This window comes from Salmo salar, chromosome ssa17 (assembly GCF_905237065.1).
Source record: "Salmo salar chromosome ssa17, Ssal_v3.1, whole genome shotgun sequence".
NCBI lineage: Eukaryota > Metazoa > Chordata > Actinopteri > Salmoniformes > Salmonidae > Salmo > Salmo salar.
This window is the reverse complement of record NC_059458.1, coordinates 46050225-46338582: the sequence shown is the minus strand read 5'-3', so window position 1 is coordinate 46338582 and position 288358 is coordinate 46050225. Positions and strand designations below refer to the sequence as shown.

At 45.2% G+C, this 288358-nt stretch overlaps 2 protein-coding genes across 3 annotated transcripts in view; one reads left to right on the top strand and one right to left on the bottom strand.

Annotated features, from left to right (window-relative positions):
- Window positions 1-57282: 57282 nt before the first annotated feature.
- LOC106574976 (bone morphogenetic protein receptor type-2) lies at window positions 57283-177621 on the bottom strand. Its single transcript, XM_045699655.1, has 13 exons — window positions 176764-177621; window positions 166799-166978; window positions 164469-164648; window positions 86460-86564; window positions 85980-86071; window positions 78636-78866; window positions 76375-76489; window positions 74589-74749; window positions 64215-64362; window positions 62829-62965; window positions 62318-62499; window positions 60080-61296; window positions 57283-59268 (listed from the first exon to the last, which is right to left on the bottom strand). The coding sequence occupies exons 1-13, from the start codon at window positions 176849-176851 to the stop codon at window positions 59054-59056; spliced, it is 3051 nt and encodes a 1016-aa protein (XP_045555611.1). The 5' UTR covers window positions 176852-177621; the 3' UTR covers window positions 57283-59053.
- A 35885-nt stretch (window positions 177622-213506) lies between these two features.
- LOC106577464 (solute carrier family 15 member 1) overlaps window positions 213507-288358 on the top strand; it is a 155209-nt gene continuing 80357 nt past the window's right edge. Inside the window, exons 1-14 of one of the 2 annotated variants that reach the window (XM_045699653.1) lie at window positions 213507-213769; window positions 214405-214439; window positions 219451-219535; window positions 237817-237958; window positions 238425-238544; window positions 238721-238820; window positions 241392-241482; window positions 241861-241944; window positions 242126-242208; window positions 244266-244352; window positions 244844-244933; window positions 248644-248688; window positions 248842-248874; window positions 255272-255360. In XM_045699653.1, coding sequence (XP_045555609.1) covers window positions 213763-213769; window positions 214405-214439; window positions 219451-219535; window positions 237817-237958; window positions 238425-238544; window positions 238721-238820; window positions 241392-241482; window positions 241861-241944; window positions 242126-242208; window positions 244266-244352; window positions 244844-244933; window positions 248644-248688; window positions 248842-248874; window positions 255272-255360 — 1091 coding nt within the window. In that variant the 5' untranslated portion in view covers window positions 213507-213762. The remainder of the gene's footprint in view (window positions 213770-214404; window positions 214440-219450; window positions 219536-237816; window positions 237959-238424; window positions 238545-238720; window positions 238821-241391; window positions 241483-241860; window positions 241945-242125; window positions 242209-244265; window positions 244353-244843; window positions 244934-248643; window positions 248689-248841; window positions 248875-255271; window positions 255361-288358) is intronic. The other variant, XM_045699654.1, reaches the window with a different exon arrangement.

Genomic DNA, 288358 nt, shown 5'->3' with positions numbered 1-288358 from the left:
ATAGAGGCACTAGTTAAAACAAGCACAGCTGTGTGTTTGGATTGTAACTTCCGCGATAGATTCACCACGTTAAAACAAGCACAGCTGTGTGTTTGGATTGTTACTTCCGCGATAGAGGCACCACGTTAAAACAAGCACAGCTGTGTGTTTGGATTGTAACTTCTGTGACAGAGGCACCACGTTAAAAGAAGTACAGCTGTGTGTTTGGTTTGTAACTTCCGCGATAGAGGCACCACGTTAAAACAAGCACAGCTGTGTTTTTGGATTGTAACTTCCGCAATAGAGGCACTAGTTAAAACAAGCACAGCTCTGTTTTTGGATTGTAACTTCCGCGATAGAGGCACTAGTTAAAACAAGCACAGCTGTGTGTTTGGATTGTAACTTCCGCGATAGAGTCACCACGTTAAACAAGCACAGCTGTGTGTTTGGATTGTAACTTCCGCGATAGATTCACCACGTTAAAACAAGCACAGCTGTGTGTTTGGATTGTTACTTCCGCGATAGAGGCACCACGTTAAAACAAGCACAGCTGTGTGTTTGGATTGTAACTTCTGTGACAGAGCCACCACGTTAAAACAAGTACAGCTGTGTGTTTGGTTTGTAACTTCCGCGATAGAGGCACCACGTTAAAACAAGCACAGCTATGTGTTTGAATTGTAACTTCCGCGATAGAGGCACCACGTTAAAACAAGCACAGCTCTGTGTTTGGATTGTAACTTCCGCGACAGAGGCACCACGTTAACCTGTTGGGTCTAGGGGGCAGCATTTGCACGTCTGGATAAAAAAAATGTACCCGATTTAATCTGGTTACTAATCCTACCCAGTAACTAGAATATGCATATACTTATTATATATGGATAGAAAACACTCTAAAGTTTCCAAAACTGTTTGAATGGTGTCTGTGAGTATAACAGAACTCATTTGGCAGGCAAAACCCTGAGACATTTTCTGACAGGAAGTGGATACCTGATGTGTTGTATTGACTTTAAAGCTATCCCATTGAAAGACACAGGGGTTTAGGAATATTTTGGCACTTCCTATTGCTTCCACTAGATGTCACCAGCCTTTACAAAGTGTTTTGAGTCTTCTGGAGGGAGATCTGACCGAACAAGAGCCATGGAACGGTGATGTCCCATTAGACACCTGGCGCGCTACTTCATGTTGGGTACCCTCGTTCCAATACGTTATAAAAGGCTATGCATTCGTCCACCTTGAATATTATTCATGTTCTGGTTAAAAAAGGCCCTAATGATTTATGCTATACAACGTTTGACATGTTTGAACGAACGGAAATATATTTTTTCCCCTCGTTCATGACGAGAAGTCCGGCTGGCTTACATCATGTGCTAACGAGACGGAGATTTTTGGACATAAATGATGAGCTTTTTTGAACAAAACTACATTCGTTATGGACCTGTGATACCTGGAAGTGACATCTGATGAAGAGAATCAAAGGTAATGGATTATTTACATAGTATTTTCGATTTTAGATCTCCCCAACATGACGTCTAGTCTGTATCGCAACGCGTATTTTTCTGGGCACAGTGCTCAGATTATTGCAAAGTGTGATTTCCCAGTAAGGTTATTTTTAAATCTGGCAAGTTGATTGCGTTCAAAAGATGTAAATCTATAATTCTTTAAATGACAATATAATATTTCAACAATGTTTTCTAATTTTAATTATTTAATTTCTGACGCTGACTTGACTGCCGGTTATTGGAGGGAAACGATTTCCTCAACATCAATGCCATAGTAAAACGCTGTTTTTGTATATAAATATGAACTTGATAGAACTAAAAATGCATGCATTGTCTAACATAATGTCCTAGGAGTGTCATCTGATGGAGATTGTAAAAGGTTAGTGTATCATTTTAGCTGGTTTTATGGTTTTGGTGACCCTGTCTTTGACTTGACAAAACATTACACACAACTCTTGTAAATGTACTGTCCTAACATACTCTAAATTTATGCTTTCGCCGTAAAACCTTTTTGAAATCGTAAAACGTGGTTAGATTAAGGAGATGTTTATCTTTCAAATGGTGTAACATAGTTGTATTTTTGAAAAATTTGAATTTTGACATTTATTTGGATTCAAATTTGCCGCTCTTGAAATGCACCTGCTGTTGATGGAGTGCACCACAGGTGGCACGCTAGCGTCCCACCTAGCCCCAAGAGGTTAAAACAAGCACAACTATGTGTTTGGATTGTAACTTCCGCGATAGAGGCACCACGTTACACAAGCACAGCTGTGTGTTTGGATAATAACTTCCGCAATAGAGGCACTAGTTAAAACAAGCACAGCTGTGTTTTTGGATTGTAACTTCCGCGATAGAGGCACTAATTAAAACAAGCACAGCTGTGTGTTTGGATTGTAACTTCCGCGATAGATTCACCACGTTAAAACAAGCACAGCTGTGTGTTTGGATTGTTACTTCCGCGATAGAGGCACCACGTTAAAACAAGCACAGCTGTGTGTTTGGAATGTAACTTCTGTGACAGAGGCACCACGTTAAAACAAGTACAGCTGTGTGTTTGGTTTGTAACTTCCGCGATAGAGGCACCACGTTAAAACAAGCACAGCTATGTGTTTGAATTGTAACTTCCGCGATAGAGGCACCACGTTAAAACAAGCACAGCTCTGTGTTTGGATTGTAACTTCCGCGACAGAGGCACCACGTTAAAACAAGCACAACTATGTGTTTGGATTGTAACTTCCGCGATAGAGGCACCACGTTACACAAGCACAGCTGTGTGTTTGGATAATAACTTCCGCAATAGAGGCACCACGTTAAAACAAGCACAGCTGTGTGTTTGGATTGTAACTTCTAACTTCCTCGATAGAGGCACCACGTTAAAACAAGCACAGCTGTGTGTTTGGATTGTAACTTCCGCGATAGAGGCACTAGTTAAAACAAGCACAGCTGTGTGTTTGGATTGTAACTTCCGCGATAGAGGCACCACGTTAAAACAAGCACAGCTGTGTGTTTGGATTGTAACTTCTGTGACAGAGGCACCACGTTAAAACAAGTACAGCTGTGTGTTTGGTTTGTAACTTCCGCGATAGAGGCACCACGTTAAAACAAGCACAGCTGTGTGTTTGGATTGTAACTTCCGCGATAGAGTCACCACGTTAAACAAGCACAGCTGTGTGTTTGGATTGTAACTTCCGCGATAGATTCACCACGTTAAAACAAGCACAGCTGTGTGTTTGGATTGTTACATCCGCGATAGAGGCACCACGTTAAAACAAGCACAGCTGTGTGTTTGGATTGTAACTTCTGTGACAGAGGCACCACGTTAAAACAAGTACAGCTGTGTGTTTGGTTTGTAACTTCCGCGATAGAGGCACCACGTTAAAACAAGCACAGCTGTGTGTTTGGATTGTAACTTCTGTGACAGAGCCACCACGTTAAAACAAGTACAGCTGTGTGTTTGGTTTGTAACTTCCGCGATAGAGGCACCACGTTAAAACAAGCACAGCTATGTGTTTGAATTGTAACTTCCGCGATAGAGGCACCACGTTAAAACAAGCACAGCTCTGTGTTTGGATTGTAACTTCCGCGACAGAGGCACCACGTTAAAACAAGCACAACTATGTGTTTGGATTGTAACTTCCGCGATAGAGGCACCACGTTACACAAGCACAGCTGTGTGTTTGGATAATAACTTCCGCAATAGAGGCACTAGTTAAAACAAGCACAGCTGTGTTTTTGGATTGTAACTTCCGCGATAGAGGCACTAATTAAAACAAGCACAGCTGTGTGTTTGGATTGTAACTTCCGCGATAGATTCACCACGTTAAAACAAGCACAGCTGTGTGTTTGGATTGTTACTTCCGCGATAGAGGCACCACGTTAAAACAAGCACAGCTGTGTGTTTGGAATGTAACTTCTGTGACAGAGGCACCACGTTAAAACAAGTACAGCTGTGTGTTTGGTTTGTAACTTCGGCGATAGAGGCACCACGTTAAAACAAGCACAGCTATGTGTTTGAATTGTAACTTCCGCGATAGAGGCACCACGTTAAAACAAGCACAGCTCTGTGTTTGGATTGTAACTTCCGCGACAGAGGCACCACGTTAAAACAAGCACAACTATGTGTTTGGATTGTAACTTCCGCGATAGAGGCACCACGTTACACAAGCACAGCTGTGTGTTTGGATAATAACTTCCGCAATAGAGGCACCACGTTAAAACAAGCACAGCTGTGTGTTTGGATTGTAACTTCTAACTTCCTCGATAGAGGCACCACGTTAAAACAAGCACAGCTGTGTGTTTGGATTGTAACTTCCGCGATAGAGGCACTAGTTAAAACAAGCACAGCTGTGTGTTTGGATTGTAACTTCCGCGATAGAGGCACCACGTTAAAACAAGCACAGCTGTGTGTTTGGATTGTAACTTCTGTGACAGAGGCACCACGTTAAAACAAGTACAGCTGTGTGTTTGGTTTGTAACTTCCGCGATAGAGGCACCACGTTAAAACAAGCACAGCTGTGTGTTTGGATTGTAACTTCCGCGATAGAGTCACCACGTTAAACAAGCACAGCTGTGTGTTTGGATTGTAACTTCCGCGATAGATTCACCACGTTAAAACAAGCACAGCTGTGTGTTTGGATTGTTACATCCGCGATAGAGGCACCACGTTAAAACAAGCACAGCTGTGTGTTTGGATTGTAACTTCTGTGACAGAGGCACCACGTTAAAACAAGTACAGCTGTGTGTTTGGTTTGTAACTTCCGCGATAGAGGCACCACGTTAAAACAAGCACAGCTGTGTTTTTGGATTGTAACTTCCGCGATAGAGGCACTAGTTAAAACAAGCACAGCTGTGTGTTTGGATTGTAACTTCCGCGATAGATTCACCACGTTAAAACAAGCACAGCTGTGTGTTTGGATTGTTACTTCCGCGATAGAGGCACCACGTTAAAACAAGCACAGCTGTGTGTTTGGATTGTAACTTCTGTGACAGAGGCACCACGTTAAAAGAAGTACAGCTGTGTGTTTGGTTTGTAACTTCCGCGATAGAGGCACCACGTTAAAACAAGCACACCTGTGTTTTTGGATTGTAACTTCCGCAATAGAGGCACTAGTTAAAACAAGCACAGCTCTGTTTTTGGATTGTAACTTCCGCGATAGAGGCACTAGTTAAAACAAGCACAGCTGTGTGTTTGGATTGTAACTTCCGCGATAGAGTCACCACGTTAAACAAGCACAGCTGTGTGTTTGGATTGTAACTTCCGCGATAGATTCACCACGTTAAAACAAGCACAGCTGTGTGTTTGGATTGTTACTTCCGCGATAGAGGCACCACGTTAAAACAAGCACAGCTGTGTGTTTGGATTGTAACTTCTGTGACAGAGCCACCACGTTAAAACAAGTACAGCTGTGTGTTTGGTTTGTAACTTCCGCGATAGATTCACCACGTTAAAACAAGCACAGCTGTGTGTTTGGATTGTTACTTCCGCGATAGAGGCACCACGTTAAAACAAGCACAGCTGTGTGTTTGGATTGTAACTTCTGTGACAGAGCCACCACGTTAAAACAAGTACAGCTGTGTGTTTGGTTTGTAACTTCCGCGATAGAGGCACCACGTTAAAACAAGCACAGCTATGTGTTTGAATTGTAACTTCCGCGATAGAGGCACCACGTTAAAACAAGCACAGCTCTGTGTTTGGATTGTAACTTCCGCGACAGAGGCACCACGTTAAAACAAGCACAACTATGTGTTTGGATTGTAACTTCCGCGATAGAGGCACCACGTTACACAAGCACAGCTGTGTGTTTGGATAATAACTTCCGCAATAGAGGCACCACGTTAAAACAAGCACAGCTGTGTGTTTGGATTGTAACTTCTAACTTCCTCGATAGAGGCACCACGTTAAAACAAGCACAGCTGTGTGTTTGGATTGTAACTTCCGCGATAGAGGCACTAGTTAAAACAAGCACAGCTGTGTGTTTGGATTGTAACTTCCGCGATAGAGGCACCACGTTAAAACAAGCACAGCTGTGTGTTTGGATTGTAACTTCTGTGACAGAGGCACCACGTTAAAACAAGTACAGCTGTGTGTTTGGTTTGTAACTTCCGCGATAGAGGCACCACGTTAAAACAAGCACAGCTGTGTGTTTGGATTGTAACTTCCGCGATAGAGTCACCACGTTAAACAAGCACAGCTGTGTGTTTGGATTGTAACTTCCGCGATAGATTCACCCACGTTAAAACAAGCACAGCTGTGTGTTTGGATTGTTACATCCGCGATAGAGGCACCACGTTAAAACAAGCACAGCTGTGTGTTTGGATTGTAACTTCTGTGACAGAGGCACCACGTTAAAACAAGTACAGCTGTGTGTTTGGTTTGTAACTTCCGCGATAGAGGCACCACGTTAAAACAAGCACAGCTGTGTTTTTGGATTGTAACTTCCGCGATAGAGGCACTAGTTAAAACAAGCACAGCTGTGTGTTTGGATTGTAACTTCTGTGACAGAGGCACCACGTTAAAACAAGTACAGCTGTGTGTTTGGTTTGTAACTTCCGCGATAGAGGCACCACGTTAAAACAAGCACAGCTGTGTTTTTGGATTGTAACTTCCGCGATAGAGGCACTAGTTAAAACAAGCACAGCTGTGTTTTTGGATTGTAACTTCCGCGATAGAGGCACTAGTTAAAACAAGCACAGCTGTGTGTTTGGATTGTAACTTCCGCGATAGATTCACCACGTTAAAACAAGCACAGCTGTGTGTTTGGATTGTTACTTCCGCGATAATGGCACCACGTTAAAACAAGCACAGCTGTGTGTTTGGATTGTAACTTCTGTGACAGAGGCACCACGTTAAAACAAGTACAGCTGTGTGTTTGGTTTGTAACTTCCGCGATAGAGGCACCACGTTAAAACAAGCACAGCTGTGTTTTTGGATTGTAACTTCCGCAATAGAGGCACTAGTTAAAACAAGCACAGCTCTGTTTTTGGATTGTAACTTCCGCGATAGAGGCACTAGTTAAAACAAGCACAGCTGTGTGTTTGGATTGTAACTTCCGCGATAGAGTCACCACGTTAAACAAGCACAGCTGTGTGTTTGGATTGTAACTTCCGCGATAGATTCACCACGTTAAAACAAGCACAGCTGTGTGTTTGGATTGTTACTTCCGCGATAGAGGCACCACGTTAAAACAAGCACAGCTGTGTGTTTGGATTGTAACTTCTGTGACAGAGGCACCACGTTAAAACAAGTACAGCTGTGTGTTTGGTTTGTAACTTCCGCGATAGAGGCACCACGTTAAAACAAGCACAGCTGTGTTTTTGGATTGTAACTTCCGCGATAGAGGCACTAGTTAAAACAAGCACAGCTGTGTGTTTGGATTGTAACTTCCGCGATAGATTCACCACGTTAAAACAAGCACAGCTGTGTGTTTGGATTGTTACTTCCGCGATAGAGGCACCACGTTAAAACAAGCACAGCTGTGTGTTTGGTTTGTAACTTCCGCGATAGAGGCACCACGTTAAAACAAGCACAGCTATGTGTTTGGATAATAACTTCCGCAATAGAGGCACCACGTTAAAACAAGCACAGCTGTGTGTTTGGATTGTAACTTCTAACTTCCTCGATAGAGGCACCACGTTAAAACAAGCACAGCTGTGTGTTTGGATTGTAACTTCCGCGATAGAGGCACCACGTTAAAACAAGCACAGCTGTGTGTTTGGATTGTAACTTCCGCGATAGAGTCACCACGTTAAACAAGCACAGCTGTGTGTTTGGATTGTAACTTCCGCGATAGATTCACCACGTTAAAACAAGCACAGCTGTGTTTTTGGATTGTAACTTCCGCGATAGAGGCACTAGTTAAAACAAGCACAGCTGTGTGTTTGGATTGTAACTTCCGCGATAGATTCACCACGTTAAAACAAGCACAGCTGTGTGTTTGGATTGTTACTTCCGCGATAGAGGCACCACGTTAAAACAAGCACAGCTGTGTGTTTGGATTGTAACTTCTGTGACAGAGGCACCACGTTAAAACAAGTACAGCTGTGTGTTTGGTTTGTAACTTCCGCGATAGAGGCACCACGTTAAAACAAGTACAGCTGTGTTTTTGGATTGTAACTTCCGCGATAGAGGCACTAGTTAAAACAAGCACAGCTGTGTGTTTGGAATGTAACTTCCGCGATAGAGGCACCACGTTAAAACAAGCACAGCTGTGTGTTTGGATTGTAACTTCTGTGACAGAGGCACCACGTTAAAACAAGTACAGCTGTGTGTTTGGTTTGTAACTTCCGCGATAGAGGCACCACGTTAAAACAAGCACAGCTGTGTTTTTGGATTGTAACTTCCGCGATAGAGGCACTAGTTAAAACAAGCACAGCTGTGTTTTTGGATTGTAACTTCCGCGATAGAGGCACTAGTTAAAACAAGCACAGCTGTGTGTTTGGATTGTAACTTCCGCGATAGATTCACCACGTTAAAACAAGCACAGCTGTGTGTTTGGATTGTTACTTCAGCGATAATGGCACCACGTTAAAACAAGCACAGCTGTGTGTTTGGATTGTAACTTCTGTGACAGAGGCACCACGTTAAAACAAGTACAGCTGTGTGTTTGGTTTGTAACTTCCGCGATAGAGGCACCACGTTAAAACAAGCACAGCTGTGTTTTTGGATTGTAACTTCCGCGATAGAGGCACTAGTTAAAACAAGCACAGCTGTGTGTTTGGATTGTAACTTCCGCGATAGAGGCACCACGTTAAAACAAGCACAGCTGTGTGTTTGGATTGTAACTTCTGTGACAGAGGCACCACGTTAAAACAAGTACAGCTGTGTGTTTGGTTTGTAACTTCCGCGATAGAGGCACCACGTTAAAACAAGCACAGCTGTGTTTTTGGATTGTAACTTCCGCAATAGAGGCACTAGTTAAAACAAGCACAGCTCTGTTTTTGGATTGTAACTTCCGCGATAGAGGCACTAGTTAAAACAAGCACAGCTGTGTGTTTGGATTGTAACTTCCGCGATAGAGTCACCACGTTAAACAAGCACAGCTGTGTGTTTGGATTGTAACTTCCGCGATAGATTCACCACGTTAAAACAAGCACAGCTGTGTGTTTGGATTGTTACATCCGCGATAGAGGCACCACGTTAAAACAAGCACAGCTGTGTGTTTGGATTGTAACTTCTGTGACAGAGGCACCACGTTAAAACAAGTACAGCTGTGTGTTTGGTTTGTAACTTCCGCGATAGAGGCACCACGTTAAAACAAGCACAGCTGTGTTTTTGGATTGTAACTTCCGCGATAGAGGCACTAGTTAAAACAAGCACAGCTGTGTGTTTGGATTGTAACTTCCGCGATAGATTCACCACGTTAAAACAAGCACAGCTGTGTGTTTGGATTGTTACTTCCGCGATAGAGGCACCACGCAAAACAAGCACAGCTGTTTGTTTGGATTGTAACTTCTGTGACAGAGGCACCACGTTAAAACAAGTACAGCTGTGTGTTTGGTTTGTAACTTCCGCGATAGAGGCACCACGTTAAAACAAGCACAGCTGTGTTTTTGGATTGTAACTTCCGCGATAGAGGCACCACGTTAAAACAAGCACAGCTGTGTGTTTGGATTGTTACATCCGCGATAGAGTCACCACGTTAAAACAAGCACAGCTGTGTGTTTGGATTGTAACTTCCGCGATAGATTCACCACGTTAAAACAAGCACAGCTGTGTGTTTGGATTGTTACATCCGCGATAGAGGCACCACGTTAAAACAAGCACAGCTGTGTGTTTGGATTGTAACTTCTGTGACAGAGGCACCACGTTAAAACAAGTACAGCTGTGTGTTTGGTTTGTAACTTCCGCGATAGAGGCACCACGTTAAAACAAGCACAGCTGTGTTTTTGGATTGTAACTTCCGCGATAGAGGCACTAGTTAAAACAAGCACAGCTGTGTGTTTGGATTGTAACTTCTGTGACAGAGGCACCACGTTAAAACAAGTACAGCTGTGTGTTTGGTTTGTAACTTCCGCGATAGAGGCACCACGTTAAAACAAGCACAGCTGTGTTTTTGGATTGTAACTTCCGCGATAGAGGCACTAGTTAAAACAAGCACAGCTGTGTTTTTGGATTGTAACTTCCGCGATAGAGGCACTAGTTAAAACAAGCACAGCTGTGTGTTTGGATTGTAACTTCCGCGATAGATTCACCACGTTAAAACAAGCACAGCTGTGTGTTTGGATTGTTACTTCCGCGATAATGGCACCACGTTAAAACAAGCACAGCTGTGTGTTTGGATTGTAACTTCTGTGACAGAGGCACCACGTTAAAACAAGTACAGCTGTGTGTTTGGTTTGTAACTTCCGCGATAGAGGCACCACGTTAAAACAAGCACAGCTGTGTTTTTGGATTGTAACTTCCGCAATAGAGGCACTAGTTAAAACAAGCACAGCTCTGTTTTTGGATTGTAACTTCCGCGATAGAGGCACTAGTTAAAACAAGCACAGCTGTGTGTTTGGATTGTAACTTCCGCGATAGAGTCACCACGTTAAACAAGCACAGCTGTGTGTTTGGATTGTAACTTCCGCGATAGATTCACCACGTTAAAACAAGCACAGCTGTGTGTTTGGATTGTTACTTCCGCGATAGAGGCACCACGTTAAAACAAGCACAGCTGTGTGTTTGGATTGTAACTTCTGTGACAGAGGCACCACGTTAAAACAAGTACAGCTGTGTGTTTGGTTTGTAACTTCCGCGATAGAGGCACCACGTTAAAACAAGCACAGCTGTGTTTTTGGATTGTAACTTCCGCGATAGAGGCACTAGTTAAAACAAGCACAGCTGTGTGTTTGGATTGTAACTTCCGCGATAGATTCACCACGTTAAAACAAGCACAGCTGTGTGTTTGGATTGTTACTTCCGCGATAGAGGCACCACGTTAAAACAAGCACAGCTGTGTGTTTGGTTTGTAACTTCCGCGATAGAGGCACCACGTTAAAACAAGCACAGCTATGTGTTTGGATAATAACTTCCGCAATAGAGGCACCACGTTAAAACAAGCACAGCTGTGTGTTTGGATTGTAACTTCTAACTTCCTCGATAGAGGCACCACGTTAAAACAAGCACAGCTGTGTGTTTGGATTGTAACTTCCGCGATAGAGGCACCACGTTAAAACAAGCACAGCTGTGTGTTTGGATTGTAACTTCCGCGATAGAGTCACCACGTTAAACAAGCACAGCTGTGTGTTTGGATTGTAACTTCCGCGATAGATTCACCACGTTAAAACAAGCACAGCTGTGTTTTTGGATTGTAACTTCCGCGATAGAGGCACTAGTTAAAACAAGCACAGCTGTGTGTTTGGATTGTAACTTCCGCGATAGATTCACCACGTTAAAACAAGCACAGCTGTGTGTTTGGATTGTTACTTCCGCGATAGAGGCACCACGTTAAAACAAGCACAGCTGTGTGTTTGGATTGTAACTTCTGTGACAGAGGCACCACGTTAAAACAAGTACAGCTGTGTGTTTGGTTTGTAACTTCCGCGATAGAGGCACCACGTTAAAACAAGTACAGCTGTGTTTTTGGATTGTAACTTCCGCGATAGAGGCACTAGTTAAAACAAGCACAGCTGTGTGTTTGGAATGTAACTTCCGCGATAGAGGCACCACGTTAAAACAAGCACAGCTGTGTGTTTGGATTGTAACTTCTGTGACAGAGGCACCACGTTAAAACAAGTACAGCTGTGTGTTTGGTTTGTAACTTCCGCGATAGAGGCACCACGTTAAAACAAGCACAGCTGTGTTTTTGGATTGTAACTTCCGCGATAGAGGCACTAGTTAAAACAAGCACAGCTGTGTTTTTGGATTGTAACTTCCGCGATAGAGGCACTAGTTAAAACAAGCACAGCTGTGTGTTTGGATTGTAACTTCCGCGATAGATTCACCACGTTAAAACAAGCACAGCTGTGTGTTTGGATTGTTACTTCAGCGATAATGGCACCACGTTAAAACAAGCACAGCTGTGTGTTTGGATTGTAACTTCTGTGACAGAGGCACCACGTTAAAACAAGTACAGCTGTGTGTTTGGTTTGTAACTTCCGCGATAGAGGCACCACGTTAAAACAAGCACAGCTGTGTTTTTGGATTGTAACTTCCGCGATAGAGGCACTAGTTAAAACAAGCACAGCTGTGTGTTTGGATTGTAACTTCCGCGATAGAGGCACCACGTTAAAACAAGCACAGCTGTGTGTTTGGATTGTAACTTCTGTGACAGAGGCACCACGTTAAAACAAGTACAGCTGTGTGTTTGGTTTGTAACTTCCGCGATAGAGGCACCACGTTAAAACAAGCACAGCTGTGTTTTTGGATTGTAACTTCCGCAATAGAGGCACTAGTTAAAACAAGCACAGCTCTGTTTTTGGATTGTAACTTCCGCGATAGAGGCACTAGTTAAAACAAGCACAGCTGTGTGTTTGGATTGTAACTTCCGCGATAGAGTCACCACGTTAAACAAGCACAGCTGTGTGTTTGGATTGTAACTTCCGCGATAGATTCACCACGTTAAAACAAGCACAGCTGTGTGTTTGGATTGTAACTTCTGTGACAGAGGCACCACGTTAAAACAAGTACAGCTGTGTGTTTGGTTTGTAACTTCCGCGATAGAGGCACCACGTTAAAACAAGCACAGCTGTGTTTTTGGATTGTAACTTCCGCGATAGAGGCACTAGTTAAAACAAGCACAGCTGTGTGTTTGGATTGTAACTTCCGCGATAGATTCACCACGTTAAAACAAGCACAGCTGTGTGTTTGGATTGTTACTTCCGCGATAGAGGCACCACGCAAAACAAGCACAGCTGTTTGTTTGGATTGTAACTTCTGTGACAGAGGCACCACGTTAAAACAAGTACAGCTGTGTGTTTGGTTTGTAACTTCCGCGATAGAGGCACCACGTTAAAACAAGCACAGCTGTGTTTTTGGATTGTAACTTCCGCGATAGAGGCACCACGTTAAAACAAGCACAGCTGTGTGTTTGGATTGTTACATCCGCGATAGAGGCACCACGTTAAAACAAGCACAGCTGTGTGTTTGGATTGTAACTTCTGTGACAGAGGCACCACGTTAAAACAAGTACAGCTGTGTGTTTGGTTTGTAACTTCCGCGATAGAGGCACCACGTTAAAACAAGCACAGCTGTGTTTTTGGATTGTAACTTCCGCGATAGAGGCACTAGTTAAAACAAGCACAGCTGTGTGTTTGGATTGTAACTTCTGTGACAGAGGCACCACGTTAAAACAAGTACAGCTGTGTGTTTGGTTTGTAACTTCCGCGATAGAGGCACCACGTTAAAACAAGCACAGCTGTGTTTTTGGATTGTAACTTCCGCGATAGAGGCACTAGTTAAAACAAGCACAGCTGTGTGTTTGGATTGTAACTTCCGCGATAGATTCACCACGTTAAAACAAGCACAGCTGTGTGTTTGGATTGTTACTTCCGCGATAATGGCACCACGTTAAAACAAGCACAGCTGTGTGTTTGGATTGTAACTTCTGTGACAGAGGCACCACGTTAAAACAAGTACAGCTGTGTGTTTGGTTTGTAACTTCCGCGATAGAGGCACCACGTTAAAACAAGCACAGCTGTGTTTTTGGATTGTAACTTCCGCAATAGAGGCACTAGTTAAAACAAGCACAGCTCTGTTTTTGGATTGTAACTTCCGCGATAGAGGCACTAGTTAAAACAAGCACAGCTGTGTGTTTGGATTGTAACTTCCGCGATAGAGTCACCACGTTAAACAAGCACAGCTGTGTGTTTGGATTGTAACTTCCGCGATAGATTCACCACGTTAAAACAAGCACAGCTGTGTGTTTGGATTGTTACTTCCGCGATAGAGGCACCACGTTAAAACAAGCACAGCTGTGTGTTTGGATTGTAACTTCTGTGACAGAGGCACCACGTTAAAACAAGTACAGCTGTGTGTTTGGTTTGTAACTTCCGCGATAGAGGCACCACGTTAAAACAAGCACAGCTGTGTTTTTGGATTGTAACTTCCGCGATAGAGGCACTAGTTAAAACAAGCACAGCTGTGTGTTTGGATTGTAACTTCCGCGATAGATTCACCACGTTAAAACAAGCACAGCTGTGTGTTTGGATTGTTACTTCCGCGATAGAGGCACCACGTTAAAACAAGCACAGCTGTGTGTTTGGTTTGTAACTTCCGCGATAGAGGCACCACGTTAAAACAAGCACAGCTATGTGTTTGGATAATAACTTCCGCAATAGAGGCACCACGTTAAAACAAGCACAGCTGTGTGTTTGGATTGTAACTTCTAACTTCCTCGATAGAGGCACCACGTTAAAACAAGCACAGCTGTGTGTTTGGATTGTAACTTCCGCGATAGAGGCACCACGTTAAAACAAGCACAGCTGTGTGTTTGGATTGTAACTTCCGCGATAGAGTCACCACGTTAAACAAGCACAGCTGTGTGTTTGGATTGTAACTTCCGCGATAGATTCACCACGTTAAAACAAGCACAGCTGTGTTTTTGGATTGTAACTTCCGCGATAGAGGCACTAGTTAAAACAAGCACAGCTGTGTGTTTGGATTATAACTTCCGCGATAGATTCACCACGTTAAAACAAGCACAGCTGTGTGTTTGGATTGTTACTTCCGCGATAGAGGCACCACGTTAAAACAAGCACAGCTGTGTGTTTGGATTGTAACTTCTGTGACAGAGGCACCACGTTAAAACAAGTACAGCTGTGTGTTTGGATTGTAACTTCTGTGACAGAGGCACCACGTTAAAACAAGTACAGCTGTGTGTTTGGTTTGTAACTTCCGCGATAGAGGCACCACGTTAAAACAAGCACAGCTGTGTTTTTGGATTGTAACTTCCGCGATAGAGGCACTAGTTAAAACAAGCACAGCTGTGTGTTTGGATTGTAACTTCCGCGATAGAGGCACCACATTAAAACAAGCACAGCTGTGTGTTTGGATTGTAACTTCTGTGACAGAGGCACCACGTTAAAACAAGTACAGCTGTGTGTTTGGTTTGTAACTTCCGCGATAGAGGCACCACGTTAAAACAAGCACAGCTGTGTTTTTGGATTGTAACTTCCGCAATAGAGGCACTAGTTAAAACAAGCACAGCTCTGTTTTTGGATTGTAACTTCCGCGATAGAGGCACTAGTTAAAACAAGCACAGCTGTGTGTTTGGATTGTAACTTCCGCGATAGAGTCACCACGTTAAACAAGCACAGCTGTGTGTTTGGATTGTAACTTCCGCGATAGATTCACCACGTTAAAACAAGCACAGCTGTGTGTTTGGATTGTTACATCCGCGATAGAGGCACCACGTTAAAACAAGCACAGCTGTGTGTTTGGATTGTAACTTCTGTGACAGAGGCACCACGTTAAAACAAGTACAGCTGTGTGTTTGGTTTGTAACTTCCGCGATAGAGGCACCACGTTAAAACAAGCACAGCTGTGTTTTTGGATTGTAACTTCCGCGATAGAGGCACTAGTTAAAACAAGCACAGCTGTGTGTTTGGATTGTAACTTCCGCGATAGATTCACCACGTTAAAACAAGCACAGCTGTGTGTTTGGATTGTTACTTCCGCGATAGAGGCACCACGCAAAACAAGCACAGCTGTTTGTTTGGATTGTAACTTCTGTGACAGAGGCACCACGTTAAAACAAGTACAGCTGTGTGTTTGGTTTGTAACTTCCGCGATAGAGGCACCACGTTAAAACAAGCACAGCTGTGTTTTTGGATTGTAACTTCCGCGATAGAGGCACCACGTTAAAACAAGCACAGCTGTGTGTTTGGATTGTTACATCCGCGATAGAGGCACCACGTTAAAACAAGCACAGCTGTGTGTTTGGATTGTAACTTCTGTGACAGAGGCACCACGTTAAAACAAGTACAGCTGTGTGTTTGGTTTGTAACTTCCGCGATAGAGGCACCACGTTAAAACAAGCACAGCTGTGTTTTTGGATTGTAACTTCCGCGATAGAGGCACTAGTTAAAACAAGCACAGCTGTGTGTTTGGATTGTAACTTCTGTGACAGAGGCACCACGTTAAAACAAGTACAGCTGTGTGTTTGGTTTGTAACTTCCGCGATAGAGGCACCACGTTAAAACAAGCACAGCTGTGTTTTTGGATTGTAACTTCCGCGATAGAGGCACTAGTTAAAACAAGCACAGCTGTGTTTTTGGATTGTAACTTCCGCGATAGAGGCACTAGTTAAAACAAGCACAGCTGTGTGTTTGGATTGTAACTTCCGCGATAGATTCACCACGTTAAAACAAGCACAGCTGTGTGTTTGGATTGTTACTTCCGCGATAATGGCACCACGTTAAAACAAGCACAGCTGTGTGTTTGGATTGTAACTTCTGTGACAGAGGCACCACGTTAAAACAAGTACAGCTGTGTGTTTGGTTTGTAACTTCCGCGATAGAGGCACCACGTTAAAACAAGCACAGCTGTGTTTTTGGATTGTAACTTCCGCAATAGAGGCACTAGTTAAAACAAGCACAGCTCTGTTTTTGGATTGTAACTTCCGCGATAGAGGCACTAGTTAAAACAAGCACAGCTGTGTGTTTGGATTGTAACTTCCGCGATAGAGTCACCACGTTAAACAAGCACAGCTGTGTGTTTGGATTGTAACTTCCGCGATAGATTCACCACGTTAAAACAAGCACAACTGTGTGTTTGGATTGTTACTTCCGCGATAGAGGCACCACGTTAAAACAAGCACAGCTGTGTGTTTGGATTGTAACTTCTGTGACAGAGGCACCACGTTAAAACAAGTACAGCTGTGTGTTTGGTTTGTAACTTCCGCGATAGAGGCACCACGTTAAAACAAGCACAGCTGTGTTTTTGGATTGTAACTTCCGCGATAGAGGCACTAGTTAAAACAAGCACAGCTGTGTGTTTGGATTGTAACTTCCGCGATAGATTCACCACGTTAAAACAAGCACAGCTGTGTGTTTGGATTGTTACTTCCGCGATAGAGGCACCACGTTAAAACAAGCACAGCTGTGTGTTTGGTTTGTAACTTCCGCGATAGAGGCACCACGTTAAAACAAGCACAGCTATGTGTTTGGATAATAACTTCCGCAATAGAGGCACCACGTTAAAACAAGCACAGCTGTGTGTTTGGATTGTAACTTCTAACTTCCTCGATAGAGGCACCACGTTAAAACAAGCACAGCTGTGTGTTTGGATTGTAACTTCCGCGATAGAGGCACCACGTTAAAACAAGCACAGCTGTGTGTTTGGATTGTAACTTCCGCGATAGAGTCACCACGTTAAACAAGCACAGCTGTGTGTTTGGATTGTAACTTCCGCGATAGATTCACCACGTTAAAACAAGCACAGCTGTGTTTTTGGATTGTAACTTCCGCGATAGAGGCACTAGTTAAAACAAGCACAGCTGTGTGTTTGGATTGTAACTTCCGCGATAGATTCACCACGTTAAAACAAGCACAGCTGTGTGTTTGGATTGTTACTTCCGCGATAGAGGCACCACGTTAAAACAAGCACAGCTGTGTGTTTGGATTGTAACTTCTGTGACAGAGGCACCACGTTAAAACAAGTACAGCTGTGTGTTTGGTTTGTAACTTCCGCGATAGAGGCACCACGTTAAAACAAGTACAGCTGTGTTTTTGGATTGTAACTTCCGCGATAGAGGCACTAGTTAAAACAAGCACAGCTGTGTGTTTGGAATGTAACTTCCGCGATAGAGGCACCACGTTAAAACAAGCACAGCTGTGTGTTTGGATTGTAACTTCTGTGACAGAGGCACCACGTTAAAACAAGTACAGCTGTGTGTTTGGTTTGTAACTTCCGCGATAGAGGCACCACGTTAAAACAAGCACAGCTGTGTTTTTGGATTGTAACTTCCGCGATAGAGGCACTAGTTAAAACAAGCACAGCTGTGTTTTTGGATTGTAACTTCCGCGATAGAGGCACTAGTTAAAACAAGCACAGCTGTGTGTTTGGATTGTAACTTCCGCGATAGATTCACCACGTTAAAACAAGCACAGCTGTGTGTTTGGATTGTTACTTCAGCGATAATGGCACCACGTTAAAACAAGCACAGCTGTGTGTTTGGATTGTAACTTCTGTGACAGAGGCACCACGTTAAAACAAGTACAGCTGTGTGTTTGGTTTGTAACTTCCGCGATAGAGGCACCACGTTAAAACAAGCACAGCTGTGTTTTTGGATTGTAACTTCCGCGATAGAGGCACTAGTTAAAACAAGCACAGCTGTGTGTTTGGATTGTAACTTCCGCGATAGAGGCACCACGTTAAAACAAGCACAGCTGTGTGTTTGGATTGTAACTTCTGTGACAGAGGCACCACGTTAAAACAAGTACAGCTGTGTGTTTGGTTTGTAACTTCCGCGATAGAGGCACCACGTTAAAACAAGCACAGCTGTGTTTTTGGATTGTAACTTCCGCAATAGAGGCACTAGTTAAAACAAGCACAGCTCTGTTTTTGGATTGTAACTTCCGCGATAGAGGCACTAGTTAAAACAAGCACAGCTGTGTGTTTGGATTGTAACTTCCGCGATAGAGTCACCACGTTAAACAAGCACAGCTGTGTGTTTGGATTGTAACTTCCGCGATAGATTCACCACGTTAAAACAAGCACAGCTGTGTGTTTGGATTGTTACATCCGCGATAGAGGCACCACGTTAAAACAAGCACAGCTGTGTGTTTGGATTGTAACTTCTGTGACAGAGGCACCACGTTAAAACAAGTACAGCTGTGTGTTTGGTTTGTAACTTCCGCGATAGAGGCACCACGTTAAAACAAGCACAGCTGTGTTTTTGGATTGTAACTTCCGCGATAGAGGCACTAGTTAAAACAAGCACAGCTGTGTGTTTGGATTGTAACTTCCGCGATAGATTCACCACGTTAAAACAAGCACAGCTGTGTGTTTGGATTGTTACTTCCGCGATAGAGGCACCACGTTAAAACAAGCACAGCTGTTTGTTTGGATTGTAACTTCTGTGACAGAGGCACCACGTTAAAACAAGTACAGCTGTGTGTTTGGTTTGTAACTTCCGCGATAGAGGCACCACGTTAAAACAAGCACAGCTGTGTTTTTGGATTGTAACTTCCGCGATAGAGGCACTAGTTAAAACAAGCACAGCTGTGTGTTTGGATTGTAACTTCCGCGATAGAGGCACCACGTTAAAACAAGCACAGCTGTGTGTTTGGATTGTAACTTCTGTGACAGAGGCACCACGTTAAAACAAGTACAGCTGTGTGTTTGGTTTGTAACTTCCGCGATAGAGGCACCACGTTAAAACAAGCACAGCTGTGTTTTTGGATTGTAACTTCCGCAATAGAGGCACTAGTTAAAACAAGCACAGCTCTGTTTTTGGATTGTAACTTCCGCGATAGAGGCACTAGTTAAAACAAGCACAGCTGTGTGTTTGGATTGTAACTTCCGCGATAGAGTCACCACGTTAAACAAGCACAGCTGTGTGTTTGGATTGTAACTTCCGCGATAGATTCACCACGTTAAAACAAGCACAGCTGTGTGTTTGGATTGTTACATCCGCGATAGAGGCACCACGTTAAAACAAGCACAGCTGTGTGTTTGGATTGTAACTTCTGTGACAGAGGCACCACGTTAAAACAAGTACAGCTGTGTGTTTGGTTTGTAACTTCCGCGATAGAGGCACCACGTTAAAACAAGCACAGCTGTGTTTTTGGATTGTAACTTCCGCGATAGAGGCACTAGTTAAAACAAGCACAGCTGTGTGTTTGGATTGTAACTTCCGCGATAGATTCACCACGTTAAAACAAGCACAGCTGTGTGTTTGGATTGTTACTTCCGCGATAGAGGCACCACGTTAAAACAAGCACAGCTGTTTGTTTGGATTGTAACTTCTGTGACAGAGGCACCACGTTAAAACAAGTACAGCTGTGTGTTTGGTTTGTAACTTCCGCGATAGAGGCACCACGTTAAAACAAGCACAGCTGTGTTTTTGGATTGTAACTTCCGCGATAGAGGCACTAGTTAAAACAAGCACAGCTGTGTGTTTGGATTGTAACTTCCGCGATAGATTCACCACGTTAAAACAAGCACAGCTGTGTGTTTGGATTGTTACTTCCGCGATAGAGGCACCACGTTAAAACAAGCACAGCTGTGTGTTTGGATTGTAACTTCTGTGACAGAGGCACCACGTTAAAACAAGTACAGCTGTGTGTTTGGTTTGTAACTTCCGCGATAGAGGCACCACGTTAAAACAAGCACAGCTGTGTTTTTGGATTGTAACTTCCGCAATAGAGGCACTAGTTAAAACAAGCACAGCTCTGTTTTTGGATTGTAACTTCCGCGATAGAGGCACTAGTTAAAACAAGCACAGCTGTGTGTTTGGATTGTAACTTCCGCGATAGAGTCACCACGTTAAACAAGCACAGCTGTGTGTTTGGATTGTAACTTCCGCGATAGATTCACCACGTTAAAACAAGCACAGCTGTGTGTTTGGATTGTTACTTCCGCGATAGAGGCACCACGTTAAAACAAGCACAGCTGTGTGTTTGGATTGTAACTTCTGTGACAGAGCCACCACGTTAAAACAAGTACAGCTGTGTGTTTGGTTTGTAACTTCCGCGATAGAGGCACCACGTTAAAACAAGCACAGCTGTGTTTTTGGATTGTAACTTCCGCGATAGAGGCACTAATTAAAACAAGCACAGCTGTGTGTTTGGATTGTAACTTCCGCGATAGATTCACCACGTTAAAACAAGCACAGCTGTGTGTTTGGATTGTTACTTCCGCGATAGAGGCACCACGTTAAAACAAGCACAGCTGTGTGTTTGGATTGTAACTTCTGTGACAGAGGCACCACGTTAAAACAAGTACAGCTGTGTGTTTGGTTTGTAACTTCCGCGATAGAGGCACCACGTTAAAACAAGCACAGCTATGTGTTTGAATTGTAACTTCCGCGATAGAGGCACCACGTTAAAACAAGCACAGCTCTGTGTTTGGATTGTAACTTCCGCGACAGAGGCACCACGTTAAAACAAGCACAACTATGTGTTTGGATTGTAACTTCCGCGATAGAGGCACCACGTTACACAAGCACAGCTGTGTGTTTGGATAATAACTTCCGCAATAGAGGCACCACGTTAAAACAAGCACAGCTGTGTGTTTGGATTGTAACTTCTAACTTCCTCGATAGAGGCACCACGTTAAAACAAGCACAGCTGTGTGTTTGGATTGTAACTTCCGCGATAGAGGCACCACGTTAAAACAAGCTCAGCTATGTGTTTGGATTGTAACTTCCGCGACAGAGGCACCACGTTAAAACAAGCACAGCTGTGTGTTTGGATTGTAACTTCCGCGATAGAGTCACCACGTTAAACAAGCACAGCTGTGTGTTTGGATTGTAACTTCCGCGATAGATTCACCACGTTAAAACAAGCACAGCTGTGTGTTTGGATTGTTACTTCCGCGATAGAGGCACCACGTTAAAACAAGCATAGCTGTGTGTTTGGATTGTAACTTCTGTGACAGAGGCACCACGTTAAAACAAGTACAGCTGTGTGTTTGGTTTGTAACTTCCGCGATAGAGGCACCACGTTAAAACAAGCACAGCTGTGTTTTTGGATTGTAACTTCCGCGATAGAGGCACTAGTTAAAACAAGCACAGCTGTGTGTTTGGATTGTAACTTCCGCGATAGATTCACCACGTTAAAACAAGCACAGCTGTGTGTTTGGATTGTTACTTCCGCGATAGAGGCACCACGTTAAAACAAGCACAGCTGTGTGTTTGGATTGTAACTTCTGTGACAGAGGCACCACGTTAAAACAAGTACAGCTGTGTGTTTGGTTTGTAACTTCCGCGATAGAGGCACCACGTTAAAACAAGCACAGCTGTGTTTTTGGATTGTAACTTCCGCGATAGAGGCACTAGTTAAAACAAGCACAGCTGTGTGTTTGGATTGTAACTTCCGCGATAGAGGCACCACGTTAAAACAAGCACAGCTGTGTGTTTGGATTGTAACTTCCGCGACAGAGGCACCACGTTAAAACAAGCACAGCTATGTGTTTGGATTGTCACATCCGCGCTAGAGGCACCACGTTACTCAAGCACAGCTGTGTGTTTGGATTGTAACTTCCGCAATAGAGGCACCACGTTAAAACAAGCACAGCTGTGTGTTTGGATTTTAACCTCCGCGACAGAGGCACCACGTTAAAACAAGCACAGCTGTGTGTTTGGATAGTAACTTCCGCGATACACGCACCACGTTAAAACAAGCACAGCTATGTTTTTGGATTGTAACTTCCGCGATAGAGGCACCACATTACACAAGCACAGCTGTGTGTTTGGATTGTAACTTCCGCAATAGAGGCACCACGTTAAAAATAGCACAGCTGTGTGTTTGGATTGTAACTTCTAACTTCCGTGATAGAGGCACCACGTTAAAACAAGCACAGCTGTGTGTTTGGATAGTAACTTCCGCGATAGAGGCACCACGTTAAAACAAGCACAGCTGTGTGTTTGGATTGTAACTTCCGCGATAGAGGCACCACGTTAAAACAAGCACAGCTATGTGTTTGAATTGTAACTTCCGCGATAGAGGCACCACGTTAAAACAAGCACAGCTCTGTGTTTGGATTGTAACTTCTGCGACAGAGGCACCACGTTAAAACAAGCACAACTATGTGTTTGGATTGTAACTTCCGCGATAGAGGCACCACGTTACACAAGCACAGCTGTGTGTTTGGATAATAACTTCCGCAATAGAGGCACCACGTTAAAACAAGCACAGCTGTGTGTTTGGATTGTAACTTCTAACTTCCTCGATAGAGGCACCACGTTAAAACAAGCACAGCTGTGTGTTTGGATTGTAACTTCCGCAATAGAGGCACCACGTTAAAACAAGCTCAGCTATGTGTTTGGATTGTAACTTCCGCGACAGAGGCACCACATTAAAACAAGCACAGCTGTGTGTTTGGATTGTAACTTCCGCGATAGAGTCACCACGTTAAACAAGCACAGCTGTGTGTTTGCATTGTAACTTCCGCGATAGATTCACCACGTTAAAACAAGCACAGCTGTGTGTTTGGATTGTTACTTCCGCGATAATGGCACCACGTTAAAACAAGCACAGCTGTGTGTTTGGATTGTAACTTCTGTGACAGAGGCACCACGTTAAAACAAGTACAGCTGTGTGTTTGGTTTGTAACTTCCGCGATAGAGGCACCACGTTAAAACAAGCACAGCTGTGTTTTTGGATTGTAACTTCCGCGATAGAGGCACTAGTTAAAACAAGCACAGCTGTGTGTTTGGATTGTAACTTCCGCGATATTTTCACCACGTTAAAACAAGCACAGCTGTGTGTTTGGATTGTTACTTCCGCGATAGAGGCACCACGTTAAAACAAGCACAGCTGTGTTTTTGGATTGTAACTTCCGCGATAGAGGCACTAGTTAAAACAAGCACAGCTGTGTGTTTGGATTGTAACTTCCGCGATAGAGGCACCACGTTAAAACAAGCACAGCTATGTGTTTAGATTGTAACCTCCGTGATAGAGACACCACGTTAAAACAAGCACAGCTGTGTCTTTGGATTGTAACTTCCGCGACAGAGGCACCACGTTAAAACAAGCACAGCTATGTGTTTGGATTGTAACTTCCGCGACAGAGGCACCACGTTAAAACAAGCACAACTATGTGTTTGGATTGTAACTTCCGCGATAGAGGCACCACGTTACACAAGCAAAGCTGTGTGTTTGGATAATAACTTCCGCAATAGAGGCACCACGTTAAAACAAGCACAGCTGTGTGTTTGGATTGTAACTTCTAACTTCCTCGATAGAGGCACCACGTTAAAACAAGCACAGCTGTGTGTTTGGATTGTAACTTCCGCGATAGAGGCACCACGTTAAAACAAGCTCAGCTATGTGTTTGGATTGTAACTTCCGCGACAGAGGCACCACGTTAAAACAAGCACAGCTGTGTTTTTGGATTGTAACTTCCGCGATAGAGTCACCACGTTAAACAAGCACAGCTGTGTGTTTGGATGGTAACTTCCGCGATAGATTCACCACGTTAAAACAAGCACAGCTGTGTGTTTGGATTGTTACTTCCGCGATAGAGGCACCACGTTAAAACAAGCACAGCTGTGTGTTTGGATTGTAACTTCTGTGACAGAGGCACCACGTTAAAACAAGTACAGCTGTGTGTTTGGATTGTAACTTCCGCGATAGAGGCACACAGCTGTGTTTTTGGATTGTAACTTCCGCGATAGAGTCACCACGTTAAACAAGCACAGCTGTGTGTTTGGATTGTAACTTCCGCGATAGATTCACCACGTTAAAACAAGCACAGCTGTGTGTTTGGATTGTTACTTCCGCGATAGAGGCACCACGTTAAAACAAGCACAGCTATGTTTTTGGATTGTAACTTCCGCGATAGAGGCACCACATTACACAAGCACAGCTGTGTGTTTGGATTGTAACTTCCGCAATAGAGGCACCACGTTAAAACAAGCACAGCTGTGTGTTTGGATTGTAACTTCCAAGATAGAGGCACCACGTTAAAACAAGCACAGCTGTGTGTTTGGATTGTAACTTCTAACTTCCGTGATAGAGGCTCCACGTTAAAACAAGCACAGCTGTGTGTTTGGATTGTAACTTCTAACTTCCGTGATAGAGGCACCACGTTAAAACAAGCACAGCTGTGTGTTTGGATAGTAACTTCCGCGATAGAGGCACCACGTTAAAACAAGCACAGCTGTGTGTTTGGATTGTAACTTCCGCGATAGAGGCACCACGTTAAAACAAGCACAGCTATGTGTTTGAATTGTAACTTCCGCGATAGAGGCACCACGTTAAAACAAGCACAGCTCTGGGTTTGGATTGTAACTTCTGCGACAGAGGCACCACGTTAAAACAAGCACAACTATGTGTTTGGATTGTAACTTCCGCGATAGAGGCACCACGTTACACAAGCACAGCTGTGTGTTTGGATAATAACTTCCGCAATAGAGGCACCACGTTAAAACAAGCACAGCTGTGTGTTTGGATTGTAACTTCTAACTTCCTCGATAGAGGCACCACGTTAAAACAAGCACAGCTGTGTGTTTGGATTGTAACTTCCGCGATAGAGGCACCACGTTAAAACAAGCTCAGCTATGTGTTTGGATTGTAACTTCCGCGACAGAGGCACCACGTTAAAACAAGCACAGCTGTGTGTTTGGATTGTAACTTCCGCGATAGAGTCACCACGTTAAACAAGCACAGCTGTGTGTTTGCATTGTAACTTCCGCGATAGATTCACCACGTTAAAACAAGCACAGCTGTGTGTTTGGATTGTTACTTCCGCGATAATGGCACCACGTTAAAACAAGAACAGCTGTGTGTTTGGATTGTAACTTCCGCGACAGAGGCACCACGTTAAAACAAGCACAGCTGTGTGTTTGGATTGTAACTTCCGCGATAGAGTCACCACGTTAAACAAGCACAGCTGTGTGTTTGGATTGTAACTTCCGCGATAGATTCACCACGTTAAAACAAGCACAGCTGTGTGTTTGGATTGTTACTTCCGCGATAGAGGCACCACGTTAAAACAAGCACAGCTGTGTGTTTGGATTGTAACTTCTGTGACAGAGGCACCACGTTAAAACAAGTACAGCTGTGTGTTTGGTTTGTAACTTCCGCGATAGAGGCACCACGTTAAAACAAGCACAGCTGTGTTTTTGGATTGTAACTTCCGCGATAGAGGCACTAGTTAAAACAAGCACAGCTGTGTGTTTGGATTGTAACTTCCGCGATAGATTCACCACGTTAAAACAAGCACAGCTGTGTGTTTGGATTGTTACTTCCGCGATAGAGGCACCACGTTAAAACAAGCACAGCTGTGTGTTTGGATTGTAACTTCTGTGACAGAGGCACCACGTTAAAACAAGTACAGCTGTGTGTTTGGTTTGTAACTTCCGCGATAGAGGCACCACGTTAAAACAAGCACAGCTGTGTTTTTGGATTGTAACTTCCGCGATAGAGGCACTAGTTAAAACAAGCACAGCTGTGTGTTTGGATTGTAACTTCCGCGATAGAGGCACCACGTTAAAACAAGCACAGCTGTGTGTTTGGATTGTAACTTCCGCGACAGAGGCACCACGTTAAAACAAGCACAGCTATGTGTTTGGATTGTCACATCCGCGCTAGAGGCACCACGTTACTCAAGCACAGCTGTGTGTTTGGATTGTAACTTCCGCAATAGAGGCACCACGTTAAAACAAGCACAGCTGTGTGTTTGGATTTTAACCTCCGCGACAGAGGCACCACGTTAAAACAAGCACAGCTGTGTGTTTGGATAGTAACTTCCGCGATACACGCACCACGTTAAAACAAGCACAGCTATGTTTTTGGATTGTAACTTCCGCGATAGAGGCACCACATTACACAAGCACAGCTGTGTGTTTGGATTGTAACTTCCGCAATAGAGGCACCACGTTAAAAATAGCACAGCTGTGTGTTTGGATTGTAACTTCTAACTTCCGTGATAGAGGCACCACGTTAAAACAAGCACAGCTGTGTGTTTGGATAGTAACTTCCGCGATAGAGGCACCACGTTAAAACAAGCACAGCTGTGTGTTTGGATTGTAACTTCCGCGATAGAGGCACCACGTTAAAACAAGCACAGCTATGTGTTTGAATTGTAACTTCCGCGATAGAGGCACCACGTTAAAACAAGCACAGCTCTGTGTTTGGATTGTAACTTCTGCGACAGAGGCACCACGTTAAAACAAGCACAACTATGTGTTTGGATTGTAACTTCCGCGATAGAGGCACCACGTTACACAAGCACAGCTGTGTGTTTGGATAATAACTTCCGCAATAGAGGCACCACGTTAAAACAAGCACAGCTGTGTGTTTGGATTGTAACTTCTAACTTCCTCGATAGAGGCACCACGTTAAAACAAGCACAGCTGTGTGTTTGGATTGTAACTTCCGCAATAGAGGCACCACGTTAAAACAAGCTCAGCTATGTGTTTGGATTGTAACTTCCGCGACAGAGGCACCACATTAAAACAAGCACAGCTGTGTGTTTGGATTGTAACTTCCGCGATAGAGTCACCACGTTAAACAAGCACAGCTGTGTGTTTGCATTGTAACTTCCGCGATAGATTCACCACGTTAAAACAAGCACAGCTGTGTGTTTGGATTGTTACTTCCGCGATAATGGCACCACGTTAAAACAAGCACAGCTGTGTGTTTGGATTGTAACTTCTGTGACAGAGGCACCACGTTAAAACAAGTACAGCTGTGTGTTTGGTTTGTAACTTCCGCGATAGAGGCACCACGTTAAAACAAGCACAGCTGTGTTTTTGGATTGTAACTTCCGCGATAGAGGCACTAGTTAAAACAAGCACAGCTGTGTGTTTGGATTGTAACTTCCGCGATAGAGTCACCACGTTAAACAAGCACAGCTGTGTGTTTGCATTGTAACTTCCGCGATAGATTCACCACGTTAAAACAAGCACAGCTGTGTGTTTGGATTGTTACTTCCGCGATAATGGCACCACGTTAAAACAAGCACAGCTGTGTGTTTGGATTGTAACTTCCGCGACAGAGGCACCACGTTAAAACAAGCACAGCTGTGTGTTTGGATTGTAACTTCCGCGATAGAGTCACCACGTTAAACAAGCACAGCTGTGTGTTTGGATTGTAACTTCCGCGATAGATTCACCACGTTAAAACAAGCACAGCTGTGTGTTTGGATTGTTACTTCCGCGATAGAGGCACCACGTTAAAACAAGCACAGCTGTGTGTTTGGATTGTAACTTCTGTGACAGAGGCACCACGTTAAAACAAGTACAGCTGTGTGTTTGGTTTGTAACTTCCGCGATAGAGGCACCACGTTAAAACAAGCACAGCTGTGTTTTTGGATTGTAACTTCCGCGATAGAGGCACTAGTTAAAACAAGCACAGCTGTGTGTTTGGATTGTAACTTCCGCGATAGATTCACCACGTTAAAACAAGCACAGCTGTGTGTTTGGATTGTTACTTCCGCGATAGAGGCACCACGTTAAAACAAGCACAGCTGTGTGTTTGGATTGTAACTTCTGTGACAGAGGCACCACGTTAAAACAAGTACAGCTGTGTGTTTGGTTTGTAACTTCCGCGATAGAGGCACCACGTTAAAACAAGGACAGCTGTGTTTTTGGATTGTAACTTCCGCGATAGAGGCACTAGTTAAAACAAGCACAGCTGTGTGTTTGGATTGTAACTTCCGCGATAGAGGCACCACGTTAAAACAAGCACAGCTGTGTGTTTGGATTGTAACTTCCGCGACAGAGGCACCACGTTAAAACAAGCACAGCTATGTGTTTGGATTGTCACATCCGCGCTAGAGGCACCACGTTACTCAAGCACAGCTGTGTGTTTGGATTGTAACTTCCGCAATAGAGGCACCACGTTAAAACAAGCACAGCTGTGTGTTTGGATTTTAACCTCCGCGACAGAGGCACCACGTTAAAACAAGCACAGCTGTGTGTTTGGATAGTAACTTCCGCGATACACGCACCACGTTAAAACAAGCACAGCTATGTTTTTGGATTGTAACTTCCGCGATAGAGGCACCACATTACACAAGCACAGCTGTGTGTTTGGATTGTAACTTCCGCAATAGAGGCACCACGTTAAAAATAGCACAGCTGTGTGTTTGGATTGTAACTTCTAACTTCCGTGATAGAGGCACCACGTTAAAACAAGCACAGCTGTGTGTTTGGATAGTAACTTCCGCGATAGAGGCACCACGTTAAAACAAGCACAGCTGTGTGTTTGGATTGTAACTTCCGCGATAGAGGCACCACGTTAAAACAAGCACAGCTATGTGTTTGAATTGTAACTTCCGCGATAGAGGCACCACGTTAAAACAAGCACAGCTCTGTGTTTGGATTGTAACTTCTGCGACAGAGGCACCACGTTAAAACAAGCACAACTATGTGTTTGGATTGTAACTTCCGCGATAGAGGCACCACGTTACACAAGCACAGCTGTGTGTTTGGATAATAACTTCCGCAATAGAGGCACCACGTTAAAACAAGCACAGCTGTGTGTTTGGATTGTAACTTCTAACTTCCTCGATAGAGGCACCACGTTAAAACAAGCACAGCTGTGTGTTTGGATTGTAACTTCCGCAATAGAGGCACCACGTTAAAACAAGCTCAGCTATGTGTTTGGATTGTAACTTCCGCGACAGAGGCACCACATTAAAACAAGCACAGCTGTGTGTTTGGATTGTAACTTCCGCGATAGAGTCACCACGTTAAACAAGCACAGCTGTGTGTTTGCATTGTAACTTCCGCGATAGATTCACCACGTTAAAACAAGCACAGCTGTGTGTTTGGATTGTTACTTCCGCGATAATGGCACCACGTTAAAACAAGCACAGCTGTGTGTTTGGATTGTAACTTCTGTGACAGAGGCACCACGTTAAAACAAGTACAGCTGTGTGTTTGGTTTGTAACTTCCGCGATAGAGGCACCACGTTAAAACAAGCACAGCTGTGTTTTTGGATTGTAACTTCCGCGATAGAGGCACTAGTTAAAACAAGCACAGCTGTGTGTTTGGATTGTAACTTCCGCGATATTTTCACCACGTTAAAACAAGCACAGCTGTGTGTTTGGATTGTTACTTCCGCGATAGAGGCACCACGTTAAAACAAGCACAGCTGTGTTTTTGGATTGTAACTTCCGCGATAGAGGCACTAGTTAAAACAAGCACAGCTGTGTGTTTGGATTGTAACTTCCGCGATAGAGGCACCACGTTAAAACAAGCACAGCTATGTGTTTAGATTGTAACCTCCGTGATAGAGACACCACGTTAAAACAAGCACAGCTGTGTCTTTGGATTGTAACTTCCGCGACAGAGGCACCACGTTAAAACAAGCACAGCTATGTGTTTGGATTGTAACTTCCGCGACAGAGGCACCACGTTAAAACAAGCACAACTATGTGTTTGGATTGTAACTTCCGCGATAGAGGCACCACGTTACACAAGCAAAGCTGTGTGTTTGGATAATAACTTCCGCAATAGAGGCACCACGTTAAAACAAGCACAGCTGTGTGTTTGGATTGTAACTTCTAACTTCCTCGATAGAGGCACCACGTTAAAACAAGCACAGCTGTGTGTTTGGATTGTAACTTCTAACTTCCTCGATAGAGGCACCACGTTAAAACAAGCACAGCTGTGTGTTTGGATTGTAACTTCCGCGATAGAGGCACCACGTTAAAACAAGCTCAGCTATGTGTTTGGATTGTAACTTCCGCGACAGAGGCACCACGTTAAAACAAGCACAGCTGTGGTTTTGGATTGTAACTTCCGCGATAGAGTCACCACGTTAAACAAGCACAGCTGTGTGTTTGGATGGTAACTTCCGCGATAGATTCACCACGTTAAAACAAGCACAGCTGTGTGTTTGGATTGTTACTTCCGCGATAGAGGCACCACGTTAAAACAAGCACAGCTGTGTCTTTGGATTGTAACTTCCGCGACAGAGGCACCACGTTAAAACAAGCACAGCTATGTGTTTGGATTGTAACTTCCGCGACAGAGGCACCACGTTAAAACAAGCACAACTATGTGTTTGGATTGTAACTTCCGCGATAGAGGCACCACGTTACACAAGCAAAGCTGTGTGTTTGGATAATAACTTCCGCAATAGAGGCACCACGTTAAAACAAGCACAGCTGTGTGTTTGGATTGTAACTTCTAACTTCCTCGATAGAGGCACCACGTTAAAACAAGCACAGCTGTGTGTTTGGATTGTAACTTCTAACTTCCTCGATAGAGGCACCACGTTAAAACAAGCACAGCTGTGTGTTTGGATTGTAACTTCCGCGATAGAGGCACCACGTTAAAACAAGCTCAGCTATGTGTTTGGATTGTAACTTCCGCGACAGAGGCACCACGTTAAAACAAGCACAGCTGTGGTTTTGGATTGTAACTTCCGCGATAGAGTCACCACGTTAAACAAGCACAGCTGTGTGTTTGGATGGTAACTTCCGCGATAGATTCACCACGTTAAAACAAGCACAGCTGTGTGTTTGGATTGTTACTTCCGCGATAGAGGCACCACGTTAAAACAAGCACAGCTGTGTGTTTGGATTGTAACTTCTGTGACAGAGGCACCACGTTAAAACAAGCTCAGCTATGTGTTTGGATTGTAACTTCCGCGACAGAGGCACCACGTTAAAACAAGCACAGCTGTGTGTTTGGATTGTAACTTCCGCGATAGAGTCACCACGTTAAACAAGCACAGCTGTGTGTTTGGATTGTAACTTCCGCGACAGAGGCACCACGTTAAAACAAGCACAGCTGTGTGTTTGGATTGTAACTTCCGCGATAGAGTCACCACGTTAAACAAGCACAGCTGTGTGTTTGGATTGTAACTTCCGCGATAGATTCACCACGTTAAAACAAGCACAGCTGTGTGTTTGGATTGTTACTTCCGCGATAGAGGCACCACGTTAAAACAAGCACAGCTGTGTGTTTGGATTGTAACTTCTGTGACAGAGGCACCACGTTAAAACAAGTACAGCTGTGTGTTTGGTTTGTAACTTCCGCGATAGAGGCACCACGTTAAAACAAGCACAGCTGTGTTTTTGGATTGTAACTTCCGCGATAGAGGCACTAGTTAAAACAAGCACAGCTGTGTGTTTGGATTGTAACTTCCGCGATAGATTCACCACGTTAAAACAAGCACAGCTGTGTGTTTGGATTGTTACTTCCGCGATAGAGGCACCACGTTAAAACAAGCACAGCTGTGTGTTTGGATTGTAACTTCTGTGACAGAGGCACCACGTTAAAACAAGTACAGCTGTGTGTTTGGTTTGTAACTTCCGCGATAGAGGCACCACGTTAAAACAAGCACAGCTGTGTTTTTGGATTGTAACTTCCGCGATAGAGGCACTAGTTAAAACAAGCACAGCTGTGTGTTTGGATTGTAACTTCCGCGATAGAGGCACCACGTTAAAACAAGCACAGCTGTGTGTTTGGATTGTAACTTCCGCGACAGAGGCACCACGTTAAAACAAGCACAGCTATGTGTTTGGATTGTCACATCCGCGCTAGAGGCACCACGTTACTCAAGCACAGCTGTGTGTTTGGATTGTAACTTCCGCAATAGAGGCACCACGTTAAAACAAGCACAGCTGTGTGTTTGGATTTTAACCTCCGCGACAGAGGCACCACGTTAAAACAAGCACAGCTGTGTGTTTGGATAGTAACTTCCGCGATACACGCACCACGTTAAAACAAGCACAGCTATGTTTTTGGATTGTAACTTCCGCGATAGAGGCACCACATTACACAAGCACAGCTGTGTGTTTGGATTGTAACTTCCGCAATAGAGGCACCACGTTAAAAATAGCACAGCTGTGTGTTTGGATTGTAACTTCTAACTTCCGTGATAGAGGCACCACGTTAAAACAAGCACAGCTGTGTGTTTGGATAGTAACTTCCGCGATAGAGGCACCACGTTAAAACAAGCACAGCTGTGTGTTTGGATTGTAACTTCCGCGATAGAGGCACCACGTTAAAACAAGCACAGCTATGTGTTTGAATTGTAACTTCCGCGATAGAGGCACCACGTTAAAACAAGCACAGCTCTGTGTTTGGATTGTAACTTCTGCGACAGAGGCACCACGTTAAAACAAGCACAACTATGTGTTTGGATTGTAACTTCCGCGATAGAGGCACCACGTTACACAAGCACAGCTGTGTGTTTGGATAATAACTTCCGCAATAGAGGCACCACGTTAAAACAAGCACAGCTGTGTGTTTGGATTGTAACTTCTAACTTCCTCGATAGAGGCACCACGTTAAAACAAGCACAGCTGTGTGTTTGGATTGTAACTTCCGCAATAGAGGCACCACGTTAAAACAAGCTCAGCTATGTGTTTGGATTGTAACTTCCGCGACAGAGGCACCACATTAAAACAAGCACAGCTGTGTGTTTGGATTGTAACTTCCGCGATAGAGTCACCACGTTAAACAAGCACAGCTGTGTGTTTGCATTGTAACTTCCGCGATAGATTCACCACGTTAAAACAAGCACAGCTGTGTGTTTGGATTGTTACTTCCGCGATAATGGCACCACGTTAAAACAAGCACAGCTGTGTGTTTGGATTGTAACTTCTGTGACAGAGGCACCACGTTAAAACAAGTACAGCTGTGTGTTTGGTTTGTAACTTCCGCGATAGAGGCACCACGTTAAAACAAGCACAGCTGTGTTTTTGGATTGTAACTTCCGCGATAGAGGCACTAGTTAAAACAAGCACAGCTGTGTGTTTGGATTGTAACTTCCGCGATATTTTCACCACGTTAAAACAAGCACAGCTGTGTGTTTGGATTGTTACTTCCGCGATAGAGGCACCACGTTAAAACAAGCACAGCTGTGTTTTTGGATTGTAACTTCCGCGATAGAGGCACTAGTTAAAACAAGCACAGCTGTGTGTTTGGATTGTAACTTCCGCGATAGAGGCACCACGTTAAAACAAGCACAGCTATGTGTTTAGATTGTAACCTCCGTGATAGAGACACCACGTTAAAACAAGCACAGCTGTGTCTTTGGATTGTAACTTCCGCGACAGAGGCACCACGTTAAAACAAGCACAGCTATGTGTTTGGATTGTAACTTCCGCGACAGAGGCACCACGTTAAAACAAGCACAACTATGTGTTTGGATTGTAACTTCCGCGATAGAGGCACCACGTTACACAAGCAAAGCTGTGTGTTTGGATAATAACTTCCGCAATAGAGGCACCACGTTAAAACAAGCACAGCTGTGTGTTTGGATTGTAACTTCTAACTTCCTCGATAGAGGCACCACGTTAAAACAAGCACAGCTTTGTGTTTGGATTGTAACTTCCGCGATAGAGGCACCACGTTAAAACAAGCTCAGCTATGTGTTTGGATTGTAACTTCCGCGACAGAGGCACCACGTTAAAACAAGCACAGCTGTGGTTTTGGATTGTAACTTCCGCGATAGAGTCACCACGTTAAACAAGCACAGCTGTGTGTTTGGATGGTAACTTCCGCGATAGATTCACCACGTTAAAACAAGCACAGCTGTGTGTTTGGATTGTTACTTCCGCGATAGAGGCACCACGTTAAAACAAGCACAGCTGTGTGTTTGGATTGTAACTTCCAAGATAGAGGCACCACGTTAAAACAAGCACAGCTGTGTGTTTGGATTGTAACTTCTAACTTCCGTGATAGAGGCACCACGTTAAAACAAGCACAGCTGTGTGTTTGGATTGTAACTTCTAACTTCCGTGATAGAGGCACCACGTTAAAACAAGCACAGCTGTGTGTTTGGATAGTAACTTCCGCGATAGAGGCACCACGTTAAAACAAGCACAGCTGTGTGTTTGGATTGTAACTTCCGCGATAGAGGCACCACGTTAAAACAAGCACAGCTATGTGTTTGAATTGTAACTTCCGCGATAGAGGCACCACGTTAAAACAAGCACAGCTCTGTGTTTGGATTGTAACTTCTGCGACAGAGGCACCACGTTAAAACAAGCACAACTATGTGTTTGGATTGTAACTTCCGCGATAGAGGCACCACGTTACACAAGCACAGCTGTGTGTTTGGATAATAACTTCCGCAATAGAGGCACCACGTTAAAACAAGCACAGCTGTGTGTTTGGATTGTAACTTCTAACTTCCTCGATAGAGGCACCACGTTAAAACAAGCACAGCTGTGTGTTTGGATTGTAACTTCCGCGATAGAGGCACCACGTTAAAACAAGCTCAGCTATGTGTTTGGATTGTAACTTCCGCGACAGAGGCACCACGTTAAAACAAGCACAGCTGTGTGTTTGGATTGTAACTTCCGCGATAGAGTCACCACGTTAAACAAGCACAGCTGTGTGTTTGCATTGTAACTTCCGCGATAGATTCACCACGTTAAAACAAGCACAGCTGTGTGTTTGGATTGTTACTTCCGCGATAATGGCACCACGTTAAAACAAGCACAGCTGTGTGTTTGGATTGTAACTTCTGTGACAGAGGCACCACGTTAAAACAAGTACAGCTGTGTGTTTGGTTTGTAACTTCCGCGATAGAGGCACCACGTTAAAACAAGCACAGCTGTGTTTTTGGATTGTAACTTCCGCGATAGAGGCACTAGTTAAAACAAGCACAGCTGTGTGTTTGGATTGTAACTTCCGCGATATTTTCACCACGTTAAAACAAGCACAGCTGTGTGTTTGGATTGTTACTTCCGCGATAGAGGCACCACGTTAAAACAAGCACAACTATGTGTTTGGATTGTAACTTCCGCGATAGAGGCACCACGTTACACAAGCACAGCTGTGTGTTTGGATAATAACTTCCGCAATAGAGGCACCACGTTAAAACAAGCACAGCTGTGTGTTTGGATTGTAACTTCTAACTTCCTCGATAGAGGCACCACGTTAAAACAAGCACAGCTGTGTGTTTGGATTGTAACTTCCGCGATAGAGGCACCACGTTAAAACAAGCTCAGCTATGTGTTTGGATTGTAACTTCCGCGACAGAGGCACCACGTTAAAACAAGCACAGCTGTGTTTTTGGATTGTAACTTCCGCGATAGAGTCACCACGTTAAACAAGCACAGCTGTGTGTTTGGATTGTAACTTCCGCGATAGATTCACCACGTTAAAACAAGCACAGCTGTGTGTTTGGATTGTTACTTCCGCGATAGAGGCACCACGTTAAAACAAGCACAGCTGTGTGTTTGGATTGTAACTTCTGTGACAGAGGCACCACGTTAAAACAAGTACAGCTGTGTGTTTGGTTTGTAACTTCCACGATAGAGGCACACAGCTGTGTTTTTGGATTGTAACTTCCGCGATAGAGGCACTAGTTAAAACAAGCACAGCTGTGTGTTTGGATTGTTACTTCCGCGATAGAGGCACCACGTTAAAACAAGCACAGCTGTGTGTTTGGATTGTAACTTCTGTGACAGAGGCACCACGTTAAAACAAGTACAGCTGTGTGTTTGGATTGTAACTTCCGCGATAGAGGCACACAGCTGTGTTTTTGGATTGTAACTTCCGCGATAGAGTCACCACGTTAAACAAGCACAGCTGTGTGTTTGGATTGTAACTTCCGCGATAGATTCACCACGTTAAAACAAGCACAGCTGTGTGTTTGGATTGTTACTTCCGCGATAGAGGCACCACGTTAAAACAAGCACAGCTGTGTGTTTGGATTGTAACTTCTGTGACAGAGGCACCACGTTAAAACAAGTACAGCTGTGTGTTTGGATTGTAACTTCCGCGATAGAGGCACACAGCTGTGTTTTTGGATTGTAACTTCTGCGATAGAGGCACTAGTTAAAACAAGCACAGCTGTGTGTTTGGATTGTAACTTCCGCGATAGAGGCACCACGTTACACAAGCACAGCTGTGTGTTTGGATTGTAACTTCCGCAATAGAGGCACCACGTTAAAACAAGCACAGCTGTGTGTTTGGATTGTAACTTCCACGATAGAGGCACCACGTTAAAACAAGCACAGCTGTGTGTTTGGATTGTAACTTCTAACTTCCGTGATAGAGGTACCACGTTAAAACAAGCACAGCTATGTGTTTGGATTGTAACTTCCATGATAGAGGCACCACGTTAAAACAAGCACAGCTATGTGTTTGGATTGTAACTTCCATGATAGAGGCACCACGTTAAAACAAGCACAGCTATGTGTTTGGATTGTAACTTCCGCGATAGAGGCACCACGTTAAAACAAGCACAGCTATATGTTTGGATTGTAACTTCCGTGATAGAGGCACCACGTTACACAAGCACAGCTATGTGTTTTGATTGTAACTTCCGCGACAGAGGCACCACGTTAAAACAAGCACAGCTATGTGTTTGGATTGTAACTTCCGCGATAGAAGCACCACGTTAAAACAACCACAGCTGTGTGTTTGGATTGTAACTTCTAACTTCCTCGATAGAGGCACCACGTTAAAACAAGCACAGCTGTGTGTTTGGATTGTAACTTCCGCGATAGAGGCACCACGTTAAAACAAGCTCAGCTATGTGCTTGGATTGTAACTTCCGCGACAGAGGCACCACGTTAAAACAAGCACAGCTGTGTGTTTGGATTGTAACTTCCGCGATAGATTCACCACGTTAAAACAAGCACAGCTGTGTTTTTGGATTGTAACTTCCGCGATAGAGGCACTAGTTAAAACAAGCACAGCTGTGTGTTTGGATTGTAACTTCCGCGATAGAGGCACCACATTAAAACAAGCACAGCTGTGTGTTTGGATTGTAACTTCTGTGACAGAGGCACCACGTTAAAACAAGTACAGCTGTGTGTTTGGTTTGTAACTTCCGCGATAGAGGCACCACGTTAAAACAAGCACAGCTGTGTTTTTGGATTGTAACTTCCGCGATAGAGGCACTAGTTAAAACAAGCACAGCTGTGTTTTTGGATTGTAACTTCCGCGATAGAGGCACCACGTTAAAACAAGCACAGCTGTGTGTTTGGATTGTAACTTCCGCGATAGATTCACCACGTTAAAACAAGCACAGCTGTGTGTTTGGATTGTTACTTCCGCGATAGAGGCACCACGTTAAAACAAGCACAGCTGTGTGTTTGGATTGTAACTTCTGTGACAGAGGCACCACGTTAAAACAAGTACAGCTGTGTGTTTGGTTTGTAACTTCCGCGATAGAGGCACCACGTTAAAACAAGCACAGCTGTGTTTTTGGATTGTAACTTCCGCGATAGAGGCACTAGTTAAAACAAGCACAGCTGTGTGTTTGGATTGTAACTTCCGCGATAGAGGCACCACGTTAAAACAAGCACAGCTGTGTGTTTGGATTGTAACTTCTGTGACAGAGGCACCACGTTAAAACAAGTACAGCTGTGTGTTTGGTTTGTAACTTCCACGATAGAGGCACCACGTTAAAACAAGCACAGCTGTGTTGTTGGATTGTAACTTCCGCGATAGAGGCACTAGTTAAAACAAGCACAGCTGTGTTTTTGGATTGTAACTTCCGCGATAGAGGCACTAGTTAAAACAAGCACAGCTGTGTGTTTGGATTGTAACTTCCGCGATAGAGGCACCACGTTAAAACAAGCACAGCTATGTGTTTAGATTGTAACCTCCGTGATAGAGGCACCACGTTAAAACAAGCACAGCTGTGTGTTTGGATTGTAACTTCCGCGACAGAGGCACCACGTTAAAACAAGCACAGCTATGTGTTTGGATTGTCACTTCCGCGATAGAGGCACCACGTTACACAAGCACAGCTGTGTGTTTGGATTGTAACTTCCGCAATAGAGGCACCACGTTAAAACAAGCACAGCTGTGTGTTTGGATAGTAACTTCCGCGATAGACGCACCACGTTAAAACAAGCACAGCTATGTTTTTGGATTGTAACTTCCGCGATAGAGGCACCACGTTACACAAGCACAGCTGTGTGTTTGGATTGTAACTTCCGCAATAGAGGCACCACGTCAAAACAAGCACAGCTGTGTGTTTGGATTGTAACTTCCACGATAGAGGCACCATGTTAAAACAAGCACAGCTGTGTGTTTGGATTGTAACTTCTAACTTCCGTGATAGAGGCACCACGTTAAAACAAGCACAGCTATGTGTTTGGATTGTAACTTCCATGATAGAGGCACCACGTTAAAACAAGCACAGCTATGTGTTTGGATTGTAACTTCCATGATAGAGGCACCACGTTAAAACAAGCACAGCTATGTGTTTGGATTGTAACTTCCGCGATAGAGGCACCACGTTAAAACAAGCACAGCTATATGTTTGGATTGTAACTTCCGTGATAGAGGCACCACGTTACACAAGCACAGCTATGTGTTTTGATTGTAACTTCCGCGACAGATGCACCACGTTAAAACAAGCACAGCTATGTGTTTGGATTGTAACTTCCGCGATAGAAGCACCACGTTAAAACAACCACAGCTGTGTGTTTGGATTGTAACTTCCGCGATAGAGGCACCACGTTAAAACAAGCACAGCTGTGTGTTTGGATTGTAACTTCCGCGATAGAGGCACCACGTTAAAACAAGCACAGCTGTGTGTTTGGATTGTAACTTCCGCGATAGAGGCACCACGTTACATAAGCACAGCTATGTGTTTGGATTGTAACTTCCGCGACAGAGGCACCACGTTAAAACAAGCACAGCTGTGTGTTTGGATTGTAACTTCCGCGATAGAGGCACCACGTTAAAACAAGCACAGCTGTGTGTTTGGATTGTACCTTCCGCGATAGAGGCACCACGTTAAAACAAGCACAGCTGTGTGTTTGGATTGTAAATTCCGCGATAGAGGGACCACGTTAAAACAAGCACAGCTAGTACAGCGTTTAGATTTGCAGATACAGGGCCTTCACGGAATCCACGCGTTAATGCCGAGTTCAAGTGCTACTCGGAAACTAGGAACCTCCGAGTTGGAATGAATAGTTATTTGTGTAGAGCTTCCTATTGGTTAACTCTGAGACTTCCCAAGTGGGAAACTAGGGATCACACTGGATATCTGTATCTACATTGTTCAGGATATCTGACGTTTGATTAGATATGAGGAATAGACAGACATGCTCCAGATACACACGTCCTTCATTTCATACGGATTACAACCCAGCTACCAGCTGTCCAGTGGCAAGAGCCTACCAGATTAGCTAAATACCGTCTACGTGTAGCATGGCTCGTTCTGCGTTGTGTACTTTTAATGAGGACACTGCCACAACTGGAGGTCTGCTGGTTGGATTATTTTAATGAGGACACTGCCACAACTGGAGGCCTGTTGGTTGGATTATTCTAGTGAGGACACTGCCACAACTGGAGGCCTGTTGGTTGGATTCTTTTAATGAGGACACTGCCACAGCTGGAGGCCTGTTGGTTGGATTATTCTAGTGAGGACACTGCCACAACTGGAGGCCTGCTGGTTGGATTCTTTTAATGAGGACACTGCCACAACTGGAGGCCTGTTGGTTGGATTCTTTTAATGAGGACACTGCCACAACTGGAGCTCTGCTGGTTGGATTCTTTTAATGAGGACACTGCCACAACTGGAGGCCTGTTGGTTGGATTCTTTTAATGAGGACACTGCCACAACTGGAGGTCTGTTGGTTGGATTCTTTAATGAGGACACTGCCACAACTGGAGGCCTGTTGGTTGGATTCTTTTAATGAGGACACTGCCACAACTGGAGCTCTGCTGGTTGGATTCTTTTAATGAGGACACTGCCACAACTGGAGGTCTGTTGGTTGGATTCTTTTAATGAGGACACTGCCACAACTGGAGGCCTGTTGGTTGGAATCTTTTAATGAGGACACTGCCACAACTGGAGGTCTGTTGGTTGGAATCTTTTAATGAGGACACTGCCACAACTGGAGGTCTGTTGGTTGGATTATTTTAATGAGGACACTGCCACAACTGGAGGTCTGTTGGTTGGATTATTTTAATGAGGACACTGCCACAACTGGAGGTCTGTTGGTTGGATTATTTTAATGAGGACACTGCCACAACTGGAGGTCTGCTGGTTGGATTCTTTTAATGAGGACACTGCCACAACTGGAGGCCTGCTGGTTGGATTCTTTTAATGAGGACACTGCCACAACTGAAGGTCTGCTGGTTGGATTATTTTAATGAGGACACTGCCACAACTGGAGGCCTGTTGGTTTGATTATTTTAATGAGGACACTGCCACAACTGGAGGCCTGTTGGTTGGATTATTTTAATGAGGACACTGCCACAACTGGAGGCCTGTTGGTTGGATTCTTTTAATGAGGACACTGCCACAACTGGAGGCCTGTTGGTTGGATTCTTTTAATGAGGACACTGCCACAACTGCAGGTCTGTTGGTTGGATAATTTTAATGAGGACACTGCCACAACTGGAGGTCTGCTGGTTGAATTAAAAATAAACATTTTTGCTAAAATAATTATTATATTATTTGATTGATTGACTATGGCTTTTCAAATCACCCAGTATTGCTATCTGCAGCGTTAGTTCTCGGCAAATGTTGCAATTCTTCAGCCATTCCTGGACCTGTGACCAAAAACGAGCTACATATGGACAGAACCAAAACAAATGATCTAATGACTCTGCCTCCTCACAGCAGAATCTGCAGAGCTGGAAAGATTGTATCCCCCATATATATATAACATTCTATTGGTTCAATAATTTTGAATAGTAATTTAAATTGAAAAATTAGAAGTTTTGAATCCGGCATTGTTTTGCGTATCAATTCATAAACCATGTGCCATGGAATGGGTACATCAAAAATCTCTTCCCAATATTCCATCCACTTTATTTTTATAATATATTACACTGGATCTTTCTTGAATACGTTCCTCCATTTATTTTTGTTTTTCCACTAACTTATTCTGTGCCTCTGTGGTTGTCACGTCCTGACCATAGTAAGTTGTTATTTTCTATGGTAGAGTAGGTCAGGGTGTGACAGGGGGGTTTTCTAGTTTAGTTTTTCTTTGTTATGTTCTAGTTTTGTATTTCTATGTTGGGTTGTTCTAGTTTTGTATTTCTATGTTGGGGTTTTGTTTGGGACGATCTCCAATTAGAGGCAGCTGGTCATCGTTGTCTCTAATTGGAGGTCATATTTAAGTAGGTTTTTTTTCCCACCTGGGTTTGTGGGAGATTGTTTTTGTGTAGTGTTTGTTTCACCTCTGCGTCATGGTTTGTTGTTTTTGTCATTCAGTTAATTTATGTATTGCTTAGTTTCACAGTGTAAATAAAATGTGGAACGACACACACGCTGCACTTTGGTCCGCTCATTCCTACGACAACCGGACAATGCAACCATTTTTATTGCTATCTATCTGTACTGTTAGTCCTTCAATTTCCTTTGTTAATATGGACTCTTTTGATCTACAATAAGGGGATCTGCTGTACCTATGTTATGTCTGTAAAAGTCAGTTATAAATTATTCTGTCCTGGTTATAAACAAGTTATCATCCAATAGGCTTTGATTAAATGTCCAATATCCTCGCCCACGTGGAAATTCTGTAAGAGTAATATATATGTCAGTTATGTGATGATCAGACCGCATTCTGTCCCCTATCAACACTTTTTTAACTTTTGGTTCCAGAGAGAATGACATAAGTCAAGACGACTAGCTTGATTAAACCTCCTCCATGTATGTCTCACTAGGTCAGGATATTAAACCTCCTCCATGTATATCTCACTAGGTCAGGATATTAAACCTCCTCCATGTATATCTCACTAGGTCAGGATATTAAACCTCCTCCATGTATATCTCACTAGGTCAGGATATTAAACCTCCTCCATGTATATCTCACTAGGTCAGGATATTAAACCTCCTCCATGTATATCTCACTAGGTCAGGATATTAAACCTCCTCCATGTATATCTCACTAGGTCAGGATATTAAACCTCCTCCATGTATATCTCACTAGGTCAGGATATTAAACCTCCTGTCACGTCCTGGCCAGTATATAAGGTTAATTGTTTTGTAGTTTGGTCAGGGCGTGGCAGGGGGTATTTGTTTTATGTGGTTCGGGGTGGTGTGTTTGTGTAAAGGGTGTTTGATTTAGTATTTCCGGGTTTTGGTTTATGTTTAGTTAATTCTATGGTTAGTCTAGTGTGTGTGTTTCTATGTTTGGTTGATTGGGGTTGGGACTCTCAGTTGAAGGCAGGTGTTGTCTATCTGCCTTTGATTGAGAGTCCCATATATTAGGGTGTGTTTGTATGTGTTATTTGTGGGTGATTGTTCTGTGTTGAGCCTATGCTAGCCAGACTGTTTGTAGTTGTTCGTTCGTTCTTTTGTTTTGTGATTTTTGTACGTTCATTTTTTGAAGTAAATAAATTCTCAAAATGAGCATACACGTACCTGCTGCGTATTGGTCCTCCTTCACCGACGACAACCGTGACACCTCCATGTATATCTCACTAGGTCAGGATATTAAACCTCCTCCATGTATATCTCACTAGGTCAGGGTATTAAACCTCCTTCATGTATATCTCACTAGGTCAGGATATTAAACCTCCTCCATGTATATCTCACTAGGTCAGGATATTAAACCTCCTCCATGTATATCTCACTAGGTCCGGATATTAAACCTCCTCCATGTATATCTCACTAGGGTGATAGTTTGTAGTGTGATTTGCTTTCCAGTCCATAGAGGTATTTAAGACCGTATTTAAATCTCCCACCATAATAATAGAGTCTAGTGTTGCTTGTAGAGTTGATAAATTCTTATTCTTTCACTCCTTCGAAACAGTTGTGGGATACACACATACACTCATACACACTCAACCCTTTCCCCCCACACAACCATAGGCTCAGATTCTCAACAGTTGCACCATCCCAGAGCCCAACTCAAGAAAGGTCTTGATTTACAAATGCATATACAGTTGCAGCTGTATGAGAAGGCCTACAAGACCGTGCAGAGAAAATGGGCAGAAATGGAGAGATTTTATTAACCATTGTCACATCCTAGATGATGGAGGTCAGATGTACCCCTTTCCCCTGAAACACCTACATCACGGTCCCCCGTATTGACCATATTCCCAAGCATCTCCATGCAGTCAGACTTTTGATTTTGTGCCACCAGGGCCACAATAATATAGCCCCTCTTCGAGTGTGACCCCTCCCCATGGGTTACTGCGGCTAGTGTTGCCAGCACTGCCACTGCCTGGGTGGGGGCACCCCACCGGAATCCCCACCGGCTAGGTACAAGGTTGTCAAGGTTCTCATTAGCAGCTTTGAGCATTTCCTTGTGTAGTATGCTCTCCCTTTAGGGGGCTTGGGCTTTGCAGGACCAACCCTGCCAAGCAGGCTCAGAATCTAGAGGGGGCAGTGCTGATCTTGGTCTCTGACCGCATTTTAGCTGCATACATACCCCTTACAGCAGGCTTCTCCTTAGTATCTGGGTCATTCAGGTGGGTGTCCAGGGTATAGGGTTGTTGACCGTACCATTAAATTAGGATCATAAATAATTAGATATAATTTATTTTAAAAAATGTAGATCCCTATGATAGGACAATATATAAATTAAATGTATAATTTATTTTAAAACTGTTCCACCATGATAGGACAATAAATAAATCAGACTTATAATTCATTATAATAGTATATCCATCATCTGAACAACATTGAAAGCCTTCTCATACCCCCGCTCACAGCTATACATTGGTTCTGGGATATGCAACCATTTCATTACTCACTCACTCACCTTTCCCAAACATAACAAATAAGATAAAAAGATAAACACACACCCACCATCCATCCACACATACTGTGCCTTCTGTTTACTGAGTTTTTATCTCCACCATGTTGAATTAGTGCTTTCCACCATCCACACATACTGTGCCTTCTGTTTACTGAGTTTTTATCTCCACCATGTTGAATTAGTGCTTTCCACCATCCACACATACTGTGCCTTCTGTTTACTGAGTTTTTATCTCCACCATGTTGAATTAGTGCTTTCCACCATCCACACATACTGTGCCTTCTGTTTACTGAGTTTTTATCTCCACCATGTTGAATTAGTGCTTGTGTGTTCCCATTACTTATATGTGAAGATATATACAAAAGCTTTTTTTTTTATTGTATTATTACAATCCATAACAGGGCTAGAAGTGTGTTTCATTATTTTCCTCGTCTATGAGAACTTTGTAATTGTTTAAATAACCATGGAGGAGTCTTTGGGTCTCTGAACAACTGGTTATCAATATATAGTTTATCAACGACGAGAGCAACTCGTTTCCCTTTTAATCTATTTTCTTTAAATTGGATACAGAACTTTACGCCGTTCTGCAATTTCCTTCGGGAACTGATCATTCATGCCAGTTTTGGTCCCAGCAAGTCTTTTACCCAGACTTTGAACCATTATTTTATCTTTAAAGGAAGCAAATTTGGCAACGATTGGGCGTTCATACCTCTGCCCTCTCTGTCCGAAGCGGTGTACACGTTCAAGTTGGATTTTGTCGATATCTTCGAGTGGAATCTGAAGAGCTGTAAGGAGGAACTCTCTAACTACAGATTCAGGAACTTCTCCTTCTTTCTCTTGGATACCTGTTAGACTAGATCCACGAGAGAGAATCTGGTACTATGTCAAGTAAGGCTTCTCTCAGAACGATGTTCTCCTTTTTAAGTTCATTCACTTCGGTTTCAATCTTGTTGACTGTCCCTTTTAGCTTGTGTGTTTCCTTCTCCAATGTCGCAGCTTTTTCATCACTCATCTCGAGGCCTTCAACTCTTTTATATCCTTACTGACTAGTTCAAGTATACCCAGTTTGTCATTTATTGATTTTAACAGATCGGTTTCAACCTTTACTATTCCCGGTGGTGAACATATTAAATCGTCTGTCTGTAGAAGAGTCATGTTTTCGTTTTGAAATCGGTTCCCCTGTCCTACTCTCCGTCATGTTTGGGTGTTGCTTGTTTTCATAATATTTGTTGATAAATGTCTCTAGTCTTAAGATTTGTTTAGTGTTATTATCCAGATTGAAGGTTATCACCCACCAGATTGTGAAGTGCTAATATTTTAGTCTAATTTACCGATATTGAATATTATGTTTTTATCTTGAGGTGCTCTACATAACTTCGTTCAGTCCGCCATCTTCCTTTGACCGTAGACTGGTTTATATCAAAGTGCTGTACAGAAACCCAGCCTAAAACCCCAAACAGCAAGCAATGCAGGTGTAGAAGCACGGTGGCTAGGAAAAACTCCCTAGAAAGGCCAGAACCTAGGAAGAAACCTAGAGAGGAACCAGGCTATGAGGGGTGGCCAGTCCTCTTCTGGCTGTGCCGGGTGGAGAGGAACCAGGCTATGAGGGGTGGCCAGTCCTCTTCTGGCTGTGCCAGGTGAAGATTATAACAGAACATGGCCAAGATGTTCAAATGTTCATAAATGACCAGCAGTGTCAAATAATAGTAATCACAGTGAACAGGTCATGGTTCCATAGCTGGGGACATGCAGGGCCTGGGTTAGCCTCCACATCACCCGAGGAACAGAGGAGTAGGATGAGGGTACGGCTAAAGGCTAACAAAAGACCTGCCTTGTTGATCATGTTGTTAAGGCAGAGCATCGGTTTATTATAGACAGACTTCTCCCCATCTTAGCGACTACTGCATCAATATGTTTTGACCAAGACAGTTTACAATCTAGGGTTACTCCAAGCAGTTTAGTCATCTCCACTTGCTCAATAAATGAAGGAGCTGAGTTGGCTAAGGTGCCCCAAAGATTTTCATTCTTTATATAATTCATCTTTGTTCCATAGTGTAGTCTTTTTTATTTAGTTAAGTCACATGGTTTCTCAATTTGCAGTACGTTTACCAATCGGTTGTGCATGCCGTTCCTTTTTCCTCATCCCTCTCAACCATAACATTTTTCAATTCCTCATCAATCCACGGGGATTTAACAGTTTTTACAGTCATTTTCTTAATGGGTGCTTATTAGTAACTGGAATCAATTTCATAAATGTGTCCAGTGCAGCGTCTGGTTGCTCCTCATTACACACCACAGACCAGCAAATATTCTTCACATCATCAACATATGAACTTCTTGTATGACCTCTTATACACTATATTAGGCCCAACCTTTGGAACTTTGGTTTTCCTAGATATGGCTACTATATTGTGATCACTACATCCTATGGATCTGGATACTGCTTTAAAGCAAATATCTGCAGAGTTAGTAAAAATGCGATCAATACATTTTGATGATTTAATTCCTGTGCTGTTTGTAACTACCCTGGTAGGTTGACTGATAACCTGATCCAGGTAGCAGGCTCTGGTTACAGTTTGAAGTGTTTTCCTGAGTGGGCAGCTTGATGAGAGCCAGTCAATATTTAAATCACCCAGAAAATATACTTCTCTGTTGATATCACATACATTATCAAGCATTTCAAGCATTTCCAAGGGTTTAGGGCTAACCCTCCAAGGGGTTAGGGTTGGGGCTAACCCACCAAAGGGGTTAGGATTGTGGCTAACCCTCCAAGGGGTTAGGATTGGAGCTAACCCTCCAAGGGGTTAGGGTTGGGGCTAACCCTCCAAGGGGTTAGTATTGGGGCTAACCCTCCAAGGGGTTAGGATTGGGGCTAACCCTCCAAGGGGTTAGGATTGGGGCTAACCCTCCAAGGGGTTAGGGTTAAGGTTGGGGCTAATGCTCCAAGTGGTTAAGGTTACCTGACAGGTCGCTCCTACCAGGTGGCGTGGCGAGAATCTGTCTCCGCACCATGCGCTCTCACCACTGGTGTCCCCCAGGGCTCTGTTCTAGGCCCTCTCCTATTCTCGCTATACACCAAGTCACTTGGCTCTGTCATATCTTCACATGGTCTCTCCTATCATTGCTATGCAGACGACACACAATTAATCTTCTCCTTTCCCCCTTCTGATAACCAGGCGGCGAATCGCATCTCTGCATGTCTGTCAGACATATCAGTGTGGATGACAGATCACCAGCTCAAGCTAAACCTCGGCAAGACGGAGTTGCTCTTCCTCCCGGGGAAGGACTGCCCATTCCATGATCTCGCCATCACGGTTGACAACTCCCTTGTGTCCTCCTCCCAGAGTGCTAAGAACCTTGGCGTGATCCTGGACAACACCCTGTCATTCTCCACTAACATCAAGGCGGTGACCCGATCCTGTAGGTTCATGCTCTACAACATTCGCAGAGTACGACCCTGCCTCACACAGGAAGCGGCGCAGGTCCTAATCCAGGCACTTGTCATCTCCCGTCTGGATTACTGCAACTCGCTGTTGGCTGGGCTCCCTGCCTGTGCCATTAAACCCCTACAACTCATCCAGAACGCCGCAGCCCGTCTGGTGTTCAACCTTCCCAAGTTCTCTCACGTCACCCCGCTCCTCCGCTTTCTCCACTGGCTTCCAGTTGAAGCTCGCATCCGCTACAAGACCATGGTGATTGCCTACGGAGCTGTGAAGGGAACGGCACCTCCATACCTTCAGGCTCTGATCAGGCCCTACACCCAAACAAGGGCACTGCATTCATCCATCTCTGGCCTGCTGGCCCCCCTACCTCTGAGGAAGCACAGTTCCCGCTCAGCCCAGTCAAAACTGTTCGCTGCTCTGGCACCCCAATGGTGGAACAAGCTCCCTCACGAGTCAGTCACCAGGACAGCGGAGTCAGTCACCACCTTCCGGAGACACCTGAAACCCCACCTCTTTAAGGAATACCTAGGATAGGATAAAGTAATCCTTCTAACCCCCCCCCCTTAAAAGATTTGATGCACTATTGTAAAGTGGTTGTTCCACTGGATATCATAAGGTGAATGCACCAATTTGTAAGTCGCTCTGGATAAGAGCGTCTGCTAAATGACTTAAATGTAAATGTAATGTAATGTTAGGATTAACTCTCCAAGGGGTTAGGGTTAGGATTAACCCTCCAAGGGGTTAGGGTTAGGATTAACTCTCCAAGGGGTTAGGATTAACTCTCCAAGTGGTTAGGATTAACTCTCCAAGGAGTTAGGGTTAGGATTAACTCTCCAAGGGGTTAGGGTTAGGATTAACTCTCCAAGGGGTTAGGGTTAGGATTAACCCTCCAAGGGGTTAGGATTAACTCTCCAAGGAGTTAGGATTAACTCTCCAAGGGGTTAGGGTTAGGATTAACCCTCCAAGGGGTTAGGATTAACTCTCCAAGGAGTTAGGATTAACTCTCCAAGGGGTTAGGTTTAGGATTAACCCTCCAAGGGGTTAGGGTTAGGATTAACTCTCCAAGGGGTTAGGATTAACTCTCCAAGTGGTTAGGATTAACTCTCCAAGGAGTTAGGGTTAGGATTAACTCTCTAAGGGGTTAGGGTTAGGATTAACTCTCCAAGGGGTTAGGATTAACTCTCCAAGGAGTTAGGATTAACTCTCCAAGGGGTTAGGATTAACCCTCCAAGGGGTTAGGATTAACTCTCCAAGGAGTTAGGATTAACTCTCCAAGGGGTTAGGGTTAGGATTAACCCTCCAAGGGGTTAGGATTAACTCTCCAAGGAGTTAGGATTAACTCTCCAAGGGGTTAGGTTTAGGATTAACCCTCCAAGGGGTTAGGGTTAGGATTAACTCTCCAAGGGGTTAGGATTAACTCTCCAAGTGGTTAGGATTAACTCTCCAAGGAGTTAGGGTTAGGATTAACTCTCTAAGGGGTTAGGGTTAGGATTAACTCTCCAAGGGGTTAGGATTAACTCTCCAAGGAGTTAGGATTAACTCTCCAAGGGGTTAGGGTTAGGATTAACCCTCCAAGGGGTTAGGATTAACTCTCCAAGGAGTTAGGATTAACTCTCCAAGGGGTTAGGGTTAGGATTAACCCTCCAAGGGGTTAGGATTAACTCTCCAAGGAGTTAGGATTAACTCTCCAAGGGGTTAGGTTTAGGATTAACCCTCCAAGGGGTTAGGGTTAGGATTAACTCTCCAAGGGGTTAGGATTAACTCTCCAAGTGGTTAGGATTAACTCTCCAAGGAGTTAGGGTTAGGATTAACTCTCCAAGGGGTTAGGGTTAGGATTAACTCTCCAAGGGGTTAGGATTAACTCTCCAAGGAGTTAGGATTAACTCTCCAAGGGGTTAGGGTTAGGATTAACCCTCCAAGGGGTTAGGATTAACTCTCCAAGGGGTTAGGGTTAGGATTAACCCTCCAAGGGGTTAGGATTAACTCTCCAAGGAGTTAGGATTAACTCTCCAAGGGGTTACGATTAACTCTCCAAGGAGTTAGGATTAACTCTCCAAGGGGTTAGGGTTAGGATTAACCCTCCAAGGGGTTAGGATTAACTCTCCAAGGAGTTAGGATTAACTTTCCAAGTGGTTAGGTTTAGGATTAACTCTCCAAGGGGTTAGGGTTAGGATTAACCCTCCAAGGGGTTAGGATTAACCCTCCAAGGAGTTAGGATTAACCCTCCAAGGGGTTAGGATTAACTCTCCAAGGAGTTAGGATTAACTCTCCAAGGGGTTAGGGTTAGGATTAACCCTCCAAGGGGTTAGGATTAACTCTCCAAGGAGTTAGGATTAACTCTCCAAGGGGTTACGATTAACTCTCCAAGGAGTTAGGATTAACTCTCCAAGGAGTTAGGGTTAGGATTAACTCTCCAAGGGGTTAGAGTTAGGATTAACCCTCCAAGGGGTTAGGATTAACCCTCCAAGGGGTTAGGATTAACCCTCCAAGGGGTTAGGATTAACTCTCCAAGGGGTTAGGGTTAGGATTAACCCTCCAAGGGGTTAGGATTAACCCTCCAAGGGGTTAGGGTTAGGATTAACCCTCCAAGGGGTTAGGATTAACCCTCCAAGGGGTTAGGATTAACTCTCAAAGGAGTTAGGATTAACCCTCCAAGGGGTTAGGATTAACCCTCCAAGGGGTTAGGATTAACTCTCCAAGGGGTTAGGGTTAGGATTAACCCTCCAAGGGGTTAGGATTAACCCTCCAAGGGGTTAGGGTTAGGATTAACCCTCCAAGGGGTTAGGATTAACTCTCCAAGGAGTTAGGATTAACTCACCAAGGGGTTAGGGTTAACTCTCCAAGGGGTATTATAGACACACACATCAAATGTTCAATTTATAATTTGTCTATTCTGTGAGACATTCTAGTTGTGAAAATGTAATGTTCATAATGCTGTAACCGCCCTGGCTAGCTACCATTGTAGCCCTGGCTAGCTACCATTGAGAAGAGATACCTAATCACCTTCTAACAGGGGAAGGGAAGGGAAGGGAGAGGAGATACCTAATCACCTTCTAACAAGGGAAGAGAAGGGAGAGGAGATACCTAATCACCTTCTAACAAGGGAAGAGAAGGGAGAGGAGATACCTAATCACCTTCTAACAGGGGAACGGAGAGGAGAGGAGATACCTAATCACCTTCTAACAGGGGAACGGAGAGGAGAGGAGATACTTAATCACCTTCTAACAGGGGAAGGGAGAGGAGATACCTAATCACCTTCTAACAGGGGAAGGGAGAGGAGATACCTGATCACCTTCTAACAGGGGAAGGGAGAGGAGATACCTGATCACCTTCTAACAGGGGAAGGGAGAGGAGATACCTAATCACCTTCTAACAGGGGAAGGGAGAGGAGATACCTAATCACCTTCTAACAGGGGAAGGGAGAGGAGAAACCTAATCACCTTCTAACAGGGGAAGGGAGAGGAGAAACCTAATCACCTTCTAACAGGGGAAGGGAGAGGAGATACCTAATCACCTTCTAACAGGGGAAGGGAAGGGAGAGGAGATACCTAATCACCTTCTAACAGGGGAAGGGAGAGGAGATACCTAATCACCTTCTAACAGGGGAAGGGAGAGGAGAAACCTAATCACCTTCTAACAGGGGAAGGGAGAGGAGAAACATAATCACCTTCTAACAGGGGAAAGGAAGGGAGAGGAGATACCTAATCACCCCCTAACAGGGGAAGGGAGAGGAGATACCTAATCACCTTCTAACAGGGGAAGGGAGAGGAGATACCTTCTAACAGGGGAAGGGAGAGGAGATACCTAATCACCTTCTAACAGGGGAAGGGAGAGGAGATACCTAATCACCTTCTAACAGGGGAACGGAAGGGAGAGGAGATACCTAATCACCTTCTAACCTGTTAGGGCTAGGGGGCAGTATTTACACGGCCGGATAAAAAACATACCCGATTTAATCTGGTTATTACTACTGCCCAGAAACTAGAATATGCATATAATTATTGGCTTTGGATAGAAAACACCCTAAAGTTTCTAAAACTGTTTGAATGGTGTCTGTGAATATAACAGAACTCATATGGCAGGCAAACACCTGAGAAGATTCTGTACAGGAAGTGCCCTCTCTGACCATTCCTTGGGCTTCTTGACTCTTTTTATTGAAAACTTAGGATCTTTGCTGTAACGTGACACTTCCTACGGCTCCCATAGGCTCTCAGAACCCGGGAAAAAGCTGAATGATGTCGAGGCATCCCCTGGCTGAAAAACATTAGCGCCTTTGGTAAGTGGTCTATCAGAGGACAATGAGACTGAGGCGCGTGCACGAGGTGACCCCGTGTTTTTATTTTCTCTCTCTTTGTACTAAAACACAGATTCCCGGTCGGAATATTATCGCTTTTTTTACGAGAAAAATGGCATAAAAATTGATTTTAAACAGCGGTTGACATGCTTCGAAGTACGGTAATGGAATATTTAGAAATGTTTTGTCACGAAACGTGTCGGGCGCGTCACCCTTCTTTACACTTCGGATAGTGTCTTGAACGCACGAACAAAACAGAGGATATTTGAACATAACTATGGATTATTTTGAACCAAACCAACATTTGTTATTGAAGTAGAAGTCCTGGGAGTGCATTCTGACGAAGAACAGCAAAGGTAATAACATTTTTCTTATAGTAAATCTGACTTTGGTGAGGGCTAAACTTGGTGGGTGTCTAAATAGCTAGCCCTGTGATGCCGGGCTATCTATTTAGAATATTGCAAAATGTGCTTTCACCGAAAAGCTATTTTAAAATCGGACATAGCGAGTGCATAGAGGAGTTCTGTATCTATAATTCTTAAAATAATTGTTATGTTTTTTGTGAATGTTTATCGTGAGTAATTTAGTAAATTCACCGGAAGTTTGCGGGGGGTATGCTAGTTCTGAACGTCACATGCTAATGTAAAAAGCTGTTTTTTGATATAAATATGAACTTGATTGAACAAAACATGCATGTACTGTATAACATAAATTCCTAGGTGTGTCATCTGATGAAGATCATCAAAGGTTAGTGCTGCATTTAGCTGTGGTTTGGGTTTATGTGACATTATATGCTAGCTTGAAAAATGGGTGTCTGATTATTTCTGGCTGGGTACTCTGCTGACATAATCTAATGTTTTGCTTTCGTTGTAAAGCCTTTTTGAAATCGGACAGTGTGGTTAGATTAACGAGAGTCTTGTCTTTAAAATGGTGTAAAATAGTCATATGTTTGAGAAATTGAAGTAATAGCATTTCTAAGGTATTTGAATAACGCGCCACAGGATTCCACTGGCTGTTACGTAGGTGGGACGAAATCGTCCCACTGGCCCTAGAGAGGCTAACAGGGGAAGGGAGAGGAGATACCTAATCACCTTCTAACAGGGGAAGGGAAGGGAGAGGAGATACCTAATCACCTTCTAACAGGGGAAGGGAGAGGAGATACCTAATCACCTTCTAACAGGGGAAGGGAAGGGAGAGGAGATACCTAATCACCTTCTAACAGGGGAAGGGAGAGGAGAATCACCTTCTAACAGGGGAAGGGAGAGGAGATACCTAATCACCTTCTAACAGGGGAAGGGAGAGGAGATACCTAATCACCTTCTAACAGGGGAAGGGAGAGGAGATACCTAATCACCTTCTAACAGGGGAAGGGAGAGGAGATACCTAATCACCTTCTAACAGGGGAAGGGAGAGGAGATACCTAATCACCTTCTAACAGGGGAAGGGAAGGGAGAGGAGATACCTAATCACCTTCTAACAGGGGAAGGGAGAGGAGATACCTAATCACCTTCTAACACTATACCTATACCACTATAACTATACCACTGTGTTTATTCATTTATTACCTATATAACTATACCACTATAACTATACCACTGGGTTTATACATGTATTACCTATATAACTATACCACTATAACTACACCACTATAATTATACCACTGGGTTTATACATTTATTACCTATATAACTATACCACTATAACTATACCACTGGGTTTATACATTTATTACCTATATAACTATACCACTATAACTATAACTACACCACTATAACTATACCACTGGGTTTATACATTTATTACCACTATAACTATACCACTATAACACTATAACTATACCATTGGGTTTATACATTTATTACCTATATAATGATACCACTGGGTTTATACATTTATTACCTATACAACTATACCACTATAATTATACCACTGGGTTTATACATTTATTACCTATATAACTATACCACTATAACTATACCATTGGGTTTATATATTTATTACCTATATAACTATATTATTACATTGGGAGGGTTAGGGTTACCAGGTATTGTGAGGGTTAGGGTTACCAGGTATTGTTAGGGTTACCAGGTATTAACTGTGAGGGTTAGGGTTACCAGGTATTACCGAACCCTGAGTTGTTAATAAATACACCATTGTGTTTTGATACATTTATTAAAATGTTTTTGTTTTGTGTCAAACTTGTAGTGTTCATCATATTAACATAGCAGAGGTCAGAGTTCACCCTTACAGAACACTGAAACAGACAGTCCACACACACACACACACACACACACACACACACACACACACACACACACACACACACACACACACACACACACACACACACACACACACACACACACACACACACACACACGACAGGGTAAAAACAGTTCCAGCATGAAAAAAAAAACCAGTTCCAGCATGATTCAGAAGGTTTGCTTTAAAAGACAGAGTTGGATTCCGAGCAGACAGAATTGTGGGAATCGGAGTTTCTATGTTGAAAGAGTGAGGTGTTGTTCGTCCATTCCTGAACAGATGCATCCTGCTTCTCTTGATGTCGTCCCAGAATCCCAGTGTTCTCTGGCGATTAGTACCTCAGTCCTGTCTGGCGATTAGTCCCTCAGTCCTGTCTGGCGACTGTAGTCCCCTCAGTCCAGTCTGGCGACTGTAGTCCCCCAGTCCAGTCTGGCGATTAGTCCCCCAGTCCTGTCTGGCGATTAGTCCCTCAGTCCTGTCTGGCGATTAGTCCCTCAGTCCTGTCTGGCGATTGTAGTCCCCTCAGTCCTGTCTGGCGATTGTAGTCCCCCCAGTCCTGTCTGGCGATTGTAGTCCCCCCAGTCCTGTCTGGCGATTGTAGTCCCCCCAGTCCTGTCTGGCGATTGTAGTCCCCCCAGTCCTGTCTGGCGATTGTAGTCCCCCCAGTCCTGTCTGGCGATTGTAGTCCCCCCAGTCCTGCCTGGCGATTGTAGTCCCCCCCAGTCCTGCCTGGCGATTGTAGTCCCCCCAGTCCTGTCTGGTGATTGTAGTCCCCCAGTCCTGTCTGGTGATTGTAGTCCCCCAGTCCTGTCTGGTGATTGTAGTCCCCCAGTCCTGTCTGGTGATTGTAGTCCCCCCAGTCCTGTCTGGTGATTGTAGTCCCCCCAGTCCTGTCTGGTGATTGTAGTCCCCCCAGTCCTGTCTGGTGATTGTAGTCCCCCCAGTCCTGTCTGGTGATTGTAGTCCCCCCAGTCCTGTCTGGTGATTGTAGTCCCCCCCAGTCCTGCCTGGTGATTGTAGTCCCCCCAGTCCTGCCTGGTGATTGTAGTCCCCCCAGTCCTGCCTGGTGATTGTAGTCCCCCCAGTCCTGCCTGGTGATTGTAGTCCCCCCAGTCCTGCCTGGTGATTGTAGTCCCCCCAGTCCTGCCTGGTGATTGTAGTCCCCCCCAGTCCTGCCTGGTGATTGTAGTCCCCCCCAGTCCTGCCTGGTGATTGTAGTCCCCCCCAGTCCTGCCTGGTGATTGTAGTCCCCCCCAGTCCTGCCTGGTGATTGTAGTCCCCCCAGTCCTGCCTGGTGATTGTAGTCCCCCCAGTCCTGTCTGGTGATTGTAGTCCCCCCAGTCCTGTCTGGTGATTGTAGTCCCCCCAGTCCTGTCTGGTGATTGTAGTCCCCCAGTCCTGTCTGGTGATTGTAGTCCCCCAGTCCTGTCTGGTGATTGTAGTCCCCCCAGTCCTGTCTGGTGATTGTAGTCCCCCCAGTCCTGTCTGGTGATTGTAGTCCCCCCCAGTCCTGTCTGGTGATTGTAGTCCCCCCAGTCCTGTCTGGTGATTGTAGTCCCCCCCAGTCCTGTCTGGTGATTGTAGTCCCCCCAGTCCTGTCTGGTGATTGTAGTCCCCCCAGTCCTGCCTGGTGATTGTAGTCCCCCCAGTCCTGCCTGGTGATTGTAGTCCCCCCAGTCCTGCCTGGTGATTGTAGTCCCCCCAGTCCTGCCTGGTGATTGTAGTCCCCCCAGTCCTGCCTGGTGATTGTAGTCCCCCCAGTCCTGCCTGGTGATTGTAGTCCCCCCAGTCCTGCCTGGTGATTGTAGTCCCCCCAGTCCTGCCTGGTGATTGTAGTCCCCCCAGTACTGCCTGGTGATTGTAGTCCCCCCAGTCCTGCCTGGTGATTGTAGTCCCCCCAGTCCTGCCTGGTGATTGTAGTCCCCCCAGTCCTGCCTGGTGATTGTAGTCCCCCCAGTCCTGCCTGGTGATTGTAGTCCCCCCAGTCCTGCCTGGTGATTGTAGTCCCCCCAGTCCTGCCTGGTGATTGTAGTCCCCCCAGTCCTGCCTGGTGATTGTAGTCCCCCCAGTCCTGCCTGGTGATTGTAGTCCCCCCAGTCCTGCCTGGTGATTGTAGTCCCCCCAGTCCTGCCTGGTGATTGTAGTCCCCCCAGTCCTGCCTGGTGATTGTAGTCCCCCCAGTCCTGCCTGGTGATTGTAGTCCCCCCAGTCCTGCCTGGTGATTGTAGTCCCCCCAGTCCTGCCTGGTGATTGTAGTCCCCCCAGTCCTGCCTGGTGATTGTAGTCCCCCCAGTCCTGCCTGGTGATTGTAGTCCCCCCAGTCCTGCCTGGTGATTGTAGTCCCCCCAGTCCTGTCTGGTGATTGTAGTCCCCCCAGTCCTGTCTGGTGATTGTAGTCCCCCAGTCCTGTCTGGTGATTGTAGTCCCCCCAGTCCTGTCTGGTGATTGTAGTCCCCCAGTCCTGTCTGGTGATTGTAGTCCCCCAGTCCTGTCTGGTGATTGTAGTCCCCCAGTCCTGTCTGGTGATTGTAGTCCCCCCAGTCCTGTCTGATGATTGTAGTCCTCCCAGTCCTGTCTGGTGATTGTAGTATCCCCAGTCCTGTCTGGTGATTGTAGTCCCCCCAGTCCTGTCTGGTGATTGTAGTCCCTCCCAGTCCTGTCTGGTGATTGTAGTCCCCCCAGTCCTGTCTGGTGATTGTAGTCCTCCCCAGTCCTGTCTGGTGATTATAGTCCCCCCCAGTCCTGTCTGGTGATTGTAGTCCTCCCCAGTCCTGTCTGGTGATTGTAGTCCCCCCCAGTCCTGTCTGGTGATTGTAGTCCCAGTCCTGTCTGGTGATTGTAGTATCCCCAGTCCTGTCTGGTGATTATAGTCCCAGTCCTGTCTGGTGATTATAGTCCCAGTCCTGTCTGGTGATTATAGTCCCAGTCCTGTCTGGTGATTGTAGTCCCAGTCCTGTCTGGTGATTGTAGTCCCAGTCCTGTCTGGTGATTGTAGTCCCAGTCCTGTCTGGTGATTGTAGTCCCCCCCAGTCCTGTCTGGTGATTGTGAGGGTTGTTGTCCGATAGATTCCTCTACTAAATAGACTGTTTACAGACTGAATAAAATATTGACCTGGTGTCCATTTATAAGTGCAACACAGAGATTATATTAAAAAATGAAACAAGAAAACAACAGAAGCGTTAAAAACATATGAAAGCACCTAAAAGCTGTATCCTATTGCACAATTTAAATCATGATACAAAAAAGGGGGATTCATAATCAAATACACAAATGAACAGCATGAAAAAAGTGGAAGTGGATAATTGAGTCTTTAAGACCATAGTTAGTCATTTCTGAAGCAAACTCCTTCTGGTGCTGAAAGACAGAAAATACTATGATTGTTTTACGTTCCCAGAGCAGCCTCCCTCATGGTCACAGACTGAGTAACTGGAGTAGACGACAAAACCCCAATAAACACACAGACAAATGGAACGACTAAACCCCAGTAAACACACAGACAAATGGAACCACGACTAAACCCCAGTAAACACACAGACAAATGGAAACATGACTAAACTCCAGTAAACACACAGACAAATGGAAACACGACTAAACCCCAGTAAACACACAGACAAATGGAAACACGACTAAACCCCAGTAAACACACAGACAAATGGAACGACGACTAAACCCCAGTAAACACACAGACAAATGGAAACACGACTAAACTCCAGTAAACACACAGACAAATGGAACGACTAAACTCCAGTAAACACACAGACAAATGGAAACACGACTAAACCCCAGTAAACACACAGAGAAATGGAAACACGACTAAACCCCAGTAAACACACAGACAAATGGAAACACGACTAAACCCCAGTAAACACACAGACAAATGGAACGACTAAACCCCAGTAAACACACAGACAAATGGAACGACTAAACCCCAGTAAACACACAGACAAATGGAACGACTAAACCCCAGTAAACACACAGGCAAATGGAACCACGACTAAACCCCAGTAAACACACAGGCAAATGGAACCACGACTAAACCCCAGTAAACACACAGACAAATGGAACGACTAAACCCCAGTAAACACACAGACAAATGGAAACACGACTAAACCCCAGTAAACACACAGACAAATGGAACCACGACTAAACCCCAGTAAACACAGACAAATGGACCCACGACTAAACCCCAGTAAACACACAGACAAATGGAAACACGACTAAACCCCAGTAAACACACAGACAAATGGAACGACGACTAAACCCCAGTAAACACGCAGACAAATGGAAACACGACTATACCCCAGTAAACACACAGACAAATGGAACCACGACTAAACCCCAGTAAACACACAGACAAATGGAACCACGACTAAACCCCAGTAAACACACAGACAAATGGAAACACGACTAAACCCCAGTAAACACACAGACAAATGGAAACACGACTAAACCCCAGTAAACCCCACCTCTTTAAGGAATACCTAGGATAGGATAAAGTAATCCTTCTAACCCCCCCTTAAAAGATTTAGATGCACTATTGTAAAGTGGTTGTTCCACTGGATATCATAAGGTGAATGCACCAATTTGTAAGTCGCTCTGGATAAGAGCGTCTGCTAAATGACTTAAATGTAAATGTAATGTAAATGTAAACACACAGACAAATGGAACCACGAGGAAGGGACGGCTGCATAGCTGGATTCAATTTAAAGCGAATGTCATCAAAAGACGCAAAGCGAGAGACAGAAACTGGACTGGACACAACCGACTGCTGTTACAACACTCTGGATCGCTTCCTGCTGCTGTTACCCGGGAAACACTTCGCTTTCTGTTGTCATAACAACACTACTGTCTGTGTTGTCCCTCCGAAAGGTCAGAATTCAGAGGCGGGTGTCGCTGGGTTCAGAGGTCAGATAGACAGCGGAGCTGGACTTGGGTCGGGCCTGACCTTCTCCCCTGTTGTTGTTCACCTCTGACCCCCTGGTATCTGTGGAGATGACCCAGGTGGCTGGTCGCCAGCGCATCAGGGAGTACGGAGTCTTCACACGCTTCTTAATCTTCTCCCCTGTTCCCTGGTTCTGGACCAACACCTCCCCTGGAACACAAACACAGGGTTAAGGTCAGGCCGAGAGGGTTAGGGTCAGGCCGTGAGGGTTAGGGTCAGGCCGTGAGGGTTGGGGTCAGGCCGTGAGGGTTGGGGTCAGGCCGTGAGGGTTGGGGTCAGGCCGTGAGGGTTAGGGTCAGGCCGTGAGGGCTAGGGTCAGGCCGAGAGGGCTAGGGTCAGGCCGTGAGGGTTAAGGTCAGGCCGTGAGGGTTAGGGTCAGGCCGTGAGGGTTAGGTTCAGGCCGTGAGGGTTAATGTCAGGCCGAGAGGGTTAGGGTCAGGCCGAGAGGGTTAGGGTCAGGCCGAGAGGGTTAGGGTCAGGCCGAGAGGGTTGGGGTCAGGCCGAGAGGGTTGGGGTCAGGCCGTGAGGGTTGGGGTCAGGCCGTGAGGGTTGGGGTCAGGCCGTGAGGGTTGGGGTCAGGCCGTGAGGGTTGGGGTCAGGCCGTGAGGGTTGGGGTCAGGCCGTGAGGGTTGGGGTCAGGCCGTGAGGGTTGGGGTCAGGCCGTGAGGGTTGGGGTCAGGCCGTGAGGGTTGGGGTCAGGCCGTGAGGGTTGGGGTCAGACCGTGAGGGTTAGGGTCAGGCCGTGAGGGTTAGGGTCAGGCCGTGAGGGTTGGGGTCAGGCCGTGAGGGTTGGGGTCAGACCGTGAGGGTTAGGGTCAGGCCGTGAGGGTTAGGGTCGGGCCGTGAGGGTTAGGGTCAGGCCGTGAGGGTTAGGGTCAGGCCGTGAGGGTTAGGGCCAGGCCGTGAGGGTTAGGGCCAGGCCGTGAGGGTTAGGGCCAGGCTGTGAGGGTGCTCTGCTCACCCAGTGAGACCAGGTCTCTGGTGGTGAAGGACAGGTCCAGGGAGTTGGGTCTCTCCGGCCGCCGGCCTCCTTTAGGCTCCCTGAGCAGGGCTTCACCTCTCATGGTGACAGGGTTGGGCTCAGGTCCAGACAAGGAACCAGAAACAGAGCTCTCCCCCAGGGAGCAGGGGGTCTCTCCACTGGTACTTCCTCCTGCTCCCTCCTCCTCTTCCTCTCCTCCCCCATCACTCTCCCCCTCTCCCTCCCCCAGTACCAGTCCATTGTTTTTGTTGTTGTTGTTGTTGTTGTTGTTGGGCCGTGCGTTAGAGGAGTGGACATCTGGTTGTCCCGTCTCTCTGCTCAACAGTGGTTGGTGTTCGTCTGGGCTGGCAGTGATCAGCCCCAGCTGTCCATCCTCAGAGCTCTGGGGGTTCGTATCAGTGCCCTGAGTTAGAGCGAGCCCCACCGTGCTGCTGGCGCCCCCTGCTGGCAAGGACCCGGCCGCGTGCCCGTTCACGGAGAGGTCCCGTAGGACCAGCAGGTTGTTGGTGGCGCTGACCCGGTGGGGCTCGGAGACGGCGGTGACGTTGGACACGGCGTTGGTCTTAGCTCCGCCCTCTACCTGTCGTAGGTTGGACTTGCCGTGGCGACCGAATTTAAACCTCAGAGAGGATGAGTCTTTCTTCGGCGGCTTAGTGCGGAGCAGCAGGCTGGAGGGTCGTTTGGGGAGGTTCTGCTGCTTGGGGAGAGGGAACGCGGCGGGGGGAGACGCCTCGGCAGCCATCTTGATGAAGGGGAAGAGCAGGGAAGAGGAGGCGGGGCTCAGCAGGTCCGGACAACAGAACTGTTTCTGGCTGTGTTCCATCAGGTTCTCATCAGAACTCTCCTTCAGGTTCTTATCCACCTCCCTGGGGTCCAGCTTGGTGGTCTCCAGATCCTCCTGGGTCAGGGTCAGGTGGAGGTTGGGGTCATGACCCTGGCTGGACTCTGAGATGAAGGTCATGGTGGTGAGGGCAGAGGAGGTTCCAGCGGAGGGGCTGCTGGGTAGACGGGCGTGAGCCGCCTGCTGCCGCTCGTAGTTTATCGAGTTCCTGTTCTTCTCTCCCGCCACGCCTCCATCTCTCATCCGGCCACTCAAAGCGGAGGAGGCGTCGCTCTGTGTATTCTTAGCCATGCCTTCCTGCTCCTCGATGTAGGACGAGGCGGGGTCAGGGCCGGACTTTGGCCCCATGCGGTTTCTGTTGGGGCCACAGACGCGTTAACAACACAACATGTACTTACTACCAAGGAGGACTACAAGGTGGGTGTCGTTGTGGAGTGAGGTGCAGCTGGTATTAGTAGGTATGAGTGTAAGGTTAGGGTGTGTGTGTGTGTGTGTGTGTGTGTGTGTGTGTGTGTGTGTGTGTGTGTGTGTGTGTGTGTGTGTGTGAGTGTGAGAGTAAACAACAGGTGGAGACTAACCTATCATTATACAGTGAGGTACAGCTGCTACCAGTAGGGTTGAGTGGAGGGTGTGTATAATCTATACCTATCATTATACAGTGTGGTACAGCTGCTACCAGTAGGGTTGAGTGGAGGGTGTGTATAGTCTATACCTATCATTATACAGTGTGGTACAGCTGCTACCAGTAGGGTTGAGTGGAGGGTGTATAGTGTCTATACCTATCATTATACAGTGAGGTACAGCTGCTACCAGTAGGGTTGAGTGGAGGGTGTGTATAGTCTATACCTATCATTATACAGTGAGGTACAGCTGCTACCAGTAGGGTTGAGTGGAGGGTGTGTATAGTCTATACCTATCATTATACAGTGAGGTACAGCTGCTACCAGTAGGGTTGAGTGGAGGGTATATAGTCTATACCTATCATTATACAGTGAGGTACAGCTGCTACCAGTAGGGTTGAGTGGAGGGTGTGTAAAGTCTATACCTATCATTATACAGTGTGGTACAGCTGCTACCAGTAGGGTTGAGTGGAGGGTGTATAGTCTATACCTATCATTATACAGTGAGGTACAGCTGCTACCAGTAGGGTTGAGTGGAGGGTGTATAGTGTCTATACCTATCATTATACAGTGTAGTACAGCTGCTACCAGTAGGGTTGAGTGGAGGGTGTATAGTCTATACCTATCATTATACAGTGTGGTACAGCTGCTACCAGTAGGGTTGAGTGGAGGGTGTGTATAGTCTATACCTATCATTATACAGTGTGGTACAGCTGCTACCAGTAGGGTTGAGTGGAGGGTGTGTATAGTCTATACCTATCATTATACAGTGTAGTACAGCTGCTACCAGTAGGGTGGACCGTGGGACTGACGGACTTGGTCTGGTCCCAGATCAGCAGGAGTTCAGCCATGCGCTCCTCTGCACACTGAGCCGTCAGCCTGGCCTCAGCATCCTGGTCCCAACAGTCCTCCATGGTCTCCTTCAGGGAACGTACCGCCTGGGAGAAGGTTACAGAGGTTAACACACACCACACCACACCACAATACACACACCACACCACACCACAATACACCATACCACACCACAATACACCATACCACACCACAATACACCATACCACACCATACCACACTACACCACAATACACCATACCATACCACACCACAATACACACACCACACCACAACACACATACACCACAACACACCACACCATAACAACACACACAATACACACCACACCATACCACACCACAATACAATACACACCACACACACCACACCACAACACACACCATACCACACCACACCACACCACAGGTCTCACCAGGCTGTTCTCCTTCCAGGCCTCGGGGAACTTGGGTCTCTGCTTCTCTCTGGACACCAGGACCTGCATGTCCTCAAAGGAAGGGTGGTTCCCTGCCTCGGCCTGGAACGCTACCTGGAAGTCTGGAACGGATTCTCCTGAAGAGGAAAGAGGAACCGAAGCAGAGCGAACATTAAGGTGGATGTTCAATACTGTGATTTGGCAACGAGGAACCGAAGCAGAGCGAACATTAAGGTGGACGTTCAATATTTGTGTTCAGGGGTTAAGTTTCTCTGGGCTACCGAGTGGCGCAAGCGGTCTAAGATCGGTCTGTCACTACAGACCCTGGTTAGATTCCAGGCTGTATCACAGCGGTCTAAGATCGGTCTGTCACTACAGACCCTGGTTAGATTCCAGGCTGTATCACAGCGGTCTAAGGCACTGCATCTCAGTGCTAGAGGCGTCACTACAGACCCTGGTTAGATTCCAGGCTGTATCACAGCGGTCTAAGGCACTGCATCTCAGTGCTAGAGGCGTCACTACAGACCCTGGTTAGATTCCAGGAACCCAAGCAGAGCGAACATTAAGGTGGACATTCAATACTGTGATTTGACAACGAGGAACCGAAGCAGAGCGAACATTAAGGTGGACGTTAATATTAACAGTGTTTAACAGAAGCAGAGCAAACATTAAGGTGGACGTTCAATACTGTGATTTGACAACGAGGAACCGAAGCAGAGCGAACGTTAAGGTGGACGTTCAATACTGTGATTTGACAACTAATTGTGTTCAGGGGTTAAGTTTCTCTGGGCTACCGAGTGGCGCAAGCGGTCTAAGATCGGTCTGTCACTACAGACCCTGGTTAGATTCCAGGCTGTATCACAGCGGTCTAAGATCGGTCTGTCACTACAGACCCTGGTTAGATTCCAGGCTGTATCACAGCGGTCTAAGATCGGTCTGTCACTACAGACCCTGGTTAGATTCCAGGCTGTATCACAGCGGTCTAAGGCACTGCATCTCAGTGCTAGAGGCGTCACTACAGACCCTGGTTAGATTCCAGGCTGTATCACATCCGGACGTGACTTGGACTCCCATAGGGCGGCGCACAATTGGCCCAGCGTCGTCCGGGTTTGGCCGTCATTGTAAATAAGAATTTGTTCTTAACTGACTTGCCAAGTTAAATAAAGATTAAATTACAAAAAAATCCTGGGAAGAGGTCAGTACACCTCATGAAGGTCTCCCAGTAGACGAGGTCAGGGTAATTACCTGGGTTATTACCTGGGAAGAGGTCAGTACACCTTATGGTCTCCCAGTAGACGAGGTCAGGGTTATTACCTGGGTTATTACCTGGGAAGAGGTCAGTACACCTCATGAAGGTCTCCCAGTAGACAAGGTCAGGGTTATTACCTGGGAAGAGGTCAGTACACCTCATGAAGGTTTCCCAGTAGATGAGGCCGAGGGAGTACATGTCCACCTGCTTCAGAGCCGACTCACAGTCCCTCAGGTTCACCGCCCCTTCCAGAACCTCTGGGGCCATGTAGCGGACTGTACCCACCTGGAGAGAGACAGAACCAGTGTTATAATACTACACTAACCCTCCAGAACCTCTGGGGCCATGTAGCGGACAGTACCCACCTGGAGAGAGACAGAACCAGTGTTATAATACTACACTAACCCTCCAGAACCTCTGGGACCATGTAGCGGACAGTACCCACCTGGAGAGAGACAGCACCTGTGTTATAATACTACACAAACCTTCCAGAACCTCTGCGACCATGTAGCGGACTGTACCCACCTGGTTTCAAAGGGTTCTATGGTCTCACCTCACTGATGACATGGGTTTCAAAGGGTTCTATAGTCTCCCCTCACTGATGACATGGGTTCCAAAGGGTTCTATGGTCTCTTCTCATCTCACTGATGACATGGGTTTCAAAGGGTTCTATGGTCTCCACTCACTGATGACATGGGTTTCAAAGGGTTCTATGGTCTCCCCTCACTGATGACATGGGTTTCAAAGGGTTCTATGGTCTCCCCTCACTGATGAAAGGGGTTCCAAAGGGTTCTATGGTCTCCCCTCACTGATGACATGGGTTTCAAAGGGTTCTATAGTCTCCCCTCACTGATGACATGGGTTTCAAAGGGTTCTATAGTCTACCCTCACCTCACTGATGACATGGGTTCCAAAGGGTTCTATGGTCTCCCCACACTGATGACATGGGTTTCAAAGGGTTCTATGGTCTCCCCTCACCTCACTGATGACATGGGTTCCAAAGGGTTCTATGGTCTCCCCTCACCTCACTGATGACATGGGTTCCAAAGGGTTCTATGGTCTCCCCTCACCTTACTGATGACATGGGTTCCAAAGGGTTCTATGGTCTCACGTCAGTGATGACATGGGTTCAAAGGGTTCTATAGTCTCCCCTCACTGATGACATGGGTTCCAAAGGGTTCGATAGTCTCCCCTCACTGATGACATGGGTTCAAAGGGTTCTATAGTCTCCCCTCACTGATGACATGGGTTCAAAGGGTTCTATGGTCTGCCCTCACTGAAGAAATGGGTATCAAAGGGTTCTATAGTCTCCCCTTACCTCACTGATGACATGGGTTCCAAAGGGTCTATGGTCTCCCCTCAATGAAAAAATGGGTTTCAAAGGGTTCTATAGTCTCATCTCACTTATGACATGGGTTCCAAAGGCTTCTATAGTCTCCTCACACTGATGACATGGGTTTCAAAGGGTTCTATAGTCGCCCCTATCCTCACTGATGACATGGGTTCCAAAGGGTTCTATGGTCTCTCCTCACCTCACTGATGACATGGGTTCCAAAGGGTTCTATGGTCTCCCCTCACCTTACTGATGACATGGGTTACAAAGGGTTCTATGGTCTCACCTCAGTGATGACATGGGTTCAAAGGGTTCTATAGTCTCCCCTCACTGATGACATGGGTTCAAAGGGTTCTATAGTCTCCCCTCACTGATGACATAGGTTCCAAAGGGTTCTATAGTCTCCCCTCACTGATGACATGGGTTCAAAGGGTTCTATAGTCTCCCCTCACTGATGACATGGGTTCCAAAGGGTTCTATAGTCTCCCCTCACTGATGACATGGGTTCAAAGGGTTCTATAGTCTCCCCTCACTGATGACATGGGTTCAAAGGGTTCTATGGTCTCCCCTTACTGAAGAAATGGGGTTCAAAGGGTTCTATTGACTCCCCTCACTGATGACAAGGGTTCTATGGTCTCCCCTCACTGATGACATGGGTTTCAAAGGGTTCTATAGTCTCCCCTCACTGATGACATGGGTTCCAAAGGGTTCTATGGTCTCCCCTCATCTCACTGATGACATGGGTTTCAAAGGGTTCTATGGTCTCCCCTCACTGATGACATGGGTTTCAAAGGGTTCTATGGTCTCCCCTCACTGAAGAAATGGGTTCCAAAGGGTTCTATGGTCTCCCCTCACTGATGACATGGGTTTCAAAGGGTTCTGTAGTCTCCCCTGACTGATGACATGGGTTTCAAAGGGTTCTATAGTCTCCCCTCACCTCACTGATGACATGGGTTCCAAAGGGTTATATGGTCTCCCCTCACTGACGAAATGGGTTTCAAAGTGTTCTATAGTCTCCCCTCACTGATGACATGGGTTTCAAAGGGATCTATAGTCTCCCCTCACCTCACTGATGACATGGGTTCCAAAGGGTTCTATGGTCTCCCCTCACTGATGAAATGGGTTTCAAAGGGTTCTATAGTCTCATCTCACTGATGACATGGGTTCCAAAGGGTTCTATAGTCTCCCCACACTGATGACATGGGTTTCAAAGGGTTCTATAGTCGCCCCTATCCTCACTGATGACATGGGTTCCAAAGGGTTCTATGGTCTCTCCTCACCTCACTGATGACATGGGTTCCAAAGGGTTCTATGGTCTCCCCTCACCTTACTGATGACATGGGTTACAAAGGGTTCTATGGTCTCACCTCAGTGATGACATGGGTTCAAAGGGTTCTATAGTCTCCCCTCACTGATGACATGGGTTCAAAGGGTTCTATAGTCTCCCCTCACTGATGACATAGGTTCCAAAGGGTTCTATAGTCTCCCCTCACTGATGACATGGGTTCAAAGGGTTCTATAGTCTCCCCTCACTGATGACATGGGTTCCAAAGGGTTCTATAGTCTCCCCTCACTGATGACATGGGTTCAAAGGGTTCTATAGTCTCCCCTCACTGATGACATGGGTTCAAAGGGTTCTATGGTCTCCCCTTACTGAAGAAATGGGGTTCAAAGGGTTCTATTGACTCCCCTCACTGATGACAAGGGTTCTATGGTCTCCCCTCACTGATGACATGGGTTTCAAAGGGTTCTATAGTCTCCCCTCACTGATGACATGGGTTCCAAAGGGTTCTATGGACTCCCCTCATCTCACTGATGACATGGGTTTCAAAGGGTTCTATGGTCTCCCCTCACTGATGACATGGGTTTCAAAGGGTTCTATGGTCTCCCCTCACTGAAGAAATGGGTTCCAAAGGGTTCTATGGTCTCCCCTCACTGATGACATGGGTTTCAAAGGGTTCTGTAGTCTCCCCTCACTGATGACATGGGTTTCAAAGGGATCTATAGTCTCCCCTCACCTCACTGATGACATGGGTTCCAAAGGGTTCTATGGTCTCCCCTCACTGATGAAATGGGTTTCAAAGGGTTCTATAGTCTCATCTCACTGATGACATGGGTTCCAAAGGGTTCTATAGTCTCCCCACACTGATGACATGGGTTTCAAAGGGTTCTATAGTCTCCCCATCCTCACTGATGACATGGGTTCCAAAGGGTTCTATTGTCTCCACTCACCTCAATGATGACATGGGTTCCAAAGGGTTCTATGGTCTCCCCTCACCTTACTGATGACATGGGTTCCAAAGGGTTATATGGTCTCACCTCAGTGATGACATGGGTTCAAAGGGTTCTATAGTCTCCCCTCACTGATGACATGGGTTCCAAAGGGTTATATGGTCTCACCTCAGTGATGACATGGGTTCAAAGGGTTCTATAGTCTCCCCTCACTGATGACATGGGTTTCAAAGGGTTCTATAGTCTCCCCTATCCTCACTGATGACATGGGTTCCAAAGGGTTCTATGGTCTCCCCTCACTGATGACATGGGTTTCAAAGGGTTCTATAGTCTCCCCTCACTGATGACATGGGTTTCAAAGGGTTCTATAGTCTACCCTCACTTCACTGATGACATGGGTTCCAAAGGGTTCTATAGTCTCCCCTCACTGATGACATGGATTTCAAAGGGTTCAATGGTCTCACCTCACTGATGACATGGGTTTCAAAGGGTTCTATAGTCTCCCCTCACTGAAGAAATGGGTTTCAAAGGGTTCTATGGTCTCCCCTCAGTGATGACATGGGTTCCAAAGGGTTCTATGGTCTCCCCTCACTGATGACATGGGTTTCAAAGGATTCTATAGTCTCCCCTCACCTCACTGATGACATGGGTTTCAAAGGCTTCTATGGTCTCACCTCACTGATGACATGGGTTTCAAAGGGTTCTATAGTCTCATCTCACTGATGAAATGGGTTCAAAGGGTTCTATAGTCTCCCCTCACCTCACTGATGACATGGGTTCCAAAGGGTTCTATGGTCTCCCCTCACTGATGACATGGGTTCCAAAGGATTCTATAGTCTCCCCTCACCTCACTGATGACATGGGTTTAAAAGGGTTCTATAGTCTCCCCTCACTGATGACATGGGTTCCAAAGGGTTCTATGGTCTCCCCTCACTGATGACATGGGTTTCAAAGGGTTCTATAGTCTCCCCTCACCTCACTGATGACATGGGTTCCAAAGGGTTCTATAGTCTCACCTCACTGATGACATGGGTTCCAAAGGGTTCTATGGTCTCCCCTCACTGATGAAATGGGTTTCAAAGGGTTCTATAGTCTCATCTCACTGATCACATGGGTTCCAAAGGGTTCTATAGTCTCCCCACACTGATGACATGGGTTTCAAAGGGTTCTATAGTCTCCCCTATCCTCACTGATGACCAGGGTTCCAAAGGGTTCTATAGTCTCCCCACACTGATGACATGGGTTTCAAAGGGTTCTATAGTCACCCCTATCCTCACTGATGACCAGGGTTCCAAAGGGTTCTATGGTCTCCCCTCACCTCACTGATGACATGGGTTCCAAAGGGTTCTATGGTCTCCCCTCACCTTACTGATGACATGGGTTCCAAAGGGTTATATGGTCTCACCTCAGTGATGACATGGGTTCTATAGTCTCCCCTCACTGATGACATGGGTTCAAAGGGTTCAATAGTCTCCCCTCACTGATGAAATGGGTTCAAAGGGTTCTATAGTCTCAACTCAGTGATGACATGGGTTCAAAGGGTTCTATAGTCTCCCCTCACCTCACTGATGACATGGGTTCCAAAGGGTTCTATAGTCTCCCCTCACTTCACTGATGACATGGGTTCAAAAGAGTTCTATGGTCTCCTCTCACTGATGCCATGGGTTCCAAAGGGTTCTATGGTCTCCCCTCACTGATGACATGGGTTCCAAAGGATTCTATAGTCTCCCCTCACCTCACTGATGACATGGGTTTAAAAGGGTTCTATAGTCTCCCCTCACTGATGACATGGGTTCCAAAGGCTTCTATAGTCTCCTCACACTGATGACATGGGTTTCAAAGGGTTCTATAGTCGCCCCTATCCTCACTGATGACATGGGTTCCAAAGGGTTCCATGGTCTCTCCTCACCTCACTGATGACATGGGTTCCAAAGGGTTCTATGGTCTCCCCTCACCTTACTGATGACATGGGTTACAAAGGGTTCTATGGTCTCACCTCAGTGATGACATGGGTTCAAAGGGTTCTATAGTCTCCCCTCACTGATGACATGGGTTCAAAGGATTCTATAGTCTCCCCTCACTGATGACATGGGTTCCAAAGGGTTCTATAGTCTCCCCTCACTGATGACATGGGTTCAAAGGGTTCTATAGTCTCCCCTCACTGATGACATGGGTTCCAAAGGGTTCTATAGTCTCCCCTCACTGATGACATGGGTTCAAAGGGTTCTATAGTCTCCCCTCACTGATGACATGGGTTCAAAGGGTTCTATGGTCTCCCCTTACTGAAGAAATTGGGTTCAAAGGGTTCTATTGACTCCCCTCACTGATGACATGGGTTTCAAAGGGTTCTATAGTCTCCCCTCACTGATGACATGGGTTCCAAAGGGTTCTATGGTCTCCCCTCATCTCACTGATGACATGGGTTTCAAAGGGTTCTATGGTCTCCCCTCACTGATGACATGGGTTTCAAAGGGTTCTATGGTCTCCCCTCACTGATGACATGGGTTTCAAAGGGTTCTATAGTCTCCCCTCACTGATGACATGGGTTTCAAAGGGTTCTATGGTCTCCCCTCACTGATGACATGGGTTCCAAAGGGTTCTATGGTCTCCCCTCACTGATGACATGGGTTTCAAAGGGTTCTATAGTCTCCCCTCACTGATGACATGTGTTTCAAAGGGTTCTATAGTCTCCCCTATCCTCACTGATGACATGGGTTCCAAAGGCTTCTATAGTCTCCCCTCACCTCACTGATGACATGGGTTCCAAAGGGTTCTATAGTCTCCCCTCACTTCACTGATGACATGGGTTCAAAAGGGTTCTATGGTCTCCTCTCACTGATGCCATGGGTTCCAAAGGGTTCTATGGTCTCCCCTCACTGATGAAATGGGTTCCAAAGGGTTCTATGATCTCCCCTCACTGATGACATGGGCTCCAAAGGGTTCTATAGTCTCCCCTCACTTCACTGATGACATGGGTTCCAAAGGGTTCTATAGTCTCCCCTCACTGATGACATGGATTTCAAAGGGTTCAATGGTCTCACCTCACTGATGACATGGGTTTCAAAGGGTTCTATAGTCTCCCCTCACTGAAGAAATGGGTTTCAAAGGCTTCTATGGTCTCACCTCAGTGATGACATGGGTTCCAAAGGGTTCTATGGTCTCCCCTCACTGATGACATGGGTTTCAAAGGGTTCTATAGTCTCCCCTCACCTCACTGATTACATGGGTATCAAAGGCTTCTATGGTCTCACCTCACTGATGACATGGGTTTCAAAGGGTTCTATAGTCTCATCTCACTGATGAAATGGGTTCAAAGGGTTCTATAGTCTCCCCTCACCTTACTGATGACATGGGTTCCAAAGGGTTCTATGGTCTCCCCTCACTGATGACATGGGTTCCAAAGGGGTCTATAGTCTCCCCTCACCTCACTGATGACATGGGTTTAAAAGGGTTCTATAGTCTCCCCTCACTGATGACATGGGTTCCAAAGGGTTCTATGGTCTCCCCTCACTGATGAAATGGGTTTCAAAGGGTTCTATAGTCTCCCCTCACTTAATAAATGGGTTTCAAAGGGTTCTATAGTCTCCGCTCACTGATGACATGGGTTTCAAAGAGTTCAATAGTCTCCACTCACTGATGACATGGGTTTCAAAGGGTTCTATAGTCTCCGCTCACTGATGACATGGGTTTCAAAGGGTTCTATAGTCTCCCCTCACTGATGACATGGGTTCCAAAGGGTTCTATAGTCTCCCCTCACTGATGACATGGGTTCAAAGGGTTCTATGGTCTCCCCTCACTGAAGAAATGGGTTTCAAAGGGTTCTATAGTCTCACCTCAGTGATGACATGGGTTCAAAGGGTTCTATAGTCACCCCTCACCTCACTGATGACATGGTTACAAAGGGTTCTATGGTCTCCACTCACTGATGACATGGGTTCAAAGGGTTATATGGTCTCCCCTCACCTCACTGATGACATGGGTTCCAAAGGGTTCTATGGTGTCCCCTCACTGATGACATGGGTTCAAAGGGTTCTATGGTCTCCCCTCACCTCACTGATGACATGGGTTACAAAGGGTTATATGGTGTCCCCTCACTGATGACATGGGTTCAAAGGGTTCTATGGTCTCCCCTCACTGAAGAAATGGGTTTCATAGGGTTCTATAGTCTCACCTCAGTGATGACATGGGTTCAAAGGGTTCTATAGTCTCCCCTCACCTCACTGATGATATGGGTTACAAAGGGTTCTATGGTCTCCTCTCACTGATGACATGGGTACAAAGGGTTCTATGGTCTCCCCTCACCTAAATGATGACATGGGTTCCAAAGGGTTCTATGGTGTCCCCTCACTGATGACATGGGTTCAAAGGGTTCTATGGTCTCACCTCACTGATGACATGGGTTTCAAAGGGTTCTATAGTCTCCCCTCACTGATGACATGGGTTTCAAAGGGTTCTATAGTCTCCACTCACTGATGACATGGGTTTCGAAGGGTTGTATGCTCTCACCTCACTGATGACATGGGTTTCAAAGGGTTATATAGTCTTCCCTCACTGATGACATGGGTTCCAAAGGGTTCTATAGTCTCACCTCATGAGGGTTCCAAAGGGTTCTATAGTCTCCCCTCACTTCACTGATGACATGGGTTCCAAAGGGTTCTATGGTCTCCTCTCACTGATGCCATGGGTTCCAAAGGGTTCTATAGTCTCCCCTCACCTAACTGATGACATGGGTTTCAAAGGGTTCTATAGTCTCCCCTCACTGATGACATGGGTTCCAAAGGGTTCTATAGTCTCCCCTCACTTCACTGATGACATGGGTTCCAAAGGGTTCTATAGTCTCCCCTCACTGATGACATGGATTTCAAAGGGTTCTATGGTCTCACCTCACTGATGACATGGGTTTCAAAGGGTTCTATAGTCTCCCCTCACTGATGAAATGGGTTTCAAAGGGATCTATGGTCTCACCTCAGTGATTACATGGGTTCCAAAGGGTTCTATGGTCTCCCCTCACTGATGACATGGGTTTCAAAGGGTTCTATAGTCTCCCCTCACCTCACTGATGACATGGGTTTCAAAGGGTTCTATGGTCTCACCTCACTGATGACATGGGTTCCAAAGGGTTCTATAGTCTCACCTCACTGATGACATGGGTTTCAAAGGGTTCTATAGTCTCCCCTCACTGATGACATGGGTTTCAAAGGGTTCTATGGTCTCCCCTCACTGATGACATGGGTTCAAAGGGTTCTATAGTCTCCACTAACTCATGACATGGGTTTCAAAGGGTTCTATAGTCTCCACTCACTGATGACATGGGTTTCAAAGGGTTCTATGCTCTCACCTCACTGATGACATGGGTTTCAAAGGGTTCTATAGTCTTCCCTCACTGATGACATGGGTTCCAAAGGGTTCTATAGTCTCACCTCACTGATGACATGGGTTCAAAGGGTTCTATAGTCTCCCCTCACCTCACTGATGACATGGGTTCCAAAGAGTTCTATAGTCTCCCCTCACTTGACTGATGACATGGGTTCCAAAGGGTTCTATGGTCTCCTCTCACTGATGCCATGGGTTCCAAAGGGTTCTATGGTCTGCCCTCACCTCACTGATGACATGGGTTTCAAAGGGTTCTATAGTCTCACCTCACTGATGACATGGGTTCCAAAGGGTTCCATGGTCTCCTCTCACCTCACTGATGACATGGGTTCCAAAGGGTTCTATAGTCTCACCTCACTGATGACATGGGTTTCAAAGGGTTCTATAGTCTCCCCTCACTGATGACATGGGTTTCAAAGGGTTCTATAGTCTCCCCTCACTGATGACATGGGTTCCAAAGGGTTCCATGGTCTCCTCTCACCTCACTGATGACATGGGTTCCAAAGGGTTCCATGATCTCCTCTCACCTCACTGATGACATGGGTTCCAAAGGGTTCTATAGTCTCACCTCACTGATGACATGGGTTCAAAGGATTCTATAGTCTCACCTCACTGATGACATGGGTTCAAAGGGTTCTATAGTCTCCCCCCACTGATGACATGGGTTCCAAAGGGTTCTGTGGTCTCACCTCACTGATGACATGGGTTCAAAGGGTTCTATAGTCTCCCCCCACTGATGACATGGGTTCCAAAGGCTTCTATGGTCTCACCTCACTGATGACATGGGTTTCAAAGGGTTCTATACATTTTTGACATTTTAGTCATTTAGCAGACGCTCTTATCCAGAGCGACTTACAGTAGTGAATGCATACATTTCATACAATTTCATACATTTTTTTTTTCTGTGCTGGCCCCCCGTGGGAATCGAACCCACAACCCTGGCGTTGCAAACACCATGCTCTACCAACTGAGCTACAGGGAAGGCTATAGTCTCCCCTCACTGTTGACATGGGTTCCAAAGGGCTCTATAGTCTCCCCTCACTGATGACATGGGTTCAAAGGGTTCTATGGTCTCCCCTCACTGATGACATGGGTTCCAAAGGGTTCCATGGTCTCCTCTCACCTCACTGATGACATGGGTTCCAAAGGGTTCTATGGTCTCCCCTCACTGATGACATGGGTTTCAAAGGGTTCTATAGTCTCACTTCACTGATGACATGGGTTCATCAAAAGGTTCTGTGGTCTCCCCTCACTGATGACATGGGTTCAAAGGGTTCTATAGGCTCCCCTCACTGATGACATGGGTTCCAAAGGGTTCTATGGTCTCCCCTCACTGATGACATGGGTTCCAAAGGGTTATATGGTCTCCCCTCACTGATGACATGGGTTCAAAGGGTTCTATGGTCTCCCCTCACTGATGACATGGTTTCAAAGGGTTCTATAGTCTCCCCTCACTGATGACATGGGTTCCAAAGGGTTCTATAGTCTCACCTCACTGATGACAAGGGTTCTATAGTCTCCCCTCACCTCACTGATGACATGGGTTTCAAAGGGTTCTATGGTCTCCCCTCACCTCACTGATGGCAGCGTTCTCCTCCTCTCCCTGCCGTACCGGCCGGTTCCCCGTCAACTTCATGGAGAGGCCAAAGTCGATGATGACACACGTTCCGTCGTTCTTCACCAGAATGTTCCGACTGTTCAGATCTCTGTGAGACACAGCTGGCTTGTAGAAGTCTGCAGGAGGAAGGGAGACAGGAGGAAGAGGAGGAGGACGAGGGGGGAAAGGAGGAGGAAGGGAGAGAGGAGGAGGAGGAAAGAGGTGAAAGAGGGGAAAAGAGAGGATGATGAGGGAGAAGAGAGGAGGGGGAGGAAGCGAGGAGGGAGAAGGAGGGAGAAAGGAGTTACCAGATAATATTTATAACCGGGGTCGTTGTAATAGATGAGGAGAACTGATCCTCTACCAGTTATTACTGACAACCAGGGCCCAGGCAGACCTCTATTGGCTTGGTGCAGTATCACAGTATCCACCAGAGGGCAGTGAGAGTCCTGGACAACAGAGCGGTACCCTGGTGATAGTACTGTAGAACAGAGCGGTACCCTGGTGATAGTACTGTAGAACAGAGCGGTACCCTGGTGATAGTACTGTAGAACAGAGCGGTACCCTGGTGATAGTACTGTAGAACAGAGCGGTACCCTGGTGATAGTACTGTAGAACAGAGCGGTACCCTGGTGATGGTACTGTAGAACAGAGCAGTACCCTGGTGATAGTACTGTAGAACAGAGCAGGAGGTCAGGGTGTGGAGGTCAGGAGGTGGAGGTCAGGAGGTCAGGGTGTGGAGGTCAGGGTGTGGAGGTCAGGGTGTGGCGGTCAGGGTGTGGAGGTCAGGAGGACAAGGTGTGGAGGTCAGAGTGTGGAGGTCAGGAGGACAAGGTGTGGAGGTCAGAGTGTGGAGGACAGGAGGTCAGGGTGTGGAGGTCAGGGTGTGGAGGTCAGGAGGACAAGGTGTGGAGGTCAGGGTGTGGAGGACAGGAGGTCAGGGTGTGGAGGACAGGGTGTGGAGGTTAGGAGGTTAGGGTGTGGAGGACAGGGTTAGGCGGTCAGGGTGTGGAGGTCAGGAGGACAAGGTGTGGAGGTCAGAGTGTGGAGGTCAGGAGGACAAGGTGTGGAGGTCAGAGTGTGGAGGACAGGAGGTCAGGGTGTGGAGGTCAGGGTGTGGAGGTCAGGAGGACAAGGTGTGGAGGTCAGGGTGTGGAGGACAGGAGGTCAGGGTGTGGAGGACAGGGTGTGGAGGTTAGGAGGTTAGGGTGTGGAGGACAGGGTTAGGAGGTCAGGGTGTGGAGGACAGGGTGTGGAGGTCAGGAGGTCAGGGTGTGGAGGTCAGGGTGTGGAGGTCAGGAGGTCAGGGTGTGGAGGTCAGGGTGTGGCGGTCAGGGTGTGGAGGTCAGGAGGACAAGGTGTGGAGGTCAGAGTGTGGAGGTCAGGGTGTGGAGGTCAGGAGGACAAGGTGTGGAGGTCAGAGTGTGGAGGACAGGAGGTCAGGGTGTGGAGGTCAGGGTGTGGAGGTCAGGGTGTGGAGGTCAGGAGGACAAGGTGTGGAGGTCAGAGTGTGGAGGACAGGAGGTCAGGGTGTGGAGGACAGGGTGTGGAGGTTAGGAGGTTAGGGTGTGGAGGACAGGGTGTGGAGGTTAGGAGGTCAGGGTGTGGAGGACAGGGTGTGGAGGACAAGGTGTGGAGGACAGGGTGTGGAGGTCAGGGTGTGGAGGTCAGGGTGTGGAGGTCAGGGTGTGGAGGTCAGGGTGTGGAGGACAGGAGGTCAGGGTGTGGAGGTCAGGGTGTGGAGGACAGGTGTATGTCTCACCTCCTTTAAGCAGCTCAGTATGCAGGTAGGCTAGGCCTCTGGTGATGGAATGGGCCAGACGACAGCTACTCATCCAGTCTCCTGTCTGCAGCCCCAGGTAGCGATACAACGAGCCCTGAGAGAGAGAGATACTGTATTAATACACCATAATACACCAGGACACAGAGAGATACTGTATTAATACAGCATAATACACCAGGACACAGAGAGAGAGAGAGAGAGAGAGAGAGAGAGAGAGAGAGAGAGAGAAAGAGAGAGAGATACTGTATTAATACATCATAATACACCAGGACACAGAGAGAGATACTGTATTAATACATCATAATACACCAGGACACAGGGAGAGAGAGATACTGTATTAATACATCAGAATACACCAGGACACAGACAGAGATGGAGGGAGAAAGAGAGAAACTGTATTAATACATCATAATACACCAGGACACAGAGAGAGAGAGCAGAGAGCGCTGAGGTGGTTTGTCACTTTAGATAAAAGGGAATCGGCTGCCTAAGCCGTCTGGAACCAGCAGAACCCAGTAGAAGGTACTCCACTCGGCCCCCAGCCGTCTGGAACCAGCAGAACCCAGTAGAAGGTACTCCACTCGGCCCCCAGCCGTCTGGAACCAGCAGAACCCAGTAGAAGGTACTCCACTAAACCCCCAGCCGTCTGGAACCAGCAGAACCCAGTAGAAGGTACTCCACTCAGCCCCCAGCCATCTGGAACCAGTAGAACCCAGTAGAAGGTACTCCACTCGGCCCCCAGCCGTCTGGAACCAGCAGAACCCAGTAGAAGGTACTCCACTCAGCCCCCAGCCATCTGGAACCAGCAGAACCCAGTAGAAGGTACTCCACTCGGCCCCCAGCCGTCTGGAACCAGCAGAACCCAGTAGAAGGTACTCCACTCGGCCCCCAGCCGTCTGGAACCAGCAGAACCCAGTAGAAGGTACTCCACTCGGCCCCCAGCCGTCTGGAACCAGCAGAACCCATAGAAGGTACTCCACTCGGCCCCCGGCCGTCTGGAACCAGCAGAACCCATAGTAGGTACTCCACTCGACCCCCGGGGGTCTGGAATCAGCAGAACCCAGTAGAAGGTACTCCACTCGGGCCCCAGCCGTCTGTAACCAGCAGAACCCAGTAGAAGGTACTCCACTCGGCCCCCAGCCGTCTGGAACCAGCAGAACCCAGTAGAAGGTACTCCACTCGGCCCCCAGCCGTCTGGAACCAGCAGAACCCAGTAGAAGGTACTCCACTCGGCCCCCAGCCGTCTGGAACCAGCAGAACCCATAGAAGTTACTCCACTCGGCCCCCAGCCATCTGGAACCAGCAGAACCCAGTAGAAGGTACTCCACTCGGCCCCCAGCCGTCTGGAACCAGCAGAACCCAGTAGAAGGTACTCCACTCGGCCCCCAGCCGTCTGGAACCAGCATAACCCAGTAGAAGGTACTCCACTCGGCCCCCAGCCATCTGGAACCAGCAGAACCCAGTAGAAGGTACTCCACTCGGCCCCCAGCCGTCTGGAACCAGCAGAACCCAGTAGAAGGTACTCCACTCGGCCCCCAGCCGTCTGGAACCAGCAGAACCCAGTAGAAGGTACTCCACTCGGCCCCCAGCCGTCTGGAATCAGCAGAACCCAGTAGAAGGTACTCCACTCGGCCCCCAGCCGTCTGGAACCAGCAGAACCCAGTAGAAGGTACTCCACTCGGCCCCCAGCCGTCTGGAACCAGCAGAACCCAGTAGAAGGTACTCCACTAAGCCCCCAGCCGTCTGGAACCAGCAGAACCCAGTAGAAGGTACTCCACTCAGCCCCCAGCCATCTGGAACCAGCAGAACCCAGTAGAAGGTACTCCACTCGGCCCCCAGCCGTCTGGAACCAGCAGAACCCAGTAGAAGGTACTCCACCCAGCCATCTGGAAACAGCAGAACCTAGTAGAAGGTACTCCACCCAGCCCCCAGTTATCTGGAAACAGCAGAACCTAGTAGAAGGTACACCACTCGGCCCCCAGCCATCTGGAACCAGCAGAACCCAGTTGAAGGTACTCCACTCGGCCCCCAGCCATCTGGAACCAGCAGAACCTAGTAGAAGGTACTTACGTGGGGGTAGTACTCCATGACCAGAAGGTACTCCACTCGGCCCCCAGCCATCTGGAACCAGCAGAACCCAGTAGAAGGTACTTACGTGGGGGTAGTACTCCATGACCAGAAGGTACTCCACTCGGCCCCCAGCCATCTGGAACCAGCAGAACCCAGTAGAAGGTACTTACGTGGGGGTAGTACTCCATGACCAGAAGGTACTCCAGTCGGCCCTCTGCCCCCAGCCGTTCGTCGGCAGCGATGAAGTGTGCGATGTTGTCGTGCTCCAGCAGGGGGAGACAATAAATGGAACACTCGTTCAGGAAGTTCTGCCGATTGGCTGAGCTGAACACCTTCACAGCCACCTGTCGCTCGTCCAACAAACCACAGAACACCGAGCCGTACCGGCCTCGACCTATCAGCTGACAGAGAGAAAAAGAGGGAGAAGAAAGGTTGAGAAAAGACGACTGGATCTCAATTCCATTTTGGTCCGATTCTCTGTAGCAGCTGGGGTAGGTGTAGATGTGTAGTAGGTAGAATAGCCTTAGCAGCTAGGGTAGTTGTAGATGTGTAGTAGGTAGAATAGCTGTAACAGCTGGGGTAGTTATAGATGTGTAGTAGGTAGAATAGCTGTAGTAGGTGTAGATGTGTAGTCTTCAAGAGAGTGAGAGTTGCACCCCTTCTGAAAAAACCTACACTCGATCCCTCCGATGTCAACAACTACAGACCAGTATCCCTTCTTTCCTTTCTCTCCAAAACTCTTGAACGTGCCGTCCTTGGCCAGCTCTCTTGCTATCTCTCTCAGAATGACCTTCTTGATCCTAATCAGTCAGGTTTCAAGACTGGGCATTCAACTGAGACTGCTCTTCTCTGTGTCACGGAGGCTCTCCGCACTGCTAAAGCTAACTCTCTCTCCTCTGCTCTCATCCTTCTAGACCTATCTGCTGCCTTTGATACTGTGAACCATCAGATCCTCCTCTCCACCCTCTCCGACCTGGGCATCTCCGGCGCGGCCCACGCTTGGATTGCGTCCTACCTGACAGGTCGCTCCTACCAGGTGGCGTGGCGAGAATCTGTCTCCGCACTACGTGCTCTCACCACTGGTGTCCCCCAGGGCTCTGTTCTAGGCCCTCTCCTATTCTCGCTATACACCAAGTCACTTGGCTCTGTCATATCCTCACATGGTCTCTCATATCATTGCTATGCTGATGACACACAATTAATCTTCTCCTTTCCCCCTTCTGACAACCAGGTGGCGAATCGCATCTCTGCATGTCTGGCAGACATATCAGTGTGGATGACGGATCACCACCTCAAGCTGAACCTCGGCAAGACGGAGCTGCTCTTCCTCCCGGGGAAGGACTGCCCGTTCCATGATCTCGCCATCACGGTTGACAACTCCCTTGTGTCCTCCTCCCAGAGTGCTAAGAGCCTCGGCGTGACCCTGGACAACACCCTGTCGTTCTCCACTAACATCAAGGCGGTGACCCGATCCTGTAGGTTCATGCTCTACAACATTCGCAGATTACGACCCTGCCTCACACAGGAAGCGGCGCAGGTCCTAATCCAGGCACTTGTCATCTCCCGTCTGGATTACTGCAACTCGTTGTTGGCTGGGCTCCCTGCTTGTGCCATTAAACCCCTACAACTCATCCAGAACGCCGCAGCCCGTCTGGTGTTCAACCTTCCCAAGTTCTCTCACGTCACCCCGCTCCTCCGCTCTCTCCACTGGCTTCCAGTCGAAGCTCGCATCCGCTACAAGACCATGGTGCTTGCCTATGGAGCTGTGAGGGGAACGGCACCTCCGTACCTTCAGGCTCTGATCAGGCCCTACACCCAAACAAGGGCACTGCGTTCATCCACCTCTGGCCTGGTCGCCTCCCTACCTCTGAGGAAGCACAGTTCCCGCTCAGCCCAGTCAAAACTGTTCGCTGCTCTGGCACCCCAATGGTGGAACAAGCTCCCTCACGACGCCAGGACAGCGGAGTCAATCACCACCTTCCGGAGACACCTGAAACCCCACCTCTTTAAGGAATACCTGGGATAGGATAAAGTAATCCTTCTAACCCCCCCTTAAAAGATTTAGATGCACTATTGTAAAGTGGTTGTTCCACTGGATATTATAAGGTGAATGCACCAATTTGTAAGTCGCTCTGGATAAGAGCGTCTGCTAAATGACGTAAATGTAGTAGGTAAAATAGCCGTAGCAGCTGCGGTAGGTGTAAATGTGTAGTAGGTAGAATATCTGTGGTAGTTGTAGATGTGTAGAAGGTAGAATAGCTGGGGTAGGTGTAGATGTGTAGTAGGTAGAATAGCTGTAGCAGCTGGGGTAGTTGTAGATGTGTAGTAGGTAGAATAGCTGTAGTAGTTGTAGATGTGTAGTAGGTAGAATAGCTGTAGTAGTTGTAGATGTGTAGTAGGTAGAATAGCTGTAGTAGTTGTAGATGTGTAGTAGGTAGAATAGCTGTAGTAGGTGTAGATGTGTAGTAGGTAGAATAGCTGTAGCAGCTGGGGTAGTTGTAGATGTGTAGTAGGTAGAATAGCCGTAGCAGCTGGGGTAGTTGTAGATGTGTAGTAGGTAGAATAGCTGGGGTAGGTGTAGATGTGTAGTAGGTAGAATAGCTGTAGCAGCTGGGGTAGGTGTAGATGTGTAGTGGGTAGAATAGCTGTAGTAGTTGTAGATCTGTCTAAGGTAGAATAGCTGTAATACCTGTAGCAGCTGTAACAACTATAGCAGCTGTAATAACTGTAACAGCTGTAATAACTGTAACAGCTGTAATAACTGTAATAACTGTAGTAGCTGTAACAGCTGTAATAACTGTAGCAGCTGTAATAACTGTAGTAGCTGTAACAGCTGTAATAACTGTAACAGCTGTAATAACTGTAGTAGCTGTAACAGCTGTAATAACTGTAGCAGCTGTAACAGCTGTAATAACTGTAGTAGCTGTAATAACTGTGGCAGCTGTAATAACTGTAATAGCTGTAATAACTAGTAGTTGTAATAGCTGTAATAACTGTAGTAGCTGTAATAACTGTAGTAGTTGTAACATCTGTAATAGCTGTAATAACTGTAGCTGCTGTAATAACTGTAGCAGCTGTAATAACTGTAGTGGCGGTAGCAGCTGTAATAACTGTAGTAGCTGTAACAGCTGTAATAGCTGTAATAACTGTAGCAGTTGTAATAGCTGTAATAACTGTAGCAGCTGTAATAGCTGTAATAACTGTAGTAGCTGTAATAGCTGTAATAACTGTAGCAGTTGTAATAGCTGTAATAACTGTAGCAGCTGTAATAACTGTAGTAGCTGTAATAACTGTAGTAGCTGTAATAACTGTAACAGCTGTAATAACTGTAGTGGCTGTAGCAGCTGTAATAACTGTAGCAGCTGTAATAGCTGTAATAACTGTAGCAGCTGTAATAACAGTAACAGCTGTAATAACTGCAACAGCTGCAATAGCTGTAATAACTGTAATAGCTGTAATAACTGTAGCAGCTGTAGTAGCTGTAATAGCTGTAGTAGCTGTAATAACTGTAACAGCTGTAATAACTGCAACAGCTGTAATAACTGCAGCAGCTGTAATAACTGTAGTAGCTGTAATAGCTGTAATAACTATAGTAGCTGTAGTAGCTGTAATCGCTGTAATAACTGTAGCAGCTGTAGTAGCTGTAATAGCTGTAGTAGCTGTAATAACTGTAGTAGCTGTAATAACTGTAATAGCTGTAATAACTGTGTTAACTGTAGCAGCTGTAATAACTGTAATAGCTGTAATGGCTGTAATAGCTGTAATAACTGTAGCAGTTGTAATAGCTGTAATAACTGTAGCAGCTGTAGCAGCTGTAATAACTAGTAGCTGTAACAGCTGTAATAACTGTAGTAGCTGTAACAGCTGTAATAACTGTAGCAGCTGTAATACCTGTAGTAGCTGTAATAACTGATAACTGTAGCAGCTGTAATAACTGTAATAGCTGTAATGGCTGTAATAAACTGTAATAGCTAATAACCGTAGCAGCTGTACTAACTGTAGTAACTGTAGAAGCTGTAATAGCTGTAATAAACTGTAATAGCTGTAATAACTGTAGTAGTTGTAACAGCTGTAATAACTGTAGTAGTTGTAATAACTAATAGCTGTAGCAGCTGTAATAACTGTAGTAGTTGTAATAGCTGTAACAGCTGTAATAACTGTAATAGCTGTAATAACTGTAGTAGCTGTAGCAGCTGTAATAACTGTAGTAGTTGTAACAGCTGTAACAGCTGTAATAACTGTAATAACTGTAGTAGCTGTAATAACTGTAGCAGCTGTAATAACTGTAGTAGCTGTAATAGCTGTAATAACTGTAGCAGTTGTAATAGCTGTAATAACTGTAGCAGCTGTAGCAGCTGTAATAACTGTAGTAGCTGTAACAGCTGTAATAACTGTAGTAGCTGCAACAGCTGTAATAACTGTAGCAGTTGTAATAACTGTAACAGCTGTAATAACTGTAGCAGCTGTAATAACTGTAACAGATGTGATAACTGTAGCAGCTGTAATAACTGTAATAACTGTAATAGCTGTAATAACTGTAGAAGCTGTAATAGCTGTAATAAACTGTAATAGCTGTAATAACTGTAGTAGTTGTAACAGCTGTAATAACTGTAGTAGTTGTAATAACTGTAATAGCTGTAGCAGCTGTAATAGCTGTAACAGCTGTAATAACTAATAGCTGTAATAACTGTAGTAGTTGTAATAACTGTAATAGCTGTAGCAGCTGTAATAACTGTAATAACTGTAACAGCTGTAATAACTGTAGCAGCTGTAACAGCTGTAATAACTGTAGTAGCTGTAATAACTGTGGCAGCTGTAATAACTGTAATAGCTGTAATAACTGTAACAGCTGTAATAACTAGTAGTTGTAATAGCTGTAATAACTGTAGTAGCTGTAATAACTGTAGTAGTTGTAACATCTGTAATAGCTGTAATAACTGTAGCTGCTGTAATAACTGTAGCAGCTGTAATAACTGTAGTGGCTGTAGCAGCTGTAATAACTGTAGTAGCTGTAACAGCTGTAATAGCTGTAATAACTGTAGCAGTTGTAATAGCTGTAATAACTGTAGCAGCTGTAATAGCTGTAATAACTGTAGTAGCTGTAATAGCTGTAATAACTGTAGCAGTTGTAATAGCTGTAATAACTGTAGCAGCTGTAATAACTGTAGTGGCTGTAGCAGCTGTAATAACTGTAGTAGCTGTAATAACTGTACCAGCTGTAATAACTGTAGTGGCTGTAGCAGCTGTAATAACTGTAGCAGCTGTAATACCTGTAATAACTGTAGCAGTTGTAATAGCTGTAATAACTGTAGCAGCTGTAATAACTGTAACACCTGTAATAACTGCAACAGCTGTAATAACTGCAACAGCTGTAATAACTGCAACAGCTGCAATAACTGCAACAGCTGCAATAGCTGTAATAACTGTAGTAGCTGTAATAGCGGTAATAACTGTAGCAGCTGTAGTAGCTGTAATAGCTGTAGTAGCTGTAATAACTGTAATAACTATAGTAGCTGTAGTAGCTGTAATAGCTGTAATAACTGTAGCAGCTGTAGTAGCTGTAATAGCTGTAGTAGCTGTAATAGCTGTAGTAGCTGTAATAACTGTAATAGCTGTAATAACTGTAGCAGCTGTAGTAGCTGTAATAACTGTAGCAGTTGTAATAGCTGTAATAACTGTAGCAGCTGTAGCAGCTGTAATAACTGCAACAGCTGTAATAACTGCAACAGTTGTAATAACTGCAACAGCTGTAATAACTGCAACAGCTGCAATAACTGCAACAGCTGCAATAGCTGTAATAACTGTACTAGCTGTAATAGCTGTAATAACTGTAGCAGCTGTAGTAGCTGTAGTAGCTGTAATAACTGCAACAGCTGTAATAACTGCAACAGCTGTAATAACTGCAGCAGCTGTAATAACTGTAGTAGCTGTAATAACTGTAATAACTATAGTAGCTGTAGTAGCTGTAATAGCTGTAATAACTGTAGCAGCTGTAGTAGCTGTAATAGCTGTAGCAGCTGTAGTAGCTGTAATAGCTGTAGTAGCTGTAATAACTGTAATAGCTGTAATAACTGTAGCAGCTGTAGTAGCTGTAATAGCTGTAATAACTGTAGCAGTTGTAATAGCTGTAATAACTGTAGCAGCTGTAGCAGCTGTAATAACTGTAGTAGCTGTAACAGCTGTAATAACTGTAGTAGCTGTAACAGCTGTAATAACTGTAGCAGTTGTAATAACTGTAACAGCTGTAATAACTGTAGCAGCTGTAATACCTGTAGTAGCTGTAATAGCTGTAATAACTGATAACTGTAGCAGCTGTAATAACTGTAATAGCTGTAATGGCTGTAATAGCTGTAATAACTGTAATAGCTAATAACTGTAGCAGCTGTACTAACTGTAGTAACTGTAGAAGCTGTAATAGCTGTAATAAACTGTAATAGCTGTAATAACTGTAGTAGTTGTAACAGCTGTAATAACTGTAGTAGTTGTAATAACTAATAGCTGTAGCAGCTGTAATAACTGTAGTAGTTGTAATAGCTGTAACAGCTGTAATAACTGTAATAGCTGTAATAACTGTAGTAGCTGTAGCAGCTGTAATAACTGTAGTAGTTGTAACAGCTGTAACAGCTGTAATAACTGTAGTAGCTGTAATAACTGTAGCAGCTGTAATAACTGTAATAGCTGTAATGCCTGTAATAGCTGTAATAATTGTAGCAGTTGTAATAGCTGTAATAACTGTAGTAGCTGTAACAGCTGTAATAACTGTAGTAGCTGCAACAGCTGTAATAAATGTAGCAGTTGTAATAACTGTAACAGCTGTAATAACTGTAGCAGCTGTAATAACTGTAACAGATGTGATAACTGTAGCAGCTGTAATAACTGTAATAACTGTAATAGCTGTAATAACTGTAGCAGCTGTACTAACTGTAATAACTGTAGAAGCTGTAATAGCTGTAATAAACTGTAATAGCTGTAATAACTGTAGTAGTTGTAACAGCTGTAATAACTGTAGTAGTTGTAATAGCTGTAACAGCTGTAATAACTAATAGCTGTAATAACTGTAGTAGTTGTAATAACTGTAATAGCTGTAGCAGCTGTAATAACTGTAGTAGTTGTAATAACTGTAATAGCTGTAGCAGCTGTAATAACTGTAGTAGTTGTAATAAACTGTAATAGCTGTAGTAGTTGTAACAGCTGTAATAACTGTAGTAGTTGTAATAGCTGTAACAGCTGTAATAACTGTAGTAGTTGTAACAGTTGTAATAACTGTAATAACTGTAGTAGCTGTAGTAGCTGTACATTTGACATTTTAGTCATTTAGCAGACGCTCTTATCCAGAGCGACTTACAGTAGTGAATGCATACATTTAATTTCTTTTTTTTATTTTTCTGTGCTGGCCCCCGTGGGAATCGAACCCACAACCCTGGCGTTGCAAACACCATGCTCTACCAACTGAGCTACAGGGAAGGCTGTAGCTGTAATAACTGTAATAACTGAAGTAGTTGTAGCCGTCTGACCTCCAGTTGTTTGAGGTTATCCAGGTCCAGAGAGCTCTCAGAACCAGCTCCCTCCATCATGTTGAGGTTATGAAGGCCCTGTTTACCACCTCCTGAGAAAATACACACAGTCAGACACACAGACAGAAAAACAGAGGCTTAGGGCACGGGGACAGACAGAGGCTTAGGGCACGGGGATAAACAGAGGCTTAGGGCACGGGGATAAACAGAGGCTTAGGGCACGGGGATAAACAGAGGCTTAGGGCACGGGGACAAACAGAGGCTTAGGGCACGGGGACAAACAGAGGCTTAGGGCACGGGGATAAACAGAGGCTTAGGGCACGGGGATAAACAGAGGCTTAGGGAACAGGGATAAACAGAAGCTTAGGGCACGGGGATAAACAGAGGCTTAGGGCACGGGGATAAACAGAGGCTTAGGGCACGGGGATAAACAACAGATAAGCATCATATTATTGTCTAGTCATCACCATGGTTACTCACTGTGCATCATGCGGTAACCGAAGAAGGCAGCGAAGATGATGACAGCCAGGACAGAGACAACAGCCAAGGAGATGACTACGGTCTCTTCACACTGCAACTGGTGGTCTACAGCGGGACATAAACAACCTGTTAGTCTCTGTCTCTAACCTAGTAGTATTCTGGTGGTCTACAGCAGGACATAAACAACCTGTTAGTCTCTGTCTCTAACCTAGTAGTATTCTGGTGGTCTACAGCGGGACATAAACAACCTGTTAGTCTCTGTCTCTAACCTAGTAGTATTCTGGTGGTCTACAGCGGCACATAAACAACCTGTTAGTCTCTGTCTCTAACCTAGTAGTATTCTGGTGGTCTACAGCAGGACATAAACAACCTGTTAGTCTCTAACCTAGTAGTATTCTGGTGGTCTACAGCGGAACATATACAACCTGTTAGTCTCTAACCTAGTAGAATTCTGGTGGTCTACAGCAGGACAAAAACAACCTGTTAGTCTCTATCCTAGTAGTATTCTGGTGGTCTACAGCAGGACATAAACAACCTGTTAGTCTCTGTCTCTAACCTAGTAGTATTCTGGTGGTCTACAGCGGGACGTAAACAATCTGTTAGTCTCTGTCTCTAACCTAGTAGTATTCTGGTGGTCTACAGCGGGACATAAACAACCTGTTAGTCTCTGACTCTAGCCTAGTAGTATTCTGGTGGTCTACAGCAGGCCATAAACAACCTGTTAGTCTCTAACCTAGTAGTATTCTGGTGGTCTACAGCAGGACATATACAACCTGTTAGTCTCTAACCTAGTAGTATTCTGGTGGTCTACAGCAGGACAGAAACAACCTGTTAGTCTCTGTCTCTAACCTAGTAGTATTCTGGTGGTCTACAGCAGGACATAAACAACCTGTTAGTCTGTGTCTCTAACCTAGTAGTATTCTGGTGGTCTACAGCAGGACATAAACAACCTGTTAGTCTGTGTCTCTAACCTAGTAGTATTCGGGTGGTCTAAAGCAGGACATAAACAACCTGTTAGTCTCTAACCTATTAGTATTCTAGTGGTCTACAGCAGGACATAAACAACCTGTTAGTCTCTGTCTCTAACCTAGTAGTATTCTGGTGGTCTACAGCGGGACATAAACAACCTGTTAGTCTCTAACCTAGTAGTATTCTGGTGGTCTACAGCGGGACATAAACAACCTGTTAGTCTCTGTCTCTAAGCTAGTAGTATTCTGGTGGTCTACAGCGGGACATAAACAACATGTTAGTCTCTAACCTAGTAGTATTCTGGTGGGCTACAGCAGGACATAAACAACCTGTTAGTCTCTAACCTAGTAGTATTCTGGTGGTCTACAGCGGGACATAAACAACCTGTTAGTCTCTGTCTCTAACCTAGTAGTATTCTGGTGGTCTACAGCGGGACGTAAACAATCTGTTAGTCTCTGTCTCTAACCTAGTAGTATTCTGGTGGTCTACAGCAGGACATAAACACCCTGTTAGTCTGTGTCTCTAACCTAGTAGTATTCGGGTGGTCTAAAGCAGGACATAAACAACCTGTTAGTCTCTAACCTAGTAGTATTCTAGTGGTCTACAGCAGGACATAAACAACCTGTTAGTCTCTGTCTCTAACCTAGTAGTATTCTGGTGGTCTACAGCGGGACATAAACAACCTGTTAGTCTCTAACCTAGCAGTATTCTGGTGGTCTACAGCGGGACATAAACAACCTGTTAGTCTCTAACCTAGTAGTATTCTGGTGGTCTACAGCGGGACATAAACAACCTGTTAGTCTCTGTCTCTAACCTAGTAGTATTCTGGTGGTCTACAGCGGGACATAAACAACATGTTAGTCTCTAACCTAGTAGTATTCTGGTGGGCTACAGCAGGACATAAACAACCTGTTAGTCTCTAACCTAGTAGTATTCTGGTGGTCTACAGCGGGACATAAACAACCTGTTAGTCTCTGTCTCTAACCTAGTAGTATTCTGGTGGTCTACAGCGGGACGTAAACAATCTGTTAGTCTCTGTCTCTAACCTAGTAGTATTCTGGTGGTCTACAGCAGGACATAAACAACCTGTTAGTCTCTGTCTCTAACCTAGTAGTATTCTGGTGGTCTACAGCGGGACATAAACAACCTGTTAGTCTCTAACCTAGCAGTATTCTGGTGGTCTACAGCGGGACATAAACAACCTGTTAGTCTCTGTCTCTAACCTAGTAGTATTCTGGTGGTCTACAGCGGGACATAAACAATATGTTAGTCTCTAACCTAGTAGTATTCTGGTGGGCTACAGCAGGACATAAACAACCTGTTAGTCTCTAACCTAGTAGTATTCTGGTGGTCTACAGCGGGACATAAACAACCTGTTAGTCTCTAACCTAGTAGTATTCTGGTGGTAAACAGCGGGACATAAACAACCTGATAGTCCCTAACCTAGTACTATTCTGGTGGTCTACAGCAGGACATAAACAACCTGTTAGTCTCAAACCTAGTAGTATTCTGGAGGTCTACAGCGGGACATAAACAACCTGTTAGTCTCTGTCTCTAACCTAGTAGTATTCTGGTGGTCTACAGCAGGACATAAACAACCTGTTAGTCTCTTGTCTCTAACCTAGTAGTATTCTGGTGGTCTACAGCAGGACATAAACAACCTGTTAGTGTCTGTCTCTAACCTAGTAGTATTCTGGTGGTCTACAGCGGGACATAAACAACCTGTTAGTCTCTAACCTAGTAGTATTCTGGTGGTCTACAGCAGGACATAAACAACCTGTTAGTCTCTAACCTATTAGTTTACTGGTGGTCTACAGCAGGACATAAACAACCTGATAGTACCTAACCTAGTAGTATTCTGGTGGTCTACAGCAGGACATAAACAACCTGTTAGTCTCAAACCTAGTAGTATTCTGGAGGTCTACAGCGGGACATAAACAACCTGTTAGTCTCTGTCTCTAACCTAGTAGTATTCTGGTGGTCTACAGCAGGACATAAACAACCTGTTAGTCTCTTGTCTCTAACCTAGTAGTATTCTGGTGGTCTACAGCAGGACATAAACAACCTGTTAGTGTCTGTCTCTAACCTAGTAGTATTCTGGTGGTCTACAGCGGGACATAAACAACCTGTTAGTCTCTAACCTAGTAGTATTCTGGTGGTCTACAGCAGGACATAAACAACCTGTTAGTCTCTAACCTATTAGTTTACTGGTGGTCTACAGCAGGACATAAACAACCTGATAGTACCTAACCTAGTAGTATTCTGGTGGTCTACAGCAGGACATAAACAACCTGTTAGTCTCAAACCTAGTAGTATTCTGGAGGTCTACAGCGGGACATAAACAACCTGTTAGTCTCTGTCTCTAACCTAGTAGTATTTTGGTGGTCTACAGCAGGACATAAACAACCAGTTAGTCTCTAACCTAGTAGTATTATGGTGGTCTACAGCGGGACATAAACAACCAGTTAGTCTCTAACCTAGTAGTATTATGGTGGTCTACAGCGGGACATAAACAACCTGTTAGTCTCTGTCTCTAACCGAGTAGTATTCTGGTGGTCTACAGCAGGACATAAACAACCTGTTAGTCTCTTGTCTCTAACCTAGTAGTATTCTGGTGGTCTACAGCAGGACATAAACAACCTGTTAGTGTCTGTCTCTAACCTAGTAGTATTCTGGTGGTCTACAGCGGGACATAAACAACCTGTTAGTCTCTAACCTAGTAGTATTCTGGTGGTCTACAGCAGGACATAAACAACCTGTTAGTCTCTAACCTATTAGTTTACTGGTGGTCTACAGCAGGACATAAACAACCTGTTAGTCTCTAACCTAGTATTATTCTGGTGGTAAACAGCGGGACATAAACAACCTGATAGTCCCTAACCTAGTAGTATTCTGGTGGTCTACAGCGGGACATAAACAACCTGTAAGTCTCTAACCTAGTAGTATTCTGGTGGTCTACAGCAGGACATAAACAACCTGTTAGTCTCAAACCTAGTAGTATTCTGGAGGTCTACAGCGGGACATAAACAACCTGTTAGTCTCTGTCTCTAACCTAGTAGTATTTTGGTGGTCTACAGCAGGACATAAACAACCAGTTAGTCTCTAACCTAGTAGTATTCTGGTGGTCTACAGCAGGACATAAACAACCTGTTAGTGTCTGTCTCTAACCTAGTAGTATTCTGGTGGTCTACAGCGGGACATAAACAACCTGTTAGTCTCTAACCTAGTAGTATTCTGGTGGTCTACAGCAGGACATAAACAACCTGTTAGTCTCTAACCTATTAGTTTACTGGTGGTCTACAGCAGGACATAAACAACCTGTTTGTCTCTAACCTAGTAGTATTCTGGTGGTCTAAAGCAGGACATAAACAACCTGTTAGTCTCTAACCTAGTAGTATTCTGGTGGTCTACAGCAGGACATAAACAACCTGTTAGTCTGTAACCTATTAGTTTACTGGTGGTCTACAGCAGGACATAAACAACCTGTTTGTCTCTAACCTAGTAGTATTCTGGTGGTCTAAAGCAGGACATAAACAACCTGTTAGTCTCTAACCTAGTAGTATTCTGGTGGTCTACAGCAGGACATAAACAACCTGTTAGTCTCTAACCTATTAGTTTACTGGTGGTCTACAGCAGGACATAAACAACCTGTTAGTCTCTAACCTAGTAGTATTCTGGTGGTAAACAGCGGGACATAAACAACCTGATAGTCCCTAACCTAGTAGTATTCTGGTGGTCTACAGCGGGACATAAACAACCTGTAAGTCTCTAACCTAGTAGTATTCTGGTGGTCTACAGCAGGACATAAAAAACCTGTTAGTCTCAAACCTAGTAGTATTCTGGAGGTCTACAGCGGGACATAAACAACCTGTTAGTCTCTGTCTCTAACCTAGTAGTATTTTGGTGGTCTACAGCAGGACATAAACAACCAGTTAGTCTCTAACCTAGTAGTATTATGGTGGTCTACAGCGGGACATAAACAACCTGTTAGTCTCTGTCTCTAACCGAGTAGCATTCTGGTGGTCTACAGCAGGACATAAACAACCTGTTAGTCTCTTGTCTCTAACCTAGTAGTATTCTGGTGGTCTACAGCAGGACATAAACAACCTGTTAGTGTCTGTCTCTAACCTAGTAGTATTCTGGTGGTCTACAGCGGGACATAAACAACCTGTTAGTCTCTAACCTAGTAGTATTCTGGTGGTCTACAGCAGGACATAAACAACCTGTTAGTCTCTAACCTATTAGTTTACTGGTGGTCTACAGCAGGACATAAACAACCTGTTAGTCTCTAACCTAGTAGTATTCTGGTGGTCTACAGCGGGACATAAACAACCTGTTAGTCTCTGTCTCTAACCTAGTAGTATTCTGGTGGTCTACAGCGGGACGTAAACAATCTGTTAGTCTCTGTCTCTAACCTAGTAGTATTCTGGTGGTCTACAGCAGGACATAAACAACCTGTTAGTCTGTGTCTCTAACCTAGTAGTATTCGGGTGGTCTAAAGCAGGACATAAACAACCTGTTAGTCTCTAACCTAGTAGTATTCTAGTGGTCTACAGCAGGACATAAACAACCTGTTAGTCTCTGTCTCTAACCTAGTAGTATTCTGGTGGTCTACAGCGGGACATAAACAACCTGTTAGTCTCTGTCTCTAACCTAGTAGTATTCTGGTGGTCTACAGCGGGACATAAACAATATGTTAGTCTCTAACCTAGTAGTATTCTGGTGGGCTACAGCAGGACATAAACAACCTGTTAGTCTCTAACCTAGTAGTATTCTGGTGGTCTACAGCGGGACATAAACAACCTGTTAGTCTCTAACCTAGTAGTATTCTGGTGGTAAACAGCGGGACATAAACAACCTGATAGTACCTAACCTAGTAGTATTCTGGTGGTCTACAGCAGGACATAAACAACCTGTTAGTCTCAAACCTAGTAGTATTCTGGAGGTCTACAGCGGGACATAAACAACCTGTTAGTCTCTGTCTCTAACCTAGTAGTATTTTGGTGGTCTACAGCAGGACATAAACAACCAGTTAGTCTCTAACCTAGTAGTATTATGGTGGTCTACAGCGGGACATAAACAACCTGTTAGTCTCAAACCTAGTAGTATTCTGGAGGTCTACAGCGGGACATAAACAACCTGTTAGTCTCTGTCTCTAACCTAGTAGTATTTTGGTGGTCTACAGCGGGACATAAACAACCTGTTAGTCTCTAACCTAGTAGTATTCTGGTGGTCTACAGCAGGACATAAACAACCTGTTAGTGTCTGTCTCTAACCTAGTAGTATTCTGGTGGTCTACAGCGGGACATAAACAACCTGTTAGTCTCTAACCTAGTAGTATTCTGGTGGTCTACAGCAGGACATAAACAACCTGTTAGTCTCTAACCTATTAGTTTACTGGTGGTCTACAGCAGGACATAAACAACCTGATAGTACCTAACCTAGTAGTATTCTGGTGGTCTACAGCAGGACATAAACAACCTGTTAGTCTCAAACCTAGTAGTATTCTGGAGGTCTACAGCGGGACATAAACAACCTGTTAGTCTCTGTCTCTAACCTAGTAGTATTTTGGTGGTCTACAGCAGGACATAAACAACCAGTTAGTCTCTAACCTAGTAGTATTATGGTGGTCTACAGCGGGACATAAACAACCAGTTAGTCTCTAACCTAGTAGTATTATGGTGGTCTACAGCGGGACATAAACAACCTGTTAGTCTCTGTCTCTAACCGAGTAGTATTCTGGTGGTCTACAGCAGGACATAAACAACCTGTTAGTCTCTTGTCTCTAACCTAGTAGTATTCTGGTGGTCTACAGCAGGACATAAACAACCTGTTAGTGTCTGTCTCTAACCTAGTAGTATTCTGGTGGTCTACAGCGGGACATAAACAACCTGTTAGTCTCTAACCTAGTAGTATTCTGGTGGTCTACAGCAGGACATAAACAACCTGTTAGTCTCTAACCTATTAGTTTACTGGTGGTCTACAGCAGGACATAAACAACCTGTTAGTCTCTAACCTAGTATTATTCTGGTGGTAAACAGCGGGACATAAACAACCTGATAGTCCCTAACCTAGTAGTATTCTGGTGGTCTACAGCGGGACATAAACAACCTGTAAGTCTCTAACCTAGTAGTATTCTGGTGGTCTACAGCAGGACATAAACAACCTGTTAGTCTCAAACCTAGTAGTATTCTGGAGGTCTACAGCGGGACATAAACAACCTGTTAGTCTCTGTCTCTAACCTAGTAGTATTTTGGTGGTCTACAGCAGGACATAAACAACCAGTTAGTCTCTAACCTAGTAGTATTCTGGTGGTCTACAGCAGGACATAAACAACCTGTTAGTGTCTGTCTCTAACCTAGTAGTATTCTGGTGGTCTACAGCGGGACATAAACAACCTGTTAGTCTCTAACCTAGTAGTATTCTGGTGGTCTACAGCAGGACATAAACAACCTGTTAGTCTCTAACCTATTAGTTTACTGGTGGTCTACAGCAGGACATAAACAACCTGTTTGTCTCTAACCTAGTAGTATTCTGGTGGTCTAAAGCAGGACATAAACAACCTGTTAGTCTCTAACCTAGTAGTATTCTGGTGGTCTACAGCAGGACATAAACAACCTGTTAGTCTGTAACCTATTAGTTTACTGGTGGTCTACAGCAGGACATAAACAACCTGTTTGTCTCTAACCTAGTAGTATTCTGGTGGTCTAAAGCAGGACATAAACAACCTGTTAGTCTCTAACCTAGTAGTATTCTGGTGGTCTACAGCAGGACATAAACAACCTGTTAGTCTCTAACCTATTAGTTTACTGGTGGTCTACAGCAGGACATAAACAACCTGTTAGTCTCTAACCTAGTAGTATTCTGGTGGTAAACAGCGGGACATAAACAACCTGATAGTCCCTAACCTAGTAGTATTCTGGTGGTCTACAGCGGGACATAAACAACCTGTAAGTCTCTAACCTAGTAGTATTCTGGTGGTCTACAGCAGGACATAAAAAACCTGTTAGTCTCAAACCTAGTAGTATTCTGGAGGTCTACAGCGGGACATAAACAACCTGTTAGTCTCTGTCTCTAACCTAGTAGTATTTTGGTGGTCTACAGCAGGACATAAACAACCAGTTAGTCTCTAACCTAGTAGTATTATGGTGGTCTACAGCGGGACATAAACAACCTGTTAGTCTCTGTCTCTAACCGAGTAGCATTCTGGTGGTCTACAGCAGGACATAAACAACCTGTTAGTCTCTTGTCTCTAACCTAGTAGTATTCTGGTGGTCTACAGCAGGACATAAACAACCTGTTAGTGTCTGTCTCTAACCTAGTAGTATTCTGGTGGTCTACAGCGGGACATAAACAACCTGTTAGTCTCTAACCTAGTAGTATTCTGGTGGTCTACAGCAGGACATAAACAACCTGTTAGTCTCTAACCTATTAGTTTACTGGTGGTCTACAGCAGGACATAAACAACCTGTTAGTCTCTAACCTAGTAGTATTCTGGTGGTCTACAGCGGGACATAAACAACCTGTTAGTCTCTGTCTCTAACCTAGTAGTATTCTGGTGGTCTACAGCGGGACGTAAACAATCTGTTAGTCTCTGTCTCTAACCTAGTAGTATTCTGGTGGTCTACAGCAGGACATAAACAACCTGTTAGTCTGTGTCTCTAACCTAGTAGTATTCGGGTGGTCTAAAGCAGGACATAAACAACCTGTTAGTCTCTAACCTAGTAGTATTCTAGTGGTCTACAGCAGGACATAAACAACCTGTTAGTCTCTGTCTCTAACCTAGTAGTATTCTGGTGGTCTACAGCGGGACATAAACAACCTGTTAGTCTCTGTCTCTAACCTAGTAGTATTCTGGTGGTCTACAGCGGGACATAAACAATATGTTAGTCTCTAACCTAGTAGTATTCTGGTGGGCTACAGCAGGACATAAACAACCTGTTAGTCTCTAACCTAGTAGTATTCTGGTGGTCTACAGCGGGACATAAACAACCTGTTAGTCTCTAACCTAGTAGTATTCTGGTGGTAAACAGCGGGACATAAACAACCTGATAGTACCTAACCTAGTAGTATTCTGGTGGTCTACAGCAGGACATAAACAACCTGTTAGTCTCAAACCTAGTAGTATTCTGGAGGTCTACAGCGGGACATAAACAACCTGTTAGTCTCTGTCTCTAACCTAGTAGTATTTTGGTGGTCTACAGCAGGACATAAACAACCAGTTAGTCTCTAACCTAGTAGTATTATGGTGGTCTACAGCGGGACATAAACAACCTGTTAGTCTCAAACCTAGTAGTATTCTGGAGGTCTACAGCGGGACATAAACAACCTGTTAGTCTCTGTCTCTAACCTAGTAGTATTTTGGTGGTCTACAGCAGGACATAAACAACCAGTTAGTCTCTAACCTAGTAGTATTATGGTGGTCTACAGCGGGACATAAACAACCAGTTAGTCTCTAACCTAGTAGTATTATGGTGGTCTACAGCGGGACATAAACAACCTGTTAGTCTCTGTCTCTAACCGAGTAGTATTCTGGTGGTCTACAGCAGGACATAAACAACCTGTTAGTCTCTTGTCTCTAACCTAGTAGTATTCTGGTGGTCTACAGCAGGACATAAACAACCTGTTAGTCTCTAACCTAGTAGTATTCTGGTGGTCTACAGCAGGACATAAACAACCTGTTAGTCTCTAACCTATTAGTTTACTGGTGGTCTACAGCAGGACATAAACAACCTGTTAGTCTCTAACCTAGTATTATTCTGGTGGTAAACAGCGGGACATAAACAACCTGATAGTCCCTAACCTAGTAGTATTCTGGTGGTCTACAGCGGGACATAAACAACCTGTAAGTCTCTAACCTAGTAGTATTCTGGTGGTCTACAGCAGGACATAAACAACCTGTTAGTCTCAAACCTAGTAGTATTCTGGAGGTCTACAGCGGGACATAAACAACCTGTTAGTCTCTGTCTCTAACCTAGTAGTATTTTGGTGGTCTACAGCAGGACATAAACAACCAGTTAGTCTCTAACCTAGTAGTATTCTGGTGGTCTACAGCAGGACATAAACAACCTGTTAGTGTCTGTCTCTAACCTAGTAGTATTCTGGTGGTCTACAGCGGGACATAAACAACCTGTTAGTCTCTAACCTAGTAGTATTCTGGTGGTCTACAGCAGGACATAAACAACCTGTTAGTCTCTAACCTAGTAGTATTCTGGTGGTCTACAGCGGGACATAAACAACCTATTAGTCTCTGTCTCTAACCTAGTAGTATTCTGGTGGTCTACAGCGGGACATAAACAACCTGTTAGTCTCTAACCTAGTAGTATTCTGGTGGTCTACAGCGGGACATAAACAACCTGTTAGTCTCTAACCTAGCAGTATTCTGGTGGTCTACAGCGGGACATAAACAACCTGTTAGTCTCTAACCTAGTAGTATTTTGGTGGTCTACAGCGGGACATAAACAACCTGTTAGTCTCTGTCTCTAACCTAGTAGTATTCTGGTGGTCTACAGCGGGACATAAACAACCTGTTAGTCTCTAACCTAGTAGTATTCTGGTGGTCTACAGCAGGACATAAACAACCTGTTAGTCTCTGTCTCTAACCTAGTAGTATTCTGGTGGTCTACAGCGGGACATAAACAACCTGTTAGTCTCTAACCTAGTAGTATTCTGGTGGTCTACAGCGGGACATAAACAACCTGTTAGTCTCTAACCTAGTAGTATTCTGGTGGTCTACAGCAGGACATAAACAACCTGTTAGTCTCTGTCTCTAACCTAGTAGTATTCTGGTGGTCTACAGCAGGACATAAACAACCTGTTAGTCTCTGTCTCTAACCTAGTAGTATTCTGGTGGTCTACAGCGGGACATAAACAACCTGTTAGTCTCTGTCTCTAACCTAGTAGTATTCTGGTGGTCTACAGCAGGACAAAAACAACCTGTTAGTCTCTATCCTAGTAGTATTCTGGTGGTCTACAGCGGGACATAAACAACCTGTTAGTCTCTGTCTCTAACCTAGTAGTATTCTGGTGGTCTACAGCAGGACATAAACAACCTGTTAGTCTCTAACCTAGTAGTATTCTGGTGGTCTACAGCAGGACATAAACAACCTGTTTGTCTCTAACCTAGTAGTATTCTGGTGGTCTACAGCGGGACAGAAACAACCTGTTAGTCTCTGTCTCTAACCTAGTAGTATTCTGGTGGTCTACAGCGGGACATAAACAACCTGTTAGTCTCTAACCTAGTAGTATTCTGGTGGGCTACAGCAGGACATAAACAACCTGTTAGTCTCTAACCTAGTAGTATTCAGGTGGTCTACAGCGGGACATAAACAACCTGTTAGTCTCTAACCTAGTAGTATTCTGGTGGTCAACAGCGGGACATAAACAACCTGATAGTCCCTAACCTAGTAGTATTCTGGTGGTCTACAGCGGGACATAAACAACCTGTTAGTCTCTAACCTAGTAGTATTCTGGTGGTCTACAGCGGGACATAAACAACCTGTTAGTCTCTAACCTAGTAGTATTCTGGTGGTCTACAGCGGGACATAAACAACCTGTTAGTCTCTAACCTAGTAGTATTCTCGTGGTCTACAGCGGGACATAAACAACCTGTTAGTCTCTGTCTCTAACCTAGTAGTATTCTGGTGGCCTACAGCGGGACATAAACAACCTGTTAGTCTCTAACCTAGTAGTATTCTGGTGGTCTACAGCGGGACAAAAACAACCTGTTAGTCTCTGTCTCTAAGCTAGTAGTATTCTGGTGGTCTACAGCGGGACATAAACAACCTGTTAGTCTCTAACCTAGTAGTATTCTGGTGGTCTACAGCGGGACATAAACAACCTGTTAGTCTCTAACCTAGTAGTATTCAGGTGGTCTACAGCGGGACATAAACAACCTGTTAGTCTCTAACCTAGTAGTATTCTGGTGGTCTACAACGGGACATAAACAACCTGTTAGTCTCTAACCTAGTAGTATTCTGGTGGTCTACAGCAGGACATAAACAACCTGTTAGTCTCTAAGCTAGTAGTATTCTGATGGTCTACAGCAGGACATAAACAACCTGTTAGTCTCTGTCTCTAACCTAGTAGTATTCGGGTGGTCTACAGCAGGACATAAACAACCTGTTAGTCTCTAACCTAGTAGTATTCTGGTGGTCTACAGCGGGACATAAACAACCTGTTAGTCTCTAACCTGGTAGTATTCTGGTGGTCTAAAGCAGGACATAAACAACCTGTTAGTCTCTGTCTCTAACCTAGTAGTATTTTGGTGGTCTACAGCGGGACATAAACAACCTGTTAGTCTCTAACCTAGTAGTATTCTGGTGGTCTACAGCAGGACATAAACAACCTGTTAGTCTTTGTCTCTAACCTAGTAGTATTCTGGTGGTCTACAGCGGGACATAAACAACCTGTTAGTCTCTAACCTAGTAGTATTCTGGTGGTCTACAGCGGGACATATACAACCTGTTAGTCTCTAACCTAGTAGTATTCTGGTGGTCTACAGCGGGACATAAACAACCTGTTAGTCTCTGTCTCTAACCTGGTGGTCTACAGCGGGACATAAACAACCTGTTAGTCTCTAACCTAGTAGTATTCTGGTGGTCTACAGCGGGACATAAACAACCTGTTAGTCTCTGTCTCTAACCTAGTAGTATTCTGGTGGTCTACAGCGGGACATAAACAACCTGTTAGTCTCTAACCTAGTAGAATTCTGGTGGTCTACAGCAGGACATAAACAAACTGTTAGTCTCTAACCTAGTAGTATTCTGGTGGTCTACAGTGGGACATAAACAACCTGTTAGTCTCTAACCTAGTAGTATTATGGTGGTCTACAGCGGGACATAAACAACCTGTTAGTCTCTAACCTAGTAGTATTCTGGTGGTCTACAGCGGGACATAAACAACCTGTTAGTCTCTAACCTAGTAGTATTCTGGTGGTCTACAGCGGGACATAAACAACGTGTTAGTCTCTAACCTAGTAGTATTCTGGTGGTCTACAGCAGGACATAAACAACCTGTTAGTCTCTGTCTCTAACCTAGTAGTATTTTGGTGGTCTACAGCGGGACATAAACAACCTGTTAGTCTCTGTCTCTAACCTAGTAGTATTCTGGTGATCTACAGCAGGACATAAACAACCTGTTAGTCTCTAACCTGGTAGTATTCTGGTGGTCTACAGCGGGACAAAAAACAACCTGTTAGTCTCTAACCTAGTAGTATTCTGGTGGTCTACAGCGGGACATAAACAACCTGTTAGTCTCTGTCTCTAACCTAGTAGTATTTTGGTGGTCTACAGCAGGATATAAACAACCTGTTAGTCTCTGTCTCTAACCTAGTAGTATTCTGGTGGTCTACAGCGGGACATAAACAACCTGTTAGTCTCTAACCTAGTAGTATTCTGGTGGTCTACAGCGGGACATGAACAACCTGTTAGTCTCTGTCTCTAACCTAGTAGTATTTTGGTGGTCTACAGCAGGACATAAACAACCTGTTAGTCTCTAACCTAGTAGTATTCAGGTGGTCTACAGCGGGACATAAACAACCTGTTAGTTTCTGTCTCTAACCGAGTAGTATTCTGGTGGTCTACAGCAGGACATAAACAACCTGTTAGTCTCTGTCTCTAACCTAGTAGTATTCTGGTGGTCTACAGCGGGACATAAACAACCTGTTAGTCTCTAACCTAGTAGTATTCTGGTGGTCTAAAGCAGGACATAAACAACCTGTTAGACTCTGTCTCTAACCTAGTAGTATTCTGGTGGTCTACAGCGGGACATAAACAACCTGTTAGTCTCTAACCTATTAGTATTCTGGTGGTCTACAGCAGGACATAAACAACCTGTTAGTCTCTAACCTAGTAGTATTCTGGTGGTCTACAGGGGGACATAAACAACCTGTTAGTCTCTAACCTAGTAGTATTCTGGTGGTCTACAGCAGGACATAAACAACCTGTTAGTCTCTGTCTCTAACCTAGTAGTATTTTGGTGGTCTACAGCGGGACATAAACAACCTGTTAGTCTCTGTCTCTAAGCTAGTAGTATTCTGGTGGTCTAAAGCAGGACATAAACAACCTGTTAGACTCTGTCTCTAACCTAGTAGTATTCTGGTGGTCTACAGCAGGACATAAACAACCTGTTAGTCTCTAACCTAGTAGTATTCTGGTGGTCTACAGCGGGACATAAACAACCTGTTAGTCTCTGTCTCTAACCTAGTAGTATTCTGGTGGTCTACAGCGGGACAAAAACAACCTGTTAGTCTCTAACCTAGTAGTATTCTGGTGGTCTACAGCAGGACATAAACAACCTGTTAGTCTCTAACCTAGTAGTATTCTGGTGGTCTACAGCGGGACATAAACAACCTGTTAGTCTCTGTCTCTAAGCTAGTAGTATTCTGGTGGTCTACAGCAGGACATAAACAACATGTTAGTCTCTAACCTAGTAGAATTCTGGTGGTTTACAGCAGGACATAAACAACCTGTTAGTCTCTAACCTAGTAGTATTCTGGTGGTCTACAGGGGGACATAAACAACCTGTTAGTCTCTAAACTAGTAGTATTCGGGTGGTCTACAGCAGGACATAAACAACCTGTTAGTCTCTAACCTAGTAGTATTCTGGTGGTCTACAGCGGGACATAAACAACCTGTTAGTCTCTAACCTAGTAGTATTCTGGTGGTCTACAGCAGGACATAAACAACCTGTTAGTCTCTGTCTCTAACCTAGTAGTATTCTGGTGGTCTACAGCAGGACATAAACAACCTGTTAGTCTCTAACCTAGTAGTATTCTAGTGGTCTACAGCAGGACATAAACAACCTGTTAGTCTCTGTCTCTAACCGAGTAGTATTCTGGTGGTCTACAGCGGGACATAAACAACCTGTTAGTCTCTAACCTAGTAGAATTCTGGTGGTCTACAGCAGGACATAAACAACCTGTTAGTCTCTAACCTAGTAGTATTCTGGTGGTCTACAGCAGGACATAAACAACCTGTTAGTCTCTAACCTAGTAGTATTCTGGTGGTCTACAGCGGGACATAAACAACCTGTTAGTCTCTAACCTAGTAGTATTTTGGTGGTCTACAGCAGGACATAAACAACCTGTTAGTCTCTAACCTAGTAGTATTATGGTGGTCTACAGCGGGACATAAACAACCTGTTAGTCTCTAACCTAGTAGTATTCTGGTGGTCTACAGCGGGACATAAACAACCTGTTAGTCTCTAACCTAGTAGTATTCTGGTGGTTTACAGCAGGACATAAACAACCTGTTAGTCTCTAACCTAGTAATATTCTGGTGGTCTACAGCGGGACATAAACAACCTGTTAGTCTCTAAGCTAGTAGTATTCTGGTTGTCTACAGCAGGACAAAAACAACCTGTAAGTCTCGAACCTAGTAGTATTCTGGTGGTCTACAGCAGGACATAAACAACCTGTTAGTCTCTGTCTCTAACCTAGTAGTATTCTGGTGGTCTACAGCGGGACATAAAACAACCTGTTAGTCTCTAACCTAGTAGTATTCTAGTGGTCTACAGCAGGACATAAACAACCTGTTAGTCTCTGTCTCTAACCTAGTAGTATTCTGGTGGTCTACAGCGGGACATAAACAACCTGTTAGTCTCTGTCTCTAAGCTAGTAGTATTCTGGTGGTCTACAGCAGGACATAAACAACATGTTAGTCTCTAACCTAGTAGAATTCTGGTGGTTTACAGCAGGACATAAACAACCTGTTAGTCTCTAACCTAGTAGTATTCTGGTGGTCTACAGGGGGACATAAACAACCTGTTAGTCTCTAAACTAGTAGTATTCGGGTGGTCTACAGCAGGACATAAACAACCTGTTAGTCTCTGTCTCTAACCTAGTAGTATTTTGGTGGTCTACAGCGGGACATAAACAACCTGTTAGTCTCTGTCTCTAAGCTAGTAGTATTCTGGTGGTCTACAGCGGGACATAAACAACCTGTTAGTCTCTAACCTAGTAGTATTCTGGTGGTCTACAGCAGGACATAAACAACCTGTTAGTCTCTGTCTCTAACCTAGTAGTATTCTGGTGGTCTACAGCAGGACATAAACAACCTGTTAGTCTCTAACCTAGTAGTATTCTAGTGGTCTACAGCAGGACATAAACAACCTGTTAGTCTCTGTCTCTAACCTAGTAGTATTCTGGTGGTCTACAGCGGGACATAAAAAACCTGTTAGTCTCTAACCTAGTAGTATTCTGGTGGTAAACAGCGGGACATAAACAACCTGATAGTACCTAACCTAGTAGTATTCTGGTGGTCTACAGCAGGACATAAACAACCTGTTAGTCTCAAACCTAGTAGTATTCTGGAGGTCTACAGCGGGACATAAACAACCTGTTAGTCTCTGTCTCTAACCTAGTAGTATTTTGGTGGTCTACAGCAGGACATAAACAACCAGTTAGTCTCTAACCTAGTAGTATTATGGTGGTCTACAGCGGGACATAAACAACCTGTTAGTCTCAAACCTAGTAGTATTCTGGAGGTCTACAGCGGGACATAAACAACCTGTTAGTCTCTGTCTCTAACCTAGTAGTATTTTGGTGGTCTACAGCAGGACATAAACAACCAGTTAGTCTCTAACCTAGTAGTATTATGGTGGTCTACAGCGGGACATAAACAACCAGTTAGTCTCTAACCTAGTAGTATTCTGGTGGTCTACAGCGGGACATAAACAACCTGTTAGTCTCTAACCTAGTAGTATTTTGGTGGTCTACAGCAGGACATAAACAACCTGTTAGTCTCTAACCTAGTAGTATTATGGTGGTCTACAGCGGGACATAAACAACCTGTTAGTCTCTAACCTAGTAGTATTCTGGTGGTTTACAGCGGGACATAAACAACCTGTTAGTCTCTAACCTAGTAGTATTCTGGTGGTCTACAGCGGGACATAAACAACCTGTTAGTCTCTGTCTCTAACCTAGTAGTATTCTGGTGGTCTACAGCGGGACATAAACAACCTGTTAGTCTCTGTCTCTAACCTAGTAGTATTCTGGTGGTCTACAGCGGGACATAAACAATATGTTAGTCTCTAACCTAGTAGTATTCTGGTGGGCTACAGCAGGACATAAACAACCTGTTAGTCTCTAACCTAGTAGTATTCTGGTGGTCTACAGCGGGACATAAAAAACCTGTTAGTCTCTGTCTCTAACCGAGTAGTATTCTGGTGGTCTACAGCAGGACATAAACAACCTGTTAGTCTCTTGTCTCTAACCTAGTAGTATTCTGGTGGTCTACAGCAGGACATAAACAACCTGTTAGTGTCTGTCTCTAACCTAGTAGTATTCTGGTGGTCTACAGCGGGACATAAACAACCTGTTAGTCTCTAACCTAGTAGTATTCTGGTGGTCTACAGCAGGACATAAACAACCTGTTAGTCTCTAACCTATTAGTTTACTGGTGGTCTACAGCAGGACATAAACAACCTGTTAGTCTCTAACCTAGTATTATTCTGGTGGTAAACAGCGGGACATAAACAACCTGATAGTCCCTAACCTAGTAGTATTCTGGTGGTCTACAGCGGGACATAAACAACCTGTAAGTCTCTAACCTAGTAGTATTCTGGTGGTCTACAGCAGGACATAAACAACCTGTTAGTCTCAAACCTAGTAGTATTCTGGAGGTCTACAGCGGGACATAAACAACCTGTTAGTCTCTGTCTCTAACCTAGTAGTATTTTGGTGGTCTACAGCAGGACATAAACAACCAGTTAGTCTCTAACCTAGTAGTATTCTGGTGGTCTACAGCAGGACATAAACAACCTGTTAGTGTCTGTCTCTAACCTAGTAGTATTCTGGTGGTCTACAGCGGGACATAAACAACCTGTTAGTCTCTAACCTAGTAGTATTCTGGTGGTCTACAGCAGGACATAAACAACCTGTTAGTCTCTAACCTATTAGTTTACTGGTGGTCTACAGCAGGACATAAACAACCTGTTTGTCTCTAACCTAGTAGTATTCTGGTGGTCTAAAGCAGGACATAAACAACCTGTTAGTCTCTAACCTAGTAGTATTCTGGTGGTCTACAGCGGGACATAAACAACCTGTTAGTCTCTGTCTCTAAGCTAGTAGTATTATGGTGGTCTACAGCAGGACATAAACAACCTGTTAGTCTCTAACCTAGTAGTATTCTGGTGGTCTACAGCGGGACATAAACAACCTATTAGTCTCTGTCTCTAACCTAGTAGTATTCTGGTGGTCTACAGCGGGACATAAACAACCTGTTAGTCTCTAACCTAGTAGTATTCTGGTGGTCTACAGCGGGACATAAACAACCTGTTAGTCTCTAACCTAGCAGTATTCTGGTGGTCTACAGCGGGACATAAACAACCTGTTAGTCTCTAACCTAGTAGTATTTTGGTGGTCTACAGCGGGACATAAACAACCTGTTAGTCTCTGTCTCTAACCTAGTAGTATTCTGGTGGTCTACAGCGGGACATAAACAACCTGTTAGTCTCTAACCTAGTAGTATTCTGGTGGTCTACAGCAGGACATAAACAACCTGTTAGTCTCTGTCTCTAACCTAGTAGTATTCTGGTGGTCTACAGCGGGACATAAACAACCTGTTAGTCTCTAACCTAGTAGTATTCTGGTGGTCTACAGCGGGACATAAACAACCTGTTAGTCTCTAACCTAGTAGTATTCTGGTGGTCTACAGCAGGACATAAACAACCTGTTAGTCTCTGTCTCTAACCTAGTAGTATTCTGGTGGTCTACAGCAGGACATAAACAACCTGTTAGTCTCTGTCTCTAACCTAGTAGTATTCTGGTGGTCTACAGCGGGACATAAACAACCTGTTAGTCTCTGTCTCTAACCTAGTAGTATTCTGGTGGTCTACAGCAGGACAAAAACAACCTGTTAGTCTCTATCCTAGTAGTATTCTGGTGGTCTACAGCGGGACAGAAACAACCTGTTAGTCTCTGTCTCTAACCTAGTAGTATTCTGGTGGTCTACAGCGGGACATAAACAACCTGTTAGTCTCTAACCTAGTAGTATTCTGGTGGGCTACAGCAGGACATAAACAACCTGTTAGTCTCTAACCTAGTAGTATTCAGGTGGTCTACAGCGGGACATAAACAACCTGTTAGTCTCTAACCTAGTAGTATTCTGGTGGTCAACAGCGGGACATAAACAACCTGATAGTCCCTAACCTAGTAGTATTCTGGTGGTCTACAGCAGGACATAAACAACCTGTTAGTCTCTGTCTCTAACCTAGTAGTATTCTGGTGGCCTACAGCGGGACATAAACAACCTGTTAGTCTCTAACCTAGTAGTATTCTGGTGGTCTACAGCGGGACAAAAACAACCTGTTAGTCTCTGTCTCTAAGCTAGTAGTATTCTGGTGGTCTACAGCGGGACATAAACAACCTGTTAGTCTCTAACCTAGTAGTATTCTGGTGGTCTACAGCGGGACATAAACAACCTGTTAGTCTCTAACCTAGTAGTATTCAGGTGGTCTACAGCGGGACATAAACAACCTGTTAGTCTCTAACCTAGTAGTATTCTGGTGGTCTACAACGGGACATAAACAACCTGTTAGTCTCTAACCTAGTAGTATTCTGGTGGTCTACAGCAGGACATAAACAACCTGTTAGTCTCTAAGCTAGTAGTATTCTGATGGTCTACAGCAGGACATAAACAACCTGTTAGTCTCTAACCTAGTAGTATTCTGGTGGTCTACAGCGGGACATAAACAACCTGTTAGTCTCTAACCTGGTAGTATTCTGGTGGTCTACAGCAGGACATAAACAACCTGTTAGTCTCTGTCTCTAACCTAGTAGTATTTTGGTGGTCTACAGCGGGACATAAACAACCTGTTAGTCTCTAACCTAGTAGTATTCTGGTGGTCTACAGCAGGACATAAACAACCTGTTAGTCTTTGTCTCTAACCTAGTAGTATTCTGGTGGTCTACAGCGGGACATAAACAACCTGTTAGTCTCTAACCTAGTAGTATTCTGGTGGTCTACAGCGGGACATATACAACCTGTTAGTCTCTAACCTAGTAGTATTCTGGTGGTCTACAGCGGGACATAAACAACCTGTTAGTCTCTGTCTCTAACCTGGTGGTCTACAGCGGGACATAAACAACCTGTTAGTCTCTAACCTAGTAGTATTCTGGTGGTCTACAGCGGGACATAAACAACCTGTTAGTCTCTGTCTCTAACCTAGTAGTATTCTGGTGGTCTACAGCGGGACATAAACAACCTGTTAGTCTCTAACCTAGTAGAATTCTGGTGGTCTACAGCAGGACATAAACAAACTGTTAGTCTCTAACCTAGTAGTATTCTGGTGGTCTACAGTGGGACATAAACAACCTGTTAGTCTCTAACCTAGTAGTATTATGGTGGTCTACAGCGGGACATAAACAACCTGTTAGTCTCTAACCTAGTAGTATTCTGGTGGTCTACAGCGGGACATAAACAACCTGTTAGTCTCTAACCTAGTAGTATTCTGGTGGTCTACAGCGGGACATAAACAACCTGTTAGTCTCTAACCTAGTAGTATTCTGGTGGTCTACAGCAGGACATAAACAACCTGTTAGTCTCTGTCTCTAACCTAGTAGTATTTTGGTGGTCTACAGCGGGACATAAACAACCTGTTAGTCTCTGTCTCTAACCTAGTAGTATTCTGGTGATCTACAGCAGGACATAAACAACCTGTTAGTCTCTAACCTAGTAGTATTCTGGTGGTCTACAGCGGGACATAAACAACCTGTTAGTCTCTAACCTAGTAGTATTCTGGTGGTCTACAGCGGGACATAAACAACCTGTTAGTCTCTGTCTCTAACCTAGTAGTATTTTGGTGGTCTACAGCAGGATATAAACAACCTGTTAGTCTCTGTCTCTAACCTAGTAGTATTCTGGTGGTCTACAGCGGGACATAAACAACCTGTTAGTCTCTAACCTAGTAGTATTCTGGTGGTCTACAGCGGGACATGAACAACCTGTTAGTCTCTGTCTCTAACCTAGTAGTATTTTGGTGGTCTACAGCAGGACATAAACAACCTGTTAGTCTCTAACCTAGTAGTATTCAGGTGGTCTACAGCGGGACATAAACAACCTGTTAGTATCTGTCTCTAACCGAGTAGTATTCTGGTGGTCTACAGCAGGACATAAACAACCTGTTAGTTTCTGTCTCTAACCTAGTAGTATTCTGGTGGTCTACAGCAGGACATAAACAACCTGTTAGTCTCTGTCTCTAACCTAGTAGTATTCTGGTGGTCTACAGCGGGACATAAACAACCTGTTAGTCTCTAACCTAGTAGTATTCTGGTGGTCTAAAGCAGGACATAAACAACCTGTTAGACTCTGTCTCTAACCTAGTAGTATTCTGGTGGTCTACAGCGGGACATAAACAACCTGTTAGTCTCTAACCTAGTAGTATTCTGGTGGTCTACAGCAGGACATAAACAACCTGTTAGTCTCTAACCTAGTAGTATTCTGGTGGTCTACAGGGGGACATAAACAACCTGTTAGTCTCTAACCTAGTAGTATTCTGGTGGTCTACAGCAGGACATAAACAACCTGTTAGTCTCTGTCTCTAACCTAGTAGTATTTTGGTGGTCTACAGCGGGACATAAACAACCTGTTAGTCTCTGTCTCTAAGCTAGTAGTATTCTGGTGGTCTAAAGCAGGACATAAACAACCTGTTAGACTCTGTCTCTAACCTAGTAGTATTCTGGTGGTCTACAGCAGGACATAAACAACCTGTTAGTCTCTAACCTAGTAGTATTCTGGTGGTCTACAGCGGGACATAAACAACCTGTTAGTCTCTGTCTCTAACCTAGTAGTATTCTGGTGGTCTACAGCGGGACAAAAACAACCTGTTAGTCTCTAACCTAGTAGTATTCTGGTGGTCTACAGCAGGACATAAACAACCTGTTAGTCTCTAACCTAGTAGTATTCGGGTGGTCTACAGCAGGACATAAACAACCTGTTAGTCTCTGTCTCTAACCTAGTAGTATTTTGGTGGTCTACAGCGGGACATAAACAACCTGTTAGTCTCTGTCTCTAAGCTAGTAGTATTCTGGTGGTCTACAGCGGGACATAAACAACCTGTTAGTCTCTAACCTAGTAGTATTCTGGTGGTCTACAGCAGGACATAAACAACCTGTTAGTGTCTGTCTCTAACCTAGTAGTATTCTGGTGGTCTACAGCAGGACATAAACAACCCGTTAGTCTCTGTCTCTAACCGAGTAGTATTCTGGTGGTCTACAGCGGGACATAAACAACCTGTTAGTCTCTAACCTAGTAGAATTCTGGTGGTCTACAGCAGGACATAAACAACCTGTTAGTCTCTAACCTAGTAGTATTCTGGTGGTCTACAGCGGGACATAAACAACCTGTTAGTCTCTAACCTAGTAGTATTCTGGTGGTCTACAGCGGGACATAAACAAAATGTTAGTCTCTGTCTCTAACCTAGTAATATTCTGGTGGTCTACAGCGGGACATAAACAACCTGTTAGTCTCTAAGCTAGTAGTATTCTGGTTGTCTACAGCAGGACAAAAACAACCTGTAAGTCTCGAACCTAGTAGTATTCTGGTGGTCTACAGCAGGACATAAACAACCTGTTAGTCTCTGTCTCTAACCTAGTAGTATTCTGGTGGTCTACAGCGGGACATAAAACAACCTGTTAGTCTCTAACCTAGTAGTATTCTGGTGGTCTACAGCGGGACATAAACAACCTGTTAGTCTATGTCTCTAACCTAGTAGTATTCTGGTGGTCTAGAGCGGGACATAAACAACCTGTTAGTCTCTGTCTCTAACCTAGTAGTATTTTGGTGGTCTACAGCAGGACATAAACAACCTGTTAGTCTCTGTCTCTAACCTAGTAGTATTCTGGTGGTCTACAGCGGGACATAAACAACCTGTTAGTCTCTAACCTAGTAGTATTCTGGTGGTCTACAGCGGGACATAAACAACCTGTTAGTCTCTAACCTAGTAGTATTCTGGTGGTCTACAGCGGGACATATACAACCTGTTAGTCTCTAACCTAGTAGTATTCTGGTGGTCTACAGCGGGACATAAACAACCTGTTAGTCTCTGTCTCTAACCTGGTGGTCTACAGCGGGACATAAACAACCTGTTAGTCTCTAACCTAGTAGTATTCTGGTGGTCTACAGCGGGACATAAACAACCTGTTAGTCTCTAACCTAGTAGAATTCTGGTGGTCTACAGCAGGACATAAACAAACTGTTAGTCTCTAACCTAGTAGTATTCTGGGGGTCTACAGCGGGACATAAACAACCTGTTAGTCTCTAACCTAGTAGTATTATGGTGGTCTACAGCGGGACATGAACAACCTGTTAGTCTCTAACCTAGTAGTATTCTGGTGGTCTACAGCGGGACATAAACAACCTGTTAGTCTCTAACCTAGTAGTATTCTGGTGGTCTACAGCGGGACATAAACAACCTGTTAGTCTCTAACCTAGTAGTATTTTGGTGGTCTACAGCAGGACATAAACAACCTGTTAGTCTCTGTCTCTAACCTAGTAGTATTCTGGTGGTCTACAGCGGGACATAAACAACCTGTTAGTCTCTGTCTCTAACCTAGTAGTATTCTGGTTATCTACAGCAGGACATAAACAACCTGTTAGTCTCTAACCTAGTAGTATTCTGGTGGTCTACAGCAGGACATAAACAACCTGTTAGTCTCTAACCTAGTAGTATTCTGGTGGTCTACAGCGGGACATAAACAACCTGTTAGTCTCTGTCTCTAAGCTAGTAGTATTCTGGTGGTCTACAGCAGGACATAAACAACATGTTAGTCTCTAACCTAGTAGAATTCTGGTGGTTTACAGCAGGACATAAACAACCTGTTAGTCTCTAACCTAGTAGTATTCTGGTGGTCTACAGGGGGACATAAACAACCTGTTAGTCTCTAAACTAGTAGTATTCGGGTGGTCTACAGCAGGACATAAACAACCTGTTAGTCTCTGTCTCTAACCTAGTAGTATTTTGGTGGTCTACAGCGGGACATAAACAACCTGTTAGTCTCTGTCTCTAAGCTAGTAGTATTCTGGTGGTCTACAGCAGGACATAAACAACCTGTTAGTCTCTAACCTAGTAGTATTCTGGTGGTCTACAGCGGGACATAAACAACCTGTTAGTCTCTGTCTCTAACCTAGTAGTATTCTGGTGGTCTACAGCGGGACAAAAACAACCTGTTAGTCTCTAACCTAGTAGTATTCTGGTGGTCTACAGCAGGACATAAACAACCTGTTAGTCTCTAACCTAGTAGTATTCTGGTGGTCTACAGCGGGACATAAACAACCTGTTAGTCTCTGTCTCTAAGCTAGTAGTATTCTGGTGGTCTACAGCAGGACATAAACAACATGTTAGTCTCTAACCTAGTAGAATTCTGGTGGTTTACAGCAGGACATAAACAACCTGTTAGTCTCTAACCTAGTAGTATTCTGGTGGTCTACAGGGGGACATAAACAACCTGTTAGTCTCTGTCTCTAACCTAGTAGTATTTTGGTGGTCTACAGCGGGACATAAACAACCTGTTAGTCTCTGTCTCTAAGCTAGTAGTATTCTGGTGGTCTACAGCGGGACATAAACAACCTGTTAGTCTCTAACCTAGTAGTATTCTGGTGGTCTACAGCAGGACATAAACAACCTGTTAGTCTCTGTCTCTAACCTAGTAGTATTCTGGTGGTCTACAGCAGGACATAAACAACCTGTTAGTCTCTAACCTAGTAGTATTCTGGTGGTCTACAGCAGGACATAAACAACCTGTTAGTCTCTGTCTCTAACCGAGTAGTATTCTGGTGGTCTACAGCGGGACATAAACAACCTGTTAGTCTCTAACCTAGTAGAATTCTGGTGGTCTACAGCAGGACATAAACAACCTGTTAGTCTCTAACCTAGTAGTATTCTGGTGGTCTACAGCGGGACATAAACAACCTGTTAGTCTCTAACCTAGTAGTATTCTGGTGGTCTACAGCGGGACATAAACAACCTGTTAGTCTCTAACCTAGTAGTATTTTGGTGGTCTACAGCAGGACATAAACAACCTGTTAGTCTCTAACCTAGTAGTATTATGGTGGTCTACAGCGGGACATAAACAACCTGTTAGTCTCTAACCTAGTAGTATTCTGGTGGTCTACAGCGGGACATAAACAACCTGTTAGTCTCTAACCTAGTAGTATTCTGGTGGTTTACAGCAGGACATAAACAACCTGTTAGTCTCTAACCTAGTAGTATTCTGGTGGTCTACAGCGGGACATAAACAAAATGTTAGTCTCTGTCTCTAACCTAGTAATATTCTGGTGGTCTACAGCGGGACATAAACAACCTGTTAGTCTCTAAGCTAGTAGTATTCTGGTTGTCTACAGTAGGACAAAAACAACCTGTAAGTCTCGAACCTAGTAGTATTCTGGTGGTCTACAGCGGGACATAAAACAACCTGTTAGTCTCTAACCTAGTAGTATTCTGGTGGTCTACAGCGGGACATAAACAACCTGTTAGTCTATGTCTCTAACCTAGTAGTATTCTGGTGGTCTAGAGCGGGACATAAACAACCTGTTAGTCTCTGTCTCTAACCTAGTAGTATTCTGGTGGTCTACAGCGGGACATAAACAACCTGTTAGTCTCTGTCTCTAACCTAGTAGTATTCTGGTGGTCTACAGCGGGACATAAACAGAATGTTAGTCTCTGTCTCTAACCTAGTAGTATTCTGGTGATCTACAGCAGGACATAAACAACCTGTTAGTCTCTAACCTAGTAGTATTCTGGTGGTCTACAGCAGGACATAAACAACCTGTTAGTGTCTAACCTAGTAGTATTCTGGTGGTCTACACCGGGACATAAACAACCTGTTAGTCTCTGTCTCTAACCTAGTAGTATTTTGGTGGTCTACAGCAGGACATAAACAACCTGTTAGTCTCTGTCTCTAACCTAGTAGTATTCTGGTGGTCTACAGCGGGACATAAACAACCTGTTAGTCTCTAACCTAGTAGTATTCTGGTGGTCTACAGCGGGACATAAACAACCTGTTAGTCTCTAACCTAGTAGTATTCTGGTGGTCTACAGCGGGACATATACAACCTGTTAGTCTCTAACCTAGTAGTATTCTGGTGGTCTACAGCGGGACATAAACAACCTGTTAGTCTCTGTCTCTAACCTGGTGGTCTACAGCGGGACATAAACAACCTGTTAGTCTCTAACCTAGTAGAATTCTGGTGGTCTACAGCAGGACATAAACAAACTGTTAGTCTCTAACCTAGTAGTATTCTGGGGGTCTACAGCGGGACATAAACAACCTGTTAGTCTCTAACCTAGTAGTATTATGGTGGTCTACAGCGGGACATGAACAACCTGTTAGTCTCTAACCTAGTAGTATTCTGGTGGTCTACAGCGGGACATAAACAACCTGTTAGTCTCTAACCTAGTAGTATTCTGGTGGTCTACAGCGGGACATAAACAACCTGTTAGTCTCTAACCTAGTAGTATTTTGGTGGTCTACAGCAGGACATAAACAACCTGTTAGTCTCTGTCTCTAACCTAGTAGTATTCTGGTGGTCTACAGCGGGACATAAACAACCTGTTAGTCTCTGTCTCTAACCTAGTAGTATTCTGGTGATCTACAGCAGGACATAAACAACCTGTTAGTCTCTAACCTAGTAGTATTCTGGTGGTCTACAGGGGGACATAAACAACCTGTTAGTCTCTAAACTAGTAGTATTCGGGTGGTCTACAGCAGGACATAAACAACCTGTTAGTCTCTGTCTCTAAGCTAGTAGTATTCTGGTGGTCTACAGCGGGACATAAACAACCTGTTAGTCTCTAACCTAGTAGTATTCTGGTGGTCTACAGCAGGACATAAACAACCTGTTAGTCTCTGTCTCTAAGCTAGTAGTATTCTGGTGGTCTACAGCGGGACATAAACAACCTGTTAGTCTCTAACCTAGTAGTATTCTGGTGGTCTACAGCAGGACATAAACAACCTGTTAGTCTCTGTCTCTAACCGAGTAGTATTCTGGTGGTCTACAGCGGGACATAAACAACCTGTTAGTCTCTAACCTAGTAGAATTCTGGTGGTCTACAGCAGGACATAAACAACCTGTTAGCGTCTCTAACCGAGTAGTATTCTGGTGGTCTACAGCGGGACATAAACAACCTGTTAGTCTCTAACCTAGTAGTATTCTGGTGGTCTACAGCGGGACATAAACAACCTGTTAGTCTCTAACCTAGTAGTATTTTGGTGGTCTACAGCAGGACATAAACAACCTGTTAGTCTCTAAGCTAGTAGTATTATGGTGGTCTACAGCGGGACATAAACAACCTGTTAGTCTCTAACCTAGTAGTATTCTGGTGGTCTACAGCGGGACATAAACAACCTGTTAGTCTCTAACCTAGTAGTATTCTGGTGGTTTACAGCAGGACATAAACAACCTGTTAGTCTCTAACCTAGTAGTATTCTGGTGGTCTACAGCGGGACATAAACAAAATGTTAGTCTCTGTCTCTAACCTAGTAATATTCTGGTGGTCTACAGCGGGACATAAACAACCTGTTAGTCTCTAAGCTAGTAGTATTCTGGTGGTCTACAGCAGGACAAAAACAACCTGTAAGTCTCGAACCTAGTAGTATTCTGGTGGTCTAAAGCAGGACATAAACAACCTGTTAGTCTCTGTCTCTAACCTAGTAGTATTCTGGTGGTCTACAGCGGGACATAAAACAACCTGTTAGTCTCTAACCTAGTAGTATTCTGGTGGTCTACAGCGGGACATAAACAACCTGTTAGTCTATGTCTCTAACCTAGTAGTATTCTGGTGGTCTAGAGCGGGACATAAACAACCTGTTAGTCTCTGTCTCTAACCTAGTAGTATTCTGGTGGTCTACAGCGGGACATAAACAACCTGTTAGTCTCTAACCTAGTAGTATTCTGGTGGTCTACAGCGGGACATAAACAGAATGTTAGTCTCTGTCTCTAACCTAGTAGTATTCTGGTGATCTACAGCAGGACATAAACAACCTGTTAGTCTCTAACCTAGTAGTATTCTGGTGGTCTACAGCAGGACATAAACAACCTGTTAGTCTCTAACCTAGTAGTATTCTGGTGGTCTACAGCGGGACATAAACAACCTGTTAGTCTCTGTCTCTAACCTAGTAGTATTTTGGTGGTCTACAGCAGGACATAAACAACCTGTTAGTCTCTGTCTCTAACCTAGTAGTATTCTGGTGGTCTACAGCGGGACATAAACAACCTGTTAGTCTCTAACCTAGTAGTATTCTGGTGGTCTACAGCGGGACATAAACAACCTGTTAGTCTCTAACCTAGTAGTATTCTGGTGGTCTACAGCGGGACATATACAACCTGTTAGTCTCTAACCTAGTAGTATTCTGGTGGTCTACAGCGGGACATAAACAACCTGTTAGTCTCTGTCTCTAACCTGGTGGTCTACAGCGGGACATAAACAACCTGTTAGTCTCTAACCTAGTAGTATTCTGGTGGTCTACAGCGGGACATAAACAACCTGTTAGTCTCTAACCTAGTAGAATTCTGGTGGTCTACAGCAGGACATAAACAAACTGTTAGTCTCTAACCTAGTAGTATTCTGGGGGTCTACAGCGGGACATAAACAACCTGTTAGTCTCTAACCTAGTAGTATTATGGTGGTCTACAGCGGGACATGAACAACCTGTTAGTCTCTAACCTAGTAGTATTCTGGTGGTCTACAGCGGGACATAAACAACCTGTTAGTCTCTAACCTAGTAGTATTCTGGTGGTCTACAGCGGGACATAAACAACCTGTTAGTCTCTAACCTAGTAGTATTTTGGTGGTCTACAGCAGGACATAAACAACCTGTTAGTCTCTGTCTCTAACCTAGTAGTATTCTGGTGGTCTACAGCGGGACATAAACAACCTGTTAGTCTATGTCTCTAACCTAGTAGTATTCTGGTGGTCTAGAGCGGGACATAAACAACCTGTTAGTCTCTGTCTCTAACCTAGTAGTATTCTGGTGGTCTACAGCGGGACATAAACAACCTGTTAGTCTCTGTCTCTAACCTAGTAGTATTCTGGTGGTCTACAGCGGGACATAAACAGAATGTTAGTCTCTGTCTCTAACCTAGTAGTATTCTGGTGATCTACAGCAGGACATAAACAACCTGTTAGTCTCTAACCTAGTAGTATTCTGGTGGTCTACAGCAGGACATAAACAACCTGTTAGTCTCTAACCTAGTAGTATTCTGGTGGTCTACACCGGGACATAAACAACCTGTTAGTCTCTGTCTCTAACCTAGTAGTATTTTGGTGGTCTACAGCAGGACATAAACAACCTGTTAGTCTCTGTCTCTAACCTAGTAGTATTCTGGTGGTCTACAGCGGGACATAAACAACCTGTTAGTCTCTAACCTAGTAGTATTCTGGTGGTCTACAGCGGGACATAAACAACCTGTTAGTCTCTAACCTAGTAGTATTCTGGTGGTCTACAGCGGGACATATACAACCTGTTAGTCTCTAACCTAGTAGTATTCTGGTGGTCTACAGCGGGACATAAACAACCTGTTAGTCTCTGTCTCTAACCTGGTGGTCTACAGCGGGACATAAACAACCTGTTAGTCTCTAACCTAGTAGAATTCTGGTGGTCTACAGCAGGACATAAACAAACTGTTAGTCTCTAACCTAGTAGTATTCTGGGGGTCTACAGCGGGACATAAACAACCTGTTAGTCTCTAACCTAGTAGTATTATGGTGGTCTACAGCGGGACATGAACAACCTGTTAGTCTCTAACCTAGTAGTATTCTGGTGGTCTACAGCGGGACATAAACAACCTGTTAGTCTCTAACCTAGTAGTATTCTGGTGGTCTACAGCGGGACATAAACAACCTGTTAGTCTCTAACCTAGTAGTATTTTGGTGGTCTACAGCAGGACATAAACAACCTGTTAGTCTCTGTCTCTAACCTAGTAGTATTCTGGTGGTCTACAGCGGGACATAAACAACCTGTTAGTCTCTGTCTCTAACCTAGTAGTATTCTGGTGATCTACAGCAGGACATAAACAACCTGTTAGTCTCTAACCTAGTAGTATTCTGGTGGTCTACAGGGGGACATAAACAACCTGTTAGTCTCTAAACTAGTAGTATTCGGGTGGTCTACAGCAGGACATAAACAACCTGTTAGTCTCTGTCTCTAAGCTAGTAGTATTCTGGTGGTCTACAGCGGGACATAAACAACCTGTTAGTCTCTAACCTAGTAGTATTCTGGTGGTCTACAGCAGGACATAAACAACCTGTTAGTCTCTGTCTCTAACCTAGTAGTATTCTGGTGGTCTACAGCAGGACATAAACAACCTGTTAGTCTCTAACCTAGTAGTATTCTGGTGGTCTACAGCAGGACATAAACAACCTGTTAGTCTCTGTCTCTAACCGAGTAGTATTCTGGTGGTCTACAGCGGGACATAAACAACCTGTTAGTCTCTAACCTAGTAGAATTCTGGTGGTCTACAGCAGGACATAAACAACCTGTTAGTCTCTAACCTAGTAGTATTCTGGTGGTCTACAGCGGGACATAAACAACCTGTTAGTCTCTAACCTAGTAGTATTCTGGTGGTCTACAGCGGGACATAAACAACCTGTTAGTCTCTAACCTAGTAGTATTTTGGTGGTCTACAGCAGGACATAAACAACCTGTTAGTCTCTAAGCTAGTAGTATTATGGTGGTCTACAGCGGGACATAAACAACCTGTTAGTCTCTAACCTAGTAGTATTCTGGTGGTCTACAGCGGGACATAAACAACCTGTTAGTCTCTAACCTAGTAGTATTCTGGTGGTTTACAGCAGGACATAAACAACCTGTTAGTCTCTAACCTAGTAGTATTCTGGTGGTCTACAGCGGGACATAAACAAAATGTTAGTCTCTGTCTCTAACCTAGTAGTATTCTGGTGGTCTACAGCGGGACATAAACAACCTGTTAGTCTCTAAGCTAGTAGTATTCTGGTGGTCTACAGCAGGACAAAAACAACCTGTAAGTCTCGAACCTAGTAGTATTCTGGTGGTCTAAAGCAGGACATAAACAACCTGTTAGTCTCTGTCTCTAACCTAGTAGTATTCTGGTGGTCTACAGCGGGACATAAAACAACCTGTTAGTCTCTAACCTAGTAGTATTCTGGTGGTCTACAGCGGGACATAAACAACCTGTTAGTCTATGTCTCTAACCTAGTAGTATTCTGGTGGTCTAGAGCGGGACATAAACAACCTGTTAGTCTCTGTCTCTAACCTAGTAGTATTCTGGTGGTCTACAGCGGGACATAAACAACCTGTTAGTCTCTAACCTAGTAGTATTCTGGTGGTCTACAGCGGGACATAAACAGAATGTTAGTCTCTGTCTCTAACCTAGTAGTATTCTGGTGATCTACAGCAGGACATAAACAACCTGTTAGTCTCTAACCTAGTAGTATTCTGGTGGTCTACAGCAGGACATAAACAACCTGTTAGTCTCTAACCTAGTAGTATTCTGGTGGTCTACAGCGGGACATAAACAACCTGTTAGTCTCTGTCTCTAACCTAGTAGTATTTTGGTGGTCTACAGCAGGACATAAACAACCTGTTAGTCTCTGTCTCTAACCTAGTAGTATTCTGGTGGTCTACAGCGGGACATAAACAACCTGTTAGTCTCTAACCTAGTAGTATTCTGGTGGTCTACAGCGGGACATAAACAACCTGTTAGTCTCTAACCTAGTAGTATTCTGGTGGTCTACAGCGGGACATATACAACCTGTTAGTCTCTAACCTAGTAGTATTCTGGTGGTCTACAGCGGGACATAAACAACCTGTTAGTCTCTGTCTCTAACCTGGTGGTCTACAGCGGGACATAAACAACCTGTTAGTCTCTAACCTAGTAGTATTCTGGTGGTCTACAGCGGGACATAAACAACCTGTTAGTCTCTAACCTAGTAGAATTCTGGTGGTCTACAGCAGGACATAAACAAACTGTTAGTCTCTAACCTAGTAGTATTCTGGTGGTCTACAGCGGGACATAAACAACCTGTTAGTCTCTAACCTAGTAGTATTATGGTGGTCTACAGCGGGACATAAACAACCTGTTAGTCTCTAACCTAGTAGTATTCTGGTGGTCTACAGCGGGACATAAACAACCTGTTAGTCTCTAACCTAGTAGTATTCTGGTGGTCTACAGCGGGACATAAACAACCTGTTAGTCTCTAACCTAGTAGTATTTTGGTGGTCTACAGCAGGACATAAACAACCTGTTAGTCTCTGTCTCTAACCTAGTAGTATTCTGGTGGTCTACAGCGGGACATAAACAACCTGTTAGTCTCTGTCTCTAACCTAGTAGTATTCTGGTGATCTACAGCAGGACATAAACAACCTGTTAGTCTCTAACCTCTTAGTTTACTGGTGGTCTACAGCAGGACATAAACAACCTGTTTGTCTCTAACCTAGTAGTATTCTGGTGGTCTACAGCAGGACATAAACAACCTGTTAGTCTCTGTCTCTAACCTAGTAGTATTCTGGTGGTCTACAGCGGGACATAAACAACCTGTTAGTCTCTGTCTCTAAGCTAGTAGTATTATGGTGGTCTACAGCAGGACATAAACAACCTGTTAGTCTCTAACCTAGTAGTATTCTGGTGGTCTACAGCGGGACAAAAACAACCTATTAGTCTCTGTCTCTAACCTAGTAGTATTCTGGTGGACTACAGGGGGACATAAACAACCTATTAGTCTCTGTCTCTAACCTAGTAGTATTCTGGTGGTCTACAGCGGGACATAAACAACCTGTTAGTCTCTAACCTAGTAGTATTCTGGTGGTCTACAGCAGGACATAAACAACCTGTTAGTCTCTGTCTCTAACCTAGTAGTATTCTGGTGGTCTACAGCGGGACATAAACAACCTGTTAGTCTCTAACCTAGTAGTATTCTGGTGGTCTACAGCGGGACATATACAACCTGTTAGTCTCTAACCTAGTAGTATTCTGGTGGTCTACAGCGGGACATAAACAACCTGTTAGTCTCTGTCTCTAACCTGGTGGTCTACAGCGGGACATAAACAACCTGTTAGTCTCTAACATAGTAGTATTCTGGTGGTCTACAGCAGGACATAAACAACCTGTTAGTCTCTAACCTAGTAGAATTCTGGTGGTCTACAGCAGGACATAAACAAACTGTTAGTCTCTAACCTAGTAGTATTCTGGTGGTCTACAGCGGGACATAAACAACCTGTTAGTCTCTAACCTAGTAGTATTATGGTGGTCTACAGCAGGACATAAACAACCTGTTAGTCTCTAACCTAGTAGTATTCTGGTGGTCTACAGCGGGACATAAACAACCTGTTAGTCTCTAACCTAGTAGTATTTTGGTGGTCTACAGCAGGACATAAACAACCTGTTAGTCTCTGTCTCTAACCTAGTAGTATTCTGGTGGTCTACAGCGGGACATAAACAGAATGTTAGTCTCTGTCTCTAACCTAGTAGTATTCTGGTGATCTACAGCAGGACATAAACAACCTGTTAGTCTCTAACCTAGTAGTATTCTGGTGGTCTACAGCAGGACATAAACAACCTGTTAGTCTCTAACCTAGTAGTATTCTGGTGGTCTACACCGGGACATAAACAACCTGTTAGTCTCTGTCTCTAACCTAGTAGTATTTTGGTGGTCTACAGCAGGACATAAACAACCTGTTAGTCTCTGTCTCTAACCTAGTAGTATTCTGGTGGTCTACAGCGGGACATAAACAACCTGTTAGTCTCTAACCTAGTAGTATTCTGGTGGTCTACAGCGGGACATAAACAACCTGTTAGTCTCTAACCTAGTAGTATTCTGGTGGTCTACAGCGGGACATATACAACCTGTTAGTCTCTAACCTAGTAGTATTCTGGTGGTCTACAGCGGGACATAAACAACCTGTTAGTCTCTGTCTCTAACCTGGTGGTCTACAGCGGGACATAAACAACCTGTTAGTCTCTAACCTAGTAGAATTCTGGTGGTCTACAGCAGGACATAAACAAACTGTTAGTCTCTAACCTAGTAGTATTCTGGGGGTCTACAGCGGGACATAAACAACCTGTTAGTCTCTGTCTCTAAGCTAGTAGTATTATGGTGGTCTACAGCAGGACATAAACAACCTGTTAGTCTCTAACCTAGTAGTATTCTGGTGGTCTACAGCGGGACAAAAACAACCTATTAGTCTCTGTCTCTAACCTAGTAGTATTCTGGTGGACTACAGGGGGACATAAACAACCTATTAGTCTCTGTCTCTAACCTAGTAGTATTCTGGTGGTCTACAGCGGGACATAAACAACCTGTTAGTCTCTAACCTAGTAGTATTCTGGTGGTCTACAGCAGGACATAAACAACCTGTTAGTCTCTGTCTCTAACCTAGTAGTATTCTGGTGGTCTACAGCGGGACATAAACAACCTGTTAGTCTCTAACCTAGTAGTATTCTGGTGGTCTACAGCGGGACATATACAACCTGTTAGTCTCTAACCTAGTAGTATTCTGGTGGTCTACAGCGGGACATAAACAACCTGTTAGTCTCTGTCTCTAACCTGGTGGTCTACAGCGGGACATAAACAACCTGTTAGTCTCTAACATAGTAGTATTCTGGTGGTCTACAGCAGGACATAAACAACCTGTTAGTCTCTAACCTAGTAGAATTCTGGTGGTCTACAGCAGGACATAAACAAACTGTTAGTCTCTAACCTAGTAGTATTCTGGTGGTCTACAGCGGGACATAAACAACCTGTTAGTCTCTAACCTAGTAGTATTATGGTGGTCTACAGCAGGACATAAACAACCTGTTAGTCTCTAACCTAGTAGTATTCTGGTGGTCTACAGCGGGACATAAACAACCTGTTAGTCTCTAACCTAGTAGTATTTTGGTGGTCTACAGCAGGACATAAACAACCTGTTAGTCTCTGTCTCTAACCTAGTAGTATTCTGGTGGTCTACAGCGGGACATAAACAACCTGTTAGTCTCTGTCTCTAACCTAGTAGTATTCTGGTGATCTACAGCAGGACATAAACAACCTGTTAGTCTCTAACCTAGTAGTATTCTGGTGGTCTACAGCAGGACATAAACAACCTGTTAGTCTCTAACCTAGTAGTATTCTGGTGGTCTACACCGGGACATAAACAACCTGTTAGTCTCTGACCTAGTAGTATTCTGGTGGTCTACAGCAGGACATAAACAACCTGTTAGTCTCTGTCTCTAACCTAGTAGTATTCTGGTGGTCTACAGCGGGACATAAACAACCTGTTAGTCTCTAACCTAGTAGTATTCTGGTGGTCTACAGCGGGACATAAACAACCTGTTAGTCTCTAACCTAGTAGTATTCTGGTGGTCTACAGCGGGACATATACAACCTGTTAGTCTCTAACCTAGTAGTATTCTGGTGGTCTACAGCGGGACATAAACAACCTGTTAGTCTCTGTCTCTAACCTGGTGGTCTACAGCGGGACATAAACAACCTGTTAGTCTCTAACCTAGTAGAATTCTGGTGGTCTACAGCAGGACATAAACAAACTGTTAGTCTCTAACCTAGTAGTATTCTGGGGGTCTACAGCGGGACATAAACAACCTGTTAGTCTCTAACCTAGTAGTATTATGGTGGTCTACAGCGGGACATGAACAACCTGTTAGTCTCTAACCTAGTAGTATTCTGGTGGTCTACAGCGGGACATAAACAACCTGTTAGTCTCTAACCTAGTAGTATTCTGGTGGTCTACAGCGGGACATAAACAACCTGTTAGTCTCTAACCTAGTAGTATTTTGGTGGTCTACAGCAGGACATAAACAACCTGTTAGTCTCTGTCTCTAACCTAGTAGTATTCTGGTGGTCTACAGCGGGACATAAACAACCTGTTAGTCTCTGTCTCTAACCTAGTAGTATTCTGGTGATCTACAGCAGGACATAAACAACCTGTTAGTCTCTAACCTAGTAGTATTCTGGTGGTCTACAGGGGGACATAAACAACCTGTTAGTCTCTAAACTAGTAGTATTCGGGTGGTCTACAGCAGGACATAAACAACCTGTTAGTCTCTGTCTCTAAGCTAGTAGTATTCTGGTGGTCTACAGCGGGACATAAACAACCTGTTAGTCTCTAACCTAGTAGTATTCTGGTGGTCTACAGCAGGACATAAACAACCTGTTAGTCTCTGTCTCTAACCTAGTAGTATTCTGGTGGTCTACAGCAGGACATAAACAACCTGTTAGTCTCTAACCTAGTAGTATTCTGGTGGTCTACAGCAGGACATAAACAACCTGTTAGTCTCTGTCTCTAACCGAGTAGTATTCTGGTGGTCTACAGCGGGACATAAACAACCTGTTAGTCTCTAACCTAGTAGAATTCTGGTGGTCTACAGCAGGACATAAACAACCTGTTAGTCTCTAACCTAGTAGTATTCTGGTGGTCTACAGCGGGACATAAACAACCTGTTAGTCTCTAACCTAGTAGTATTCTGGTGGTCTACAGCGGGACATAAACAACCTGTTAGTCTCTAACCTAGTAGTATTTTGGTGGTCTACAGCAGGACATAAACAACCTGTTAGTCTCTAACCTAGTAGTATTATGGTGGTCTACAGCGGGACATAAACAACCTGTTAGTCTCTAACCTAGTAGTATTCTGGTGGTCTACAGCGGGACATAAACAACCTGTTAGTCTCTAACCTAGTAGTATTCTGGTGGTCTACAGCGGGACATAAACAACCTGTTAGTCTCTAACCTAGTAGTATTCTGGTGGTCTACAGCGGGACATATACAACCTGTTAGTCTCTAACCTAGTAGTATTCTGGTGGTCTACAGCGGGACATAAACAACCTGTTAGTCTCTGTCTCTAACCTGGTGGTCTACAGCGGGACATAAACAACCTGTTAGTCTCTAACCTAGTAGAATTCTGGTGGTCTACAGCAGGACATAAACAACCTGTTAGTCTCTAACCTAGTAGTATTATGGTGGTCTACAGCGGGACATAAACAACCTGTTAGTCTCTAACCTAGTAGTATTCTGGTGGTCTACAGCGGGACATAAACAACCTGTTAGTCTCTAACCTAGTAGTATTCTGGTGGTTTACAGCAGGACATAAACAACCTGTTAGTCTCTAACCTAGTAGTATTCTGGTGGTCTACAGCGGGACATAAACAAAATGTTAGTCTCTGTCTCTAACCTAGTAATATTCTGGTGGTCTACAGCGGGACATAAACAACCTGTTAGTCTCTAAGCTAGTAGTATTCTGGTGGTCTACAGCAGGACAAAAACAACCTGTAAGTCTCGAACCTAGTAGTATTCTGGTGGTCTACAGCAGGACATAAACAACCTGTTAGTCTCTGTCTCTAACCTAGTAGTATTCTGGTGGTCTACAGCGGGACATAAAACAACCTGTTAGTCTCTAACCTAGTAGTATTCTGGTGGTCTACAGCGGGACATAAACAACCTGTTAGTCTATGTCTCTAACCTAGTAGTATTCTGGTGGTCTAGAGCGGGACATAAACAACCTGTTAGTCTCTGTCTCTAACCTAGTAGTATTCTGGTGGTCTACAGCGGGACATAAACAACCTGTTAGTCTCTAACCTAGTAGTATTCTGGTGGTCTACAGCGGGACATAAACAGAACCTGTTAGTCTCTGTCTCTAACCTAGTAGTATTCTGGTGGTCTACAGCAGGACATAAACAACCTGTTAGTCTCTAACCTAGTAGTATTCTGGTGGTCTACAGCAGGACATAAACAACCTGTTAGTCTCTAACCTAGTAGTATTCTGGTGGTCTACAGCGGGACATAAACAACCTGTTAGTCTCTGTCTCTAACCTAGTAGTATTTTGGTGGTCTACAGCAGGACATAAACAACCTGTTAGTCTCTGTCTCTAACCTAGTAGTATTCTGGTGGTCTACAGCGGGACATAAACAACCTGTTAGTCTCTAACCTAGTAGTATTCTGGTGGTCTACAGCGGGACATAAACAACCTGTTAGTCTCTAACCTAGTAGTATTCTGGTGGTCTACAGCGGGACATAAACAACCTGTTAGTCTCTAACCTAGTAGTATTCTGGTGGTCTACAGCGGGACATAAACAACCTGTTAGTCTCTGTCTCTAACCTGGTGGTCTACAGCGGGACATAAACAACCTGTTAGTCTCTAACCTAGTAGTATTCTGGTGGTCTACAGCGGGACATAAACAAACTGTTAGTCTCTAACCTAGTAGTATTCTGGGGGTCTACAGCGGGACATAAACAACCTGTTAGTCTCTAACCTAGTAGTATTATGGTGGTCTACAGCGGGACATAAACAACCTGTTAGTCTCTAACCTAGTAGTATTCTGGTGGTCTACAGCGGGACATAAACAACCTGTTAGTCTCTAACCTAGTAGTATTCTGGTGGTCTACAGCGGGACATAAACAACCTGTTAGTCTCTAACCTAGTAGTATTTTGGTGGTCTACAGCGGGACATAAACAACCTGTTAGTCTCTGTCTCTAACCTAGTAGTATTCTGGTGGTCTACAGCGGGACATAAACAACCTGTTAGTCTCTGTCTCTAACCTAGTAGTATTCTGGTGATCTACAGCAGGACATAAACAACCTGTTAGTCTCTAACCTCTTAGTTTACTGGTGGTCTACAGCAGGACATAAACAACCTGTTAGTCTCTAACCTAGTAGTATTCTGGTGGTCTACAGCGGGACAAAAACAACCTATTAGTCTCTGTCTCTAACCTAGTAGTATTCTGGTGGACTACAGCGGGACATAAACAACCTATTAGTCTCTGTCTCTAACCTAGTAGTATTCTGGTGGTCTACAGCGGGACATAAACAACCTGTTAGTCTCTAACCTAGTAGTATTCTGGTGGTCTACAGCAGGACATAAACAACCTGTTAGTCTCTGTCTCTAACCTAGTAGTATTCTGGTGGTCTACAGCGGGACATAAACAACCTGTTAGTCTCTAACCTAGTAGTATTCTGGTGGTCTACAGCGGGACATAAACAACCTGTTAGTCTCTAACCTAGTAGTATTCTGGTGGTCTACAGCGGGACATAAACAACCTGTTAGTCTCTGTCTCTAACCTAGTAGTATTCTGGTGGTCTACAGCGGGACATAAACAACCTGTTAGTCTCTAACCTAGTAGAATTCTGGTGGTCTACAGCAGGACATAAACAAACTGTTAGTCTCTAACCTAGTAGTATTCTGGTGGTCTACAGCGGGACATAAACAACCTGTTAGTCTCTAACCTAGTAGTATTATGGTGGTCTACAGCAGGACATAAACAACCTGTTAGTCTCTAACCTAGTAGTATTCTGGTGGTCTACAGCGGGACATAAACAACCTGTTAGTCTCTAACCTAGTAGTATTCTGGTGGTCTACAGCGGGACATAAACAACCTGTTAGTCTCTAACCTAGTAGTATTCTGGTGGTCTACAGCAGGACATAAACAACCTGTTAGTCTCTGTCTCTAACCTAGTAGTATTCTGGTGGTCTACAGCGGGACATAAACAACCTGTTAGTCTCTGTCTCTAAGCTAGTAGTATTATGGTGGTCTACAGCAGGACATAAACAACCTGTTAGTCTCTAACCTAGTAGTATTCTGGTGGTCTACAGCGGGACATAAACAACCTATTAGTCTCTGTCTCTAACCTAGTAGTATTCTGGTGGTCTACAGCGGGAAATAAACAACCTGTTAGTCTCTAACCTAGTAGTATTTTGGTGGTCTACAGCAGGACATAAACAACCTGTTAGTCTCTAACCTAGTAGTATTCTGGTGGTCTACAGCGGGACATAAACAACCTGTTAGTCTCTAACCTAGTAGTATTCTGGTGGTCTACAGCGGGACATAAACAACCTGTTAGTCTCTAACCTAGTAGTATTCTGGTGGTTTACAGCAGGACATAAACAACCTGTTAGTCTCTAACCTAGTAGTATTCTGGTGGTCTACAGCGGGACATAAACAACCTGTTAGTCTCTAAGCTAGTAGTATTCTGGTGGTCTACAGCGGGACAAAAACAACCTGTAAGTCTCGAACCTAGTAGTATTCTGGTGGTCTACAGCAGGACATAAACAACCTGTTAGTCTCTGTCTCTAACCTAGTAGTATTCTGGTGGTCTACAGCGGGACATAAACAACCTGTTAGTCTCTAACCTAGTAGTATTCTGGTGGTCTACAGCAGGACATAAACAACCTGTTAGTCACTGTCTCTAACCTAGTAGTATTCTGGTTGTCTACAGCGGGACATAAACAACCTGTTAGTCTCTAACCTAGTAGCATTCTGGTGGTCTACAGCGGGACATAAACAACCTGTTAGTCTCTAACCTAGTAGTATTCTGGTGGTCTACAGCGGGACATAAACAACCTGTTAGTCTCTAACCTAGTAGTATTCTGGTGGTCTACAGCGGGACATAAACAACCTGTTAGTCTCTGTCTCTAACCTAGTAGTATTTTGGTGGTCTACAGCAGGACATAAACAACCTGTTAGTCTCTGTCTCTAACCTAGTAGTATTCTGGTGGTCTACAGCGGGACATAAACAACCTGTTAGTCTCTAACCTAGTAGTATTCTGGTGGTCTACAGCGGGACATAAACAACCTGTTAGTCTCTAACCTAGTAGTATTCTGGTGGTCTACAGCGGGACATAAACAACCTGTTAGTCTCTAACCTAGTAGTATTCTGGTGGTCTACAGCGGGACATAAACAACCTGTTAGTCTCTGTCTCTAACATGGTGGTCTACAGCGGGACATAAACAACCTGTTAGTCTCTAACCTAGTAGTATTATGGTGGTCTACAGCGGGACATAAACAACCTGTTAGTCTCTAACCTAGTAGTATTCTGGTGGTCTACAGCGGGACATAAACAACCTGTTAGTCTCTAACCTAGTAGTATTCTGGTGGTCTACAGCGGGACATAAACAACCTGTTAGTCTCTAACCTAGTAGTATTTTGGTGGTCTACAGCAGGACATAAACAACCTGTTAGTCTCTGTCTCTAACCTAGTAGTATTCTGGTGGTCTAAAGTGGGACATAAACAACCTGTTAGTCTCTGTCTCTAACCTAGTAGTATTCTGGTGATCTACAGCAGGACATAAACAACCTGTTAGTCTCTAACCTCTTAGTTTACTGGTGGTCTACAGCAGGACATAAACAACCTGTTTGTCTCTAACCTAGTAGTATTCTGGTGGTCTACAGCAGGACATAAACAACCTGTTAGTCTCTGTCTCTAACCTAGTAGTATTCTGGTGGTCTACAGCGTGACATAAACAACCTGTTAGTCTCTGTCTCTAAGCTAGTAGTATTATGGTGGTCTACAGCAGGACATAAACAACCTGTTAGTCTCTAACCTAGTAGTATTCTGGTGGTCTACAGCGGGACATAAACAACCTATTAGTCTCTGTCTCTAACCTAGTAGTATTCTGGTGGTCTACAGCGGGACATAAACAACCTGTTAGTCTCTGTCTCTAAGCTAGTAGTATTATGGTGGTCTACAGCAGGACATAAACAACCTGTTAGTCTCTAACCTAGTAGTATTCTGGTGGTCTACAGCGGGACATAAACAACCTATTAGTCTCTGTCTCTAACCTAGTAGTATTCTGGTGGTCTACAGCGGGACATAAACAACCTGTTAGTCTCTAACCTAGTAGTATTCTGGTGGTCTACAGCAGGACATAAACAACCTGTTAGTCTCTGTCTCTAACCTAGTAGTATTCTGGTGGTCTACAGCGGGACATAAACAACCTGTTAGTCTCTAACCTAGTAGTATTCTGGTGGTCTACAGCGGGACATAAACAACCTGTTAGTCTCTAACCTAGTAGTATTCTGGTGGTCTACAGCGGGACATAAACAACCTGTTAGTCTCTAACCTAGTAGTATTCTGGTGGTCTACAGCGGGACATAAACAACCTGTTAGTCTCTAACCTAGTAGTATTCTGGTGGTCTACAGCGGGACATAAACAACCTGTTAGTCTCTAACCTAGTAGTATTCTGGTGGTCTACAGCGGGACATAAACAACCTGTTAGTCTCTAACCTAGTAGTATTCTGGTGGTCTACAGCGGGACATAAACAACCTGTTAGTCTCTAACCTAGTAGTATTCTGGTGGTCTACAGCGGGACATAAACAACCTGTTAGTCTCTAAGCTAGTAGTATTCTGGTGGTCTACAGCGGGACAAAAACAACCTGTAAGTCTCTAACCTAGTAGTATTCTGGTGGTCTACAGCAGGACATAAACAACCTGTTAGTCTCTGTCTCTAACCTAGTAGTATTCTGGTGGTCTACAGCGGGACATAAAACAACCTGTTAGTCTCTAACCTAGTAGTATTCTGGTGGTCTACAGCGGGACATAAACAACCTGTTAGTCTATGTCTCTAACCTAGTAGTATTCTGGTGGTCTAGAGCGGGACATAAACAACCTGTTAGTCTCTGTCTCTAACCTAGTAGTATTCTGGTGGTCTACAGCGGGACATAAACAACCTGTTAGTCTCTAACCTAGTAGTATTCTGGTGGTCTACAGCGGGACATAAACAGAATGTTAGTCTCTGTCTCTAACCTAGTAGTATTCTGGTGATCTACAGCAGGACATAAACAACCTGTTAGTCTCTAACCTAGTAGTATTCTGGTGGTCTACAGCAGGACATAAACAACCTGTTAGTCACTGTCTCTAACCTAGTAGTATTCTGGTTGTCTACTGCGGGACATAAACAACCTGTTAGTCTCTAACCTAGTAGTATTCTGGTGGTCTACAGCGGGACATAAACAACCTGTTAGTCTCTAACCTAGTAGTATTCTGGTGGTCTACAGCGGGACATAAACAACCTGTTAGTCTCTAACCTAGTAGTATTCTGGTGGTCTACAGCGGGACATAAACAACCTGTTAGTCTCTGTCTCTAACCTAGTAGTATTCTGGTGGTCTACAGCAGGACATAAACAACCTGTTAGTCTCTGTCTCTAACCTAGTAGTATTCTGGTGGTCTACAGCGGGACATAAACAACCTGTTAGTCTCTAACCTAGTAGTATTCTGGTGGTCTACAGCGGGACATAAACAACCTGTTAGTCTCTAACCTAGTAGTATTCTGGTGGTCTACAGCGGGACATAAACAACCTGTTAGTCTCTAACCTAGTAGTATTCTGGTGGTCTACAGCGGGACATAAACAACCTGTTAGTCTCTGTCTCTAACATGGTGGTCTACAGCGGGACATAAACAACCTGTTAGTCTCTAACCTAGTAGTATTCTGGTGGTCTACAGCGGGACATAAACAACCTGTTAGTCTCTAACCTAGTAGTATTCTGGTGGTCTACAGCGGGACATAAACAACCTGTTAGTCTCTAACCTAGTAGTATTCTGGTGGTCTACAGCGGGACATAAACAACCTGTTAGTCTCTAACCTAGTAGTATTTTGGTGGTCTACAGCAGGACATAAACAACCTGTTAGTCTCTGTCTCTAACCTAGTAGTATTCTGGTGGTCTAAAGTGGGACATAAACAACCTGTTAGTCTCTGTCTCTAACCTAGTAGTATTCTGGTGGTCTACAGCAGGACATAAACAACCTGTTAGTCTCTAACCTCTTAGTTTACTGGTGGTCTACAGCAGGACATAAACAACCTGTTTGTCTCTAACCTAGTAGTATTCTGGTGGTCTACAGCAGGACATAAACAACCTGTTAGTCTCTGTCTCTAACCTAGTAGTATTCTGGTGGTCTACAGCGTGACATAAACAACCTGTTAGTCTCTGTCTCTAAGCTAGTAGTATTATGGTGGTCTACAGCAGGACATAAACAACCTGTTAGTCTCTAACCTAGTAGTATTCTGGTGGTCTACAGCGGGACATAAACAACCTATTAGTCTCTGTCTCTAACCTAGTAGTATTCTGGTGGTCTACAGCGGGACATAAACAACCTCTTAGTCTCTGTCTCTAAGCTAGTAGTATTCTGGTGGTCTACAGCAGGACATAAACAACCTGTTAGTCTCTAACCTAGTAGTATTCTGGTGGTCTACAGCGGGACATAAACAACCTATTAGTCTCTGTCTCTAACCTAGTAGTATTCTGGTGGTCTACAGCGGGACATAAACAACCTGTTAGTCTCTAACCTAGTAGTATTCTGGTGGTCTACAGCAGGACATAAACAACCTGTTAGTCTCTGTCTCTAACCTAGTAGTATTCTGGTGGTCTACAGCGGGACATAAACAACCTGTTAGTCTCTAACCTAGTAGTATTCTGGTGGTCTACAGCGGGACATAAACAACCTGTTAGTCTCTAACCTAGTAGTATTCTGGTGGTCTACAGCGGGACATAAACAACCTGTTAGTCTCTAACCTAGTAGTATTATGGTGGTCTACAGCGGGACATAAACAACCTGTTTGTCTCTAACCTAGTAGTATTCTGGTGGTCTACAGCAGGACATAAACAACCTGTTAGTCTCTGTCTCTAACCTAGTAGTATTCTGGTGGTCTACAGCGGGACATAAACAACCTGTTAGTCTCTGTCTCTAAGCTAGTAGTATTATGGTGGTCTACAGCAGGACATAAACAACCTGTTAGTCTCTAACCTAGTAGTATTCTGGTGGTCTACAGCGGGACATAAACAACCTATTAGTCTCTGTCTCTAACCTAGTAGTATTCTGGTGGTCTACAGCGGGACATAAACAACCTCTTAGTCTCTGTCTCTAAGCTAGTAGTATTATGGTGGTCTACAGCAGGACATAAACAACCTGTTAGTCTCTAACCTAGTAGTATTCTGGTGGTCTACAGCGGGACATAAACAACCTGTTAGTCTCTGTCTCTAACCTAGTAGTATTCTGGTGGTCTACAGCAGGACATAAACAACCTGTTAGTCTCTGTCTCTAACCTAGTAGTATTTTGGTGGTCTACAGCGGGACATAAACAACCTGTTAGTCTCTGTCTCTAACCTAGTAGTATTCTGGTGATCTACAGCAGGACATAAACAACCTGTTAGTCTCTAACCTAGTAGTATTCTGGTGGTCTACAGCAGGACATAAACAACCTGTTAGTCTCTGTCTCTAACCTAGTAGTATTCTGGTTGTCTACAGCGAGACATAAACAACCTGTTAGTCTCTAACCTAGTAGCATTCTGGTGGTCTACAGCGGGACATAAACAACCTGTTAGTCTCTAACCTAGTAGTATTCTGGTGGTCTACAGCGGGACATAAACAACCTGTTAGTCTCTAACCTAGTAGTATTCTGGTGGTCTACAGCGGGACATAAGCAACCTGTTAGTCTCTGTCTCTAACCTAGTAGTATTTTGGTGGTCTACAGCAGGACATAAACAACCTGTTAGTCTCTGTCTCTAACCTAGTAGTATTCTGGTGGTCTACAGCGGGACATAAACAACCTGTTAGTCTCTAACCTAGTAGTATTCTGGTGGTCTACAGCGGGACATAAACAACCTGTTAGTCTCTAACCTAGTAGTATTCTGGTGGTCTACAGCGGGACATAAACAACCTGTTAGTCTCTGTCTCTAACCTAGTAGTATTTTGGTGGTCTACAGCAGGACATAAACAACCTGTTAGTCTCTAACCTAGTAGTATTCAGGTGGTCTACAGCGGGACATAAACAACCTGTTAGTCTCAGTCTCTAACCTAGTAGTATTCTGGTGGTCTACAGCAGGACAAAACAACCTGTTAGTCTCAGTCTTTAACCTAGTAGTATTCTGGTGGTCTACAGCGGGACATAAACAACCTGTTAGTCTCTAACCTAGTAGTATTCTGGTGGTCTACAGCGGGACATAAACAACCTATTAGTCTCTGTCTCTAACCTAGTAGTATTCTGGTGGTCTACAGCAGGACATAAACAACCTCTTAGTCTCTGTCTCTAAGCTAGTAGTATTATGGTGGTCTACAGCAGGACATAAACAACCTGTTAGTCTCTAACCTAGTAGTATTCTGGTGGTCTACAGCGGGACATAAACAACCTATTAGTCTCTGTCTCTAACCTAGTAGTATTCTGGTGGTCTACAGCGGGACATAAACAACCTGTTAGTCTCTGTCTCTAACCTAGTAGTATTCTGGTGGTCTACAGCGGGACATAAACAACCTGTTAGTCTCTGTCTCTAAGCTAGTAGTATTCTGGTGGTCTACAGCGGGACATAAACAACCTGTTAGTCTCTAACCAAGTAGTATTCTGGTGGTCTACAGCGGGACATAAACAACCTGTTAGTCTCTAACCTAGTAGTATTCTGGTGGTCTACAGCGGGACATAAACAACCTGTTAGTCTCTGTCTCTAACCTAGTAGTATTCTGGTGGTCTACAGTGGGACATAAACAACCTGTTAGTCTCTGTCTCTAACCTAGTAGTATTCTGGTGATCTACAGCAGGACATAAACAACCTGTTAGTCTCTAACCTCTTAGTTTACTGGTGGTCTACAGCAGGACATAAACAACCTGTTTGTCTCTAACCTAGTAGTATTCTGGTGGTCTACAGCAGGACATAAACAACCTGTTAGTCTCTGTCTCTAAGCTAGTAGTATTATGGTGGTCTACAGCAGGACATAAACAACCTGTTATTGTCTCTAACCTAGTAGTATTCTGGTGGTCTACAGCGGGACATAAACAACCTGTTAGTCTCTGTCTCTAACCTAGTAGTATTCTGGTGGTCTACAGCGGGACATAAACAACCTCTTAGTCTCTGTCTCTAAGCTAGTAGTATTATGGTGGTCTACAGCAGGACATAAACAACCTGTTAGTCTCTAACCTAGTAGTATTCTGGTGGTCTACAGCGGGACATAAACAACCTATTAGTCTCTGTCTCTAACCTAGTAGTATTCTGGTGGTCTACAGCGGGACATAAACAACCTGTTAGTCTCTAACCTAGTAGTATTCTGGTGGTCTACAGCGGAACATATACAACCTGTTAGTCTCTAACCTAGTAGTATTCTGGTGGTCTACAGCGGGACATAAACAACCTGTTAGTCTCTGTCTCTAACCTGGTGGTCTACAGCGGGACATAAACAACCTGTTAGTCTCTAACCTAGTAGTATTCTGGTGGTCTACAGCGGGACATAAACAACCTGTTAGTCTCTGTCTCTAACCTGGTGGTCTACAGCGGGACATAAACAACCTGTTAGTCTCTAACCTCTTAGTTTACTGGTGGTCTACAGCAGGACATAAACAACCTGTTTGTCTCTAACCTAGTAGTATTCTGGTAGTCTACAGCAGGACATAAACAACCTGTTAGTCTCTGTCTCTAACCTAGTAGTATTCTGGTGGTCTACAGCGGGACATAAACAACCTATTAGTCTCTGTCTCTAACCTAGTAGTATTCTGGTGGTCTACAGCGGGACATAAACAACCTCTTAGTCTCTGTCTCTAAGCTAGTAGTATTATGGTGGTCTACAGCAGGACATAAACAACCTGTTAGTCTCTAACCTAGTAGTATTCTGGTGGTCTACAGCGGGACATAAACAACCTATTAGTCTCTGTCTCTAACCTAGTAGTATTCTGGTGGTCTACAGCAGGACATAAACAACCTGTTAGTCTCTGTCTCTAACCTAGTAGTATTTTGGTGGTCTACAGCGGGACATAAACAACCTGTTAGTCTCTAACCTAGTAGTATTTTGGTGGTCTACAGCAGGACATAAACAACCTGTTAGTCTCTGTCTCTAACCTAGTAGTATTCTGGTGGTCTAAAGTGGGACATAAACAACCTGTTAGTCTCTGTCTCTAACCTAGTAGTATTCTGGTGATCTACAGCAGGACATAAACAACCTGTTAGTCTCTAACCTCTTAGATTACTGGTGGTCTACAGCAGGACATAAACAACCTGTTTGTCTCTAACCTAGTAGTATTCTGGTGGTCTACAGCAGGACATAAACAACCTGTTAGTCTCTGTCTCTAACCTAGTAGTATTCTGGTGGTCTACAGCGTGACATAAACAACCTGTTAGTCTCTGTCTCTAAGCTAGTAGTATTATGGTGGTCTACAGCAGGACATAAACAACCTGTTAGTCTCTAACCTAGTAGTATTCTGGTGGTCTACAGCGGGACATAAACAACCTATTAGTCTCTGTCTCTAACCTAGTAGTATTCTGGTGGTCTACAGCGGGACATAAACAACCTGTTAGTCTCTAACCTAGTAGTATTCTGGTGGTCTACAGCAGGACATAAACAACCTGTTAGTCTGTCTCTAACCTAGTAGTATTCTGGTGGTCTACAGCGGGACATAAACAACCTGTTACGTCTCTAACCTAGTAGTATTCTGGTGGTCTACAGCGGGACATAAACAACCTGTTAGTCTCTAACCTAGTAGTATTCTGGTGGTCTACAGCGGGACATAAACAACCTGTTATCGTCTCTAACCTAGTAGTATTCTGGTGGTCTACAGCGGGACATAAACAACCTGTTAGTCTCTAACCTAGTAGTATTCTGGTGGTCTACAGCGGGACATAAACAACCTGTTAGTCTCTAACCTAGTAGTATTCTGGTGGTTTACAGCGGGACATAAACAACCTGTTATGTCTCTAACCTAGTAGTATTCTGGTGGTCTACAGCGGGACATAAACAACCTGTTAGTCTCTAAGCTAGTAGTATTCTGGTGGTCTACAGCGGGACAAAAACAACCTGTAAGTCTCGAACCTAGTAGTATTCTGGTGGTCTACAGCGGGACATAAACAACCTGTTAGTTCTGTCTCTAACCTAGTAGTATTCTGGTGGTCTACAGCGGGACATAAAACAACCTGTTAGTCTCTAACCTAGTAGTATTCTGGTGGTCTACAGCGGGACATAAACAACCTGTTAGGTCTCTAACCTAGTAGTATTCTGGTGGTCTAGAGCGGGACATAAACAACCTGTTAGTCTCTGTCTCTAACCTAGTAGTATTCTGGTGGTCTACAGCGGGACATAAACAACCTGTTAGTCTCTAACCTAGTAGTATTCTGGTGGTCTACAGCGGGACATAAACAACCTGTTAGTCTCTGTCTCTAACCTAGTAGTATTCTGGTGGTCTACAGCAGGACATAAACAACCTGTTAGTCTCTAACCTAGTAGTATTCTGGTGGTCTACAGCAGGACATAAACAACCTGTTAGTCACTGTCTCTAACCTAGTAGTATTCTGGTTGTCTACTGCGGGACATAAACAACCTGTTAGTCTCTAACCTAGTAGTATTCTGGTGGTCTACAGCGGGACATAAACAACCTGTTAGTCTCTAACCTAGTAGTATTCTGGTGGTCTACAGCGGGACATAAACAACCTGTTAGTCTCTAACCTAGTAGTATTCTGGTGGTCTACAGCAGGACATAAACAACCTGTTAGTCTCTGTCTCTAACCTAGTAGTATTCTGGTGGTCTAAAGTGGGACATAAACAACCTGTTAGTCTCTGTCTCTAACCTAGTAGTATTCTGGTGATCTACAGCAGGACATAAACAACCTGTTAGTCTCTAACCTCTTAGTTTACTGGTGGTCTACAGCAGGACATAAACAACCTGTTTGTCTCTAACCTAGTAGTATTCTGGTGGTCTACAGCGGGACATATACAACCTGTTAGTCTCTAACCTAGTAGTATTCTGGTGGTCTACAGCGGGACATAAACAACCTGTTAGTCTCTGTCTCTAACATGGTGGTCTACAGCGGGACATAAACAACCTGTTAGTCTCTAACCTAGTAGTATTATGGTGGTCTACAGCGGGACATAAACAACCTGTTAGTCTCTAACCTAGTAGTATTCTGGTGGTCTACAGCGGGACATAAACAACCTGTTAGTCTCTAACCTAGTAGTATTCTGGTGGTCTACAGCGGGACATAAACAACCTGTTAGTCTCTAACCTAGTAGTATTTTGGTGGTCTACAGCAGGACATAAACAACCTGTTAGTCTCTGTCTCTAACCTAGTAGTATTCTGGTGGTCTAAAGTGGGACATAAACAACCTGTTAGTCTCTAACCTCTTAGTTTACTGGTGGTCTACAGCAGGACATAAACAACCTGTTTGTCTCTAACCTAGTAGTATTCTGGTGGTCTACAGCAGGACATAAACAACCTGTTAGTCTCTAACCTCTTAGTTTACTGGTGGTCTACAGCAGGACATAAACAACCTGTTTGTCTCTAACCTAGTAGTATTCTGGTGGTCTACAGCAGGACATAAACAACCTGTTAGTCTCTGTCTCTAACCTAGTAGTATTCTGGTGGTCTACAGCGTGACATAAACAACCTGTTAGTCTCTGTCTCTAACCTAGTAGTATTCTGGTGGTCTACAGCGGGACATAAACAACCTATTAGTCTCTGTCTCTAACCTAGTAGTATTCTGGTGGTCTACAGCGGGACATAAACAACCTCTTAGTCTCTGTCTCTAAGCTAGTAGTATTCTGGTGGTCTACAGCGGGACATAAACAACCTGTTAGTCTCTAACCTAGTAGTATTCTGGTGGTCTACAGCAGGACATAAACAACCTGTTAGTCTCTGTCTCTAACCTAGTAGTATTCTGGTGGTCTACAGCGGGACATAAACAACCTGTTAGTCTCTAACCTAGTAGTATTCTGGTGGTCTACAGCGGGACATAAACAACCTGTTAGTCTCTAACCTAGTAGTATTCTGGTGGTCTACAGCGGGACATAAACAACCTGTTAGTCTCTAACCTAGTAGTATTCTGGTGGTCTACAGCGGGACATAAACAACCTGTTAGTGTCTCTAACCTAGTAGTATTCTGGTGGTCTACAGCGGGACATAAACAACCTGTTAGTCTCTAACCTAGTAGTATTCTGGTGGTCTACAGCGGGACATAAACAACCTGTTAGTCTCTAACCTAGTAGTATTCTGGTGGTCTACAGCAGGACATAAACAACCTGTTAGTCTCTAACCTCTTAGTTTACTGGTGGTCTACAGCAGGACATAAACAACCTGTTTTGTCTCTAACCTAGTAGTATTCTGGTGGTCTACAGCAGGACATAAACAACCTGTTAGTCTCTGTCTCTAACCTAGTAGTATTCTGGTGGTCTACAGCGGGACATAAACAACCTGTTAGTCTCTGTCTCTAAGCTAGTAGTATTATGGTGGTCTACAGCAGGACATAAACAACCTGTTAGTCTCTAACCTAGTAGTATTCTGGTGGTCTACAGCGGGACATAAACAACCTATTAGTCTCTGTCTCTAACCTAGTAGTATTCTGGTGGTCTACAGCGGGACATAAACAACCTGTTAGTCTCTGTCTCTAACCTAGTAGTATTCTGGTGATCTACAGCAGGACATAAACAACCTGTTAGTCTCTAACCTAGTAGTATTCTGGTGGTCTACAGCGGGACATAAACAACCTGTTAGTCTCTGTCTCTAACCTAGTAGTATTCTGGTGGTCTACAGCAGGACATAAACAACCTGTTAGTCTCTAACCTAGTAGTATTCTGGTGGTCTACAGCGGGACATAAACAACCTGTTAGGTCTCTAACCTAGTAGTATTCTGGTGGTCTACAGCGGGACATAAACAACCTGTTAGTCGTCTCTAACCTAGTAGTATTCTGGTGGTCTACAGCGGGACATAAACAACCTGTTAGTCTCTGTCTCTAACCTAGTAGTATTCTGGTGGTCTACAGCGGGACATAAACAACCTGTTAGCTTGTCTCTAACCTAGTAGTATTCTGGTGGTCTACAGCGGGACATAAACAACCTGTTAGTCTCTAACCTAGTAGTATTCTGGTGGTCTACAGCGGGACATAAACAACCTGTTAGTCTCTGTCTCTAACCTAGTAGTATTTTGGTGGTCTACAGCAGGACATAAACAACCTGTTAGTCTCTAACCTAGTAGTATTCTGGTGGTCTACAGCGGGACATAAACAACCTGTTAGAGTCTCTAACCTAGTAGTATTCTGGTGGTCTACAGCAGGACATAAACAACCTGTTAGTCTCAGTCTCTAACCTAGTAGTATTCTGGTGGTCTACAGCGGGACATAAACAACCTGTTAGTCTCTAACCTAGTAGTATTCTGGTGGTCTACAGCGGGACATAAACAACCTATTAGTCTCTGTCTCTAACCTAGTAGTATTCTGGTGGTCTACAGCGGGACATAAACAACCTCTTAGTTTGTCTCTAAGCTAGTAGTATTATGGTGGTCTACAGCAGGACATAAACAACCTGTTAGTCTCTAACCTAGTAGTATTCTGGTGGTCTACAGCGGGACATAAACAACCTGTTAGTCTCTGTCTCTAACCTAGTAGTATTCTGGTGGTCTACAGCGGGACATAAACAACCTGTTAGTCTCTAACCTAGTAGTATTCTGGTGGTCTACAGCAGGACATAAACAACCTGTTAGTATCTGTCTCTAACCTAGTAGTATTCTGGTGGTCTACAGCGGGACATAAACAACCTGTTAGTCTCTAACCTAGTAGTATTCTGGTGGTCTACAGCGGGACATAAACAACCTGTTACGTCTCTAACCTAGTAGTATTCTGGTGGTCTACAGCGGGACATAAACAACCTGTTAGTCTCTGTCTCTAACCTAGTAGTATTCTGGTGGTCTACAGCGGGACATAAACAACCTGTTAGTCTCTGTCTCTAACCTAGTAGTATTCTGGTGGTCTACAGCGGGACATAAACAACCTGTTAGTCTCTAACCAAGTAGTATTCTGGTGGTCTACAGCGGGACATAAACAACCTGTTAGTCTCTAACCTAGTAGTATTCTGGTGGTCTACAGCGGGACATAAACAACCTGTTAGGTCTCTAACCTAGTAGTATTCTGGTGGTCTACAGTGGGACATAAACAACCTGTTAGTTGTCTCTAACCTAGTAGTATTCTGGTGGTCTACAGCGGGACATAAACAACCTGTTAGTCTCTAACCTCTTAGTTTACTGGTGGTCTACAGCAGGACATAAACAACCTGTTTGTCTCTAACCTAGTAGTATTCTGGTGGTCTACAGCAGGACATAAACAACCTGTTAGTCTCTGTCTCTAAGCTAGTAGTATTATGGTGGTCTACAGCAGGACATAAACAACCTGTTAGTCTCTAACCTAGTAGTATTCTGGTAGTCTACAGCAGGACATAAACAACCTGTTAGTCTCTGTCTCTAACCTGGTGGTCTACAGCGGGACATAAACAACCTGTTTGTCTCTAACCTAGTAGTATTCTGGTAGTCTACAGCAGGACATAAACAACCTGTTAGTCTCTGTCTCTAACCTAGTAGTATTCTGGTGGTCTACAGCGGGACATAAACAACCTATTAGTCTCTGTCTCTAACCTAGTAGTATTCTGGTGGTCTACAGCGGGACATAAACAACCTCTTAGTCTCTGTCTCTAAGCTAGTAGTATTATGGTGGTCTACAGCAGGACATAAACAACCTGTTAGTCTCTAACCTAGTAGTATTCTGGTGGTCTACAGCGGGACATAAACAACCTGTTAGTCTCTGTCTCTAACCTAGTAGTATTCTGGTGGTCTACAGCGGGACATAAACAACCTGTTAGTGTCTCTAACCTAGTAGTATTCTGGTGGTCTACAGCGGGACATAAACAACCTGTTAGCTCTGTCTCTAACCTAGTAGTATTCTGGTGGTCTACAGCGGGACATAAACAACCTGTTAGTCTCTAACCTAGTAGTATTCTGGTGGTCTACAGCAGGACATAAACAACCTGTTAGTATCTGTCTCTAACCTAGTAGTATTCTGGTGGTCTACAGCGGGACATAAACAACCTGTTAGTCTCTAACCTAGTAGTATTCTGGTGGTCTACAGCGGGACATAAACAACCTGTTAGTCTCTAACCTAGTAGTATTCTGGTGGTCTACAGCGGGACATAAACAACCTGTTAGTCTCTAACCTAGTAGTATTCTGGTGGTCTACAGCGGGACATAAACAACCTGTTAGTCTCTAACCTAGTAGTATTCTGGTGGTCTACAGCGGGACATAAACAACCTATTAGTCTCTGTCTCTAACCTAGTAGTATTCTGGTGGTCTACAGCGGGACATAAACAACCTCTTAGTCTCTGTCTCTAAGCTAGTAGTATTATGGTGGTCTACAGCAGGACATAAACAACCTGTTAGTCTCTAACCTAGTAGTATTCTGGTGGTCTACAGCGGGACATAAACAACCTGTTAGTCTCTGTCTCTAACCTAGTAGTATTCTGGTGGTCTACAGCGGGACATAAACAACCTGTTAGTCTCTAACCTAGTAGTATTCTGGTGGTCTACAGCGGGACATAAACAACCTGTTAGTCTCTAACCTAGTAGTATTCTGGTGGTCTACAGCGGGACATAAACAACCTGTTAGTCTCTGTCTCTAACCTGGTGGTCTACAGCGGGACATAAACAACCTGTTAGTCTCTAACCTAGTAGTATTCTGGTGGTCTACAGCGGGACATAAACAACCTGTTAGTCTCTAACCTAGTAGAATTCTGGTGGTCTACAGCAGGACATAAACAAACTGTTAGTCTCTAACCTAGTAGTATTCTGGTGGTCTACAGCGGGACATAAACAACCTGTTAGTCTCTAACCTAGTAGTATTATGGTGGTCTACAGCGGGACATAAACAACCTGTTAGTCTCTAACCTAGTAGTATTCTGGTGGTCTACAGCGGGACATAAACAACCTGTTAGTCTCTAACCTAGTAGTATTCTGGTGGTCTACAGCGGGACATAAACAACCTGTTAGTCTCTAACCTCTTAGTTTACTGGTGGTCTACAGCAGGACATAAACAACCTGTTTGTCTCTAACCTAGTAGTATTCTGGTGGTCTACAGCAGGACATAAACAACCTGTTAGTCTCTGTCTCTAACCTAGTAGTATTCTGGTGGTCTACAGCGGGACATAAACAACCTGTTAGTCTCTGTCTCTAACCTAGTAGTATTCTGGTGGTCTACAGCGGGACATAAACAACCTCTTAGTCTCTGTCTCTAAGCTAGTAGTATTATGGTGGTCTACAGCAGGACATAAACAACCTGTTAGTCTCTAACCTAGTAGTATTCTGGTGGTCTACAGCGGGACATAAACAACCTGTTAGTCTCTGTCTCTAACCTAGTAGTATTCTGGTGGTCTACAGCAGGACATAAACAACCTGTTAGTCTCTGTCTCTAACCTAGTAGTATTCTGGTGGTCTACAGCGGGACATAAACAACCTGTTAGTCTCTGTCTCTAACCTAGTAGTATTCTGGTGGTCTACAGCAGGACATAAACAACCTGTTAGTCTCTAACCTAGTAGTATTCTGGTGGTCTACAGCAGGACATAAACAACCTGTTAGTCTCTGTCTCTAACCTAGTAGTATTCTGGTGGTCTACAGCAGGACATAAACAACCTGTTAGTCTCTAACCTAGTAGTATTCTGGTGGTCTACAGCGGGACATAAACAACCTGTTAGTCTCTAACCTAGTAGTATTCTGGTGGTCTACAGCGGGACATAAACAACCTGTTAGCTCTGTCTCTAACCTAGTAGTATTCTGGTGGTCTACAGCGGGACATAAACAACCTGTTAGTTTGTCTCTAACCTAGTAGTATTTTGGTGGTCTACAGCAGGACATAAACAACCTGTTAGTCGTCTCTAACCTAGTAGTATTATGGTGGTCTACAGCGGGACATAAACAACCTGTTAGTCTCTAACCTAGTAGTATTCTGGTGGTCTACAGCGGGACATAAACAACCTGTTAGTCTCTAACCTAGTAGTATTCAGGTGGTCTACAGCGGGACATAAACAACCTGTTAGTCTCAGTCTCTAACCTAGTAGTATTCTGGTGGTCTACAGCGGGACATAAACAACCTGTTAGTCTCTAACCTAGTAGTATTCTGGTGGTCTACAGCAGGACATAAACAACCTGTTCGTCTCTAACCTAGTAGTATTCTGGTGGTCTACAGCGGGACATAAACAACCTGTTAGTCTCTGTCTCTAACCTGGTGGTCTACAGCGGGACATAAACAACCTGTTTGTCTCTAACCTAGTAGTATTCTGGTAGTCTACAGCGGGACATAAACAACCTGTTAGTCTTGTCTCTAACCTAGTAGTATTCTGGTGGTCTACAGCGGGACATAAACAACCTGTTAGTTCTGTCTCTAACCTAGTAGTATTCTGGTGGTCTACAGCGGGACATAAACAACCTCTTAGTCTCTGTCTCTAAGCTAGTAGTATTATGGTGGTCTACAGCAGGACATAAACAACCTGTTAGTCTCTAACCTAGTAGTATTCTGGTGGTCTACAGCGGGACATAAACAACCTGTTAGTCTCTGTCTCTAACCTAGTAGTATTCTGGTGGTCTACAGCAGGACATAAACAACCTGTTAGTCTGTCTCTAACCTAGTAGTATTTTGGTGGTCTACAGCGGGACATAAACAACCTGTTAGTCTCTGTCTCTAACCTAGTAGTATTCTGGTGATCTACAGCAGGACATAAACAACCTGTTAGTCTCTAACCTAGTAGTATTCTGGTGGTCTACAGCGGGACATAAACAACCTGTTAGTGTCTCTAACCTAGTAGTATTCTGGTGGTCTACAGCAGGACATAAACAACCTGTTAGTCTCTAACCTAGTAGTATTCTGGTGGTCTACAGCGGGACATAAACAACCTGTTAGTCTCTAACCTAGTAGTATTCTGGTGGTCTACAGCGGGACATAAACAACCTGTTAGTTCTGTCTCTAACCTAGTAGTATTCTGGTGGTCTACAGCGGGACATAAACAACCTGTTAGTCTCTAACCTAGTAGTATTCTGGTGGTCTACAGCGGGACATAAACAACCTGTTAGTCTCTGTCTCTAACCTAGTAGTATTCTGGTGGTCTACAGCGGGACATAAACAACCTGTTAGTCTCTGTCTCTAAGCTAGTAGTATTCTGGTGGTCTACAGCAGGACATAAACAACCTGTTAGTCTCTAACCTAGTAGTATTCTGGTGGTCTACAGCGGGACATAAACAACCTATTAGTCTCTGTCTCTAACCTAGTAGTATTCTGGTGGTCTACAGCGGGACATAAACAACCTGTTATGTCTCTAACCTAGTAGTATTCTGGTGGTCTACAGCGGGACATAAACAACCTGTTAGTCTCTAACCTAGTAGTATTCTGGTGGTCTACAGCGGGACATAAACAACCTGTTAGTCTCTGTCTCTAACCGTGGTGGTCTACAGCGGGACATAAACAACCTGTTAGTCTCTAACCTAGTAGTATTCTGGTGGTCTACAGCGGGACATAAACAACCTGTTAGTCTCTAACCTAGTAGAATTCTGGTGGTCTACAGCGGGACATAAACAAACTGTTAGTCTCTAACCTAGTAGTATTCTGGTGGTCTACAGCGGGACATAAACAACCTGTTAGCTGTCTCTAACCTAGTAGTATTATGGTGGTCTACAGCGGGACATAAACAACCTGTTAGTCTCTAACCTAGTAGTATTCTGGTGGTCTACAGCGGGACATAAACAACCTGTTAGTCTCGTCTCTAACCTAGTAGTATTCTGGTGGTCTACAGCGGGACATAAACAACCTGTTAGTCTCTGTCTCTAACCTAGTAGTATACTGGTGGTCTACAGCGGGACATAAACAACCTGTTAGTCTCTAACCTAGTAGTATTCTGGTGGTCTACAGCGGGACATAAACAACCTGTTAGTGTCTCTAACCTAGTAGTATTCTGGTGGTCTACAGCGGGACATAAACAACCTGTTAGTCTCTGTCTCTAACCTAGTAGTATTCTGGTGGTCTACAGCGGGACATAAACAACCTCTTAGTTTATCTCTAAGCTAGTAGTATTATGGTGGTCTACAGCAGGACATAAACAACCTGTTAGTCTCTAACCTAGTAGTATTCTGGTGGTCTACAGCGGGACATAAACAACCTGTTAGTCTCTGTCTCTAACCTAGTAGTATTCTGGTGGTCTACAGCGGGACATAAACAACCTGTTAGGTCTCTAACCTAGTAGTATTCTGGTGGTCTACAGCGGGACATAAACAACCTGTTAGTGTCTCTAACCTAGTAGTATTCTGGTGGTCTACAGCAGGACATAAACAACCTGTTAGTCTCTAACCTAGTAGTATTCTGGTGGTCTACAGCGGGACATAAACAACCTGTTAGTTTGTCTCTAACCTAGTAGTATTCTGGTGGTCTACAGCGGGACATAAACAACCTGTTAGTCTCTAACCTAGTAGTATTCTGGTGGTCTACAGCGGGACATAAACAACCTGTTAGTCTCTAACCTAGTAGTATTCTGGTGGTCTACAGCGGGACATAAACAACCTGTTAGTCTCTAACCTAGTAGTATTCTGGTGGTCTACAGCGGGACATAAACAACCTGTTAGGTCTCTAACCTAGTAGTATTCTGGTGGTCTACAGCGGGACATAAACAACCTGTTAGTGTCTCTAACCTAGTAGTATTCTGGTGGTCTACAGCGGGACATAAACAACCTGTTAGTGTCTCTAACCTAGTAGTATTCTGGTGGTCTACAGCGGGACATAAACAACCTGTTACTGTCTCTAACCTAGTAGTATTCAGGTGGTCTACAGTGGGACATAAACAACCTGTTAGTCTAGTCTCTAACCTAGTAGTATTCTGGTGGTCTACAGCGGGACATAAACAACCTGTTAGTCTCAGTCTCTAACCTAGTAGTATTCTGGTGGTCTACAGCGGGACATAAACAACCTGTTAGTCTCTAACCTAGTAGTATTCTGGTGGTCTACAGCGGGACATAAACAACCTATTAGTCTCTGTCTCTAACCTAGTAGTATTCTGGTGGTCTACAGCGGGACATAAACAACCTCTTAGTCTCTGTCTCTAAGCTAGTAGTATTATGGTGGTCTACAGCAGGACATAAACAACCTGTTATGTCTCTAACCTAGTAGTATTCTGGTGGTCTACAGCGGGACATAAACAACCTGTTAGTCTCTGTCTCTAACCTAGTAGTATTCTGGTGGTCTACAGCGGGACATAAACAACCTGTTAGTCTCTAACCTAGTAGTATTCTGGTGGTCTACAGCAGGACATAAACAACCTGTTAGTATCTGTCTCTAACCTAGTAGTATTCTGGTGGTCTACAGCGGGACATAAACAACCTGTTAGTCTCTAACCTAGTAGTATTCTGGTGGTCTACAGCGGGACATAAACAACCTGTTAGTCTCTAACCTAGTAGTATTCTGGTGGTCTACAGCGGGACATAAACAACCTGTTAGTCTCTAACCTAGTAGTATTCTGGTGGTCTACAGCGGGACATAAACAACCTGTTAGTCTCTGTCTCTAAGCTAGTAGTATTCTGGTGGTCTACAGCGGGACATAAACAACCTGTTAGTCTCTAACCTAGTAGTATTCTGGTGGTCTAAAGCAGGACATAAACAACCTGTTAGACTCTGTCTCTAACCTAGTAGTATTCTGGTGGTCTACAGCAGGACATAAACAACCTGTTAGTCTCTAACCTAGTAGTATTCTGGTGGTCTACAGTGGGACATAAACAACCTGTTAGTCTCTAACCTAGTAGTATTCTGGTGGTCTACAGCAGGACATAAACAACCTGTTAGTCTCTGTCTCTAACCTAGTAGTATTCTGGTGGTCTACAGCGGGACATAAACAACCTGTTAGTCTCTAACCTAGTAGTATTCTGGTGGTCTACAGCGGGACATAAACAACCTGTTAGTCTCTAACCTAGTAGTATTCTGGTGGTCTACAGCGGGACATAAACAACCTGTTAGTCTCTGTCTCTAACCTGGTGGTCTACAGCGGGACATAAACAACCTGTTAGTCTCTAACCTAGTAGTATTCTGGTGGTCTACAGCGGGACATAAACAACCTGTTAGTCTCTAACCTAGTAGAATTCTGGTGGTCTACAGCGGGACATAAACAAACTGTTATCGTCTCTAACCTAGTAGTATTCTGGTGGTCTACAGCGGGACATAAACAACCTGTTAGTCTCTAACCTAGTAGTATTATGGTGGTCTACAGCGGGACATAAACAACCTGTTAGTCTCTAACCTAGTAGTATTCTGGTGGTCTACAGCGGGACATAAACAACCTGTTAGTCTCTAACCTAGTAGTATTCTGGTGGTCTACAGCGGGACATAAACAACCTGTTAGGTCTCTAACCTAGTAGTATTCTGGTGGTCTACAGCGGGACATAAACAACCTGTTAGTCTCAGTCTCTAACCTAGTAGTATTCTGGTGGTCTACAGCGGGACATAAACAACCTGTTAGTCTCTAACCTCGTAGTTTACTGGTGGTCTACAGCAGGACATAAACAACCTGTTTGTCTCTAACCTAGTAGTATTCTGGTGGTCTACAGCGGGACATAAACAACCTGTTAGTCTCTGTCTCTAACCTAGTAGTATTCTGGTGGTCTACAGCGGGACATAAACAACCTGTTAGTCTCTGTCTCTAAGCTAGTAGTATTATGGTGGTCTACAGCAGGACATAAACAACCTGTTAGTCTCTAACCTAGTAGTATTCTGGTGGTCTACAGCGGGACATAAACAACCTGTTAGTCTCTGTCTCTAACCTAGTAGTATTCTGGTGGTCTACAGCGGGACATAAACAACCTCTAGTTTGTCTCTAAGCTAGTAGTATTATGGTGGTCTACAGCAGGACATAAACAACCTGTTAGTCTCTAACCTAGTAGTATTCTGGTGGTCTACAGCGGGACATAAACAACCTGTTAGTGTCTCTAACCTAGTAGTATTCTGGTGGTCTACAGCGGGACATAAACAACCTGTTAGCTGTCTCTAACCTAGTAGTATTCTGGTGGTCTACAGCGGGACATAAACAACCTGTTATCGTCTCTAACCTAGTAGTATTCTGGTGGTCTACAGCGGGACATAAACAACCTGTTAGCCGTCTCTAACCTAGTAGTATTCTGGTGGTCTACAGCGGGACATAAACAACCTGTTAGTCGTCTCTAACCTAGTAGTATTCTGGTGGTCTACAGCGGGACATAAACAACCTGTTAGTCTCTAACCTAGTAGTATTCTGGTGGTCTACAGCAGGACATAAACAACCTGTTAGTGTCTCTAACCTAGTAGTATTCTGGTGGTCTACAGCGGGACATAAACAACCTGTTAGTCTCTAACCTAGTAGTATTCTGGTGGTCTACAGCGGGACATAAACAACCTGTTAGTCTCTGTCTCTAACCTAGTAGTATTATGGTGGTCTACAGCGGGACATAAACAACCTGTTAGTCTCTAACCTAGTAGTATTCTGGTGGTCTACAGCGGGACATAAACAACCTGTTAGTCTCTGTCTCTAACCTAGTAGTATTCTGGTGGTCTACAGCGGGACATAAACAACCTGTTAGTCTCTAACCTAGTAGTATTCTGGTGGTCTACAGCGGGACATAAACAACCTGTTACTGTCTCTAACCTAGTAGTATTCTGGTGGTCTACAGCGGGACATAAACAACCTGTTAGTCTCTGTCTCTAGTAGTACCTGGTGGTCTACAGCGGGACATAAACAACCTGTTAGTCTCTAACCTAGTAGTATTCTGGTGGTCTACAGCGGGACATAAACAACCTGTTAGTCTCTAACCTAGTAGAATTCTGGTGGTCTACAGCGGGACATAAACAAACTGTTAGTCTCTAACCTAGTAGTATTCTGGTGGTCTACAGCGGGACATAAACAACCTGTTAGTCTCTAACCTAGTAGTATTATGGTGGTCTACAGCGGGACATAAACAACCTGTTATGTCTCTAACCTAGTAGTATTCTGGTGGTCTACAGCGGGACATAAACAACCTGTTATTGTCTCTAACCTAGTAGTATTCTGGTGGTCTACAGCGGGACATAAACAACCTGTTAGTCGTCTCTAACCTAGTAGTATTCTGGTGGTCTACAGCGGGACATAAACAACCTGTTAGTCTCTAACCTAGTAGTATTCTGGTGGTCTACAGCAGGACATAAACAACCTGTTAGTCCTGTCTCTAACCTAGTAGTATTCTGGTGGTCTACAGCGGGACATAAACAACCTGTTAGTCTCTGTCTCTAACCTAGTAGTATTCTGGTGGTCTACAGCGGGACATAAACAACCTGTTAGTCGTCTCTAAGCTAGTAGTATTCTGGTGGTCTACAGCGGGACATAAACAACCTGTTAGTCTCTAACCTAGTAGTATTCTGGTGGTCTACAGCGGGACATAAACAACCTGTTAGTCTCTGTCTCTAACCTAGTAGTATTCTGGTGGTCTACAGCGGGACATAAACAACCTGTTAGCTTGTCTCTAACCTAGTAGTATTCTGGTGGTCTACAGCGGGACATAAACAACCTGTTAGGTCTCTAACCTAGTAGTATTCTGGTGGTCTACAGCGGGACATAAACAACCTGTTAGCGTCTCTAACCTAGTAGTATTCTGGTGGTCTACAGCGGGACATAAACAACCTGTTAGTCTCTGTCTCTAACCTAGTAGTATTCTGGTGGTCTACAGCGGGACATAAACAACCTGTTATGTCTCTAACCTAGTAGTATTCTGGTGGTCTACAGCGGGACATAAACAACCTGTTAGTGTCTCTAACCTAGTAGTATTCTGGTGGTCTACAGCGGGACATAAACAACCTGTTAGTCTCTAACCTAGTAGTATTCTGGTGGTCTACAGCGGGACATAAACAACCTGTTAGTCTCTGTCTCTAACCTAGTAGTATTCTGGTGGTCTACAGCGGGACATAAACAACCTGTTAGTGTCTCTAACCTAGTAGTATTCTGGTGGTCTACAGCGGGACATAAACAACCTGTTAGTTCGTCTCTAACCTAGTAGTATTCAGGTGGTCTACAGCGGGACATAAACAACCTGTTAGTCTCAGTCTCTAACCTAGTAGTATTCTGGTGGTCTACAGCAGGACATAAACAACCTGTTAGTCTCAGTCTCTAACCTAGTAGTATTCTGGTGGTCTACAGCGGGACATAAACAACCTGTTATGTCTCTAACCTAGTAGTATTCTGGTGGTCTACAGCGGGACATAAACAACCTGTTAGTCTCTGTCTCTAACCTAGTAGTATTCTGGTGGTCTACAGCGGGACATAAACAACCTTTAGTTAGTCTCTAACCTAGTAGTATTATGGTGGTCTACAGCGGGACATAAACAACCTGTTAGTCTGTCTCTAACCTAGTAGTATTCTGGTGGTCTACAGCGGGACATAAACAACCTGTTAGTCTCTGTCTCTAACCTAGTAGTATTCTGGTGGTCTACAGCGGGACATAAACAACCTGTTAGTCTCTAACCTAGTAGTATTCTGGTGGTCTACAGCGGGACATAAACAACCTGTTAGTCTCTGTCTCTAACCTAGTAGTATTCTGGTGGTCTACAGCGGGACATAAACAACCTGTTAGTCTCTAACCTAGTAGTATTCTGGTGGTCTACAGCGGGACATAAACAACCTGTTAGTCTCTAACCTAGTAGTATTCTGGTGGTCTACAGCGGGACATAAACAACCTGTTAGTCGTCTCTAACCTAGTAGTATTCTGGTGGTCTACAGCGGGACATAAACAACCTGTTAGTCTCTGTCTCTAAGCTAGTAGTATTCTGGTGGTCTACAGCGGGACATAAACAACCTGTTAGTCTCTAACCTAGTAGTATTCTGGTGGTCTAAAGCAGGACATAAACAACCTGTTAGACTCTGTCTCTAACCTAGTAGTATTCTGGTGGTCTACAGCAGGACATAAACAACCTGTTAGTCTCTAACCTAGTAGTATTCTGGTGGTCTACAGCGGGACATAAACAACCTGTTAGTCTCTAACCTAGTAGTATTCTGGTGGTCTACAGCGGGACATAAACAACCTGTTAGTCTCTGTCTCTAACCTAGTAGTATTCTGGTGGTCTACAGCGGGACATAAACAACCTGTTAGTCTCTAACCTAGTAGTATTCTGGTGGTCTACAGCGGGACATAAACAACCTGTTATGTCTCTAACCTAGTAGTATTCTGGTGGTCTACAGCGGGACATAAACAACCTGTTAGTCTCTGTCTCTAACCTGGTGGTCTACAGCGGGACATAAACAACCTGTTAGTCTCTAACCTAGTAGTATTCTGGTGGTCTACAGCGGGACATAAACAACCTGTTAGTCTCTAACCTAGTAGAATTCTGGTGGTCTACAGCAGGACATAAACAAACTGTTAGTCTCTAACCTAGTAGTATTCTGGTGGTCTACAGCGGGACATAAACAACCTGTTAGTCTCTAACCTAGTAGTATTATGGTGGTCTACAGCGGGACATAAACAACCTGTTAGTCTCTAACCTAGTAGTATTCTGGTGGTCTACAGCGGGACATAAACAACCTGTTAGTCTCTAACCTAGTAGTATTCTGGTGGTCTACAGCGGGACATAAACAACCTGTTAGTCTCTGTCTCTAACCTAGTAGTATTCTGGTGGTCTACAGCGGGACATAAACAACCTGTTAGTCTCTGTCTCTAACCTAGTAGTATTCTGGTGATCTACAGCAGGACATAAACAACCTGTTAGTGTCTCTAACCTATTAGTATTACTGGTGGTCTACAGCAGGACATAAACAACCTGTTTGTCTCTAACCTAGTAGTATTCTGGTGGTCTACAGCGGGACATAAACAACCTGTTAGTCTCTGTCTCTAACCTAGTAGTATTCTGGTGGTCTACAGCGGGACATAAACAACCTGTTAGTCTCTGTCTCTAAGCTAGTAGTATTATGGTGGTCTACAGCGGGACATAAACAACCTGTTAGGTCTCTAACCTAGTAGTATTCTGGTGGTCTACAGCGGGACATAAACAACCTGTTAGTTGTCTCTAACCTAGTAGTATTCTGGTGGTCTACAGCGGGACATAAACAACCTCTTAGTTTGTCTCTAAGCTAGTAGTATTATGGTGGTCTACAGCAGGACATAAACAACCTGTTAGTCTCTAACCTAGTAGTATTCTGGTGGTCTACAGCGGGACATAAACAACCTGTTAGTCTCTGTCTCTAACCTAGTAGTATTCTGGTGGTCTACAGCGGGACATAAACAACCTGTTATCTGTCTCTAACCTAGTAGTATTCTGGTGGTCTACAGCGGGACATAAACAACCTGTTATCTGTCTCTAACCTAGTAGTATTCTGGTGGTCTACAGCGGGACATAAACAACCTGTTAGGTCTCTAACCTAGTAGTATTCTGGTGGTCTACAGCGGGACATAAACAACCTGTTAGTCTCGTCTCTAACCTAGTAGTATTCTGGTGGTCTACAGCGGGACATAAACAACCTGTTATCGTCTCTAACCTAGTAGTATTCTGGTGGTCTACAGCGGGACATAAACAACCTGTTAGTACGTCTCTAACCTAGTAGTATTCTGGTGGTCTACAGCGGGACATAAACAACCTGTTAGGTCTCTAACCTAGTAGTATTCTGGTGGTCTACAGCGGGACATAAACAACCTGTTAGTCTCTAACCTAGTAGTATTCTGGTGGTCTACAGCAGGACATAAACAACCTGTTAGTATCTGTCTCTAACCTAGTAGTATTCTGGTGGTCTACAGCGGGACATAAACAACCTGTTAGTCTCTGTCTCTAAGCTAGTAGTATTCTGGTGGTCTACAGCGGGACATAAACAACCTGTTAGTCTCTAACCTAGTAGTATTCTGGTGGTCTAAAGCAGGACATAAACAACCTGTTAGACTCTGTCTCTAACCTAGTAGTATTCTGGTGGTCTACAGCGGGACATAAACAACCTGTTAGTCTCTAACCTAGTAGTATTCTGGTGGTCTACAGCGGGACATAAACAACCTGTTAGTCTCTAACCTAGTAGTATTCTGGTGGTCTACAGCGGGACATAAACAACCTGTTAGTCTCTGTCTCTAACCTAGTAGTATTCTGGTGGTCTACAGCGGGACATAAACAACCTGTTAGTCTCTGTCTCTAACCTAGTAGTATTCTGGTGGTCTACAGCGGGACATATACAACCTGTTAGTCTCTAACCTAGTAGTATTCTGGTGGTCTACAGCGGGACATAAACAACCTGTTAGTCTCTGTCTCTAACCTGGTGGTCTACAGCGGGACATAAACAACCTGTTAGTCTCTAACCTAGTAGTATTCTGGTGGTCTACAGCGGGACATAAACAACCTGTTACGTCTCTAACCTAGTAGAATTCTGGTGGTCTACAGCGGGACATAAACAAACTGTTAGTCTCTAACCTAGTAGTATTCTGGTGGTCTACAGCGGGACATAAACAACCTGTTAGTCTCTAACCTAGTAGTATTATGGTGGTCTACAGCGGGACATAAACAACCTGTTAGTCTCTAACCTAGTAGTATTCTGGTGGTCTACAGCGGGACATAAACAACCTGTTAGTCTCTAACCTAGTAGTATTCTGGTGGTCTACAGCGGGACATAAACAACCTGTTAGTCGTCTCTAACCTAGTAGTATTCTGGTGGTCTACAGCGGGACATAAACAACCTGTTAGTCCGTCTCTAACCTAGTAGTATTCTGGTGGTCTACAGCGGGACATAAACAACCTGTTAGTCTCTAACCTAGTAGTATTTTGGTGGTCTACAGCAGGACATAAACAACCTGTTTGTCTCTAACCTAGTAGTATTCTGGTGGTCTACAGCAGGACATAAACAACCTGTTAGTGTCTCTAACCTAGTAGTATTCTGGTGGTCTACAGCGGGACATAAACAACCTGTTAGTCTCTGTCTCTAAGCTAGTAGTATTATGGTGGTCTACAGCGGGACATAAACAACCTGTTATCGTCTCTAACCTAGTAGTATTCTGGTGGTCTACAGCGGGACATAAACAACCTGTTAGCTCGTCTCTAACCTAGTAGTATTCTGGTGGTCTACAGCGGGACATAAACAACCTCTTAGTCTGTCTCTAAGCTAGTAGTATTATGGTGGTCTACAGCAGGACATAAACAACCTGTTAGGTCTCTAACCTAGTAGTATTCTGGTGGTCTACAGCGGGACATAAACAACCTGTTAGTCTCTGTCTCTAACCTAGTAGTATTCTGGTGGTCTACAGCGGGACATAAACAACCTGTTATGTCTCTAACCTAGTAGTATTCTGGTGGTCTACAGCGGGACATAAACAACCTGTTATCTGTCTCTAACCTAGTAGTATTCTGGTGGTCTACAGCGGGACATAAACAACCTGTTATCGTCTCTAACCTAGTAGTATTCTGGTGGTCTACAGCGGGACATAAACAACCTGTTAGTCTTGTCTCTAACCTAGTAGTATTCTGGTGGTCTACAGCGGGACATAAACAACCTGTTAGTCTCGTCTCTAACCTAGTAGTATTCTGGTGGTCTACAGCAGGACATAAACAACCTGTTAGGTCTCTAACCTAGTAGTATTCTGGTGGTCTACAGCGGGACATAAACAACCTGTTAGCGTCTCTAACCTAGTAGTATTCTGGTGGTCTACAGCGGGACATAAACAACCTGTTAGTCTCTGTCTCTAACCTAGTAGTATTTTGGTGGTCTACAGCGGGACATAAACAACCTGTTATGTCTCTAACCTAGTAGTATTCTGGTGGTCTAAAGCGGGACATAAACAACCTGTTAGTATTGTCTCTAACCTAGTAGTATTCTGGTGGTCTACAGCGGGACATAAACAACCTGTTAGGTCTCTAACCTAGTAGTATTCTGGTGGTCTACAGCGGGACATAAACAACCTGTTATCTGTCTCTAACCTAGTAGTATTCTGGTGGTCTACAGCGGGACATAAACAACCTGTTAGTCTCTGTCTCTAACCTAGTAGTATTCTGGTGGTCTACAGCGGGACATAAACAACCTGTTAGTCTCTAACCTAGTAGTATTCTGGTGGTCTACAGCGGGACATAAACAACCTGTTAGTCTCTAACCTAGTAGTATTCTGGTGGTCTACAGCGGGACATAAACAACCTGTTAGTCTCTGTCTCTAACATAGATCTGGTGGTCTACAGCGGGACATAAACAACCTGTTAGTCTCTAACCTAGTAGTATTCTGGTGGTCTACAGCGGGACATAAACAACCTGTTAGTCTCTAACCTAGTAGAATTCTGGTGGTCTACAGCAGGACATAAACAAACTGTTAGTCTCTAACCTAGTAGTATTCTGGTGGTCTACAGCGGGACATAAACAACCTGTTAGTCTGTCTCTAACCTAGTAGTATTATGGTGGTCTACAGCGGGACATAAACAACCTGTTAGTCTCTAACCTAGTAGTATTCTGGTGGTCTACAGCGGGACATAAACAACCTGTTATGTCTCTAACCTAGTAGTATTCTGGTGGTCTACAGCGGGACATAAACAACCTGTTAGTCTCTGTCTCTAACCTAGTAGTATTCTGGTGGTCTACAGCGGGACATAAACAACCTGTTAGTCTCTGTCTCTAACCTAGTAGTATTCTGGTGGTCTACAGCGGGACATAAACAACCTGTTAGGTCTCTAACCTATTAGTATTACTGGTGGTCTACAGCGGGACATAAACAACCTGTTTGTCTCTAACCTAGTAGTATTCTGGTGGTCTACAGCGGGACATAAACAACCTGTTAGTTCTGTCTCTAACCTAGTAGTATTCTGGTGGTCTACAGCGGGACATAAACAACCTGTTAGTCTCGTCTCTAACCTAGTAGTATTCTGGTGGTCTACAGCGGGACATAAACAACCTGTTAGTCTCTAACCTAGTAGTATTCTGGTGGTCTACAGCGGGACATAAACAACCTGTTAGTCTCTGTCTCTAACCTAGTAGTATTATGGTGGTCTACAGCGGGACATAAACAACCTGTTAGCTCGTCTCTAACCTAGTAGTATTCTGGTGGTCTACAGCGGGACATAAACAACCTGTTAGTCTCTGTCTCTAACCTAGTAGTATTCTGGTGGTCTACAGCGGGACATAAACAACCTGTTAGTCTCTGTCTCTAACCTAGTAGTATTCTGGTGATCTACAGCAGGACATAAACAACCTGTTAGCGTCTCTAACCTAGTAGTATTCTGGTGGTCTACAGCGGGACATAAACAACCTGTTAGTCTCGTCTCTAACCTAGTAGTATTCTGGTGGTCTACAGCGGGACATAAACAACCTGTTAGTCTCTGTCTCTAACCTAGTAGTATTCTGGTGGTCTACAGCGGGACATAAACAACCTGTTAGTCTCTAACCTAGTAGTATTCTGGTGGTCTACAGCGGGACATAAACAACCTGTTAGCGTCTCTAACCTAGTAGTATTCTGGTGGTCTACAGCGGGACATAAACAACCTGTTAGGTCTCTAACCTAGTAGTATTCTGGTGGTCTACAGCGGGACATAAACAACCTGTTAGCGTCTCTAACCTAGTAGTATTCTGGTGGTCTACAGCGGGACATAAACAACCTGTTAGTCTCTGTCTCTAACCTAGTAGTATTCTGGTGGTCTACAGCGGGACATAAACAACCTGTTAGGTCTCTAACCTAGTAGTATTCTGGTGGTCTACAGCGGGACATAAACAACCTGTTAGTCTCTAACCTAGTAGTATTCTGGTGGTCTACAGCAGGACATAAACATCCTGTTAGTCTCTGTCTCTAACCTAGTAGTATTCTGGTGGTCTACAGCAGGACATAAACAACCTGTTACTGTCTCTAACCTAGTAGTATTCTGGTGGTCTACAGCGGGACATAAACAACCTGTTAGTCTCTGTCTCTAACCTAGTAGTATTCTGGTGGTCTACAGCAGGACATAAACAACCTGTTGTTCAGTCTCTAACCTAGTAGTATTCTGGTGGTCTACAGCGGGACATAAACAACCTGTTAGTCTCGTCTCTAACCTAGTAGTATTCTGGTGGTCTACAGCGGGACATAAACAACCTGTTAGTCTCTGTCTCTAAGCTAGTAGTATTCTGGTGGTCTACAGCGGGACATAAACAACCTGTTAGTCTCTAACCTAGTAGTATTCTGGTGGTCTACAGCGGGACATAAACAACCTGTTAGTCTGTCTCTAACCTAGTAGTATTCTGGTGGTCTACAGCGGGACATAAACAACCTGTTAGTCTCTGTCTCTAACCTAGTAGTATTCTGGTGGTCTACAGCGGGACATAAACAACCTGTTATCCGTCTCTAACCTAGTAGTATTCTGGTGGTCTACAGCGGGACATAAACAACCTGTTACTCTGTCTCTAACCTAGTAGTATTCTGGTGGTCTACAGCGGGACATAAACAACCTGTTAGTCTCTGTCTCTAGTAGTATTCTGGTGGTCTACAGCGGGACATAAACAACCTGTTAGTCTCTAACCTAGTAGTATTCTGGTGGTCTACAGCGGGACATAAACAACCTGTTATCGTCTCTAACCTAGTAGAATTCTGGTGGTCTACAGCGGGACATAAACAACCTGTTAGCTCGTCTCTAACCTAGTAGTATTCTGGTGGTCTACAGCGGGACATAAACAACCTGTTAGCGTCTCTAACCTAGTAGTATTCTGGTGGTCTACAGCAGGACATAAACAACCTGTTAGTCTCTAACCTAGTAGTATTTTGGTGGTCTACAGCAGGACATAAACAACCTGTTTGTCTCTAACCTAGTAGTATTCTGGTGGTCTACAGCAGGACATAAACAACCTGTTAGTCTCTGTCTCTAACCTAGTAGTATTCTGGTGGTCTACAGCGGGACATAAACAACCTGTTAGTCTCTGTCTCTAAGCTAGTAGTATTATGGTGGTCTACAGCAGGACACAAACAACCTGTTAGTCTCTAACCTAGTAGTATTCTGGTGGTCTACAGCGGGACATAAACAACCTATTAGTCTCTGTCTCTAACCTAGTAGTATTCTGGTGGTCTACAGCGGGACATAAACAACCTCTTAGTCTCTGTCTCTAAGCTAGTAGTATTATGGTGGTCTACAGCGGGACATAAACAACCTGTTAGCTCGTCTCTAACCTAGTAGTATTCTGGTGGTCTACAGCGGGACATAAACAACCTGTTAGTCTCTGTCTCTAACCTAGTAGTATTCTGGTGGTCTACAGCGGGACATAAACAACCTGTTAGTGTCTCTAACCTAGTAGTATTCTGGTGGTCTACAGCGGGACATAAACAACCTGTTAGGTCTCTAACCTAGTAGTATTCTGGTGGTCTACAGCGGGACATAAACAACCTGTTAGCGTCTCTAACCTAGTAGCATTCTGGTGGTCTACAGCGGGACATAAACAACCTGTTAGTCTCTAACCTAGTAGTATTCTGGTGGTCTACAGCGGGACATAAACAACCTGTTAGCTTGTCTCTAACCTAGTAGTATTCTGGTGGTCTACAGCGGGACATAAACAACCTGTTAGTCTCGTCTCTAACCTAGTAGTATTCTGGTGGTCTACAGCAGGACATAAACAACCTGTTAGTCTCTAACCTAGTAGTATTCTGGTGGTCTACAGCGGGACATAAACAACCTGTTAGTCCGTCTCTAACCTAGTAGTATTCTGGTGGTCTACAGCGGGACATAAACAACCTGTTAGTTTGTCTCTAACCTAGTAGTATTCTGGTGGTCTACAGCGGGACATAAACAACCTGTTAGGTCTCTAACCTAGTAGTATTCTGGTGGTCTACAGCGGGACATAAACAACCTGTTAGTCTCTGTCTCTAACCTAGTAGTATTCTGGTGGTCTACAGCGGGACATAAACAACCTGTTAGTCTCTGTCTCTAACCTAGTAGTATTCTGGTGGTCTACAGCGGGACATAAACAACCTGTTAGTCTCTAACCTAGTAGTATTCTGGTGGTCTACAGCGGGACATAAACAACCTGTTAGTCTCTGTCTCTAACCTAGTAGTATTCTGGTGGTCTACAGCGGGACATAAACAACCTGTTAGTCTCTAACCTAGTAGTATTCTGGTGGTCTACAGCGGGACATAAACAACCTGTTAGTCTCTAACCTAGTAGTATTCTGGTGGTCTACAGCGGGACATAAACAACCTGTTAGTCTCTGTCTCTAACGACTGGTGGTCTACAGCGGGACATAAACAACCTGTTAGTCTCTAACCTAGTAGTATTCTGGTGGTCTACAGCGGGACATAAACAACCTGTTAGTCTCTAACCTAGTAGAATTCTGGTGGTCTACAGCAGGACATAAACAAACTGTTAGTCTCTAACCTAGTAGTATTCTGGTGGTCTACAGCGGGACATAAACAACCTGTTAGTCTCTAACCTAGTAGTATTATGGTGGTCTACAGCGGGACATAAACAACCTGTTAGTCTCTAACCTAGTAGTATTCTGGTGGTCTACAGCGGGACATAAACAACCTGTTGTAGTCTCTAACCTAGTAGTATTCTGGTGGTCTACAGCGGGACATAAACAACCTGTTAGTCTTGTCTCTAACCTAGTAGTATTCTGGTGGTCTACAGCGGGACATAAACAACCTGTTAGTCTCTAACCTAGTAGTATTCTGGTGGTCTACAGCGGGACATAAACAACCTGTTATCCTGTCTCTAACCTAGTAGTATTCTGGTGGTCTACAGCGGGACATAAACAACCTCTTAGGTCTCTAAGCTAGTAGTATTCTGGTGGTCTACAGCAGGACATAAACAACCTGTTAGTCTCTAACCTAGTAGTATTCTGGTGGTCTACAGCGGGACATAAACAACCTGTTAGTCTCTGTCTCTAACCTAGTAGTATTCTGGTGGTCTACAGCGGGACATAAACAACCTGTTAGTCTCTAACCTAGTAGTATTCTGGTGGTCTACAGCGGGACATAAACAACCTGTTAGTTTGTCTCTAACCTAGTAGTATTCTGGTGGTCTACAGCGGGACATAAACAACCTGTTAGTCTCTAACCTAGTAGTATTCTGGTGGTCTACAGCGGGACATAAACAACCTGTTAGTCTCTGTCTCTAACCTAGTAGTATTCTGGTGGTCTACAGCGGGACATAAACAACCTGTTAGTCTCTAACCTAGTAGTATTCTGGTGGTCTACAGCGGGACATAAACAACCTGTTAGTCTCTAACCTAGTAGTATTCTGGTGGTCTACAGCGGGACATAAACAACCTGTTAGTCTCGTCTCTAACCTAGTAGTATTCTGGTGGTCTACAGCGGGACATAAACAACCTGTTAGTCTCTAACCTAGTAGTATTCTGGTGGTCTACAGCGGGACATAAACAACCTGTTAGTCTCTGTCTCTAACCTAGTAGTATTCTGGTGGTCTACAGCGGGACATAAACAACCTGTTAGTCTGTCTCTAACCTAGTAGTATTCTGGTGGTCTACAGCGGGACATAAACAACCTGTTAGTCTCTAACCTAGTAGTATTCTGGTGGTCTACAGCAGGACATAAACAACCTGTTGCTGTCTCTAACCTAGTAGTATTCTGGTGGTCTACAGCAGGACATAAACAACCTGTTAGTCTCTAACCTAGTAGTATTCTGGTGGTCTACAGCGGGACATAAACAACCTGTTAGGTCTCTAAGCTAGTAGTATTCTGGTGGTCTACAGCAGGACATAAACAACCTGTTAGTCTCTAACCTAGTAGTATTCTGGTGGTCTACAGCGGGACATAAACAACCTGTTAGTCTCGTCTCTAACCTAGTAGTATTCTGGTGGTCTACAGCGGGACATAAACAACCTGTTAGCTGTCTCTAACCTAGTAGTATTCTGGTGGTCTACAGCGGGACATAAACAACCTGTTAGTCTCTAACCTAGTAGTATTCTGGTGGTCTACAGCGGGACATAAACAACCTGTTAGTCTCTGTCTCTAACCTAGTAGTATTCTGGTGGTCTACAGCGGGACATAAACAACCTGTTAGTCTCTAACCTAGTAGTATTCTGGTGGTCTACAGCGGGACATAAACAACCTGTTAGTCTCTAACCTAGTAGTATTCTGGTGGTCTACAGCGGGACATAAACAACCTGTTAGTCTCTGTCTCTAACCTAGTAGTATTCTGGTGGTCTACAGCGGGACATAAACAACCTGTTAGTCTCTGTCTCTAAGCTAGTAGTATTCTGGTGGTCTACAGCAGGACATAAACAACCTGTTAGTCTCGTCTCTAACCTAGTAGTATTCTGGTGGTCTACAGCGGGACATAAACAACCTGTTAGTCTCTGTCTCTAACCTAGTAGTATTCTGGTGGTCTACAGCAGGACATAAACAACCTGTTAGCGTCTCTAACCTAGTAGTATTCTGGTGGTCTACAGCGGGACATAAACAACCTGTTAGCTCGTCTCTAACCTAGTAGTATTCTGGTGGTCTACAGCGGGACATAAACAACCTGTTATGTCTCTAACCTAGTAGTATTCTGGTGGTCTACAGCGGGACATAAACAACCTGTTAGTCTCTGTCTCTAACCTAGTAGTATTCTGGTGGTCTACAGCGGGACATAAACAACCTGTTAGTCTCTAACCTAGTAGTATTCTGGTGGTCTACAGCGGGACATAAACAACCTGTTAGTCTCTGTCTCTAACCTAGTAGAATTCTGGTGGTCTACAGCGGGACATAAACAACCTGTTAGTCTCTAACCTAGTAGTATTCTGGTGGTCTACAGCGGGACATAAACAACCTGTTAGTCTCTAACCTAGTAGTATTCTGGTGGTCTACAGCAGGACATAAACAACCTGTTATCGTCTCTAACCTAGTAGTATTATGGTGGTCTACAGCGGGACATAAACAACCTGTTAGTCTCTAACCTAGTAGTATTCTGGTGGTCTACAGCGGGACATAAACAACCTGTTAGTCTCTAACCTAGTAGTATTCTGGTGGTCTACAGCAGGACATAAACAACCTGTTAGTCTCGAACCTAGTAGTATTCTGGTGGTCTCCAGAGGGACATAAACAAAATGTTAGTCTCTGTCTCTAACCTAGTAGTATTCTGGTGGTCTACAGCGGGACATAAACAACCTGTTAGTCTCGTCTCTAAGCTAGTAGTATTATGGTGGTCTACAGCAGGACAAAAACAACCTGTTAGTCTCTAACCTAGTAGTATTCTGGTGGTCTACAGCGGGACATAAACAACCTGTTAGTCTCTGTCTCTAACCTAGTAGTATTCTGGTGGTCTACAGCGGGACATAAAACAACCTGTTAGTCTCTAACCTAGTAGTATTCTAGTGGTCTACAGCGGGACATAAACAACCTGTTAGTCTCTAACCTAGTAGTATTCTGGTGGTCTACAGCGGGACATAAACAGAATGTTAGTCTCTGTCTCTAACCTAGTAGTATTCTGGTGATCTACAGCAGCACATAAACAACCTGTTAGTCTCTAACCTAGGAGTATTCTGGTGGTCTACAGCAGGACATAAACAACCTGTTAGTCTCTGTCTCTAACCTAGTAGTATTCTGGTTGTCTACAGCGGGACATAAACAACCTGTTAGTCTCTAACCTAGTAGCATTCTGGTGGTCTACAGCGGGACATAAACAACCTGTTAGTCTCTGTCTCTAACCTAGTAGTATTCTGGTGGTCTACAGCGGGACATAAACAACCTGTTAGTCTCTAACCTAGTAGTATTCTGGTGGTCTACAGCGGGACATAAACAACCTGTTAGTCTCTAACCTAGTAGTATTCTGGTGGTCTACAGCGGGACATAAACAACCTGTTAGTCTCAGTCTCTAACCTAGTAGTATTCTGGTGGTCTACAGCAGGACATAAACAACCTGTTGTAGTCTCTAACCTAGTAGTATTCTGGTGGTCTACAGCGGGACATAAACAACCTGTTAGTCTCTAACCTAGTAGTATTCTGGTGGTCTACAGCGGGACATATACAACCTGTTCGTCTCTAACCTAGTAGTATTCTGGTGGTCTACAGCGGGACATAAACAACCTGTTAGTCTCTAACCTAGTAGTATTCTGGTGGTCTACAGCAGGACATAAACAACCTGTTAGTCTCTAAGCTAGTAGTATTCTGGTGGTCTACAGCGGGACATAAACAACCTGTTAGTAGTCTCTAACCTAGTAGTATTCTGGTGGTCTACAGCAGGACATAAACAACCTGTTATCGTCTCTAACCTAGTAGTATTCTGGTGGTCTACAGCGGGACATAAACAACCTGTTAGTCTCTGTCTCTAACCTAGTAGTATTCTGGTGGTCTACAGCGGGACATAAACAACCTGTTAGTCTCTAACCTAGTAGTATTCTGGTGGTCTACAGCGGGACATAAACAACCTGTTAGTTGTCTCTAACCTAGTAGTATTCTGGTGGTCTACAGCGGGACATAAACAACCTGTTACGTCTCTAACCTAGTAGTATTCTGGTGGTCTACAGCAGGACATAAACAACCTGTTAGTCTCTGTCTCTAACCTAGTAGTATTCTGGTGGTCTACAGCGGGACATAAACAACCTGTTAGTCTCTAACCTAGTAGTATTCTGGTGGTCTACAGCGGGACAAAAACAACCTGTTAGTCTCTAACCTAGTAGTATTCTGGTGGTCTACAGCAGGACATAAACAACCTGTTAGTCTCTAACCTAGTAGTATTCTGGTGGTCTACAGCGGGACATAAACAACCTGTTAGTCTCTGTCTCTAAGCTAGTAGTATTCTGGTGGTCTACAGCAGGACATAAACAACATGTTAGTCTCTAACCTAGTAGAATTCTGGTGGTCTACAGCAGGACATAAACAACCTGTTAGTCTCTAACCTAGTAGTATTCTGGTGGTCTACAGCGGGACATAAACAACCTGTTAGTCTCTAACCTAGTAGTATTCTGGTGGTCTACAGGGGGACATAAACAACCTGTTAGTCTCTAAACTAGTAGTATTCGGGTGGTCTACAGCAGGACATAAACAACCTGTTAGTCTCTGTCTCTAACCTAGTAATATTCTGGTGGTCTACAGCGGGACATAAACAACCTGTTAGTCTCTAAGCTAGTAGTATTCTGGTGGTCTACAGCGGGACAAAAACAACCTGTTAGTCTCGAACCTAGTAGTATTCTGGTGGTCTACAGCAGGACATAAACAACCTGTTAGTCTCTGTCTCTAACCTAGTAGTATTCTGGTGGTCTACAGCGGGACATAAAACAACCTGTTAGTCTCTAACCTAGTAGTATTCTGGTGGTCTACAGCGGGACATAAACAACCTGTTAGTCTCTGTCTCTAACCTAGTAGTATTCTGGTGGTCTAGAGCGGGACATAAACAACCTGTTAGTCTCTGTCTCTAACCTAGTAGTATTCTGGTGGTCTACAGCGGGACATAAACAACCTGTTAGTCTCTAACCTAGTAGTATTCTGGTGGTCTACAGCGGGACATAAACAACCTGTTAGTCTCTGTCTCTAACCTAGTAGTATTCTGGTGGTCTACAGCGGGACATAAACAACCTGTTAGTCTCTGTCTCTAACCTAGTAGTATTCTGGTGGTCTACAGCAGGACATAAACAACCTGTTAGTCTCTGTCTCTAACCTAGTAGTATTCTGATGGTCTACAGCAGGACATAAACAACCTGTTAGTCTCTAACCTAGTAGTATTCTGGTAGTCTACAGCGGGACATAAACAACCTGTTAGTCTCTGTCTCTAACCTCAGAGGTTAATTTACATAGCGGCTGGGCTGTAGTGGGACTGGGCAGGGGGGAACGGTTAGGGTCAGAGGTTAACTTACATAGCGGCTGGGCTGTAGTGGGACTGGGCAGGGGGGAACGGTTAGGGTCAGAGGTTAACTTACATAGCGGCTGGGCTGTAGTGGGACTGGGCAGGGGGGAACGGTTAGGGTCAGAGGTTAACTTACATAGCGGCTGGGCTGTAGCGGGACTGGGCAGGGGGGGAACGGTTAGGGTCAGAGGTTAACTTACATAGCGGCTGGGCTGTAGCGGGACTGGGCAGGGGGAACGGTTAGGGTCAGAGGTTAACTTACATAGCGGCTGGGCTGTAGCGGGACTGGGCAGGGGGTGAACGGTTAGGGTCAGAGGTTAACTTACATAGCGGCTGGGCTGTAGCGGGACTGGGCAGGGGGGAACGGTTAGGGTCAGAGGTTAACTTACATAGCGGCTGGGCTGTAGCGGGACTGGGCAGGGGGGAACGGTTAGGGTCAGAGGTTAACTTACATAGCGGCTGGGAGGTAGTGGGACTGGGCAGGGGGGAACGGTTAGGGTCAGAGGTTAACTTACATAGCGGCTGGGCGGTAGTGGGACTGGGCAGGGGGGAACGGTTAGGGTCAGAGGTTAACTTACCTAGCGGCTGGGCGGTAGTGGGACTGGGCGTTAGGGTCAGAGGTTAACTTACATAGCGGCTGGGCTGTAGTGGGACTGGGCAGGGGGGAACGGTTAGGGTCAGAGGTTAACTTACATAGCGGCTGGGCTGTAGTGGGACTGGGCAGGGGGGGAACGGTTAGGGTCAGAGGTTAACTTACATAGCGGCTGGGCTGCAGTGGGACTGGGCAGGGGGGGAACGGTTAGGGTCAGAGGTTAACTTACATAGCGGCTGGGCTGTAGTGGGACTGGGCAGGGGAAAGTCCTCAGTGAAGTTGACGTTACACATGTCAGTACTGCAGCAGCAGAAGTGATACGTCCCATTCTGGATCTGAGGAGGCAGGTTGGTTACCACGCAACGGTCGTCCCGACACTCCTGCTGGTCGCCAAGGTGAGTCCAACAACCTGGAGGTGACAGGAGGGAGGGAAGATGAAGTGCTGGGGAGAAAGAGAGGCAGTATTTCTGGGCTTCAGCGGACCTTGCTGATCCAGCAGGTAGATGTCCACTACCAGTCAAAAATCTGGACAAACCTACTTATTCAAGGGGTTTTCTTTATTTTTACTATTTTCTACATTGTAGACTAGTACTGAAGACAGAACTATGAAATAACACATATAGAATCATGTTGTAACCAAAAAAAGTGTTAAACAAATCAAAATATATGTTATATTTTAGATTCTTTCAAGTAGCCACCCTTTGCCTTGATGACAGCTTTGCACACTTGGCATTCTCTCAACCAGCTTCATGAGGAATGCTTTTCCAAGAGTCTTGAAGGAGTTCCCACATATGCTGAGCACTTGTCGGCTGCTTTTCCTTCACTCTACGGTTCAACTCATCCCAAACCATCTCAATTGGGTTGAGGTCAGTTGATTGTGGAGGCCAGGTCATCTGATGCATCACTCTCCTTCTTGGTCAAATAGCCCTTACACAGCCTGGAGGTGTGTTGGGTCATTGTCCTGTTGAAAAACAAATGATAGTCCCACTAAGCCCAAACCAGATGGGATGGCGTATTGCTGCAGAAAGCTGTGGTAGCCATGCTACCAATGTCACCAGCAAAGCACCATCACACCACCTCCTCCATGCTTCACAGTGGGAACTGCACATGCGGAGATCATCCGTTCACCTACTCTGCATCTCACAAAGACCAAAAGAATTGAACCAAAAATCTAATTTGGACTCACCAGACCAAAGGACAGATTTCCACCGGTCTAATGTCGGTTGCTCGTGTTTCTTGGCCAAAGCAAGTCACTTCTTCTTATTGGTGTCCATTAGTAGTGGTTTCTTTACGGCAATTCAACAGTTAATTGAAATGCATTCCAGGTGACTACCTCATGAAGCTGGTTGAGAGAATGCCAAGAGTGTGCAAAGCTGTCATCAAGGCAAAGGGTGGCTATTTGAAAAATCTAAAATATATTTTAATTTGTTTAACACTTTTTTGGTTACTACATGATTCCATATGTGTTAGTTCGTAGTTTTGATGTCTTCACTATTATTCTACAATGTAGAAAATAGTAAAAATAAAGAAAAACCCTTGAATGAGTAGGTGTTCTAAAACGTTTGACCGGTAGTGTATATATATATATATATATCTGTAGTGTATGTTAATCAGAGTAGCAGCAGCTATATACAGGGTCAGTAGATGCAGTATGTATAGGGACCAGGGGACTATATACAGGGTCAGTAGATACAGTATGTATAGGGGTCAGGGGACTATATACAGGGTCAGTAGATACAGTATGTATAGGGGTCAGGGGACTATATACAGGGTCAGGGGACTATATACAGGGTCAGTAGATACAGTATGTATAGGGGTCAGGGGACTATATACAGGGTCAGTAGATACAGTATGTATAGGGACCAGGGGACTATATACAGGGTCAGTAGATACAGTATGTATAGGGACCAGGGGACTATATACAGGGTCAGTAGATACAGTATGTATAGGGGTCAGGGGACTATATACAGGGTCAGTAGATACAGTATGTATAGGGACCAGGGGACTATATACAGGGTCAGTAGATACAGTATGTATAGGGACCAGGGGACTATATACAGGGTCAGTAGATACAGTATGTATAGGGACCAGGGGACTATATACAGGGTCAGTAGATAAAGTATGTATAGGGGTCAGGGGACTATATACAGGGTCAGTAGATACAGTATGTATAGGGGTCAGGGGACTATATACAGGGTCAGTAGATACAGTATGTATAGGGGTCAGGGGACTATATACAGGGTCAGTAGATACAGTATGTATAGGGGGAAGGGGACTAGTTATTTTAGGGTGAGGAGCCAGGGTTAGGAGCTAGGGACAGGGTTAGGAGCTAGGGACAGGGTTAGGAGCTAGGGTGAGGAGCTAGGGTTAGGAGCCAGGGTGAGGAGCCAGGGTTAGGAGCTAGGGTTAGGAGCTAGGGTTAGGGGCTAGGGTTAGGGGCTAGGGTTAGGAGCTAGGGTTAGGAGCTAGGGTTAGGAGCTAGGGTGAGTGTTTATGGAAAATAGTGAATTGTGTCCCTCCACAAGGTTCGCTGTACCAGACCGTGTGTGGTGCTGTCACCTTGTTTGACCAGCCTGACATCTCCAGGAGGACTCTTCTCCCAGAGGCCGAAGCAGTGAGATCCTTTAGAGCAGTGGATAGTGGTGTTCTCAGGAGAAACCCGTCCCTCTCCCATCGCCACGCGCTCCATCTCCCACTGCTGCTCAGTGAAGGCACATTCCCTCTCCTTCTGCTGGTCAGCTAAGAGGGGAGGAAGACCAGTGGTCATTCTACATTCAGCAAACAGAGATGGCTCTCAAGAAACACCAGACAGTGTGCAATCAGACAACTACAGCCTCCCCACTACAGCCTCCCCACTACAGCCTCCCAACTACAGCCTCCCAACTACAGCCTCCCAACTACAGCCTCCCCCTGACCTCCCCCCTACAGCCTCCCCACTACAGCCTCCCCCTGACCTCCCCCCACAGCCTCCCCACTACAGCCTCCCCACTACAGTCTCCCTTCTAAAGCCTCCCCCCTACAGCCTCTCCACTACAGCCTCTCCACTACAGTCTCCACCCTACAGCCTCTCCACTACAGTCTCCCCCCTACAGCCTCCCCCTACAGCCTCACCCCTACCTCCCCACTACAGCCTCCCCCTGACCTCCCCCTACCACCAACCCATCTCTTCTCTAATCAGACCCCTACAGCCTCCACTCTACAGCCTCCCCCTGACCTCCCCCAGCCTCCCCACTACAGCCCCCCCCTACAGCCTCACTACAGCCTCCCCACTACAGCCTCCCCCAACTCCCCACTACAGCCTCCCCCTACAGCCTCCCCACTACAGCCTCCCCACTACAGCCTCCCCCAAACTCCCCACTACAGCCTCCCCCTGACCTCCCCCTACCACCAACCCATCTCTTCTCTAATCAGACCCCTACAGCCTCCCCCATACAGCCTCCCCCCTACAGCCTCCCCACTACAGCCTCTTCCAAACTCCCCACTACAGCCTCCCCCTACAGCCTCCCCCCAACAGCCTCCCCCCATACAGCCTCCCCCCATACAGCCTCCCCCTACCACCAACCCATCTCTTCTCTAATCAGACCCCTACAGCCTCCCCCATACAGCCTCCCCCTACAGTCTCCCCCTACCACCAACCCATCTCTTCTCTAATCAGACCCCCTACAGCCTCCCCCCTACAGCCTCCCCCTACAGCCCTCCCCCCTACCACCAACCCATCTCTTCTCTAATCAGACCCCATACAGCCTCCCCCCTACAGCCTCCCCCTACCTGCCCCTACAACCTCCCCCCTACAGCCTCCCCACTACAGCCTCCCCCTACAGCCTCCCCCCTACAGCCTCCTCCCTACAGTCTCCCCCCTACCACCAACCCATCTCTTCTCTAATCAGACCCCTACAGCCTCCCCCATACAGCCTCCCCCTACAGCCTCCCCACTACAGCCTCTCCCAAACTCCCCACTACAGCCTCCCCCTACAGCCTCCCCCTACAGCCTCCCCCTACCACCAACCCATCTCTTCTCTAATCAGACTCCTACAGCCTCCCCCATACAGCCTCCCCATACAGCCTCCCCCATACAGCCTCCCCCATACAGCCTCCCCTGACCTCCCCCTACCACCAACCCATCTCTTCTCTAATCAGACCCCTACAGCCTCCCCCATACAGCCTCCCCCCTACAGTCTCCCCCTACCACCAACCCATCTCTTCTCTAATCAGACCCCCTACAGCCTCCCCCCTACAGCCTCCCCTACCACCAACCCATCTCTTCTCTAATCAGACCCCATACAGCCTCCCCCTACAGCCTCCCCCTACCTGCCCCTACAACCTCCCCCCTACAGCCTCCCCACTACAGCCTCCCCCCTACAGCCTCCCCCTACAGCCTCCTCCCTACAGTCTCCCCCCTACCACCAACCCATCTCTTCTCTAATCAGACCCCTACAGCCTCCCCCATACAGCCTCCCCCCTACAGCCTCCCCACTACAGCCTCTCCCAAACTCCCCACTACAGCCTCCCCCCTACAGCCTCCCCCTGACCTCCCCCTACCACCAACCCATCTCTTCTCTAATCAGACTCCTACAGCCTCCCCCATACAGCCTCCCCCCATACAGCCTCCCCCCATACAGCCTCCCCCATACAGCCTCCCCTACCACCAACCCATCTCTTCTCTAATCAGACCCCTACAGCCTCCCCCCTACAGCCTCCCCCTACAGTCTCCCCCTACCACCAACCCATCTCTTCTCTAATCAGACCCCTACAGCCTCCCCCAGACTCCCCACTACAGACTCCCTACAGCCTCCCCACTACAGCCTCCTCCCCACTACAGCCTCCTCCCCACTACAGCCTCCTCCCCACTACAGCCTCCCCCCTACCACCAACCCACCAGGTGTTGAACCTGAAAACTGAACACAGAGTCCTCATCTCCATGTAGAGAGCTGAGATAGAGGAACACAAGCAATTAACTAATTACTACATTAACCCTGTCTGTCTGTCTGAGATAGAGGAACACAAGCAATTAACTAACGGCCAGTCTGTCTGTCTGTCTGTCTGTCTGTCTGTCTGTCTGTCTCAGCCCTCCACTCCAAGGTCAAGCTGGTCTGGTCCATGTGGGCATTGGCTCCCTGCCAGAAAGACTGGCACTATAATCTCTCCTACTGATAACCAGTCAACCCTGGTCTACTGGTCTACTGTATTCCAGACCCGCTACTACATTAACCCTGGTCTACTGTATTCCAGACCCACTACTACATTAACCCTGGTCCACTGTATTCCAGACCCACTACTACATTAACCCTGGTCCACTGTATTCCAGACCCACTACTACATTAACCCTGGTCTACTGTATTCCAGACCCACTACTACATTAACCCTGGTCTACTGTAATCCAGACCCACTACTACATTAACCCTGGTCTACTGTAATCCAGACCCACTACTACATTAACCCTGGTCTACTGTATTCCAGACCCACCACTACATTAACCCTGGTCTACTGTATTCCAGACCCACTACTACATTAACCCTGGTCTACTGGTCTACTGTATTCCAGACCCACTACTACATTAACCCTGGTCTACTGTATTCCAGACCCACAACTACATTAACCCTGGTCTACTGTATTCCAGACCCACTACTACATTAACCCTGGTCTACTGTATTCCAGACCCACCACTACATTAACCCTGGTCTACTGTATTCCAGACCCACCACGACATTAACCCTGGTCTACTGTATTCCAGCCCCACTACTACATTAACCCTGGTCTACTGTATTCCAGACCCACTACTACATTAACCCTGGTCTACTGTATTCCAGCCCCACTACTACATTAACCCTGGTCTACTGTATTCCAGACCCACTACTACATTAACCCTGGTCTACAGGGTTAGAGACAGGGTTAGAGACTGGGTTAGAGACAGGGTCAGGGTTAGAGACAGGGTCAGGGTTAGAGACAGGGTCAGGGTTAGAGACAGGGTCAGAGACAGGGTTAGAGACAGGGTTAGGGTTAGAGACAGGGTCAGAGACAGGGTCAGAGACAGGGTCAGGGTTAGAGACAGGGTCAGGGTTAGAGACAGGGTCAGGGTTAGAGACAGGGTCAGAGACAGGGTTAGAGACAGGGTTGGGGTTAGAGACAGGGTCAGAGACAGGGTCAGGGTTAGAGACAGGGTCAGGGTTAGAGACAGGGTCAGGGTTAGAGACAGGGTCAGAGACAGGGTTAGAGACAGGGTTAGGGTTAGAGACAGGGTCAGAGACAGGGTTAGAGACAGGGCCAGGGTTAGAGACAGGGCCAGGGTTAGAGACAGGGTCATGGTTAGAGACAGGGTCATGGTTAGAGACAGGGTCATGGTTAGAGACAGGGTCAGGGTTAGAGACAAGGTCAGGGTTAGAGACAGGGTTAGAGACAGGGTTACGGTTAGAGACAAGGTCAGGGTTAGAGACAAGGTCAGGGTTAGAGACAGGGTTAGGGTTAGAGACAGGGTTAGAGACAGGGTTAGAGACAGGGTTAGAGACAGGGTCAGAGACAGGGTTAGAGACAGGGTCAGGGTTAGAGACAGGGTTAGGGTTAGAGACAGGGTTAGAGACAGGGTTAGGGTTAGAGACAGGGTTAGAGACAGGGTCAGGGTTAGAGACAGGGTTAGAGACAGGGTCAGGGTTAGAGACAGGGTTAGGGTTAGAGACAGGGTTAGAGACAGGGTCAGAGACAGGGTTAGAGACAGGGTCAGAGACAGGGTTAGGGTTAGAGACAGGGTTAGAGACAGGGTCAGGGTTAGAGACAGGGTTAGGGACAGAGTCAGGCTTAGAGACAGGGTTAGAGACAGGGTTAGGGTTAGAGACAGAGTCAGAGACAGGGTCAGAGACAGGGTTAGAGGCAGGGTTAGAGGCAGGGTCAGGGTTAGAGACAGGGTTAGAGACAGAGACAGGGTCAGAGACAGGGTCAGGGTTAGAGACAGGGTTAGAGACAGGGACAGGGTCAGAGACAGGGTCAGAGACAGGGTTAGAGACAGGGTCAGGGTTGGAGACAGGGTTAGAGACAGGGTCAGGGTTAGAGACAGGGTCAGAGACAGGGTCAGGGTTAGAGACAGGGTTAGAGACAGGGTCAGGGTTAGAGACAGGGTCTGAGTGAGGGGAGTGTTCCTCTATGGGTCAGGATGTTCATTGGACCAGAGCAGCGGTGTGTTTACCCATGGCCCAGTTATTTGCTAATCTCCCCCCCTCCCCCATCGCTCCCCCGTCCCCCTCCTCACCCCGGCTTCACCAGCGAAAAACAACAACAGCCTGGTTTCTGTTTTCTTTCTCCCTCGCTCAGAGATGGACGTCCTGTGTTCTACAGTCAGAAGGAACCAGCGCTCAGCCAGACTCTCCTCTCGCTGCTCTCCTCTACAAGTCTCCACACTAGAAATTCATATTATGGACCCCTGAAATGTCCTACTGGAAATACATATTATAGACCCCTGAAATGTCCTACTGGAAATACATATTATAGACCCCTGAAATGTCCTACTGGAAATACATATTATAGACCCCTGAAATGTCCTACTGGAAATATATCCCATTATGGACCCCTGAAATGTCCTACTTGAAATACATATTATAGACCCCTGAAATGTCCTACTGGAAATACATCCCATTATAGACCCCTGAAATGTCCTACTTGAAATACATATTATAGACCCCTGAAATGTCCTACTGGAAATATATCCCATTATGGACCCCTGAAATGTCCTACTGGAAATACATCCCATTACAGACCCCTGAAATGTCCTACTGGAAATATATCCCATTATGGACCCCTGAAATGTCCTACTGGAAATACATCCCATTATGGACCCCTGAAATGTCCTACTGGAAATACATCCCATTATGGACCCCTGAAATGACCTACTGGAAATATATCCCATTATAGACCCCTGAAATGTCCTACTGGAAATACATCATATTGGTGGGGCATAATGGCAGGGGAGAGGGGGAGAAGGGTAGGGGAGAGGGGGAGAGGGGCATAATGGTAGAGGAGAGGGGGATAATGGTAGGGGAGAGGGGGATAATGGTAGGGGAGAGGGGGAGAGGGGGATAATGGTAGGGGAGAGGGGGATAATGGTAGGGGAGAGGGGAGAGGGGAGAGGTAATGGTTTATGTTGAAGAAGGGCTGGGGGTGTTTAATCTGTCCCTCTCCATCTGCTCTGCTCTCTCTAGGGTCTGTCTGGGTTCAGGCTGTCCTGCAGACACGATAATCCTCCTGATTAAAGCCAGTATCAACCTAAACCAGACTGAGCCTCAGGGAAAACTGGGATCCTTCACGTTAAGAAAAATCCCCAACCAAAAAAAATTAAAGAAAAAAAGATGCATTAAGTAAATAGCACAGTGGGTCAATCTGGGCACCAACTAAGAGGCTCCACTTCCCTGCTGTTTTGGTGCCCCGACTGCCATGGCGTCTCTAACCCCGAGTCTCTAGCCCCGACCGCCACGGCGTCTCTAGCCCCGACCGCCACGGCGTCTCTAGCCCCGACCGCCACGGCGTCTCTAGCCCCGACCGCCACGGCGTCTCTAACCCCGACTGCCAGGCAGACCATCAGAACTGTACACTATCTATCAGTACAGGCAGGTTGGCCAGCAGGCAGGTCGGCCAGCAGGCAGACCGTCAGAACTGTACACTATCTATCAGTACAGGCAGGTCGGCCAGCAGGCAGACCGTCAGAACTGTACACTATCTATCAGTACAGGCAGGTCGGCCAGCAGGCAGGTCGGCCAGCAGGCAGACCGTCAGAACTGTACACTATCTATCAGTACAGGCAGAATGTTGACTCAACCAATCACAGCTCATCTTTCTCCGTCTCTCTCTCTCTCCCTCTTGGTCCCTCTCGCTCCCTCTCCGAGTAGTTCTTCATCATGTAACCTGCTGAGGGAGTAGCTCCGTCTCTCTCCCTCTCTCTCGCTCCCTCTCCGAGTAGTTTTTCATCAAGTAACCTGCTGAGAGAGTAGCTCCGTCTCTCTCTCTCTCCCTCTCGGTCCCTCTCTCTCCCTCTCCGAGTAGTTCTTCATCATGTAACCTGCTGAGGGAGTATCTCTCTTCCAGGACTCTACAAACAGTCACCAATTCATTTGATTTCCAGTCAGGCTAATTTTACTACTAGACCACGAAGACAGAATATGTATGATAACAGACTAGGGGACAGGGTAGGACAGGGTGGAGACAGAATATGTATGGTAACAGACTAGGGGACAGGGTAGGACAGGGTTGGACAGTGGAGACAGACAGGGTACGGTAGCGTAGAGACAGACAGGGTACGGTAGTGTAGAGACAGACAGGGAACGGTAGTGTAGAGACAGAGAGGGAACGGTAGTGTAGAGACAGACAGGGAACGGTAGTGTAGAGACAGACAGGGTACGGTAGTGTAGAGACAGACAGGGTACGGTAGTGTAGAGACAGACAGGGTACGGTAGTGTAGAGACAGACAGGGTACGGTAGTGTAGAGACAGACAGGGTACGGTATTGTAGAGACAGACAGGGTACGGTAGTGTAGACAGACAGGGTACGGTAGTGGAGAGACAGACATGGTACGGTAGTGGAGAGACAGACAGGGTACGGTAGTGGAGGGTACGGTAGTGGAGAGACAGACAGGGTACGGTAGTGGAGAGACAGACAGGGTACGGTAGTGGAGAGACAGACAGGGTACGGTAGTGTAGTGTAGACAGACAGGGTACGGTAGTGTAGTGTAGACAGACAGGGTACGGTAGTGTAGAGACAGACAGGGTACGGTAGTGTAGAGACAGACAGGGTACGGTAGTGGAGAGACAGACAGGGTACGGTAGTGGAGAGACAGACAGGGTACGGTAGTGTAGAGACAGACAGGGTACGGTAGTGTAGAGACAGACAGGGTACGGTGGTGTAGAGACAGACAGGGTACGGTAGTGTAGAGACAGACAGGGTACGGTAGTGTAGAGACAGACAGGGTACGGTAGTGTAGAGACAGACAGGGTACGGTAGTGGAGACAGACAGGGTACGGTAGTGGAGACAGACAGGGTACGGTAGTGGAGAGAGACTGGGTACGGTAGTGGAGAGACAGACAGGGTACGGTAGTGCAGAGACAGACAGGGTACGGTAGTGTAGAGACAGACAGGGTACGGTAGTGTAGAGACAGACAGGGTACGGTAGTGTAGAGACAGACAGGGTACGGTAGTGGAGACAGACAGGGTACGGTAGTGGAGACAGACAGGGTACGGTAGTGGAGACAGACAGGGTACGGTAGGGGAGACAGACAGGGTACAGTAGTAGAGACAGACAGGGTACGGTAGTGGAGAGACAGACAGGGTACGGTAGTGTAGAGACAGACAGGGTACGGTAGTGGAGACAGACAGGGTACGGTAGTGGAGAGACAGACAGGGTACGGTAGTGTAGAGACAGACTGGGTACGGTAGTAGAGACAGACAGGGTACGGTAGTAGAGACAGACAGGGTACGGTAGTGTAGAGACAGACAGGGTACGGTTGTGGAGACAGACAGGGTACGGTAGTGGAGAGACAGGGTACAGTAGTGGAGAGACAGACAGGGCATTGTAGTGTAAAACCTGCAGAACGAGACAATGGGTGGCCCTGGAGGCACTTCAAGGTAATGTACTGTTTGGTTTACATAGTCATAGGCAAATCAGTGCAATGAAAAAACACACACACACACACACAAAAAACACAACACACACACACACACACACACACACACACACACACACACACACACACACACACACACACACACACACACACACACACACACACACACACACACACACACACACACACACACACACACTCCGCTGTCATCCTCCCACGCTTCATCAAAGAGCAGGCTAAATTACAGGACAGGAAATGGGAGGAGCAGACAGCTAGACATTCTGAGAGTTTTCCATCACCTGATCACCACTCCATTCTTAAACTAGTTTTATATTTCTCATTTCCTCTCTCGACGCTTACGCTTTCCCATCCGCTCTCTCCCTCTCGGTCTCTCTCTCGCTCTCTTTCCCATCCGCTCTCTCCCTCTCTGTCTCTCGCTCTCTTTCCCATCCGCTCTCTTCTCTCTCTCTTATCTGTCAAGGTGTTTCAGAAGCTTTCCTCTCTTATCTGTCAAGGTGTTTCAGAAGCTTTCCTCTCTTATCTGTCAAGGTGTTTCAGAAGCTTTCCTCTCTTATCTGTCAAGGTGTTTCAGAAGCTGGGCATCAACCCATTAGGAGAACACAGGGTGTCCTGTAGGTCTACAGTGTAGACACTCCTAGTATGTTTCTACAACCAACCCATTAGGAGAACACAGGGTGTCCTGTAGGTCTACAATAGCAGATTGTTACACCAGATAATAATGCAATTTAACCAAAGATGTTTTGGTTTCCGTTACTGGGATTACAGGATAGCTACTGTTTGGTGCAGTAGAGAATTTACGATCAACCTTAACTTGGCGATACTATCTTCGTTCTTGATTTGGCCAAACACGTATCGTCTAAAATGTCTGTCCAGTTGCTGAGTTTGAATTTAGAATAATTCTCAGTTAAAAACATTTATTTTTTTGCTCCATGAAGTAATCCAACAATGTGTAAACCGCCATCTTGTCTATTTAAAATCTTCTCTCATCGATCTAGACATGGGTATATTCATTACGCCAATTCTGTTGCGAAATGTTTTGTCTGTTTTAAAACCATTTTTGAAACAGAAACCGTTGACTCCAAACCCTCTTCAACATAACATAAAAGTTGTTGGTTCTTAAACGAAAAGGTGAAGTTCATTTTAACTGTATGGATTCCACGTGTTGCAATTACAATCTGAACAGTCTGCGAAGTGTTTGGCACAAGCTGCACAACTATAAATGATAGATTATAACTACGCTCCAAAGTGGAAGGAAGTCTGCAGGGTTCCTTCCAGCTTCTTACATTTAAGTCATTTAGCAGATGATTTCCGTTTAAGAACAAAACTGAACTCAACAGCGTTTGAAGTAAATGGTTTCTGCTGCAAATCGTTTTGCAACAGAATCTACATAATGAATACACCCCCAGGTGAGTGTTATTATGACATGCGGCACCGTTGGGGTGGACACAGCTGTCTCAAGCAAGAGACAAGATTTGAAATAGACCAGATTGTGTCGTGGAGCAAAAAAAAAAAAAAATATTGATTTATTTTAATAATGGAGAATATTCTCAAATAAAATAGACCACCTGCAACTGGACATTTTTTTTTAGAAGATATACGTTTGGCCGAATCGAGAATGAAGATTGTATCGCCAAGTTAAGGTTAGTCTAAAAGTATCTGTACTACATCAAACACAACCTATCGTGTAAACTCCCAGTAATAAAACGTATTTGTTTAATAAATCCACATGATGTGGTGTAACAACCTGTAGCTAGACAGACCAGTATAGCTGATTTGGACTGTCTGTATCCCAGCTAATAGACAAGCTTCGCCTGATAGGACTGTTGTACTAGTTAACTATCCAGAAGAGACACAACAGGTCCAACAACAACAGGTCGAAACCCTTATCTCATAGTGTTGTTTACTCACCGGTTACCGGACGGAGGACCATCACGTACAGACACGACAGCATCGTCATTTGTTTCAGCAACGCCATTGACTTCACTCTGTTGTACATTTTTGATTTAACTCCCACCCCCAAAAAACTTCACTTAACTTAATGTATTTATATGTCTTTCACGTCAGCTCAATAACTTGAACTGAAGTGTCCAGTATGGAAGAACACATTGAAAAGTAAATGATCACTGATGAGACGGCGTCAGATTGTCCTGCTAACAGCTAGCTAACACGACGGCTAACGTTAGCCAACACAACGTTAGCTGAAAATTACCTCACTAACATTAACAATACACTGGTAGCGTTACTACAGGTAGCTAACTATGTTAAAAGAAACTTGTTTGGGGGTGGAAAAACGGTCTTTTGCCTACAGAAGTCCCAACTTTGCCGTATTTCTTTTCTCCTTTTCAAGGTAACTAGCTAACGTTAGCTAGCTAGCTCCTTTGCTAATGTTAGGCAGCCTTTGATAGCTAACCTTCCTAGCTAACTAACGTTAGGTATTTATTATATACAAAAAGGTCCGTCAAATCCAAATTCCATGTTGACTATTCCCATTGCATAGGTCGTTGTCTTAACAACGTATCCATTCAGGTTTATTTGGTATATTCAGGGGGTTAGTAAATAGGTTTTAGACCCGTCGGGGTGGATAGCCGTCTCTTTCTGCATTTGGCATTGACCGCGGAGGCTCCGGGCAGGGCACCAGACAGCGAGGCTCCGGGCAGGGCGGCGGCGGGGGGAAAACGCCTGGTTGTGTCTCCACTATCAGGTTTGGTGGATGATGAACTGGAAGCTCCCTATCTGCAGACAGGGCTAACTACAACAATACATTCCTACTGGAAGCTGTTGTTCAACTGTATCGCCACCCTGTGGACATAACTCTACTCTACAGACAGCAGGTCCAGAAAAACACTTCTACTGAAATATATATATATATATATATATATATATATATATGAGTTGTCCATCCGATGGCAATATGTCTGTTGAAAGACCCGCACACAGTTACATCAACTCATGTAACAACATGCCAAAAACAATATTGGAATATGAGTCGCATTTTCCTAGTGGCTTGTTTCTGCGTTTTCTTTTTGATTTTAATGGACGATCCCATCATGATCCAGTGTTGTGATGTGTTGATGCACACAAATTAATCCATGCTTTTGTCACTTCTAGGATAGACTACTGCAATGCTCTACTTTCCGGCTACCCGGATAAAGCACTAAATAAACTTCAGTTAGTGCTAAATACGGCTGCTAGAATCCTGACTAGAACCAGAAAATTGTGGTCATATTACTCCAGTGCTAGCCTCTCTACACTGGCTGTTAAGGCAAGGGCTGATTTCAAGGTTTTACTGCTAACCTACAAAGCATGACATGGGCTTGCTCCTACCTATCTTTCCGATTTGGTCCTGCCGTACATACCTACACGTACGCTACGGTCACAAGACGCAGGCCTCCTAACTGTCCCTAGAATTTCTAAGCAAACAGCTGGAGGCAGGGCTTTCTCCTATTGAGCTCCATTTTTTTATGGAATGGTCTCCCTACCCATGTGAGAGACGCAGACTCGGTCTCAACCTTTAAGTCTTTATTGAAGACTCATCTCTTCAGTAGGTCCTATGATTGAGTGTAGTCTGGCCCAGGGGTGTGAAGGTGAACGGAAAGGCTCTGGAGCCTGGACTTGCTGTCTCTGCCTAGCCGGTTCCCCTCTCTCCACTGGGATTCTCTACCTCTAACCACATTACAGGGGCCGAGTCACTGGCTTACTGCTGCTCTTCCAAGCCGTCCCTAGGAGGGGTGCGTCACTTGAGTGGGTTGAGTCACTGACGTGGTCTTCCTGTCTGGGTTGGCGCCCCCCCTTAGGTTGTACCGTGGCGGAGATCTTTGTGGGCTATACTCGGCCTTGTCTCAGGATGGTAAGTTGGTGGTTGAAGATATCCCTCTAGTGGTGTGGGGGCTGTGCTTTGGCAAAATGGGTGGGGTTATATCCTGCCTGTTTGGCCCTGTCCGGGGGTATCATCGGATGGGGCCACAGTGTCTCCTGACCCCTCCTGTCTCAGCCTCCAGTATTTATGCTGCAGTAGTTTATGTGTCGGGGGGCTAGGGTCAGTCTGTTATATCTGGAGTATTTCTCCTGTCTTATCCGGTGTCCTGTGTGAATTTAAGTATGCTCTCTCTAGTTCTCTCTTTCCCTCTTTCTTTCTTTCTTTCTCTCTCGGAGGACCTGAGCCCTAGGACCATGCCTCAGGACTACCTGGCATGATGACTCCTTGCTGTCCCCAGTCCACCTGGCCGTGCTGACCTGTTGCACCCTCGACAACCACTGTGATTATTATTATTTCACCATGCTGGTCATTTATGAACATTTGAACATCTTGGCCATGTTTTGTTATAATCTCCACCCGGCACAGCCAGAAGAGGACTGGCCACCCCTCATAGCCTTGTTCCTCTCTAGGTTTCTTCCTAGGTTTTGGCCTTTCTAGGGAGTTTTTCCTAGCCACTGTGCTTCTACACCTGCATTGCTTGCTGTTTGGGATTTTAGGCTGGGTTTCTGTACAGCACTTTGAGATATCAGCTGATGTAAGAAGGGCTTTATAAATACATTTGATTTGTTTTAGAAAGGTGAACGGAGTTGAATAGTTGTAACGTTGTAGATGGATAGGCCGTTCTCCCCGTGTGATGTTCTTGGCCTGTAATGGGACAGCATAACATCCGGTTAGGGATGAATTCAACGGAACAACTGTTCATTACTCTACAGATTATCATCATTAGTTTCTCTGGGTCGGCTAAGTGAAAGGGAGGCATGCCGAATGGTTTCGCCCCGGTAATAATACACGGTACACGGGTACTTTGAGGACTGGCTTCACGGAGATCCACGGTAACAGACATGGGCACAATCTATTTGGAAAACAAGAGCACTACTTATAGACTGAAACCCAACAGACTTGAGTTACTGCACAAAGTCATCAGTCACCGACGTTAATCTGACATGGCATGAAGGAACGCAGCCCCACGCCAGGGCTGCGTTCAGTACGTTTTTTTTAACGTTCAATTGGAAGGAAACGGTGCTGTACATAACAACCAGTTGAAAACGGGAGGTGTTGGGGGAACGCTGTCAGCATGGCCACTGCCCTTTTAAACGTGTCACTCATTTGCAAACGTACCTCCAAAGTCTGTTCAATAATGTTTTTGGGGGAAACGTGTCGTTCATTACAAACCGTTCCGCAACGTAGCAAACGTTCAAGCCAACTGAACTCTCCCCATCTGGCCGGTGATGCGCCGTTCTAACTAGCCCGGGGACAGAGAGAGAGAAACTAAGGCGGCTTGCATAGTCTCCATAAGGGGCGTCTATCAGTCTACGGATGTTGTTGCATTATTCTGCACCAGATCTGATGAAAAGGTGCACAGCAATATCTCTGGCCACGCATCCCGTTACGAGGAAGTTGACGCGAGGCCCCGATAAACCGGGGACGGCGGAGGAGCAGCTGAGGCAGAGAGGACGTCGTGCTGGATGGTATGTAGCCTAGTAACCATATCACCATGGCGATACAGCAACAGCTTGTTCCTCCATATAGGTTATAATATATAGGTTATTATATATAGGTTATAATATATAGGTTATATAGAGGTTATAATGCACAACTGACAGCTTTATTGAGTATTATGAGGCGTTATACGCGTCTATACCTCGATTGTAAAATATAATATTAAACTAACAACTGATAAGTCAATGCCGCAACTGAGTGATTATTGGAAGACTGGAACTGCTCATGCAACGAGACCTGGGAGTGACGACTGCTAAGGAGAGGAGGTGATTATTGGAAGACTGGAACTGCTCATGCAACGAGACCTGGGAGTGACGACTGCTAAGGAGAGGAGGTGATTATTGGAAGACTGGAACTGCTCATGCAACGAGAACTGGGAGTGACGACTGCTAAGGAGAGGAGGTGATTATTTGAAGACTGGAACTGCTCATGCAACGAGAACTGGGAGTGACGACTGCTAAGGAGAGGAGGCGATTATTGAAAGACTGGAACTGCTCATGCAACGAGAACTGGGAGTGACGACTGCTAAGGAGAGGAGAGCGGACGAATGTAAGAGGGAAACTTCAGTTCAAACTTCTTTGGAAGGCTGTGTGGAGAGGTGGTGGTGGGGGAGGTGATAGTGGGCACAATGTGTAGCTACAGATCAGACTGCTGTGGAAGCTTATGTCATGTGGAATCACTTGTTAGTGTAGTCCAGGGAACAGAATGGAAGGTATGAGGTTTTATGTGATTGCACGCTGCTAAAATTGCTTAATTATTTGTTTTGGATGGTTGGTTGGTTCAACATTGTAAATCGTTGGTTTTGCTAGATAGCTAGCTAACGAGCTAACTGTATCAAACTAGCCATATGCTAACAGCAGCTAGTTAAACTAACTCGTTAGCTAGATAGATTACATTCAATTAGGCTCCATTGTTACTACATTAGGTATATAGTTCTCTCACACTAACGTTAACTAGCTTTTTATTTTTTTTATTGAACCTTTATTTAACTAGGCAAGTCAGTTAAAACCTCTCTAGGACATGTGGGACGCTAGCGTCCCACCCGCGGGACACACTATTCAACAGCCGGTGAAATAGCAGGGCGGCAAATTCAAAACAACACAAATCTCATAATTCAAATTTCTCAAACATACAACTATTATATCCCATTTTAAAGATGAACTTCTCGTTAACTTCTCTAGGGCCAGTGGGACGATTTCGTCCCACCTACGTAACAGCCAGTGGAATCCTGTGGCGCGTTATTGAAATACCTTAGAAATGCTATTACTTCAATTTATCAAACATATGACTATTTTACACCATTTTAAAGACAAGACCCGTTAATCTAACCACACTGTCCGATTTCAAAAAGGCTTTACAACGAAAGCAAAACATTAGATTATGTCAGCAGAGTACCCAGCCATAAATAATCAGACACCCATTTTTCAAGCTAGCATATAATGTCACATAAACCCAAACCACAGCTAAATGCAGCACTAACCTTTGATGATCTTCATCAGATGACAATCTTAGGACATTATGTTATACAATACATGCATGTTTTGTTCAATCAAGTTCATATTTATATCAAAAACCAGCTTTTTACATTAGCATGTGACGTTCAGAACTAGCATACCCCCCGCAAACTTCCGGTGAATTTACTAAATTACTCACGATAAACATTCACAAAAAAACATAACAATTATTTTAAGAATTATAGATACAGAACTCCCCTATGCACTCGCTATGTCCGATTTTAAAATAGCTTTTCGGTGAAAGCACATTTTGCAATATTCTCAGTAGATAGCCCGGCATCACAGGGCTAGCTATTTAGACACCCACCAAGTTAGCACTCACCAAAATCAGATTTACTATAAGAAAAATGTTATTACCTTTGCTGTCTTCGTCAGAATGCACTCCCAGGACTTCTACTTCATTAACAAATGTTGGTTTGGTTCAAAATAATCCATAGTTATGTTCAAATATCCTCTGTTTTGTTCGTGCGTTCAAGACACTATCCGAATAGTAAAGAAGGGTGACGCGCACAACGCATTTCGTGACAAAAAAATTCTAAATATTCCATTACCGTACTTCGAAGCATGTCAACCGCTGTTTAAAATCAATTTTTATGCCATTTTTCTCGTAAAAAAGCGATAATATTCCGACCGGGAATCTGTGTTTAGGTTCAAAGACGAAAGAAAATAAAAACATGGGGTCAAATCAAATCAAATCAAATTTATTTTTATATAGCCCTTCGTACATCAGCTGATATTCTCAAAGTGCTGTACAGAAACCCAGCCTAAAACCCCAAACAGCAAGCAAAGCATGTGAAAGAAGCACGGTGGCTAGGAAAAACTCCCTAGGAAAAACTCCCTAGAAAGGCCAAAAACCTAGGAAGAAACCTAGAGAGGAACCAGGCTATGAGGGGTGGCCAGTCCTCTTCTGGCTGTGCAGGGTGGATATTATAACAGAACATGGTCAAAATGTTAAAATGTTCATAAATGACCAGCATGGTCAAATAATAATAATCATAGTAGTTGTCGAGGGTGCAACAAGCACGTCCGGTGAACAGGTCAGGGTTCCATAGCCGCAGGCAGAACAGTTGAAACTGGAGCAGCAGCACGGCCAGGTGGACTGGGGACAGCAAGGAGTCATCATACCAGGTAGTCCTGAGGCATGGTCCTAGGGCTCAGGTCCTCCGAGAGAAAGACAGAAAGAGAGAAAGAGAGAATTAGAGAGAGCATATTTAAATTCACACAGGACACCGGATAAGACAAGAGAAATACTCCAGATGTAACAGACTGACCCTAGCCCCCGACACATAAACTACTGCAGCATAAATACTGGAGGCTGAGACAGGAGGGATCAGAAGACACTGTGGCCCCATCCGATGATACCCCGGACAGGGCCAAACAGGCAGGATATAACCCCACCCACTTTGCCAAAGCACAGCCCCCACACCACTAGAGGGATGTCTCCAACCACCAACTTACCGTCCTAAGACAAGGCCGAGTATAGCCCACAACGATCTCCGCCATGGCACAACCCAAGGGGGGCGCCAACCCAGACAGGAAGACCACGTCAGTGACTCAACCCACTCAAGTGACGCACCCCTCCCATGGACGGCATGGAAGAACACCAGTAGGCCAGTGACTCAGCCCCTGTAAAAGGGTTAGAGGCAGAGAATCCCAGTGGAAAGAGGGGAACCGGCAAGGCAGAGACAGCAAGGGCGGTTCGTTGCTCCAGCCTTTCCGTTCACCTTCACACTCCTGGGCCAGACTATACTTAATCATAGGACCTACTGAAGAGATAAGTCTTCAGTAAAGACTTAAAGGTTGAGACTGAGTCTGCGTCTCTCACATTGGTAGGCAGACCATTCCATAAAAATGGAGCTCTATAGGAGAAAGCCCTACCTCCAGCCGTTTGCTTAGAAATTCTAGGGACAATTAGGAGGCCTGCGTCTTGTGACCGTAGCGTATGTGTAGGTATGTACGGCAGGACCAAATCGGAAAGATAGGTAGGAGCAAGCCCATGTAATGCTTTGTAGGTTAGCAGTAAAACCTTGAAATCAGCCCTTGCCTTAACAGGAAGCCAGTGTAGGGAGGCTAGCACTGGAGTAATATGATCAAATTTTTTGGTTCTAGTCAGGATTCTAGCAGCCGTATTTAGCACTAACTGAAGTTTATTTAGTGCTTTATCCGGGTAGCCGGAAAGTAGAGCATTGCAGTAGTCCAGCCAAGAAGTAACAAAAGCATGGATTAATTTTTCTGCGTCATTTTTGGACAGAAAATTTCTGATTTTTGCAATGTTACGTAGATGGAAAAAAGCTGTCCTTGAAACAGTCTTGATATGTTCTTCAAAAGAGAGATCAGGGTCCAGAGTAACGCCGAGGTCCTTCACAGTTTTATTTGGGATGACTGTACAACCATCCAGATTAATTGTCAGATTCAACAGAAGATCTCTTTGTTTCTTGGGACCTAGAACAAGCATCTCTGTTTTGTCTGAGTTTAAAAGTAGAAAGTTTGCAGCCATCCACTTCTTTATGTCTGAAACACAGGCTTCTAGCGAGGGCAATTTTGGGGCTTCACCATGTTTCATTTAAATGTACAGCTGTGTGTCGTCCGCATAGCAGTGAAATTTAACATTATGTTTTCGAATGACATCCCCAAGAGGTAAAATATATAGTGAAAACAATAGTGGTCCTAAAACGGAACCTTGAGGAACACCGAAATTTACAATTGATTTGTCAGAGGACAAACCATTCACAGAGACAAACTGATATCTTTCCGACAGATAAGATCTAAACCAGGCCAGAACTTGTCCATGTAGACCAATTTGGGTTTCCAATCTCTCCAAAAGAATGTGGTGATCGATGGTATCAAAAGCGGCACTAAGATCTAGGAGCACGAGGACAGATGCAGAGCCTCGGTCTGACGTCATTAAAAGGTCATTTACCACCTTCACAAGTGCAGTCTCAGTGCTATGATGGGGTCTAAAACCAGACTGAAGCGTTTCGTATACATTGTTTGTCTTCAGGAAGGCAGTGAGTTGCTGTGCAACAGCTTTTTCAAAAATTTTGGAGAGGAATGGAAGATTCGATATAGGCCGATAGTTTTTTATAATTTCTGGATCAAGATTCGGCTTTTTCAAGAGAGGCTTTATTACTGCCACTTTTAGTGAGCTTGGTACACATCCGGTGGATAGAGAGCCGTTTATTATGTTCAACATAGGAGGGCCAAGCACAGGAAGCAGCTCTTTCAGTAGTTTAGTTGGAACAGGGTCCAGTATGCAGCTTGAGGGTTTGGAGGCCATGATTATTTTCATCATTGCGTCAAGAGATATAGTACTAAAACACTTTAGTATCTCCCTTGATCCTAGGTCCTGGCAGAGTTGTGCAGACTCAGGACAATGGAGCTTTGGAGGAATACCCAGATTTAAAGAGGAGTCTGTAATTTGCTTTCTAATGATCATGATCTTTTCCTCAAAGAAGTTCATAAATTTATTACTGCTGAAGTGAAAGCCATCCTCCATTTGCGAAGGCTGCTTTTTAGTTAGCTTTGCGACAGTATCAAAAAGAAATTTCGGATTGTTCTTATTTTCCTCAATTAAGTTGGAAAAATAGGATGATCGAGCAGCAGTAAGGGCTCTTCGATACTGCACGGTACTGTCTTTCCAAGCTAGTCGGAAGACTTCCAGTTTGGTGTGGCGCCATTTCCGTTCCAATTTTCTGGAAGCTTGCTTCAGAGCTCGTGTATTTTCTGTATACCAGGGAGCTAGTTTCTTATGACAGATGTTTTTAGTTTTTAGGGGTGCAACTGCATCTAGGGTATTGCGCAAGGTTAAATTGAGTTCCTCGGTTAGGTGGTTAACTGATTTTTGTCCTCTGACATCCTTGGGTAGGCAGAGGCAGTCTGGAAGGGCATCAAGGAATCTTTGGGTTGTCTGAGAATTTATAGCACGACTTTTAAAGCTCCTTGGTTGGGGTCTGAGCAGATTATTTGTTGCAATTGCAAACGTAATAAAATGGTGGTCCGATAGTCCAGGATTATGAGGAAAAACATTTAGATCCACAACATTTATTCCATGGGACAAAACTAGGTCCAGAGTATGACTGTGGCAGTGAGTAGGTCCAGAGACATGTTGGACAAAACCCACTGAGTCGATGATGGCTCCGAAAGCCTTTTGGAGTGGGTATGTGGACTTTTCCATGTGAATGTTAAAGTCACCAAAAATTAGAATATTATCTGCTATGACTACAAGATCCGATAGGAATTCAGGGAACTCAGTGAGGAACACTGCATATGGCCCAGGAGGCCTATAAACAGTAGCTATAAAAAGTGAGTGAGTAGGCTGCATAGATTTCATGACTAGAAGCTCAAAAGACGAAAACGTCATTGTTGTTTTTTTTTTTGTAAATTGAAATTTGCTATCGTAAATGTTAGCAACACCTCCGCCTTTGCCGGATGCAAGGGGGGTATGGTCACTAATGTAACCAGGGGGTGAGGCCTCATTTAACACAGTAAATTCATCAGGCTTAAGCCATGTTTCAGTCAGGCCAATCACATCAAGATTATTATCAGTGATTAGTTCATTGACTATAACTGCCTTGGAAGTGAGGGATCTAACATTAAGTAACCCAATTTTGAGATGTGAGGTATCACAATCTCTTTCAATAATGGCAGGAATGGAGGAGGTCTTTATACTAGTGAGATAGCTAAAGCGAACACCGCCATTTTTAATTTTGCCCAACCTAGATCGAGGCCCAGACACGGTCTCAATGGGGAAAGCTGAGCTGACTATGCTGACTGTGCTAGTGGCAGACTCCACTAAGCTGGCAGGCTGGCTAACAGCCTGCTGCCTGGCCTGCACCCTATTTCAAAAGGAAGTGTCGACTCGTGCACGCGCCTCAGCCCATTGTCCTCTGATAGACCACTTAACCAAGGCGCTAAAGTTTTTCAGCCAGCGGCTGGAATTACATCATTCAGCTTTTTCCCGGGTTCTGAGAGCCTATGGGAGCCGTAGGAAGTGTCACGTTACAGCAAAGATCCTAAATGTTCAATAAACAGAGCCAAGAAGCCCAAGGAATGGTCAGAGAGGGTACTTCCTGTTTGGAATCTTCTCAGGTTTTTGCCTGCCATATGAGTTCTGTTATACTCACAGACACCATTCAAACAGTTTTAGATGCTTTAGGGTGTTTTCTATCCAAAGCCAATAATTATATGCATATTCTAGTTTCTGGGCAGTAGTAATAACCAGATTAAATCGGTTACGTTTTTTATCCGGCCGTGTAAATACTGCCCCCTAGCCCTAACATGTTAATCCAACCACATTGTCCGATTTCAAAAAGGCTTTACGGCGAAAGCATAACATTAGATTATGTTAGGACAGCGCCGAGACAAGAAAAACCACACAGCCATTTTCCAAGCAAGGAGAGGCGTCACAAAAACCAGAAATACAGCTAAAATGAATCACTAACCTTTGATGATCTTCTTTAGATGGCACTCATAGGACTTCATGTTACACAATACATGTATGTTTTGCTCGATAAAGTTCATATTTATAGCCAAAAAACCAATTTTTCTTTGGCGCGTGATGTTCAGAAATGTTTTGCCTCTCAAAACTTCCGGTGAATGAGCACATCAATTTACAGAAATACTCATCATAAACGTTGATAAAATATTAAACTGTAATTCAAAGAATTATAGATGAACATCTCCTTTATGCAACCGCTGTGACAGATTTCAAAAAAGCTTTACAGCGAAACCACACTTTGCAATAATCTGAGTACAGCGCTCAGACAACAACAACAAGTAATACAGATACCCGCCATTTTGGAGTCAACTAAAATGATAAATAGCATTATAAATATTCACTTACCTTTGATCTTCATCAGAATGCACTCCCAGGAATCCCAGTTCCACAATAAATGTTTGTTTTGTTCGATAAAGTCCATCATTTATGTCCAAATACCTCCTTTTTGTTCGCGCGTTTAGTCCACTACTCCAAATGCAGGAAGCGTGCGTAAAATCTCACGACGCTAAGTCAAAAAAAGTTATATTTACGTTCGTAGAAACATGCCAAACGATGTACAGCATCAATCTTTAGGATGTTTTTATCATAAATCTTCAGTAATATTCCAACCGGACAATTCCAATGTCTTCAGAAATGAAAACGAACACAGATAACTCTAACGGGAGCGCGCGCCACTGAACTCATGTCATTCTCTCAGTCATCTGACTCCAGGAGCTCTTATTCTCTCCCCAGTCACAATGGAAGCATGAAACCATGTTGTAAAGACTGTTGACATCTAGTGGAAGCCGTAGGAAGTGCAAAGTTACCCCACAGACACTGTATACTGGATAGGGAATCACTTGAAAAACTACAAACCTCAGATTTCCACACTTCCTGGTTGGATTTTTCTCAGGTTTTTTCCTGCCATATGAGTTCTGTTATACTCACAGACATCATTCAAACAGTTTTAGAAACTTCAGAGTGTTTTCTGTCCAAATCTACTAATTATATGCATACACACTAGAGGAGAAACACAGCAATCCCCGGCTACCTCCGAACATTCACAGACAACGGTATACTTTTTGTAATTCCTCAACTCAAATGAAATAATAACCCTAGGTCTCCAAGTTATTTTTTCATGTTAAACATGCACTTTAAGCCTGTAGCCTGCAACGTTGATATGTGACACAGTATTGAGTTTGACCTAAAAAGGCAGTGATTGAATGGTATTCAAATGAAGATGGCATGGTATTCAAATGAAGATGGCATGATGGCATGGTATTCAAATGAAGATGACATCGTTATGTGAGGGATCATGAGGTGGAGACACGCCATGTGGGTCTCATTGATGTGAGGGATCATGAGGGTAGTGTGTCTGTTCTGCAGCGTACTCGGGGTAGTGTGTCTGTTCTGCAGCGTACTCGGGGTAGTGTGTCTGTTCTGCAGCGTACTCGGGGTAGTGTGTCTGTTCTGCAGCGTACTCGGGGTGGTGTGTCTGTTCCGCAGCGTACTCGGGGTGGTGTGTCTGTTCCGCAGCGTACTCGGGGTGGTGTGTCTGTTCCGCAGCGTACTCGGGGTGGTGTGTCTGTTCCGCAGCGTACTCGGGGTGGTTTGTCTGTTCCGCAGCGTACTTGGGGTGGTTTGTCTGTTCCGCAGCGTACTCGGGGTGGTTTGTCTGTTCCGCAGCGTACTCGGGGTGGTGTGTCTGTTCCGCAGCGTACTCGGGGTGGTGTGTCTGTTCCGCAGGGTACTCGGGGTGGTGTGTCTGTTCCGCAGGGTACTCGGGGTGGTGTGTCTGTTCCGCAGGGTACTCGGGGTGGTGTGTCTGTTCCGCAGGGTACTCGGGGTGGTGTGTCTGTTCCGCAGGGTACTCGGGGTGGTGTGTCTGTTCCGCAGGGTACTCGGGGTGGTGTGTCTGTTCCGCAGGGTACTCGGGGTGGTGTGTCTGTTCCGCAGGGTACTCGGGGTGGTGTGTCTCTCTTCGGCAGGGTACTCGGGGTGGTGTGTCTGTTCCGCAGGGTACTCGGGGTGGTGTGTCTGTTCCGCAGGGTACTCGGGATGGTGTGTCTGTTCCGCAGGGTACTCGGGGTGGTGTGTCTGTTCCGCAGCGTACTCGTGGTAGTGTGTCTGTTCCGCAGCGTACTCGGGGTAGTGTGTCTGTTCTGCAGCGTACCTCTCTGATGCAGAAGTGTCCAGTCAGTCCCTGCTGGAGGTCTGTCTGACTGTCCTGGACACACTCAGCCTTTTCATCATTGGATTCAAGGTACTCGTCTCGGTCTGTTTTAGCTCAGAGTTGCTCCTCTCTTGATCTGATCTCAGACCTACTACTGTTTCTCCTGACCCAGCTGAAACCTGTCTGTTTCTCCTGACCCAGCTGAAACCTGTCTGTTTCTCCTGACCTGAGGTAGGCTTCATACAGCTAACCCCTGACCTGAGGTAGGCTTCATACAGCTGACCCCTGAACCCTGACCCGAGGTAGGCTTCATACAGCTAACCCCTGACCTGAGGTAGGCTTCATACAGCTAACCCCTGACCCGAGGTAGGCTTCATACAGCTGAACCCTGACCCGAGGTAGGCTTCATACAGCTGAACCCTGACCCGAGGTAGGCTTCATACAGCTGAACCCTGACCCGAGGTAGGCTTCTTACAGCTGAACCCTGACCCGAGGTAGGCTTCTTACAGCTAACCCTGACCTGAGGTAGGCTTCATACAGCTGACCCCTGACCTGAGGTAGGCTTCATACAGCTGACCCCTGACCTGAGGTAGACTTCATACAGCTGACCCCTGACCTGAGGTAGGCTTCATACAGCTGACCCCTGAGCTGAGGTAGGCTTCATACAGCTGACCCCTGAGCTGAGGTAGGCTTCATACAGCTGACCCCTGAGCTGAGGTAGGCTTCATACAGCTGACCCCTGAGCTGAGGTAGGCTTCATACAGCTGACCCCTGAGCTGAGGTAGGCTTCATACAGCTGACCCCTGAGCTGAGGTAGGCTTCATACAGCTGACCCCTGAGCTGAGGTAGGCTTCATACAGCTGACCCCTGAGCTGAGGTAGGCTTCATACAGCTGACCCCTGACCCTAAGCTAGAGGTTATTATTTTATTATGTTAGTTATGACGGCCATCTTTGTCTGTTTGTGTCGTCTGCAGGCAGCCATGTATAATGTCCATGTGGCGTCTCTGGTGACGGAGTAGTGAGGAGGAAAGGAGAGTGTTCATTTTGCTACGCTGCTGCTGCGTTTACACCTGCTGTCCACACGGTGGCGCCACCACCTGGGTCTAACTAGAGGCCTTCTGGAAAATATCCTCTTCTTCAAAACTTTGAATCAAGTTTTATGTCACGTGTGCCGAATACCTACTGTTGTAGACTTTAACATGTTTTTTATTTTATTTTTATTTTACCATTATTTTACCAGGTAAGTTGACTGAGAACACGTTCTCATTTACAGCAACGACCTGGGGAATAGTTTCAGGAGAGAGGAAGGGGAATGAATGAGCCAATTGTAAACTTGGGATGATTAGGTGACCATGATGGTATGAGGGCCAGATTGGGAGTTTAGCCAGGACACCAGGGTTAACACCCCTACTCTTACGATAAGTACCATGGGATCTTTAATGATCTCAGAGAGTCAGGACACCCGTTTAACGTCCCATCCGAAAGACGGCACCCTACACAGGGCAGTGTCCCCAATGTAATGATTGGTTACGAGCCCTTCTCAACGATGCAGAGTTAAAACATTAAATAATGTAACACGGGGAATAATATTAAATACACTGTAATGGAGCTATATACAGGAAGTACCAGATCAATGTGGAGCTATATACCGGAAGTACCAGATCAATGTGGAGCTATATACAGGAAGTACCAGATCAATGTGGAGCTATATACAGGAAGTACCAGATCAATGTGGAGCTGTATACAGGAAGTACCAGATCAATGTGGGGCTGTATACAGGGAGTACCAGATCAATGTGGGGCTGTATACAGGGAGTACCAGATCAATGTGGAGCTATATACAGGGAGTACCAGATCAATGTGGAGCTATATACAGGGAGTACCAGATCAATGTGGAGCTGTATACAGGGAGTACCAGTACCAGATCAATGTGGAGCTGTATACAGGAAGTTCCAGATCAATGTGGTGCTGTATACAGGGAGTACCAGTACCAGATCAATGTGGAGCTATATACAGGGAGTACCAGATCAATGTGGAGCTATATACAGGAAGTACCAGATCAATGTGGAGCTATATACAGGAAGTACCAGATCAATGTGGAGCTGTATACAGGAAGTACCAGATCAATGTGGAGCTATATACAGGAAGTACCAGATCAATGTGGAGCTATATACAGGAAGTACCAGATCAATGTGGAGCTGTATACAGGGAGTACCAGATCAATGTGGAGCTGTATGCAGGGAGTACCAGATCAATGTGGAGCTGTATACAGGAAGTACCAGATCAATGTGGAGCTATATACAGGGAGTACCAGTACCAGATCAATGTGGAGCTGTATACAGGAAGTACCAGATCAATGTGGAGCTATATACAGGGAGTACCAGTACCAGATCAATGTGGAGCTATATACAGGGAGTACCAGATCAATGTGGAGCTGTATACAGGGAGTACCAGATCAATGTGGAGCTATATACAGGGAGTACCAGATCAATGTGGAGCTATATACAGGGAGTACCAGTACCAGATCAATGTGGAGCTATATACAGGGAGTACCAGTACCAGATCAATGTGGAGCTATATACAGGGAGTACCAGATCAATGTGGAGCTGTATACAGGGAGTACCAGATCAATGTGGAGCTATATACAGGAAGTACCAGTACCAGATCAATATGGAGCTACATACAGGAAGTACCAGATCAATGTGGAGCTATATACAGGAAGTACCAGATCAATGTGGAGCTATATACAGGGAGTACCAGATCAATGTGGAGCTACATACAGGAAGTACCAGATCAATGTGGAGCTATATACAGGAAGTACCAGATCAATGTGGAGCTATATACAGGGAGAACCAGATCAATGTGGAGCTATATATATACAGGAAGTACCAGATCAATGTGGAGCTATATATACAGGAAGTACCAGATCAATGTGGAGCTATATATACAGGAAGTACCAGATCAATGTGGAGCTATATACAGGGAGTACCAGATCAATGTGGAGCTATATACAGGGAGTACCAGATCAATGTGGAGCTATATACAGGGAGTACCAGATCAATGTGGAGCTGTATACAGGAAGTACCAGTACCAGATCAATGTGGAGCTGTATACAGGAAGTACCAGATCAATGTGGAGCTGTATACAGGAAGTACCAGATCAATGTGGAGCTATATACAGGAAGTACCAGATCAATGTGGAGCTGTCTTTGTCCACCCGGTACATCCTCCCTTAATCTGGACGACGCTGGGCCAATTGTGCGTCGCCTCATGGGTCTCCCGGTCTCGGAGCCATGCAGTCATTGGTGAACAGGGAATACAGGAGGGGACTGAGGGGCCCCTGTGTTGAGGATCAGCGTGGTGGATGTTGTTACCTTCCCTCACCACCTGGGGGCGGCCCATCAGGAAGTCCAGGATCCAGTTGCTGAGGGAGGTGATTCCATCCCAAGGTCTTTAGCTTAGTGATGAGCTTTGAGGGCTCTATGGTGATGAGCTTTGAGGGCTCTATGGTGATGAGCTTTGAGGGCTCTATGGTGTCGAGCTTTGAGGGCTCTATGGTGTCGAGCTTTGAGGGCTCTATGGTGTCGAGCTTTGAGGGCTCTATGGTGTCGAGCTTTGAGGGCTCTATGGTGATGAGCTTTGAGGGCTCTATGGTGATGAGCTTTGAGGGCTCTATGGTGTTGAGCTTTGAGGGCTCTATGGTGATGAGCTTTGAGGGCTCTATGGTGATGAGCTTTGAGGGCTCTATGGTGATGAGCTTTGAGGGCTCTATGGTGATGAGCTTTGAGGGTTCTATGGTGTTGAACACTGAGCTCTAGTGTATGAACAGCGTTTTCATATAGTTATTTCCCCTCTTGTCCAGGTGGGGGAGGGCAGTGGGGGGGAGCCTCTTGTCCAGGTGGGAGAGGGCAGTGGGGGGGAGCCTCTTGTCCAGGTGGGAGAGGGCAGTGGGGATGGAGCCTCTTGTCCAGGTGGGAGAGGGCAGTGGGGAGGGAGCCTCTTGTCCAGGTGGGAGAGGGCAGTGGGGAGGGAGCCTCTTGTCCAGGTGGGAGAGGGCAGTGGGGAGGGAGCCTCTTGTCCAGGTGGGAGAGGGCAGTGGGGAGGGAGCCTCTTGTCCAGGTGGGAGAGGGCAGTGGGGAGGGAGCCTCTTGTCCAGGTGGGAGAGGGCAGTGGGGAGGGAGCCTCTTGTCCAGGTGGGAGAGGGCAGTGGGGAGGGAGCCTCTTGTCCAGGTGGGAGAGGGCAGTGGGGAGGGAGCCTCTTGTCCAGGTGGGAGAGGGCAGTGGGGAGGGAGCCTCTTGTCCAGTGGGGAGCCTCTAAAACACCTGTCCAAAGGTTAGGGGTTGTCTCTCTGATAGCTAGGGAGGGGCTGTGGTGGTGCTGTGTACTAAAACACCTGGTTAAGGGTTCAGGGTTGTCTTTCTGTTTACGGTACATTTCTTAGATAAGATCCCCTCAGAGGTTCCTGATAACAGCTCTTTCCTCCTAGTCTTCGCCTGATAACAGCTCTAATACTGGAGTCTGACTGGAGGTCACACGTTATGCAATGTGACAGGATAGTCACATCGCCCTCCAGGACATCTACAGCACCTGGTGTCACAGGAAGGCCAACAAGATCACCAGGGCCTCAGCCACCCGAGCCACGCCCTGTTCAGCCTGCTACCTTCCAGGTCACCAGGGACCTCAGCCACCCGAGCCACGCCCTGTTCAGCCCGCTACCTTCCAGAAGATCATCAAGGACCTCAGCCACCCGAGCCACAGCCTGTTCAGCCCGCTACCTTCCAGACGCCTCAGCCACCCGAGCGAGCCACAGCCTGTTCAGCCCGCTACCTTCCAGAAGGCGAGGTCAGTACATGTGCATCAAAGCTGGGACCGAGAGAAGCTGTTTTTCAGTGTACAGTGCCTTGCGAAAGTATTCGGCCCCCTTGAACTTTTCGGCCTTTTGCCACATTTCAGGCTTCAAACATAAAGATATAAAACTGTAATTTTTTGTGAAGAATCAACAACAAGTGGGACACAATCATGAAGTGGAACGAAATTTATTGGATATTTCAAACTTTTTTAACAAATAAAAAACTGAAATTGGGCGTGCAAAATTATTCAGCCCCTTTACTTTCAGTGCAGCAAACTCTCTCCAGAAGTTCAGTGAGGATCTCTGAATGATCCAATGTTGACCTAAATGACTAATGAATCCACCTGTGTGTAGTCAAGTCTCCGTATAAATGCACCTGCTCTGTGATAGTCTCAGAGGTCCGTTTAAAGCGCAGAGAGCATCATGAAGAACAAGGAACACACCAGGCAGGTCCGAGATACTGTTGTGGAGAAGTTTAAAGCCGGATTTGGATACAAAAAGATTTCCCAAGCTTTAAACATCCCAAGGAGCACTGTGCAAGCGATAATATTGAAATGGAAGGAGTATCAGACCACTGCAAATCTACGAAGACCCGGCCGTCCCTCTAAACTTTCAGCTCATAGAAGAAGAAGACTGATCAGAGATGCAGCCAAGAGGCCCATGATCACTCTGGATGAACTGCAGAGATCTACAGCTGAGGTGGGAGACTCTGTCCATAGGACAACAATCAGTCGTATACTGCACAAATCTGGCCTTTATGGAAGAGTGGCAAGAAGAAAGCCATTTCTTAAAGATATCCATAAAAAGTGTCGTTTAAAGTTTGCCACTAGCCACCTGGGAGACACACCAAACATGTGGAAGAAGGTGCTCTGGTCAGATGAAACCAAAATCGAACTTTTTGGCAACAATGCAAAACGTTATGTTTGGCGTAAAAGCAACACAGCTCATCACCCTGAACACACCATCCCCACTGTCAAACATGGTGGTGGCAGCATCATGGTTTGGGCCTGCTTTTCTTCAGCAGGGGCAGGGAAGATGGTTAAAATTGATGGGAAGATGGATGGAGCCAAATACAGGACCATTCTGGAAGAAAACCTGATGGAGTCTGCAAAAGACCTGAGACTGGGATGGAGATTTGTCTTCCAACAAGACAATGATCCAAAACATAAAGCAAAATCTACAATGGAATGGTTCACAAATAAACATATCCAGGCGTTAGAATGGCCAAGTCAAAGTCCAGACCTGAATCCAATCGAGAATCTGTGGAAAGAACTGAAAACTGCTTTTCACAAACGCTCTCCATCCAACCTCACTGAGCTCGAGCTGTTTTGCAAGGAGGAATGGGCAAAAATGTCAGTCTCTCGATGTGCAAAACTGATAGAGACATACCCCAAGCGACTTACAGCTGTAATCACAGCAAAAGGTGGCGCTACAAAGTATTAACTTAAGGGGGCTGAATAATTTTGCACGGCCAATTTTTCAGTTTTTTATTTGTTAAAAAAGTTTGAAATATCCAATAAATTTTGTTCCACTTCATAATTGTGTCCCACTTGTTGTTGATTATTCACAAAAAATTACAGTTTTATATCTTTATGTTTGAAGCCTGAAATGTGGCAAAAGGTCGAAAAGTTCAAGGGGGCCGAATACTTTCGCAAGGCACTGTATATAACTACTGCTGTCCACTTCATATGTATATACTGTATTCTAGTCATGGTTCATCCTATACAACTACTGCTGTCCACTTCATATGTATATACTGTATTCTATATAACTACTGCTGTCTACTTCATATGTTTATACTGTATTCTATATAACTACAGCTGTCCACTTCATATGTATATACTGTATTCTAGTCCTGGTTCATCCTATATAACTACTGCTGTCCACTTCACACACTACCAGCCAAAAGTATGGACACACGTACTCATTCAAGGGTTTTTATTTGTACTATTTTCTACATTGAAGAATAATAGTGAAGACATCAACTATTTTTCATTTTATTTTTATTTCACCTTTGTTTATTTAACCAGGTAGGCAAGTTGAGAACAAATTCGCATTTGCAACTGCGACTTGGCCAAGATAAAGCAAAGCAGTTCGACACAAACAACAACACAGAGTTACACATGGAATAAACAAACATACAGTCAATAATACAGTAGAAAATAGAAAACAAAAAGTCTATATACAGCATGTGCAAATGAGATAAGATAAGGGAGGTAAGGCAATAAATAGGCCATGGTGGCGAAGTAATTACAATATAGCAAATAAACTCTGGAATGGTAGATGTGCAGAAGATGAATGTGCAAGTAGAGATACTGGGGTGCAAAGGAGCAAAATAAATAACAGTATGGGGATGAGGTAGTTGGGTGGGCTGTTTACAGATGGGCTATGTACAGGTGCAGTGATCTGTGAGCTGCTCTGACAGCTGGTGCTTAAAGTTAGTGAGGGAGATATAACTATGAAATAACACCTATGGAATGATGTAGTAACCCAAAAATAATATTTAATATTTGAGATTCTACAAATAGCCACCCTTTGCCTTGGTGACAGCTTTGTACACTGTGGCGGATGAATCAGAATTAGTTGGGTAACATAGATAATTAAGATGTTTTATTTGCATAATATGCTTATGTGAGATACTTGTCATACGTGAATGTATCTGTTAAACCATGTGAAGGGATGGCGTGATTAATGGGGAACCAATTACTTGTCTCCACAATGTCTGGGCGCAATACAGAACTTGACCTTGTGACCTATTCTATGTATCTGTGGCTCGTAATGTACGTTGAGAGGGGTGTATCTTGGCTATAAAAGATCTTTGTACTTTTGTGTAATCACTTTTTCAATGGTTCATTAGATATAGCGCATCATTGAAAGTCAAAGGGCTTTTGCAAAAAGCATCTTAATTATTAAAGATGTAGTTATAAGTATAACTCTGACTGGTGTGTGAAGTTTGTAACTCTCCTCATTTGGTAATGCAGAAATTAGCCACCACAACACTCTTGGCATTCTCTCAACCAGCTTCATGAGGTAGTCACCTGGAATGCATTTGAATTAACTGGTGTGCCTTATTAAAAGTTAAATTGTGTAATTTCTTTCCTTAATGCGTGTGAGCAGTTGTGTTGTGACAAGGTAGGGGGATGTACAGAAGATGGTCTTTTACCAAATAGGGCGCAGTCCATATTATGGCAAGAACAGCTCAAATAAGCAAAGAGGAATGACAGTCCATCATTACTTTAAGACATGAAGGTCAGTCAATACGGAACATTTCAAGATAGTTTGAAAGTTTCTTCAAGTGCCGTCACAAAAACCACCAAGCGCTATGATGAAACTGGCTCTCATGAAGTCCGCCACAGGAAAGGAAGATCCAGAGATACCTCTGCTGCAGAGGATAAGTTCATTAGAGTTACCAGCCTGTCTAAACACACCATTTATATACTGTTTATACACATACGCACTATATACTGTCTATACGCACCAATGTATACGGTCTATACACATCATTATATACTATACATACTGTCTATACACACCATTATATACTGTCTGTACACACCATTATATACTGTCCGTACACACCATTATATACTGTCTGTACACACCATTATATACTGTCTTTACACACCATTATATACTGTCTGTATACACCATTACATACTGTCTATACACACCATTACATACTGTCTATACACACCATTATATACTGTCTATACACACCATTATATACTGTCTATACACACCATTATATACTGTCTGTACACACCATTATATACTGTCTACACACACCATTATATACTGTCTATACACACCATTATATACTCTACACACCATTATATACTGTTTATACACATACGCACTATATACTGTCTATACGCACCAATGTATACGGTCTATACACATCATTATATACTATACATACTGTCTATACACACCATTATATACTGTCTGTACACACCATTATATACTGTCCGTACACACCATTATATACTGTCTGTACACACCATTATATACTGTCTTTACACACCATTATATACTGTCTGTATACACCATTACATACTGTCTATACACACCATTACATACTGTCTATACACACCATTATATACTGTCTATACACACCATTATATACTGTCTATACACACCATTATATACTGTCTGTACACACCATTATATACTGTCTACACACACCATTATATACTGTCTATACACACCATTATATACTCTACACACCATTATATACTGTCTGTACACACCATTATATACTGTCTGTACACACCATTATATACTGTCTATATACACCATTACATACTGCCTATACACACCATTATATACTGTCTATACACACCATTATATACTGTCTATACACACCATTATATACTGTCTATACACACCATTATATACTGTCTGTACACACCATTATATACTGTCTACACACACCATTATATACTGTACACACCATTATATACTGTCTGTACACACCATTATATACTGTCTATATACACCATTACATACTGCCTATACACACCATTATATACTGTCTGTACACACATTACATACTGTCTATACACACCATTATATACTGTCTATACACACCATTATATACTGTACACACCCTTATATACTGTCTGTACACACCATTATATACTGTCTATATACACCATTATATACTGTCTATATACACCATTACATACTGTCTATACACACCATTATATACTGTTTGTACACACCATTACCTACTGTCTATACACACCATTATATACTGTCTGTACACACCATTATATACTGTCTGTACACACCATTATATACTGTCTGTACACACCATTATATACTGTCTATACACACCATTATATACTGTCCATACACACCATTATATACTGTCTATACACACCATTATATACTGTCTGTACACACCATTATATACTGTCTGTACACACCATTATATACTGTCTGTACACACCATTATATACTGTCTGTACACACCATTATATACTGTCTGTACACACATTACATACTGTCTATACACACCATTATATACTGTCTATACACACCATTATATACTGTACACACCCTTATATACTGTCTGTACACACCATTATATACTGTCTGTACACACCATTATATACTGTCTGTACACACATTACATACTGTCTATACACACCATTATATACTGTCTATACACACCATTATATACTGTACACACCCTTATATACTGTCTGTACACACCATTATATACTGTACACACCCTTATATACTGTCTGTACACACCATTATATACTGTCTATATACACCATTATATACTGTCTGTACACACCATTATATACTGTCTGTACACACCATTATATACTGTCTGTACACACCATTATATACTGTCTGTACACACCATTATATACTGTCTGTACACACCATTATATACTGTCTGTACACACCATTATATACTGTCTGTACACACCATTATATACTGTCTGTACACACCATTATATACTGTCTGTACACACCATTATATACTGTCTGTACACACCATTATATACTGTCTGTACACACCATTATATACTGTCTGTACACACCATTATATACTGTCTGTACACACCATTATATACTGTCTGTACACACCATTATATACTGTCTGTACACACCATTATATACTGTCCGTACACACCATTATATACTGTCTGTACACACCATTATATACTGTCTGTACACACCATTATATACTGTCTGTACACACCATTATATACTGTCTGTACACACCATTATATACTGTCTACACACACCATTATATACTGTCTGTACACACCATTATATACTGTCTGTACACACCATTATATACTGTCTATATACACCATTACATACTGCCTATACACACCATTATATACTGTCTGTACACACATTACATACTGTCTATACACACCATTATATACTGTCTATACACACCATTATATACTGTACACACCCTTATATACTGTATGTACACAACATTATATACTGTACACACCCTTATATACTGTCTGTACACACCATTATATACTGTCTGTACACACCATTATATACTGTCTGTACACACCATTATATACTGTCTGTACACACCATTATATACTGTCTATACACACCATTATATACTGTCTATACACACCATTATATACTGTCCATACACACCATTATATACTGTTTATACACACCATTATATACTGTCTATACACACCATTATATACTGTCTATGCACCCCATTATATACTGTCTACGCACACCATTATATACTGTCTATGCACACCATTATATACTGTCTATACACGCCATTATAAACTGTCTGTACACAAACAATAAAATGTTTTCACTTTGCCATGGGGTATTGTGTGTAGATGTTTCCATGGGGTATTGTGTGTAGATGTTTCCATGGGGTATTGTGTGTAGATGTTTCCACTGGGCCATGGGGTATTGTGTGTAGATGTTTCCATGGGGTATTGTGTATAGATGTTTCCATGGGGTATTGTGTGTAGATGTTTCCATGGGGTATTGTGTGTAGATGTTTCCATGGGGTATTGTGTGTAGATGTTTCCACTGGGCCATGGGGTATTGTGTGTAGATGTTTCCATGGGGTATTGTGTATAGATGTTTCCATGGGGTATTGTGTGTAGATGTTTCCATGGGGTATTGTGTGTAGATGTTTCCATGGGGTATTGTGTGTAGATGTTTCCATGGGGTATTGTGTGTAGATGTTTCCACTGGGCCATGGGGTATTGTGTGTAGATGTTTCCATGGGGTATTGTGTGTAGATGTTTCCATGGGGTATTGTGTGTAGATGTTTCCATGGGGTATTGTGTGTAAATGGGTGAAATAAAATATTGATTTTAATCCATTTTGAAATCAGGCTGCAGCCAGATGTGGAATAGTTGAAGGGTGTGAATAGATTCTGAAGTCCCTGTAAATCACTTCCTTGTTTGATTGAAGTATATAAATGCAGTATCATCTTCGACTGATACTTCTGGATTTGGTCGCCAAATAAAACTGGATTGGAAATCACAGGTTTTCCTCCGTTGTAGCAACAGGAAATGCCTCCTATCTGGGACAAAACTGATAAATCCTTCAGTTCTCCCGTCTTTGTCTGGATATGACAGACGATCTGTCTTCTCTAAGGAGGGCCAAGCACTGAATATCCACAAGATATTCTGTTACAGTCAGAGAAGCTTTTTCAAACTGTCCTTCAGTTGACCAGCTGGACTGCTTGTTTTGGTGGTGCTTGTTTTGTCTGTAGGACATTGAACATTGACATGTAAAGGAGAATTTTATGAATGGATCAACAGAAAGATCTGGTATCCTGCAAGAAGAAGTAAGCAAGCAGTAGTTTTGGTAAGTGATATGTTTACTGTCGTTGTGTGTGTGTGTGTGTGTGTGTCTGTGTGTCTGTGTGTGTTTAGTTTAGCGCTCACCAGTGGATTGAGCACAGCCTGCACCAATCCAGTCGCTTCCTGTTAGTAGCTGGCTTAGACAGTAGTTAGCCTGTAATAAATAATGCCTCTAACATTCATTTGACAGCTGCATACCCAGCTAACAACAAACGTTCCCACAACTTTAGAGAACATTCCCTTAAGAGTCTCATTAGGTCATTATATTACGTTTTCATAGGAATGTTTCCAAGAGACCGTTCCCTTAATGTAAAATAGAACTTACCCAGAATGTGGTTACCGTGTTCTCAGAACTAAAGATATTAATGTCCTAGACATGTTTAAATGGGAACGCTGCAAGAACCTTCCTGTTCTGTGGGTTAGGAGACTGTCCCATCAACGTCCCACCAAACATACACAGAACATGGCTGCCATGTTCTCAGAACATATCGATGTTCTAGACCAGGGGTTCTTAAACTTCTCAGCCTGGAACCCAAATGAGAAATTCTCTGTTTTCCTGGGACCCAAGCTTAGGAACATCTGCAACTATACGTAAATATATATATATATTTTTTTTGGTCATTTAGCAGACGCTCTTATCCAGAGCGACTTACAGTAGTGAATGCATACATTTCATACATTTTTTTCCCCCCCCGTACTGGTCCCCCTTGGGAATCGAACCCACAACCCTGGCGTTGCAAACACAATGCTCTACCAACTGAGCCACATGGGAAATATTGGCACATTTCATTGCCCTTATGCCTAAAGCAAATGCAATATAGACAAAAACAAATAAACAATGAAATTAAATAGCCATATAAATATCTATTTATGTTTATTTTCCCCCCATTTAACCTTTCTGGACAGTTCATTCTGGACTGGAACAAACTGACTGATCAGACAGATGCATAACAGCTCACAGGCTTTTTGATAGTTCAATACTAAGTAACGGTAGAGGTTAAAAATGATCAGGACGACTGTACATCTTACTGTAGAAAATATTGTTGAAACGAAAGTCTAGTTTGGAGCTGTTGCTGTTAAAATAGAAGTCATCGTTTTCATTCTGAACTGGAATAAACGGATTTATTCCAGGCTGTAACACATCCGGCCATGATTGGGAGTTCCATAAGGCGGCGCACAATTATCCCAGCGTCGTCCAGGTTTGGACGGGGTAGGCCGTCATTGTAAATAAGAATTTGTTCTTAACTGACTTGACCAGTTAAATGAAGCCACAGGGAAGCCACATAGTTCTAATGAGAGGTGTGCGGCTGGTTGAAGGTTTCAACAATTACAGCGTGTCTATTCTGGGATCAGTTTTTGATAGTGCGACACTGAGGTCATACTCAGCATTGAGACTGTTTCTGTACTTTTTTTAAAAGTAATCCAGAGTTGAGAACCCTGACTGGCATGGGCATGTGGTGCCAACCTACACCAGAACATCTACTGCTTTCTCAGTCAGGCAGGAGACCACTTCCTGTTGTAGATGAACAACCCAGAACTGTGTGAGTGGGTTCTCAGTCAGGCAGGAGACCACTTCCTGTTGTAGATGAACAACCCAGAACTGTGTGAGTGGGTTCTCAGTCAGGCAGGAGACCACTTCCTGTTGTAGATGAACAACCCAGAACTGTGTGAGTGGGTTCTCAGTCAGGCAGGAGACCACTTCCTGTTGTAGATGAACGACCCAGAACTGTGTGAGTGGGTTCTCAGTCAGGCAGGAGACCACTTCCTGTTGTAGATGAACAACCCAGAAGTTGGAGTTTGCCAAAAGGCACCTAAAGACTCTCAGAACATGAGAAACAAGATTCTCTGGTCTGATGAAACCAAGATTGAACTCTTTGGCCTGAATGCCAAGCGTCACGTCTGGAGGAAACCTGGCACCATCCCTACAGTGAAGCATGGTGATGGCAGCATCATGCTGTGGGATGTTTTTCAGCGGCAGGGACTGGGAGACTAGTCAGGATCGAGGAAAAGATGAACGGAGCAAAGTACAATGAGATCCTTGATGAAAACCTGCTTCAGAGCGCTCAGGACCTCAGACTGGGGGCCGAAGGTTCACCTTCCAACAGGACAACGACCCTAAGTACACAGCCAAGACAATGCAGGAGTGGCTTCGGGACAAGTCTCTGAATGTTCTTGAGTGGCCCAGTAAGAGCCCAGACTTGAATCCGATCAAACATCTCTGGAGAGACCTAAAAATAGTTGTGCAGCAACGCTCCCCATCCAACCTGATAGAGCTTGAGAGGATCTGCAGAGAAGAATGGGAGAAACTCCCCAAATACAGGTGTGCCAAGCTTGTAGTGTCATACCCAAGAAGACTCAAGGCTGTAATCGCTGCCAAAGGTGCTTCAACAAAGTACTGAGTAAAGGGTCTGAATACTTATGTAAATAGTTTTTCATTTGTAATAAATTTGCAAAAAAATCTAAAAACCTCTTTTTTGCTTTGTCATTATGGGGTATTGTTTGTAGATTGATAAGGGGAAAAAACGATTTAATCAATTTTAGAATAAGGCTGTAATGTAACAAAATGTGGAAAAAGTAAAAGCGCCTGAATACTTTCCAGCACTGTATTTTTTATTTTCCAATTTACTAAAGTGATAACATCTTTAATCCACACAAAATGAGAAGGCGATTTCCACCAAGATAAAATGAACTTTCTTGCCAACAAACAAAAATAGGCTACAAAGTCTAATAATAGCTAATAGTTTAGCTAAGAGCTTAACATCCACATAGCTAATAGTTTAGCTAGGAGCTTAACATCCACATAGCTAATAGTTTAGCTAGGAGCTTAACGTCCACATAGCTAATAGTTTAGCTAGGAGCTTAACATGCACTAGCTAATAGTTTAGCTAAGAGCTTAACGTCCACATAGCTAATTGTTTAGCTAAGAGCTTATCCACATAGCTAATAGTTTAGCTAAGAGCTTAACATCCACATAGCTAATAGTTTAGCTAAGCGCTTAACATCCACATAGCTAATAGTTTAGCTAAGAGCTTAACGTCCACATAGCTAATAGTTTAGCTAACAGCTTAACATCCACATAGCTAAGAGTTTAGCTAAGAGCTTAACATCCACATAGCTAATAGTTTAGCTAGGAGCTTAACGTCCACATAGCTAATAGTTTAGCTAGGAGCTTAACGTCCACATAGCTAATAGTTTAGCTAGGAGCTTAACATCCACATAGCTAATAGTTTAGCTAAGAGCTTAACGTCCACATAGCTAATATTTTAGCTAAGAGCTTAACGTCCACATAGCTAATAGTTTAGCTAAGAGCTTAACATCTACATAGCTAATAGTTTAGCTAAGCGCTTAACATCCACATAGCTAATAGTTTAGCGTTTAGCTAAGCGCTTAACATCCACATAGCTAATAGTTTAGCTAAGAGCTTAACGTCCACATAGCTAATAGTTTAGCTAACAGCTTAATATCCACATAGCTAATGGTTTAGCTAAGAGCTTAACATCCACATAGCTAATAATTTAGCGAAGCGCTTAACTTCCACATAGCTAATAATTTAGCGAAGAGCTTAACATCCACATAGCTAATAGTTTAGCGAAGAGCTTAACATCCACATAGCTAATAGTTTAGCTAAGAGCTTAACGTCCACATAGCTAATAGTTTAGCTAAGAGCTTAACGTACACATAGCTAATAGTTTAGCTAACAGCTTAACGTCCACATAGCTAATGGTGACCTGGAATCAGTGAAACCATACTCCATTTGGCCTGTTGACCTGGAATCAGTGAAACCATACTCCATTTGGCTTGTTGACCTGGAATCCTATTCAGCTGTAAGGAGAGTTGATCCTTGTACACATTTGGGGATGGTGAGGTCGAGTAAATAGTCTAAATATAACATTTGAATGGTCTGTTTTTTTGGTGAGTAACTTCTTTAAAAATTCTTAGGGATAGCCCCCTTTTTTTCAATTTTCGCCTAAAATGACATACCCAAATCTAATTGCCTGTAGCTCAGCTCCTGAAGCAAGGATATTCATATTCTTGGTACCATTTGAAAGGAAACACTTTGAAGTTTGTGGAAATATGAATTGAATGTAGGAGAATATAACACAATAGATCTGGTAGGAGAAAATACAAAGAAAAAACAAAAAAAAAATTCTACCACCATCTTTGAAATGCATCAGAAAGCTCCCAGTTCTAGCCATCACTATGGTTGTAATTCCAAGATGGCAGCAGTGTATGTGCAAAGTTTCAGACGGATAACTTGAAGTATGAGCGAACTACATGACATTTCGTGTGAAGTCACCCAGGTCCATTTGGGCAAATCGTAAAGGAGACATTTGCTTTCATATTACATTTCTCTGCAAGAATATCATCAAATCTGTATACTTGGACTTTGATTTGCAAAACAACCAGTTTTCATAACTTCATAACTCTGAATATCCTTATAATTTTTGTCCAAAAGAAAAAGGCATGCCGTTGCACAAGGTTAGTAGCTCCATTTTGCGACAGATACAGGGTTTACGGATACTCCCGTGAAGCCCAGCTCATTGGCTATCTAGCTAGCTTTGTTTGACCCCGATTGGTGCTTATTTTACAAAGTTAGAGTCGATCAACTGAAGACCGCCCGCGTCATCGGCGTGCCATGAAGGTGTCGCTCTCTGACCAAATTCAGTGTCCTATAGGATATACTACACCCCTAACGATATAGTGAAGTCTGGTTACGTTCTAGGATCTCTGAGGAATACATACAAAGTGATTTGACTGGTTGAAACAACGTTTAGAGTTAGATTTTCACAGATTCCTTTCTTTGCAAATTGAACGATTGGAAATACAAAATCGATCGTGCATGCTATATGGACCTTTTTAGAATATGAAAAAGGATTTTATCTAACAAAATGACACTTCATGTTATCACTGTGACCTTTTGGATGATAAATCAGAGCAAATTTTCAGAATGTAAGCACACATTTCACTTTCGCGGTGAAAAAAGTGTTTTGTTAGGAGCTCTCCTCAAACAATAGCATGGCATTTTTCCTCAGTAATAGCTACTGTAAATTGGACAAGAATTTGAGCTTTCAGCCGATATAAGACACTTCTATGTACCGACGTTTGTTGTTTCTCTAAAATCTGTGATCTTGACACAAGGCACTGCATGATTTACAACTGTCCCGTTGACGTGGCGCCTATCCCAGAATGCCTCCTGGCACTCTGGTGTCCACCGGAAATGAGCATGCATCTTTGTAAGCTCATGAAGGGGTTTAGCTACAGCAGCGAAATACAAATCTATTAGGCTGGGGCCATTCATGAACTTTCAGAATTTTCTGGGAATCTGTGGGGATGCCGTGTTTGGAAATGATGTGTCCAATGTAGGCCACCTGTCAGCGGAAGAGACAGCACTTGGAGGGTTTCAATTTCAGGTTGGCTTGGCATAGCCGATCGAACACAGGAGATGAAACATGATGTCATCTAGATATACTAGGCAGGTCTCCCATTGCATTCTGGCCAGGACGTTGTCCATTAGACGTTGAAACGTCGCTTGTGCGTTGCAGAGCCCAAAAGGCATCACATTCCACTCAGAGGCCCTTGCTGCTGCAGAAAGCGGCCGCCTTACAGGACCTGGGAGTAAGTCCAAAGTACTAAACCATTTGGCCGTCGACAGGGTATCTAGAGTGTCTTGGATATGAGGAAGTGGATATGCATCCTTAACAGTAGGCTCATTTAGAGCCCTGTAGTCCACACATAGACGGTATGTCTGGTCCTCGAGCCCTGTAGTCCACACATAGACGGTATGTCTGGTCCTCGAGCCCTGTAGTCCACACATAGACGGTATGTCTGGTCCTCGAGCCCTGTAGTCCACACATAGACGGTATGTCTGGTCCTCGAGCCCTGTAGTCCACACATAGACGGTGTGTCTGGTCCTCGAGCCCTGTAGTCCACACATAGACGGTATGTCTGGTCCTTTTTGCCTACCATGACTATTGTTGAAACCCAGCTGCCGTGGCTTGGAGAGGTAACTCTAGTTTCAAGACTTTGCTGGTCGGCATTGAGCTGCTTTTTAAATGTCATCTGCCGTGATTGCTGCTTCGCAGGTGGCCCAGGCAACACGCAGGTGGCCCAGGCAACACGCAGGCGGCCCAGGCAACACGCAGGCGGCCCAGGCAACACGCAGGCGGCCCAGGCAACACGCAGGCGGCCCAGGCAACACGCAGGCGGCCCAGGCAACACGCAGGCGGCCCAGGCAACACGCAGGCGGCCCAGGCAACACGCAGGCGGCCCAGGCAACACGCAGGCGTCCCAGGCAACACGCAGGCGTCCCAGGCAACACGCAGGCGGCCCAGGCAACACGCAGGCGGCCCAGGCAACGTCTGAATATCATGCTGTACAAGACTAGTGCGACCAAGATCATTACAGTTACTGTGAGATTCCTTCTGATTGGCTCGATAACATCATTACAAGTTACTGTGATATTCCTTCTGATTGGCTCGATAACATCATTACAGGTTACTAAGAGATTCCTTCTGATTGGCTCGATAACATCATTACAAGTTACTGTGAGATTCCTTCTGATTGGCTCGATAACATCATTACAGATTACTGTGAGATTCCTTCTGATTGGCTCGATAACATCATTACAGGTTACTATGAGATTCCTTCTGATTGCCTCGATAACATCATTACAGGTTACTGTGAGATTCCTTCTGATTGGCTCGATAACGTCATTACAAGTTACTGTGAGATTCCTTCTGATTGGCTCGATAACATCATTACAGGTTACTGTGAGATTCCTTCTGATTGGCTCGATAACATCATTACAGTTACTGTGAGATTCCTTCTGATTGGCTCAATAACATCATTACAAGTTACTGTGAGATTCCTTCTGATTGGCTCGATAACATCATTACAGTTACTGTGAGATTCCTTCTGATTGGCTCGATAACGTTATGGAAAAAGGGTTTATTGTATAGATAACTCTTGCTATGTAAAAAAATCTTGGACTAGTTTTCAGGCCTTTTGTGTGGGTTTTGAGTGGTCATTGGTCCAGAGATTTTAGCTTGACCTGGCAACCCTGAAACACAAACACACACACACACACACACACACACACACACACACACACACACACACACACACACACACACACACACACACACACACCCCTCCAGTCCTCCCCACCACCCACTCAGCAATCAGCCTGCCTCACTGCCTGACAGTCAGCAGCAGGTCACAGTTAAATAGATATTTTTTAAGATAAATGCCATGGCGGCCGCGGTGCATTTTACAAATAGCCTAAAAACCAGCAACCCACGACCAATACATTTTCACCCGCGACATCGTTTTCAAAGTAGCCTAATTTGGCAGGAAAACTGCGAACATGGCAACAATGTTTACAGCAATTATATTGCTTCTTTCACTTTTTTGATCAGAAAAGAGATGACAATTACTGCTTCGGATATTCTGCCGTCCAAGATAATTTATACCAAGATAACTTAAACCCGAAACTGTGGCAGCTGCAGACAAATATGAGTGTTTCTCCAGTTGGTAGCTCTTTCAGGGAAATCCAACCCTTTGCTGCGGCCTACTTTAAAAATGTCCCATTCAGCTAATCACGCCCATTGATACCGTCCGGAAGAGCAACAAGATATCAAACTATGTTATCAATACATAGTTAAGCAAAATGAATTAAACACTAAATTAAACTGGTCACAACTGGTTGGAGTGCCGGGAAACGTGTTACATCATTGGTGGACAACAGCGCCCCCCTGATTCCCATCTTTCAATAAAAACAAATTTTTATTAGATCAGATAGATGTGTTGTAAATGCTACCAAATAATGACATTAACAAATACAATGTGTTGAGAGTAGGATGACTCCCCTAGTGGGTCGCAAACCCAGGAGTAGGGTGACTCCCCTAGTGGGTCGCAAACCCAGGAGTAGGGTGACTCCCTTAGTGAGTCGCAAACCCAGGAGTAGGATGACTCCCCTAGCGGGTCGCGAACCTAGGAGTAGGGAGACTCCCCTAGCGAGTCGCAAACCCAGGAGTAGGGGGACTCCCCTGGCGAGTCGCAAACCCAGGAGTAGGGGGACTCCCCTGGCGACTCGCAAACCCAGGAGTAGGGTGACTCCCCTAGCGAGTCGCAAACCCAGGAGTAGTGTGACTCCCTTAGCGAGTCGCGAACCCAGAAGTAGGGAGACTCCCCTAGCGGGTCGCGAACCCAGGAGTAGGGAGACTCCCCTAGCGGGTCGCGAACCCAGGAGTAGGGAGACTCCCCTAGCGGGTCGCGAACCAAGGAGTAGGGTTAATATGCCCCACCAACATTAGACAACTATACAAAAAACTGTTGAAATAAAAATAGTTGAAATAAGTAAATCAATCAATGATGAGAGAGAATCGTTAAGTCAACGGATAACTGACACTGACATGGTGGAGTAGCAGATCTGAATGCCGTGAACCAAGAGGCTGCGAGTTCAAATCCCGGCTGAGGACATGTTGAATTATAATTACTGTATAAATGAACATGCAGAATGTATTTCAAAGTGTGTCAAATATATATCAGTTTTAAAACACTGTTAAAATCCCTGTGTGTGGGAGTATCCCTAACCTAAGAGCTGTGATTGGATCAGTGGTTCACCAATCAGGGCCTTGATGGGCTTGGCAGCAGTATCAAGGCATGCTGTGTAATAAAATACACAGAAATGTTCTTGGAACGGTCCCATGAAATGGGTCTAGAACATTGATATCTTATGTTCTGAGAACATGGAAACCATGTTCTGTGTATTTGTGATGTGACGTTGATGGAATATTCTCCTAACCCTCAGAAAACTGGACAGCGGAATGTTCTTGAAATGTTCTCATGGAACATGTCTAGAATATTAATGTTCTGGACCGACTACAAAAATCTGGAGTTTCCCCGCAACGCCAAACGCCTCAACTCCTGGCAAGCTAGATGGGCCCTGCTGTTAACACGATTCAACTTCTCCCTCTCATACTGGCCGGGAACCAAGAATGTCAAGCCGGATACACTGTCTCGCTGTTATAGAGCCACGGCTATTACCCAAGAGCCCCGGGACCATCCTTCCCACCTCATGTCAGGCTACACTGTCTCGCCGTTATAGAGCCACGGCTATTACCCAAGAGCCCCGGGACCATCCTTCCCACCTCATGTCAGGCTACACTGTCTCGCCGTTATAGAGCCACGGCTATTATCCAAGAGCCCCGGGACCATCCTTCACACCTCATGTCAGGCAACGGCACTCAGTTGTAATAACATGCAGAATGTATTTCAAAGTGTGTCAAATATATCAGTTTTAAAACACTGTTAAAATCCCTGTGTGTGGGAGTATCCCTAACCTAAGAGCTTTGATTGGATCAGTGGTTCACCAATCAGGGCCTTGATGGACTTGGCAGCAGTAACAAGGCATGCTGTGTAATAAAATACACAGAAATGTTCCTGGAACGGTCCCATGAAATGGGTCTAGAACATTGATATCTTATGTTCTGAGAACATGGCAACCATGTTCTGTGTATTTGTGATGTGACGTTGATGGAATATTCTCCTAACCCTCAGAAAACTGGGCACCGGAATATTCTTGAAATGTTCTCATGAAACGTTTCTATAACGTTAATGTTGTATATTCTTGACATTAATGGAATTCTCTCCTAACTTTAACACCAAAACATACAAAAAAAAGGTTCTTAGAAGGTTTTTGTTTTACATAAATAGAATGTACCTTTAATGGAAAACTGGACCCTGAAACATTAAGGGGATCTACCGGTAACATTTATGAAAACGTTCTCTCTCCATAGAATTGTTAGCTGGGTAGCTGCTCCACTCTGTTCTGTTGCAACATCATTTATGGGCCTGTTGATTAGGACCTATTCATTATTATTTCAATCACTGGCTGAGCTAAGAGATAGTGACTTATATGACGTTCAGGGCCGGGGTTTAGCGATGTATATAGGGTTACAGAGGGTAGGAGAGGATGTGTGGCGTTGGGACTGGAAGACTGGCAGCTGAGTCTTAACGAAACGTCTCTCTGTCCCGTGTAAAATAACTCCTCCTCTCCCTCTCTCCAACGTAACACATCATAGACGGGGGCTTGTTTGTGTTATGTGTGTCTCATTCAATGAGATGAAAAAGGAGACAAAGACCATGGTTCATCTGTGAGTGGCTGTGTAACTCTCACTGTTTATTCATTCTGTACGATCCACTGGTTCTGATCTGCTGGATTTAATATACAAAAATGTGTGTTTTTTGACAAGAGGGAGAAAAAAAAAAAATACTTTTTGAATACTGTTGACATGAGTTAGATTGATGTAGGAAAGTAATGTGTTATTGTTGTTAACTTGGCATAGAGTCTTTTAATGCATTGCTCTTTGAACTCCAGCCGAGATAATACTACCAGGTCAAGAGAAACGTGTTGGGTCATTACTAATTCCCTGATGCACGTGAGGGTTATCTGCCAAGTAGCTGATTAGCCGTAGCCACGTCACTCAGCAAGTAGCATCAGCTGGTCTGCTACTTTTCATTCTACTAAATAGTGAAGCCAGGGGTTATATAATGTACTGTACTAGTCTATCTGGTTAAATAGTGAAGCCAGGGGTTATATACTGTACTGTACTAGTCTATCTGGTTAAATAGTGAAGCCAGGGGTTATATACTGTACTGTACTAGTCTATCTGGTTAAATAGTGAAGCCAGGGGTTATATACTGTACTGTACTAGTCTATCTGGTTAAATAGTGAAGCCAGGGGTTATATACTGTACTGTACTAGTCTATCTGGTTAAATAGTGCAGCCAGGGGTTATATACTGTACTGTACTAGTCTATCTGGTTAAATAGTGAAGCCAGGGGTTATATACTGTACTGTACTAGTCTATCTGGTTAAATAGTGAAGCCAGGGGTTATATACTGTACTGTACTAGTCTATCTGGTTAAATAGTGAAGCCAGGGGTTATATACTGTACTGTACTAGTCTATCTGGTTAAATAGTGAAGCCAGGGGTTATAAACTGTACTGATGTCTCTCTGTCATTTAAACCCCTAAATCCGGTCCTCTATCACATCTCTCTCTGTATATATCCTCTCTCATACTTCTCTTTCTCTTTTTCCTCTCTCTCTCTTTCTCCTCTCTCTGTCTCTCCTCTCTCTCTCTTTCGCCTCTCTCTGTCTCTCCTTAAAATCAAATGTTATTATAAATGTCTCTCTCTCTCTCTCTCTCTACTATATCTCTCTATATGAGAGGACCCTCATCATTCTCCCTGAGTCATACAGTAATTACTGATAGAAAGCTGATTCTGTTCAATATAGTTCTGTACCTGTATCTCTCCCCCCTGGCCCCTGTCCCCATATTTTACCTGTCCCACCTGTCCTCTGGTGTTGTGTGAGGTGAGGGCTCTGCTGGGGGACAGGTTCTGTACCTGTATCTCTCCCCCCCTGGCCCCTGTCCCCATATTTTTCACCTGTCCCACCTGTCCTCTGGTGTTGTGTGAGGTGAGGGCTCTGCTGGGGGACAGGTTCTGTACCTGTATCTCTTCCCCCCTGGCCCCTGTCCCCATATTTTACCTGTCCCACCTCTCCTCTGGTGTTGTGTGAGGTGAGGGCTCTGCTGGGGGACAGGTTCTGTACCTGTATCTCTCCCCCCCTGGCCCCTGTCCCCATATTTCACCTGTCCCACCTGTCCTCTGGTGTTGTGTGAGGTGAGGGCTCTGCTGGGGGACAGGTTCTGTACCTGTATCTCTCCTCCCTGGCCCCTGTCCCCATATTCACCTGTCCCACCTCTCCTCTGGTGTTGTGGCACAAGGCACCATAAAGACAGGGCACAGTCCAGTGGGAGGTGCATTGTGGGAGGTGAGGGCTCTGCAGGGGGACAGGTGATGTACCAGTCCAGTGGGAGGTGCATTGTGGGAGGTGAGGACTCTGCTTGGGGACAGGTTATAAAAGCCCCGTGCAGAGTCTTCCTCGGGATCAGAGGGAGATACTTCCTGATATACTAACCATAATCCTTCTGGACTGTCTTGGACCGTGACTCCCCTTGTGAAGGATATTGAACAGAGAGAGGACTAGGAGTCTTCTCAAGTCACTGCAGCCATGACAGGTGGGTGAGAGGAGAAGGGAAATACTGAATACAACTCCATCATCTCCCAGAGGATCACAGTATCTTTGTGGAATATTTCTGAATGTTTCTTTCAGAATTTGATATAGACAATAAAACCACGATAAACATGAAATGCATTCAGTCCCGATTTAATCAATTTTCATAGAATTAACTATTTATAATAATTTACTCTGCAAAAATGATCAAAATATTTTTAAACTGTTAATTCTACTAATTTAATGCTAATTATATTTTGCTGTACTGAAGAAGGATCTTTTTGGATCATTTTATCATTGATTCGATGTTTGGTCAGTTTGCGTGATTGTGTCAAGATTGAGTTTTTCCGCATTCATTTTGTATTATTTCAATGTATAGGATTCATACAATACATTATATATTATATAATGAACTCCCTAACCAATTTCCTTGAATGTGAGCAGCCATTTCTGTACTGGTATATGATGAGGTGGAATCTCCCTTTGTACAAACACCTTTTTTGCAGCTGTGGTCGCTGCCAACCACACACTTCTTCGGCGTTCTGATAAGTTTAACACTGAACCGTCATCATGATTGTGTCATGAACTCTTTATTATGTTGGATAATGACTAACACTGAATTACCTTTTCCCCTGACAGACAAAGACATCGATGTGAAGAAGCCCAAAAGAAAGGTAAGAACCAGACCCCCACACCTTTCATGCTGTCTCTCTCTCTCTCCCTCCCCTCTCTCTCTCTCTCTCTCTCTCCCCTCTCTCTCTCTCTCTCTCTCTCTCTCTCTCTCTCTCTCTCTCTCTCTCTCTCTCTCTCTCTCTCTCCCCTCTCTCTCTCTCTCTCCCCTCTCTCTCCCTCTCTCTGTCTGTCTGTCTGTCTGTCTGTCTGTCTGTCTGTCTGTCTGTCTGTCTGTCTGTCTGTCTGTCTCTCTGTCTGTCTCCTCTCTCTCTCTCTCTGTCTCTCTCTCTCTCTCTCTCTCTCTCTCTCTCTCTCTCTCTCTCTCTCTCTCTTTCTCTCTCTTTCTCTCTCTGGGTTGTTTATCTTTTTTCATCAACTTGCAGTTTCACTCAAAGCTGTCGTTAAGAAAATATTTCATGTAAGTACCAACATGCAAGATTATAAGGTCCAGCTTTATGTGCGTTCTCACTGTCTATCATTCTGTTATCACTCCTCTATTCATCGCAGTTGCAGTGAAACGGTTACACAATATGCTTGTGTTTCTAGTTCCAACAGTAATACCTAGCAATATGCTTGTGTTTCTAGCTCCAACAGTGCAGTAATACCTAGCAATATGCTTGTGTTTCTAGCTCCAACAGTAATACCCAGCAATATGCTTGTGTTTCTGGCTCCAACAGTAATACCTAGCAATATGCTTGTGTTTCTAGCTCCAACAGTAATACCTAGCAATATGCTTGTGTTTCTAGCTCCAACAGTAATACCTAACAATATGCTTGTGTTTCTAGCTCCAACAGTACAGTAATACCGAGCAATATGCTTGTGTTTCTAGCTCCAACAGTAATACCTAGCAATATGCTTGTGTTTCTAGCTCCAACTGTACAGTAATACCTAGCAATATGCTTTTGTTTCTAGCTCCAACAGTAATCCAGAGCAATATGCTTTTGTTTCTAGCTCCAACAGTAATACCTAACAATATGCTTGTGTTTCTAGCTCCAACAGTAATACCGAGCAATATGCTTGTGTTTCTAGCTCCAACAGTACAGTAATACCTAGCAATATGCTTGTGTTTCCAGCTCCAACAGTAATACCCAGCAATATGCTTGTGTTTCTAGCTCCAACAGTACAGTAATACCCAGCAATATGCTTGTGTTTCTAGCTCCAACAGTACAGTAATACCTAGCAATATGCTTGTGTTTCTAGCTCCAACAGTAATACCTAGCAATATGCTTGTGTTTCTAGCTCCAACAGTACAGTAATACCTAGCAATATGCTTGTGTTTCTAGCTCCAACAGTAATACCTAGCAATATGCTTGTGTTTCTAGCTCCAACAGTACATTAATACCTAGCAATATGCTTGTGTTTCTAGCTCCAACAGTACATTAATACCTAGCAATATGCTTGTGTTTCTAGCTCCAACAGTAATACCTAGCAATATGCTTGTTTTTCTAGCTCCAACAGTACAGTAATACCTAGCAATATGCTTGTGTTTCTAGCTCCAACAGTACAGTAATACCTAGCAATATGCTTGTGTTTCTAGCTCCAACAGTAATACCTAGCAATATGCTTGTGTTTCTAGCTCCAACAGTAATACCTAGCAATATGCTTGTGTTTCTAGCTCCAACAGTAATACCTAGCAATATGCTTGTGTTTCTAGCTCCAACAGTACATTAATACCTAGCAATATGCTTGTGTTTCTAGCTCCAACAGTACATTAATACCTAGCAATATGCTTGTGTTTCTAGCTCCAACAGTAATACCTAGCAATATGCTTGTTTTTCTAGCTCCAACAGTACAGTAATACCTAGCAATATGCTTGTGTTTCTAGCTCCAACAGTACAGTAATACCTAGCAATATGCTTGTGTTTCTAGCTCCAACAGTAATTCCTAGCAATATGCTTGTGTTTCTAGCTCCAACAGTAATACCTAGCAATATGCTTGTGTTTCTAGCTCCAACAGTAATACCTAGCAATATGCTTGTGTTTCTAGCTCCAACAGTAATACCCAGCAATATGCTTGTGTTTCTAGCTCCAATAGTAATACCTAGCAATATGCTTGTGTTTCTAGCTCCAACAATGCTATAATACCTAGCAATTATATAGTTATATAGGATGCTGTGTATAGACAGTAGTTTTATAGGATGGAGAGTATATATAGTATGGGCAGTATAAGAATAGAAAAGGTGTGTACTGCAGTAGTTATATAGGATGATCCAGGCTACAGACAATCCCAGATTACAAAGGGAAAACCAGTCACGTCACGGACACCGACGTCTTGCTTCCAGACAAGTTAAACACCTTCTTCACCCGTTTTGAGGATAACACAGTGCCACCGATGCGGCCCGCTACCAAGGACTGTGCGCTCTCCTTCTCCGTGGCCGCCGTGAGTAAGACATTTAAATGTGTTAACCCTCGCAAGGCTGCCGGCCCAGACGGCATCCCTAGCCGCGTCCTCAGATCATGATCAGACCAGCTGGCTGTAGTGTTTACGGACATATTCAATCTCTCCTTATCCCAGTCTGCTGTCCCCACTTGCTTCAAGATGGCCACTATTGTTCCTGTACCCAAGAAAGCAAAGATAACTGAACTAAATGACTATCGCCCTGTAGCACTCACTCCTGTCATCATGAAGTGCTTTGAGAGGCTAGTTAAGGATCATATCACCTCCACCTTACCTGAAACCTTAGACCCACTCCAATTTGCTTACCGCCCCAACAGATCCACAGACGATGCAATTGCCATCCCACTGCACACTGCCCTATCCCATCTGGACAAGAGGAATACCTATGTAAGAATGCTGTTCATTGACTATAGCTCAGCATTCAACACCATAGTACCCTCCAAGCTCATCATTAAGGGGCCCTGGGTCTCAACCCCGCCCCTGCTGTGCAACTGGGTCCTGGACTTCCTGACGGGCCGCCCCCCAGGTGGTGAAGGTAGGAAACATCACCTCCACTAGGCTGACCTACACAGGGGCCCAACAAGGGTGCATGCTCAGCCCCCTCCTGTACTTCCTGTTCATCCACGACTGCGTGGCCATGCACGCCTCCAACTCAACCATCAAGTTTGCAGACGACACAACAATAGTGGGTGGGCTTGATTACCAACGATGACGAGACAGCCTACAGGGAGGATGTGAGGGCTCTGGTGGAGTGGTACCAGGAAAGCAACCTCTCACTCAACGTCAACAAAACAAAGGAGATGATTGTGGACTTCAGGAAACAGCAGAGGGAGCACCCCCCTATCCACATTGAAGGGACAGTAGTGGAGAAGGTAGAAAGTTTTAAGTTCGTTGGCGTACACATCACTGACGATCTGAAATGGTCCACCCACACAGACAGTGTGGTGAAGAAGGCTGAGACTCTCGGACCACACCCCCACCTAAAATCTGCTGCTACCCATCTCATCCCGAGGCTCTTGGACTATTTCCTTCAAACCAGTGGAAGTATTCAATTTTACTGCTTTACTCATCTCACATGTATCTACTGTATTATAATCTACTGCTTTACTCATCTCATATGTATCTACTGTATTCTATTCTACTGCTTTACTCATCTCATATGTATCTACTGTATTCTATTCTACTGTATTTTACTCATCTCACATGTATCTACTGTATTCTATTTTACTGCTTTACTCATCTCATATGTATCTACTGTATTCTATTCTACTGCTTTACTCATCTCATATGTATATACTGTATTCTATTTTACTGTATTCTATTTTACTGTATTTTTAGCCAATGCCACTCCGACATTGCTGGTCCTGATATTTATATCTTTTTTAATTCCATTATTTTACTTTTAGATTTGTGTGTATTATGGGTGTTGTTGTGTATTGTTAGATATTACTGCACTGTTGGAGTTAGGAACACAAGCATTTAGTTTAGATATTACTGTTGGAGCTAGAAACACAAGCATTTAGTTAGACACTACTGCACTGTTGGAGCTGGGAACACAAGCATTTAGTTAGATACTACTGTTGGTGCTGGGAACACAAGCATTTAGTTAGATACTACTGTACTGTTGGAGCTAGGAACACAAGCATTTAGTTAGATATTACTGTTGGAGCTAGAAACACAAGCATTTAGTTAGACACTACTGCACTGTTGGAGCTGGGAACACAAGCATTTAGTTAGATACTACTGCACTGTTGGAGCTAGAAACACAAGCATTTAGTTAGATATTACTGCACTGTTGGAGCTGGGAACACAAGCATTTAGTTAGATACTACTGTTGGAGCTAGAAACACAAGCATTTAGTTAGATACTACTGTTGGAGCTAGAAACACAAGCATTTAGTTAGATATTACTGTTGGAGCTGGGAACACAAGCATTTAGTTAGATACTACTGCACTGTTGGAGCTGGGAACACAAGCATTTAGTTAGATATTACTGTTGGAGCTGGGAACACAAGCATTTAGTTAGATATTACTGCACTGTTGGAGCTGGGAACACAAGCATTTAGTTAGATATTACTGCACTGTTGGAGCTGGGAACACAAGCATTTAGTTAGATACTACTGTTGGAGCTGGGAACACAAGCATTTAGTTAGATATTACTGTTGGAGCTGGGAACACAAGCATTTAGTTAGATACTACTGCACTGTTGGAGCTGGGAACACAAGCATTTAGTTAGATATTACTGTTGGAGCTGGGAACACAAGCATTTAGTTAGATATTACTGCACTGTTGGAGCTGGGAACACAAGCATTTAGTTAGATATTACTGCACTGTTGGAGCTGGGAACACAAGCATTTAGTTAGATACTACTGTTGGAGCTGGGAACACAAGCATTTAGTTAGATATTACTGTTGGAGCTGGGAACACAAGCATTTAGTTAGATATTACTGCACTGTTGGAGCTGGGAACACAAGCATTTAGTTAGATATTACTGTTGGAGCTAGGAACATTTCACTACACCTACAAAAACATCTGCTAAACATGTGTATTTGCCAAATAACATTTGATTTGGTGACGTAAAGGTGACCTCCAAATCTGTCTGCTCCTCTGTGTCCAGGTGGATGTCTGCGGGTATCCTCTCAGTATCTTCTTCATCGTGGTCAATGAGTTCTGCGAACGTTTCTCCTACTATGGCATGCGAGGTGAGCCAATCCCACAACACACCTCTCTATGGTAACAGAGAGCTGAGCCAATCACACCTCTCTATGGTAACAGATAGCAGAGAGGTGAGCCAATCACATCTCTCTATGTTAACAGATAGCAGAGAGCAGAGCCAATCACACCTCTCTATGTTAGCAGAGAGCTGAGCCAATCACACCTCTCTATGTTAACAGATAGCAGAGAGCTGAGCCAATCACACCTCTCTATGTTAACAGATAGCAATGAGCAGAGCCAATCACATCTCTCTATGTTAACAGATAGCAGAGCCAATCACACCTCTCTATGTTAACAGATAGCAGAGAGCAGAGCCAATCACAACTCTCTATGTTAACAGATAGCAGAGAGCAGAGCCAATCACACCTCTCTATGTTAACAGATAGCAGAGAGCAGAGCCAATCACAACTCTCTATGTTAGCAGAAAGCAGAGCCAAACACACCTCTCTATGTTAACAGATAGCAGAGAGCTGAGCCAATCACACCTCTCTATGTTAACAGATAGCAGAGCCAATCACACCTCTCTATGTTAACAGATAGCAGAGAGCAGAGCCAATCGCACCTCTCGATGTTAACAGATAGCAGAGCCAATCACATCTCTCTATGTTAACAGATAGCAGAGAGCTGAGCCAATCACAACTCTCTATGTTAGCAGAGAGCTGAGCCAATATCACCTCTCTATGTTAACAGATAGCAGAGAGCTGAGCCAATCACACCTCTCTATGTTAACAGATAGCAATGAGCAGAGCCAATCACATCTCTCTATGTTAACAGATAGCAGAGCCAATCACACCTCTCTATGTTAACAGATAGCAGAGAGCAGAGCCAATCACAACTCTCTATGTTAGCAGAAAGCAGAGCCAAACACACCTCTCTATGTTAACAGATAGCAGAGAGCTGAGCCAATCACACCTCTCTATGTTAACAGATAGCAGAGCCAATCACACCTCTCTATGTTAACAGATAGCAGAGAGCAGAGCCAATCACACCTCTCGATGTTAACAGATAGCAGAGCCAATCACATCTCTCTATGTTAACAGATAGCAGAGAGCTGAGCCAATCACAACTCTCTATGTTAGCAGAAAGCTGAGCCAATCACAACTCTCTATGTTAGCAGAAAGCAGAGCCAAACACACCTCTCTATGTTAACAGAGAGCAGAGCCAATCACACCTCTCGATGTTAACAGATAGCAGAGCCAATCACATCTCTCTATGTTAACAGATAGCAGAGAGCTGAGCCAATCACACCTCTCTATGTTAACAGATAGCAGAGAGCTGAGCCAATCATACCTCTCTATGTTAACAGATAGCAATGAGCAGAGCCAATCACATCTCTCTATGTTAACAGATAGCAGAGCCAATCACACCTCTCTATGTTAACAGATAGCAGAGAGCAGAGCCAATCACAACTCTCTATGTTAACAGATAGCAGAGAGCAGAGCCAATCACACCTCTCTATGTTAACAGATAGCAGAGAGCTGAGCCAATCACACCTCTCTATGTTAACAGATAGCAATGAGCAGAGCCAATCACATCTCTCTATGTTAACAGATAGCAGAGCCAATCACACCTCTCTATGTTAACAGATAGCAGAGAGCAGAGCCAATCACAACTCTCTATGTTAACAGATAGCAGAGAGCAGAGCCAATCACACCTCTCTATGTTAACAGATAGCAGAGAGCAGAGCCAATCACAACTCTCTATGTTAGCAGAAAGCAGAGCCAAACACACCTCTCTATGTTAACAGATAGCAGAGAGCTGAGCCAATCACACCTCTCTATGTTAACAGATAGCAGAGCCAATCACACCTCTCTATGTTAACAGATAGCAGAGAGCAGAGCCAATCGCACCTCTCGATGTTAACAGATAGCAGAGCCAATCACATCTCTCTATGTTAACAGATAGCAGAGAGCTGAGCCAATCACAACTCTCTATGTTAGCAGAGAGCTGAGCCAATATCACCTCTCTATGTTAACAGATAGCAGAGAGCTGAGCCAATCACACCTCTCTATGTTAACAGATAGCAATGAGCAGAGCCAATCACATCTCTCTATGTTAACAGATAGCAGAGCCAATCACACCTCTCTATGTTAACAGATAGCAGAGAGCAGAGCCAATCACAACTCTCTATGTTAGCAGAAAGCAGAGCCAAACACACCTCTCTATGTTAACAGATAGCAGAGAGCTGAGCCAATCACACCTCTCTATGTTAACAGATAGCAGAGCCAATCACACCTCTCTATGTTAACAGATAGCAGAGAGCAGAGCCAATCACACCTCTCGATGTTAACAGATAGCAGAGCCAATCACATCTCTCTATGTTAACAGATAGCAGAGAGCTGAGCCAATCACAACTCTCTATGTTAGCAGAAAGCTGAGCCAATCACAACTCTCTATGTTAGCAGAAAGCAGAGCCAAACACACCTCTCTATGTTAACAGAGAGCAGAGCCAATCACACCTCTCGATGTTAACAGATAGCAGAGCCAATCACATCTCTCTATGTTAACAGATAGCAGAGAGCTGAGCCAATCACACCTCTCTATGTTAACAGATAGCAGAGAGCTGAGCCAATCATACCTCTCTATGTTAACAGATAGCAATGAGCAGAGCCAATCACATCTCTCTATGTTAACAGATAGCAGAGCCAATCACACCTCTCTATGTTAACAGATAGCAGAGAGCAGAGCCAATCACAACTCTCTATGTTAACAGATAGCAGAGAGCAGAGCCAATCACACCTCTCTATGTTAACAGATAGCAGAGAGCTGAGCCAATCACACCTCTCTATGTTAGCAGATATCAGTGTTTACTACAGAATGTAAATAACTCTTTGGTAGTTACATTGCATTGACCAATGTTAGGTTCTGTTGTGGTTCTGTTCTCCTCCCTAGTGGTGTTGGTGCTGTAGATGGACATATTGAGTGGTTCTGTTCTCCTCCCTAGTGGTGCTGGTGCTGTAGATGGACATATTGAGTGGTTCTGTTGTGGTTCTGTTCTCCTCCCCAGTGGTGCTGGTGCTGTAGATGGACATATTGAGTGGTTCTATTGTGGTTCTGTTCTCCTCCCTAGTGGTGTTGGTGCTGTAGGTGGACATATTGAGTGGTTCTGTTGTGGTTCTGTTCTCCTCCCTAGTGGTGCTGGTCCTGTAGATGGACATATTGAGTGGTTCTGTTGTGGTTCTGTTCTCCTCCCTAGTGTTGCTGGTCCTGTAGATGGACATATTGAGAGGTTCTGTTGTGGTTCTGTTCTCCTCCCCTAGTGGTACTGGTGCTGTAGATGGACATATTGAGTGGTTCTGTTCTCCTCCCTAGTGGTGTTGGTGCTGTAGATGGACATATTGAGTGGTTCTGTTGTGGTTCTGTTCTCCTCCCTAGTGGTGATGGTGCTGTAGATGGACATATTGAGTGGTTCTGTTGTGGTTCTGTTCTCCCCCCTAGTGGTGTTGGTGCTGTAGATGGACATATTGAGTGGTTCTGTTGTGGTTCTGTTCTCCTCCCTAGCGGTGTTGGTGCTGTAGATGGACATATTGAGTGGTTCTGTTGTGGTTCTGTTCTCCTCCCTAGTGGTGTTGGTGCTGTAGATGGACATATTGAGTGGTTCTGTTGTTGTTCTGTTCTCCTCCCTAGTGGTGTTGGTGCTGTAGATGGACATATTGAGTGGTTCTGTTGTGGTTCTGTTCTCCTCCCTAGCGGTGCTGGTGCTGTAGATGGACATATTGAGTGGTTCTGTTGTGGTTCTGTTCTCCTCCCTAGTGGTGTTGGTGCTGTAGATGGACATATTGAGTGGTTCTGTTCTCCTCCCTAGTGGTGCTGGTGCTGTAGATGGACATATTGAGTGGTTCTGTAGTGGTTCTGTTCTCCTCCCCAGTGGTGCTGGTGCTGTAGATGGACATATTGAGTGGTTCTATTGTGGTTCTGTTCTCCTCCCTAGTGGTGTTGGTGCTGTAGGTGGACATATTGAGTGGTTCTGTTGTGGTTCTGTTCTCCTCCCTAGTGGTGCTGGTCCTGTAGATGGACATATTGAGTGGTTCTATTGTGGTTCTGTTCTCCTCCCTAGTGGTGTTGGTGCTGTAGATGGACATATTGAGTGGTTCTGTTGTGGTTCTGTTCTCCTCCCTAGTGGTGATGGTGCTGTAGATGGACATATTGAGTGGTTCTGTTGTGGTTCTGTTCTCCCCCCTAGTGGTGTTGGTGCTGTAGATGGACATATTGAGTGGTTCTGTTGTGGTTCTGTTCTCCTCCCTAGCGGTGTTGGTGCTGTAGATGGACATATTGAGTGGTTCTGTTGTGGTTCTGTTCTCCTCCCTAGTGGTGTTGGTGCTGTAGATGGACATATTGAGTGGTTCTGTTGTTGTTCTGTTCTCCTCCCTAGTGGTGTTGGTGCTGTAGATGGACATATTGAGTGGTTCTGTTGTGGTTCTGTTCTCCTCCCTAGCGGTGCTGGTGCTGTAGATGGACATATTGAGTGGTTCTGTTGTGGTTCTGTTCTCCTCCCTAGTGGTGTTGGTGCTGTAGATGGACATATTGAGTGGTTCTGTTCTCCTCCCTAGTGGTGCTGGTGCTGTAGATGGACATATTGAGTGGTTCTGTAGTGGTTCTGTTCTCCTCCCCAGTGGTGCTGGTGCTGTAGATGGACATATTGAGTGGTTCTATTGTGGTTCTGTTCTCCTCCCTAGTGGTGTTGGTGCTGTAGGTGGACATATTGAGTGGTTCTGTTGTGGTTCTGTTCTCCTCCCTAGTGGTGCTGGTCCTGTAGATGGACATATTGAGTGGTTCTGTTGTGGTTCTGTTCTCCTCCCTAGTGGTGCTGGTCCTGTAGATGGACATATTGAGAGGTTCTGTTGTGGTTCTGTTCTCCTCCCTAGTGGTGCTGGTCCTGTAGATGGACATATTGAGTGGTTCTGTTGTGGTTCTGTTCTCCTCCCTAGTGGTGCTGGTCCTGTAGATGGACATATTGAGAGGTTCTGTTGTGGTTCTGTTCTCCTCCCTAGTGGTACTGGTGCTGTAGATGGACATATTGAGTGGTTCTGTTCTCCTCCCTAGTGGTGTTGGTGCTGTAGATGGACATATTGAGTGGTTCTGTTGTGGTTCTGTTCTCCTCCCTAGTGGTGATGGTGCTGTAGATGGACATATTGAGTGGTTCTGTTGTGGTTCTGTTCTCCCCCCCTAGTGGTGTTGGTGCTGTAGATGGACATATTGAGTGGTTCTGTTGTGGTTCTGTTCTCCTCCCTAGCGGTGTTGGTGCTGTAGATGGACATATTGAGTGGTTCTGTTGTGGTTCTGTTCTCCTCCCTAGTGGTGTTGGTGCTGTAGATGGACATATTGAGTGGTTCTGTTGTTGTTCTGTTCTCCTCCCTAGTGGTGTTGGTGCTGTAGATGGACATATTGAGTGGTTCTGTTGTGGTTCTGTTCTCCTCCCTAGCGGTGCTGGTGCTGTAGATGGACATATTGAGTGGTTCTGTTGTGGTTCTGTTCTCCTCCCTAGTGGTGTTGGTGCTGTAGATGGACATATTGAGTGGTTCTGTTCTCCTCCCTAGTGGTGCTGGTGCTGTAGATGGACATATTGAGTGGTTCTGTTGTGGTTCTGTTCTCCTCCCCAGTGGTGCTGGTGCTGTAGATGGACATATTGAGTGGTTCTATTGTGGTTCTGTTCTCCTCCCTAGTGGTGTTGGTGCTGTAGGTGGACATATTGAGTGGTTCTGTTGTGGTTCTGTTCTCCTCCCTAGTGGTGCTGGTCCTGTAGATGGACATATTGAGTGGTTCTGTTGTGGTTCTGTTCTCCTCCCTAGTGTTGCTGGTCCTGTAGATGGACATATTGAGAGGTTCTGTTGTGGTTCTGTTCTCCTCCCTAGTGGTACTGGTGCTGTAGATGGACATATTGAGTGGTTCTGTTCTCCTCCCTAGTGGTGTTGGTGCTGTAGATGGACATATTGAGTGGTTCTGTTGTGGTTCTGTTCTCCTCCCTAGTGGTGATGGTGCTGTAGATGGACATATTGAGTGGTTCTGTTGTGGTTCTGTTCTCCCCCCTAGTGGTGTTGGTGCTGTAGATGGACATATTGAGTGGTTCTGTTGTGGTTCTGTTCTCCTCCCTAGCGGTGTTGGTGCTGTAGATGGACATATTGAGTGGTTCTGTTGTGGTTCTGTTCTCCTCCCTAGTGGTGTTGGTGCTGTAGATGGACATATTGAGTGGTTCTGTTGTTGTTCTGTTCTCCTCCCTAGTGGTGTTGGTGCTGTAGATGGACATATTGAGTGGTTCTGTTGTGGTTCTGTTCTCCTCCCTAGCGGTGCTGGTGCTGTAGATGGACATATTGAGTGGTTCTGTTGTGGTTCTGTTCTCCTCCCTAGTGGTGTTGGTGCTGTAGATGGACATATTGAGTGGTTCTGTTCTCCTCCCTAGTGGTGCTGGTGCTGTAGATGGACATATTGAGTGGTTCTGTAGTGGTTCTGTTCTCCTCCCCAGTGGTGCTGGTGCTGTAGATGGACATATTGAGTGGTTCTATTGTGGTTCTGTTCTCCTCCCTAGTGGTGTTGGTGCTGTAGGTGGACATATTGAGTGGTTCTGTTGTGGTTCTGTTCTCCTCCCTAGTGGTGCTGGTCCTGTAGATGGACATATTGAGTGGTTCTATTGTGGTTCTGTTCTCCTCCCTAGTGGTGTTGGTGCTGTAGATGGACATATTGAGTGGTTCTGTTGTGGTTCTGTTCTCCTCCCTAGTGGTGATGGTGCTGTAGATGGACATATTGAGTGGTTCTGTTGTGGTTCTGTTCTCCCCCCTAGTGGTGTTGGTGCTGTAGATGGACATATTGAGTGGTTCTGTTGTGGTTCTGTTCTCCTCCCTAGCGGTGTTGGTGCTGTAGATGGACATATTGAGTGGTTCTGTTGTGGTTCTGTTCTCCTCCCTAGTGGTGTTGGTGCTGTAGATGGACATATTGAGTGGTTCTGTTGTTGTTCTGTTCTCCTCCCTAGTGGTGTTGGTGCTGTAGATGGACATATTGAGTGGTTCTGTTGTGGTTCTGTTCTCCTCCCTAGCGGTGCTGGTGCTGTAGATGGACATATTGAGTGGTTCTGTTGTGGTTCTGTTCTCCTCCCTAGTGGTGTTGGTGCTGTAGATGGACATATTGAGTGGTTCTGTTCTCCTCCCTAGTGGTGCTGGTGCTGTAGATGGACATATTGAGTGGTTCTGTAGTGGTTCTGTTCTCCTCCCCAGTGGTGCTGGTGCTGTAGATGGACATATTGAGTGGTTCTATTGTGGTTCTGTTCTCCTCCCTAGTGGTGTTGGTGCTGTAGGTGGACATATTGAGTGGTTCTGTTGTGGTTCTGTTCTCCTCCCTAGTGGTGCTGGTCCTGTAGATGGACATATTGAGTGGTTCTGTTGTGGTTCTGTTCTCCTCCCTAGTGGTGCTGGTCCTGTAGATGGACATATTGAGAGGTTCTGTTGTGGTTCTGTTCTCCTCCCTAGTGGTGCTGGTCCTGTAGATGGACATATTGAGTGGTTCTGTTGTGGTTCTGTTCTCCTCCCTAGTGGTGCTGGTCCTGTAGATGGACATATTGAGAGGTTCTGTTGTGGTTCTGTTCTCCTCCCTAGTGGTACTGGTGCTGTAGATGGACATATTGAGTGGTTCTGTTCTCCTCCCTAGTGGTGTTGGTGCTGTAGATGGACATATTGAGTGGTTCTGTTGTGGTTCTGTTCTCCTCCCTAGTGGTGATGGTGCTGTAGATGGACATATTGAGTGGTTCTGTTGTGGTTCTGTTCTCCCCCCTAGTGGTGTTGGTGCTGTAGATGGACATATTGAGTGGTTCTGTTGTGGTTCTGTTCTCCTCCCTAGCGGTGTTGGTGCTGTAGATGGACATATTGAGTGGTTCTGTTGTGGTTCTGTTCTCCTCCCTAGTGGTGTTGGTGCTGTAGATGGACATATTGAGTGGTTCTGTTGTTGTTCTGTTCTCCTCCCTAGTGGTGTTGGTGCTGTAGATGGACATATTGAGTGGTTCTGTTGTGGTTCTGTTCTCCTCCCTAGCGGTGCTGGTGCTGTAGATGGACATATTGAGTGGTTCTGTTGTGGTTCTGTTCTCCTCCCTAGTGGTGTTGGTGCTGTAGATGGACATATTGAGTGGTTCTGTTCTCCTCCCTAGTGGTGCTGGTGCTGTAGATGGACATATTGAGTGGTTCTGTAGTGGTTCTGTTCTCCTCCCCAGTGGTGCTGGTGCTGTAGATGGACATATTGAGTGGTTCTATTGTGGTTCTGTTCTCCTCCCTAGTGGTGTTGGTGCTGTAGGTGGACATATTGAGTGGTTCTGTTGTGGTTCTGTTCTCCTCCCTAGTGGTGCTGGTCCTGTAGATGGACATATTGAGTGGTTCTGTTGTGGTTCTGTTCTCCTCCCTAGTGGTGCTGGTCCTGTAGATGGACATATTGAGAGGTTCTGTTGTGGTTCTGTTCTCCTCCCTAGTGGTACTGGTGCTGTAGATGGACATATTGAGTGGTTCTGTTCTCCTCCCTAGTGGTGTTGGTGCTGTAGATGGACATATTGAGTGGTTCTGTTGTGGTTCTGTTCTCCTCCCTAGTGGTGATGGTGCTGTAGATGGACATATTGAGTGGTTCTGTTGTGGTTCTGTTCTCCCCCCTAGTGGTGTTGGTGCTGTAGATGGACATATTGAGTGGTTCTGTTGTGGTTCTGTTCTCCTCCCTAGCGGTGTTGGTGCTGTAGATGGACATATTGAGTGGTTCTGTTGTGGTTCTGTTCTCCTCCCTAGTGGTGTTGGTGCTGTAGATGGACATATTGAGTGGTTCTGTTGTTGTTCTGTTCTCCTCCCTAGTGGTGTTGGTGCTGTAGATGGACATATTGAGTGGTTCTGTTGTGGTTCTGTTCTCCTCCCTAGCGGTGCTGGTGCTGTAGATGGACATATTGAGTGGTTCTGTTGTGGTTCTGTTCTCCTCCCTAGTGGTGTTGGTGCTGTAGATGGACATATTGAGTGGTTCTGTTCTCCTCCCTAGTGGTGCTGGTGCTGTAGATGGACATATTGAGTGGTTCTGTAGTGGTTCTGTTCTCCTCCCCAGTGGTGCTGGTGCTGTAGATGGACATATTGAGTGGTTCTATTGTGGTTCTGTTCTCCTCCCTAGTGGTGTTGGTGCTGTAGGTGGACATATTGAGTGGTTCTGTTGTGGTTCTGTTCTCCTCCCTAGTGGTGCTTGTCCTGTAGATGGACATATTGAGTGGTTCTGTTGTGGTTCTGTTCTCCTCCCTAGTGGTGCTGGTCCTGTAGATGGACATATTGAGAGGTTCTGTTGTGGTTCTGTTCTCCTCCCTAGTGGTACTGGTGCTGTAGATGGACATATTGAGTGGTTCTGTTCTCCTCCCTAGTGGTGTTGGTGCTGTAGATGGACATATTGAGTGGTTCTGTTGTGGTTCTGTTCTCCTCCCTAGTGGTGATGGTGCTGTAGATGGACATATTGAGTGGTTCTGTTGTGGTTCTGTTCTCCCCCCTAGTGGTGTTGGTGCTGTAGATGGACATATTGAGTGGTTCTGTTCTCCTCCCTAGCGGTGTTGGTGCTGTAGATGGATATATTGAATGGTTCTGTTGTGGTTCTGTTCTCCTCCCTAGTGGTGTTGGTGCTGTAGATGGACATATTGAGTGGTTCTGTTGTGGTTCTGTTCTCCTCCCTAGTGGTGCTGGTCCTGTAGATGGACATATTGAGTGGTTCTGTTGTGGTTCTGTTCTCCTCCCTAGTGGTGCTGGTCCTGTAGATGGACATATTGAGAGGTTCTGTTGTGGTTCTGTTCTCCTCCCTAGTGGTACTGGTGCTGTAGATGGACATATTGAGTGGTTCTGTTCTCCTCCCTAGTGGTGTTGGTGCTGTAGATGGACATATTGAGTGGTTCTGTTGTGGTTCTGTTCTCCTCCCTAGTGGTGATGGTGCTGTAGATGGACATATTGAGTGGTTCTGTTGTGGTTCTGTTCTCCCCCCTAGTGGTGTTGGTGCTGTAGATGGACATATTGAGTGGTTCTGTTCTCCTCCCTAGCGGTGTTGGTGCTGTAGATGGATATATTGAATGGTTCTGTTGTGGTTCTGTTCTCCTCCCTAGTGGTGTTGGTGCTATAGATGGACATATTGAGTGGTTCTGTTGTTGTTCTGTTCTCCTCCCTAGTGGTGTTGGTGCTGTAGATGGACATATTGAGTGGTTCTGTTGTGGTTCTGTTCTCCTCCCTAGCGGTGCTGGTGCTGTAGATGGACATATTGAGTGGTTCTGTTGTGGTTCTGTTCTCCTCCCTAGTGGTGTTGGTGCTGTAGATGAACATATTGAGTGGTTCTGTTCTCCTCCCTAGTGGTGTTGGTGCTGTCGATGGACATATTGAGTGGTTCTGTTCTCCTCCCTAGTGGTGCTGGTGCTGTAGATGGACATATTGAGTGGTTCTGTTGTGGTTCTGTTCTCCTCCCTAGTGGTGTTGGTGCTGTAGATGGACATATTGAGTGGTTCTGTTGTGGTTCTGTTCTCCCCCTAGTGGTGCTGGTGCTGTAGATGGACATATTGAGTGGTTCTGTTGTGGTTCTGTTCTCCTCCCTAGCGGTGCTGGTGCTGTAGATGGACATATTGAGTGGTTCTATTCTCCTCCCTAGTGGTGCTGGTGCTGTAGATGGACATATTGAGTGGTTCTGTTGTGGTTCTGTTCTCCTCCCTAGTGGTGCTGGTGCTGTAGATGGACATATTGAGTGGTTCTATTGTGGTTCTGTTCTTCTCCCTAGTGGTGGTGGTGCTGTAGGTGGACATATTGAGTGGTTCTGTTGTGGTTCTGTTCTCCTCCCTCGTGGTGCTGGTCCTGTAGATGGACATATTGAGTGGTTCTGTTCTCCTCCCTAGTGGTGCTGGTGCTGTAGATGGACATATTGAGTGGTTCTGTAGTGGTTCTGTTCTCCTCCCCAGTGGTGCTGGTGCTGTAGATGGACATATTGAGTGGTTCTATTGTGGTTCTGTTCTCCTCCCTAGTGGTGTTGGTGCTGTAGATGGACATATTGAGTGGTTCTGTTGTGGTTCTGTTCTCCTCCCTAGTGGTGCTGGTCCTGTAGATGGACATATTGAGTGGTTCTGTTGTGGTTCTGTTCTCCTCCCTAGTGGTGCTGGTCCTGTAGATGGACATATTGAGAGGTTCTGTTGTGGTTCTGTTCTCCTCCCTAGTGGTACTGGTGCTGTAGATGGACATATTGAGTGGTTCTGTTCTCCTCCCTAGTGGTGTTGGTGCTGTAGATGGACATATTGAGTGGTTCTGTTGTGGTTCTGTTCTCCTCCCTAGTGGTGATGGTGCTGTAGATGGACATATTGAGTGGTTCTGTTGTGGTTCTGTTCTCCCCCCTAGTGGTGTTGGTGCTGTAGATGGACATATTGAGTGGTTCTGTTCTCCTCCCTAGCGGTGTTGGTGCTGTAGATGGATATATTGAATGGTTCTGTTGTGGTTCTGTTCTCCTCCCTAGTGGTGTTGGTGCTGTAGATGGACATATTGAGTGGTTCTGTTGTTGTTCTGTTCTCCTCCCTAGTGGTGTTGGTGCTGTAGATGGACATATTGAGTGGTTCTGTTGTGGTTCTGTTCTCCTCCCTAGCGGTGCTGGTGCTGTAGATGGACATATTGAGTGGTTCTGTTGTGGTTCTGTTCTCCTCCCTAGTGGTGTTGGTGCTGTAGATGAACATATTGAGTGGTTCTGTTCTCCTCCCTAGTGGTGCTGGTGCTGTAGATGGACATATTGAGTGGTTCTGTTGTGGTTCTGTTCTCCTCCCTAGTGGTGTTGGTGCTGTAGATGGACATATTGAGTGGTTCTGTTGTGGTTCTGTTCACCCCCTAGTGGTGCTGGTGCTGTAGATGGACATATTGAGTGGTTCTGTTGTGGTTCTGTTCTCCTCCCTAGCGGTGCTGGTGCTGTAGATGGACATATTGAGTGGTTCTATTCTCCTCCCTAGTGGTGCTGGTGCTGTAGATGGACATATTGAGTGGTTCTGTTGTGGTTCTGTTCTCCTCCCTAGTGGTGCTGGTGCTGTAGATGGACATATTGAGTGGTTCTATTGTGGTTCTGTTCTTCTCCCTAGTGGTGGTGGTGCTGTAGGTGGACATATTGAGTGGTTCTGTTGTGGTTCTGTTCTCCTCCCTCGTGGTGCTGGTCCTGTAGATGGACATATTGAGTGGTTCTGTTGTGGTTCTGTTCTCCTCCCTAGCGGTGTTGGTGCTGTAGATGGACATATTGAGTGGTTCTTTTCTCCTCCCTAGTGGTGCTGGTGCTGTAGATGGACATATTGAGTGGTTCTGTTGTGGTTCTCTTCTCCTCCCTAGTGGTGCTGGTGCTGTAGATGGACATATTGAGTGGTTCTATTGTGGTTCTGTTCTTCTCCCTAGTGGTGGTGGTGCTGTAGGTGGACATATTGAGTGTTTCTGTTGTGGTTCTGTTCTCCTCCCTCGTGGTGCTGGTCCTGTAGATGGACATATTGAGTGGTTCTGTTGTGGTTCTGTTCTCCTCCCTAGCGGTGTTGGTGCTGTAGATGGACATATTGAGTGGTTCTGTTCTCCTCCCTAGTGGTGCTGGTGCTGTAGATGGACATATTGAGTGGTTCTGTTGTGGTTCTGTTCTCCTCCCCAGTGGTGCTGGTGCTGTAGATGGACATATTGAGTGGTTCTATTGTGGTTCTGTTCTCCTCCCTAGTGGTGTTGGTGCTGTAGGTGGACATACTGAGTGGTTCTGTTGTGGTTCTGTTCTCCTCCCTAGTGGTGCTGGTCCTGTAGATGGACATATTGAGTGGTTCTGTTGTGGTTCTGTTCTCCTCCCTAGTGGTGCTGGTCCTGTAGATGGACATATTGAGAGGTTCTGTTGTGGTTCTGTTCTCCTCCCTAGTGGTACTGGTGCTGTAGATGGACATATTGAGTGGTTCTGTTCTCCTCCCTAGTGGTGTTGGTGCTGTAGATGGACATATTGAGTGGTTCTGTTGTGGTTCTGTTCTCCTCCCTAGTGGTGTTGGTGCTGTAGATGGACATATTGAGTGGTTCTGTTGTGGTTCTTTTCTCCCCCCTAGTGGTGTTGGTGCTGTAGATGGACATATTGAGTGGTTCTGTTGTGGTTCTGTTCTCCTCCCTAGCGGTGTTGGTGCTGTAGATGGACATATTGAGTGGTTCTGTTGTGGTTCTGTTCTCCTCCCTAGTGGTGTTGGTGCTGTAGATGGACATATTGAGTGGTTCTGTTGTTGTTCTGTTCTCCTCCCTAGTGGTGTTGGTGCTGTAGATGGACATATTGAGTGGTTCTGTTGTGGTTCTGTTCTCCTCCCTAGTGGTGTTGGTGCTGTAGATGGACATATTGAGTGGTTCTGTTCTCCTCCCTAGTGGTGCTGGTGCTGTAGATGGACATATTGAGTGGTTCTGTTCTCCTCGCTAGTGGTGCTGGTGCTGTAGTTGGACATATTGAGTGGTTCTGTTGTGGTTCTGTTCTCCTCCCTAGTGGTGTTGGTGCTGTAGATGGACATATTGAGTGGTTCTGTTCTCCTCCCTAGTGGTGTTGGTGCTGTTGATGGACATATTGAGTGGTTCTTTTCTCCTCCCTAGTGGAGTTGGTGCTGTAGATAGACATATTGAGTGGTTCTGTTGTGGTTCTGTTCTCCTCCCTAGTGGTGCTGGTGCTGTAGATGGACATATTGAGTGGTTCTGTTGTGGTTCTGTTCTCCTCCCTAGCGGTGTTGGTGCTGTAGATGGACATATTGAGTGGTTCTGTTCTCCTCCCTAGTGGTGTTGGTGCTGTAGATGGACATATTGAGTGGTTCTGTTGTGGTTCTGTTCTGCTCCCTAGTGGTGTTGGTGCTGTAGATGGACATATTGAGTGGTTCTGTTGTGGTTCTTTTCTCCCCCCTAGTGGTGTTGGTGCTGTAGATGGACATATTGAGTGGTTCTGTTGTGGTTCTGTTCTCCTCCCTAGCGGTGTTGGTGCTGTAGATGGATATATTGAATGGTTCTGTTGTGGTTCTGTTCTCCTCCCTAGCGGTGCTGGTGCTGTAGATGGACATATTGAGTGGTTCTGTTGTGGTTCTGTTCTCCTCCCTAGTGGTGTTGGTGCTGTAGATGGACATATTGAGTGGTTCTGTTCTCCTCCCTAGTGGTGCTGGTGCTGTAGATGGACATATTGAGTGGTTCTGTAGTGGTTCTGTTCTCCTCCCCAGTGGTGCTGGTGCTGTAGATGGACATATTGAGTGGTTCTATTGTGGTTCTGTTCTCCTCCCTAGTGGTGTTGGTGCTGTAGGTGGACATATTGAGTGGTTCTGTTGTGGTTCTGTTCTCCTCCCTAGTGGTGCTGGTCCTGTAGATGGACATATTGAGTGGTTCTGTTGTGGTTCTGTTCTCCTCCCTAGTGGTGCTGGTCCTGTAGATGGACATATTGAGAGGTTCTGTTGTGGTTCTGTTCTCCTCCCTAGTGGTACTGGTGCTGTAGATGGACATATTGAGTGGTTCTGTTCTCCTCCCTAGTGGTGTTGGTGCTGTAGATGGACATATTGAGTGGTTCTGTTGTGGTTCTGTTCTCCTCCCTAGTGGTGATGGTGCTGTAGATGGACATATTGAGTGGTTCTGTTGTGGTTCTGTTCTCCCCCTAGTGGTGTTGGTGCTGTAGATGGACATATTGAGTGGTTCTGTTCTCCTCCCTAGCGGTGTTGGTGCTGTAGATGGATATATTGAATGGTTCTGTTGTGGTTCTGTTCTCCTCCCTAGTGGTGTTGGTGCTGTAGATGGACATATTGAGTGGTTCTGTTGTTGTTCTGTTCTCCTCCCTAGTGGTGTTGGTGCTGTAGATGGACATATTGAGTGGTTCTGTTGTGGTTCTGTTCTCCTCCCTAGCGGTGCTGGTGCTGTAGATGGACATATTGAGTGGTTCTTTTGTGGTTCTGTTCTCCTCCCTAGTGGTGTTGGTGCTGTAGATGAACATATTGAGTGGTTCTGTTCTCCTCCCTAGTGGTGTTGGTGCTGTCGATGGACATATTGAGTGGTTCTGTTCTCATCCCTAGTGGTGCTGGTGCTGTAGATGGACATATTGAGTGATTCTGTTGTGGTTCTGTTCTCCTCCCTAGTGGTGTTGGTGCTGTAGATGGACATATTGAGTGGTTCTGTTGTGGTTCTGTTCTCCCCCTAGTGGTGCTGGTGCTGTAGATGGACATATTGAGTGGTTCTGTGGTGGTTCTGTTCTCCTCCCTAGCGGTGCTGGTGCTGTAGATGGACATATTGAGTGGTTCTATTCTCCTCCCTAGTGGTGCTGGTGCTGTAGATGGACATATTGAGTGGTTCTGTTGTGGTTCTGTTCTCCTCCCTAGTGGTGCTGGTGCTGTAGATGGACATATTGAGTGGTTCTATTGTGGTTCTGTTCTTCTCCCTAGTGGTGGTGGTGCTGTAGGTGGACATATTGAGTGGTTCTGTTGTGGTTCTGTTCTCCTCCCTCGTGGTGCTGGTCCTGTAGATGGACATATTGAGTGGTTCTGTTGTGGTTCTGTTCTCCTCCCTAGCGGTGTTGGTGCTGTAGATGGACATATTGAGTGGTTCTGTTCTCCTCCCTAGTGGTGCTGGTGCTGTAGATGGACATATTGAGTGGTTCTGTTGTGGTTCTGTTCTCCTCCCTAGTGGTGCTGGTGCTGTAGATGGACATATTGAGTGGTTCTATTGTGGTTCTGTTCTTCTCCCTAGTGGTGGTGGTGCTGTAGGTGGACATATTGAGTGTTTCTGTTGTGGTTCTGTTCTCCTCCCTCGTGGTGCTGGTCCTGTAGATGGACATATTGAGTGGTTCTGTTGTGGTTCTGTTCTCCTCCCTAGCGGTGTTGGTGCTGTAGATGGACATATTGAGTGGTTCTGTTCTCCTCCCTAGTGGTGCTGGTGCTGTAGATGGACATATTGAGTGGTTCTGTTGTGGTTCTGTTCTCCTCCCCAGTGGTGCTGGTGCTGTAGATGGACATATTGAGTGGTTCTATTGTGGTTCTGTTCTCCTCCCTAGTGGTGTTGGTGCTGTAGGTGGACATACTGAGTGGTTCTGTTGTGGTTCTGTTCTCCTCCCTAGTGGTGCTGGTCCTGTAGATGGACATATTGAGTGGTTCTGTTGTGGTTCTGTTCTCCTCCCTAGTGGTGCTGGTCCTGTAGATGGACATATTGAGAGGTTCTGTTGTGGTTCTGTTCTCCTCCCTAGTGGTACTGGTGCTGTAGATGGACATATTGAGTGGTTCTGTTCTCCTCCCTAGTGGTGTTGGTGCTGTAGATGGACATATTGAGTGGTTCTGTTGTGGTTCTGTTCTCCTCCCTAGTGGTGTTGGTGCTGTAGATGGACATATTGAGTGGTTCTGTTGTGGTTCTTTTCTCCCCCCTAGTGGTGTTGGTGCTGTAGATGGACATATTGAGTGGTTCTGTTGTGGTTCTGTTCTCCTCCCTAGCGGTGTTGGTGCTGTAGATGGACATATTGAGTGGTTCTGTTGTGGTTCTGTTCTCCTCCCTAGTGGTGTTGGTGCTGTAGATGGACATATTGAGTGGTTCTGTTGTTGTTCTGTTCTCCTCCCTAGTGGTGTTGGTGCTGTAGATGGACATATTGAGTGGTTCTGTTGTGGTTCTGTTCTCCTCCCTAGTGGTGTTGGTGCTGTAGATGGACATATTGAGTGGTTCTGTTCTCCTCCCTAGTGGTGCTGGTGCTGTAGATGGACATATTGAGTGGTTCTGTTCTCCTCGCTAGTGGTGCTGGTGCTGTAGTTGGACATATTGAGTGGTTCTGTTGTGGTTCTGTTCTCCTCCCTAGTGGTGTTGGTGCTGTAGATGGACATATTGAGTGGTTCTGTTCTCCTCCCTAGTGGTGTTGGTGCTGTTGATGGACATATTGAGTGGTTCTTTTCTCCTCCCTAGTGGAGTTGGTGCTGTAGATAGACATATTGAGTGGTTCTATTGTGGTTCTGTTCTCCTCCCTAGTGGTGCTAGTGCTGTAGATGGACATATTGAGTGGTTCTGTTGTGGTTCTGTTCTCCTCCCTAGCGGTGTTGGTGCTGTAGATGGACATATTGAGTGGTTCTGTTCTCCTCCCTAGTGGTGCTGGTGCTGTAGATGGACATATTGAGTGGTTCTGTTGTGGTTCTGTTCTCCTCCCTAGTGGTGCTGGTGCTGTAGATGGACATATTGAGTGGTTCTATTGTGGTTCTGTTCTTCTCCCTAGTGGTGGTGGTGCTGTAGGGGGACATATTGAGTGGTTCTGTTGTGGTTCTGTTCTCCCCTCTCGTGGTGCTGGTCCTGTAGATGGACATATTGAGTGGTTCTGTTGTGGTTCTGTTCTCCTCCCTAGCGGTGTTGGTGCTGTAGATGGACATATTGAGTGGTTCTGTTCTCCTCCCTAGTGGTGCTGGTGCTGTAGATGGACATATTGAGTGGTTCTGTTGTGGTTCTGTTCTCCTCCCCAGTGGTGCTGGTGCTGTAGATGGACATATTGAGTGGTTCTATTGTGGTTCTGTTCTCCTCCCTAGTGGTGTTGGTGCTGTAGGTGGACATACTGAGTTGTTCTGTTGTGGTTCTGTTCTCCTCCCTAGTGGTGCTGGTCCTGTAGATGGACATATTGAGTGGTTCTGTTGTGGTTCTGTTCTCCTCCCTAGTGGTGCTGGTCCTGTAGATGGACATATTGAGAGGTTCTGTTGTGGTTCTGTTCTCCTCCCTAGTGGTACTGGTGCTGTAGATGGACATATTGAGTGGTTCTGTTCTCCTCCCTAGTGGTGTTGGTGCTGCAGATGGACATATTGAGTGGTTCTGTTGTGGTTCTGTTCTCCTCCCTAGTGGTGTTGGTGCTGTAGATGGACATATTGAGTGGTTCTGTTGTGGTTCTTTTCTCCCCCCTAGTGGTGTTGGTGCTGTAGATGGACATATTGAGTGGTTCTGTTGTGGTTCTGTTCTCCTCCCTAGCGGTGTTGGTGCTGTAGATGGACATATTGAGTGGTTCTGTTGTGGTTCTGTTCTCCTCCCTAGTGGTGTTGGTGCTGTAGATGGACATATTGAGTGGTTCTGTTGTTGTTCTGTTCTCCTCCCTAGTGGTGTTGGTGCTGTAGATGGACATATTGAGTGGTTCTGTTGTGGTTCTGTTCTCCTCCCTAGTGGTGTTGGTGCTGTAGATGGACATATTGAGTGGTTCTGTTCTCCTCCCTAGTGGTGCTGGTGCTGTAGATGGACATATTGAGTGGTTCTGTTCTCCTCCCTAGTGGTGTTGGTGCTGTAGATGGACATATTGAGAGGTTCTGTTGTGGTTCTGTTCTCCTCCCTAGCGGTGCTGGTCCTGTACTTCAGGTACTTCCTGAAGTGGGACGATGACCTGGCCACCTCTATCTATCACACCTTCATCGCTCTCTGCTACCTGACTCCTATACTGGGAGCCATTGTGGCCGACTCCTGGCTTGGGAAGTTCAAGTGAGTCCAAACCAAGTACATCAACTTATTATCTGATCTTCCATAGAATAACTGGGGATTGTGGTTCTCTTGCTTGTAGTTGTCTGCCCTCCTGGTAAATCCCTTTCATTTGTTTTTCTCCCCTTCTCTCTCCTCTCTCTCTCCCCTCTCTCTCTCCCCCTCTCTCCCCTCTCGTTCTTCCTCTCTCTCCCTCTCTCTCCCTCTCTCTCCCTCTCTCTCCCTCACTCTCTCTCTCTCTCTCTCTCCTCTCTCTCTCTCTCTCTCTCTCTCTCTCTCTCTCTCCCCTCTCTCCCCTCTCGCTCTCCCTCTCTCTCTCTCCCTCTCTCTCTCTCTCTCTCTTTCCTCTCTCTCTTTCCTCTCTCTCTTTCCTCTCTCTCTTTCCTCTCTCTCTTTCCTCTCTCTCTCTGTTGTATCTCTTTCTCTCTCTCTCTCTCTCTCTCTCTCTCCCTTTCCTCTCTCTCCCCAGGACTATTGTCTATTTATCCATCGTCTATACGGTGGGACAGGTTGTCATGGCAGTAAGCGCCATACACGACATCACAGACACGGACAGGGACGGGACCCCTGACAACATGACCTTCCATGTGTGAGTTCATCCGTTGTTCACCCTAAACACAACCTCCTATATAAGCCTGTACCACAGGGTACAGTACAGCGTTGTAAGAAGATTAGAGTTGTGTAAACTTAGTCAATTAAGTTGACTCAACTTCTATGATATGAGTTCCTTTAGTTGAAGTGATAAGTGCTGTTGTCTCCCCTCAGGGCCATGTCTATGGTTGGCCTGTTCCTCATCGCTCTGGGGACAGGGGGCATCAAACCCTGTGTCGCTGCCTTCGGAGGAGACCAGTTTGAAGACCACCAGGTTGGTAACACTAGCGGAGCAGCCATTTTAGAGTCCGTCTCTACCGACCTCGGTCATTACGGTGGTGTAGACTCCATTTTAGAGTCTGTCTCTACCGACCTCGGTCATTACGGTAGTGTGGACTCCATTTTAGAGTCTGTCTCGGTCATTACGGTGGTGTAGACTCCATTTTAGAGTCTGTCTCGGTCATTACGGTGGTGTAGACTCCATTTTAGAATCTGTCACTGTCATTACGGTGGTGCGGACTCCATTTTAGTCTGTCTCGGTCATTACGGTAGTGTAGACTCCATTTTAGAGTCTGTCTCGGTCATTACGGTGGTGTAGACTCCATTTTAGAGTCTGTCTCGGTCATTACGGTAGTGTAGACTCCATTTTAGAATCTGTCTCGGTCATTACGGTAGTGTGGACTCCATTTTAGAGTCTGCCTCGGTCATTACGGTGGTGTAGACTCCATTTTAGAGTCTGGCTCTACCGACCTCAGTCATTACGGTAGTGTAGACTCCATTTTAGAGTCTGCCTCGGTCATTACGGTGGTGTGGACTCCATTTTAGAGTCTGTCTTGGTCATTACGGTGGTGTGGACTCCATTTTAGAGTCTGTCTCTACCGACCTCGGTCATTACGGTAGTGTAGACTCCATTTTAGAGTCTGTCTCTACCGACCTCGGTCATTACGGTGGTGTAGACTCCATTTTAGAGTCTGTCTCGGTCATTACGGTAGTGTAGACTCCGTTTTAGAGTCTGTCTCGGTCATTACGGTAGTGTAGACTCCATTTTAGAGTCTGCCTCGGTCATTACGGTAGTGTAGACTCCATTTTAGAATCTGTCTCGGTCATTACGGTAGTGTAGACTCCATTTTAGAGTCTGCCTCTACCGACCTCGGTCATTACGGTAGTGTAGACTCCATTTTAGAGTCTGTCTCGGTCATTACGGTGGTGTAGACTCCATTTTAGAGACTGACTCGGTCATTACGGTAGTGTAGACTCCATTTTAGAGTCTGTCTCGGTCATTACGGTAGTGTAGACTCCATTTTAGAGTCTGTCTCGGTCATTACGGTAGTGTGGACTCCATTTTAGAGTCTGTCTCGGTCATTACGGTAGTGTGGACTCCATTTTAGAGTCTGCCTCGGTCTTTACGGTAGTGTCGACTCCATTTAAGAGTCTGTCTCGGTCATTACGGTAGTGTAGACTCCATTTTAGAGTCTGTCTCTACCCCCCTCGTCATTACGGTGGTGTGGACTCCATTTTAGAGTCTGTCTCTACCGACCTCGGTCATTACGGTAGTGTAGACTCCATTTTAGAGTCTGCCTCGGTCATTACGGTAGTGTAGACTCCATTTTAGAGTCTGCCTCGGTCATTACGGTAGTGTGGACTCCATTTTAGAGTCTGCCTCGGTCATTACGGTGGTGTAGACTCCATTTTAGAGTCTGTCTCTACCGACCTCGGTCATTACGGTAGTGTAGACTCCATTTTAGAGTCTTCCTCGGTCATTACGGTAGTGTAGACTCCATTTTAGAGTCTGCCTCGGTCATTACGGTAGTGTAGACTCCATTTTAGAGTCTGCCTCGGTCATTACGGTAGTGTAGACTCCATTTTAGAGTCTGCCTCTACCGACCTCGGTCATTACGGTGGTGTAGACTCCAGATGATCAGCATGTTTTATCAACGTGTCTTTCATTATCAGTGCTGATGGTGCTGATTCAGCAGAACACCTTCCAGATGGTTGTTTATTAACCATCAGCCCTGGTTACCTGCTGGAAGGGGCATTTAGGTCAAAGGTTACAGAGCGTCATGTTGCTGAATGTGGATGAATCTGAACACCTTGATTCTCCAGCAGATAGATGGTGCTGCTCTGTTTGCTGGCTAGTTATGGTTAGACACAAGTGTCAAGGTCAGATGTTTGCAGGTTTAAACCCTGTTTTCCTGTCCATGTCTCCTGTTCCTAACCTGGTCTCCTGTCCACATCTCCTGTTCTCCTGTCCATGTCTCCTGTCCATGTCTCCTGTCCATGTCTCCTGTCCATGTTTCCTGTCCATGTCTCCTGTTCCTAACCTTGTCTCCTGTCCATGTCTCCTGTCCATGTCTCCTGTTCCTAACCTGGTCTCCTGTCCATGTCTCCTGTCCATGTCTCCTGTTATAAACCTGTTCTCCTGTCCATGTCTCCTGTCCATGTCTCCTGTCCATGTCTCCTGTCCACGTCTCCTGTTATAAACCTGTTCTCCTGTCCATGTCTCCTGTCCATGTCTCCTGTTATAAACCTGTTCTCCTGTCCATGTCTCCTGTCCATGTCTCCTGTCCATGTCTCCTGTTCTGAACCTGTTCTCCTGTCCATGTCTCCTGTCCATGTTTCCTGTCCATGTTTCCTGTCCATGTCTCCTGTCCATGTCTCCTGTTATAAACCTGTTCTCCTGTCCATGTCTCCTGTCCATGTCTCCTGTCCATGTCTCCTGTCCACGTCTCCTGTCTACGTCTCCTGTCCACGTCTCCTGTCCACGTCTCCTGTCCATGTCTCCTGTCCATGTCTCCTGTCCATGTCTCCTGTCCACGTCTCCTGTCCACGTCTCCTGCGTCTCCAGGAGAAACAGAGGAGCACGTTCTTCTCCATTTTCTACCTGTCAATCAATGCTGGTAGTCTCCTGTCCACCGTCATCACACCCATCCTCAGAGGTACGACGATACTCTCTCCCTAAACTAACACAATACCTGGTCAGACTTTACACTACTAACCCTAAACTAACACAATACCTGGTCAGACTTTACACTACTAACCCTAAACTAACACAATACCTGGTCAGATTTTACACTACTAACACAATACCTGGTCAGACTTTACACTACTAACCCTAAACTAACACAATACCTGGTCAGACTTTACACTACTAACCCTAAACTAACACAATACCTGGCCAGACTTTACACTACTAACCCTAAACTAACACAATACCTGTTCAGACGTTACATGACCATCGTTACGCCTGTGTAATAGGGCAAGTTTCTCCATCCAATAGCCCAGTAATTCAGGAGCATGTTTGTTCCCTCCTCCAGGCCAGGAGTGCGGTATCCACTCCCAACAGAAGTGTTATCCTCTGGCCTTCGGCGTCCCTGCAGCCCTCATGGTGGTGGCTCTCAGTTGAGTACTGTTACCCTCGTTTTATAACCCTGTCCTCTTTTCCACTACATGGAGGAGCTTCCTTCCTTTCCTCGCCTATATCAATCATCAGTATTGATCTGAACTCTGTCTGTCCGTAGGATCTCACATGTGACTCTCTGTCTAGTTAACAGAGGTCGACGTCTTTCTGTGTTTCCACAGTCGTGTTCATTATGGGCAGTGGCATGTACAACAAGACTGCTCCTAAAGGCAACATTATGCTGGAGGTCTGCAAGTGTATCGGGGTAAGACAGTCTAATAACATACAGACAGTAAGGGGATGAGACAGTCTAATAACATACAGACAGTAAGGGATGAGACAGTCTAGTAACATGCAGACAGTAAGAGATGAGACAGTCTAATAAAATACAGACAGTAAGGAGGTAAGACAGTCTAATACCATACAGACAGTAAGGGATGAGACAGTCTAATAGCATACAGACAGTAAGGGATGAGACAGTCTAATAACATACAGACAGTAAGGGGATGAGACAGTCTAATACCATACAGACAGTAAGGGATGAGACAGTCTAATAACATACAGACAGTAAGGGATGAGACAGTCTAGTAACATGCAGACAGTAAGTGGGTAAGACAGCTGTCAAATAACATACAGACAGTAAGGGGATGAGACAGTCTAATAACGTACAGACAGTAAGGAGGTAAGACAGTCTAATACTATACAGACAGTAAGGGATGAGACAGTCTGATAACGTGCAGACAGTAAGGGGATGAGACAGTCTAATAACATACAGACAGTAAGGGATGAAACAGTCTAATAACATGCAGACAGTAAGGGATGAGACAGTCTAATAACATACAGACAGTAAGGAGGTAAGACATTCTAATACCATACAGACAGTAAGGGATGAGACTGTCTAACATACAGACAGTAAGGGATGAGACAGTCTAATAACATGCAGAAAGTAAGGGATGAGACAGTCTGGTGACATACAGACAGTAAGGGATGAGACAGTCTAATAACATGCAGACAGTAATGGATGAGACAGTCTAATAACATACAGACAGTAAGGGATGATACAGTCTAATAACATACAGACAGTAAGGGATGAGACAGTCTAATAACATACAGACAGTAAGGAGGTAAGACAGTCTAATACCATACAGACAGTAAGGGATGAGACAGTCTAATACCATACAGACAGTAAGGGATGAGACAGTCTAATACCATACAGACAGTAAGGGATGAGACAGTCTAATACCATACAGACAGTAAGGGGATGAGACAGTCTAATAACATACAGACAGAGACAGTAAGGGATGAGACAGTCTAATAACATACAGACAGTAAGGGATGAAACAGTCTAATAACATGCAGACAGTAAGGGATGAGACAGTCTAATAACATACAGACAGTAAGGAGGTAAGACATTCTAATACCATACAGACAGTAAGGGATGAGACAGTCTAATAACATACAGACAGTAAGGGGATGAGACAGTCTAATACCATACAGACAGTAAGGGGGTAAGACAGTCTAATAACATACAGACAGTAAGGGGGTAAGACAGTCTAATAACATACAGACAGTAAGGGATGAGACAGTCTAATAACATACAGACAGTAAGGAGGTAAGACAGTCTATTACCATACAGACAGTAATGGATGGGACAGTCTAATAACATACAGACAGTAAGGGGATGAGACAATCTAATAACATACAGACAGTAAGGAGGTAAGAGTCTAATAACATACAAGGGATGAGACAGTCTAATAACATGCAGACAGTAAGGGATGAGACAGTCTAATAACATGCAGTCTATTACCATACAGACAGTAAGGGGGTGAGACAGTCTAATACCATACAGACAGTAAGGGATGAGACAGTCTAATACCATACAGACAGTAAGGGATGAGACAGTCTAATACCATACAGACAGTAAGGAGATGAGACAGTCTAATACCATACAGACAGTAAGGAGATGAGACAGTCTAATACCATACAGACAGTAAGGGATGAGACAGTCTAATACCATACAGACAGTAAGGGATGAGACAGTCTATTACCATACATACAGTAAGGGATGAGACAGTCTAATACCATACAGACAGTAAGGGATGAGACAGTCTAATACCATACAGACAGTAAGGGATGAGACAGTCTAATACCATACAGACAGTAAGGAGATGAGACAGTCTAATACCATAAAGACAGTAGAAGACTTGCAGTGTCGTATCTTTCCATGTGAAACTCTGCAGGATGTGAATGTGATATTCAACAACAACGTCTGGATTTGAGCAGAGCTGTTAAGTGTTTTTGTGTTCTTTCGCTCCTCTCTAGTTTGCCGTAAAGAACCGCTTCAGGCATCGCAGCAAGAAGTTCCCTAAGAGAGAACACTGGATGGACTGGGCCGATGAGAAGTATGACGTAGGTCCATGTTCATTGTTCTATGGGAAAACCAGCACTACCAAAATAGCAGTTCATATAACTGTTGAAAATGAAAGTCAACTGAAGGATGTTTACAACACAGAGAACTCATTAATAAATCCTTCTTCTCCTCTTCTTCCTCCTCCTCTCTTCTCCTCCTCCTCCTCTCCTCCTCCTCTCCTCTCTCCTCCTCCTCCTCCTCCTCCTCCTCCTCTCTCGTCCTCCTTCTCCTCTCCTCTCTCCTCTCCTCCTCCTCTCCTCCTCTCTCCTCTCCTCTCCTCTCCTCTCCTCTCCTCTCCTCTCCTCTCCTCTCTCCTCTCCTCTCCTCTCCTCTCCTCTCCTCTCCTCTCCTCTCCTCTCCTCTCCTCTCCTCTCCTCTCCTCCTCCTCCCTGTCCTCCTCTCTCCTCCTCCTCTCCTCTCCTCTCCTCCTCCTCCCCGTCCTCCTCTCTCCTCCTCCTCTCCTCTCTGATCTCCTCCTCCTCTCCTCCAGAAATTGCTGGTGGCCCAGGTGAAGATGGTGCTGAAAGTTCTGTTTCTCTACATCCCCCTTCCCATGTTCTGGACTCTGTTTGACCAACAGGTAAGAACCCTAACCATAAAACCCATCAATCTAAATAACATAATAAAAAAAAATCCCCATCAAAATCTGTCAGTTTAAGATTGAGATATCTGTTTCAGCTAGAGAGATCTGTTTCAGCTAGAGAGATCTGTTTCAGCTAGACAGATCTGTTTCAGCTAGACAGATCTGTTTCAGCTAGACAGATCTGTTTCAGCTAGACAGATCTGTTTCAGTTAGAGAGATCTGTTTTAACTAGAGATCTGTTTCAGCTAGAGAGATCTGTTTCAACTAGAGAGATCTGTTTCAACTAGAGAGATCTGTTTCAGCTAGACAGATCTGTTTCAGCTAGACAGATCTGTTTCAACTAGATAGATCTGTTTCAACTAGATAGATCTGTTTCAGCTAGAGAGATCTGTTTCAACTAGAGATCTGTTTCAGCTAGAGAGATCTGTTTCAGCTAGAGAGATCTGTTTCAACTAGATATATCTGTTTCAGCTAGAGAGATATGTTTCAACTAGAGATCTGTTTCAACTAGAGATCTGTTTCAACTAGATAGATCTGTTTCAGCTAGAGAGATCTGTTTCAACTAGATAGATCTGTTTCAACTAGATAGATCTGTTTCAACTAGACAGATCTGTTTCAGCTAGACAGATCTGTTTCAAATAGACAGATCTGTTTCAGCTAGAGATATCTGTTTCAGCTAGAGAGATCTGTTTCCGCTAGAGAGATCTGTTTCAACTAGATAGATCTGTTTCAGCTAGACAGATCTGTTTCAACTAGAGATCTGTTTCAGCTAGACAGATCTGTTTCAACTAGAGATCTGTGTCAGCTAGAGAGATCTGTTTCAGCTAGAGAGATCTGTTTCAGCTAGAGAGATCTGTTTCAGCTAGATAGATCTTTTTCAGCTAAAGAGATCTGTTTCAACTAGAGATCTGTTTCAACTAGAGATCTGTTTCAGGTAGAGATATCTGTTTCAACTAGAGATCTGTTTCAGCTAGAGTGATCTGTTTCAGCTAGAGTGATCTGTTTCAGCTAGAGTGATCTGTTTCAGCTAGAGTGATCTGTTTCAGCTAGACAGATCTGTTTCAGCTAGAGAGATCTGTTTCAGCTAGACAGATCTGTTTCAGCTAGATATATCTGTTTCAACTAGAGAGATCTGTTTCAGCTAGACAGATCTGTTTCAGCTAGATATATCTGTTTCAACTAGACAGATCTGTTTCAACTAGAGAGATCTGTTTCAGCTAGAGAGATCTGTTTCAGCTAGATATATTTTTTGCGTTGGCTGCGTCTCAAACCAATGATCCGCCAATGTTCTGCATCTGCAGTGAAAGGTGGCAGAGCTAGAGCGGTGTTTGTCAGACCATCAGACACTTCATCTGAAGGTAACTGGTACTGGTTTGAAAAAATAATGGAATTATGAAGGTAGTTTTGAACCGACCCAAAAAATGGGGTTAAATATGTGTAAAAAATATTGCCTGAGCTTTCTTCTATCTCCTAGATTTCAGACAGACACTTCAAAACCTTATTATTATGATTTATTTTGTGAGTTTTTTGTTGCCATTTATGAATGTGCTACTCAGTGGGATTCTATGGGCTATAGCCAAATTCAATATATATATTTTGATACCTAAAGGGGTATCGCTTAACCCCTAAGACTACTTACCCTAACCCCTAAGACTACTCACCCTAACCCCTAACCCTAACCCCTAACCCCTAAGACTACTCACCCTAACCCCTAACCCCTAAGACTACTCACCCTAACCCCTAACCCTAACCTCTAACCCCTAAGACTACTCACCCTAACCCCTAACCCCTAAGACTACTCACCCTAACCCCTAAGACTACTCACCCTAACCCCTAAGACTACTCACCCTAACCCCTAACCCCTAAGACTACTCACCCTAACCCCTAACCCCTAAGACTACTCACCCTAACCCCTAAGACTACTCACCCTAACCCCTAAACCTAACCCCTAACCCCTAAGACTACTCACCCTAACCCCTAACCCCTAAGACTACTCACCCTAAACCCCTAAGACTACTCACCCTAACCCCTAAGACTACTCACCCTAACCCCTAACTCCTAAGACTACTCACCCTAACCCCTAACCCCTAAGACTCATCATCCTAACCCCTAAGACTACTGTCGTGTCTTTGGCTATGCCGGATTAAGTGATATGACATGCTAACTTATAAAATGATTTCTCTGTAATTAATATTACCTGATTAAGCTAATCATGTAAATGTAATTAACCAGAAAGTCGGGGCACCACGGAAGAACGTTTATAGAGCTGTTATCTTCCGAATAAACTCTTAAAATACTTTGTAATATTTTACCTCGATAGCAGTCAATATTAACCCTTGTCTTATTTTCAGTCTCATAATGAAAGTTGTAAATTCTTGGCTATCTTCACGAACCCTGGCTAACAAGTTGAGTCAGCAATACAACATTGGGTTTAATTATTTATTTACTAAATACCTAACTAATCACACAGAATTACAAATACACAGAATACAATGATGTCATACAGAAAACGTCCTGGTGGACGGAACCTGTATGAAAGCTAGTTACACAAAGGAAAGGGGGTTGGGCTTGAATGAAAGAGCGGGAAGATTTAGGAACACAGAAACAGCAGCTATGCTATCGTAAATACATTATCTTATGCATTCTAAATTACCGCCCATTTGGAAAAGGAAAATGCTATAAATATTTACTCTGAGCTGCGCTTCGGTAGATTGGTCGTAGATGCTGGCCGGGTTGGCCAACAGATCTCCCTGTTTTCGGAAGAATGTCAATGGTGGTCCATTGGATACGTGGTGGTATCTTCGTCTGGTTGTTAGACTGGATCCGTCGTCCGTCCTTTCCTAACCCACGTTAGCAGCGGCCGCTGCTAACTCAACGGCTAGGAAGTAGCACTTCTGTAGTGAATAAGCTCAAAGTTCATACCAGTTCATACCAGAGCTCACGCCGAGGTTGGCTTAGTTCTGTTCTTGACATGTGTGTCCTTCTAACGTAGAGGCTGCAGACCTCACGTACTGGAACAACGTGGTTATCTTTTCGTCAAAGGATTATATAGTGTTGAGGGGGAGGGAGGTGTTTCATCGTTTATAACCCCTGTCTCTTCACAGGGTTGGGCCACTGATCGAGCAGGGCACTTTCCTTATGAAAACCCAAATCTCTCATTCGGAAGCTAAAATTACATTTCATCTCCTAACAAACATTTTCAATATCAAACATTTCAATTGCATAACAATTCCATGTGACTCTGATAACTAGAGGGCGTATACTTTTCTCAGGTACAGTTTATGTTGTCCTGTCATCAGTCATAATGTCTCAGATGACAACCGAACTGACATACATACTCATTACGTTCCCAAGCATATTTCCAACTGGTTTTATTAACAAAATATGTGGTTCCTTTTCCCCATTTGTTTGATGTTCCCAGACTCTCTATATTTAACACAGGCTATTCAAGTCCTTCAGTAGACTCAGAGAGGGGATGGTAGAAAGGTATTTATGGGGGGGGTCATAAACCTTACCCACAGGCCAACGTCATGACACTACTCACCCTAACCCCTAACCCCTAAGACTACTCACCCTAACCCAAACAGCCCTGCTAGATATTAAGGATACTTTGTACCATAGAATCCCAGACTCCACCTTGGCAGTAGACTGTGCCAGTATTTTAAGGCAGTTGAGATCCTCCTAAACGGCGTTGTCCCTCTCCTCAGGGCTCCAGATGGACCCTCCAGGCCACCACCATGGACGGAAACTTTGTACGTGTAATTCAACCCTCACAAACAACAATGACATGATACTATTGATGAAACGATATTTTGAATTCGATATTAAAGACACCGAAGGACGTGTTTACCTGAATGAAAGATACCCAAGGACACGCGTAGATAACTGCTGTTTCTACTCCATAGGGAATTCTCACTGTGCAGCCAGATCAGATGCAGGTGAGCCACGTCCCCTACCTTTATATGCTAACAACTTATACTAACTGTATTAACTCTTTAAATGATATACTAACTCTATATACTAACTATACTAACTCTATAGCCACGTCCCCTACCTTTATATGCTAACAACTTACACTAACTATATTAACTCATGATATACTAACTCTATATACTAACTATTATAACTCTATAGCCACGTCCCCTACCTTTATATGCTAACAACTTACACTAACTGTATTAACTCTTTAAATGATATACTAACTCTATATACTAACTATACTAACTCTATAGCCACGTCCCCTACCTTTATAGGCTAACAACTTACACTAACTGTATTAACTCTTTAAATGATATACTAACTCTATATACTAACTATACTAACTCTATATGCTATAATCTAAATATCAACTCTATACTGTAAACTATATTCTAACTCTATATACTAACTATACTAACTCTATAGCCACGTCCCCTACCTTTATATGCTAACAACTTACACTAACTGTGTTAACTCTTTAAATGATATACTAACTCTATAGCCACGTCCCCTACCTTTATAGGCTAACAACTTACACTAACTGTATTAACTCTTTAAATTATATACTAACTCTATATGCTATAATCTACCTTTATATGCTAACAACTTACACTAACTGTGTTAACTCTTTAAATGATATACTAACTCTATAGCCACGTCCCCTACCTTTATAGGCTAACAACTTACACTAACTGTATTAACTCTTTAAATGATATACTAACTCTATATACTAACTATACTAACTCTATAGCCACGTCCCCTACCTTTATATGCTAACAACTTACACTAACTGTATTAACTCTTTAAATGATATACTAACTATATATACTATAATCTATATATCAACTCTATACTGTAAACTATATTCTAACTCTATATACTAACTATACTAACTCTATAGCCACGTCCCCTACCTTTATATGCTAACAACTTACACTAACTGTGTTAACTCTTTAAATGATATACTAACTCTATAGCCACGTCCCCTACCTTTATAGGCTAACAACTTACACTAACTGTATTAACTCTTTAAATTATATACTAACTCTATATGCTATAATCTACCTTCATATGCTAACAACTTACACTAACTGTGTTAACTCTTTAAATGATATACTAACTCTATATACTAACTATACTAACTCTATAGCCACGTCCCCTACCTTTATATGCTAACAACTTACACTAACTGTATTAACTCTTTAAATTATATACTAACTCTATATGCTATAATCTACCTTTATATGCTAACAACTTACACTAACTGTTTTAACTCTTTAAATGATATACTAACTCTATAGCCACGTCCCCTACCTTTATAGGCTAACAACTTACACTAACTGTATTAACTCTTTAAATGATATACTAACTCTATATACTAACTATACTAACTCTATAGCCACGTCCCCTACCTTTATATGCTAACAACTTACACTAACTGTATTAACTCTTTAAATGATATACTAACTATATATACTATAATCTATATATCAACTCTATACTGTAAACTATATTCTAACTCTATAGCCACGTCCCCTACCTTTATATGCTAACAACTTACACTAACTGTATTAACTCTTTAAATTATATACTAACTCTATATACTAACTATACTAACTCTATAGCCACGTCCCCTACCTTTATATGCTAACAACTTACACTAACTGTCTTAACTCTTTAAATTATATACTAACTCTATATGCTATAATCTACCTTTATATGCTAACAACTTACACTAACTGTATTAACTCTTTAAATGATATACTAACTCTATATACTAACTATACTAACTCTATATACTAACTATACTAACTCTATATACTATAATCTATATATCAACTCTATACTGTAAACTATATTCTAACTCTATATACTGTAAACTATATACTAACTATACTAACTCTATATACTATAATCTATATATCAACTGTATACTGTATACTATATTCTAACTCTATATACTGTAAACTATATACTAACTCTATATACTAACTATACTAACTCTATATGCTATAATCTATATATCAACTCTATACTGTAAACTATATTCTAACTCACTATACTAACTCTATATACTATAATCTATATATCAACTCTGTACTGTAAACTATATTCTAACTCTATATACTGTAAACTATATACTAACTCTATATACTATAATCTATATATCAACTCTATACTGTAAACTATATTCTAACTCTATATACTGTAAACTATATACTAACTCTATATACTATAATCTATATATCAACTCTATACTGTAAACTATATTCTAACTCTATATACTGTAAACTATATACTAACACTATATACTATAATCTATATATCAACTCTATACTGTAAACTATATACTGTAAACTATATACTAACTCTATATACTATAAGCCATATACTATCTCTATATAGTAACTATACTAACTGTATATACTATAATCTATATATTAACTCTATACTATAAGTTATATACTAACTCTATATACTGTAAACCATTTACTAACTCTATATAGTAACTATACTAACTCTATATACTATAATCTATATTCTAACGCTATATACTGTAAACTATACTAACTCTATATACTATAATCTATATTCTAACTTTATATACTGTAAACTATATTCTAACTTTATATACTATCATCTATATATCAACTCTATACTATAAACTATATTCTAACTCTGTATACTAACTCTATATAGTAACTATACTAATTGTATATGCTATAAACTAACTCTATACTCTATACTAAACTATACTCTAACTCTATATAATGTAAACAATATACGAACTCTAAATACAGTAAATTTAAACTAACTCTATATACTATAAACTAAATATGAACTCTACATCGTAATTATACTAACTGTAAATACTATTAACTATATACTAACTCTGTATACTATAAACTATATATGAACTCTACATAGTAACTATACTAACTGTAAATGGTATTAACTATATACTAACTCTATATACTAACTCTACTTACTCTTTATACTATAAACTATGTATTAACTATATATACTAACTATACTAACTCTATATACTAACTCTATATACTAACTATATTAACTCTATATACTAACTATACTAACTCTATATACTATATACTAACTCTATATACCAACTACACTAACTCTATATGCTAACTATGCTAACTCTATACACTATAAACTATATAATAACTCTATATACTAACTATAATAACTCTATATACTATAAACTAACTCTATATACTAACTATACTAACTCTATATACTATATACTAACTCTGTATACTAACTATATTAACTCTATATACTAACTATATTAACTCTAATTACTAACTATACTAACTCTATATACTATATACTAACTCTATATACTATATACTAACTCTATATACTAACTATACTAACTCTGTATGCTAACAATACTAACTCTATATACTATATACTAACTCTATATACAAACTATATTAACTCTATATACTAACTCTATATACTATATACTAATCTATATGCTAACTATACTAACTCTATAAACTATACACTAACTATATTAACTCTATATACTAACTATACTTACTCTATATACTAACTATACTAACTCTATATACTAACTCTCCTAACTCTATATGCTAACTCTATATACTAACTCTATCTACTAACTATACATACTAACTCTACTAACTATACTAACTCTATATACTAATTATACTAACTCTATATACTAACTCTACTAACTCTATATACTAACTCTATATACTAACTATACTAACTATACATACTAACTCTACTAACTCTATATACTAACTCTATATACTAACTATACATACTAACTATGCTAACTCTATATACTAACTATATATTAAATACTAACTATACATACTAACTATACTAACTCTATATACTAACTATACATACTAACTATACTAACTCTATATACTAACTATATACTAAGTACTAACTATATATCCTGCCTATGCTAACTCTATATAATATATATTCTAACTCTATATAATATGTACTAACTCTATATAATATATATACTAACTCTATATAATATATATACTAACTCTATATAATATATTATCTCTATATAATATATATACTAACTCTATATAATATATACTAACTCTATACAATATATATACTAACTCAATACAATATATATACTAACTCTATATAATATATATTAACTCTATATAATATATATACTAACTCAATAAACTATATATACTAACTCTATAAACTATATATACTAACTCTATATAATATATATACCAACTCTATATAATATATACTAACTCTATATACTATATACTAACTCTATATACGAACTATACTAACTCAATATACTAACTATACTAACTCTATATCATATATACTAACTCTGTATACTAACTATACTAACTCTATATAATATATATACTAACTCTATATAATATATACTAACTCTATATACTATATACTAACTCAAAATACTAACTATACTAACTCTATATAATATATACTAACTCTATATACTAAATAAACTAACTCTATATACTAACTATACTAACTCTATATACTATATACTAACTCTGTATACTAACTATATTAACTCTATATACTAACTATATTAACTCTAATTACTAACTATACTAACTCCATATACTATATACTAACTCTATATACTATATACTAACTCTATATACTAACAATACTAACTCTATATACTATATACTAACTCTATATACGAACTATATTAACTCTATATACTAACTATACTAACTCTATATACTATATACTAATCTATATGCTAACTATACTAACTCTATAAACTATATACTAACTATATTAACTCTATATACTAACTATACTAACTCTATATACTAACTATACTTACTCTATATACTAACTATACTAACTCTATATACTAACTCTCCTAACTCTATATACTAACTCTATATACTAACTCTATGTACTAACTATACATACTAACGCTACTAACTCTATATACTAACTATACTAACTCTATATACTAACTATACTAACTCTATATACTAACTCTACTAACTCTATATACTAACTCTATATACTAACTATACTAACTATACATACTAACTATACTAACTCTATATACTAACTCTACTAACTCTATATACTAACTCTATATACTAACTATACATACTAACTATACTAACTCTATATACTAACTATATATTAACTACTAACTATACATACTAACTATACTAACTCTATATACTAACTATACATACTAACTATACTAACTCTATATACTAACTATATACTAACTACTAACTATATATCCTGCCTATGCTAACTCTATATAATATATATTCTAACTCTATATAATATGTACTAACTCTATATAATATATATACTAACTCTATATAATATATATACTAACTCTATATAATATATTATCGCTATATATTATATATACTAACTCTATATAATATATACTAACTCTATACAATATATATACTAACTCTATACAATATATATACTAATTCTATATAATATATATTATCTCTATATAATATATATACTAACTCAATAAACTATATATACTAACTCTATAAACTATATATACTAACTCTATATAATATATATACCAACTCTATATAATTTAAACTAACTCTATATACTATATACTAACTCTATATACGAACTATACTAACTCAATATACTAACTATACTAACTCTATATAATATATACTAACTCTGTATACTAACTATACTAACTCTATATAATATATATACTAACTCTATATAATATATACTAACTCTATATACTATATAGTAACTCAATATACTAACTATAATAACTCTATATACTAACTATACTAACTCTATATAATATATACTAACTCTATATTCTAACTATACTAACTCTATATAATATATACTAACTATACTAAATAAATATACCATACCCCTCTGGCCTTATAAATATACCATACCCCTCTGGCCTTATAAATATACCATACCCCTCTGGTCTTATAAATATACCATACCCCTCTGGCCTTATAAATATACCATACCCCTCTGGCCTTATAAATATACCATACCCTTCTGGCCTTATAAATATACCATACCCCTCTGGCCTTATAAATATACCATACCCCTCTGGCCTTATAAATATACCATACCCCTCTGGCCTTATAAATATACCATACCCCTCTGGCCTTATAAATATACCATACCCCTCTGGCCTTATATATATACCATACCCCTCTGGCCTTATAAATATGCCATACCCCTCTGGTCTTAATAATATACCATACCCCTCTGGCCTTATTGTTTAAATATATACTATAATTTGTAGGTGTGACATGCTCTTCCCATGTACTGCTTCCTCTCTGTCAGACTGTCAACCCAATCCTGATCCTGGCCCTGGTTCCCATCATGGACAGCCTGGTCTACCCTCTCATAAAGAAATGCCACCTGAACTTTACGTGAGTTGAGTGACCTGCAGTATTAATAACAGAGGATCACAGACTGGGCCTCACGTTGTACTGCTGATACCACAAAGACTGGGCCTCACGTTGTACTACTGATACCACACAGACTGGGCCTCACGTTGTACTGCTGATACCACACAGACTGGGCCTCACGTTGTACTGCTGATACCACACAGACTGGGCCTCACGTTGTACTACTGATACCACACAGACTGGGCCTCACGTTGTACTACTGATACCACACAGACTGGGCCTCACGTTGTACTACTGATACCACACAGACTGGGCCTCACGCTGTACTGCTGATGCGTCTGATACCACACAGACTGGGCCTCACGTTTTACTGCTGATGCCTCTGATACCACACAGACTGGGCCTCACGTTGTACTACTGATAGGACACAGACTGGGCCTCACGTTGTATTGCTGATACCACACAGACTGGGCCTTACGTTGTACTACTGATACCACACAGACTGGGCCTCACGTTGTACTACTGATACCACACAGATTGGGCCTCACGTTGTACTACTGATACCACACAGACTGGGCATCACGTTGTACTGCTGATACCACACAGACTGGGCCTCACGTTGTACTGCTGATACCACAAAGACTGGGCCTCACGTTGTACTACTGATACCACACAGACTGGGCCTCACGTTGTACTGCTGATACCACACAGACTGGGCCTCACGTTGTACTGCTGATACGACACAGACTGGGCCTCACGTTGTACTGCTGATACCACACAGACTGGGCCTCACGTTGTACTGCTGATGCCTCTGATACCACACAGACTGGGGCTCACGTTGTACTACTGATACCACACAGACTGGGCCTCACGTTGTACAACAGATACCACACAGACTGGGCCTCACGTTGTACTACTGATGCCTCTGATACCACACAGACTGGGGCTCACGTTGTACTACTGATACCACACAGACTGGGCCTCACGTTGTACAACAGATACCACACAGACTGGGCCTCACGTTGTACTACTGATACCACACAGACTGGGCCTCACGTTGTACTACTGATACCACACAGACTGGGCCTCACGTTGTACTGCTGATGCCTCTGATACCACACAGACATGGCCTCACGTTGTACTGCTGATGCCTCTGATACCACACAGACTGGGGCTCACGTTGTACTACTGATACCACACAGACTGGGCCTCACGTTGTACAACAGATACCACACAGACTGGGCCTCACGTTGTACTACTGATACCACACAGACTGGGCCTCACGTTGTACTACTGATACCACACAGACTGGGCCTCACGTTGTACTACTGATACCACACAGACTGGGCCTCATGTTGTACTGCTGATACCATACAGACTGGGCCTCACGTTGTACTGCTGATACCACAAAGACTGGGCCTCACGTTGTACTGCTGATACCACACAGACTGGGCCTCACGTTGTACTGCTGATACCACACAGACTGGGCCTCACGTTGTACTGCTGATACCTCACAGACTGGGCCTCACGTTGTACTACTGATACCACACAGACTGGTCCTCACGTTGTACTGCTGATACCACATAGACTGGGCCTCACGTTGTACTGCTGATACCACACAGACTGGGCCTCACGTTGTACTACTGATACCACACAGACTTGGCCTCACGTTGTACTGCTGATACCACACAGACTGGGCCTCACGATGTACTGTGATACCATACAGACTGGGCCTCACGTTGTACTACTGATACCACACAGACTTGGCCTCACGTTGTACTGCTGATACCACACAGACTGGGCCTCACGTTGTACTACTGATACCACACAGACTGGGCCTCACGTTTTACTGCTGATACCACACAGACTGGGCCTCACGTTGTACTACTGATACCACACAGACTGGGCCTCACGTTGTAGTACTGATGCCTCTGATACAACACATACTGGGCCTCACGTTGTACTGCTGATACCACACTGACAGGGCCTCACGTTGTACTGCTGATACCACACAGACTGGGCCTCACGTTGTACTACTGATACCACACAGACTGGGCCTCACGTTGTACAACAGATACCACACAGACTGGGCCTCACGTTGTACTACTGATGCCTCTGATACCACACAGACTGGGGCTCACGTTGTACTACTGATACCACACAGACTGGGCCTCACGTTGTACAACAGATACCACACAGACTGGGCCTCACGTTGTACTACTGATACCACACAGACTGGGCCTCACGTTGTACTACTGATACCACACAGACTGGGCCTCACGTTGTACTGCTGATGCCTCTGATACCACACAGACATGGCCTCACGTTGTACTGCTGATGCCTCTGATACCACACAGACTGGGGCTCACGTTGTACTACTGATACCACACAGACTGGGCCTCACGTTGTACAACAGATACCACACAGACTGGGCCTCACGTTGTACTACTGATACCACACAGACTGGGCCTCACGTTGTACTACTGATACCACACAGACTGGGCCTCACGTTGTACTACTGATACCACACAGACTGGGCCTCATGTTGTACTGCTGATACCATACAGACTGGGCCTCACGTTGTACTGCTGATACCACAAAGACTGGGCCTCACGTTGTACTGCTGATACCACACAGACTGGGCCTCACGTTGTACTGCTGATACCACACAGACTGGGCCTCACGTTGTACTGCTGATACCTCACAGACTGGGCCTCACGTTGTACTACTGATACCACACAGACTGGTCCTCACGTTGTACTGCTGATACCACATAGACTGGGCCTCACGTTGTACTGCTGATACCACACAGACTGGGCCTCACGTTGTACTACTGATACCACACAGACTTGGCCTCACGTTGTACTGCTGATACCACACAGACTGGGCCTCACGATGTACTGTGATACCATACAGACTGGGCCTCACGTTGTACTACTGATACCACACAGACTTGGCCTCACGTTGTACTGCTGATACCACACAGACTGGGCCTCACGTTGTACTACTGATACCACACAGACTGGGCCTCACGTTTTACTGCTGATACCACACAGACTGGGCCTCACGTTGTACTACTGATACCACACAGACTGGGCCTCACGTTGTAGTACTGATGCCTCTGATACAACACATACTGGGCCTCACGTTGTACTGCTGATACCACACTGACAGGGCCTCACGTTGTACTGCTGATACCACACAGACTGGGCCTCACGTTGTACTACTGATACCACACAGATTGGGCCTCACATTGTACTACTGATACAACACAGACTGGGCCTCACGTTGTACTACTGATACCACACAGACTGGGCCTCACGTTGTACTGCTGATACCACAGACTGGGCCTCACGTTGTACTACTGATACCACACAGACTGGGCCTCACGTTGTACTACTGATACCACACAGACTGGGCCTCACGTTGTACTACTGATACCACACAGACTGTGCCTCACGCTGTACTGCTGATGCCTCTGATACCACACAGACTGGGCCTCACGTTTTACTGCTGATGCCTCTGATACCACACAGACTGGGCCTCACGTTGTACTACTGATAGGACACAGACTGGGCCTCACGTTGTATTGTTGATACCACACAGACTGGGCCTTACGTTGTACTACTGATACCACACAGACTGGGCCTCACGTTGTACTACTGATACCACACAGATTGGGCCTCACGTTGTACTACTGATACCACACAGACTGGGCATCACGTTGTACTGCTGATACCACACAGACTGGGCCTCACGTTGTACTGCTGATACCACAAAGACTGGGCCTCACGTTGTACTACTGATACCACACAGACTGGGCCTCACGTTGTACTGCTGATACCACACAGACTGGGCCTCACGTTGTACTGCTGATACGACACAGACTGGGCCTCACGTTGTACTGCTGATACCACACAGACTGGGCCTCACGTTGTACTGCTGATACCACACAGACTGGGCCTCACGTTGTACTGCTGATACCTCACAGACTGGGCCTCACGTTGTACTACTGATACCACACAGACTGGTCCTCACGTTGTACTGCTGATACCACATAGACTGGGCCTCACGTTGTACTGCTGATACCACACAGACTGGGCCTCACGTTGTACTACTGATACCACACAGACTGGGCCTCACGTTGTACTGCTGATACCACACAGACTGGGCCTCACGATGTACTGTGATACCATACAGACTGGGCCTCACGTTGTACTACTGATACCACACAGACTTGGCCTCACGTTGTACTGCTGATACCACACAGACTGGGCCTCACGTTGTACTACTGATACCACATAGACTGGGCCTCACGTTTTACTGCTGATACCACACAGACTGGGCCTCACGTTGTACTACTGATACCACACAGACTGGGCCTCACGTTGTAGTACTGATGCCTCTGATACAACACATACTGGGCCTCACGTTGTACTGCTGATACCACACTGACAGGGCCTCACGTTGTACTGCTGATACCACACAGACTGGGCCTCACGTTGTACTACTGATACCACACAGATTGGGCCTCACATTGTACTACTGATACAACACAGACTGGGCCTCACGTTGTACTACTGATACCACACAGACTGGGCCTCACGTTGTACTGCTGATACCACAGACTGGGCCTCACGTTGTACTACTGATACCACACAGACTGGGCCTCACGTTGTACTACTGATACCACACAGACTGGGCCTCACGTTGTACTACTGATACCACACAGACTGGGCCTCACGCTGTACTGCTGATGCGTCTGATACCACACAGACTGGGCCTCACGTTTTACTGCTGATGCCTCTGATACCACACAGACTGGGCCTCACGTTGTACTACTGATAGGACACAGACTGGGCCTCACGTTGTATTGCTGATACCACACAGACTGGGCCTTACGTTGTACTGCTGATACCACACAGACTGGGCCTCACGTTGTACTACTGATACCACACAGACTGGGCCTCACGTTGTACTGTTGATACCACACAGACTGGGCCTCACGTTGTACTGCTGATATGACACAGATTGGGCCTCACGTTGTACTGCTGATACCACACAGACTGGGCCTCACGTTGTACTGCTGATACCACACAGACTGGGCCTCACGTTGTACTGCTGATACCTCACAGACTGGGCCTCACGTTGTACTACTGATACCACACAGACTGGTCCTCACGTTGTACTGCTGATACCACATAGACTGGGCCTCACGTTGTACTGCTGATACCACACAGACTGGGCCTCACGTTGTACTACTGATACCACACAGACTTGGCCTCACGTTGTACTGCTGATACCACACAGACTGGGCCTCACGATGTACTGTGATACCATACAGACTGGGCCTCACGTTGTACTACTGATACCACACAGACTTGGCCTCACGTTGTACTGCTGATACCACACAGACTGGGCCTCACGTTGTACTACTGATACCACACAGACTGGGCCTCACGTTGTACTACTGATACCACACAGACTGTGCCTCACGCTGTACTGCTGATGCCTCTGATACCACACAGACTGGGCCTCACGTTTTACTGCTGATGCCTCTGATAATACACAGACTGGGTCTCACGTTGTACTACTGATAGGACACAGACTGGGCCTCACGTTGTATTGTTGATACCACACAGACTGGGCCTTACGTTGTACTACTGATACCACACAGACTGGGCCTCACGTTGTACTACTGATACCACACAGATTGGGCCTCACGTTGTACTACTGATACCACACAGACTGGGCATCACGTTGTACTGCTGATACCACACAGACTGGGCCTCACGTTGTACAACAGATACCACACAGACTGGGCCTCACACTGTAATGCTGATGCCTCTGATACCACACAGACATGGCCTCACGTTGTACTGCTGATGCCTCTGATACCACACAGACTGGGGCTCACGTTGTACTACTGATACCACACAGACTGGGCCTCACGTTGTACAACAGATACCACACAGACTGGGCCTCACGTTGTACTACTGATACCACACAGACTGGGCCTCACGTTGTACTACTGATACCACACAGACTGGGCCTCACGTTGTACTACTGATACCACACAGACTGGGCCTCATGTTGTACTGCTGATACCATACAGACTGGGCCTCACGTTGTACTGCTGATACCTCACAGACTGGGCCTCACGTTGTACTACTGATACCACACAGACTGGGCCTCACGTTGTACTGCTCATACCACACAGACTGGGCCTCACGTTGTACTGCTGATACCACAAAGTCTGGGCCTCACGTTGTACTACTGATACCACACAGACTGGGCCTCACGATGTACTGCTGATACCACACAGACTGGGCCTCACGTTGTACTGCTGATACCTCACAGACTGGGCCTCACATTGTACTACTGATTCCACATCGACTGGGCCTCACGTTGTTCTGCTGATACCACACAGACTGGGTCTCACGTCGTCCTGCTGATACCTCACAGACTGGGCCTCACGTTGTACTACTGATACCACACAGACTGGGCCTGACGTTGTACTGCTGATACCACACAGACTGGGCCTCACGTTGTACTGCTGATACCACACAGACTGGGCCTCACGTTGTACTGCTGATACCTCACAGACTGGGCCTCACTTTGTACTACTGATACCACACAGACTGGGCCTCACGTTGTAATGCTGATACCACACAGACTGGGCCTCACGTTGTACTACTGATACCACACAGACTGGGCCTCACGTTGTAATGCTGATGCCTCTGATACCACACAGACTGGGCCTCACGTTGTACTACTGATACCACACAGACTGGGCCTCACGTTGTGCTACTGATACCACACAGACTGGACATCACGTTGTACTACTGATACCACACAGACTGGGTCTCACGTTGTCCTGCTGATGCCTCTGATACCACACAGACTGGGCCTCACGTTGTACTGCCGATGCCTCTGATACCACACAGACTGGGCCTCACGTTGTACTACTGATACCACACAGACTGGGCCTCACGTTGTACTCCAGATACCACACAGACTGGTTCTCACGTTGTACTGCTGATACCACACAGACTGGGCCTCACGTTGTACTACTGATACCACACAGACTGGGCCTCACGTTGTACTACTGATACCACACAGATTGGGCCTCACGTTGTACTGCTGATACCACACAGACTGGGTCTCACGTTGTCCTGCTGATACCTCACAGACTGGGCCTCACGTTGTACTGCTGATACCACACAGACTGGGCCTCACGTTGTACTGCTGATACACACAGACTGGATCTCATGTTGTACTGCTGATACCACACAGTTTGGGCCTCATGTCGTACTGCTGATACCACACAGACTGGGCCTCTCGTTGTAATACTGATACCATACAGACTGGGCCTCACGTTGTACTGCTCATACCACACTGACTGGGCCTCACGTTGTACTGCTGATACCACAAAGACTGGGCCTCACGTTGTACTACTGATACCACACAGACTGGGCCTCACGATGTACTGCTGATACCACACAGACTGGGCCTCACGTTGTACTGCTGATACCTCACAGACTGGGCCTCACATTGTACTACTGATACCACATCGACTGGGCCTCACGTTGTACTGCTGATACCACACAGACTGGGTCTCACGTCGTCCTGCTGATACCTCACAGACTGGGCCTCACGTTGTACTACTGATACCACACAGCCTGGGCCTCACGTTGTACTGCTGATACCACACAGACTGGGCCTGACGTTGTACTGCTGATACCACACAGACTGGGCCTCACGATGTACTGTGATACCATACAGACTGGGCCTCACGTTGTACTACTGATACCACACAGACTTGGCCTCACGTTGTACTGCTGATACCACACAGACTGGGCCTCACGTTGTACTACTGATACCACACAGACTGGGCCTCACGTTGTACTACTGATACCACACAGACTGTGCCTCACGCTGTACTGCTGATGCCTCTGATACCACACAGACTGGGCCTCACGTTTTACTGCTGATGCCTCTGATAATACACAGACTGGGTCTCACGTTGTACTACTGATAGGACACAGACTGGGCCTCACGTTGTATTGTTGATACCACACAGACTGGGCCTTACGTTGTACTACTGATACCACACAGACTGGGCCTCACGTTGTACTACTGATACCACACAGATTGGGCCTCACGTTGTACTACTGATACCACACAGACTGGGCATCACGTTGTACTGCTGATACCACACAGACTGGGCCTCACGTTGTACAACAGATACCACACAGACTGGGCCTCACACTGTAATGCTGATGCCTCTGATACCACACAGACATGGCCTCACGTTGTACTGCTGATGCCTCTGATACCACACAGACTGGGGCTCACGTTGTACTACTGATACCACACAGACTGGGCCTCACGTTGTACAACAGATACCACACAGACTGGGCCTCACGTTGTACTACTGATACCACACAGACTGGGCCTCACGTTGTACTACTGATACCACACAGACTGGGCCTCACGTTGTACTACTGATACCACACAGACTGGGCCTCATGTTGTACTGCTGATACCATACAGACTGGGCCTCACGTTGTACTGCTGATACCTCACAGACTGGGCCTCACGTTGTACTACTGATACCACACAGACTGGGCCTCACGTTGTACTGCTCATACCACACAGACTGGGCCTCACGTTGTACTGCTGATACCACAAAGTCTGGGCCTCACGTTGTACTACTGATACCACACAGACTGGGCCTCACGATGTACTGCTGATACCACACAGACTGGGCCTCACGTTGTACTGCTGATACCTCACAGACTGGGCCTCACATTGTACTACTGATTCCACATCGACTGGGCCTCACGTTGTTCTGCTGATACCACACAGACTGGGTCTCACGTCGTCCTGCTGATACCTCACAGACTGGGCCTCACGTTGTACTACTGATACCACACAGACTGGGCCTGACGTTGTACTGCTGATACCACACAGACTGGGCCTCACGTTGTACTGCTGATACCACACAGACTGGGCCTCACGTTGTACTGCTGATACCTCACAGACTGGGCCTCACTTTGTACTACTGATACCACACAGACTTGGCCTCACGTTGTAATGCTGATACCACACAGACTGGGCCTCACGTTGTACTACTGATACCACACAGACTGGGCCTCACGTTGTAATGCTGATGCCTCTGATACCACACAGACTGGGCCTCACGTTGTACTACTGATACCACACAGACTGGGCCTCACGTTGTGCTACTGATACCACACAGACTGGACATCACGTTGTACTACTGATACCACACAGACTGGGTCTCACGTTGTCCTGCTGATGCCTCTGATACCACACAGACTGGGCCTCACGTTGTACTGCCGATGCCTCTGATACCACACAGACTGGGCCTCACGTTGTACTACTGATACCACACAGACTGGGCCTCACGTTGTACTCCAGATACCACACAGACTGGTTCTCACGTTGTACTGCTGATACCACACAGACTGGGCCTCACGTTGTACTACTGATACCACACAGACTGGGCCTCACGTTGTACTACTGATACCACACAGATTGGGCCTCACGTTGTACTGCTGATACCACACAGACTGGGTCTCACGTTGTCCTGCTGATACCTCACAGACTGGGCCTCACGTTGTACTGCTGATACCACACAGACTGGGCCTCACGTTGTACTGCTGATACACACAGACTGGATCTCATGTTGTACTGCTGATACCACACAGACTGGGCCTCATGTCGTACTGCTGATACCACACAGACTGGGCCTCTCGTTGTAATACTGATACCATACAGACTGGGCCTCACGTTGTACTGCTCATACCACACTGACTGGGCCTCACGTTGTACTGCTGATACCACAAAGACTGGGCCTCACGTTGTACTACTGATACCACACAGACTGGGCCTCACGATGTACTGCTGATACCACACAGACTGGGCCTCACGTTGTACTGCTGATACCTCACAGACTGGGCCTCACATTGTACTACTGATACCACATCGACTGGGCCTCACGTTGTACTGCTGATACCACACAGACTGGGTCTCACGTCGTCCTGCTGATACCTCACAGACTGGGCCTCACGTTGTACTACTGATACCACACAGCCTGGGCCTCACGTTGTACTGCTGATACCACACAGACTGGGCCTGACGTTGTACTGCTGATACCACACAGACTGGGCCTCACGTTGTACTGCTGATACCACACAGACCTGGCCTCACGTTGTACTACTGATACCACACAGACTTGGCCTCACGCTGTACTGCTGATGCCTCTGATACCACACAGACTGGGCCTCACGTTGTACTGCTGATGCCTCTGATACCACACAGACTGGGCCTCACGTTGTACTACTGATACCACACAGACTGGGCCTCACGTTGTACTACTGATACCACACAGACTGGGCCTCACGTTGTACTACTGATACCACACAGATTGGGCCTCACGTTGTACTGCTGATACCACACAGACTGGGTCTCACGTTGTCCTGCTGATACCTCACAGACTGGGCCTCACGTTGTACTGCTGATACCACACAGACTGGGCCTCACGTTGTACTGCTGATACCACACAGACTGGGCCTCACGTTGTACTGCTGATACCTCACAGCCTGGCCTCACGTTGTACTACTGATACCACACAGACTGGGCCTCACGTTGTACTGCTGATACCACACAGACTGGGCCTCACGTTGTACTGCTGATACCTCACAGCCTGGCCTCACGTTGTACTACTGATACCACACAGACTGGGCCTCACGTTGTACTGCTGATACCACACAGACTGGGCCTCACGTTGTACTACTGATACCACACAGACTGGGCCTCACGTTGTACTACTGATACCACACAGACTGGGCCTCACGCTGTACTGTTGTGCCTCTGATACCACACAGACTGGGCCTCACGTTGTACTACTGATACCACACAGACTGGGCCTCACGTTGTACTGCTGATACCACACAGACTGGGCCTCACGTTGTACTACTGATACCACACAGACTTGGCCTCACGCTGTACTGCTGATGCCTCTGATACCACACAGACTGGGCCTCACGTTGTACTGCTGATGCCTCTGATACCACACAGACTGGGCCTCACGTTGTACTACTGATACCACACAGACTGGGCCTCACGTTGTACTACTGATACCACACAGACTTGGCCTCACGCTGTACTGCTGATGCCTCTGATACCACACAGACTGGGCCTCACGTTGTACTGCTGATGCCTCTGATACCACACAGACTGGGGCTCACGTTGTACTACTGATACCACACAGGCTGTGCCTCACGTTGTACAACAGATACCACACAGACTGGGCCTCACGTTGTACTACTGATACCACATAGACTGGGCCTCACGTTGTACTACTGATACAACACAGACTGGGCCTCATGTTGTACTGCTGATACCACACAGACTGGGTCTCACGTATTAATACTGATACCATACAGACTGGGCCTCACGTTGTACTGCTGATACCTCACAGACTGGGCCTCACATTGTACTACTGATACCACACAGACTGGGCCTCACGTTGTACTACTGATACCACACAGACTGGGCCTCACGTTGTACTACTGATACCACACAGACATGGCCTCACGTTGTACTGCTCATACCACACAGACTGGGCCTCACGTTGTACTGCTGATACCACACAGACTGGGCCTGACGTTGTACTGCTGATACCACACAGACTGGGCCTCACGTTGTACTACTGATACCACACAGACTGTGCCTCACGTTGTACTGCTGATGCCTCTGATACCACACAGACTGGGCCTCACGTTGTACTACTGATACCACACAGACTGGGCCTCACGTTGTACTGCTGATGCCTCTGATACCACACAGACTGGGCCTCATGTTGTACTACTGATACCACACAGACTGGGCCTCACGTTGTACTACTGATACCACACAGACTGGACATCATGTTGTACTACTGATACCACTCAGACTTGGCCTCACGCTGTACTGCTGATGCCTCTGATACCACACAGACTGGGCCTCACTTTGTACTGCTGATGCCTCTGATACCACACAGACTGGGCCTCACGTTGTACTACTGATACCACACAGACTGGGCCTCACGTTGTACTACAGATACCACACAGACTTGTTCTCACGTTGTACTGCTGATACCACACAGACTGGGCCTCACGTTGTACTACTGATACCACACAGACTGGGCCTCACGTTGTACTACTGATACCACACAGATTGGGCCTCACGTTGTACTGCTGATACCACACAGACTGGGTCTCACGTTGTCCTGCTGATACCTCACAGACTGGGCCTCACGTTGTACTGCTGATACCACACAGACTGGGCCTCACGTTGTACTGCTGATACCTCACAGACTGGGCCTCACGTTGTACTGCTGATAGCTCACAGACTGGGCCTCACGTTGTACTACTGATACCACACAGACTGGGCCTCACGTTGTACTGCTGATACCATACAGACTGGGCCTCACGTTGTACTGCTGATACCACACAGACTGGGCCTCTAGTTGTACTGCTGATACCACACAGACTGGGCCTCACGTTGTACTGCTGATACCACACAGACTGGGCCTCACGTTGTACTACTGATACCACACAGACTGGGCCTCACGATGTACTGCTGATACCACACAGACTGGGCCTCACGTTGTACTGCTGATACCACACAGACTGGGCCTGACGTTGTACTGCTGATACCACACAGACTGGGCCTCACGTTGTACTACTGATACCACACAGACTGTGACTCACGTTGTACTGCTGATGCCTCTGATACCACACAGACTGGGCCTCACGTTGTACTACTGATACCACACAGACTGGGCCTCACGTTGTACTACTGATACCACACAGACTGGACATCATGTTGTACTACTGATACCACTCAGACTTGGCCTCACGCTGTACTGCTGATGCCTCTGATACCACACAGACTGGGCATCACTTTGTACTGCTGATGCCTCTGATACCACACAGACTGGGCCTCACGTTGTACTACTGATACCACACAGACTGGGCCTCACGTTGTACTACAGATACCACACAGACTGGTTCTCACGTTGTACTGCTGATACCACACAGACTGGGCCTCACGTTGTACTACTGATACCACACAGACTGGGCCTCACGTTGTACTACTGATACCACACAGATTGGGCCTCATGTTGTACTGCTGATACCACACAGACTGGGTCTCACGTTGTCCTGCTGATACCTCACAGACTGGGCCTCACGTTGTACTGCTGATACCACACAGACTGGGCCTCACGTTGTACTGCTGATACCTCACAGACTGGGCCTCACGTTGTACTGCTGATAGCTCACAGACTGGGCCTCACGTTGTACTACTGATACCACACAGACTGGGCCTCACGTTGTACTGCTGATACCATACAGACTGGGCCTCACGTTGTACTGCTGATACCACACAGACTGGGCCTCTAGTTGTACTGCTGATACCACACAGACTGGGCCTCACGTTGTACTGCTGATACCACACAGACTGGGCCTCACGTTGTACTACTGATACCACACAGACTGGGCCTCACGATGTACTGCTGATACCACACAGACTGGGCCTCACGTTGTACTGCTGATACCACACAGACTGGGCCTCACGTTGTACTGCTGATACCACACAGACTGGGCCTCACGTTGTACTGCTGATACCTCACAGCCTGGCCTCACGTTGTACTACTGATACCACACAGACTGGGCCTCACGTTGTACTGCTGATACAACACAGACTGGGCCTCACGTTGTACTGCTGATACCTCACAGCCTGGCCTCACGTTGTACTACTGATACCACACAGACTGGGCCTCACGTTGTACTGCTGATACCACACAGACTGGGCCTCACGTTGTACTACTGATACCACACAGACTGGGCCTCACGTTGTACTACTGATACCACACAGACTTGGCCTCACGCTGTACTGCTGATGCCTCTGATACCACACAGACTGGGCCTCACGTTGTACTACTGATACCACACAGACTTGGCCTCACGCTGTACTGCTGATGCCTCTGATACCACACAGACTGGGCCTCACGTTGTACTGCTGATGCCTCTGATACCACACAGACTGGGCCACACGTTGTACTACTGATACCACACAGACTGGTTCTCACGTTGTACTGCTGATACCACACAGACTGGGCCTCACGTTGTACTGCTGATGCCTCTGATACCACACAGACTGGTTCTCACGTTGTACTGCTGATACCACACAGACTGGGCCTAACGTTGTACTACTGATACCACACAGACTGGGACTCACGTTGTACTACTGATACCACACAGACTGGGCCTCACGCTGTACTGCTGATGCCTCTGATACCACACAGACTGGTCCTCACGTTGTACTGCTGATGCCTCTGATACCACACAGACTGGGCCTCACGTTGTACTACTGATACCACACAGACTGGGCCTCACGTTGTACTACTGATACCACACAGACTGGGCCTCACGTTGTACTACTGATACCACACAGACTGGGCATCACACTGTACTGCTGATGCCTGTGATACCACACAGACTGGGCCTCACGTTGTACTGCTGATGCCTCTGATACCACACAGACTGGGGCTCACGTTGTACTACTGATACCACACAGGCTGTGCCTCACGTTGTACAACAGATACCACACAGACTGGGCCTCACGTTGTACTACTGATACCACATAGACTGGGCCTCACGTTGTACTACTGATACAACACAGACTGGGCCTCATGTTGTACTGCTGATACCACACAGACTGGGTCTCACGTTGTAATACTGATACCATACAGACTGGGCCTCACGTTGTACTGCTGATACCTCACAGACGGGGCCTCACGTTGTACTACTGATACCACACAGACTGGGCCTCACGTTGTACTACTGATACCACACAGACTGGGCCTCACGTTGTACTACTGATACCACACAGACATGGCCTCACGTTGTACTGCTCATACCACACAGACTGGGCCTCACGTTGTTCTGCTGATACCACACAGACTGGGCCTCACGATGTACTGCTGATACCACACAGACTGGGTCTCACGTCGTCCTGCTGATACCTCACAGACTGGGCCTCACGTTGTACTGCTGATACCACACAGACTGGGCCTCACGTTGTACTGCTGATACCTCACAGACTGGGCCTCACATTGTACTACTGATACCACACAGACTGGGCCTCACGTTGTACTGCTGATACCACACAGACTGGGTCTCACATCGTCCTGCTGATACCTCACAGACTGGGCCTCACGTTGTACTACTGATACCACACAGACTGGGCCTCACGTTGTACTGCTGATACCACACAGACTGGGCCTCACGTTGTACTACTGATACCACACAGACTGGGCCTCACGTTGTACTACTGATACCACACAGACTTGGCCTCACGCTGTACTGCTGATGCCTCTGATACCACACAGACTGGGCCTCACGTTGTACTGCTGATGCCTCTGATACCACACAGACTGGGCCTCACGTTGTACTACTGATACCACACAGACTGGGCCTCACGTTGTACTACTGATACCACACAGACTTGACCTCACGCTGTACTGCTGATGCCTCTGATACCACACAGACTGGGCCTCACGTTGTACTGCTGATGCCTCTGATACCACACAGACTGGGCCACACGTTGTACTACTGATACCACACAGACTGGGCCTCACGTTGTACTACAGATACCACACAGACTGGTTCTCACGTTGTACTGCTGATACCACACAGACTGGGCCTCACGTTGTACTGCTGATGCCTCTGATACCACACAGACTGGTTCTCACGTTGTACTGCTGATACCACACAGACTGGGCCTAACGTTGTACTACTGATACCACACAGACTGGGACTCACGTTGTACTACTGATACCACAAAGACTGGGCCTCACGCTGTACTGCTGATGCCTCTGATACCACACAGACTGGTCCTCACGTTGTACTGCTGATGCCTCTGATACCACACAGACTGGGCCTCACGTTGTACTACTGATACCACACAGACTGGGCCTCACGTTGTACTACTGATACCACACAGACTGGGCCTCACGTTGTACTACTGATACCACACAGACTGGGCATCACACTGTACTGCTGATGCCTCTGATACCACACAGACTGGGCCTCACGTTGTACTGCTGATGCCTCTGATACCACACAGACTGGGGCTCACGTTGTACTACTGATACCACACAGGCTGTGCCTCACGTTGTACAACAGATACCACACAGACTGGGCCTCACGTTGTACTACTGATACCACATAGACTGGGCCTCACGTTGTACTACTGATACAACACAGACTGGGCCTCATGTTGTACTGCTGATACCACACAGACTGGGTCTCACGTTGTAATACTGATACCATACAGACTGGGCCTCACGTTGTACTGCTGATACCTCACAGACTGGGCCTCACGTTGTACTACTGATACCACACAGACTGGGCCTCACGTTGTACTACTGATACCACACAGACTGGGCCTCACGTTGTACTACTGATACCACACAGACATGGCCTCACGTTGTACTGCTCATACCACACAGACTGTTTCTCACGTTGTTCTGCTGATACCACACAGACTGGGCCTCACGATGTACTGCTGATACCACACAGACTGGGCCTCACGTTGTTCTGCTGATACCTCACAGACTGGGCCTCACATTGTACTACTGATACCACACAGACTGGGCCTCACGTTGTACTGCTGATACCACACAGACTGGGTCTCACGTCGTCCTGCTGATACCTCACAGACTGGGCCTCACGTTGTACTGCTGATAACACACAGACTGGGCCTCACGTTCTACTGCTGATACCTCACAGACTGGGCCTCACATTGTACTACTGATACCACACAGACTGGGCCTCACGTTGTACTGCTGATACCACACAGACTGGGTCTCACATCGTCCTGCTGATACCTCACAGACTGGGCCTCACGTTGTACTACTGATACCACACAGACTGGGCCTCACGTTGTACTGCTGATACCACACAGACTGGGCCTGACGTTGTACTGCTGATACCACACAGACTGGGCCTCACGTTGTACTACTGATACCACACAGACTGGGCCTCACGTTGTACTGCTGATGCCTCTGATACCACACAGACTGGGCCTCACGTTGTACTACTGATACCACACAGACTGGGCCTCACGTTGTACTGCTGATGCCTCTGATACCACACAGACTGGGCCTCATGTTGTACTACTGATACCACACAGACTGGGCCTCACGTTGTACTACTGATACCACACAGACTGGGCCTCACGTTGTACTGCTGATACCACACAGACTGGGCCTGACGTTGTACTGCTGATACCACATAGACTGGGCCTCACGTTGTACTACTGATACCACACAGACTGTGCCTCACGTTGTACTGCTGATGCCTCTGATACCACACAGACTGGGCCTCACGTTGTACTACTGATACCACACAGACTGGGCCTCACGTTGTACTACTGATACCACACAGACTGGGCCTCACGTTGTACTACTGATACCACACAGACATGGCCTCACGTTGTACTGCTCATACCACACAGACTGGGCCTCACGTTGTTCTGCTGATACCACACAGACTGGGCCTCACGATGTACTGCTGATACCACACAGACTGGGCCTCACGTTGTTCTGCTGATACCTCACAGACTGGGCCTCACATTGTACTACTGATACCACACAGACTGGGCCTCACGTTGTACTGCTGATACCACACAGACTGGGTCTCACGTCGTCCTGCTGATACCTCACAGACTGGGCCTCACGTTGTACTGCTGATACCACACAGACTGGGCCTCACGTTGTACTGCTGATACCTCACAGACTGGGCCTCACATTGTACTACTGATACCACACAGACTGGGCCTCACGTTGTACTGCTGATACCACACAGACTGGGTCTCACATCGTCCTGCTGATACCTCACAGACTGGGCCTCACGTTGTACTACTGATACCACACAGACTGGGCCTCACGTTGTACTGCTGATACCACACAGACTGGGCCTCACGTTGTACTACTGATACCACACAGACTGGGCCTCACGTTGTACTACTGATACCACACAGACTTGGCCTCACGCTGTACTGCTGATGCCTCTGATACCACACAGACTGGGCCTCACGTTGTACTGCTGATGCCTCTGATACCACACAGACTGGGCCTCACGTTGTACTACTGATACCACACAGACTGGGCCTCACGTTGTACTACTGATACCACACAGACTTGACCTCACGCTGTACTGCTGATGCCTCTGATACCACACAGACTGGGCCTCACGTTGTACTGCTGATGCCTCTGATACCACACAGACTGGGCCACACGTTGTACTACTGATACCACACAGACTGGGCCTCACGTTGTACTACAGATACCACACAGACTGGTTCTCACGTTGTACTGCTGATACCACACAGACTGGGCCTCACGTTGTACTGCTGATGCCTCTGATACCACACAGACTGGTTCTCACGTTGTACTGCTGATACCACACAGACTGGGCCTAACGTTGTACTACTGATACCACACAGACTGGGACTCACGTTGTACTACTGATACCACAAAGACTGGGCCTCACGCTGTACTGCTGATGCCTCTGATACCACACAGACTGGTCCTCACGTTGTACTGCTGATGCCTCTGATACCACACAGACTGGGCCTCACGTTGTACTACTGATACCACACAGACTGGGCCTCACGTTGTACTACTGATACCACACAGACTGGGCCTCACGTTGTACTACTGATACCACACAGACTGGGCATCACACTGTACTGCTGATGCCTCTGATACCACACAGACTGGGCCTCACGTTGTACTGCTGATGCCTCTGATACCACACAGACTGGGGCTCACGTTGTACTACTGATATCACACAGGCTGTGCCTCACGTTGTACAACAGATACCACACAGACTGGGCCTCACGTTGTACTACTGATACCACATAGACTGGGCCTCACGTTGTACTACTGATACAACACAGACTGGGCCTCATGTTGTACTGCTGATACCACACAGACTGGGTCTCACGTTGTAATACTGATACCATACAGACTGGGCCTCACGTTGTACTGCTGATACCTCACAGACTGGGCCTCACGTTGTACTACTGATACCACACAGACTGTGCCTCACGTTGTACTACTGATACCACACAGACTGGGCCTCACGTTGTAATACTGATACCACACAGACATGGCCTCACGTTGTACTGCTCATACCACACAGACTGGGCCTCACGTTGTTCTGCTGATACCACACAGACTGGGCCTCACGATGTACTGCTGATACCACACAGACTGGGCCTCACGTTGTTCTGCTGATACCTCACAAACTGGGCCTCACATTGTACTACTGATACCACACAGACTGGGCCTCACGTTGTACTGCTGATACCACACAGACTGGGTCTCACGTCGTCCTGCTGATACCTCACAGACTGGGCCTCACGTTGTACTGCTGATAACACACAGACTGGGCCTCACATTCTACTGCTGATACCTCACAGACTGGGCCTCACATTGTACTACTGATACCACACAGACTGGGCCTCACGTTGTACTGCTGATACCACACAGACTGGGTCTCACATCGTCCTGCTGATACCTCACAGACTGGGCCTCACGTTGTACTACTGATACCACACAGACTGGGCCTCACGTTGTACTGCTGATACCACACAGACTGGGCCTGACGTTGTACTGCTGATACCACACAGACTGGGCCTCACGTTGTACTACTGATACCACACAGACTGGGCCTCACGTTGTACTGCTGATGCCTCTGATACCACACAGACTGGGCCTCACGTTGTACTACTGATACCACACAGACTGGGCCTCACGTTGTACTGCTGATGCCTCTGATACCACACAGACTGGGCCTCATGTTGTACTACTGATACCACACAGACTGGGCCTCACGTTGTACTACTGATACCACACAGACTGGGCCTCACGTTGTACTGCTGATACCACACAGACTGGGCCTGACGTTGTACTGCTGATACCACATAGACTGGGCCTCACGTTGTACTACTGATACCACACAGACTGTGCCTCACGTTGTACTGCTGATGCCTCTGATACCACACAGACTGGGCCTCACGTTGTACTACTGATACCACACAGACTGGGCCTCACGTTGTACTGCTGATGCCTCTGATACCACACAGACTGGGCCTCATGTTGTACTACTGATACCACACAGACTGGGCCTCACGTTGTACTACTGATACCACACAGACTGGACATCATGTTGTACTACTGATACCACTCAGACTTGGCCTCACGCTGTACTGCTGATGCCTCTGATACCACACAGACTGGGCCTCACTTTGTACTGCTGATGCCTCTGATACCACACAGACTGGGCCTCACGTTGTACTACTGATACCACACAGACTGGGCCTCACGTTGTACTACAGATACCACACAGACTGGTTCTCACGTTGTACTGCTGATACCACACAGACTGGGCCTCACGTTGTACTACTGATACCACACAGACTGGGCCTCACGTTGTACTACTGATACCACACAGATTGGGCCTCACGTTGTACTGCTGATACCACACAGACTGGGTCTCACGTTGTCCTGCTGATACCTCACAGACTGGGCCTCACGTTGTACTGCTGATAGCTCACAGACTGGGCCTCACGTTGTACTACTGATACCACACAGACTGGGCCTCACGTTGTACTGCTGATACCATACAGACTGGGCCTCACGTTGTACTGCTGATACCACACAGACTGGGCCTCTAGTTGTACTGCTGATACCACACAGACTGGGCCTCACGTTGTACTGCTGATACCACACAGACTGGGCCTCACGTTGTACTACTGATACCACACAGACTGGGCCTCACGATGTACTGCTGATACCACACAGACTGGGCCTCACGTTGTACTGCTGATACCACACAGACTGGGCCTGACGTTGTACTGCTGATACCACACAGACTGGGCCTCACGTTGTACTACTGATACCACACAGACTGTGCCTCACGTTGTACTGCTGATGCCTCTGATACCACACAGACTGGGCCTCACGTTGTACTACTGATACCACACAGACTGGGCCTCACGTTGTACTACTGATACCACACAGACTGGACATCATGTTGTACTACTGATACCACTCAGACTTGGCCTCACGCTGTACTGCTGATGCCTCTGATACCACACAGACTGGGCATCACTTTGTACTGCTGATGCCTCTGATACCACACAGACTGGGCCTCACGTTGTACTACTGATACCACACAGACTGGGCCTCACGTTGTACTACAGATACCACACAGACTGGTTCTCACGTTGTACTGCTGATACCACACAGACTGGGCCTCACGTTGTACTACTGATACCACACAGACTGGGCCTCACGTTGTACTACTTATACCACACAGATTGGGCCTCACGTTGTACTGCTGATACCACACAGACTGGGTCTCACGTTGTCCTGCTGATACCTCACAGACTGGGCCTCACGTTGTACTGCTGATACCACACAGACTGGGCCTCACGTTGTACTGCTGATACCTCACAGACTGGGCCTCACGTTGTACTGCTGATAGCTCACAGACTGGGCCTCACGTTGTACTACTGATACCACACAGACTGGGCCTCACGTTGTACTGCTGATACCATACAGACTGGGCCTCACGTTGTACTGCTGATACCACACAGACTGGGCCTCTAGTTGTACTGCTGATACCACACAGACTGGGCCTCACGTTGTACTGCTGATACCACACAGACTTGGCCTCACGCTGTACTGCTGATGCCTCTGATACCACACAGACTGGGCCTCACGTTGTACTGCTGATGCCTCTGATACCACACAGACTGGGCCTCACGTTGTACTACTGATACCACACAGACTGGGCCTCACGTTGTACTACTGATACCACACAGACTTGGCCTCACGCTGTACTGCTGATGCCTCTGATACCACACAGACTGGGCCTCACGTTGTACTGCTGATGCCTCTGATACCACACAGACTGGGCCTCACGTTGTACTACTGATACCACACAGACTGGGCCTCACGTTGTACTACTGATACCACACAGACTGGGCCTCACGTTGTACTACTGATACCACACAGATTGGGCCTCACGTTGTACTGCTGATACCACACAGACTGGGTCTCACGTTGTCCTGCTGATACCTCACAGACTGGGCCTCACGTTGTACTGCTGATACCACACAGACTGGGCCTCACGTTGTACTGCTGATACCTCACAGACTGGGCCTCACGTTGTACTGCTGATAGCTCACAGACTGGGCCTCACGTTGTACTACTGATACCACACAGACTGGGCCTCAAGTTGTACTGCTGATACCATACAGACTGGGCCTCACGTTGTACTGCTGATACCACACAGACTGGGCCTCTAGTTGTACTGCTGATACCACACAGACTGGGCCTCACGTTGTACTGCTGATACCACACAGACTGGGCCTCACGTTGTACTACTGATACCACACAGACTGGGCCTCACGATGTACTGCTGATACCACACAGACTGGGCCTCACGTTGTACTGCTGATACCACACAGACTGGGCCTGACGTTGTACTGCTGATACCACACAGACTGGGCCTCACGTTGTACTACTGATACCACACAGACTGTGCCTCACGTTGTACTGCTGATGCCTCTGATACCACACAGACTGGGCCTCACATTGTACTACTGATACCACACAGACTGGGCCTCACGTTGTACTACTGATACCACACAGACTGGACATCATGTTGTACTACTGATACCACTCAGACTTGGCCTCACGCTGTACTGCTGATGCCTCTGATACCACACAGACTGGGCCTCATGTTGTACTACTGATACCACACAGACTGGGCCTCACGTTGTACTACTGATACCACACAGACTGGACATCACGTTGTACTACTGATACCACACAGACTTGGCCTCACGCTGTACTGCTGATGCCTCTGATACCACACAGACTGGGCCTCACGTTGTACTGCTGATGCCTCTGATACCACACAGACTGGGCCTCACGTTGTACTACTGATACCACACAGACTGGGCCTCACGTTGTACTACAGATACCACACAGACTGGTTCTCACGTTGTACTGCTGATACCACACAGACTGGGCCTCACGTTGTACTACTGATACCACAAAGACTGGGCCTCACGTTGTACTACTGATACCACACAGATTGGGCCTCACGTTGTACTGCTGATACCACACAGACTGGGTCTCACGTTGTCCTGCTGATACCTCACAGACTGGGCCTCACGTTGTACTGCTGATACCACACAGACTGGGCCTCACGTTGTACTGCTGATACCTCACAGACTGGGCCTCACGTTGTACTGCTGATACCTCACAGACTGGGCCTCACGTTGTACTACTGATACCACACAGACTGGGCCTCACGTTGTACTGCTGATACCATACAGACTGGGCCTCACGTTGTACTGCTGATACCACACAGACTGGGCCTCTAGTTGTATTGCTGATACCACACAGACTGGGCCTCACGTTGTACTGCTGATACCACACAGACTGGGCCTCACGTTGTACTACTGATACCACACAGACTGGGCCTCACGATGTACTGCTGATACCACACAGACTGGGCCTCACGTTGTACTGCTGATACCACACAGACTGGGCCTCACGTTGTACTGCTGATACCACACAGACTGGGCCTCACGTTGTACTGCTGATACCTCACAGCCTGGCCTCACGTTGTACTACTGATACCACACAGACTGGGCCTCACGTTGTGCTACTGATACCACACAGACTGGGCCTCACGTTGTACTGCTGATACCACACAGACTGGGCCTCACGTTGTACTACTGATACCACACAGACTGGGCCTCACGTTGTACTACTGATACCACACAGACTGGGCCTCACGCTGTACTGTTATGCCTCTGATACCACACAGACTGGGCCTCACGTTGTACTACTGATACCACACAGACTGGGCCTCACGTTGTACTGCTGATACCACACAGACTTGGCCTCACGCTGTACTGCTGATGCCTCTGATACCACACAGACTGGGCCTCACGTTGTACTGCTGATGCCTCTGATACCACACAGACTGGGCCTCACGTTGTACTACTGATACCACACAGACTGGGCCTCACGTTGTACTACTGATACCACACAGACTTGGCCTCACGCTGTACTGCTGATGCCTCTGATACCACACAGACTGGGCCTCACGTTGTACTGCTGATGCCTCTGATACCACACAGACTGGGCCTCACGTTGTACTACTGATACCACACAGACTGGGCCTCACGTTGTACTACAGATACCACACAGACTGGTTCTCACGTTGTACTGCTGATACCACACAGACTGGGCCTCACGTTGTACTGCTGATGCCTCTGATACCACACAGACTGGTTCTCACGTTGTACTGCTGATACCACACAGACTGGGCCTCACGTTGTACTACTGATACCACACAGACTGGGACTCACGTTGTACTACTGATACCACACAGACTGGGCCTCACGCTGTACTGCTGATGCCTCTGATACCACACAGACTGGTCCTCACGTTGTACTGCTGATGCCTCTGATACCACACAGACTGGGCCTCACGTTGTACTACTGATACCACACAGACTGGGCCTCACGTTGTACTACTGATACCACACAGACTGGGCCTCACGTTGTACTACTGATACCACACAGACTGGGCATCACACTGTACTGCTGATGCCTCTGATACCACACAGACTGGGCCTCACGTTGTACTGCTGATGCCTCTGATACCACACAGACTGGGGCTCACGTTGTACTACTGATACCACACAGGCTGTGCCTCACGTTGTACAACAGATACCACACAGACTGGGCCTCACGTTGTACTACTGATACCACATAGACTGGGCCTCACGTTGTACTACTGATACAACACAGACTGGGCCTCATGTTGTACTGCTGATACCACACAGACTGGGTCTCACGTTGTAATACTGATACCATACAGACTGGGCCTCACGTTGTACTGCTGATACCTCACAGACTGGGCCTCACGTTGTACTACTGATACCACACAGACTGGGCCTCATGTTGTACTACTGATACCACACAGACTGGGCCTCACGTTGTACTACTGATACCACACAGACATGGCCTCACGTTGTACTGCTCATACCACACAGACTGGGCCTCACGTTGTACTGCTGATACCACACAGACTGGGCCTCATGTTGTACTGCTGATACCACACAGACTGGGCCTCATGTTGTACTGCTGATACCACACAGACTGGGCCTCACGTTGTACTGCTGATACCTCACAGCCTGGCCTCACGTTGTACTACTGATACCACACAGACTGGGCCTCACGTTGTACTGCTGATACCACACAGACTGGGCCTCACGTTGTACTGCTGATACCTCACAGCCTGGCCTCACGTTGTGCTACTGATACCACACAGACTGGGCCTCACGTTGTACTGCTGATACCACACAGACTGGGCCTCACGTTGTACTACTGATACCACACAGACTTGGCCTCACGTTGTACTACTGATACCACACAGACTGGGCCTCACGCTGTACTGTTATGCCTCTGATACCACACAGACTGGGCCTCACGTTGTACTACTGATACCACACAGACTGGGCCTCACGTTGTACTGCTGATACCACACAGACTTGGCCTCACGCTGTACTGCTGATGCCTCTGATACCACACAGACTGGGCCTCACGTTGTACTACTGATACCACACAGACTGGGCCTCACGTTGTACTACTGATACCACACAGACTTGGCCTCACGCTGTACTGCTGATGCCTCTGATACCACACAGACTGGGCCTCACGTTGTACTGCTGATGCCTCTGATACCACACAGACTGGGCCTCACGTTGTACTACTGATACCACACAGACTGGGCCTCACGTTGTACTACTGATACCACACAGACTTGGCCTCACGCTGTACTGCTGATGCCTCTGATACCACACAGACTGGGCCTCACGTTGTACTGCTGATGCCTCTGATACCACACAGACTGGGCCTCACGTTGTACTACTGATACCACACAGACTGGGCCTCACGTTGTACTACAGATACCACACAGACTGGTTCTCACGTTGTACTGCTGATACCACACAGACTGGGCCTCACGTTGTACTGCTGATGCCTCTGATACCACACAGACTGGTTCTCACGTTGTACTGCTGATACCACACAGACTGGGCCTCACGTTGTACTACTGATACCACACAGACTGGGACTCACGTTGTACTACTGATACCACACAGACTGGGCCTCACGCTGTACTGCTGATGCCTCTGATACCACACAGACTGGTCCTCACGTTGTACTGCTGATGCCTCTGATACCACACAGACTGGGCCTCACGTTGTACTACTGATACCACACAGACTGGGCCTCACGTTGTACTACTGATACCACACAGACTGGGCCTCACGTTGTACTACTGATACCACACAGACTGGGCATCACACTGTACTGCTGATGCCTCTGATACCACACAGACTGGGCCTCACTTTGTACTGCTGATGCCTCTGATACCACACAGACTGGGCCTCACGTTGTACTACTGATACCACACAGACTGGGCCTCACGTTGTACTACAGATACCACACAGACTGGTTCTCACGTTGTACTGCTGATACCACACAGACTGGGCCTCACGTTGTACTGCTGATGCCTCTGATACCACACAGACTGGTTCTCACGTTGTACTGCTGATACCACACAGACTGGGCCTCACGTTGTACTACTGATACCACACAGACTGGGACTCACGTTGTACTACTGATACCACACAGACTGGGCCTCACGCTGTACTGCTGATGCCTCTGATACCACACAGACTGGTCCTCACGTTGTACTGCTGATGCCTCTGATACCACACAGACTGGGCCTCACGTTGTACTACTGATACCACACAGACTGGGCCTCACGTTGTACTACTGATACCACACAGACTGGGCCTCACGTTGTACTACTGATACCACACAGACTGGGCATCACGCTGTACTGCTGATGCCTCTGATACCACACAGACTGGGCCTCACGTTGTACTGCTGATGCCTCTGATACCACACAGACTGGGGCTCACGTTGTACTACTGATACCACACAGGCTGTGCCTCACGTTGTACAACAGATACCACACAGACTGGGCCTCACGTTGTACTACTGATACCACATAGACTGGGCCTCACGTTGTACTACTGATACAACACAGACTGGGCCTCACGTTGTACTGCTGATACCACACAGACTGGGTCTCACGTTGTAATACTGATACCATACAGACTGGGCCTCACGTTGTACTGCTGATACCTCACAGACTGGGCCTCACGTTGTACTACTGATACCACACAGACTGGGCCTCACGTTGTACTACTGATACCACACAGACTGGGCCTCACGTTGTACTACTGATACAACACAGACATGGCCTCACGTTGTACTGCTCATACCACACAGACTGGGCCTCACGTTGTACTGCTGATACCACACAGACTGGGCCTCACGATGTACTGCTGATACCACACAGACTGGGCCTCACGTTGTTCTGCTGATACCTCACAGACTGGGCCTCACGTTGTACTACTGATACCACACAGACTGGGCCTCACGTTGTACTGCTGATACCACACAGACTGGGTCTCACGTCGTCCTGCTGATACCTCACAGACTGGGCCTCACGTTGTACTGCTGATACCACACAGACTGGGCCTCACGTTGTACTGCTGATACCTCACAGACTGGGCCTCACATTGTACTACTGATACCACACAGACTGGGCCTCACGTTGTACTGCTGATACCACACAGACTGGGTCTCACGTCGTCCTGCTGATACCTCACAGACTGGGCCTCACGTTGTACTACTGATACCACACAGACTGGGCCTCACGTTGTACTGCTGATACCACACAGACTGGGCCTGACGTTGTACTGCTGATACCACACAGACTGGGCCTCACGTTGTACTACTGATACCACACAGACTGGGCCTCACGTTGTACTGCTGATGCCTCTGATACCACACAGACTGGGCCTCACGTTGTACTACTGATAAACACAGACTGGGCCTCATGTTGTACTGCTGTTACCACACAGACTGGGCCTCACGTTGTACTACAGATACCACACAGACTGGTTCTCAAGTTGTACTGCTGATACCACACAGACTGGGCCTCACGTTGTACTGCTGATGCCTCTGATACCACACAGACTGGTTCTCACGTTGTACTGCTGATACCACACAGACTGGGCCTCACGTTGTACTACTGATACCACACAGACTGGGACTCACGTTGTACTACTGATACCACACAGACTGGGCCTCACGCTGTACTGCTGATGCCTCTGATACCACACAGACTGGTCCTCACGTTGTACTGCTGATGCCTCTGATACCACACAGACTGGGCCTCACGTTGTACTACTGATACCACACAGACTGGGCCTCACGTTGTACTACTGATACCACACAGACTGGGCCTCACGTTGTACTACACAGACTGGGCCTCACGCTGTACTGCTGATGCCTCTGATACCACACAGACTTCCCTGTAGCTCAGTTGGTAGAGCATGGTGTTTGCAACACCAGGGTTGTGGGTTCGATTCCCACGGGGGGCCAGCACAGAAAAAAAAAAAAATGTATGAAATTGTATGAAATGTATGCATTCACTACTGTAAGTCGCTCTGGATAAGAGCGTCTGCTAAATGACTAAAATGTAAATGTAAAATGTACTACTGATACCACACAGACTGGGCATCACTCTGTACTGCTGATGCCTCTGATACCACACAGACTGGGGCTCACGTTGTACTACTGATACCACACAGACTGTGCCTGACGTTGTACAACAGATACCACACAGACTGGGCCTCACGTTGTACTACTGATACCACATAGACTGGGCCTCACGTTGTACTACTGATACAACACAGACTGGGCCTCATGTTGTACTGCTGATACCACACAGACTGGGTCTCACGTCGTCCTGCTGATACCACACAGACTGGGCCTCACGTTGTACTGCTGATACCTCACAGACTGGGCCTCACATTGTACTACTGATACCACACAGACTGGGCCTCACGTTGTACTGCTGATACCACACAGACTGGGTCTCACATCGTCCTGCTGATACCTCACAGACTGGGCCTCACGTTGTACTACTGATACCACACAGACTGGGCCTCACGTTGTACTGCTGATACCACACAGACTGGGCCTGACGTTGTACTGCTGATACCACACAGACTGGGCCTCACGTTGTACTACTGATACCACACAGACTGGGCCTCACGTTGTACTGCTGATGCCTCTGATACCACACAGACTGGGCCTCACGTTGTACTACTGATACCACACAGACTGGGCCTCACGTTGTACTACTGATACCACACAGACTGGGCCTCACGTTGTACTACAGATACCACACAGACTGGTTCTCACGTTGTACTGCTGATTCCACACAGACTGGGCCTCACGTTGTACTGCTGATGCCTCTGATACCACACAGACTGGTTCTCACGTTGTACTGCTGATACCACACAGACTGGGCCTCACGTTGTACTACTGATACCACACAGACTGGGACTCACATTGTACTACTGATACCACACAGACTGGGCCTCACGCTGTACTGCTGATGCCTCTGATACCACACAGACTGGGCCTCACGTTGTACTGCTGATGCCTCTGATACCACACAGACTGGGCCTCACGTTGTACTACTGATACCACACAGACTGGGCCTCACGTTGTACTACTGATACCACACAGACTGGGCCTCACGTTGTACTACTGATACCACACAGACTGGGCATCACACTGTACTGCTGATGCCTCTGATACCACACAGACTGGGCCTCACGTTGTACTGCTGATGCCTCTGATACCACACAGACTGGGGCTCACGTTGTACTACTGATACCACACAGACTGGGCCTCACGTTGTACAACAGATACCACACAGACTGGGCCTCACGTTGTACTACTGATACCACATAGACTGGGCCTCACGTTGTACTACTGATACAACACAGACTGGGCCTCATGTTGTACTGCTGATACCACACAGACTGGGCCTCACATTGTAATACTGATACCATACAGACTGGGCCTCACGTTGTACTGCCTATACCTCACAGACTGGGCCTCACGTTGTACTACTGATACCACACAGACTGGGTCTCACGTCGTCCTGCTGATACCTCACAGACTGGGCCTCACGTTGTACTACTGATTCCACACAGACTGGGCCTCACGTTGTACTGCTGATACCACACAGACTGGGCCTCACGTTGTACTGCTGATACCTCACAGACTGGGCCTCACATTGTACTACTGATACCACACAGACTGGGCCTCACGTTGTACTGCTGATACCACACAGACTGGGTCTCACGTCGTACTGCTGATACCTCACAGACTGGGCCTCACGTTGTACTACTGATACCACACAGACTGGGCCTCACGTTGTACTGCTGATACCACACAGACTGGGCCTGACGTTGTACTGCTGATACCACACAGACTGGGCCTCACGTTGTACTACTGATACCACACAGACTGGGCCTCACGTTGTACTGCTGATGCCTCTGATACCACACAGACTGGGCCTCACGTTGTACTACTGATACCACACAGACTGGGCCTCACGTTGTACTACTGATACCACACAGACTGGGCCTCACGTTGTACTACAGATACCACACAGACTGGTTCTCACGTTGTACTGCTGATACCACACAGACTGGGCCTCACGTTGTACTGCTGAGTCTGATACCACACAGACTGGTTCTCACGTTGTACTGCTGATACCACACAGACTGGGCCTCACGTTGTACTACTGATACCACACAGACTGGGACTCACGTTGTACTACTGATACCACACAGACTGGGCCTCACGCTGTACTGCTGATGCCTCTGATACCACACAGACTGGGCCTCACGTTGTACTGCTGATGCCTCTGATACCACACAGACTGGGTCTCACGTTGTACTACTGATACCACACAGACTGGGCCTCACGTTGTACTACTGATACCACACAGACTGGGCCTCACGTTGTACTACTGATACCACACAGACTGGGCATCACGCTGTACTGCTGAGCCTCTGATACCACACAGACTGGGCCTCACGTTGTACTGCTGATTCCTCTGATACCACACAGACTGGGGCTCACGTTGTACTACTGATACCACACAGACTGGGCCTCACGTTGTACAACAGATACCACACAGACTGGGCCTCACGTTGTACTACTGATACCACATAGACTGGGCCTCACGTTGTACTACTGATACAACACAGACTGGGCCTCATGTTGTACTGCTAATACCACACAGACTGGGCCTCACGTTGTAATACTGATACCATACAGACTGGGCCTCACGTTGTACTGCTGATACCTCACAGACTGGGCCTCACGTTGTACTACTGATACCACACAGACTGGGCCTCACGTTGTACTACTGATACCACACAGACTGGGCCTCACGTTGTACTACTGATACCACACAGACATGGCCTCACGTTGTACTGCTCATACCACACAGACTGGGCCTCACGTTGTACTGCTGATACCACACAGACTGGGTCTCACGTCGTCCTGCTGATACCTCACAGACTGGGCCTCACGTTGTACTACTGATACCACACAGACTGGGCCTGACGTTGTACTGCTGATACCACACAGACTGGGCCTCACGTTGTACTACTGATACCACACATACTGGGCCTCACGTTGTACTGCTGATGCCTCTGATACCACACAGACTGGGCCTCACGTTGTACTACTGATACCACACAGACTGGGCCTCACGTTGTACTACTGATACCACACAGACTGGGCCTCACGTTGTACTACAGATACCACACAGACTGGTTCTCACGTTGTACTGCTGATACCACACAGACTGGGCCTCACATTGTAATACTGATACCATACAGACTGGGCCTCACGTTGTACTGCCTATACCTCACAGACTGGGCCTCACGTTGTACTACTGATACCACACAGACTGGGTCTCACGTTGTACTGCTGATACCACACAGACTGGGCCTGACGTTGTACTGCTGATACCACACAGACTGGGCCTCACGTTGTACTACTGATACCACACAGACTGGGCCTCACGTTGTACTGCTGATGCCTCTGATACCACACAGACTGGGCCTCACGTTGTACTACTGATACCACACAGACTGTGCATCACACTGTACTGCTGATGCCTCTGATACCACACAGACTGGGCCTCACGTTGTACTGCTGATGCCTCTGATACCACACAGACTGGGCCTGACGTTGTACTGCTGATACCACACAGACTGGGCCTCACGTTGTACTACTGATACCACACAGACTGGGCCTCACGTTGTACTGCTGATGCCTCTGATACCACACAGACTGGGCCTCACGTTGTACTACTGATACCACACAGACTGGGCCTCACGTTGTACTACTGATACCACACAGACTGGGCCTCACGTTGTACTACAGATACCACACAGACTGGTTCTCACGTTGTACTGCTGATACCACACATACTGGGCCTCACATTGTAATACTGATACCATACAGACTGGGCCTCACGTTGTACTGCCTATACCTCACAGACTGGGCCTCACGTTGTACTACTGATACCACACAGACTGGGCCTCACGTTGTACTGCTGATACCACACAGACTGGGCCTGACGTTGTACTGCTGATACCACACAGACTGGGCCTCACGTTGTACTACTGATACCACACAGACTGGGCCTCACGTTGTACTGCTGATGCCTCTGATACCACACAGACTGGGCCTCACGTTGTACTACTGATACCACACAGACTGGGCCTCACGTTGTACTACAGATACCACACAGACTGGTTCTCACGTTGTACTGCTGATACCACACAGACTGGGCCTCACGTTGTACTGCTGA

What these genes read in the sequence shown, in the direction of transcription:
- LOC106574976 (XM_045699655.1), bottom strand. Translation starts at nt 176,851, where the DNA reads ATGTACAACAGAGTGAAGTCAATGGCGTTGCTGAAACAAATGACGATG. An exon ending in GGTCCTCCGTCCGGTAACCG is followed by an intron (nt 166,979 to 176,763) that starts GTGAGTAAACAA and finishes CTCCCCTCTTAG; the next exon opens with CTGACCAGCAGAAGGAGAGG. An exon ending in TGTCAGGCTGGTCAAACAAG is followed by an intron (nt 164,649 to 166,798) that starts GTGACAGCACCA and finishes TGTCACCTCCAG; the next exon opens with GTTGTTGGACTCACCTTGGC.